The 288,358-nt window shown below is 39.6% G+C and overlaps 1 protein-coding gene and 1 pseudogene across 3 annotated transcripts; both read right to left on the reverse strand.

Annotated features, from left to right (window-relative positions):
* Positions 1-696: 696 nt before the first annotated feature.
* NEDD9 (neural precursor cell expressed, developmentally down-regulated 9) lies at positions 697-235,108 on the reverse strand. Of its 3 annotated transcripts, none has more exons than XM_036741258.1 (8): positions 235,064-235,108; positions 145,511-145,698; positions 31,291-31,737; positions 10,428-10,529; positions 9,507-9,608; positions 7,148-8,389; positions 5,074-5,163; positions 697-3,097 (listed from the first exon to the last, which is right to left on the reverse strand). In XM_036741258.1, the coding sequence occupies exons 2-8, from the start codon at positions 145,520-145,522 to the stop codon at positions 2,588-2,590; spliced, it is 2,505 nt and encodes an 834-aa protein (XP_036597153.1). In that variant the 5' UTR covers positions 145,523-145,698; positions 235,064-235,108; the 3' UTR covers positions 697-2,587. The 3 variants fall into 3 exon arrangements, with proteins under 3 accessions (XP_036597153.1, XP_036597154.1, XP_036597152.1); XM_036741259.1 differs by lacking the exons at positions 145,511-145,698; positions 235,064-235,108 and adding an exon at positions 55,413-55,561 and having other exon boundaries at positions 697-993; positions 2,541-3,097; XM_036741257.1 differs by lacking the exons at positions 145,511-145,698; positions 235,064-235,108 and adding an exon at positions 55,413-55,602.
* Positions 111,052-111,519, reverse strand: LOC118833846 (annotated as a pseudogene).
* Positions 235,109-288,358: the final 53,250 nt, after the last annotated feature.

Raw genomic sequence — 288,358 nt, forward strand, 5'->3', positions numbered from 1 at the left:
ATCCGCTCTGTTCTAATCCAAGTATTCTTTTTTGTTGTTCAGTTGTTTCAGTCATGTCTGACTCTGTATGATCCCATTTGGGGTTTTCTTGGCAAAGATACTGGGCTGGTTTACCATTTCCTTCTCTAGCTCATTTTACAGATGAGGAAACTGAGGCAAACAGGGTAAAGTGGCTTACTCAGGGTCACACAGCTAGAAAGTGTCTAAAGCTGGATTTGAACTCAGGAAGATGAGTTAGCACTCTATCCACTGTGCCACGTAGCTGCCTGTATATATTTTTTCATTTACTTATGTATTCATATGTTGTTAAAACCCCAGTAGAATTTAAGTTCCTTCAGGATGAGAACTACTCTATTTTTTGTCTTTGTAGCCCCTGTGACTAGCATGGTGCCTTACACATGGTAGAACTTAATAGATATTTGTGGAATTAAGTTGAAGAATTTTTCCAGATGTTTTATTATGTATCCCAACTAAGAGACGTGGATTTTTTTTTCAGATGTAAATCTACTTTAAAGTAGTAAAACAAAACGAAGCAAAAAAATAAAAAACCAAAACCTGATTTCTTCTCCCCTGGAGCATTGAGGTCTTTAGTTTAGACAGAAAAAAAGTACCTCAAGTTAAATTTCCTCCTTAGAAATGTCAATCCAAGTCAAAAGCTACTTCTATGGCAGAGAAAACATGCAAAGGAAAATCCAGTTGGTACAAAAAAGATTAAAAATTTAATGATTTAAAAATAATCTCTACATACAAGACAGCAAAAACAAGGATGCTGATTTAACAACTTGGCTTTCCTTTTGAAAACTTGTAATATCACCATGTAGCTTAGTACAAATCTGTTACCTTTGAAAAATATACAACATATTAATAGCAACAAAAAGCCACAAGGACATACTTGTGTCATAATTATTTTCAAGTTGTCGATGATGTCAGCCCCTCTGTTTCATCTGGAGGATGGCCATTCAATGTCTGATCTCTTCTTTTGATGGAGCACAACTGTGAATATTACAATAGATGCTATTTTTAAAAGTACTTTTGTGGTAAGCTCTACAATTCACCTTATCTCTTTCTGATCATGTATGGTCTTTCTTAATTCCATTTGCTCTTCCAATATTTTGGTTGCTCTAAACAAGCAAATTTAATTCAGTAAAATATATATTGCAGTATAAGAGCATGTTTTGACATAGACCACAATAAAAAGAGTGAACAAAGCACTGGATAGAAATACCCTAGATAAATGCCTCATGACTTCAGAATATGAGTGTACATAACAGTAAACTCTTATAAAACCATTGCCTGCCCCCATTTTTTTCTACTTCACGTCCCAGTGAATCTGTTAAGACTTGTGACATGGCCAAAAGATGTAATGGCAGTATTTAAATTTTATAGTCAGTCTATGGCATAAAAGCTGTGACTCAGTGTTTTGTCTCACTGGAACTGGTCAGACTGAGGTTAGTCAGCAGAAGTATAGTGAAGGAAGAGAGGGAGGCCCAAGGCTGAAATTGGTTGGTGGTGGTGTGTGAGCATTGGGGGAGGTTAGCAAGGTCTTTCATTGTCAAAGGTGGTGTGAACCTCTATGTTCATCAGGCCCAGAAACCATCTAGTGTCCCAAAGTCCCTTTGCTAGATGGTAGCACCTAGGCCAGCAAAGCATTAGTTTGCAATCTGCGTGTCAATATGTCCCCAATTGATGTAAAGCACATGAAACCATTTTTATTTTCATGATATTTACAACTTGAGGTATATGCGCAGTATATATCTCTTCTGCAAAGAGAAGTTTTTCAATTTAAACGAGACCTTTGGAAAACCTCACAACTGACTTTCACAAACACAAATGATAAAACAGCCACGGGCAAACATGTGACTTGTCTTTATTGTGGCTTCCTCTCAGTTTAGAAATATCCCCACTCTTGATCAGAAATTACCTACGTATACTTTTCCTATCTCCTCTAATGACTAAGCTGCTTTTCCTCCATAGCACCCTAAATAATATTTCATGCATTGATACACATTTTATAAAGATGCTGTTTACCAAATCTGCCTGCTCAGAGGACCCAGTGCATTTTGGTACGAGGATTGGGAAAGTAGGGAAATTCTCGAAAGGGTTCAATTGAAAGAGCAAGTTACCATGTCCTCTTAATTATAAGGGCATAGTCTGGTTCCCAAACACTGGAGTGAACATGTCCAGTATAACCCCTACAGCCTATGGCAGAGTATCATCAGAACCATCTGTGAAGATGTAGCACTTTGGAGATGCATAATAAGGTGCTTCTTAATTCATGGTTTTTAAATGGAATGTGTTACATACATATCTACATAGACACATGCTCCCAAAGGCACATATGAGAACATAATCAAGTTTATGTACAGTTTATATATATATATATATCTATCTTAGATACACAAATGTATATATAAGAACGAAACTGTTAACAATTTTACCTCTCCAACTCCCTGAATGTTCTCTAACTCATAAAACATATTTAAAATATTTCATATAAAATATCTACAAAAATAGATAACATTTACATAAACCAGACATACTTCCAGTTTGATTCTGTGACCCTCTCAGTCTCTTTTCCCCTTCCCCCTCAAAATGTCGCCATCTCTAGAAGGGAACGTTTGAACAGCTGTGCGTTTCGGGACAAGTCTGTTACTTGGTGCACCATTTCTTGCAGGGCTGGGGTACTTGGGTAATGTAGGGCAGCCATCTTGGTGGCCATCACAATGTTCTTCAATTGCTCACACAGCTGGTTACTAGAGTTCATCACCTTGTTACGGATCTCCTGGGCGGCCACTTGCCTTGTTAGCGTGTCGCCGATGAACACCAGCTTGTGCGCGCTTAGGATAACAAACTTGCTGTGTGCCACAAAGATCCTGGGGGGCTGAGCTGAGCTGACGCAGCTGAAGAGGGCATCGATGGCATTGAGAAGGGAGATATAATGAGTATCACATTGGTCGTAGTAGAAGAAAAGCAGCTGTCTGTCCTGGGCGCCCACGCTACTGTTTGTAGCTGGGAGGGTTTGAGAGGGCTTCCATTTGGAGATGTCATTCTCCACTGGCTTGGTAATTTCTTGTTCCAGCAGCTGGAACTGACTGATCTGAGGAGAGAGAGAAATAAGGTTTCATTTAGAATATTATTATATAGTAGAATGGAAAGACTATGGCACTGGAGATCTAGGTTCCAGTCTTAGGTCTTTGGCAAGTCACTTCAGTTTCCCCATCTGGAAAATGGATGGCTAGGACTAAATGATCTTAAGGTCAACCTGCACTTCTAAAATTTTATCATTCTGCTCTTCAACTCTTAGGCTACAAATATTCTCTGATATAATTATGCAATTCTTAAAGAGAAAAAGTAAGGGGGTGGGGTGGGTAGAGAACAGTGCCTTGGCATACAGCAGGCACTTAATAAATGTTGGACTGAATTAAGAACTCATACTCTGAATATGAACCACTAACAAAGCTGGTGATGGTGTCAGTTGAGTCAATGGTTTTTCCACGTTTGGGAAATGCCTTTGTAATGATCACTGAAAATGCTCAGATAAAAGCCACTGTTTGTTTTCTATATGTCTTCTATCCAAACCTATCTATAGATCTGGAATCATCCACCATCTTACTGTAGGTCAATACATAGAAAACAAACACTTCTTGCTAACAAAAGGCACCAGAGAACCGCTTAACATGAGAATTACCGTTACACCTTTTGCTTTGCAGTAACTTTGAATGGTTCCACCATGTTTCTTGGTGACCCTTGGTGCATGCGCATGTCCAAACCCACGCGTACACCCCTTTGTTTGTAGGTAAGGAAACTGAAGTTATAAGGTGAAGCTAGGAGGCTTGTTCACGTTCCCACAAGGGGGAAATGGGGGCAGAGAGAGAAGACCACACAGCCTTTTCCCAGGAGATACAGAGCTAACAGCCACAGGGAATCTATTGCTTGGATTCCCTAAGCTAGACTTGTTTCCCGAGGTCAGTCAGATAGGCTCCAGAGCTATGGTCAAGTGGCCAAAAATAACTGAAAGCTGTGAAGATGAGAATAATTTACATGTCGGTAGCTTTAAGGCTTACTAGCATTTCATCTGTGCCTCAGAACAACTTAAAAGAGGTAGGAAGAGCCAGTGTATTAAGCATCCTCCCTTGTAGATCATGAAACTAAGGCTCAGATAGAAGTTAAGTGACTTGTGTAAGTGCTCACATCTAGTAACTGGCTGAACTGGGATTAGAACACAGTTCCAAGTACAGCAGTTCTCAAACTTTCCCTGTGGTGGAACCCTCAGTTTAAACAAAACTTTGGCAGAGCTCTTGTAATAAGACCCTCTAAAATTTTTATTTTTAATGCTTGTTAATAAACAATATTTTTGTTGTTCTGTCATTTTTTCAGTTGTCTGACTCTTTGTGACCCTGTTTTGGTGTTTACTTGGCAAAGATACTGGAATGATTTGCCATTTTCTTCTACAGCTCATTTTATAGATGAGGGTTAAGTGACTTTTCCAGGGGCACACAGCTAGTAAGTGTTTGAGGCCAGATGTGAATTCAGGAAGATGAGTCTTCCTGACTCCAGCGCCAGTGGGTCTATCTACTAGGCCACCCAGTTGCCCTAATAAACCCCATAAGGTTTGTTTAAAATAAATAAATTGACAAATAAATAAATAAACAAACAACAGAAGGTCTGTTAAAAAATAAAAGAAAAAACTTGGGGTATTTCAGGGTTCCTTACAGCACAGTACGAAAAACACTAACCTAGAGCATTTGCACTACTGTCTAATACCAGAAGGCTCAACAATCTTCTCAAGTCCTCCCCTAGTCCCTGCTATCTTAGAGTGTACTGGTTTAGCCCACAAACCAAGAGCAATTGATTGGGCTCTCCCAAAGGATCCTCAGCCTTGAGAATAACACTGACTTGCCAGGACTAATATCTATTTATTTGTTCCTATGCCCTTCCATGGGCCAGGAAACTTTCATATGCTGAGATTCCCATGGAAAGATGGAAATGTTCCATTTTCAAAGTCTCATCTTTGCTGGTCTTCAGGACAGCTTCCTGGCACCGGGAAATGCTTTTAATCCTGACTCAATTTACCTGATGATGTTCCAGCTGCATCTTGTTCTGTTTGATGATATTTTCCTTTTCCAAAAGCTCTTTCTGCTGCCTTTCAAACTCTTCTTTCCCCTGTTATTTTACAAGAAAAGAGACCCATTACATCACTGCTATGATTCACTTGTGCTAACAATTTAGTTGACAAATGGGTAAATATTGCCTTGTTTTCCACTGCTGTGGCTGCTCGCCACACACACCCACCTATGCACATAGGTGCAGGATAATGTCAACCTGGCCCTCAGCCACAGTCTTCCTGAGGCCCTAATCCCCCTTAATGCTGAGGAGACAAACCAGTTTCTATACACCGTACTCTGCTCTCTGACCCCTGACAAGCTTTTTTGATAGGCACATTGGACTCCCTTCAAACCTCTCTTAGAAGCGCCATCTCCAATATTCTTCACTAATGGAATCCAATTGGCCTCATAAACCTTAGTTCCACCATCTGTAACATGAGGGAGTTGGATGAGATGATTTCTAAGGTCCCTTCAAGTTCTAAAATCCTATGACTCTATGACCTCGGAGGCCAAGTTTAAATCTGGCCAATAAAACTTGCTTCAGGTTCCTCGTCTGGCTCTGTTCTCAAGATGGCCATAAGCCAGGGATGAAAAGTGCCAAAATAACACAGTAAACCTAATTCACATTGAGTGGAGTCAGGGTTCAGTGACCTCTGCAGAACAGAACAGGCCAGAAAACTAGGCAAACTTTCCAACGCTGGTGGGATACTGCTGTTCTTTCTCCTTCAGATGACTATATACCTCCATGGAAAAGAGCAATGAGAAGAGGCGGTCCTCTGGGTCACTGGGTAGATGACCAGCTGCCTTCTGGAGAAGCCTGAGGTGGGGAGTGAGACCAAAGGCAAAGGCAGAAGGCAAGCAACAATTTTGGAGTTGAAAGGGTCCAAAGAAATCCAACTCCTTCTTTGTTTTAGGAAGATGAGAAAAATAATGACTAGGTGATTTGTTCTAGGATGCAGAGCGGGTCAGTGCCCGAGCTAGGATTTGAACCCAACACTGCTGACTACTCTAGGTCTCCATCACGTAGTTATAGCCAAACTACTCAGACTAGCATCATCAGTATTATCTTTCCTTTGGCAGACATCATATAGGAGTTCTTGGAAAGGAAGCAACGGAGTCTAATTAGAAAGTTGTTATAGTTATTATTGAGGCAAACAGGGTGAAGTGACTTGCCTAGGGTCATACAACTAGTAAGGGTCTGAAGCCAGGTTTGAACTCAGGACAAGGAATCTTCCTGACTCTAGGCCGAGCATTCTATCCACTGTGCTACCTAACTGCCCCTAATAAAAACAGCAATATATTTAGAGTCAAAGGACCTGGGTTCAAATCCTAGCTCTGCTACTTACTAGCTGTGTGATCTTGGGCAAGTCACATCAACCAAAAGAAGGTGGGAAATGAGCATTTATTTAGTTCTAATTAGTAGGCACTATATGCCTACATTATTCTCTCCCCTTCTGTGTGTAAGACATTGTACTAGTCACTTTACAAATATTATCTTGTTTATATTATATTATATTGTATTATATCATATTATATTACATATTATTATTATTATATGTTTATTTTTAAATATCTCATTTAATTCTCACAACAACCTTGTGAGATGGGTGCTATTCTTATCCCCATTTTACAGGTGAAGAAATAGAAATAGACAGTCACACAGCTATGTAGGGTCTGAGGTTGGTTGGATTTGAACCAGGTTTTCCTGACTCCAGGCCCAGAGCACTCTCCGCTGAACCACTAACTGTTCAGATCCTCTGAGGTCTGTTTCAGCCCTTTCATTTTATGGGTAAAGGAACAGAAACCCAGAGGGTTTAGGTGACTTGCCCAAAGTCAGACTGGTAATAAGTAGCAGAGCCAGGATTCAAATACAGGTCAGCAGTCTCCCAATTCAGGGCTCTTATAACCCCACTGCCTATAGTACATCTTTTCCATGGGCTTTAGTATTCTCATCTCTAAAAAGAGGAATTTGGACCAGATGACCTGGAAAGTTTCCTTCAGTTCTAAAAGATACAGGTGCTTAATTGGCCTGGTGTCCTTACCTGCAGGTGGACATAATCATAGTCGTCCATCCAGCTCCGCTCTGAGCTACTGTTGCTATTGCAGTCAGGATGCTGCTCCTTGCTTAGGCTTGGGGGAAGTGGTTTGCAATAAGGCTGGGCCTTGTGGTCACTGGGTTGGAGCAGCTGGGTCTGCGGACCTGAGTGCAGGTAGTCGGCTGTACCGGTCACGCTCTCAGACCCATTCTTTATTCGCACGCTGCCCGGGGCTGATCGGAAGAGCATTTCCGCGTTGGTGTTGATGGTGGTGGTGAGTTGTTTGGTGTCATCTGGCACCGTCTTTGCCACCATCACAAACCGATCAAGGTCATCGCACTTGCTCTGAGGTTTATTGACAGCTAGAATGTTCAAGGACCAACTGCAGCCATTCAAGTCCTGGCTGGTCTGGGTTAGAATTTGGTGGGAGTCTTCGACCCTTTGCAGTTCTCGCTTCATTTTGTTGTGCAGGGTGAGTTCGGGGAGGCCTGAAGCATTTGCTACAGCCCCCTTGGCAAAATGGAGGTATTCCCTTAAAGACAGCTCTACCTTTTCCACTGCTGTGCGGATCTCATTGATGTGTCTCTCCATGTAGCTGTAACACCTCCAATCAGTGGTGACCAGCGCGGTGAGGTTGGACACAACCATCTCTAAAGCCTGCTGAAGCCGGTAAAGTCTCTCGATGGCTGTGTCCGGATCCAGCAGTAACAACCTTTTGTCCTGAGATGGTGAGGCTGACAACGAGGACTCCTTTGATGTCGTGGAAGAAGTGGACATGTTGCTCCTGGTACTACCTGTACTGGAGAAAGAGAGCCTATTCATGCCGTCTGTCACATCTTGGCACCCTTTAGTCTCCTGTGTGGTCTGTGGTGGGACATCATATACTCCATCTTTTTCTTCGGCATTTAATCTTTCATTGGCCACTGCCTGTGGCTCAAGAAACTGAACTCCTCTAGGAATGTCATATGCGTCGTTCTGAGAGGCTGCAGGTTGTCCGAGGTTTGTGTGCTGGTGGTTTTGAAGAATGCTTTGGTGTCTCTGGGATACTTGCTCAGCACCTCCTGAAGCGTCACAGTTGTATTTTATGTTAAGGTCCTTCCCTACTGCCTTGGAACTTGTGGGAGGAATGTCATAAACCCCCTCGGGTCTGACTTCTGGTCTTATGTGATGTCTCATAGGAGGAGGGAAATCGTATTCCTTTTCTCTTAATCCTACTTCATCTCGGGAAGCAGGTGGAATGGCATAAACCTGAAACACACAAGGAAAAATCAGTCAGAGATGTGCCAAACTGTGCAATTTGTTCAGCCAACTTATGTGAGTACACAGAAAATGATAATTCAATACAACAGAAAAGTAAACATAGACTATACACTGCCTTCCTAGGGAGTCTTTTTCTCCTCTTGTGCCCAAACCTCAAGTCACCCATAATATTTTATGAGCTATTTTTCCTTTAGCCACTATACTTACTCCTTCAGTGAGTCATTCCATCCCATAGAGTCAACTATTATATCTATGTGGATCACAGTGAGATCTGTATCTTCTGTCCTAACCTCTCTCCAGAGATCTAGGTACTTCCAGCTCTACTTGGCTCTACCAATCCCTCAATAGGTCCCCAACTTGTCTCTCCCACGTCCTCAATGGGTTCCAAATGGGATTCATTATTTTCCTAATCCAAACACCTCATTTCCTCAGTGGGCCCCAACTTGTCTCTACCAACCTCAACGGGTCCCACGCTGGATTTATTTTTTTCCTAATCCAAACACCTCATTTCTGTTTGGGATATAACCTATTGGGAGGCTAGCCACATTTAGATGGTAAACAATGGCTCACATCTCTAAAATGTCTCTTTTGGAATTAAGCCTAGGGCACATTCTTTTGAATCTTCTTAACGGAGGAAAATCTTTGTCCTCTGAAGGTGGATTTGATTTTTGGAAATAACCAAAAGTTCCCTGGGAGCCACACTTAGTGAATAGGGTAGGTGAGTGATCAAGACAGGTAGCAGCATTTTGGGGTCAAATACAAGGTTTAGTAATGAAACAGATTGCTTGGTGTGGCCTTTGGATAGACTTGTAATGAAGACTTTGTAAGAAAACTTTTGAGCAACAGCAGTATGTTTGGAAGAAGTACTTTTGTCTTCCAAGATAGCTACTCTGTAGGACAATCTGGATGCTTAAATTACAGTACATCTGGGAGGAAATTAGTCATATTTTTTTCATCACATGTGGTGTGACTATTCCATTTGTTCAACAAGTGGGTGTCTAACACTTTTTCCCCTTTGAAAGATTCCATACAATCTCTCAACAAGTAAAAAAAAATGCCTCCTCCTACCAAAAATCCCCCAAGTAACTAGGATAATTCGACTTACTCCTTTCACAGGAGGGATATCATATACCCCTGAAGGTTTCATCTCTCCCATTGGAGCTGAGAACGCTGTACCCTTCAATGATGTTGGGGGGATGTCATAAACCTGGAAAAGAAAAATCCGGGTCATAAAAAATGGAAATATCACATACAAGTCACTTTTGAAGTAGTTCAGAGCTTTTAGTTCCAAGCGTTTTTAATAAAGTAATTTAAAAACTTAATCTTTTGTAAGGGTCCAGGTGATCTAGGGCCAATGCACTTTTCATTTTAAATTATGTTTTTTTTTCTTTTTGAGGGACCCTAGAAACCACAGTTTGCATTTAATTTTTTGATGGTGTAACCACCCATATAGACCAAAATATAATGAATGAAACCAAGATAGATATTTTCTTCTCAGTTAAAGGACTTGGGTTTTCAGATGAAGAAAATCCCAAATTTCTAGGTTGACTTGTTATATGTGAAAATGACCATTGGTAATAGTAACTTTTATATAAAATTACATACATAAAACTATATATAAATTTTATGTGTGTGTGTGTATATATATATATATATATATATATATATATATATATATATATACTACACTACATACATACACATATATAAACCTTATTTTGTAAGGAATTTATTTTATAAGGATTTACAGAGAGTTTCCTTAGGACAACCTTATAAGGCAGGCAGTACGTGTATTACTGTTTCCATTTTGACTCAGAGACTTGAGAGACTTGTCTAGGGTCACACAGTAAGTGTTGGGGCCAGGATTCAAATCCAAGTTTTCTGACCCTGTGATTCTTTCCATTAGATTGAACCACATCAAATGGAAATAGTGTTGTCACAAAATACTTTTCCTCTAAACTTCATCTGACACCTGAAGATATGCTACACATTAATATTTTATTTCTGCTACATTATTGTTACTTACCCCTTGGATTGGATGAGATGGAGGTATATCGTAGGTATCTTTCTGGTACTTGGATGGGAACTCATACACATAGCCATGGCCTGTTCTCACTGGGGTGATCACCTGAGGGTTAGAAGAGAAGGAAATGTCAAATTATGAGCCTGTATTCTTAGCAGTGGATCAAGTTCCTTTCTGGATCCTGGCTGAGTGAATACCTCCAAGCTCTTTGTTCTTCTTTCAACAAACCAATAAATAAATCAATAAATAAAAATGAAAAGATGGAGGCCAAGAGAGGATGAGAAGAAGGGAAGGCATTACAGATTAGTAGTCATATGAAATTCCTGTTGCTTTTTGGGCAAATGAGTGATTTAAAAAAAAACCAAAACCCTTTTCTTCCTATTTCCTCTTGCCCTAGGTAACACAAACATCTCTAAAAATGCTTCTCCTTTAATAAAAGACTTTGTTCTGGCAATTTATCTGACAATTGTAAGCATGAAAAGTCCTAGATTATACCTTTGGCGTCGTAAAGATTTTTTTCTTCCTTGAATCAAAATCGCTATGTACTGAATTGGTTTTAATGACTCTAAAACTATGTGCAAAGTGAATAATAGGAGTTGAGTCCAACCACTTAAAATTCCCCTCATAGCTTCAACTGGATACAGCATTTCCCCTGCCCCTCCTTGCCAAACTTTATTATTGTGAGTGTAGCTAAAGGGCTGTTGGTGAACATAGCATTTTTACAAATCTACCAGTTCAAATAATGCCACCCTTGGAGACCTGAAGGAGTTAGTCGTTCAAGGCAAGGTACCAATAATGAGTTAAGTCTGCATAATTGTTACTGGGAGCACAGTTCAGGTCTCCTGACCCTGGCCCGTTGTACTAATCATTTTCCCATTTCCATTAGGGTAGCAACAGTCTAAGCAGGACATACTTCCAAGTAAGTCAAAGGTCAAATACCCCCATCATGACTTCTGGCATCTGGAATTAATGTAACTGAAATGGATCTCACCTGACAAGCTCTTGTTTCTATATAATTCTTTGGGGGCCTTAAACGTGGGTTGAGAAAGACCTTCTAAGAGATTTTTTTTGAAGTCAACTCATTTTGAAGTGTATTTACTCACTAATTCTCCAAGGGCTTCTAAATTGCTGTGCTCTCTTTTTTGGCATCAGTAACAGCACCCTCAAGTACTGCAAACTATCCTTGAGGAGAGCAGGCCTCACAAATTAGAAACAAGAGGTGGTTCCCTCAGCAACCATCATCTTTTATCCTTTTCTCTAATGTGAAAACTCTGGCGTCAGGCTGCTCACAAAACTATGTTAAAAATGTTCCACCATCATAGGGCTCAAACGGGTGGAACTTAGCCAAACGTACCAATCCTCCTCTCAGCAGGGACCCTAAACCCGTAAGGGCTGGAACTCGGTCTGGTGTTAAGTCCCTCACGCTCCAAGTCAACTACTTCTTGCAGTTAAAGTGAAAAGGATTTAATACACAGGCTAATATTTTCACATAATCTCTGCTGCTCAGGCTTTTCCAAAAGGAAATGCCGTCCTTACCTGAGACTTCCATTGTGTTCTCCGGGGCCTACTGGTATGGGAGGTGAAGAAATAATTTACTGAGTGGCCACCACACAGTTAGTATCACATTTTTCCCTTTTAAGAACATGCCTTTTGCAAAAGCAAAGCCAAAGCTGCTGCCCTGTTTCATGCCTTCATAAAAAACGCCTGCCGGGCACTATCATTCACTGGGGTTCTAAGGTATCTTCCTGCTTTTCTTTCCTACTTTCTCCATTTATAGTTTTCTGATCTTGGCTTTAAAAAAAAGTACATTCTGCTCACAAAGTGGCTTTTGTTCAGTCTCTAAAAGTTTCTAAGAGTGGACTACACCCAAAGCTGCCAACTCAGTAATGCAACTAGAGATCCAAGGTTTGTTATTCTCAAGTCCGGCTTTAACTGTTTTGTATTTGCCTTTAAGAAAAAAAAAAAAAAGACCTAAAATAGCATTTGGTGAAATGTTAACCTACAGAAATGACTTCAGAAGGGAGGAGACACAAAAAAAGGGGGACTGCTTTTCCTTGCCTTTGTGGCCTTTCCCTGGCAGAGGGCGTTTGTTGTTCCCAGTATTTAAAAATTCACTTCCTGACAAATGTCACAGAACTGCAAGCTCTCCCCTTAGCTTCCCCCATTTAAAGAATGCCTGTGGTCATCTGGTTTTTGAAAACCCCTGCATTCCAAACTCATCATTTTCCTTGTTTGTGCATTAAAAGAAACAGATGGCAAAACCCATTGGGAAAAAAAATACATACACACAACACAACATGCTACACTGCTGCCTGACTTCTTCTACCCACCCTGCCCCCCACCTCCCCAATTATAGCATTCTCCAGTGTTGTGGCTATTTAATCTTACTCCACAAATGACAATTTAACTGGGACCAGCTTTTTTCATCTGGACAGATGCATGTAGGACATGTATTAATTTTTTGATGTCTGAAAGAACTTGAGATAAAAAATGTCGTCTATTCTACTTAAAGATGTGCTCCCCCCTGACCTGTTGCTTGGGTCATTTCCATGCCAATTAAGAGGGTTTTTTTTTTTTTTTACCCAGAGGAAAGTGCTGACTGGGCAGTACCTTGCAATGTATCCAGTTTTGTGGTTCATTATGTCTTTCTCCCTGCCTCACTTAAGTACAGAGCCTTTTTGCTCTTCTCTGATCCCAAGAGAAAGGAAGGAAATAAACATTTATATATTACTTACTACGTGCCACGTACTGTGCTAAGCACTTTACAATTATTATTTAATTTGATCTTCATAACAACCCTGCAAGATAAGCACTATTATCATCCCCATTTTATAGCTCAGAAAACCGAGGCAGACTTTAGAAGTTAAGTGACTTGCCCAGGGTCACACACCTTATAAATGTCTGAGGCAGGTCTTCCTGTCTCCAGTCCCAGTGTTCTATCCAGTTCTTGCTGCGTCAGTTTAGAATAGAAGGAGGGGGCTTTCAATGACAAAAAAGCTAAGTTTAAATGAGATAAATTTTCATAAAAGAAACTTCCAGGCAGACCTACTGGAGTCATTATTTAATGTAAAATGAATCTTAAAAGCTGCTTTCTCAAGGAATGTCTGCCTGTTGGTCTCCTTGTTTTTTCCTCTATTTTTCTTCCTGGGTTCCTTTTCTCTTGGGTATTCACTAAATCATCCATTAAAGAAGGATGCCTCTTTGTGGCATGAACACAGCCTTGGGATTGTGAAGGCTCCATCAGCGGCAGAGCACAAATTCTGCCAGGTTCTGCCATGCTGGAAAGGTTCAGTGTCTAAGCCGAGCTGTAGACCTGATTAGCTAAAATTCAGTGAAGCTTATCCCTAACAAGGTTAGTCAATAGGGGATAGAACATTTTTTTTTAGCCATAGTAACCCATTAAACTATTGAGACATGGGGAAGGAGAGGATCACCTGTAATTTCATTAATGGAGGGGGCACACACTTGTATGAAGTCACAGCTTCTTAATAAAATATCTGTAAGTACTTATTAAGGACCAAGGTACAGAGAATAGCAAATTGATTTATTTCACTAACATCTCCACAAAAGGAACCTTTGGAGTTCTGAGATAATCTTGTTTCAATTACTTCTCTGTACTCTGGTCAAGGGATATATTTGGTGACTTCTGGTTTCTGCTGCATCATGTCTTTCTAAGGTGCTAACTTAACGAACGGTCAGAAAACTAGGACTTTGGGTATAAATATCTGATCCAATGTCTTGCGAATGGAAAGTCAGATTTTAAACTGAGACCCTGTGACTGTAAACCCAGCACTTTTCATTATAACACAGGTAACAATAGAGCTTCACTATTCGTCCTCCAGAGTCACAATCAGTTGCCACATTGATCTGAAGGCTTTCAAAATTGGTCTCCTTTACAGTTATCATGAGAATTGTGCTCCTTCTTCTGCTTCCTTCATTCTGGATTATAGGGGGAACAAAGATTGAGAGTTGCTTGGCATACTATCCTATATTCTGGTCAAGAGGCATACTTGGATAACTTCTTTTCTTTTCTACCTACAAGGTCTCTCTTCCTGCTTAATGTCTTCTTGAGACATTTTGATGCCAGCCAACTGAAGTCTTAAAAGACTGTGTCTTTGGGCAAGTTTTGGACTCTGGTGAATTTTAATTGATTCTAGAATATTAAATGCCCTAGACTCTTCTTTTAGGAGAGTCAGAGATACTGTTGATTCAAAGACTAGTTGTGTTGTTCAGTCTTTTCACTCATGTCTGACTCTTTGTGACCCCATTTGGGGTTTTCTTGGCAAAGATACTGGAGTGATTTGCCATTTCCTTCTCCAGTTCATTTTACAGATGAGGAATTGAGGCATACAGGGTTAAGTGACTTGCCCAGGGTCACACAGCTTATAAGTGTCTGAGGCCAGATTTGAACTTAGGAAGAGGCATCTTCCTGATTCCAAGCCCAGTGCTCTATCTGCTGTACCACTAACAAGAGAAATGTTTAAATATTCAATTAAGAAGATTAGTAAGAACTATGAGGGTATTCGGTATAGTAGAAGACCATGGTACAGTGTCTCGGCTTTGCCACCAATGGTCTGTGCTACTTCAGGCAAGTTAACATCTCTGGGTCTCAGTTTCCTCACCTGTAAGTAAAATGTGGGAATTGTATAACATGACGTAAAAGGATCCTTCTAACTCTACGGTCCTATGATAAATTGTGAAGGAAATGAAGTATACATTTTCAGATTTGGCTAATGTACAGGTTCATTTGTTTGATGATACTTATCTTTTGCAAGGGAGAGTTGTATTAGGGGTGGGGGAGGGCAGTCACTGAGAAATGACAGTGATGTAAAAAGAATATTGATAAAATATCCAATTAACTATTTATTTAAAATCATTAAAAATAAGACCCAAGCACTTTAAAGTCCTTTACATGTCATCTCATTTAATCCTCACAAAGACCCTACAAATTAGGTACTATTATTATTATTATTATTATTCCTATTTTATAAATGAGGAAACTAATGGGCCAGAGAGGGCGAGTAACTTGCTTAAGATCACAGGGCTGATAAGTGTATGAGGCAGGATTTGAACTCTGGCCCTCCTAACTCCATCAAGTTCTACCATTCTATCCCCTATACCACCTTATTGTGTCTTTCCAATCTGGTCTCTATGTTTATCTCCCTTCTTTGCCGCTGTGGAGAGCCCTGAATCATGGGTAACACGTACTGTTTGATTTGATTTGATTCTTTTCTTAAGTCACAGTATAGCCCTCTGATCTCTAAAAGACATGTATGCTGACATTTCAGGGAAGAGAGTGTGCAACATGGAAGCACAAAACAATTCTGGGCAAAGAATGTACAGAATGTACGATCAAAGGATTAGAAGGAAACCTTGAGAGGTTATCGACTTCATTTTCTCTCTGAGCTATACTTGTTAACTGGAGACAGAGCAGATAGAATCAATCCTTCTTTCAAGATACTGAAAGGATAAAGCTGCATAAGAGTAAGAATTGAGAGTTTTCCTTTTTTGTTAGTTTCCCAAAGCAGCTAAAACAATAGATACATGGTGGGGTCTCCCAACAAGCAGCAAAACTAACCTAGTCCTTTTTTCTTTTCTTCTTTTTTTCTGTGAGGTGACCGGGATAAAGTGACTTGCCCAGGGTCACATAGCTAGTAACTGTCAAGTGGCTAAGGCCACATTTGAACTCAGGTGCTCCTGATTCCATGGCCTTTGGCTATTCCACTGCACCACCTAGTTACCCTTCCATTTCTTTCCATAAGGAGTACTTAAGAGTGTGCCTTATAGGGTATCTATCTCTTAAAGTATTTTCACGAGGAGCCGGGAGAGGGCTAGAAAATTCAAAGATGAAGATGAATGATGTGAAAGCAGGGTCAGAGAGGGTGATCTTCAATTTAGTAAGCATCGGTTATTGAGTTGACCATATGTCCAGCAAGTTTTATTCTAGGGACTGAGAGAGAAAGAAGAAAAGGTCCATACTCCCAAGATACTTCCTACCTGTGAAATACACAAAGCAACTAAAGAGCTATTCAAAATAAAGTCTATGTCCATCTGAGATTCATTGGTGCCAACACAGAGAACCAGAAAGGTCATTCTACCTATGCTCTGGGTTCAAGGATAAGCTCCAGGGAAGCTTTCCTTAATTCCCTCAGGGGGACTTCAAATTCCAAACTGAGCTGGTTCTAGGTGAACAGAACCAATTAGATGAAGATGCAGCTGAAGAACATAACTCATGTATGTCAGTGAAGGGTTCATGATGGAGCCAACAGAATGATCACAGAATCACAGATTTAGAGCTAGAGGGGACCTTAGAAACCATCAAGTCCTAGCCTCTAATTTTTCAGATGAGGAAACTGAGGTATACAGTCTTCCAACTAATCTATCACCTCTCCAATCTATCCTTCATGAGGTTCCCAAAATGATATTTCTAAAACATAGCTGTAACTGTGCCGCTCTACTTTTCAAGAAGCTCCTGGGTCTCCATTTTGCTTTTAAAACAAACTATTAACTCCTCTATGTAGCATTTAAAATCCTTCACAATCTGCATCCAGTCTTTCTTTGCAAACTTCTTGCTACTCAACTTTATGTTACAACTTAGCACGTGCAGAGTTTAGCACAGTGCTTGGCACATAGTAGGTACTAAATAAATGCTTGTTTGCCTAACTTGCTGTTGCACAGACACAAAGTTCCACCTCTAATCCCTTTACACCATCCCTTGACATGGGTTGTTCCTTATGGCAGGAGGCACTTCTTCCTCACCTCTTCCTTCTAGAATTCCTAGTTTCCTTCACACCTCAGCTCAGTTGTCACCTGCTAGAAGAACCCTTTTCTGATGCCCCCAGTTAGTACCCTACTCCCTTATTATTTTGTATTTACTTAGTGCTTTATGTTGTATTTACTTATCTTTCTACATACTGTTTCCCCTTCCCCCCTAGTGGAACGTAAACTCTATGAGGACAGGAGCTGTATAATTTTTTTTGTCTTTGTATCCCCAGCACCTACGACAATTGTTCACACATAACAGGCATTTAATTAAATGCTTGTTGAAAGAATGAGTAATGGTGAGAAACGCAAGAGAGCATAAGTTAGAAACCATGGGAGAACTCCAACTTGCTCCCTCTGTGCGACAAGACCCCATCCTTTGTTGGAGGGTACCAAGGCCAAGTGTGGGAGCAGCACTGTTTCCTTTTTCCCTCCATGGAGGTTTTGTCACAAACACCTGGGCTCTTTTAAGTTTCGCAGCTCTAATATGTGGGAAAATTTTTTAAGAAAAGGAAATGGAAACAAAACCCTCCCTTCCTTTGAAAAACACTCATTCTTGACATCTGAAGGACAAAATATGCTTCAGCTCTGATAGCCAAGCGGGTTGACTCTCCCTTCACCTCTGCTCCGGCTGTTAACAGATAGCAACAGGTGTATCTCCAAGGGAAGCACTAGACTAGGGGCCACTCACCACACTAATGTCTTCAGCAGACTCAAAGCACAGGACAAACAAGTCTTAGAAGATGTCTAGTTGTGGCCATTCCTCCGGTTCAACCTTTCTGTCTAAAGCGATGGTGGTGTCATTAAGTGTATATATTAGTGACCAGAGATCTCAAAGCTGTTTGCTTCCAAATGCTCATGTTATTTGATGAGGACACAAAATGCAATTTGAACTTCCTCAAAATTAAACCAGATTAGACTCTCCTTTCACTGATTTGTTCAAAGGAGGCTTAGAAGGCAGTGGGAGTTACGAGTAAAAATAATGACTGAAAACGGGGTGTGGTCCTACAGGCACTTGGGGGTAATTTTGTTTTAAGGCTATATGCTAATATTCATATTATTATCACCACCATCACTATGACAACCAACCACACCAAAAGGGACAAGCCCAGTAGAAAATTTGTTTTTTAGGAGTTGGTGATGGATGTGATTATCAAAGAAAAGGGAGAAAGCCACTGCTACCCAGAATTCTGTATGCTTAATAACTAAGCAACTTTGTTGTATGAGGACTCACGACATCCTTATGAAATAAACTAATGGATTTTTTCAGGTCTTTAGCAAGATGCATAGGGTGTGTGTGGTATCTGAGATGCCCAGATGCAGGACTGTTCATCTCAAGGCTGTTCTCTGAGCATAATTCTCACTTACAGATGGGAAAATTGGGACAGAAAGATTAAGTCATTTGCTGCAAGGTCATAAAGCAAGCCAACTGTTATATTTTTCCCAACCTCCTGAATACTTACTAAGCCTCTTGAAGATTTAGATAAAGACTTTGTTGAGACCTTTTTTGAAATGCATCTCTCTGTCTCTGTCTCTGTCTCTCTCTCTTTCTCTTTCTTTCTCTCTCTCTCTCTCTCTCTCTCTCTCTCTCTCTCTTTTTCTCTCTCTCATTCTCTGTTACTGGTGAGGGGTATTTGAAAATAGAGGTAATATAAAAACAAAAGACATCAATCAAAAAATTTTTTTAGGAGGGAGGAAGGCAGGGCAATTGGGGTTAAGTGACTTGCCCAAGGTCACACAGCTAGTAAGTGTGTCAAGTGTCTGAGGCCAAATTTGAACTCAGGTCCTCCTGACTCCAGGGCTGGTGCTCTACTCACTGCGCCACCTAGCTGCCCAATCAAAAAAATTAATGGGCAAACATTTGTAAATATCAAATTGTAAGCAGGCAAGAAAAGTGACTAATCTGTTTATGCCTTTGAATGCAGCAATCCCAGTACTGGCCATATACCCTAAGGAGGTCAAAAGTGGAAACTTAGGTCCAATATCTACCAAAATGTTCATAGTAGCACTTGTGTGGTAGCAAAGAACAGCACACAAAAGGCTCCCCCTTTACTGGGGAATGGTCAAGCAAACTAGGATGTGAATATAATGGATTGTTATCATGTAGTAAGAAATGATGAATGTAAATTCAAAGAAACATGGACATATTTGTATGAACTGAGGCATGGACAGTTTTTGGAAAGGCCAAACATGGGGCTTCAGTTTCTTCATCTGTAAAAGGAAGGGGCTGAACTAGATGGACTCCACTCTAGACTCTACTCAGCGCTAGATCTGTTGATGACCACACCATACCCCTACCTTTAACTTTTTTCCCATTGCCCCCATGCCTCTTTTCTGTACTCTGCCCATTCCTTTCTTTCTGTTAGCCTTCCTTCACACATTATTGCCATCTTTTCTTCCTGTCATACTTTAAAACAAACACTATAAAACCTGTAAGAAAAAATGTCAAAAGATCTTAAAAATATACATTTGGGAGACTTGTATGTGAGGGAAATGTGCCCATTTCTGTACTATCTGTTAATTCTTTGTACTTAGTTTTCTATAGTCATAAGTGAAATGGATTATATTATCTGAATTACTTGATAATTAAAGCTAAAGTAATATTTTGCTTTTTTTCTTCAGGCTATTACCTCAAATCCTGACCCTTGTGTGTATATATTAATTTCAGAGAAAAAGAAAAATGTCTGATAAATACATTTAAATGTATATCCTGGTAAAGGACTTAATCTACCTAAATACATACAGTAGATGTTCAGAAAACATATTTGATAAAAATAAATAGATCACACCATGTGATTAAAAACAACGCATGTGTATGTTGGGGGGATCCCAACCACCTCTTGGCAAGGAAACTAAACTCTCTCCAATGACAGAGATAAGCAACTCAAATGTGACTTAGCCTTAGAAAGCTGTCTAGGGCATTCAGAAGTTGAATAACTTGCCCACTGTGACAAAACTAGAGTGTGTCAGCATTTGAACTCAGGACTTCTTGACTCCAAGGCTAATTGTCATACTCTAGTCTCTTACTACAAATAACACTGTGGGTTATTCAAATCTCAAATTGTAATTTTCATTGATTATTATTGTTCTATTGGCACTTTTTTTCAGTATGCTTAGAATGTAAAATTAGATTGGTTCCTCATGATTGACTTACAATGTCACTTTCAGGGTTTTAGTTAAAGGGATAGCATCAGGGTTTCATGCATCCATTGGATTGCATTTGGATTGCCCAGAATGCCTTTCTGAAGGGCTTTATTTTCATTTTAAGATCCTTTAGTAAAGTCAGACTGACCACCCTGGCCATCTTTATTATGTCTTATAGTCGCTTCTTTGTCTTCATACCCGTGAAACATCTGATGCTATCTCTTTAACTAAAATCCTGCAAACCATGCCACGACCTGCCCACTGGAACTTAAAAGTTACTCTCCTGAAATTGTGGAGTTTCAGAGGTTTTCATGTTGAAAATCCAAGATTACTAGTTGCTTTTCTATGGCCAGAAGAGAAAGCCACATGTTGCCTCTGTTGGATTTATTAATTCTCTATAAATTCTTCCTGCCCAGGCTGGGTGTAGCGGTGAGCTCATTTATTTACTCACTTAGCAACAATCTAATGAAAAGTGGGTCTGGCCTTAAAAAATACACCCCCATGCCACAGCCATGGTGAACTTCTCCCGAATGCTCTGCTTTGTGCTTGGGGTGAAAGGAGTGGGGGCAAGGGTTTTCCTCCCCTTCAAAGACACTTTGAAGGTTGAATGAAAGCTACAACTCAGCCTTATGCTGACCACGTCGAAATCACTGTCTCTTTCTTGTCCCAAATGAGGCACAAGTCACAACTGAGCTCTGGGAAGCTGAGGGTGTCATTCTTTCGCCTGACACAGTGTTTGCCGTATTCCCATCTATGGTGGGGAAAACTCTTTGGAAACAGTGGCTTGATTGTTGAGTCTCTACCATTGCTCTCCCTTGCTTTCAGCAAGCTCTTTGTATGATCTGAGCTAAAGCAATATTTAGTTATGGGGTGACCAGACTCCAAAGAGAAGTCTGAAACCCTTCAGAGAAAGAACGAGGACGGCTTGGGCCCAGTTGTTTTTAGTTTAAAAAAAAGCCTTTTGCCTTTTTCAGAGACAAAGAAGATTATGGGATTCTGTCATCCAAGCCATTTTTTTGTCCCATTCTCTGTGATGTACTTTGAGAAAATGTTAAATGGCACAAATATTTGGGTTCTTTTGATGTCAAAATAAGTTTAACATAGTGGGAGCCCCCTTTTTAGCAGATACCTACAGTAGGCTTAGAATTTTTTTGTTTTAATCTCAGATGAAAAGTAATGCAATAAATAAACTTATGCCTCAAATGCAGATCTGTGGAAGGGGAAGAGTGTGAGAGGCTGAGGATTTCTGGAACTCAGTGCTTCCTGATATTATTTCTGTCTAAATAGGAGAGCTTCTCACGGTTTAATACTGAGCAAAAAGACAAGGATTCACATGGGGAACTGACTGATATCACCAGTGGCTGTGCCAGACCCTGCAGGGTGTAGTTTCCCTCTGAGGAAACAGATCAGCAATGAGGGTTAGACATTCCAAGGGCATGGGCATTAATGGAAGAAGCTCAGCAGAAAAAAATTCCTCCCCCCCTCCACCTCTTCTCCCTCCCTTAGATCCCAGTGTGAGGGCTGGCCCTTCTTAGCTCTCAGTGACTAAGCAGGGATAAGAACTCTCATTCTTAAGAGACTTTTTCTAAATTACACCAGGCCCAGGTCTGACAAATTTCAATTCTCTATGGCATTTGATACTTTAACCTAAGCCTTTCTCCTGCGATTATTCTGCCTTTGGAAAGAGACACTAGAGAAGGGAAAGAATTAGCGGAAAGAAAAGTTAAGGAAGGTTTGTCAGGATTGCCTTCGTTGGGTCACTTTTTGTTTTTATGGAAATGTCTTTGATTCTTATAACCTCACTGTTCTGGTGAACTCATGTTATTTCTAAAATGAGAAAGCATGCTACAATTCTAGTATTTTAAAGCTGGAATAGGGAGGCAAAGTGAATGTCCAAGGTCATATGCCTACTTAGTAGCCAAGTAGGGACGCAGAGCCTCTCAGCTCACTAAAATATGTCACCTCAAATCCACACAGAAATATCCTAACAATACTAGCAGATTCCCTTGTTCATTGTGTGGTTATTAGTCTTTTTAGGGTTTTTTTTTTGTCTTTGATTTCCCTATATGAGGGGGCAGTGGCAAAAACATTGGCTTTGGAAAAGAACTGTGTTCAAATCCATCTCAGTCATTTACTACTTGTGTGACTAGGAACGTGTCAACTAATCTGATTCTCAAATCTCTCCTTTATAAAGAGAGGGGATTGGATTAGGTAGGCCTCTAGAATCTAGGTCTATGATCCTATGGATTCTATCCCACAAAAAGAAGCCCCATGAACATGCCTTAACATAACTAGGCTCAGAGCTTCCCATCATTTCTTGGGCTACTCCCCGTAGCCTCTCAAGGCTATGTAAAGTCATTTGTCATGATTTAGGGTAATTTACGATTTTTTTTTTAAAAGAGATACTTCTATGTGATGGAAAAAGCCAATGTAGCCAAAAAGCCAATTCTAGAAGGTTGAAGGTTCCACAACGAGCACAATGCCATCATTTTGGGCTTCAGAGAGGCTTTCTGATCATTTCATTGAATGAAATAGCTGCTGAGGCAGCATTTCAACACGTCCTTGCTTCTATTAACAGTGTAATGTAGGGAGAAAGATCTTGTCCCTGGAGCCAGCGAAATTGGGTGCAAATTCCAATTCTGAAACTTACCATCAGCTCTCTGAAGGCAGAGGAGGCCCTCAGATATGTCCTTATATTCCCATAGTGGCTCGAACAGAAAAGAAATCTCCCACAATAACCAATGAATCAACGTCTTACATCGATCTGAAGGTCCATATCCAATACCTCCAGATTCCAGCTCTTTCTTTTTGAGGGAAGCTAGGTGGTACAGTGGATAGAACACTGGGCCTGGAGTCAGGAAGAGCTGAATTCAAATTCCAACTCAGACATTTATTAGCTGTGTGACCCTGGGCAAGTCAGTTAACTTCCGTTTGCTTCACTTTCCTTGTCTATAAAATGGGGATCATAACAGTACCTACCTACCAGGGCTACTGTGAGGATCAAATGAGGTAATATTTGTAAAGCACATAGTAGGTGCTGTGTTATTATCTAGCTATCATTGTCATTACTACTACTACCGCTGAAAAATGCAAGCTGGCTCAAAAACATTTATGGGTCATTTCCATATTATTTCTAATATTCCATGAAATTCAACAAATATTTATTGGGCATGGATTCTGTAAAAAGCATACATACACATTTAAGGCTATGAAGGAAGAAAAAAGGGCAGCCAGCAACCAAGAGGCATCTGAAAGATTACATAATCAATTAGTGGACAGTCTGGAAACAAACTATCTTCTGGCAAAACAGCCTCATTCAAATTTGACTTAATTTGAGGAAACCAGCTATCTAAAAACCTAAACAGATAAAAAACTAGGCTCCTTACAAAAAGATTTTTTACTTTACAAATGAATTCACCACAGGAATCCTTTAAATACATTTAAGATCCAATTTGGTTTGCAAAGATTTGATTTACACATGACTTTTCGGGAACCCTTACTGTGAGTGTAAATGGAGAGACAACAGCAGTCAAAGTGAGGTATGGCCAGCATGCCTATTTAGAAATGTTTTTGACCACTGTATTCCCCCGCTGCTGGTTAGATTTGTTTAATCACTGAATCCAGTGGTGTGCTAGTAAATAAATATTTAACAACCAACTCTCAAAATAAAAGTGCACATGGCACACTTTAATCTGCATCGTTAATATTTTCTTCATCATTTTCTCAAGTCTCAACAATCAACAAAACAATAAAACGAGCCCTAAATTGCTCACACTGAAAATTTAACACACCCCTGACTAAATCCAACTTTACCTTCCGCATTCAACCACTAAATGTTCTCGAAGGAAGAGCCTAATATCTGGCTTATATGAATCCCAAGCATTGGAATCTTGTCTATTTAGCTAGGCCCTCTGCTTTATACCCTTTTGGAAGTCCTAAAATCAGGCCCTAATTCTGCTGCATGGCTTCAGGCAAATCTCTTAATCTCTCTGGGGCCAGTCTCTGAGTGTTTAAAATGATGATAACGTTCAAACTAGTCACCTAACAGGAGCTGTGAGAATCAAATGAGAAAATGTACATATAATGTCATATGAGCCATAGACACCGTGTGAGTGTTAGGTATTATGGTTATTATAAACACTCCAGAAGAATCATCATTTAGCAGATAATTATATTAAAAAGAGAATGACCTTCCTGTGCTTTGGTGTGGGTTTATGAGATGTTAGTTATTAACATAGTCTTGAAAACATGCATTATCTATAGTCTAAGGGATTTGTAACAAACTGGGTTTGAAGTCTTTGGCACTGACTCTGGTCAGACAAAAAACTTCTTTGTTAATGAGAGGAGGTGTTATAGTTCATTTCTGTTGGGGTGGGTGACTCAAGGCTAAGAAAGGATACTCCCCATTTTTAATGCCAGCGAATGAAGCCTGGGAGGGGACATAACCTCCATTTGTGGGTAACTTTCCAAATTTTTTTGAGTTTAGGGGTTTGAATGAAGGACCACTTCCCCATCTACTTTAAGGAAATGTGAGTAGAAAATTTCTCCCTTAAGTTAGGATTATGTTTTTATCAAGTTCCTGTTTCCCCTTGGCTTTTTATAAGCAAAGTTGTAGAAGAAGCCTTAGAAAAAATCTCTTGTGTGCTAGTGGGACTCAGTTTTTGTACTTTGGTTCACCTTTTAGGTTATGAACTCATTTTGATTCCTTTAAAGAAAAGGTACAAGGAGTTAAATAGAGAACCCCATTTCTCCATGGTCACAAGATTCAATCAGGGAAGCCCTCCATCCATCAGCCAGACACTAAGTCTGGCACGGTTTGCTGGGGATTCCTTTCTCTGAGTGTAACTCATAATGACTCAGTGTCCAAGAAGGTGCAGACATTCCTGGCTAATCTGCTTCTTTGGAACCAAAGATTACCTTTCAGGTACAGAGCGGAGAAAGACATGATTACAATCCGTGAATCACATCCTGCTAATCTCAGATTCTTTCCTACTTTGGGCAATTGGAAGAAGGCCTTAGTGATGATGTAATGTGATCCTAAAGAATGTAGCTGGGCCCTTTCCTGAATGCCCACTCAACATTAGAACCTACCTCACCTTTGTGCAAGGGATTTGAGGTGGGAGAAGGGGTATCGATATAATTTCATTGCTACAAATGCTTTAATAAAATAGGCTTCCTAAATATTAGTGAAAAATGCAGTGTATAAATCGTCTCAATGGTCTCAGAATTAAATAGGTGTCACGATTTCGGTTTGCCCCATTAATCCTTTCTTTTCCTGAAAAGATGCAGGCAGTTGAGGTGTGGGTCTTCAGAGGAAACACTTAGACTCTTGCCCTCTCATGATCATCCTACATGTCAGAAAACCTAGCAGCTCTACTGACCAAATGGGTCAACAGGCAGGTTCTATGTTATATCTCCTCACCCTCTGAAACTCACTTGCTGTGCACACCCAGAGGGTACGGAATATAGCCAGGGACATTTTTAAAGGCACTTTGAACTGTCAAAGCTGCATCATACAATTCTGAGGCAAGGTGATGCTATCAGAGTCAAATATTTGATAGGTGCTAGGTAACATGAGCGGGATAGTGCCAGATGGAATCTTAGGATTTATGTAATGTCATCTTATTTTCTCTAGAGGTATATTCCATCTACTCCGTATTTACTTGTTATGTTCTGATTTATGTAGGTCAACTCCCCACTCCCACCCCTATTAAAATGTAAGCTCCGGGGCAGCTAGGTGGTGCAGTGAGTAGCGCGTTGGCCCTGGAGTCAGGAGGACCTGAGTTTAAATCCAGCCTCAGACGCTTGACACCTGTACTAGCTGTGTGACCTTGGGCAAGTCACTTAACCCCAATTGCCCTGCCAAAAACCAAAACCAAAACCAAAAAAAAAGGAAGCTCCACTCGGGCAGGAACTGTCTCTTTTTCCTTGTATCCCTAGTGCTTAACGTAATGCCTAGAACATGGAACATGTTTGCTAAATGCTTGTTGATTGAGTGATTGCCTCTATCCCTATAGGTCTGGTATAAACCAAAGACAGTTGCAATCCAATTTTCACCAGTGGCAAAGAAAGTGGTGTGGTAGAGAGAGAAATGAGTAAGTAGACACTTGACCTTGCCTCCCGGGATCCAGTTATGGCTTAAAGACCCTGATCTTTGCAGCAGAGGATGCCCAGAAGGAAGAAGAGGGAAAAATCAATACAAGGTAAGGCTTCCAACATTATCCAGGCCCAGTGGAATCCAGATGACTCCAAAAGGGTCTTTAAGGTAGTATGGCATGATAGGAAATAGCTCTAGTCTGAGAGTTAGGAGCCTTATGGTCTAGATCCAGCCCACTGGATGAGTGAGTCATTTAAAACCTGTTTTTATGATTATAACCTGTAAAATGATGGTGTTGGAATAGGGAACCACTGAGATTCTTTATGACTACAACAGTCTATGATTCTCCACATAAAATCATCATAAATACTTACAGTAGAACCATGCACTCATTAGGCACATTCTATGGGCTCAGCAATGATGACATACATATCTATAGATTATTGTGGAGTAAGGGGAGCAAGCTCAAAACCGACTTTGGGGAGGGAGAAAAAAATCGCTGCTTTTCTTTGTGGTGGAAAGAGTTACTTGTTTTTCTAAATGCTGATTTAATAAGCCATGAATGGGAGTTGATGTGTCTGTAGAGGGTGGGGTTCAGGGCTGGAGTTCCCCTGTTAAAACTAAATAAAGGATTGATAATAAGCAGACTGAAAACACTGTCTATTAAAAAAGTGACTCATTAACAGAAAAAAAAAATAGGCCAGCTGAAGGTTCTGAAGCCTAGAAATACAGTAGAGCTCTTTAACTCTAAAAAATCCCAAAACAAACACCCTCAGATTGACATACACAGGCTTAACTTGCTTCTTAACATTGAGGTTTTTTGTGTTTCTTCTTCTAGGACAAGATCCTATTTTTCCTGATCTTTACCTCAAAAGGACCGTTATGGACCATGCCATGCAATAACAGGATGCTACAGATGAGAAAACTGAAGTATAGAATGTAAAAGTCTTGCCTGAAACCACCCAAAAAAGATAGTGATGGTTCGGGGGGGAAAAAAAAAACCTTTTTATTCCCTGTGCACTGGGTTTGCCTCCTCAGTGCTTCTACTTAAATCATTTGTATGGTTCCCCACCCATTAGAAAGATACTGAGTCATAAACCAGCACAAAGGGAGATGATGACAAGGGTTTCAGAACAGCTGCTGGCCTATGGAAAGCTACAAGGGATTTTAAGCAACCGAACAATCCTAACTTCTCCCCAAGGGAAGGTAGCTCCTCCTATGTGCATGTGTGGGGGGTGGAGTAGGATGGTGGGGGGGGGGGGGCGCTGGAGAGTCTCAGGCCAGTGGACCTAGAGTCACAAAAGAAGATTCTTATTGACACAATGGCTAATTGGCGAAAAAGCTATAGGAAGAGGCAGGCTTGGGTGCATGTGGGCCTGAGACTAAAGCTTGTTTTACTTGGCTACTAGCCTTCCCATCTTCCTAACCCAGAGCCCTTGCAACCTGGAGTGGCAGGAGCTCAAGGCTAGGGGGTAATGTCCCTCTGTGGTGACCTCATCTGCTCCTTTAATGGTGGAGCTAGTCAGACTGTCGCCCCCTTCATAAGGGAGATTTTCTTTAGCCACCCAGCATGCTACTTTGGAAATGGGTTGGTCCCTGTCTTGTGATGAATACAAGAAAACACCAGGCTTTTAGAATCAAGGAATGAATGAATAAATGAATGAATGAAAAAGTGTTTATTAAGCACATAATGTGTGCCACGCTCTGAGGATGTAAAGACAAGAAGTGAGACATTTGAGTTATCTCTCATATGCTCTCAAGGAGCCCATATCCTAATAGGGAGAGACAACACATATAAACGGGAAGAAAATTAACATGATCACCCCAAGACAGTTTACGTTGTTAGAGAAAGGAATACAAAGGAAATTAGACCAAGGACCATTTTGCCCTAGCTCCACCTCCCCTGGCATCATGTAATGAATGCAAAGCAAAAGGGAAAGAATTTCTTTAAAGTTTTACATTTTTCAAAAGTCTGGAAACTGAAAAGCTTGAAAACATTGACCTTCCTGCCAACATAAACTGTGATGAGAATTAAATACTCACACCTTCTAGAAAGTGTTTCCTTTTCAACCTCCCTGTCTGCTCCACACCAGCTCCAATCCCTGAAATCTATTTTTAAGGTGCAAACAAAATGGTGCTAAGAAAGAGGAGATTCATTTCATTATAGGGACACCTTTCTACTGTGCCATTCCTCATTAGAAACAGAAGCCAGGTTTGGCTTTAGCCATGGATTCCTTTGAGTCCAGGGCTTCTTTACAGACCATGGATCCCTTGGGCAATCTGGTGAAATCTACAGACCCCTTTCTCAGAATCACATTTTTAAATGCAAAGGAAAGGGGTGATAATACAATAGTTTAAAAAATATTAAATTAATTAATTAAATTAAAACAAAAAAATTTTTTGTCCATCTAAGTTCATGAACTTCAGGTTAAGCACCATTACCCCTGCCCATTAGTTTCTAGGTTTTCAGATGAGGGAAATATCTAGGAAGAGCACCGAGTTCAGCCCCCTCATCATGGGCAAGGGCTGTATCTAACTGCCTTGGGCAGTATTAAAATTGAAGATAATCACAATCACTCAAACATAGCTGCAGCTCCAATTTCTACTGATGAGCTTTCGAAGAGTCATTCTTTTTATAGAATTATTATAAGAATAATATTATAAATACACTTCTCTGTTCTTCTCTGATGCATCTTCCTGACATAGAGATGACATGATCACCATGGTTTTCTCAAAGCCTCTACAGCAGAGTATAAACTCTCTTCAGTCAGAAAGATTTTGATTATAGGCCCAGTGAGAGACTGGGGGTGGAGTGTGAGAGTGTGAGTGTGTGTGTGTGTGTGTGTGTGTGTGTGTGTGTGTGCAATATGAGAACCAGCCTAAGCTTAGAGAGTCTCATCACCAGAAGATTGTGTGTGTATGTGTGCAATATGAGAACCAGCCTCCATGAGCTAATGATTTTTGGGTGGCCACTGCAATTTATGAAAACTATGTGCCAAGTTACAGAAGAGGCAGAATGATATAGTTCTGTCTAAGAGTCACCTTCAGAGTCATGGAAGACCTACATTCAGTCCAGGCTCTGTTGTATACTGGCTGTGTGACTTCAGTCACTTAACCCCCAGGGCCCTCACCAACTTTATGACTAAGCAGGTTCCTATCTTTATTGGTAGAAGGGGTTCCTTCTTCCAATTGAAATCACATGAGCAGTTCCCTACCCCCTGACCCCCTTCCCCTCACCAAAATGGGAACAGATTGATTGTGGTCAGAGTTGGTGAAGTAGTACAGGTACTCATGAAATAATAGTTATTTTCAATTCCTGAAATGTTCATTAGTAGAGACTGATATTTAAAGAAACCTCACAGTAGACTTTCTACCCACCCCACTTTAACAAAGTATTTTATTATAATGTGAATAGTCATTTCTGAATGCATCAGTTTTTAAGTTCATATTTTTACACACTGGCTTTTCTCAAAGCAGGCTGTTTGTATTTAGTGCTAAGTCAGGAAACTCCTTCTAACCTCTATGATACATCCCTACTGCTGTCAGTATGTTCAGACATTTCTTCTTTGTTAAACTGTTCTGTACCTAATTACTGTCCTCCAGGGTCATGATGATCTCATTTTTTGTAGTGTTATTTCCCATAACTTAATTCATTTTTTGACTCATTTGACTGAAACTGTTATCTATTGTTTTTGCACTCACTGTTTCTTAAGTCCTTCCCTACTCCACTGTCTGTTGAATTCCTTCACATTCTTTAAGACCCAGTTCATATTCACTGTCCTCTACAAAACCATCTCGGATGCCCATGCTCAGTAATGATTCTCTCCCATCTACTGCCCTACGATGAACTTATCATTTAATATTAATATCGTTTAATATTACTGTTACTATTTTGTATTTTATCACCCTGTGAGAGTAGAAGCTTCTTGCGGGCAGGGCTTGTGTCTTAGCTAAACTTTGGATAGGGGTAGGGAACCTGCCGCTTCGAGGCCACATGTGGCCCTCTAGATCTTCAAATGCAGCCCTTTGACTGAATCCAAATCCCCTGACTTTGGATATCACCTAACTTATACAATGCACTGCATATAGTATGCATTTAATAAATATTTGTGGAATTGAAATAAATGAGATATTGAAAATTCTTCTTTTAGTTAAACACCTCATGAATCTATATTCTAAGATTCAACCATATTCGCCTTAAGCATTTACAGGATTTTTTTTTTCTTTTCAGAAGGGATGGAACAAAATCTCTTTCAAAATTTAGTGCTGTGTTTCAACCTTTAAATTGGCTGCTTTTCAGAAACAGATAGTAGAGGTGACTTCTAACCATCTTCCTCATTCAGTTTCAAAGGAACACTGGGTTTGAAATATGGAAAATATCTTAGAAATGGTATCATTCAACCCCTTATTAATTAATTAATTCACTTATTCATTCATTCATTCATTCATTTATTTTGCAGATGAAGAAACTGAGGTCCATAGAGGTTAATCTCAGTTGTGCAGGGTCACAGGTAGTAAGCAAAAGAGCTGAGATGTGCACACAGGTCTTCTGGCTCTAAGTCCAGTGTTCTTTCTATTATGTCATTATTTTCCTAAGCAGGTTATTTGGCATCATGATGCAACTCACAGCATCTGATGCCTTCTAGTATCAGAGGAAGAGAAAGAGTAGGAGAGATCTGACAGCTTTTCAAGCTATAAAACTTGGCACTTGTTTACTAAGGAGATGAAGGGATGCTTAATAGTGGTGAGCAATCTATAACGGGAATATCTGAGCTACAATTCTGGATTGGTTACTGCCTCTGTGGTATCAAGTTTTCATATCCCATGTTCCAAATGTAAATAACGGGAAAGGAAAGTACTCACCTTTTTACTTAAATGGGAACCATTGGTCCCACCAATGCTTCTCTGTACTGATGGTGGCACCTGATATACATCTTGCTCTACAGCACCATGGCCCGTAGGTACTTGGTAAATTCCCTGATTCTGATAGGATGGTGGTACTTGGTAGACAGCATCCCGAGATGAAGCCTGTGAGTGTGGCACTTGATAGACTTTCTGTGGGCCAAAACTCTGGTGCATTAGTCCAGAAGAGGGCTGGTCCTGATTGGAGGAACTCTCCTGCAATGGACCAATCAGAAGCTTCACACGGTTGCCTGGGACGATGCCTTGCCTTCCGTGTAAAGAGCAGAGCCACCATCCTTCCAGCCCACCAGTATTCTGCTCAATCACAGTCAGTATATCTCCTTTGCGGAATGCCAACTCTTCTGCACACTCAGGAACATTGTCATACAAGGCTCTTGCCATAAGATTCTATGTAGAAGGAAGGAAAGGAGGCAAAAACAAAAATAAATATACATTAGAACATAGCCTTAATTCCTTTAACACTTGAAGCTCATTCACTTGTGGAAGGGGGGCCTTCCTAGAAAGAAGAGTTCAAACAATAGATAATAAAGTCACACAAAGAGAGATTGTTCCCATAATTGACATTAGTCTGCCTCCTTGCCAGGTGTCAGAAAGCTGGATGATTCTTGGACTAGTAGGTTATATTCATTACAATACCATAAGGACCTATGATTTCAATGGTATGGGTTCTCCATTCAGTAACACCAATGGCAATCCTATCATATCTTAGCTGAAATCTGTGTGAGTCACTTTATAAACTCATTCATTGCCCAGTAATCAATCTTCTAGTGATAAGCCTCCTCAATTTAGCTCAGCTGGTCCTCAGAGAGGGTACATACAATTCATTGTCAAGCCTGTAATCAGAGATTTGTCTAAGTTGGTAGGTAGGGCCTGCTAGAGCTTGTACTCAGCTGACAGTTCTTGGAGATCCCAAGGTTCCCTTTACACCAGAATGAGGCAATGGAGTAGGACTTCAGCAAAAGTTGTAGACTATATCATGAAATGCTTTCTTTTTTCTTAAAGTCAGTCAGGAAAAAGAACTTTAGATTGTTATTAGACATACTACATTGCCAATTCTTAGTGGGCAGAAGTGGCACAGATAATCCAAATCAAAAGATAATGCAAATATAATTTCTATTTGGTGTTGAAATGCAATTGTCCATATATAAATATTCAAATGCCTCATCACCCTGAAATCTTGGGCTTCATTACTGAATCACTCTTCGTCATTATTGAAGACACCTAAGGAGCCATAGACAACCCACAAAATCGACAACTCACCCATAGATAATCAAGAATTAAGTACTGTGTGGCTATGCAAACATTTTGCAAAGCATTTTACAAATATCTCATTTTATCCTTACAACTCTTATCCTCATTTCAGATGAGGAAGAAACTGAGGCAGATGTTAAGTGACTTGCCCAGGGCCACATCACTAGTAAAGGTCCAAAGCTGCATGTGAAATTGTCTATCTGACTCTGGGACCAGCACTCTATCTACTCCTTGGCCTAGCTGCCTAATCTTCCCTGGGTTGTGGAGAAGACATTTCATATAACATAGGATAATAGATGGCGAATTGGAAGAGGCCTTAGAGACCATAATATCCAACCCTCTCATTCTACAGATAAAAAAGCAGGCCTAGAGAGGCTAAGTCACTTACCCAATGGCAGAGTAGTAAATGGTACAGCTAGAATTTGCATGTAGGCCCTCTGACCCCAAATCCAATATTCTTTTCATCATATCATGCTTTAGGGAACATGATTTTTCTTCCCAATTCCTGCTCATACCTATTCTATTAGAATGAAGTAATCCTTCTGCCTTTTTTTTGCCTGTGACTTGAATCTCTCCATTGATGCTTGGAAGACTGTGGCTTCTCTTTTCATTGAACCAATAAACACTTGCTCTCTCTCTGTATGATGGCCTGTCTGGCACATTCAGTACAGACAGCCACAGTGGGCATTCAACAGAAAGGAGGCAGGAACTTTGTGCTGACATTCTTGGAACCCTTTCAAAGGCCTCCAAACATTTCATTTCTTGGCTCTAGTGATGTTTCCCAGCATGCTGGCAGCCATTACCACATGCCTGCCTACTTCCCGGTGCACAAGGAAGGCAGGGTCAGCCTTATATTTATTGCATGCACTTGAAAATGAAAAGCAATATTTTGAGTACTTCAGCTAAAACACTTACATGTAATTAATATCACTGTAGTGATGATTATTGATTGGGGAAAGGGCTGTTGATTTGCTAGAGTGAGTGAATTGACTTTGCCCTCTCCAATCACGGAAGTGTAGTATGTAAGCTTATCAAGGGCAGGAATTATTTTTAGTTTTGTACAGAACACACTTTTAATAAATACTTCTTAGATAAGATTGTGTTGGAAGCTATCCATGATTAGTGAGTTTTCTGGCTACTGTTGTTGTTCATATCCATCCCTTTTAGAATGTTATGTGTAGAGCTAAATGAAACTTCAACAGTCATGTAGTCCAGCTCCCCCTTCCTCTCACCCTTTTAATTAATTTTTTTATTCATTTTGAACTTATTACATAAAGACACCATTTTTAGAGAAAGGCTAAATGACTTGTTCAAAAGTCACACAGATAGCAAAATTAAGTTCAGGGCCAGGCCATTTGACTCCAAATCTGGCACTCTTTTCACTGTAATTCCTCATGTAAAATTTTAATATAATCCCATAATTTTTATCCTTTTGCAGTTGTCCTACCCTAACTATTTTTTCTTTTTCCTTTGGTCAAGTCACAAAAGTGGTGGCATTTCCAATGCTCCATGCTGATTCTGATCTGGAGTGTCAGTCGTACCTAAGTGAGGGGGGACTCCTCTCCAAGTGGTATGGAGAGGCGATTACTATGCAAACACCCAAGCCCTGATGCCATGGTTTCCAATCCAGCTCCTCCTAATCAGTGGAGTTATCTGGACATGAGAAAGAAAGAATGAGACCCTCAGGTACCTTGGTAATGGTCAAGAATGAGGCAGAATGGTTCTGGTTATGAGAATTCAGATAAGTCTCTTAGGTCCACCACCACCACCACCACCACCACCACTACTTACTACTATTACTACCTACTATTCCTACTGCCTACTCTAGGACTTTATGCTTTACAAAACCATTTACATATATTATGTAATTTGAAGTAGGCAGTATTTTTAATCCCCATTTAACGGGTGAGGAGATTGAGGTAGAAAAGGCTAAACGACTTGTCCAGGGTCACAAAGCTAACAAACACCAGAAGTAGAATCTGAACTTAGGTCATCCTCACTCCAAGTCCATCTATCCATTATGCCACATAGCTGCCCCAACATGAGCTGCCAAAGGAGTTTAAAGGATAGTGAAGTGATTGTGTTTTATGTGAAGACTTCATTTGGTACATACAGTGACTCTGATAGGAAGTTTCAGCCTCTTCCTTCCAACAGTTAAAGGCAACATAAGGAGAAAATTATGGAGAATCCTATTCTTGTTTAAGGAGAGTCCTGATTGTATCAGAACACCCACCTTCCCTTCTTCTTTCTCCCTCCATCAGCTTCTTGGATATACTATGATGGGTACACAAAAAAGAATTGCTTACATTTCATTACTCAAGACGAAACCATTGTTTGTCCTTTAATTTCATAGTATGTGGTCCTAAGAGCTCCACCTTGCATACACAGGAGTCTGTTTCTGTTCTCTTCTCCTTGGTTATTCAACAATTGTGAATGGTCAATAAGGAAGCACCAGAGATGGAATCACAAGTAATGGAACCCCTTTCCAGTTCTTCCGGGGCTGAGGGATAAGAGCCAGGCAATTCTATTGGCTCAAAAGGATAGAAAGGAGAGAAACTCAAGACAGTAGGAAGGCCAGAGACAACAGCACACAGTTCAGAATAAATAAATAAACTGCGTTTTAGAGTTGGGTCAATTCAATGGAACAACACACAGAATTGAATGAAGCGCTGAACCATGAGTGATTAGAAGCAGATAGAAATTCCCATGTGAAAGTCATTCTTGGTGGTTTATTGTCTGTGTCCCAGTAACCTTCTCACCACCTGGTAAACAGCATGTGAATGCTTGCTTCCTGGACCTGCCTCAAATGCAGCTTCGTTGCAAAGTACTTTCCCATTCCCATTGTCAATGCTAACTGAGGCACCATCGGGTGAGTTATCCTAATTGGTCGTCCATTATTTCACAGCAGTCTTCCCCCACTGCCTGCGGAGATTAGTATTTAGAAAGCGATGCCTGATGGGGTTCTTAGCACCAGGGACTTCAGCAACAGCATGACACCTATTCACACACTGATGAATATTCTTAGTTAAGAAAGAAGTGCCAGGGTATAATGCCTATGGCCATCATTGAATGTTACTAAGGAAAATCCAGGTACTGTTCCATGGTAAATGTCACAGACTCAGGGAACCCAGTAAGGTTTGGTACAATGACCTGCATATAGTAGGCACCAAATAAATGCTTTATTTAGAGGCATGTAGGTGGTGTAGTGGATAGAGTGCTAGGCCTGGAGTCAGGAAGACCTGAAATTCAAATCCCACTTCAGATACTTACTAGTTGTGTGACCCTGTACAAGCCACTTAACCTGTTTGCCTCAGTTTCCTCAACTGTAAAATGGTGATAATGATAGCACCTTACTCCCAGAGTTGTTGTGAGGATCAAATGTGATAATGTATTGATAACTGTACAGTGCTTACTAGTAGGAAGGCCTCACACAGGCAGTAGGATTTGAGCTGAGCCTCCAAGGATGAGTACAGAAATTGAACAAAGACAAGGAGATTGAAAGGTCCAAGGCTGCTCAAGCTACTTTCTGGAAGGCAGTGTGAGCGGAGGGGGATGATACAGATTAAATCAAACCCAAAAGCCAAAACCACTTAAGACCTCCCACTGAAAGGGCCCCTTTATCCATTTCCTTTTATTTTATTTTATTTTTTTGAGGGTGGGGTAGAAAGGCGCAGAGGTCAGAACAGGGTTGTTAAACTTTCTAAATCTGGGATTTCCCTTTGCTCCATTGAGTGTAGATTCCTCTGTAATCAGTCCAACTTCCTATATTGGTGCTGGGACTTTTTTAGCTACAAGCTTGATGTTAACAAAAACAAATGGTCTGGTCCTTACTGACTTTGAGACCTAGTAAGGTTCTTCCTGGCTAGGACTCCATTACAAAATAATGCCATTGTGTGATATAGTTCTAATAATGACCTCTATAATAAACAAAATCTGCAAGTTGTTAGATATTCATAAAAGTTTCAATTCACATAATGTTTTATGGTTCAAAGCATGTTTCACAAACAAATCTGCTTTAACCATCACAACAGCAGTGCAAACACTAACCTAATTTTATAGATGCAGACATGGAACTTAGACAGAAGAAGAGACCTACCCAAGAGTCATACCACTAGTTAGTGGTACAGCCAGCCTCAAACCTGTGAGGCAGCTGAGCGGGCAGTGGATAGACCACCGCGCCTGGAGTCAGGAAGACTTAAGTTCAAATCCAGCCCCAGACATCTACTAGCTGTGTGACCCTGGGCAAGTCATCTAACCTTTGTTGTTTCAGTTTCCTTATCTGTAACATGGGGATAATATTAGCACCTACTTAACTCCCAGGGTTCTTGTGAGGATCAAATGACATATGTTGCCATTTGACAACACATCATTGACAAATGACAAATTTTATAAAATGCTTAGCATAATGCCTGGCATAACAGTAAGTGCTACATAAATGTTGTCATCATCATTATTATTATTATTATCATTACCTACTGTGTGACCTTGGGAAGGTGACTTTACTTATCTGGGCCTCAGTTTCTTTATCTGTAAAATGGGAGGGTTATATCAGATAATATCTTCAAATTCCAAATCTTAGGTGCTAAGATCTAGGAATCCTGGCATCCTAAGTCCAGGACTCTTTTCATAGCACCACACAGTATCTTGGCTTCTCTTTTAGCTTCCCTACCTTACTCTATACTTTTCTAACAGCCTGGCTACGGGTTCCATTTTGTCCAGTTTACCATATCTATTTAGCAACCACTGAGATTTCTCACCCACCACCAGAATTCAACTTCATACAGACTATTTCTTGAAATCCCTGGGCCCCACCATAACAACTACAAGCAATGACTTGTCACATAAACCCCAACAAGGGAACAAGGAAAGTGACATTCCAGTGATGACACTCAAGGGCTCCTCTGAGGTGGGGAGGACATTGCAGCTAAATCCTAGCCTCTCTGATAGTGAAGATAAGGAAACTTAAGTCCTACAGAGTAGAATGCCTTGCTCATGGTCCTATAGTCTAATCCTTCAGTAACTGGGGAAGGCTATATGTTAAACAATCAGAGATCAGAAGAGTCATGTGCCAATTATGGATAGGGGTTAAGTGAATTCACAACCAAATCAACTTCTTCAGACAATCCAAGGTTGTATATAAGAAACTACCTTCACTCAAAGCTTCAGGGAGAACATCAAAGAACTCTAAGCTAGAGCTCTTTCCAATGGTCATAGCCTTGTATTCTCACCTTTAGTTTAGAGGTGTGATTCTACCACAGCAGGAAGTTGGCAATCTGGGCATCTCAAAGCAACTCCAAAGCAATGGGGGCCATTCTCCTGAAAGAGGGAATTTATCTCTAGAGCTGGGACGGCTAAGACACACAATAAATAAATATGAGATAGGAGGACAATGGGAATTCTATAACCAGTTAGATCATTACTGCAGGGAACATAGGTGACTAGAAATTAAGCAACAGAAGGGAAAGGTCCATGTATACTCAGATCTAAAAACCCAGAATGAGAGAGAATTCTGGGGGGCAGCTGGGACAGCTGAAGTGACTTGTCCCTCAGTAGCCAGAAATCAGAAATCTTTCCAATGTGCCACAATTTGACTCAGTAAACATCTGTTAAAGTTCAAGTCTTGCTTGCTGACATTGGGCTTTAGGCAGGGCACTTTGGCCACTCTAGGTCTCGGTGCTTAATAAATGCTTGTTGTATGATTGAGTTTCAGAAATGTTCCCATCAAATGGGAAGGACAAAAAAAGGTAATCACATGACTTAGGGTTATACCTCGCTATGAGAAACAGGCAAAATGGGAAATCAGCAAACCTAATGCTACAACCTAGAACCATTAAAACACTACAAGAGAATGCACGATTTCAGCGTTATGTCTTTTCCCTTCATTGACTTAGCCTTGGTGAAAGTCTTCAAGAGTTGCTATACCCCCAAAATTGACTACTCTGTGGCCAACCTGGTGATAAGCCTTTCTGAACTTAGCTAGATTGGTCCTCAAAGGCATACATAACAGTCCTCAGTCCATTGGCTAGGCCATACTTGAAACCTTTCCAGTTTGGCAAGACCTGTCAGAGCTACCCCTATGAGGCACAGAAGTGGAGATATTAGGATAAAGTACGGCATGCCCATAAAAATCAGCTTTAGTAGGTGATAGAAAGATATTTTAGGACAAATGCAAAAGTTAGCAAAGTAGATCCTCAGGTTTGGAAAACAGATCATGAGTTTTTTTCATCAAGACTCTTAAGCCTAATTTCCTGGCATAGAAGAGATAGGGAGATTTTGTTTCCAGCTAAGTTCAGTGAAGAATTTGTTTTAAGTAACAGACTAGAGAAAATTAAGAGTATTCTCCCCCATTCTTTACACAGATAACCAGTCTGGGCAGGGAGCTCAGTGGTAATGATGAGATAACTGAGCCATTGTGAAAATGAAGGTCCCAGAGGTCTTAAGGCTGGAGAAGGCAAAATGCAGGGCTGTCGGGCAGGAAAGTGTCCAGCCCTTCCTAATAAAATAAACGGAGAATGACGTAAGTAAGAAGACCACACTAAGTGTATACAATCACAGAGCAAACAGGAAAGCAAGGGGAAAAAAAGGAGCTAGCCAGCTCAGAGATTAAATACAATGGTCCCTTTAAGAGATCTCTCGCCTTCCTTCAGAGTAGCAATCTGCAGCAGTGAGGTGTTTAGATTCTGCTATTTTCCTGGTTCCTAAGATACCAGAGGCAAGGAGGAAGAAAATGCCTCTCATAGGGAAGGAGGAAAACGCCTGTTTCTCATGGGGAGCTATAACCCTAAGTCACGTGATTACCTTTTTTTGTCCTTCCCTACCTAGCTATCAAAAGGCAGGGAGAGTTTAGAGTGCTTCAGTCAGGAGAGTCATGTGCACTTCTAAGCAGAAGGGAAGAGTGGGACTTATAATTTCCATGACCGTATAAGCTTCTCTTTCAAGAGAACTGAGAAACAAAGGAGGCGTCTCCCTATGTCAGCTGTAACCATGTACTGATAGCATCACCAGTGACCAGGCTTTGTGACAAGACCTCTTCCTCTTCCTATTTTTGATCTATTTTTACAACCCAGGAATCCTTGCCAAGGCTTCAGTGCTGGCATATTACTTGACTTTCTTATATCCAGTCCAAGTTAGGAAAATGGGGTTTGGACTAATTGGGATAGAAGGGCAAAGATAAAGACACAGCTTCATTCACTCACTCATTCATTCATTCATTCATTCACTCATACAACATTCAGCAAGCATACCCCATCTAAAAGGACACCCAACTGTCTTTTTGAATTTAAGTTCCAGTATTTTACACTGAACTGACCAGTAGGCATTATCAGCCAATATTTTCTTAGCAAGGTTCCTTTGTGATCTTGACTAATTTTGACCAAATGTTTTCAGTTTCTAAACTATGCTTTCTCCCTATAGCCTTAATACTACCTCGGCGTATGTTTTCATGCCTATCTGTTCTGTCTTTTGATTCTATTCACTCAGCCCCAGATCCCAGCTTTCCCTTGGGTCTTTAAAAATGCTTTATTGATTCCCTTTACTTTTTCTTTTAATATCATCATCATTCCCAACTGATGTCCCTTCTCCTTACAGAACCTTCCCAGCTAACAAACAGGTGTAATTGAGCAAAATAAATCAAAACATTGCCCACGTCTGAAATTGAATGTCACATTCCATACTTCTAGGCCACACTAGTTCTCTGCCAAGAGGTGGATGCCTTTCCTTAGATCCTCAAGCCCCTGTGATCCTTTAGCATGGATCACAGTATTCCCCTATGACAGTACCTCAGAGATGGTTCAGTTAGTCATCAATTACTCATTCATTAAGCATTTACTATGTGCCAGGCACCTTGATAAACACTGGGAATATGAAGAAAGGCAAAAAACATTGTCCCTTTCTTCAAGTTCACATCCTAATGGAAAACACAACATGTGCATAGCTAGGTATATACTAACATAATATATTTATACATACATATGTATGTATTTGTATGTGTCTGCACACACTCACATGTACAGAGAGTAGGGGGAAGGTAATCTCAGGGAGAAGGCCAAGGTGGAGTGTTATATATGGAGGAAGTAAAAGGGGACCAGAAAAGGCCTTCTGTGGAAGGGAGGAACTGAGTTGAGCTGAAGGAAACCAGGAAGCCAAGAGACGAGGTGACAGGGCATTCTAATGACTGGGCACAGCCAAGTGCAAAGGTACAGAGAGATAGGAGATAAAAGTGTCCTTTTCAGGAAAGTGCCAGAAGGCCAGAGGAGCTATACTATAAAGCATGTGGAGGAGAGCAATGCATTTCTTCTGCTAGGTAGTCTTACCTACCAAGATTGGAAAGACAGAAAGGGACCAAGTTAGGGAGAACTTTAATTATCAAAGAGAGGGTCCTGAAGGTAACAGAGAGCCACTAAGAACTCATCAGGTAGGGAGGTGACCTGTGCCGTACAACAATCACCTTGACAGCTGAATGGAGGATGGAGTCGAGTGGGGAGAGGCTTGAAACAGGAGGATTGATTAGAAGACTGGAGCAGTAGTCCAGGGTAGAGGTAATAAGGTTCTGAACTAGTGGTTGCTGTGTGAGTAGACAGAAGAAGACATCTATGAGAAATGTGAAGGTAGAAACAAAAAGATTTGGCAATGGAATGGATACGTGGCATAAGTCAGAGTGAGGAGGTGAAGATGACCCCATGGTTGGGAGTGGATGAGTAGAAGCTACAGGCAAATTTGGCTTGATGTAAGGAGCAACTTCCTAACAAACAGAGATCTCCTAAAGAGGGAGAGGTGGCAGTGAGTTCTCTCTACCTAAAAGTCTTCAAACAAAGTAGGGTACATAGTAGAGTTTCAAATGTTATTTCTCTCCTTTTACATACTAGTGTCTATGATGGCACAGTGCCAAAGGAACAAATACTGAGTTATGGGGTTTATGAAAGGCATTTAAAAAATCAAGCTATGAATGCAGATTGAAGCATACTTTACTTGGTTGGGCTTTTTGGTCTGTTTTTAAACATAGGCTAATATGGAAATATGTTTTGCATGACTGCACATGTATAATCTATATCAAATTGCTTGCCTTCTCAAGAATGGAGGAGGGGAGGGATGAAGAGAATTTGGAATTCAAAATTTAAAGAAAGAATGTTAAATACCATCTTTACATGTAATTGGAAAAAATTTATCAAAACTTTAAAAAAAAAACCCAAAACTAAAATTAAGCTTTGCAATTTCTGTCCTCTCCTATACTCAGGATGAAAACTACCCAAAGCTATTTGTTAACACTTTGGTTTAGGACTGAGGGAAAATGGAAAAGCCCATATGCTGAAATGATTCTATCACAGAAAAGTCAAGCTTAGGTCTAGCGGCATTACTAACCTTTTCAACATATAGTACACTTAACTGCCTCCCCACCCCCCTAAATAAATGGGTGGGTTTATTTTCTTCTAAGTGATGACTTAATTTATACCACTATATTAGTTGAAAGAATTCTCTCAGTTGAGGGAATATCATGTTTAATTTTGGATCCAATTTTGAAGCATGAAATTGAATGCTAGTGGGAGAGAGAGAGAGAGAGAGAGAGAGAGACAGACAGACAGACAGACACACAGAGACAGAGAAAGACAAGAGAGGAGAGACAGGATCACATATTCAATGCTTCCTGGGTTTTTCTTCCTATGAGGGCTCTTTCTCTTGGAATTGAGACCAGGAAGATATCAGTAGTTGACCTGTAGCCTATTTTGAAGGATTCAAGTATTAGAAAGGAGGTTAAAATGGGACAATCACAATTTACTATCAGTTTTTTGTCAAGAGAAATCTTAGAGAAACCATATGGTGGTGAAGAATGAGGGTTCAGTTATCTAGAAAACAGGCAAATTTTATAGAGGTATAAAACAGCCAACATTATTGGGTGGCATTGGAACAGTTCTGTTTGTCTGTCTTGATAGACTATTTATTGTAGCACTCTACACTTGTAGGACCAGTGTAGGTACTCGGGTAGGAGAGCTTAGATTAATTTAGAGAAGAGAAATAGTCTATAGTCCACTAGAACAAGGCATACTTTGCCTTTATGCAATTGAGTAAAAATCAGCACATGTAAGTAGTTACAACAAATATGATAGATAGAGGAACAGGTCATCATATTTTCTGATCCCTTTCTAGCTTACCTTCTTATAAGGAGGCCTGAATGTGATGAGATCCCCATCTATCCTGTGCCTAAGGTTTAAGTGCTGCTACTCTAAGGTCTACTGACCTTGCAGAGTTCAAAACCCACTTATTTTAATGACTATCTTTGCAGGAATCATCTGTATTTAGTTTAGCTGGAATGGGAACTTTGAGGTCATGAAGCCCTATACTCTATACAGTGATATCATTTCTTTGCAATATTATGGACATGCAGTCAAGCCCCTGCTTGAGCATTTCCAGTGACAGGGAACTTACTACCTTATATCCCATTTGTTGGACAGCTGTAATTCACATGGGACCAAACTCTTCTTCTTTGAAACGACCTGCTTTCCACTGTCCTACTTAAGTTGTCAAGTCCAAATGAAGGTCCAATTTGGGGATAACAAGCTTGACTTAAGAAGATAAATAAATTTACTAGTTATCAGCAATACTACAGTGTCTAAGGAGTAAGGTCTGGACCATATTTATATATTTATATAGCATTGTGGGTGGAGAAATGGGATAAAGCTTCAAAAAGAAGTTGTTCAAAGGGTAGGTGTGTGGGCAGGATTGCACATGCTTATATATTTATACAAAGATATTATGTAGCAATAGACCATGATTTTAATTACATCATTTTATTAAAGAGCCAGTCTTAAATTTATACTACATCTATAGTCGTACCCAATCCGCTGAGAGACCTACAAGTAGCACGGAAGTGCTGCCTTCATTGGCAGAAAACCATGATCTGAACTGATACAACAACTACTTAGTATTTTGTGGTATTCACATGAACCAGTTGGGGTTTGGTATATGAAGAGGAAGTATCTTTTTGGTTAGGTCCTGACACTTTTAGCTCAACTTAATTGTGAAAACACTATGGTAAGACTTCCAATGGATCTTTTCTGTATTATTACAACTCCCTATCCCCCTAATAAAATAATGATTTTAAAAACCTGAACCCTTCCAAGACACTCCCTTTCCAACGCTGTCCTCTCCTCCCAGCACTATGTGCTTAATAAATGATTATTGAGTTGATTTCCCTCCCCCAAATTCATAAGTGATCTTTTCTTCCTTGAATCTCAGGCCATTCTGTTTGGACCTCAACATATTTGGGCAAGTTACATTATATTTATTTGGGTACTTGTCTTCCTCCCTCCCAAGTCCCCCAAACAGATTATAAATGCCTGGAGGGCAGAGACTGCATGCAGTTTTATCTTTGAGTCTTTATATTCTTTTTTTTTTTTTTGGAGGGGGGGAAGGCAGGGCAATTGGTGTTAAGTGACTTTCCCAAGGTCACACAGCTAGTAAGTGTGTCAAGTGTCTGAGGCCACATTTGAACTCAGGTCCTCCTGACTCCAAGGCCAGTGCTCTACTCACTGCGCCACCTAGCTGCCCCTATGTTTGAGTCTTTAGAGTCTAGCACTGCACATTGTACACTATAGGGGCTTAAGAGATATTGAAATGACCTGAGAAAGAGATGGGGAGTTGGAGGACAGGGCTTTGAATCCTAGCATTGCTACTCACTACCTATGTGACTGACTTTGGGCAAGCCATTTAACTGTTCTGAGCCTAATTCTTCTCATCTCTGAAGTGAAAGGGTTAGTCTTTAAGTTCCCTTCCAGCCCTAAATCTATAATCTTATAAAATGAAATCATAATCATTATTATAGTACTCCTCTGAGCTCATGAATTGTGGATCATGAATTTAACTGCTCCCCAACAAAAAAGAAAAAAAAATCCTCAGGGAGAAGAACACAGACGAGAATCCTTGGCCTGAAATGAAATGACCTCATCATGATTACACCTGCCACGCCAAAAACACAGGCAGTTCAGAGCAACTAAGTTCTTTCCCTGCAGCGATGAAATAAGCTGCGTCTATAATTAAGATCTTAGTAAGGATAGGAGGCTTGATGCTGCTGTTGCCACAGGCTATAAAGAACAGAATTACTACTCCAAGTTTCAAAAGAGAAAAACTGAAATATAATCCCGATGCTTGCTTAGAGGTTTCAGGTGTTCCAAACAATTCTTATATTTCAAATAGACCTTTTCATGTAGAAACTTATTTCCAAAGATGGATATTTTGGCAATAAAGAAATGCACAAGTGGGAGGGAAGGTACAAGGAAAGATATGTCCAGCTAACAATTGAGTCCTGGGCTCTTGTTCCCAGATCTGCCACCTTGGGCCAGTCATTTTGCTTCTATTTTCTCATTTGTATAAAAGAAGTTTGGATGGAGTGGCCCTTAAGGTCCCTTCCAGTGAGGGGATTCTCTTGCCCTGGAAGATCTCTTTAGTGACCTTAGGCTATAACATTCATTTATCAATTTCATGGGGAGAATCAACCTCAATCCTTACAATGACTAATCTATTCAAAAACAACTGTCAAGTGTAGCTATAAATGAAAACTACCAGAAAGCTGATTGAGATCCAAGGCATTTTAACTTGACCTAGATGTCTGTAGCTAAATTTGAAAAATTCATGACAAGCACCATGACCAAGGTAAGGGTGATAAGCACAGACACAGACCTTAAGCTTAGACACAATCCTCATGTACAAATAAATTTTGATAGGTTGCCTTTGGGTTTTGGGAGAAAAAGATGAGTACTGATAAAGGCCTCTGTATTGTAAATGGATATTTTGCCCAGTAAGCGAAATGACATTTATTGGAAGCCAAAATTTATTCCCAAGGCACTCTTGTGTTTTGTAGGATTCACTGTATAGGGAGAATTCACAAGGGCTAGAAATTCCAACTTCACAGCAAATGCGGGCTATTTAGGGGAAGAGGTCTGATGATTTGTTTATATTCTTCTTCTCCCCTCCTCCTCCCCTTTTTGGGAAATGATAATCCAGATTTACTCTATGAATGAAATGAACTGGAAAATAATTAAGAACCATAACAGAATCTATCACCAAAGCGCACCTGGAAAGGACCTGACAAATCATTTAGTTCAAGGCAATTCATTTAATAGATGAAAGTGAAAACCAAGCCTATTCTAAACTCTGCTATCCTATGCCTGCTCCACTGGCCTGTTTCCTGTCAAATCAGTAGTGACAATTCAAACATATTAAAGGAAAATCAGCTTTATGGAAGATCACTGATATGTCCCCTTGAGTAAAGAATACTCTGAATGGTTGCTGTCCTTCATACTCAAAGAGGACCAAAATGACCTCATGATGTCAGGGTCACTCATATAGAGTGTTTGACTGTGGCTGATCAGACCAATAGCATTTCACATCTGTAGTGCATACCTCCATTTTTTTATTTTTTAATGAAGTAACAAATCTACTTTCTCTCCCACCTAACCCCACCTAATTGAAAAAAGAAAAGAAAAACAAATTTCTTTTAATATATGTATAGCTTTGGAAGTCTCTACTACAATTCAGGCACAAATAGTCCTTATGAACATTGGAATGGAGACGTCTCTAAATTTGTGCATCTCACGTTTCTTTTGAGCTACTGTAATGTACTCTGACTATACAGTACTTCAGTAATCAGCTTGGCTGTCAACTCATTACCTTAATAAATATAATAAAGGGGGTCTCAGTCTTAAGGTTTTGCACTAAGTGCTGCTACTGGGCAGAGGGAAGAGACCCTGGTGGCACATTCATTCCCTGGTTTGACTGCAGAGGCAACAATACTTCAGGGTATGGGGATGGACACAGTGTAGAGGTGAGGAAAGAGATTTAGATCTGCAAGGGTCCTTCTTGATAATCTAGTTCAAATCAAACCACTTCGTTTTACATATGAGGAAAGTAAAGCCCAGAGAGGTTGAGTGGTTTACCCAAGGTACGCAGGTGGTAAGCATTAGAGACAAGATTCAAATCCACAGCCTCTGACCACAAATCTGGTACATTTTCCACAGTCTCACTGGACTCACCAACATGGATAATGAGAATTACACGGTTGTACCAGTCTTATGGGGAGGTGCTTTTGTCAAAGTGATGGATCATGGAAAGGCCAATCAACTTAAAATGGATCAAGCCAAAGTTTGTGATGTTACTGTCATGGACATAACAGACAACTTCTATGTCCTGTCAATTATTCTATTACTTTCGCACTGCTGCAGCAACTGCCAAGGTGTGTATGCAAGTCCATTTCAAATAAAATTACTAGGCTACCACAAAAACTGGAAATGAATGGGAAGTCCATCAGTTGAGAAACAGCTGAATAAATTGAGGTACATGGTTGTGGTAGAGTATTACTATGCTGTAAGAAATGAAGAAAAAGATAATTTTAAAAAGACATGAAAAGAGCTATATGAACTGATGCAAAGTGAAGTTAGCAGAACCAGAAGAACAATATACTGTAACAACAATATTATAAAGATGAACTTTTGAGGACTTTGGTAAACTGATGAAGAATGAAATGAGTAGAGCCAGGAAAACAATTTATACATGAACAACGGCATTGTAAAAACAAAATACTTTGAAAGCTGTAAGAACCATGGTTAATATGATGCCCATCCTTGACTCCGGAGAACCAATGATGAAACATGCCATTCATAACAGAGAGGGGATGGATTTAGGGTACAGAATGAGATAAATGTATTTTTGTGTACACGCATTAAGGGAATTTATTTTGCTCGATTATACATATGTTAAAGGAAATTTGTTTTTCTTTTCTTTGTTTCAATTACATGGAGAAAGTAGATTTGTTACCTTTTTAAAAATAAAAAAGTGGGTGTATGCACTACAGATGTGAAATGCTGTGTGTACTTTCAGATGAGGTCACTGTTAACTGTGTCACTTTGTCATAAGAGATATCTCATGGAGTGGGAGTAATCTATAAATGTCTGTAATGTAAAACCAAAACATATTGGTGAATTTTTAGGGAAAACGAATAACCTATGTTCATATTGTCCTGTAAGGCTTATAAAGGACTTTCTCCACAACGGACAGGAGGAGCATTTATTATTATCCTATTGTACAAATGGGGAAATGGAAGTTCATATTGGTTAAATGACTAGCCCATGGTCACATGGCTATTACAGGTCATGGCCAGCATTCCAACCACTGACAGGTATTACACTGTGAATTGATAAGAGAATTAGTTCCAATCATATTCCCACCTGTACTTCCTGGGTACCATAAATTCTAATGGAGATGACAATACTATTTCACATTTATATGGTCCTTTGAATTTTATAAAGACTAACAACAGCCGCATGAGATAGGTAGTGTAAACATGTCCATTTTATAGAAAAGGAAACAGGCTCAGGGAAATGAAATGGGTTGGTCAGTATCACACAACCAGTAAAGTGTCAAGGCCAAAACTGAAACTCCTATCTCTTGACTCCAAGACCAGCGTTCTTTCCACTATACCCTAGAGCCATGAGAGAAACCACAGTAGCAGAGGAAGAGGTGGGAAAAAAAATCAAGATTAGCTTAGTGGAAAAAAACCAACGTCAAAGCACAAGTGGAAACTAGATCCTACTGGAGTTTCTGAGGCATTTATCATCTATGCATCCTACACATATTTACTTGTTCATTCTTTAAAGCAATGATCTGGTTCTTGACTTCCTGGTAAGCACAACCACCAAAATACCACATGAGAAACACTCTGTGTAACAACTAAAACCTGGAAGTCCCAGATATTTTCAGAAAAATCCTGCTTTTGCAATATGATTGTGAGGATTTGCTTCAGCTTAGGGATTGTGAAATCCTGAAAAAAAAACCCAACCCCCAAACCAAAAGAAAATAGTTTTCTTTCTTCTTCTCTCATCTACTCCATCACTATGTTTTCTAGAGTCACAGCTAATACCATGACTTATACTCTCTTCCTTATACTGTGCCACCAGAGTGAAGCACTCTCAGGCTGTTCCCTATCTATGCCTATAAAATACAAGTATGCTTTCTGAGGGCTGAGGACTGACTAACAGGGACACCTAAGACAGGTCAGAGAAATTGCCCAGCTTGGTCCTGGGCCTGTGAAATGCAGTCCATAGAAGTGCCCACCTCTCAGGAAGCCTCTCTATACCTTAACCACCATGGGAAGGCCTCTGGAATGTCCAGGGTAAACAAGATAGAGGGTTTGGGGTTGGCAAAGTACAAATATTCCCTTTTTTTCTCCTTCCGTGGCCAAATGCTTTGTAGTCATTCATTGCCTAGGAGACAGGCAGCTCCTCTTGGGCATTTGAGGCTGGGAAATATAGTATTTTGTCCTAGTGACACTGTTTTGTTTGTCTTGGCAAACAGTCCTGGTAATTAAGTCTATATGTTACTTGCACAGTGGTGCCACAGTGCTAATGGCTGGCATCTCAAGCCAATTTGTTTAGATTTCTCTCTAACCCCCAAAATTATCTAAAAATAGATAACCAAGAACCAAGACCTCATGCTTCACATTTGCATCACTATAATTGGCTGAAATAGGATAAAGACTGTAGTCTACCCTGAACTTTCCTTGAAACTGTCTCCTGCCATGGTCTCTCCACCTTCTGCCTCAATGGGTACAAAAACAAAATGAAACAACTCTAGTGAACTTTCTCTCCTTTCTGAGAGGAAGGACTGTACAATTTTCATGGCAATTAGCAGTTTTGGGTTTGAATCACTTGATTGTGGTTCTATCTATCCCTATCTTATTTTTCCAACTAGACTCTGGGCTCCAAGATGGCAGGGCTAATGTATCCTCCACAATGCCTATCCAGCACAGAGCTTTACCAAGGAGTAAATGCTTTGATGTTGATGATGGTTACAGTAAACCCATTAATATGACTTTTTATTACTAGTCCAGGGGAGTGATGTAAAGCTGATGTACACATGTTTACTTCAGTTTCATATATGAGACTGGATCTCTAAAGTGTAAGTAAATCTAGGAGAATCTAGGGCATGGTGGAGAGAAAGCAAGTCTTAGAGTCACTGTGGTCCAGTGCTAAAAGCACTGGCTCCAGAGTGAGAGTACCTGGGTTCAAATCCTATCTCTGAGGCTTTAGTAAGGTAATTAACCTCCCTGGGACTCAGTTTACTGACCTATAAATTGAGGGGACAGAACTAAGTCTGTCGGACCCAAAGGTCTCTTCCAGAGCTAGATCTAAGATCTTAGGACAATGATAGTTTTAAATCTTACTTTTGATACTCACTTGTGACTGAGGTCAAGTCACTCCGCTTTTCAGTGCCCTAAGCAACTCTCTCTAGAAGATTGTCAGTTATAGCCAGGTTGTCCATCTGAATCATGGCAGGGAGTCATACCATTGAAATCACAGGTCTTAACAACAAATCCACACCCTTAGGATAACCAGTGTTAAGTGAACATTTTCTTCACGTAACCATAAACACAACATCACAGTGTCCAAGTCTTGCTGTCACACCAAAACAATATATCAGCCCTTTGCACCATGCCCTCTGTTCAGTGCCATCATCACATGCTAGGTTACCTTTATTTGCAAATACAGGTTAGCTTTGCTTGCATTCACAGAAGCTGGCTTCAAACAGGCCAGCCCAGACAAGCACATAGCAGAGGTTACAGGGTATCATTTAGATAGTGATTGGGTTAGATGGAGTTAATTAGTAAGGGAGTGGTAATTACATTCAAGGGGAGTTGAAGAGAGTAAAGGGCTGTTTTAGGGACTATAAGGAAATTAGAGAAACAAATATTTAGAGATTTTCTATGGAGTGGATGAGTAGGGAGATTTTACTTCTGGAAACTGACTGGACCTCAGAGTCATACAGGCATAAAGGGACAGGGGCAAGGTCAAGTGATGGGAGTAAGCTTCCACCATGGAAGATGAAAGGGAAAGAGATAAGACAAGATTGTGTCTTAAGGGGCTCAATTGCGTTTGCATGTGTTAGTGTGTGTGTGTGTGTGTGTGTGTGTGTGTGTGTGTGTGGAGGGGGAGAGGGAGAGGGAGAGGGAGAGGGAGAAGGAGAGAGAGAAAGAGAGAAACCATGAGGAAGCTGGTATCTGAGGACCCTAGAAAATTGGATGAAAAATGTAAGATGAAGTGGGCAATGGATAGAGGTAAGGGATAAAGAAACAATAAAGGATTTTAAGAGTTAGGAGACAGATTTCTTTAGAAGACTGTGAAGCAGACAGGAAGTCACTGATGAATTCTGAGAACAGGACTGATGTGTATTCCAGCGATGAAAAGATGCTAAAGGAATCCTTGGTATGTTACACACTGTGCAGCCTGCTAAATTGGGTTGTATGGGCACATCACCTTGGTGTCTAGGAAAGTGTTCTGGTTCACTGACACTTGAATAATTCAGCTCCCAAAATGTTAATGATTTTCCATACAAATAGCCACTGCTTTATTTTAAGGTGATTCTTAAAATAAAAGGTGACTCAATCCTTTTAAAGGTCTCATTAAAGAGAATATGGAGTACATGCAATAGAAAAGATGGAAAAATCTAAAGTCTTATCCTAAACAAAATACCAGAGAGCATATTGGGACTGGATAGCAGTGTAATGACCAATATAGACTACAGCAAAGATATCCTTCTCCTTCATTCCGTATCAGAGTTGCATATTCCACACACAGGAAGTATCTCAAAGATCCCTCAAGCAATTTTCATGGTGTCAAATCTTAATTAAAACTTGTTTGCTGGTTGGTCTGTGGCTGATCCTTGCAAGATACTCTGTTAGAATTTCAGGTTGTAGCACTTCTCAATCCCCTTGTTGACTGTGTGCCTATTTTTTCCATGCTCAGATGATTTACAGGGATGAATTTTTTTAAAAAATTCTTGTATGGCAAAAATTAGCCAGCAGAATTTAAGGATTGGAGAGACCAAGAAGTTCAGAAAATTGGCAAGGTCACAACTAAGTCAAGGGTGGAGTAGGTCTTAGAAGTTAGCCAAATAGCATTTACTGAGTGCTTAAAGAGTTGAAGGAAGGCCTTGTGATAGAGGAAGAAATCTCAGACTCTTGGTCAAACACAGCTGTACATATACTTACTTAAGTCATCTTCCTGGATATACCAGGACCAACTGTCTCTCTCTCTGCTAGCTCAACAGATGGAAATTTTTCTCTAGGCAGGTGTGAGGAAAATAAGTCAAAGAGGTACTACATCCAAATTATGAATTCTCAGCGTAGATATGGGAACACATAGAAAACTATTAAGAAATTAAGATTTTGCTATCCATAGAACCAAATAATGGACCAGCTCTAAGAGAAACTGGACATAGACAATGGCTATTGTCTTTTCACAAAAGTATAAGGATACAAATAAAAAATTGTCTGTGTGTATGCCTACAAAGCAATTTATGCTAGGAAATCAGTTCTTAAACCACAGTTCTCAGGACTGCTATGAAACTGAAAATCAGCCTAAGGTTGTGTTTGTGTGTTCCTTGAGCCTAGTGAAGTGGCATTTGGCTAGTGTCTAGTTAATATGATCTCTATTGCAGCCAATATGGAATAATCAAACCCCTAAATCTGCTATGGGTCCTGAATTATCAGTATTTTAAAGACCCTATCTGAGTTTAAATTTGTATTTAGAGTATATATGTATATAGAGTCAGTTACATCACTGTCCATTCTAGGAATTTACAATGAAGTAATTATCTGGTCTGACAGTATATACCAATAAAATTAAACCAATAACTGACAAATCAACACACTACTTTGCATAGCCCAGGCATAGCCTATGGGCATTTGTCCTGCATGAATACTTTTAAATAAAGTAGTTTAAACTTCCTGGGAGAAGTAAATACACCAGTCAAGCAAGAAATTTTATGTAAGCCACAAACCAGACTCTCTCAATACAGTATTTTCTTCTTGTCCCTTTGTCTAGTAGTTTATTCCATCTAGTTACATAATCAGCTCTTCAAACAAAACTCACTACTTCTGACTACAGGAGGCAAATGAACAGTACAAAGAAGGGAAATTTTTCATCCAAATAGCATTTCGTTTCATGTTCATAATACTTGATGGGTTCCCATAACATAGGGTCATATCCCACTGTGAGGACTTTTTTTCCCCTTTTTCTTTTCTTTTTTTTTTTCTTTTTGGTGTGAGAAGTTTGAAAGGAATCACAGAGGGATTAGATTTATAATCACTGAGGTGTTTCATTAGGGAGCCACTGTAGTGTAGTGAACAGAACACAGAAATCCAGTGTTTTGGAATCAGAAGAGCCGAGTTCAAATCCAGATTCTGCCTCTAGTGACTTAACCTTAATCAACCTCTCTGGTCCTCACTTTCTTGGCATGTAACATGGAAATGATAAAACTTACTCCTCTATACCTCATAGGATTGCATGTAAGAATCATAAACTCATCATATTTAGATCTCTGGAGAGCTCTAGTATAACACCCTCATGTACAAATAAAGAAAAAAAACTCAGAGAGACTAATTTTCTAAGTCACCAAATCCATAGTAGATCTGAAATTGGAACTCAGGTCCCAAATCCAAAATCAAATTCTCTGTATGTAAAACACTTTGTAGCATTAAAGTCAGCCATCATTCTGATTGTTGACCATAAGGAAAACACAAGCAATGGTAAGGTTTTCTCCATGGATATCAAATAGTAATTGCCATTGTTAATTACAGAGATGACTTATTTATCCCTCATCTCCCATAAAAGTAAAGCAAGTGTAAGGAAGTCAGAGATTTCAAAGTAATTTTGGTTCTTGCTTAAAGATTTTAATGCTAAAATCCACCACTAGCAAATAATGTACATAACATTACGAAATAATTTCTCTTTTTCAGAGCAAGGTTCTTGGCATGGCCTCAGATAAATGCAGCCCAATGTACTTCTGTATTTATTAACTTTATATTTATACTGCATGTATTTTAATACAGACTTATCTCCCCTTTCAGAAAAGAAGTTCCTCCCCCCATCAAGACCTTTTCATTCTTTGTAGTTGGTAACCCCAGTGCCTGGCACATAGTAGGCCCTTAAGTGTTTTTTTAATTGATTGATTGATTCTGTAAATTATTTAAGGAAGCAATATAGCTCAGGAATTGCTTATTTTCATAAGAGGAGAAAATCACCCCAAGAATCCTACCCTGGTGTGGTCAACTATAATTTTATTAAAGGGGAAATACTCATCTCATTATACAACATTTCAGTGGGCAGGAAATGAGTTTCTTTTAGCTACATAAAACAATGCTATTAACTGGAAGATGAAATACAGACATGAATTTAAATACTGCTTGTTGACCTAGACAGAAAGAAACAAGAAGCTTGAATTTCTGACAAGAAAATAGAGAGGATAAAGTGGAATGGCAAGAGTCCTGGATTTGGAGTCAAAAGAACTGTGTTCAAGCCTCAACTCTGCTGATTACTAGAGAACAAGTCCTTCTGGGCTCGTTTCTCCATCTGTAAATTGAGGGGGTTGGAATAGGTGAATCTCTTCCTGAACTGTGATTCCCTAAGTGTATGCTTTACAGTGCATTTAAAGTAAAAATGAACAAGAGAATATTAGCTGGTTTTGCATTGGTTTTTTTCCCCATTAGTGCAATCAACAAGAGACCAGCAGTATAGCTATAACTGGTTCTCACTGCTAGCAGATATTTAGTTGGAACAGATTATTCACAACCCGCACAGTCATAAACCTAGGGTAAGAAGCAATTCAAATTATAGGGAAAAAGTAGGAAAGACTTCCCAAGCAAGTAAATATAAAGTTGCAATGAAAAAGTATCAGTGGCTCTATAACTCTACTCAACCACCCCAACTCATCAAAAGAGGAACATTTTTTTTAATTCCAAAGCTTTTTAAACACCTCCAAGGAGTGTTCCCATTGCTTTATCTTCTGGATTATAAACATTCATTGTTCAAAGAATTCAACTCAGTTTTCAGATAACAGAGTCAGTATAAGGTGTGTCACTGCCCCCCACCCCCAGTATAACTGCTCTTCTCTTTAGGTAAAGTTTGCATGTTCGTTCCCTAACACCGATGAATACAACAAAATGGGAGAGAGAGAGAGAGAGAGAGAGAGAGAGAGAGAGAGAGAGAGAGAGAGAGAGAGAGAGAGAGAGAGAGAGAGAGAGAGAGAGATCCAATCTTCTTTTGCCAAGAATCAGTCCAGAGGCAGACTTGCTGGAACACTAACCCTCCTTGCAAGGGACCGAAAGAAAAGCTTCTGCCTTGAAATTTCAGGCAAAAGAAATATACCTGAGCATGCTCTCAGGTCATCATTTCAGAAAAGAATTTGATGCTCCCAGACTTTGCCACATGACTGGGGGTGGGGGGTGGGAAGGGGATCTCAAAATTCTTCAACAACCAGGTCTAGATAGATGCCTGGGGTTTTGGTATCTCTCACTGAAACACAGAGAGCACACCGCTTTCTCTGCCTAAAAGCAAGGTACTTTAAGAACTGAAACAAATCCCCGGGGAAGCCAGCTTTGAGATCCAGCAGGTCTTATTTTTCTTCGGAGAGATACCTTTCCGTAGCCCCAAAGGCTCCAAGGGGAAAAAGTAGGGCAGACTTTAGCTAACGCCTCCTCTATTTCAAGTCACAGATAATACTATATCTTTACCCGCTACTTCTAAATTGGCTCAATGACCTTCTGGCAGGTCATTTCCTCCAACAACTTTCAGAGGGCACTGGTCCCCGCGGGTCTTTGAACCGGTGGGGATTCTGGACAGAGCTTCTCAGATAAACGTAGCCCGGGGTATTCCAACTCAAGCCACTCACATCCCCTGCGGAGGGTACTTTGAAGGAAGAGTAGAAATGCCACAGGCACAGGCAAATCAACAAGCTTAGCAGGAAACCTGCAAATAGACGGATTCGTTTACCTTGTACTTCATTTCTGCAGCAGTGAATTCAGTCGCTTTCTGGAACTAGTGAGACTGCATTGAAGGCTCAAAGATCTGCCTCTCCATGGAGCGCTGGGTGAAATCAAACCGAGAGTAGTCCCAGGATTGTGGCTGCTTTGTCAGCTCGAATCCGCCGACTTCTCGGCACTACTAAGTTTCCAATGTATCTGAGCTCATTGTTTTGATTGAGGCAGGCTGACTACTGAACTCATTTGCATGCCGTCCCCTCATTGGCTAGAGGGAAGAGATTCAGTGGGGCAAGGTAAAACCGGTGCCACTCCCACCTCTTAACTTCTAAAAAGCCTGACAAAGAAGGCTTAATGCAAAGAGACTTTTTTAACTCAGAAAAGGGGTGGGAAAACGGGAGAAAATAACCTCTCTTCCAAACTTCATCCCCCTCGCCCCCCCCCCAAAAAAAGAAATCCACAAGGGAAAAAGAGGGTAAATTCTTTTTAAGATTAGCTCAATTTTAAAAGAAATCTGCCCCACAAAGCAAGTTCTGACAGTCCTGCTTCCTGTGACCTAGCAACTCCTTCATACGCCCGCTTCATTTCAAAGCCATTCACCTCAATCTCGACATGAAACGAACTCTAGGAACAAAAGGTTTTCTGTCTCCAGTCCCTTTTTTACTAACCACCCCTGCTGATATCTCTTTTTTGGGGGGGGAGTTGTTTGCTTTTTTTGTTCTTTTCAACGTTCAAAGTACTCCCAGCATCAGACTACAGCAAGCCCCTGAAACAAATCCCAATGGCAAAAACACCAGAACTTTCCTGAATTCTCCTGAGTGCCTGACTTGGCCATCATGCACATTCAGTGACCTTCTCTGACTTTGCTCAGTTGGGAGAAAAACAGGTCCTTCGGTTAGATTTTACCTCTCTGTTGGCAGTGGCCTGAACATCCCCTCTACATTTCTTTCCTTCACCAGATTGGTTCTTTTGATGGCTGCCCATTTATATCTTCAGCTTTTGAACACTGTGCTTTTTCCATTCTGGCCTCCTTGCTTTCAGGTTGAAGATGACCCATTATTAACCCATCAATCCTTTATAAGAAGAACAAAAAATGCCAATCCTTTGATGAGACACTTTGAGCGTGAGACTTCAGTGATGTAAAGAGTGTTATACAAGGCATTGCATTACACACATTTGGGTACTTAGATGGCATGGTGACCTCACCACTCCATAGGAACAGATCCCCCTGCATCTTTCTCATTTTGTGTGATTCATAGCCAAATCTACCCAAAAATCCCCCATAAGCATCTTGCCCAATGGGCAATACCTTCCGGTGGCTCTTCGAACACCCCAAGGACACCAACGTAGCACCCGGGGTTTCCCTATGTTGTTGTCACTCATCTTCTAGATAAAATACACAATTCCATTTCCAGTAGAATGTATTCTTGATGATGTCCTTTGTTGAAATTCATTAATCAAACATTTTTAGTCACCTAGTTACTCACTCTCCCTAGGGGAAACACAAAACATTGGCATTGATTTCATGATTTCTGTGAGGCAAGATTCCCATCAGTGGACAGACTTAGTCCTCTTCAGTATTCATCTAAAGGGGGAAAGAGGAGGGAAAAAAGAAAGCTGAAGCAGCATCTTAGTGTCCTGTTTGCTCCTTTTCACTGGGCCTCAAGATTAGGGTTTGGTGGATCCAGACAATAAGTATTCGTGAGTGGGATGGACTCCAACTAGACTACATGACTTGGATGGAAAATCAGCCTTTATTTTTTTTCCTGACCGAGTTGGATTGAAATCAGTATTTTCCAAGTCCCAGATGGATTAAAATGCTGCTTTTAATGATGTAAGCAAAAAGGGCAAGAGAGCAGCAGTCCTTGAAAAGCTGTTTCCAGATTCTGGGTGGAACCCCAGTTTCACAGTTTAATGCAGCACCGATTCCCTGGAAATAGCCCACCACCAGGCATTACTAGGCTTCCACTTTATAGCCTCAGCTCTGTCCTGTATTAGTGTAATAGTTAGGCTGCTTCAGCCTCCTCCTAACCTTGTTTTTTTCCTATCAGAGCTTACCGGGAAAATGGGCCCAAATGATTTCATCAAGTTCTTTATTTTGTTTTGTTTCGTTTTCTTTACAAGACATTGCACACATGACATTTTGTAGTTCAGGGCACTACCAGTTAGCCCTTCCATTCTGAGAGTTAACTAAGACAACAAACAGGAAATAATTTTTGGTGTCTTTCTCCATTGGAAAGAACAATCAGTTTTTGACCTTTTCGTCTCTAATATGAGTCTTCGAGATGAGCAAATAGGAGGGCTAACTAATATTCTCCAGGTTTCCTTAACAGTAAAGTGTTCTGTTTGATTCGACATAGAAAAGGAAACCAAATATGTGACTATTGCTTTGGAAGATTACAGTTCTTCTATATGAATATGAAGGAATACCAATGTACTGTAAGGAACAATGAAAGGGGATGGTTTCAGAGAAACCTGGATAGACTTGTGTGTACTGATACAGAGTGAAGTGAGCACAACCAGGAGAAAAATTTGTACCAAAAAAACACCCCATAAACCAAACAAATGATTTTTAAAGACTAACAGCTAAAAGGCTGAGGATCAATTGAATCAATTGATGCAATAACCACAATCCAGGGACGATGATTTCTTCAGTGATGAAACATGTTACCTACTTCCTGACAGAGAGATGAGGGACTCAGGGTGCAGATTGAGACATTTTATTCGGACATGACCATTGTGAGAATTTGTTTTGCTTGACTATACATCTTTGTTACAGGGGCTTTGTTATTCTTTCTATATGGGGGACAGAAGGAAAGGGAGGTGGGAGCAAGAGAAAGCAGAGCTCTGTTACTTGAAAATTTTTAACTACCCACTTGATTTTTTTTCTGAATGATATGGGCATATAGAGGCAGATTAATATAGTTGAAAGAGCATCAAATGCCAAATAAGAGTACCTGGATTCAAGTTCTGACTTGTACTTCCCAGGATCAAGCTGGAAGGGGATTGAGAGGTAACCTTATTCAAATTCTTCATTTTTATAAATAAGTAAACTAAGTAAAATAAGTAACCTTATTCAAATTCTTCATTTTTATAAATAAGTAAACTAAGAACCAAGTTGGTTAGGTGACTAGTCCAAGGTCAAACAGAAAGTAATCATTAGGGGGTAGGATTTGAACTCAGATCCTAAGACCCCAGAGCTGATACTCATCATTGAATCATGTTGCCTCCCTGTTTTCTAGTTGTATGGACATGACAACTTCTCCGAGCTTCAATTTCCTTACATGCAAAATAAAGTAATTTTATTTGTACTAACTATCTAATAGGGCTGTTGGTTGGAAAGCACTTTGTAAATCTTAAAATTCTGTAGGGATGTGTGAGCTACTATTATGTTCTGATAAACGCTTGATCTTATCCCTAGCTGTCAAAGGGTACCTTGGGTCTATTTCTTTCAATTTCTACCTGTAGCTCAAGCCCCGGAATCACAAACTAGCAGGGATCTCAGAAGTTATCTATCTGCCTTCTACCATATCCCCAACTCATCATCCATCTTCTATTGGAAGACTTTCAGGGAGAGGGAACTCATTACTTCCCCAGACTGTCCATTCCTTTTTTTTGGTAAAGTTCTAAGTATCAGGAACTCATTCCTTATATTGACCCTAAATCTGCCCCTCTGTGACATCCAGCCATTTCCCCTCATTCTCCTCTCTGAAGCCAAGCCAGACAACTCCAATCCTTCTCCCATAAAACAGTCCTTCAAATATTTAAAGACAACTCTTTTACCTACCCTCTCCTCACCTCCAACCACCAAGTCTTCTCTCAAGGCTAAACATGTCCAGTTTGTTCAATATATAAAATTAGTCAAGAAAAATTGAATATAGATTGTGAAGGACTTTAAATGTCAATAGAGAAGATTGCATTTGATTGCAAGGGATGGGGCTCTATACCCCTACTTCAATTAATGTAATGCAATATGTGTAAGGTTTTGATGTGAAATGTTTGGTTTATTTGGTTTATATCCTTAGCTCCTTCATGAGGTATGAATCTCTTTGATTGGGTCAATAAGGGACTAGTATGATTGGCTAATTAAATAAGCTGATCATGCCCCTGGGGGTTTTAAGTAACAGAAGAATTTCATAAGTTAGTCCAACAGCAAAGTAATTAAGCTTCAGGGGCTTCCACACTTAGGAGAATCTTGAAGAAGCAAACCTTTGCCCTTATACCAGAAGAAAGCAAGATGGGGAGAGGTAGAAGTGAGCCCAAAGGGAATGTTATACCCTTCCTACTCACAATGACCATGTAAATGGAGAAACACAATACATCCAACTGGGACCAGAGAGAGACATGTGTGTAGGCAAACAGATGCAGACAGGTAGTGACTTGAGGAAGGATGCAGCTTCAAGGCACATGAACCTTTAAGCCAGAAAAGCATTACAGCTATGAGCTCAGGAAAGGACTTCCACTAAACAAGAATTGTGAGTTTACCCTTTGGCTCCATATATCCTCTACACATGTACCTTACTACCATCATACTCCTAAGGTTAAGACTACTCTTTCCCTAGACCAGGAATTTTTAACCTAGAATCCACAGACCTCCAAGGGATTCATGAAAAAAATTCGGGAAGAACCATGAAATAGGATAGAAAAAATTACAATTTTATTTTCAATTGTTTTCTAACTTAAATTTAGCATTCCTTTAATTATTTAAACATTTTATTCTGAGAAGCCATTCATAGACTTCACCGGACTGTCAAAGAGGTCCATGACAAAATAACAGTAATGATAATCACCCCTGCCCTATACTTTGTGAATACTTGTAGGAGAGTGGGCTCCAGGTTTTTTGGGCAAATATTTGGTAACAAGTTTCCTCTGACTTTGAGTCTATGGCTCTTTCCAACCTCCATTCATATCTTTTCTCTGCTTAGGAGAAAAAGAAATCCCTCTTTTATATGACAACTCTTCAAATACTTGAAGACAGCTATCATGTCCCCTTGAGCAATCTCTCCCCTAGGCTAAACATCTCTATTTCCTTCCACTGATCTTCACATGGTATAGATTTGAGATCTTTCACCATTCTGGCTGCTCTCTAACTCATTAATGTCTTCCCTAAACTGTGGTGCTATTTCCTGAACACAATATTCCAGATGTGGTCTGACCAAGGCAAAGTATAATGGAACTATGACCTTCGTATTCCTAGAAGCAATATCTGTTTTAATGCAGCCAAGATCACATTAACTTTTTTTGGCTGCCATGTCACACGGATGACTCACATTGAGGTTACAATTTGCTAATTTTCACTGGCTGTCCCCTCATGTCTGGAATGCTTTCCTTCTTCATCTCTGCCTCCTGGCTTCTTCCCTGGCTTCTTTTAATTCCCAGCTAAAGTCCCACCCTTCTGCAAAATGGCTTCCCAAATTCTCCTTCGTTCTAGTGCCTTCCCTCTGATTGCCTCCAATGTATCCTCCACGAATACTGTCTCTACATAGTTATTGCGTGTTATCTCTCCCATTAGACAGTGAGCTCCTTGAGAGCAGGAACCGAATTTTGCCTTTCTTTGTATTCCTAGCACTTAGCACAGTGCCTGGCACCTAGGAGAGGCTTAATTAATGTTGATTGAGTAAAAAAAATGCCCAGATATTTTTCCAACAAATGCCATCTAACCCATACCCTCCCCCATGTTGTACTTGTGAAATTACTGTTTTGAACCCAAGCGTAAGACTCTACATTTATCCCTATTAAATTTCTTTGTTTTTCTTTTTTTAAAATTTCATTTTTTTTTTAGTTTTCAACATTCTCTTCCATAAGTTTTAAATTTTCTCTCCCTCCCCCTTCCCCAAGACGGCATGCAACCTGATATGGGCTCTACACATACGTTCCTATTAAACACATTTTCACATTAGTCATGTTGCATAGAAAAATTATAATGAATAAGAGAAACCATGAGAAAGAAAACAAAACAAAAGAGAAAAGAGTCTGCTTCTCTCTAAATTCCAACTCCATAGTTCTTTCTCTGGATGTGGTTGGCATTTTCCATCATGAGTCCTTTGGAAAAGTTTTAGATCCTTGCATCGGTGAGAAGAACTAAGTCCATCAAAATCAGTCCTTGCACACTGTGGCTGTTACCATGTACAATGTTCTCCTGCTTCTACTCACTTCACTCAGCATCAGTTCATATAAGTCTTTATCCCTATTAAATTTCAAACTGAATACACAAGCATTCCAAAGCTCTTGTTTTCCTGCCCTAACCAGGGATCATAAGAACATTTCATTTGTTGGGTCCGGGCATTCTTTCTGGCTGTTTCCCATACTTTAAAGGTTCTCTCTCCTCTGTTCCGACTACTGACCTACCTGGCTTCCTTTAAGCCCTATTTAGAGTCCCTTCTGTAGGAAGCCTTCCTCAATTCCTTTTGATTCTAGTGCCTTTCCTCTGTTAATCTTCTCCTATATATCCTTTGTATATCTGTTTGAGTATTGTCTCCCCCACTAGATTGTAAGCTTTTTGAGGGCAGGGACTATCTTTTACCTCTTTTTGCACCCCCAGTGCTTAGCACAGTGCCTAACACATTGTAGGCACTTAATAAATGTTTATTGACTAATCGAAGGGACCTCAGAGGACATCAAATCCAAATTCCTCTTGTAACATCCTATTTTGTTTTATATGAGGAAACCGAGGCTCACACGGGTCAAGAGACTTGCCTATGGTCTCACAACTAATAAGAATCAGAGGCAGGATCTAAACCCAGGTCTTCCTGATTCCAAGTCCTGCCCTTTAACCACTACATCACTCTCCCTCTACAAATATTTGCTATTTTTACTATACAGGATATGCACATTGTGGGTTCCAGTGTTAGTAGGATTTTATTAGATGTCCAGATTGGCACTTCCCCCTTTAAACTAAGCCAAGCTTAAGCATTGTGCTATGCTAATGCTTCTTGAGCCTGTTCCCTTTTGCCCTCCATGATCTGATAACTTCTTTTGAGGCAGGTTTTAAACCTCCCCAGGGTGGAATTCTAAAACTTAGTGCTTTGCCCTCACCATGGTCCCATATTTCCTTGATACACCATGACTGTCAGAAATGAGATCTGTCTTTAAAGAAGATTTTGTGTATATGTGATCGGGAAATAGTGATCTGCTACTGGAAAAAAAAGACCTGAATACTACCAGTGCAATGGTTATGAGTAACACCTTGACTAAACTTTTGGAAGTTGCTATAATTGTTGGTGTTTTTATTATTTTATATGATATTTACATATTTAATTTTCACAGAAGCACAAATTTGCAGATTTTGTTCTCTGTTCTCTGAGCCAAAGAGCAAAAAATTAATTTACTTGACCACTAAGTTCTCTTAAATGATAGTTAAATGTATGTCATGAATGTAGTTCGAAGCCTCAGTGATGACCTTTTGGATATTCTCTTATTTAAATAACTGTCAAAAAATTTGTTCAGTAGGAAAAATTGAGGCAAATTTTTAGAGGATCAGAGATACAGAGTAGGAAGCGATCTTAAAGGCGGTATAGTCTCCTTCATTCTTCAAGTGAGGAAACTCAGGCTGGTAGAGGGTAAATGACTTGTGGAGGGTTACACAGCTAAGAAGTATGGAAAGCAAAATTTGAACACAGGTCTTTCAGATTCCAAGCCCAAAGCTCTATCTACCAAGCTATCTAGATTTCTATGCTTTGTGTAACTGGCTAGTTAATGATTGGTATGAATGCATAGAAGAACAGATTGTTACAGTTTGGGATTTTCACTGACTCAGAGAGGAAAGATAAGCAGCATGGCATAGTTGATGGAGAATCAGTATTGAAGTCAAGAAAATCTGGGTTTAAGTCTTGCCTTTGACCCAGACCACATAGCCCTGGGCAGGTTGCTTAATCTTATGATGCTCTGGGCAACCCTCTAAGATTATAAGTTGCAGAGAAGGCATGGACTTGCCTTGTTCAAGGAAATTCCCTATGCCAACGGAATCACAGATGTCGCCGCTATGCCTATTCTATATGGGAAAAGGTCCAAGGTGCATTTTAACAGGAACTTAATGCTAAAAGAGGATTAATGTTTTCTCATGGGTAATTTCCACTTCCTTTTCTTGCTACATGAAAGTATTTTGTTGTTGTTTAGTCGTGTCAGACTCTTTGTGACCGCATCTGGGGTTTTCTTGGCAAAGAGTGATTTGCCATTTCCTTCTGCAGCTCATTTTACAGATGAGGAAAGTGAGGCAAATGGGTTGATTTTGCTTGCCCAGGGTCACAATCTAGTAATTGTCTGAGGCCACATTTGAACTCAGGAAGATGAGTCTTCCTGCTTCAAGTTCAGCATTCTATCCATTGTGCCACCTAGATGTCCACAGGAAACTATGATGGGAAGCTATTCTATAAATAGAAATTTTTGACCACATGTACACATAAAGGCCAAGATAATCTACCACGATCATTGGATATTGAATGAAGACAATATTTGCTCCCTACTAAAAGCCTTCTCCCTCATGAGTTAGAGGCCAGCTCTCAGTTTGATTCTAAAAATATTTTTAACCTCCTGTGTTATGAAGAATGGAAGAGGGGAGATAAAAAACTTAAGATAAACTCTCTGAACCCTCATGAAACTTACAATCCAGTTGTGGAGAAGAGGAGTACGGCACACACATAAAAAGAACCAAAATGCATGAGGAATTCCTAAAGAGATAAAAACAAAATACAATGTGAAGTCTAAGCGTGTAAACTTCATTATCAGTTGTGGAGATATGTCAGAGAATACTTATTGGAATTATCTGGACTTTAAAAGACAGCCAGGAATTCAGTAGGTGTGGGGAGGGAGAGAGAATGGAAAATGGGCATTGATTTCAACAGTTACAGGTGCAGGAAAGTACAGTTAAGAGTTCAATTGCATGGAATGGTATATATGGAGGAAAGTAGTGTAGGAGAAAGTTTGAAAGGCATGGTGGCACCATGTCAGACAAAAGAATGAACATTTTTCACCATGAACATTTTTCAAAGGGAACCACTAAAGAGTTATAAGCAGAGGAGGAGCGTGAGAAAATTGATGGAGAAGGAAAATTTGCCTATAAGTAATGTGAAAGTAAAGGGAGAAAATGGAGCTAGTAAGATCTTTTGGGGGACTATTGCAACGGCCCTGGCTCAAGCCATCGAGGGTCTGCACTAGGTAGGTGATTATGGACAGAGAGAAGAGGGAACTGGGATGAGAGAGATTGCTAAGATTTAATAGACAGGATCTGGTAACTTTGATGAGAGATGAAGGTGATGAGAAGAGACAAAGATGAATGTTGCAAATGTGGAGAGCTGGGTGAATTTTTGGTGCCATCAAAAGAAGTGAAACATTTTTTTGGGGGGAGGGAGAGAAAGTAAACAAATGATTTATGTTGAATCTGAGGTGCTTACAGGACTCCTGGAGAGAAATGTCATCTAGGAAGTTGAGTAGGGAGGTCAGTGGCTCAGAAGAGATTAATCAAGGCTAGAGATGTCATTTGGGAGTTATCAGAATATTACCTGAGAGCTAAATCTGTGAGTGAACCAGATTGCCCAAGGGAGAAAGATCGCTTATGAGGATGTTCTGTACATTGTTTCACACAGAGTGAATGTCCTACAAATATTGAACAAAATGACAAAAGTCCTAGTTTGTTCTTACGTTGCTTGAACTTTGGGACTCTTGAATTTTGAAATCTCAAATGAATTTCTGGTTTTGCAGGATCCTATCATATAGATAAGATGATAATAATTGTGATGATGGTGATGATAATTCACATTTATGTAATGCTTTTTTAAAAGTATTTTATGTGAATTATCTTGTTCAAGATAGAAAGTTTGAGTAGGTATATTCCTATATCTCCACTCTGTCCTACCGCAATTCTTTCTGATAGGTGAGAGGAAGGAAACGTATGTAAAGGCGAGTCTGAGCAAGTAGGTGGCACAGTAGATAGAGCATGGGGCTTAGAATACGGAAGACTCGTCTTCCTGAGTTCAACTCTGCCCTCAGATAATGTACAAGCTATGTGACCCTGGGCAAGTCACTTAATCCTATTTGCCTTAGTTTCCTCATCTATAAAATGGTCTGGAGAAGGAAATGGCAAACCGCTCTAATATCTTTGCCAAGAAAACCCCAAATGGGGTCACAAAGAGTCAAATGTGACTGAAATGACTGAGCAACAACAGTCTGTCAAAAGATAATCGCCCCCAAAGTCTTACATAGGTTTTTCAATGGTGTTTTTATTCTACTCTTATATGTTGCTAGACTTTTTAAAACTCAATATTTTGGAGACAATCTAATCTAGAGGGGCAGTGGTGAAACATTCTAATTACGAAGCAACTTTCTTGGAAACACAGGGTGAGCAAATATTTCGACAGAAGGCGAGACATTCTATACCTAAAGGGACTCTGTCAGACATGGTCCCTCCAGAAAGAATTCTGTCCCTTCCCCTTCCCCGCCCTAGCTACCAGGAATTCCCATGCCAATGCCTTGTCAGCTTCTCTGCTTGGGCTGTTCCAGGTCACCAACGGCTTCACTGGGCAGCCCACTGGACCACCAACTGGCACCAATGAGAGGGTAGGAGGAATGTGAGTACAGCAATACAAGTGTGCTTAAGAGAGACAGAGAGAGAACCAGAGCAAAAGGAATGCGTGTGGGGACACAGCACGCACCAGCCTGTCGCGTCTAAGAGTTCTGAAGGGATTCATTCATTTTAGAAAGCAAACAAAGAGTTTCAACAATCTGTAATCTTTTATTTTGTCTCTGGCAGGAATGCCTTTTTAAATTTTGGCAGTGGATGGGGGATGGTGGTGGTAGCACCAACAGCCAATGTCATCTTGCCTTTAGAAGTGTGGACTGCACATGCCATCCAGCCCACTGATGCAGAAAAATAAAAGGCTGTTCTCTTCTTTATAAGGAAAGATGAAGGAGGGCCTTGCTAATGAGGACATAGAGAATTTTTTACGGTTTCACTAAGTCATGCTATTGTGGTTTAAAGATGTTAAATATAAGTTTAGCTAAGTTGTTTAAGTGTTAGTACCCAGTGATTTCAGGACTTGAGGACAGAGTAAAGGGGATGTTGCAAGTGTTTTCTTGAGTTTCAGTGCATGTGGTTTAGTTAGAGCATGACTCATGTCCTAGGTAGGCTTTGGAGTTCCTGGGCTCAGAAGGGGACAGAAACCTGTGAGGAGAGGGGCTTGTACCTAAGCTGACTCCAGAATATTGTGCTTTTATTGTAAGGGAGCAATCTACAATTAATTATGGAACTCTTTCTAGGGATAACTAATATAACCTAGAGAAGATCTGGGTATGGATATAGAATAAATGTTATTTCTTCCTTTGCCTTCTAATTTGCATACATTTGCATCAGGACTCCTTTCTGGAGAGATGAAGGGACTCTACTAAAGCTTATGAAATTGTAAAGGATATGTAAGCACTAGTATTATGTTATCAGATTGTGACATACTAGAGTTAGGGTTTTGAAAGCTGAAACTTTGGGGTTAAAAAAAAGCTTTGTAGAGTGAATGGTAAACTTATAGAACATATTACTCTAGCAGACCATGCAGGCTGACACTATGGACATAAAATCTAGATTCTTTCATGGTTAATAAATCATAGATTACTAGAAAAAGCATTTGAGATAAATCCTTAACCTTTTGAGGTTGAGGACACATAGAATGACCATGTTCTCCCAACAGAGCATCACTTGGTAACATTATCAGAAATGGAAAACTGACCAGGATGGATTGATAGCACAAGATAGTGTGTCAATTCTTAACATGAGATTTCGAGTTGTAGGAGATTTTGGAAATACTCTAAGTTAATATTTAACCACCTGGGCCTCAGCTTCTTCTTCTTCTATAAAATAAAAGGGTTGGATTAGATGGTCAAAGCTCTGAATCTATGACTCTATGATGCTTGTATTGTTAAAGAAACTAAAGACAGGGAATGTGAAGTAACTTATCCATGGTTACTCAGGACATAGGTAGCAGAGGTGAGATTCGGATCCAGTCCTCCTGACTTCTGTCCTCTGCTCCTTGTTTCTTGGGTATGAGCATCAGAAACTTTAGAGAATCTTGGCCAATTATAAAGTTAGTGATAAAGCCAAGGAGAATGATTCCAAGTGGCACAAACTACATTTCAGAGCATTTTGCTAATGGGGAAGGAGTGGGAAAAAAAGCCATGCATGTGATTGGCCCTAAATAAAGTTTTCTGCTTTCTTCTTCCTGTTCTCACCACGTAGTGAAACAAGGAATTTGAGACTAAGAAAAATCACTGTTTCCCTCCCCGCCCAATTCATCGTGTTATCTGTAGAATTGATTTAATTCTCAGACCACATTTATTCCTCTTGAGCAGGTTGAGCCTCTTAAAAGTTGGTTTTTATTTTAAATTTTTTTTTCTGAAAGATAAGCAGGTCTAGTCTCCTTTTTCTGTCATCAGTGCAATTAGATATTGTTCGGTTCAATTCAATTATTAAATACCTGCTGTGAGTAAGGTGTTTTGCATGTGGTCCTACAGTTTCTGCTATCAAAGAGAGCTCCACAGGTCAGTGATGCCATTTCTTTCCTATAATGCCATGTGCTGTGAGATTTGGAAAAAAATCCTGCAAGTGAATTCAGTGCTGTTTATTTTAAATGTATATATGGAGAGGCAGCAAGGCCCAGCAGGATAGTCAGCCTGATAGTTAGGACAACCTGGATTAAGGTCATGACCCCGAGAAAGTTACTTAACTTTTCAATGAGCCAAGTGGTTCTCTAAGACTGTGAGCTGCACTATTGATGTAGATTTGTGTTAGCAGAGGGAATTTCCTCTTTGGGAGTTCCCTACACTGATGAAATCAGAGGTCCAGACCAAATATATATAAACATAAACACACACACACACACACACACACACAGATACACAGACACACAGACAAAGCACTTGAGATCCACAGGATTTTTTTTTCTGGTTTATAATGAAAATCAGTAAGTTTTACTTCATTCATCAGGAAAGCATGATAAGTTTTAGATAAGAAAGAGGAATAGCTATCCTCTTGATTCATTCTTTCTACTTTCTTAGGATCCCTCAAGTCAGCACTGGACAGTAGCCATGCTTTGGCCCCACAAATGACTTCCAGCTGCCTGGGTTGGTCCCAAGTTGTCTAGGTGATCATCATTTGGTGTGTTTTGGAAGTGGTAGCAGGGAGGGTGCTAGCCGAGTCTTCTCTTTCCCAGTTACTCATTTCTTGAGCTAAAGGGGATGTCTTCTACAGTCTCAAGATATATTAAAAAAACTGATAGGAATGATAAAGGATGAGATAGTGTCTTTTTTTTCTGTCACTGCCAGTGTGTGTGTGTGTGTGTGTGTGTGTGTGTGTGTGTGTGTATGTGTGTGTGAAAATGGAGAGAGAAGAGAACTGAAGACATGATACCAATAGACAGACAGACAGTACTATACTGAAAATTCTAGGGTGGTGATGGGCTGCAGGGTGGTCCATCCAGGAAGTACAATCAGCTTTTTTCTTCAGATAAAGATGAAAATGGGACCATTAGGTTGTAATGATTAAAGGCAAAATATGAAATATATATTCCTATTCTCATACTAAAAAGAAGACATGTGTGTTTGTGTGTGTTGCAAGGGGGGGGGGTTGGTTTATTTGTATGTATATTTATGAATAAGTAAAGACTGTTTGCATAATACTCATTCTAAATTTTCTTGCTAATTAACATAGCTATGATAAATCACTACAGTATACTTTAAAAATGATTCTTTCCATTACGGTAGCAGCCAAAACAACTTCATGAAGATAAACGTATGCACAAAAAAAATTACACCATAAAGTTATGTAAGTTTCTATTTTAGAATCATCTGGTTCTAATTTGCTAAATTTACTGCTTTGGAGCTGATGCCAAAGTGTTACATTTGATTTATGGAAATACTTTAGAACATTTTTCCATCATGCTATTGTATAATATATTTACTGCCCTTTTGTTATTGTTAGAAAGATTATGGACCTCTTAAAAATGCTAGGAGCTTGGTGATATTTTATAAAATGCCATAAGATGTAATAAGAATCCTAGTAAACAATGACATTCGCTTAGTAGCATTCCACTTGGTTTACCGATTTTTATTTTAATTGAACAAAGAGATCCATCTGGAAAATGGATGTTTGAAAGCTTCTACTTTGTGCCAAACCACTTCTTTTCAGTGCAGACTGTATTTTTTTGGAAATATTTAAATAGCAGCCATACCGTGATACACCGCTAACCCAAAAAAAAAAAAGAAGAAAGAAAGAAAGGAAGGAAAAAAAAGGAATGCCATAAACCCAGACATCACCCAAAAGAGGAAGCTTACAAAATATTCCAGTAAAACTGAATCTAAAAATATCAACCATTAGTAACTTTTGGACCAATGTGACTGTAAATTCCAAAATGGGTCTGAGACAGGGCAAGGAACAAGAAAGAGAATGGTAGAAGCCACCTTAGGTTGGGGGCGGCAATCGTGCTCTCCTTTGACCCACCGCAAGTCTCCACTCCTTCCTCCAATCCCCCACAGTCCCCAGTTCCATTTTGAAGCAAACACAGGTCTGTGTTATGGTCTCCAGGTGGCTGACAAATTCTTCACGTGCTTCTAGGCTCTGGCCTGTACTTCCTGGAACTGGCAGCCCAGCAAGTACCTCAGAGCACTTTGCAGACAACCAAGTCCTCACAACAACAGAGGTAGCCCCGATGTGCTGTGGTTTAGCCAAACAAACCCACCTAGACTTTTCAAAGAGGTTTATATGCCTTTATGAGTGGTGTGTTACTTTTGTTTTTATCCCACACAGCTTTTACTTGATTTACCAAAAATGAAAGTTTTTTAATTTCACACCTACATAAAGTAAGATGGACATTAAGGAAATTCCCTTCCCTATGCAGTATTTTATTCCAATAAAATGGGGAAATCTTTTGTTCTTCTATTATATTTTAGATTAATCTTGTAGATAATAACAAAAAATTACAAATACAATACCCACAATAACCTTCTATTTTTAACCTGGTGTCCCTTTCAACAAGCTACATAGTTTGTCTTCTACAAATATTAGAATCTACCAAAGGAATAATAAAAACAGTTGACATATATAGAACTTTAAGGTTTACAGAGTGCCTATGTGCATTAAGTTCTTTGACTGATGACTGATTAATGAATGGCCATGGGCTTACAGGCAGATGGATAGCTAAAGGTGGAATAAGGAAAACAACCTAAAATGGTTCCCTATGCTTGCATCATCTAATCTAAGCTCCAGGCACTGGCTTTCAAGGACTTTCATGATATGGCCCCTAAATCTCAAATATAACTAATTTAATTTCATAACCTAACTCTAACTCTACTTGTGTTAGCCTCTCAATTTATTTTTCTCAATTCCCTAACGTGAACCATTTGCTCCAGCATGACCAGTTTAGTTACTGCCCACACCCCCCAATCCCACATACCACATTTATTCCTGCCTCCCTATATCTATTCATTATGATGCTCTGTGTTGAGAAAAGTATGTATAGGAAAGCTGCAACCTTTTTGTGTAGATGTCTTAGTATCAATTGGATTATACACTGCCCATGTAACTCTGTATCATACATATGAATTATGATGCCCTTCCTTTGGGAAGGGATGTAGAGATTCCTTAGTTAGATAGTGATTAAGGGGGAAGGCGTAGTTGGAGCAGCAAAAGACCAACAATCTTCCTGATTGCCTTAGAGAGAACCTGGAATTGCAACCAAGATGAATGTAGTTTGTCCAGAGCATCTGGCTAGATTAATATCAAATCACTGAAGGTACTCTGGGAAGAAAGACATTATTCTCTTTTGGGGTCATTTGAGGGCCTAAGGGACCTCATGGTGGACCTATTTAGCATGGGATACATGAACCAAACAGGATATTATAGGAAGTTTGGTAGCTATTTAGTCTGTGCTGGGTAGAAGCCTTTTAGATGTATTTTTTGAACTGTATTATTGATAATTATATAAGTAAGTCTTTCTTTGGTAAAAAAAAAAATGCCCTAGATTTATGGTCTGACTTTTCCTATAGAAAAAAGTTTAGACCATGTACCAAGATAAGCTCCAAATGGAAACACAATCAATACATAAAAGGTCATATAAACAAATTAGAGCAGAAAGGAAGATTTATATTTAGGATCTTTGGATAGGGGGAGAGTTCATAATGCAATAAAGATGGCTGTATAAGATAAAATGGAAAATTCTAATTATATAAAAAAAGTTTTTTTCACAAACAAATCTGATGTAATTAAAATTAGAAAGGAAATGGGTAACAGGGAAAATATTTTTACAGCCAAATTTCCCTGATAATGGTCTCATATTCAAGATAACTAAGGAACTGATTCAAATTTCTAAGCTAAGAGCCATTCCACAATTGCTAAATAGTCCAAAGATATGAATAGTTTCCAAAGGAAGAAATATAGACCATTAATAGTCATATAAAAATGCTCCAAATAAGTAATAATTGGAAAAAGGCAAATTAAAGTGGCTTTGAGGTTCTACTTCAGACCCATCAGACTAGCAAAGATGATAAAAGAAAAATGACAAATGTTGGGGATGGGGTTGATGGAAAATGGGAACTGTTGGTTGGCACAGTCATTGTGTGAAGCAAATTGTCACTAGGCTCTAAAAATTACTATTTTGTCCACATTGATGATGGTGGTGGTGATGATGTTGATGATGACGACAATGATGATGAAAGCTAAGTGCTTTAAGACTTGTATCTTCACAACAATGCAGGAATGTAAGTGCTATTATTATCTCCATGTTATAGATAAGGAAATTGAGACAAAGTGGTTAAAACACTTGTCATATAGCTAGCAAGATTCTGACATCTTCCTGACCTTCAGTCCATATCTTTACACACTATACCACCTAGTTACCCAATCCTTTGACCCAGCTGTACTATCATTGGGCTTATACACCAAAGAGATAAAAAAGGGAAACAGGAACTAAATGCATAAACATATTTATGGAAGCTTTTTTCCCATAGTAACCAAAAATTGGAAAATAAGGTTGGAGAGTTTCTCTTAATCAAAAAGCAAGTAGCAGAGCTGGTATCTGACTCAGTTCCCATAAGTGCAAATTTGCTGCTCTTTCCACTACAACTTAAATAATTTTTGTCTCACAATAACCCAGCAAAGGAGGTACTACAGGCATTATGAACCTCATTTTACAAATGAAGGAATAGACACACAGAGGACTTCAGTGACTTCTCCATGGTCACAGATAAGTGTTAGAGGCAGTATTTAAAACCAGATCTCTCCCGATTTCCAGTCTGATGCTCTTTTCAATGTATCACATTGCCTCTTAGATGATAAACCTCGTGAAGGTACGGATTTTCTGTGGCTTCACTGTTCTATTTCCAGCACCTGTTACAGTTCTCTATAGGCCTGAGGCACTTTAAAATGTTTATCGAATTGATTCAAATTCTTCTTCTCTAGTCTCATCAGCACCTAGGACAGTACAAATGCTTTAGTAGGAGCTCAAGTAATACTTGTGTTAGCCTCGGTCAATTAATCGTTGTTATTGAGACATTTCAGTCACATCCAACTCTTTATGACCCTATTTGAGATTTTGTGGCAGAGATACTATAGTGGTTTGCCATTTCCTTCTCCAGCTCACTTTACAGATGAGAAAACTAAGGTAAACAGGGTTAAGTGACTTGCCCAGGGTCACACAGCTTATAAGTGTCTGAGACCAGATTTGAACTCAGGAAGATGAGTCTTCCTGACTCCACCTAGCTGCTATGTGTGTATACATATATAGATACATATATGTGTCTACATGCATATGTTACATATATGTGTACATATGTGTATAATATAGCCATAGCATACATATATGCATATACATATTTGTATATATACACAAAAGAAATATAAAAAGAGTAAGTACAAATACAAAGTAGTTTACTATAAGGTAGTTTGGGAAGGAGGACACTATCAGCAGTGGAGTGGGGTCAGGAAAGTTTTCATATAAAAGGTGCTATTTGAGGTGCATCTTGAAGGAAAAGAAGGATTCTATGCAGCAGTGATGAGTAGAGGATGACTTCTAGGCAAGAAGGATGGCTAGTGTAAAGGTATGGGGAAAGTTCTCTTAGTCAATGTGTCATGTATTAGTTACAGAGAGAAGTCCAATCTGTCTGGGTTACAGAGTATTGATGGTGATGGTGGGTGATGTCTGAGTGGGCTAGAAACAGGTTAGAATGTTGTAAAGCTAAACAGAAGAGTTTATATTTTATCCTAGAATTCTAGAGGAGGGAGCAATTAGAGCTGATTGAGTAGGGGATTTTCATGGTCAATATTCCCTTAAAGTAAATCATTTTGTGATCTAAGATGATTCCAAAAGAATCATGATGGAAAATGCTATTCACATCCAGAGAAAGAACTACAGACTCTGAAGGCAGATTGAAGCATACTATTTTCCATTTTTTTGTTTTTTCTTTCTCAATCTTACCTTTTGTTTTGATTCTTCTTTTTACAACATGACTAATGTGGAAATATGTTTAATATGATCATACATGTATAGCCTATATGATTGTATGTTGTCTTGAGGAGAGGGAAAGGGAGGGAATTTAGAACTCAAAATCTTGTAAAAGTGAATGTAAAAAACTAAAAATAGATAAATAAATTAAAAAAAATCATTTTGGCTGCAACATGGCAGATGGAACGGGAAAGACTTGGGACAGAAGAACCAATTAGGAGGCCATGTAATAATGTGGGTGAAAAGTAATGAGGGGCTCAACCAAGGCAGTATCTTTCGGAGTAGAGAAATGCCAGAGATTTTATGGAGGTAGAAATGGCAAGAGTTGGCAACTGATTGGATAGTTAGGGTTAGAGAAAGGGAGAAGCCAAGGATCCAAAGTTATGACCATAGGAAACTAGAAGATTAGTTGTACCTTCAACAGAAATAGGGAAGTTTAGAAAAGTGATGGGTTTTTTTGGAGGACATAATGAGCTCAGTTTTGGACGTGTCTTATGAGATGTCTCTGGGACATCTAGTTTGACATTTGCAATAGGCAATTGGTGATATAGCACTGAAACCCAAGGGACAGACAGGTTGTATCTACGGACATGTGAGTCATCTGCGTAGAGATGATAAGTAAACCTATGTGAGCTGATGAGGTTACCAAGAAAGTAAAGAAGAGATGAGAGAACCTAAGATAGAGCTTTGGTGAACACCATGGTTATTGATCCAGATGATGAACCACCAAAGGAGATGGAGAAGAAATGGTTAAAGAGGTAAGAGGAGAACTACCTGTCATGAAAAACCCAAAGAGGGAAGAATAGGAGGAAAAAATGAATGACAGTGTCAGATGTAGCAGATAGATTGAGAAGGATGAGGACTGATAACAGGGCATCAGATTTGGCAATGATGAGATAACTTTAGAAAGAGCAGTTTTAGTTAATTGATAAAGTTATAAGCCAGATAACAAATTCTGGAGAAGCAACTGAGAAGAAAGCGGATGCAGCAGATACAGATAGTTTTCTCTAGGAGTTCAGCTGAGAAAGGAAGTAGAGATAAAGGATGATAGTTTGAAGGGCATAGAAAGATCTAGTGAAGACTTTCATGGATGGAGGGGATATGTTTGAAGGTAAGGGAAGGAACTAGTCTATAGGAAAAGACTAGACAGAGGGTGGGGATGATTGAGGTTGTAATCTGCTGGAAAGATAGGAGGAGATGGGATTAAAGGCACGTTCCGTCTTCTACTTTATTCTATGTACTCTGTGATCCATCTACACTGATTTACTTGCTGTTCCTTCCAGAAATCATTCCATTTTCTGTTTCCTCACTTTTGCACCAGTTATCCCTCCATGCTTAGAAAAGTTCTCTCTCTTCGTGTCTCCCTCCTAGTTTCTCTATGAGAGCTTCCTTCAAGATTCAGCTCAAATTTCAGCTTCTGCAGAATTTTCTTAGTCCATCCAGCTGCTACTGCCCTCCCCTCTGAGATTACTTTGCTTCTACTATGTACATATCTTGTGCATGCCTAGCTATTTGCCTGTTGAATCCCCCATTAGAATGTGAGCTTCTCGAGGGCAGAGATTGTTTTTTGCTCTTCTATGAATCCCTAGCCTGGCACACAGTAAGCACTTAACAAACAAACAAATAAATAAATGGATGAATAAATAAATCAATACACAAATGCACAAATGAATGAATGAATAGATTAATGAGTAAACAAACAACTAACTAAATAATAAATAATTGACTGAGTGGTTTGGCAAGGTGAGGGTTATCTCATTGTCAGTTTGAAGATTCCTTGAGAAAATGAATATGGCATGTATGAGCACTGCAGCCACATAGGGTTTTGGTACAAGTCTGGCTAACAGTACTACTAGCTTGCATTTATGTGGAATGCTGAGGTTTGCAAAGCATTTCTGTATAGCTATCCAAACTGTAAAAAGGCTCATAACCAGAAGATTGGTCACTAGGTGAAAGACTGGCAACTAAGACATGGAGGATTGTAACTGATGAAAACAGCAACCCTATAAAGTTGTTCAAATGTATGCTATTATTATTATTTATTTTCCTCAGAAAGCCTCCTTATGAATACATATTATCCACCACTACAAACTTCAGCATGGACACAGTTTCTAGTGCAGATATATATGAACAACCAAAAGCAAAAATGGAGTGGCTCATTGAGACAAGGAATGGTTTGGGAATGACTGGGAGGGAAAGGTCATGACCAGGCAAAGAAATGAGTCCCTGTTGTTCTTTCTTGGGGTTGACAATTGTCCTTGGAGGTCAAAGTCAGTGAAAAATTGTAAAATGTTGACAAACTGTTCCTGGCTAAGAGAGGGAGTGAGCCCCAAGACAAGCACAGTGGCAAAAGCCTAAATTTAATTTGACACACCATGAAAATGAGACAATTGCAAGCTAGTCCTGATGGAGTCTAGAGCCGTCACCTCCCATTAGCATCATTCACAGGGTGGCTTTCAGCATCGCTCCATCTTCCCAGTCCCATGAATACTATGCAAAGATATTTCTGGGAGTTCTTAGCACTCAGGGGGAAGAGTAGGGATACTAATCTCCTTGAATCACTTCCTGTTGCCAGAGAATAGGGTTTTGTTGTTGTTGTTGGCTTAATGACCAGGACCCTGGTGGAGGCTTCCAGTTCTTCCCAAAGGGGCAGCCCTGCCTTTCCTCCTGAGTCTGCCATTCATATGGTTAGTAGCAATTACTCTTCTTAAGGTCCTAGAGTGGGGCCCGTTAGTTGACCTCGGATTTTGTTTCTAAGTTTGACAATGCCTATTCTGCCCTTTGGGGAAAGTCTCCTGGGAACTCAGTGAATTTCTTTCAGTGATCTGCAGAAGTTCATGCAGCATTTCTTATTTATTATTCTATGGGCAATAAATAATTCTATCCAAACAGCTGCTTTGATCTAACATTTCTTCACAAATGGCTATAGCTAGTGATCCTGGAAATGAAATTCATAACAAGTGTTTGAGGTGCATCTTTCATACTATCTTTCTCAGATTGCCATTTAAAAAAAAAACGGAAAAGCATACCATGCGTATATATTATAATCATACGTAAAGGGCTATATTCCCGTACATATTTATATTCTACGTTAAGGCTTACACAGTGCCTTCATCATGACAGTTCTATAAAGTAGGTTCCTAGAGTCTTATTGTCTTTACATTGAGAAATGTACAGAGAAATAAAATGACTTACCCAGGGTCTCACATCTAGTGGTAAATGTCAGAGCTCAGACATGGAACCCAGATCTTTTCACTGCAAGTCCAATGGTATTGTCATCTAATTCTAGTTTTTGGGGCAGGGAGGGAGAGGCGTTGAGACTTGTGTTTTCATTGGTAAGAGAAATCCCAGTGAGGAAACACCCTTTGCCAATGCTGATCTGTAAATGGCGCAGTGGATTGTATGCAAGACTCAGAATCATAGGCCCTGTGTTCAGATGTTAGATCTGCTATTTATTAGCTGCGTGACCCTGGGCGAGTCACTTCACCCTGTTTGCCTCACTTTCCTCATCTGTAAAAGAAGCTAGAGAAATAAATGGTGAACCACTCTAGGATCTTTGCCAAGAAAACCCCCAAAGGGGTCACAAAGAGTCAGACACAGCTGAAAATGACTGAACAACAAAAAATGAGAGGTTTGGACTAGATGGCCTTTTAAGGTCCTTTCCAGCTCTAAATATAGGAACTTAAGTTAAGTGACTTGCCCAAGGACTTACAACAGTTAATGTCAGAAGCCTTTCTTGAACCCGGGCTTCCCTGACTCCAAGGTTGGTTGTCTAACAACTGTACCATGATGCCTTTCTCTAGATGCATAGAATGTTAGTGCTGAAAGGGGCCTCAAAGACTATTTAGTCCAACCCCTTCATTGTATAAATGAGGAACCAGAGACATAGAGGTAATGACTTGTCCAAGTTTACCAGCTAGTTAAATGATAAAGCCTTGATTTGAACCTGCTATCTGCCTCCACCTAAAGCTTCTTCCATGACATTGTGTTGTCTTGTATTATTATTATTATTATTTAGCACCTATTAATGACATTAGTTATTACATCAAAACATCAGGGATACATTAAAAGCCTGTGATTTCATGGGGAAATGATCCTACCTTGATAAAAAATGCAATCCACTCATAACTGTAGATAAACCTTACAGGGAGTTGACTGATTCTCAAAGAGGCTAAGTGACTTACTCAGAGTCACATAGATAGTATGGATCAGACGCAGAATTTGAATTCGCATCTTTTTGACTCTGTCTAGTATCATGTTCACTACTCCATGCTGCCTCTCATAATATGAATTATTAAATTTTAAATTCACAACAATTCTACTTAGATCTTTTTAAGTAGACTATATATTTGGGAATTTATAACTTAACAAAAGGTTTTTTTTTAATTTGGAATACTCAAATGTGTCCCCAGTTTGAAGCAGTGTGTTTTAGTGAAATAAGCACAACCCTGGGATTCAGGAGATTTTAATTCATTTCTCAGCTCACCCTAATTGTGTGGTTCTGGACAAAGCATCCAGCCTCCCTGGGCTCTGTTTGTTATTGTTTAGTCATCTTCCAGTTGTGTCTGACTCTTAATGACCCCATTTGTAGTTTTCTTGGCAAAGATCCTGGAGTGGTTTACCATTTACTTCTCCAGCTCATTTTACAGATGAGGGAACTGAGGCAAACAGGGTTAAGTGACTTGTCTAGGGTCACATAGCTCGGAAGTATCTGAGGCCAGATTTGAACTCAGTAAGATGAGTCTTCCTGACTTTGGGCCTGGTGCTCTATGTACTGCACCACCTAGGAGCCAGGCTTCAGTTTGCTTATCTGGAAAACGACAAAATTGGACTAGATTATCTTAAGGACCCTTTCAGATAAAACAATCTATGAATCTGTGACTCTAAGTATCCATATACAAGTCAACCTAGTAAAGTCTCATACCATACCTCACTATACAACATTGTCAGTCAGAGTCATCCCTGCTGATTGCATACGCTTTTTAACCTTTAAAGCCATCCACAATATGATTTTGTTGTGTTACATGAGCATATTTTCCGTTAGGTGGAGATTTTTCTGTAGTGAATAAAAGTTTATGGGGTATGATGTAAGAGATCCTTTATTTTGAGTTTTGAAAGAAACCTATCACACACATTAGGAATAAATTCTATTTATGGGGAGAAATATTTAAAAGTGGTTATCTAGGACTATCTCTTCATATCTCCCAACTTAGAAAAAAACTAATTTTTCTTTGTCTAATCAACACAAATATTAAAAACTTAAGAAGGTTGGCAACTGCCACAAGCAGTCTTTCAGTCTACAAACATTTATTAAGAGCCTACCTATGTGCCAAGAACTGTGCTGAGTGCTGTAAAGTAAAGGATGTAAAGTAAAGCAAAAGACATCCCCAGACCTTGGGTGTTTTGGGTTTTTTGTTTGTTTTTTGAGATGAAGAGGGTAAAAGAATTTGGCATTTTAGCATAATAAAAACAACACTGGCCTTGGAATTCTAAGATCCAGGTCTCAGCTCTAGTACCCATTATCAGAACTGTTTGAAGATTACTTGAGAAAATGAATTTGGCATCTATGAGCACTGCAACCACCTAGTGCTTTAGTAAAAGCCTGGCTCACAGTACTACTAGCTTGCATTAGAGTACTAAGGTTTGCAAAGCACTTTCTCTATAGCTATACTAAGTATGGAAAGGCTGACTTTGGACAAACCTCCCTGGGCCATGGTTTCCTCAGTTGTAAAATGAGGGCATTGGACTAGATGAATAGTCCCTTTCAGCTCAGATCCTATGAACTAGAGATGGTATGAGAGTTCATGTCTCTGGTCACCACCAGCCTTGTAGTAGTCTAGCTGCTAGATAAATATTTTAAAGCTTAGATCTTTATTTGAAGTCTCTAATGTGTCACTTAGCAATATGAGATAGAGCCCTCTGCTGAGATAACTGGTATTTTCTTTTCATCATGAACTTTCATTCTCTATGGAAGCCAGGAATATAGATGAATGTAAACAAGTAAAAACAAGGGGGTGGGGGAGAGGGGTTTTATGAGATTCAGAGGGCTAGACTGAAGTGGTGGGTAAGAAACTGGGAGAATTTTCACTATCACACCTCAGCTGATTCATTCACCTTTAATCTTTAGGCAAGCTATTCATTAGCATCAAATTATTTCCACCTGCTTGAGTGTGCAAAATCTGTCAGTTTTTTCATCTAAGAGTGGTGCCTTTCTCCTCTAGAGCAAAACATTCACACACACACACACACACACACACACACGCACACACGCACACAAAACCCCCTCCCCCCTCCCCCCCAACATGATTCACTGCAAATTGGCGTTGAAGACCCTGGAAGTTGTTGCTGACCTTTTCCCAGGCCTTTTGAAAGCATAGTTCTGCTTGAGAGTACCCGCAGAGGTCATGTAGGAAGCTGCTGGCGAGCAGGGATCTTGGTTACATATTCCTTATAACTCCTTAATTATATTCCAGCTTGTGCACATTGCAGAGGATTGTCATCCAGATGAATAAAGCAGAAATTAATGAATAAAAATGAATCCTTGGCTTAGTTTAGTTTTGCTTTCCTAGAGAAACCTATCTCTCAAACTGAGGTTATGATTTTGTTTCCAATTTAGTGTAGCCTGGGGTCACTTTTCCTCAAATAAAAATAATAAATTAAAGGAAGAGGTGGTCATTGATGATGATGATAAGATTAAAAAAAATTTTAAACTTTTCTAAAGAAACCATTCATTAGAAAACTAGACTCAAGCTAGGTGTGGGTATACCCACTATTAAACCCATAGCAAGAGAATTTTTCCTCAGAGCCCTTGGAAGAACTTGGACAAAAAATCAGAAAACCTGGGTTTTATTCTTAGTTCTATCATTGATTTAGTTGTGTAACTTTGGAAAAATCAGCCCTTCCATATTTTGCTTGCTTCCTAGTGTTGTTGTGAAGATTGTGTGTGTATAGAATATTATATTAATTAAATTCTGGTTGACATTTGTTTGTTGTTGTTCAGTCATTTTTCAGTTATGTCTGATTCTTCATGACCCCATTTGCAGTTTTCTTGCCAAACATACTGGAGTGGTTTGCCATTTCCTTCTCCATCTTATTTTACAGATGAGGGAACTGAGGCAAACAGGGTTAAGTGATGTGTCCAGGGTCACACAGCTAGTTAAATGTCTGAGGCTGGATTTGAATTCAGGAAGATGAGTCATCCCTACTCCAGGTCTGGCCCTCTATCTACTGCACCACCTGGCTGCCCCATTATTATTGTTAGGCAATAATAATAGAGGTCTTAGATGTAGAAAAGAGACTAGGAAATGAGCCTATATTCTTTCAGTATTATCTAAAAATGAAGAAGGTCACATTCAAACTGATCAATCTGTCTTCAGGGACAGACTAAAATCCAAGTGGATGGTTCCCCCTTATTTAGGCAAAGACTGAAATTACCTAACTAGTTAGTTTCAGCACCAAGTAGAGTCTCCAGTTATCTGGGTGCTACAAAATGCTTAAAAGTTTATCAGGACAAAGTTAATTTTAATTCATTTGAATTAACAAATTACTCTCTTTGAGAAAATAATTGGGAGGTGCTGGACATTGCATGAACTGAATATCATAAAAAATGAAATTGGTTATATTTTTACAGACAGGAAAACACTCATTACTGACGTAGGAATAATTCTTGTATCAGCCATATGTATTGTAGAGTTAGACTTGAGACCTGGGAGAGACCTTAGCTTGAAAAGACCAAGGCCTCCCACTGCATCCCGGGCCATCTCTAGTCATCCTGATCTATATCTCGCCACTGGACCCAAATGGCTCTGGAGGAGAGAGTGAAGCTGGTGACTTTGCACAGCCCTGCCTCACTTAAATCCAATTCACTTGCAAGTCAAGACATCACCCTCCTGACGTCATTGGTATTCTTTGAGAATGAAGGGCAGACAGCAACAACAGTTAGACTATCAACTTACTAGATCAAAGATACAATTTTTGTGTCAAGCTAGAATAAAGAATAAAAGTGAGAAAAAAGATATGTTTTAAAGTTAGAACCATACAAACCTCATTATTTAAGCATGTTGTTCATAGGATTATAGATTCAGAGTTGAGAAGGACCTTAGAGATTATCTAGCTTAACACTATCATTTTATAGAGTAGGAAATGAGGCCAAGAGAAGGACTTGCTTAAGTTCACACTGGTACAGGACTAGTCTATTCATTCTGTCACTACTGGACAGAAGTAGAATTTCTTAACTCTAGTTTTTAACTCCAGATCCATAACTATTTCAATTATACAATCCTTGTTATGAAAAATAGGAAATGAACAAAAGAAATGACACAAACATCTATCATACTAATTCTCTATAGGAGTTCAATCAACATAAGTTAAATGTAAGCCAACTGTAATTTCCTATAGGACTTCAGCCATTGTAAGTCTTAATGATGAGATGAAAGCCTAAGAAACAAACACTTTAGTGTGCAAACATTTGACTTTTTTTTTTTTTTACCAAAAAGAGATAGGGTAGCCAAGGGTAACACAGGACTAGAATATACATTTTTCTGTAAAATCTCATGGAAGAGTATGGTAGAAGATTTTGAATTGTATCATACTGTAAAGCAGAGAGGAACAGGGAAGAGTAAAACCAATGGGAATAAAGTTTGGTGAGAAAACTAATGAAACAAAGTTATCCCAAGGGTATTTAAGGATCAAGTTGGAAAAACAACAAAGAGATGATTGATGGAAAGGTCTACAAAGACTTTTTTTAATCACAACCTCTTCTCAACATCAACGAAAGCAGAGACACAATACTTGGATTCCAACTGAAGAGACCTGGATATGCTTATAGAGTAATGGCACTAAAGAGAAAAAGATGAAGAAAAACATCTGGATTAGACTATATATGTATATGTACATACATGTATATATATGCATACATATACACACATACATACATACACATACATACACATACATACATATATGTCTATTATGCCAGATGTGGCACAACTATGAGGACATTTAGGGATCTATTTGCTAGGAATCTGAAAGAGAGGAATATATCAAAAGTGTGTGGGGAAGATTCCTACTTCAGACTTAATGTATAGCTCCAAAGAAGCAGGCAACAGAACATTCCAAACTACCTCACAGACATTAAGTATATGACTACTTTTCCATCTATTTAAAGTTTTATGAGAATCATGTACACGGGCATTAAAGTTTTCCTAGATGAAGGTATTAGTAGGGAACCAGCAGGCTTTTGCAAACAGCATTCTACAGTAGACCATATCTTTATGATCATACAGTTGACAGAAGGGATAGAGAATAGATACAGAAGATCCCAGTTCTGTTGATTATTAAAAAAAAAGCAAGCCTTTTATTTGGCAGAGCAAAAATGTCACATAAGAACTTTCTTAAATAAGATATCTCCTATCTAGACATAAAATTATAAAAGTGACTTGAAAAATATAACAAGAGAGAGAAACTTGTTTTACTGCCTTCTAATCATTAATATGAGGTGAGGCATACATTGGGGAGATCAGCTTGCCAAATGTATTTGCTGTTTTCATGGTGGAGATTCAGAATCCAAATTGCAAAGATGTTTTCTGTAGGTGGTGAGGTCCTCCAGATGCTTTTCTTTGTGAATGACCTGGTACTGATTGAATTAAGCCCTGGAGCACTGCAGAACCTCTTCAAAGAGATTCATGAATGAATGAATGAATGAATGAATGAATGAAATAGCATTTATTTTTTGTTCTATGCCAGGAGCTATACTAAGTCCTGGGGATAATAAACAAACAAACAAACAAATGAATAAACAAAGAAATAAACAGATGAAGCAAGTGTAGCAGTCCTTCCAGCAAAGGCTTGGATTGATGACTTCTGAAGGGAGTCAAAATTCCTAAAGACCTTGGGAGATGTATTTTTTCCCAGCTTGGGAAGAGAATGATAGAATTGTATGTTCAGAAATGGTGGACAGAGTTTCTGCTTCTGAGGAGTTTTAAAATGGAGCTTCCTTTTGGGAAGGAAGGGGAGAAAACACATGGAGAGGAGGGAAGTGGTGGGCTTTCCCTCTCCCTCTCATTCACTTCTTCAGTCTGATGAAGCAGCAGCATAGCTGTGGCCACATTATCTCTGAGGAGGATAGAGGGGCAAAAGCTAAAGGGACAACCACCAAGGTATGATGGTATTTCTTGTTGCAGGAATTTACTCAGATAGCTGAAGCACTGAGGAAAAAAAAACACAGACACACTGGACATCTCTATGCCCTTCCTTTGCCTGACTTGAACTATCCAAAGTGGAACAGAGCTCTTCAGGAGGAAGAGGAGGAGGAGAAGGTGAAGCAGGAGACAGTGGAGTCCCATACACTAAAGGTTTTTATTGGGGACTAGATAACCACAGGTTGTGGACATTGTAGAAGACATTCCTGTTCAGGGGTTGGCCTAGGTGTTTTATGATGTCCCAACTTTAACATTCTATCATTGTAAAATTGTGATTTGGAGCATGACATTCAGAACATGCACACAGATGGATTAAAATTAAATGTGAAAGTCTAAGGACCTCATAGAGTTGATCGTTTTAGTCACTGAACAAAGGTCCTCATCATGTGGGCTGTGGGACATCAGCAAAAGGCATCTGGGTATGTGTGGTAAAACCCAGGAGAGAAAAGAAATTCTACTAGTTTAACTTTGCTCTTAGATTGGCAGCAGAAATTTCAGGGGTCCAAAAGGTGGTGGCAGCTAACCCCCACCTTTAGCACTCATGGCAAAGCCAACCTCTCTCTGTCTCCATGTAGAGGTAACCCTTACCACCCTTCCACACTCTCCCAGTGGCTGTTCTAACTGGGTCACCATCAGTGTTGGTATTTATTTGGAGTTTCCCAGTAAAGAACAGTTCACAATATCTGAGATTTGGTGAACCAATTATTCACCCACATAACATTTTGGGCAGGACAAAAGAAGCTTTGAAGAGGGCTTCCTTATCTTTTCTAATCTGAGAAGTCTTTTACTATTTCCTATGAAGAATTTTAATGGGCATTGACATGCCCTCTAGCACACCTAACAGAGCATCTAGTACCAGCTGGTTCATCACAGTGATAGGCATCTCATAAGGTTTAATGCTAAAGGACAAATGTCCACAGCTTGGGGAGGAGATCATGAGGGACCCTGCAAAGGATTTGTTCAAGATGATCATGGATTTAGAGGGACTACGGGCTTCTAAACCAACTCAATCTTGCCCCTTGGGGATGTTCCACTTATAGGCTTCATATTGTTTGTTGCTTATTGTTTTTATAGTTATATGAGGCTAGCCTCAGAGCCAGGAATACCTGGGTTCAAGTCTTGCCTCTGATATATATTAGCAGTATGACTCTGGGTAAGTCACTTAACCTCTAGCTCTAGACCAGTGGTGTCAAACTCAAATGAGAATGGGGGGGGGGCACTAAATGGTACATAAGGATCCCTGAAGGTCCACATTGACTTTGACAATCATATATCAACATTATCTATGTTTTATTGACCTCAGGCACTTATGAGGTGTGACCCTGGGCAAGTCACTTAATCCTGTTTGCCTCAGTTTCTTCATCTGTAAAATGAGCTGGAGAAGGAAACAGCAAATTACTCTAGTATCTTTGCCAAGAAAACCCCAGATGGGGTCAGAAAGAGTCAGACATGACTGAAAAATGACTGAACAGCAACATGTTTTATTGTATTTTTATTTATTTTGTTAAATATTTCCAAGTTACATTTTAGTCTAGTAGCATTGGTTAGAAAAGAATAGGAAAGATTTAGGAGGAGGACAGGGAGTGGAATAGAGTTAAAACTCAAAGTCCAAATAATCTCCCTGTGTTTTCATAGCAAATGAACAATATGCTACATAGATAAATATACATATGCATACACATATACGTGTGTGTATAAATGTACACACGCATACGTATATACATATACATGTTTTTATAGGTGTATGTATGTGTATACTTGCAAGATCAGTGTGTCTTTTCATGTCTATTATCTCCCAAGATTCAAAAGTATAGTAGATTGTCTTAAAGGTAGGTTGTCATGCCTTTCATTACTTTATACTTTGATTCACCTATGCTGTGAAAGGGAGTGTTAAGAATCTCTCCCCTCATTCCCTATTCATGGTATATCTTTAAAGTAGGATTGAGTCATTCCAGTGGACAGTCAGATATCAGACCAACGGCCGGAGGGAAAACATGCATGTTTCACATTTTTCCATGCTTCTGAGGAACAGTGGTCTGTTGCTTTTGGAAATTCTGTTATCTTAGTATCATAGACATTTACATGGCCTGCTTCATGAAGATAACCCTACTTAGGAAGGGGAATGGTTTGGCCCAGAAGGAAAGGATTGGACAAGAGTATTCAGGCAACCATCATTCTGTCTTAAGTCAATCAACAAGCGTTTTTTGAATGCCTACAAGGTGCCAGGCACTATGCTGGGAACTGGGAGTGTGAAGACAAAAATAAATCAGTACTTCAAAGAGTTAATATTTTAATCATGGCAAATGGGGAAAAACACATAGCTGTATAATTAAATATAAACAAAATCCTGTAAGAACTCAGAGGAGGAAAAGGGCTGCTCCAGTTCAGGGCGGGAGTTGGGGGGGGGTCACATAGTTAGAACTGGAAGGGACCTTGGAAATCATCTAGTTCAACCTCCTCATCTTATAGATGAGGACTCTGGGGTCTAGTGACTTGCTCCAGATCTTGCAGGGGGCACAGCAGGTACAAGAGGTAGTATTTGAACCTAAGTCCTCTGAACCAAGAGCCACTGCTTTTCTCATTGAATGAAGCAGTAACCAAGCAGGGTCTTCTGACTCCAAATCTAGGGTGCTTTCCACTGCACCACAGGGTCAAAGATGGTAGCCTGAAGGAGGTGGTGTTACAGGTGGGATGGATAGGGTTTCAGCAGTTATTGATGAGGGTAGATTGTTCAGGTGGTAAGGAATGGGGTGGCCAAAGGAGATAGAAGAGGGCAGAAGGAGAACAGGACAAAGAAGAGCAGTCCAGTCTTTCTGGAACACAGAGTGAAGGAAGGAAAAGGATGTGAATGAGACTGCAAAGGTAGGTAGGAGGAAAGGGCCTTTGATGTCTGTGACGGTCTGATGGACAGGATTTTGAGCAAATGTTAATGGGTAGGAGGCATTTTTTCAGAACTCTTCATTGCCCACATAGGTACCTACACACTTATTAGTAAGGGCACCCCTCCTCTAAAGCCAGAGGATAGGAGAACCTTGCCCCAGGCAGGTCTTCAGACTTGACTGAACTTCAGAAGTGTGAATTTTATTTCCTGAGCTCTGCTAACAAGTGAGCTTCCTTAATCTCACAGCAGCCTGGCTCCCTAGTTTACCAAGAAGTTGAAGGGAAGTGGGTTTGTGGGCTGTAACATTAAAACGAATTAGTTTCAAGTCACTCAGTTATTAATCTCACAAGGGTTTTTACCCCTCTTCCCCTTGCCTTGGTTGGCTTCTAAAGCTGACTGAACTCCTACCTTTGACACATTTAGAGGTTGTTGGTCTCCCAGCTCCCTAAGGGCAGCTTTGGATGCTTTCCCTGGGCCTGCTCTTAGAAGGAATACAGGCTGCCAAAGATTAAAGTAATTAAGCTATCTGAAGGGATAATGTTCACTGAACTGGAGTGTATAAAGTCATAAATAGCTTTCATGGGTGATTATGTCTGAAAGCAAAGCATAGGTATTGAGTTGTTGTGAGAAAGGTTATTTATGGCCTCCTAGGATCCTGACAGGGTGCATATCATTCCCCTGGTAAGAAGAGCTGGAAGAGAGGCAAAATGAAACCAGAGGGAGAAGGCCCACTCCTCTCTGTGTGCCCTACGGGTTACAAATGCGGAGTGGGGAGGCACACTTTGGGGGTGTGGTGGTAGTGTTTGCCTGAGGGCGGTGCTGAGAAGTGCTGTGTGTGAAGGGGAGCCGGCCCCGCTGCTGGGTGTGCACTTGGGCAGAGGTGAAGGGTCTGGTGACCATGTGGACAGGAGCACGTAGGTGGCCTCTGGTGCCCTGCTGCATGAGGCACACCTTTAACCCTTCACCCGGTGAATGCTGGCATGACAAAGCAATCATGCGAGGAGGAAGCTTCTGGCAGCCTGAGGACTCTCACCTGCTGTCTCTGTCAATACTGCCAAGTAGGCAGGAAGTTCAGAGAGCTGGTGGTCAGGGCCAAACTGTTATTCCAGAGTGGATGGCAAACCTGGATTCCTAGTCCAGGTGAGCTTTCCCATGGAAACATCCTCCTCTTTGCTCCACTAAGGTATTGCCAACCTCAGTAGGCATAAGGGGAGTGGGCAGAAACAGGTGTCTCCAAAAGACAGAATGAAAGTATGGCAGAACATCATTATAAAGCAGAGCTTTATAACTTGCATTCAGATATACTGAGGGGTTAGTCAATCAACATTTATTAAGCACCTGTTATGTACCAGGCGCTGTGCTAAGCTCTGGTTGCATGATTATACGAAGACCAGCGAAAAATTCCTGCTCTCAGAGACAATAGCCAAACAATCTATGTACAGGATAGATATAGGGACACAGTCAACAGAGGCAAGTAATTAGAAATAAGGGGGGAATCAGAAAAATCCAGGAGAAAGGAGGACTTTAGCTGGGAGTTGAAGGGTTTGGAAGCCAGGGAAGCCAGGAGCTGGAGATAATGAGGGTGAATATACCAGGCATGGGGGACAGATTGTGAAACTTCTGGTTTTTTGTGTATTGTGAGGCCAGTGTCACTGGATTGCAGGGTATGGGGGTGTAAGGTGTAAGAAGGCTGGAAAACTAGGAGGGACCAGGTTATAAAAGGCTTTGAATGCCAAATAGAGGATTTTATATTTGATCTTGGAGACTATAAGGAACCACTGGTGTTTATTAAGGGGGGTACGAGGGCAGTGACATGATCCGACGTGTGCTTTAGGAAGATCACTTCTGTAGCTAAACTGGAGTTGGACTGGAGTGGGGAGACACTTATGGCAGGCAGACCAAAAAAGCAGCTTTCAAAGTGTAATAATTACATGCAAAAAATCCAGATGTTTTAGAGTTTAGTCTGTAAGAAGACACTTAATATAGTTTAGAGGTGGAAAAAAATGAATTTTTTTTTTACCCATTTTTACAGATGAAAAACCTGAGGCCCCCCAAAGCTCCAGGACTTGAAACTAGGCCTTTTAACTCTAAAATGAGTGTTCTTTCCTTCTTCTTTCTTATTAGTATTATTTAAAGGGTGGCTCAGGGGATAGATCACTGGAGCTGGAATCAGGAAGACCCGAGTTCTAACGTGACCTCAGACACTTACTGGCTGTGTGACTCTGGGTGAGTCACTTAACCACTGTTTGCCTTAATTCCCTGGAGATGGAAATGGCAAACCACTCTAGTATCTTTGACAAGAAAACCCCACAGACACACTGGCGTGCTATGGTCCACAGCGTCACAAAGAATTGGGCATGACTGAACAACAATTACAACAACAGATTCTACTTACTTATTCGTCCCCATCTATACATTACTTTTAGATTTGTCCTGTGATTTCACTGGTACGGGGTATTCTGATGAGAAAACATCCTATGCCAAAGCACTTATTAATCTCCAACGAACTAACAGGCGCTGTGCTAGATGGAAGAGTGGAGACTGGACTCGGTGTCAGGAAGACCAGAATTCAAACCCTACCTTACACACTTAGCTGCGTGACCCTTGTCAAATCACTTGACTTTTCTCAGCCTCAGTGTCCTTGTCTGTAAGGTGAGGACAATAATAGTGCCCGGTCACAGCGTTGTAAGCATCAAAGGACAGAGCCTTATATAAAATTCTTTACATGCCTTAAAATACGATTTAGTGCTTTAGTGTCAGGGCAGCCAGGTGCCTCAGCGGATACAACACTGGGCTTGGAATCAGGAAGTCACTTAACCCTGTTTGCCTCAGTTTCCTCATCTGTAAAATGAGCTGGAGAAGGAAACAGCAAACTACTCCAGTATCTCTGCTAAGAAACCCCTAAATGGGGTCACGAAGAGTCGGACACCACTGAATAACATCATCAAAAGTGCTTTAGCGTTAGCTGTTATTATTAGAGATACAAGGACAAAAATAAAAAATCCCTGCCCTCGAGGAACTTACGCTCAATTGAGGGAGACAACATGTACCAACATAAGTACATTCAAGACATATCAGACACAAAGTGCTTTTGGCTGGAAGGGCAGATCAGTATTTGTTCTGCAACTTGGATTCATAGATTATAGACAGAGAACTAGAAAGGAGCTTAGGGGGAAACAAAACAAGAAAGGATCTTAGAGGTCTTAGCCAGTCTTAGAATGCCCGGGGGCATTGGGAGGTTAAGTGACTTGTCCAGGGTCACATAGCCTGTGTAGACCTGTAGAGGTTGGACCTGAACCTAGGCCAAGTCTTCCTGACTTTCAGGTCAGTTCTCTATGTGGTAGGCCATATTGTCTTTCATACTTTATGGCCTTATAATTTAAATCATGGGTCTTCTATTTATTTTCATATGCTTATTTTGTCTCTACTCATATGAGTATATGTTATCCCTCAGTGGGAATCTAAGCTCCTTGAGGGCAGAGAATTTCTCTTTTGCCTTTGTGTCTCCAATGCCTAGTAAAGTGTCTGGCATCTAATCAACATTTAATAAATGCTTTTTGGCTGATTCAAGTAATCTTCCACTAACTAGCATGACGATGCCTTTTGCTTTTATATTACATAATTTCCTTCCCCTTTTTCGATCCTGTGAGTCTTCCCTGTTATCAAAAGTAAAAAAAGAAAAAGACAAGTATTATTTTTAACAAAAGAGTTTTTTTTATTCTTCCTCATTCAAAGAATAATTCCTCCAAATGAGTCAAATGTCCATGTAGTCAGGCATGCTGACTCTCCTTCCCTGTCTAAAGGTTAAGGTTAAAAGTGTTAGCAAGAAAGTTAATTGGATTCTAAATAGGAAGCAATAGGATGACTGCCTTTTGGATCATTTTATTTCCTGGGTCACTCTGGATGGTTAGAGATGGAGGGGAAAGTCTTTCTTGGTGGTAAACATATTACTTTTAGGAACAGCTTTAAAATTGTTTGGATCAAAGAGATCATTTAGATGTCGGTTTGTTTTGAACACAGCCTTGATCTCTTTGAATATTGGTACTCTTGGGATTTAGAGTTAATTAAATATGAAGAATAGTAAGGGACTGGCTAACATGCTATAAGTTGAAAAGCACTGGACTGGGAGTAAAGAGACCTGGCTTGGCTCTAACTCTGCTATTTAATGACTGATAGCTGGGTAAGTCATTAAACCTTTATGAATTGCAAATTGGTGCTAAAGGGTGAGTCTTTGTGGACTGAATTAAAACTGATTCACATTTCTGGAAGAAAAAATACCCTTAGACTCTTCGAGGCAGGCTATTCCCAGGAACTAGAGCCAAAGCTGGCTTTCTGTGTGGTGATGGTAGTGAGGAGATAGTATGGAAACTGGGTAGGGCAGTAGCTGCAATTTTGGTACCTAGGGCATCAGCATGCCTGACTACATGGACATCTGACTCGTTTGGAGGAATTTCCTTTGAATGAGGATGAGATGGAGAAAGAAGTCTGGCCTGGGATTGGAAGACTGCCTACTGCTTGAGGGGAGGGGTGGGGAAATGAGGTAGGGTTGGGATTTGAATATAGGTCTCCAATTCTATAACAAGCCTTGTGCTAAATGGTGCAGTGGACACTGGATTTGGGATCAGGAAGACCTGATCAGGAGCACGGCTGTAGTAGGGAGAAAGTATGTCCCAGAAACCTGAGTGGAAAAGAGACCATTGGTAGAAGTCAGATAGGCAGGGGAGGAAACGTCCCTGGAACAGTGCTATTGGAGCCTTCCAAATCTTTCACCCTGGAAAACAAGGTTCCAGTGTCTGTGCCCAGACAGAGGCACCAAGGGGATACCTTCTCTCCCATTTCTCCACACTTCTGCAAACTTAATAGTCCCTAGATTAGGATTTACAGGTTCATAGATTTTAGACTCTAGCCTCTGGGAAATAGATGCTGGAGAGTTTGTGGGGAGTGTTCATGGTAGCGGTATGTGAAGGAGAAAAGAAAGAGGGGAAATCCCAAGAAATGGCAGGAAAAAAACCAAGAGTTCCTATGACCATCAGTTTCATATGAAGGCTTATCAGGGTCTGGCTTATATGCTTAATAAGAATGAATAATGAATATTCATAGAGCACTTTATAGTTTACAAAGCACTTTAAACATATCTCATTAAATTCTCATAATACAAATGGCAGGTTGGTACTACTGGTATTTTTGCCATTTTAAAAATGAGGAACATGAGACTCAGAGAGATTAAGGGATTTGCCCATGGTCACACATCTAATGCATGGTAGTGGAGGATTCAATCTCAGGTTTCTCCTAACTTCAAGTCCAATTCTCTTTTCACTACAACGCAATGTCTCCCATAGAGGATCATAGATTCAGAGCTGAACAGGGAAATTACATATCATCTAATGCAACCTCTTCATTTGACACACATATACTACTCTCCTTCAAACTCTAGGTTCCAGCCAAACTAAACTGCCCGATGTGCTTTTTTCTTATGCACGATAGTTACTCTCCTATCTCTCTGTGCTTTTGTACCAGTTGTGACCCTTGTTTGGAATGCACTGCCTATTTACTTCTGCCTCTTGGAACCCCAAGCTTCCTTTAAAACTCAGCTCTAGCACCACCTCCTAAGAGAGGACTGTCCTCATCCTTAGGTTGCTCCCCCTCCCCTGAATTACCTTGTATTTACTTTGTGTATGCAGTGGAGGTCGGATTCGATTGGAATATGTATAAGGATAAGCTTTGAGAGGAAGACAATCCCACTGGAGCCTGTGCTGAACTCCCTTGGCAACTTCTGGGGTCCCACAGGCTATATTCCAATCCAACCCTTACTACACACACACACACACACACACACACACACACACACAATTATTAACTTGTCTGCGTACAAGTTTCCTCTCCTTTTACTTCCCCCTGTCCCACCAATGTAATGAAAGCATCTAGAGGTCAGGGACTGTTTCATTTTTGTATTTGGAACCCTAGCACCTAGCCCAGTTTTAGGCACATCCATTTTTTAAAATAAATGCTTGTTGAATGAATACATGAATGAGGTAATGAAATTTCAGAAACAAAAAGTGTCTTGCCCAAAGTCACAAAGTAAGAGCAAATCTGAGATTTGAATTTAGGTATTCTAATTTTAGATTCTACTTCATCATGCTTGGTATACTGGTAGGACACTAGTGGGGGCTCTAAAAATGACAGGGCTCTGGTCAAGTCACACCACATAATAAACTTTTATGCATATAAACCAGACCCTGATAAATCTTCATATGAAGCTGATGGTTATAAGAGCTCTCAGTTTTTTTTTTGGGGGGGGGGTTTCCCTTCTTTCTCTTCTCCACATCTGAAAGATGGCCATATCTGAACAAAGGTAAACTAAAGTGGTGAAAGGTAGGCTGAAGTCCCCTGGAAAACCATTTCATAGATGCCTTACAATCATTTTCTGTCTTGCGAGATAGGAGATCTCTATTGAGCAAACCCAGTAGTAATAGAAATGCCGATAGCAATAATAATAATATGCAAAGCTTCTCAAGTTACTCTTTTTGTTAGTTGGAATCCTGCTCCCAGTGGGCTGTCTTTCATTGATCCATCCATCCCGGCTGCAGCTCCAACACACACATGCTCCCCCATTATACAACTGCTTAAGTTTTGTCACAGTCATTGAATTTTTCAAACTGTAAGGAGCCTTGCAAATCACTTCATCTAAATTTATCCTTTTACAAATGAGGAAACAAACACCCTGAGAGTGACTTGCCTGAGGTCACAGAGCTAGAGATAGAGCTAGGATCAGAACCCAAGTCTCCTAGAGTTACAGTAAACCGATTGATCTGAGAGATCATGGGATGACAGTATTTTTGCTACAGTATCCTAGATTCTTCTGCCACATCTTGAAAAATGTCAAGTTTGAAACTGTGTGGGATAACAGAGTGCTATGTTAGAGATGGCTCAGTGGATAGAACACCAGGTCTGGAGTCAGGAAGACCTGAGCTCAAATCTGACCTCAGATACTAGCTGTGTGACCTTGGGGAGGTCACTTAACCTTGTTTGCCTCAGTGTCCTCATCTGTAAAACAAACTGGAGAAGGAAATGGCAAACCACTCCAGTATGTATCAAGAAACCCTAAACAGGGTCATGGAGAGTCATACATAACTAAAAAATGACTGAAAAATTAGCATTAGAAAGATCTGGGTTTAAATTCCACATCAGATATTTATTTAGATCTGTGACCCTTGAACCTCTTAATAGCTCTGTTAAGTGGAGATTAATAACAGCAGCAGCATTTTCCTCCCATAACTGTTATAAGACTCACATGAGGCAAGGCTTATAAAGATTAATTCTCACTGTTATCTCCTTCATTTGGTCATAGGGTCATAGAACTAGAACAGGAAGTAGCTTTAGAAGCTATCTAATCCAGTTTCCCCCCCATTTCACAGATGGGGAAACTGAGGCCCAAGCTTAAAGGACTTGCCCAAGGTCACACAGGTAGTAAACATCAGAAACAAGTTGTAGTTCTTTTTGTTCTTCGGTGGAGGGATTAGGAACAGTTGGTCCAAATAGCAAAGAGGCAGATTTAGGCTGGATTCTGGCCTTTCTAAGGACCAGAGCTGCCCCAAGATGGAATGGCCTCTTTTGGGAGGGGGTGAATTGTCTCTCGTCCTAGGCCTTCAGGCAAAGACTGGATGGTTCCCACTTACTGAGAATGCTGGGCTGGGCAGCTGCTGAAATCTCCTTGAATTTGGAGATTCTGTCGAAACCTCTGCTGTTGGCACACATCACCAGTGCTAGATTCCCCAACTTCATCTGATTTTGAAGTTTTTGTTGCTTTCTAAGGACAGATTGGAAATCCTTACTCTTCTAGAGTAGTGTCCAATTTGGAAATTTATTGTCAAAAGTTTTCTCCAGTTGGAATTACACGGATCTCTGAGCTTAGAGAGGCTCTTGCTTTGAAGACGGCTGCACAGGTTTTCTTTGGTGTGGAATGACATAGATGTGCTGCCTCAATTCTTATTTGCTTGGGCAGGGGGGGGAAGGGTCAGGGTAAGGTCAATTGAAAATTGACAGGTAAACTGGAAGAAAGAGTAAGCTCTTATCTTTAAGGAATCTTTCTTAAAAGGTTCCTCAACGTTCATGAGGTCCTGGTCATTGTATGAGGCACAACATGCCTTCTTCTTGTCAACAACTAACAGCAACAGTTAGTATTTATATGGCACTTTAAGCAAAGCACTATACTTGATCCTTGCAACAACCCTGTGAGGTAGGTATATTATCATCCCCACTTTACAGATGAGAAAACTGAGGCTGAAAGAGATTAAGTGATTTGCCCAGGATCACATAACTAGTAAGTATCTGAAGCAGGATTTGAAATAATCCTAAAGGATTATTTCTAATTATCCCTTCCCGTATTATGGCACGTGCAGGGGGCATAGGGGGTTGGGGATGGGGCAGCCTCTCTACCCCCAGATGGGTGCAAATAACACACTCCTAATACTGAAGTGAGAAAACACTCCATTTGCCCACTTCCATGATTCTCTGCTTGAACCTGGTTTACATGGGATTGGAGTAGAGAGGATAGTTACCGCAAAGCCTGAAGGCCACTGCAGGGGCTAATGAAGGAAAAAGACTGATTTAAACTTCAACATTTAACATAAGTTAAGGTTCTCAGAGTAAAGTGTTTCCTTTCCTACCTCTGGGAAAATTGAACTTGAAAGGCCTAAAGGGGACACCATACTAATTTATTAAAAAAGAAAGCCCCATTAAAAAAAAAATGGTAGGTGGCTCAGTGGTTAAAGTGCTGGGCCTGCAGTCAGGAGGACCTGAGTTTAAATCTAGCCTTAGACACTTCCCTGGACAAGTCACTTAACCCTATTTACCTCAGTTTCCTCATCTGTAAAATGAGCCGGAGAAGGAAATGGCAAACCACTCCAGTATCTTTGCCAAGAAAGCCCCAAATGGGGTCCACGGAGAATCCACACAGCTGAAACAACTCGACAACAATTAAAGCATTGGGGGAATGTAACTCTGGGCAGAGATTTTAAAATCAAGAAAGAAGGATGGTCAGAGTCAAGGCCAAATGTCTTACAGTTTAGCATACAAAGTTATAAATGAAAGTGTAAACTCTGGGCCAGATTCTGATTCCCCATCATCCAACAGGAATCGTCCTACAGAAAAGTTATTCTTCCTCCATTTTAACTCCCCAAGCCCAGGCCCCATGGTATTCTTAAAGATTAGCTTCTAGAGCTTTGCATGTTATAGCAGGGAGCTTAGGAATAATGAACAAGGAAGCGCTAACACATGTGGGCCCTCCACAAGAGCCAATCATGGCCTGGGGTGACACTGGATTCTTGGAGGTTTTGCCAATGGAGAACCAGTTCTAGCATGTCTTGCCAAGCTGGAAAAGCTTCAAGTAGATTCCCTGGGCCTCCTTCAAAACTCAGCACCAATATCCCTCCTACTCAAAACCTCTCCTGATCTTCTCATTTGCTAGCACCTCCCCTGCTTCCCTGCAATGACCTTGCATTTACTGCCTATGTGGTTTTTCTCTATTTTTACGGGTATATGTTGTTTCCCCCATGAGGGCAGAGACTGCTTCATCTATGCATTTGTATCTCCGTTGTCTATCATAGTAACTGGAACAGAATAAATAAAATAATTGCTTATTGATTGATTGAAGTTTGGGTTCATGCATGCACTGTATATTTTTGGCCTGAGGTATAGCCCAACTAAATTCAGAGAGTCTCGTTACCAGAAGGCTGGCCACCAGGTGATAACATTTTCTGGTCACGGTGACAGTGTGGTAAAGTGGAAAGGCTCATTGTGTAGAGTCAGAAGGTTGTGTTGTTGTTGGATTATTTAAGATGAGTGTGAGTCTCTGTGACCCTATTTAGGGTTTTCTTGGCAGAGATACTGGAGTAGTTTGCCATTTCCTTCTCCCTCATTTTACAGATGAGGAAACTGAGGTAAACAGGGGTAAGTGACTTGCCCAGGGTCACCCGGATATCAAGTATCTGAGGCCAGATTTGAACTCAGGAAGATGAATCTTCCTGACTTCAGGCCCAGCACTTTATCCACTGGGTCACCAGAGTTCAAATTCCATCTCTGTCACTGTATAATCTTGGTATAATCACTTAAACTCTGTGGACCTCAGTTTTGTCCCCTGTGATGATAATAAAAACATCTAGCATTTATACAGCACCACCTTATACATGTCATCTCCCAACTGTCCTGGATGGCAAAGGGAAATGGTATCCTCATTTTACAGAGGAGGAAACTAAGGCTGAGACAGTTTAAGTGACTTGCCCAGGGTCACACCCCCAAGGAAGTGTCTGAGACAAAATCTGAACTAAGTCCAGTGTTCTATTCATCAGGCTGCAAAATTATGAGTCTAGACTAGATGACCTTTGAGGACCCTTTCAGATCCAAATCAATGATCCTACAATTTATGGCATGGAGAAGGACTCCATACCACTGAAATCACAGATCTTTTGAAGCCTGAAGAAGGTCCTCTGATACCATAATCATTACTTTTCAGATCTGTGTTAAGCGAACTTCAATAGTATCTATTATTGACAAACTTGCATCTCTATCTACTGTAGGGTTACAAAGAGCTTTATACACATTATCCCATTTCACCCTTATAAAAACATCATGAAGTAAATAGTGAAAGTATTAACATCTCCATTTTCTATGTGGGTAAACTGAGGGGCTAAGAGGCTATCACATGGCCCAGGTTGCAGAGCTAGTGAGCAGCCTCTGGCACTAGAACCCATTAGATTCAGAGTCAGAAGAGAGGCTTTGCCTATGATCAGGTAGTGTTTCAATCCTTTATTCAACTAGCACTTTTACGTGGCTGTCATTCTGTCAATGAAAATGTGATTGATTTACTTTCTTTTGGGTGTGTTCTTTTTTGTGATTAAAAAAACCCCAAATTCCATAGTGCAGGAGTCTAGATTGCATGATTAATAGTCTATACTAGATATTAAAAATCCAGACAGACTGAAGGCAAAATGCCTTTCACTTGTAGACTCTCTCTTTACCAACCAAAGCTGTTACTTTACTTACTTAGTGACTCGCTCGATTCAGCCTTCTTTGCCAGCCAATGCTTCATTAGGTTAAGGAGTAGTGGAAAAAAACCCTCACAGGACTGATAGTATCAAATTCTCTGAGTGTGTAATCTGTCTGGCACATTTACAACCCTTCCAATCTGCAGAAAGCATTGCTAGACTCAGCTGCTTCAAGTCTACAAGTTTGTGGGGGGGTCAATGGAGAGAGCAGCCTTTGGCTGGTGAGCCGGGTACAGTCATATCTTTTACCTTCACCTTGGCAAAGGTCTTCTAAAGGCCCATGACCCTATGGCACCCTATATTTATGGTCAGAAAATCATATTGGGTGACTAATTTTACTTTCATATTTCATGTTCTGGGCGTTCCACATAATGAAGTCACAAAAGTGATTGTGCTGGGAGGTTTTGTGTCTAAGGTCACACACACAGATGGATGTCTATTGTTCCTTTACACTTTTAATTTTTTTTAAAGGAAGAAAGATCCTTCTTGTCAAACAATTCCAGGGCCTTATCACATTCACAGGCAGGAAATTCTTTGTTACGTCTAACTCCACATCCAGGGTGAGAGTCATGTCACGATAGGATCCTGGATTTAGAGCTGAAAAGGACCTTGGAGGCCACGGAGTGCGGTCCGCTCACTTTTCAGATGAAAAAACTGAAGAAAAACTGAGGAAATGAATTGATTTGGTTTGCTAGAAATTGAACACTGTTTTTTTGATTCCAAGACCAAGGCTCTATCTACTGTGTTATAAGACTTGAATTTGGCTGCTGTTTATTCATCTATAATATGGGTCCACAGCTAACCAAGGGTAGATGGGGTTTTCAATGACATTATTTTTTTTTATAAGGCAGAAGGCAGGCCAATTAGGGTTAAGTGACTTGCCCAAGGTCACACAGCTAGTAAGTATGTCAAGTGTCTAAGGCCAGATTTGAACTCAGGTCCTCTTGACTCCAGGGCCAGTGCTGCCCCTCAATGTCATACTTGATTGAGATTTTCACTGGTTTCAATACCTTCATCCTTACCTTACAGGGTTACTGTGAGAAAAATATTTTTAAACTGCAAAGCACTATATAAATGTGAATTCTCATTAGCCCCAACTATTCAATGACTATTTAAATCAAGCATGACTATTCTTCTTTTAAAAGGCCTTCACAGATACTACAGAACTCTCTTGTAGACTAATCTCAGGGTTAGTTTTTTCTTTTTTAACTTTTCCTTACAAGTTTACAGATTCTATTAGAAACTTACTTTGAATTGTTCTCCTCTCTACGTCCCCCAAATTCTTTGTTTTCTATTAAATTCTGGAATGCCTTGAGGGATTAAAAAAAAAACCCAACATACCAAACCTGTGATTTGAGAGCATCCACTGAGGAACTTCTACCAATGCAGACTGGCACCTGCTCTGCAGATTACAACCTTAGAGAGGTGCCAGTGGCACAGAGGGGTTGAGTAGGGATTGAGACCCAGTGTCACATAGCTAATATGCTTCAGAGGCAGCATTTGAACCCAGGCCTTCCTGTCTCTGAAGGTAACATTCTATCCACTAACCCATACTACATCTTCAAAGGAACAGAACACTCAATAAATCAATAAATCTATTTAATGTCTTCTAAGTGCAGGGCATTGTACTAAATGCAAGAAATTAAAAAACAAACAAACAACAAAAGCTAAGAGACACAAGTCCTGAATTCCAGGCACTTACAATCTTGTTGTTGTCCTGCTGTGGAGGTAAGCCTGTCCTTTATGTGATTCAGAATGTAAAAACAATATTAGCTTGCCCTTAAACGTGGCTCTTTAAGGTTATACATGCTATCTCCTTTGATTCTCAGAGTACTCTAGTGAGGTAGATGTCATTTTTATACCCATTTTACAGGTCAGGAAACCGAGGCTGAGAAAGGTTAAGGGGCTTGTCCCGTGCTACACAGTGTCTAAGGCAGGTTTCAGACTCAGGTCTTTCTGAATCCAAGTCACATATTCTTTCTACTACAAAAGTAATTAGCTTGGTTGAGGGAGAGATCATTGGTTGCTAGAGCATTTGAGGGAAGGGTTCTTCAGAAGAGGGACTTGAACTAGACCTTGAAGGATAGGAAAAGCTCCAGGTTATTGTTGGGGTCAGCATAATCTCATGGGAAGATGACTTCTTGGTTCCTACATGACACTTTACTGCTCCAGGGGTGGAGAACCTGCGGCCTCGAGGCTTACGTGTGGCCTTCTAGGTCCTTGGGTGTGCCTTTTGACAGAGTCCAAGTTTTACAGGACAAATCCTCTTACTAAGGGGATTTGTTCCTTGAAGTTTAGATTCAGTCAAAGGGTTGCACTTGAAGACCTAGAGGGCCACCTGTGGCCTTGAGGTCGAAGGGCTCCCCACCTCTTGTTAGACATACTAGCAGATAGTTTACTAGCCTTTAATTTGGTTAATGTCTCTGACCCTGAGTATTCCTAGATATATTTATCTTCTTGTTCCATATACTCTGCCTGTAGCCAAATGAGTTCTGTACTCTCCACCTTAAGAAATGTTTATTGAATCGAACCAAATTAATTTCAGAGAAGGGAAAATGTCTTTGTATACCTCCTAGTGTCCTCAATAAATGTTTGTTGCATCAAATAGAATTTATCCAAGATAAGGGCTGCTTTATGTAGTCTGAGTTAGACTTCTAGGCTCTGCCTAGACAAAATCATAAGTAGAGTGGAGCCACTGGGGCTTTGCTCCATGGTGAAGAAGTAAGACGGTCCTGAGGTCATGCTTTCTCCCCTGTTCACCTGATTCCCACCACTGGCAATAATGGCCCTTTTTTGGGGGGGTACTCTCCCTCCTCTGTTCTACTAACCTTGGCTTCCTTTCCACCTTCTGCAGGAAGCTTCCCCAAACTCCTCTTAAGTCCTGTGTTTTCCCTTTGTTAATCATTTCTTATTTATCCTGTATATAGCTGGCTTTGTATATATTTGTTTGCAAGATGTCTCCCCCATTAGATTGTAAGCTCCTTGAGGGCCAGGGACTGTTTTTTGCCTCTTTTTGTATCTTCAGTGCTGTTGAAATTGTAGATTTCATTTGCTCTCTATTGGTTTTGCCAGTAGGACTGCTACTGCTTTTCAGTCTCTGGTAGTCATGAATTCTGTTCAGATCAACTAATGTCCATTTGATTAAATTTAATGCTCATGCATTAGGTACTTACTATTTGTGAAACACAGTGCTGAGCACTGAGGAATAAAGACAAAAAGGAACTGTCCTTCCCCTCAGGAAGCTTAAACTCTAAAGGGGGAAGGAGGAGATAAGATATATTCAGCCAGATGGTAGACTAGATAGAGCACTGGAAGACTTGAGTTCAAATGTAACCTCAGATACTAGCTGTATGACCCTGGTCAAATCACTTAATCTCTGTTTACCTCAGGTTCCTTATCTCTAAAATGGGGATAATAATAGTACTGCTTCCTAATTGTGAGGATAAAATGAGATATTTTTAAGGCACTTTTCAAACCTTGAAGTATTATACATAGCTAGGTATTATTATTATTAAATAAGTTTGACAAAGACTGTAATAAACACAAAGGAGAGGTTCAGACAAAGAGCTATGAGAAATTTGAAGGGTGGGTTAGGGGGAAGAAAACTACTGCCTATGAGGATGTGAGGCTTCATCTACAGGTAGCATCTGACCCAGTCCTTGATAGAAGAAAAGACATGTGAAGGGAATCCCTGAATGGAATAGAGGGTGGCATATGGAAGAGAGTAGGAAAAGATGAAGAAATGAGTGGCCCCATTTGGCCGCACCACAACATGGGAATAGGTGAATTGGAGTTGCATGAAGTCGAGCTGCAAAGGTGGATGGACTTGAACACCAGGCTAAAGACCTTGCATTTTGTACTCTAAGTAGTAATGCAGTGCTATATATACTTTTGAAGGTAATGGATTGGGTTTCTTTTGGAGAGGCACTTTGATATTGTGCCTTTTTCTTGGTGCTTGTAGAGATAAAGGATTGACAAATGTGTAACCAAGAAGAAAACTACAGAATTAAGTGTTATTTTGTATCAATAGCACTTCACTGTTTAATCATGCCCAGTTTATAGTCCACTAAGACCACCAGAACTTTTCTTCTCAAACATTTGTAAAGAGAGTCATCCTTGGATTTATATACATAGTTTATTGTTCCTTCCTGAGCACTTTATACTGTACTCATATCTATTCATTTTCATTTTGTTAATTAAAGGTCATGTCATCAACTTGACAAGAATGGTTTGAAGTTTGTAGCTTTTCAGGTTTATATGTTTCAACTAGTGTCATCCATGAGTTTTTATTAATATATGCTTTTGAACATTATTGAATATTGAACAATATTGAATATTAAGCTGTAATAATTGGCTCTGAGCCAATGGCTTTGGAGTAATCCTTAGAATATAATGTTATGATTGTATTCTCTCTTGTTGATCACTGAACATTTTAGTGAGGTTCCTCAACCAATTCTAAATAAATATGTGTAGTCAAACTTGGATATTCCAACTTTTTGATAAGGATACCACCGAGGACAATCAAAGGCTTAATTGAAGTCAACATACAGTCATCTGTATGGGGGGTATGATGAGCTCCCATCTGATAGAGTTTAGGGTGACCCAGCTCATGAAGGAGACAACCAACCAGAGTGGTCTGGATGGAGATGGATTCCCTTGTCCAGATTGCTGAAGGTGGCTGAGTCTCTTGATCAGACTTGTTCTCAGAAGGAAGAGCTGAAGACTCCTAGCCTACCTCTTCATTAAATGTCCACCAACTGGGTTTGATTTTAAGTTGACAAGGGAATTCCCTTTCAAAGATTATTTGCTGCTATTTTTCTTTCATTTTTGAAGAAGACCATGACATCAGGGAGGAGATGCCATGACATGTAAGTGAATTGGATTTAAGTGAGGGAGGGCTGTGCAAAGTCATCAGCCCCACTTTCACCTCTGGAGCCATCTGAGTCCAGTGACCAGATATAGATCAGGACAGCTGGAGGTGGCCCCGGATGCAGTGGAGGACCTTGGTCTTTTCAAGCTAAGGTCTTTAACAAGATTATTTAAAGCTTTCAGAATCTCCATGTCTTTTGTCTTTGGTTAACAAGAGAAACCACTGACCATTAATTTATTGATTATTAGCTAGTATAATTAATAAATTGATTGCTAATGACCTAGAAACTCTGTGTCTTGGGATTTTTCATTCATCACACCAGGTACCAAGTTTGGCACCTTCTCTGCAATGTACAAATCTTAAAAAGTTACCTTGATCACCTACCAGGTTAAGTAAAGGGTTAACTGATTTATCCAGGGTCCTATAGCCAGCATGTGTCAGTGATGGGACTTAAGATCAAATCTTCTGGCTCTCTATCCATTATGCTATGTTTCTTCTTGGTCATCTATATACACACTAAAATTCAGATACAACTCTACCTCCCAGGAAAATATTATTATTTGAACAAATAAATAAAGATGTTTATTAAATCAGAGCAGAGACAAGAGATGTTTAAGAGGAAGAATGGACTGAGAAGTCCTAATTTATGTAATGTTCAAACTACTGCTATAGCTCTATAGAACTCGGTAATTCTTGTTAGGGATGTGGGCTGTGTATTGCAGAAGAGGTTGGGCATGGAGTTTCTTAAATAGCGTTTAACATGTTTGAAAAGCAAACATTAAATAGATAATTCATAATAATAAACACTGAATCAAATCTTTCCATTGTATAAACCATGACCTGGGAGTAAGTAAGCTCTTTGGAAGCTATGTTAACTCTTTCAAGTCACAACATGATTATTTAGGCAATAAATGTCCAGATTAATTAAAATTGGTACCTTTGAACTGTCCTCTGGTCAGTTTCCAGCTGCAGTATCAATTCATATTTATCACCAAGGGACAGTGCAGTGGTAAAGTAAGCCTTGGATATGCAATCGCCTGGTCAACATCTAACCAAGGACAGATGGGAATTTCAATGACATATGCTGAATGACCTTGATTGAGCCTGTCTCTGGTTTCAATCCAGACTGCCTGGGCTATCTCCTCAGAGCTACTTAAAATCAGCAATAAATTAGATGATAGTCTAGGTTTCTTAATGCAAGATCAATCAATCAACAAACATTTATTAAGCAACTTCTATGTGCCAGGCACTGTGCTAAATGCTGGGGATGTAAAAAGGAGCAAAGGATAGTCCCTTTCCTCAAGGAGCTCACAATCTGATGGACAATTCTCAATCCGAATGTATATATGGAATGAACTATGCAGTCTTTATTCACTGTTCATGGCCATTCCTCTGCATTAGGAATAAAGAGCCATTGCTAGGCAGCTAGGTGGCTCAGTGGATAGAATGCCAGGCCTAGAGTCAGGAAGATCTGGATTCAAATTCAGTCTCAGACACTTACTAGCTGTGTGACCCTGGGCAAGTCACTTAACCCTGTTTGCCTCAGTTTCCACATCTATAAGGTGAACTAGAGAGGAAAATAGCAAACCACCCCAGTATCTTTGCCAAGAAAATCTCAAGTGGGGTCATGAAAAGTAGGACAGGACTGAACAACATCAAATTGGAAGTTAGCTTTCTGCCTGTTGAGCGGAAGATGCAAATTTAAGAAACTGTCAGACCAACAGTTTCATGGCAAATGTGCCAAAGAAAACTTGAATGAGCTGAAATTACCCTCCTGGCCTGTGATTACAAACATGAAAAACACCAGCATTGCCAGCTGCTGCTACTGCTGCTGCTGCTACTGCTTTCAGCAGTGGTTTTTGGTTTTTTGAGACCAGGGTCCACTGATGTCAATTATTTTATGTGAGCCCTGGCCATTAACCCGGTAACAACACGTGAAATAGCACGTGAACTTATCATGTAAAGGACTCATTCTTTTTTTTTAATTTTAAAATCTTGACAAGATGAACTCTTAAGAGACCTGAAACCCTTGACAACGTCATAAATCTTTGTAGCAGAATATCAACAGGACCTTAGTAGTAGGGTTGTGGTTACTAATTGCTGCTTTAAAATAGCATTGTAAAAGAGTATGCATTGAATGTACAAAGCACAATACAGTGATTCCTTCTCTGGAGGACAGTCAGTTTGTGGCCTTGAGATTTCTAGCACCTTATTTTGACTAAGAGTTTTCTGTGGTTGATTTACAGAGAAGACCTTGTAGCTTATGGAGATGGGGAGCTGTGGTGCTGGTACATGAGTATGAGCTCAGAGCTCCCAGGCACTCATTCAACACCTCTCATTCTGTACTCCATGATATAGCCACAAAACTCTAGCTCCCAAGCACATCCTTTTTTCCCCTCCGTTTTTACAAAGTCCCCCAAATACATCACTGTGAGGGAGCTTCCAGCCTACACACATTCTCCCTGCTTGATACCAACTCCCCAAACATGCAGCCACAGAATCCCAAGTTCCACATTCACTCATTTGTTCACCACAACCAAAGCATCTTTTAATCCTGTTTCATTCAGTGCACCCAGGCCAGCCAAGCACTTCCTATAAACACCAAGTGTCTGACTGTTTCCTAACATTTCCAAAACCTCTGCATGGAACTGAAGTCAATCAATCACTTGCTCCTTTTTGCAACAGCCCTAGAAGATGTGGGAGGGGGACCTTCCTGCCCAAAGGGAACCACCTTTATCTGCCTTTCCTTCTCAGCTCCATAGACCCATGCTCCCGATGTCACATCATCCAAAATAGCAAATAAGAAAAGTATAAAGAAATATGGGAAAGTGCATGTGAAATTAGGCAAAGCAAAGAAAGCAGAATTAGTACAAGATATAAATTGGTAAGCAGTATCAATGTAACTTTATTTGTTCATTCATACATTAAAAATTGATTAGAAGGGGACAGTAAGTTTTTTGTTGTTAAACATATGTAAAATACGTATTTCTAGTTTCAATAAAAATTACATTGTTATATGCTTTTGTTTGTTTCCTTGATTTTTTTTATTTGTTAAGAGAAAGTTTACAATAAAAATTTGAAAATAAGCTTCCAGTTGCTGTGCTTATACAGCACTAAAATAGGGAGGTGAATATACTCATTTCAAGTAGCAGAAGTGGGAGCCACTGTGGGAGTGATGTCTTGGTCAGTTGGGCTAATTGGTGGGAAATTAAAATTGTTCAGGACCTAGAAAATGAAAAAAATCACTAATCTACTAGAGACAAATACTTTACTTATCAAACAGCTTCAGCTGCTTCGTAGGCATGTAAGGTCAGAGAAGAAAGGCTCCAATGCTCCTGAAGTCTCTAGTACTTTAGATTAGGCTGGCTTCTAAAGTATTACAAACAAAGCTGAGTGTTGGGATATTGCTATAATTCAGTGACCAAGATGGATTCTTTGTCTGAGTGAGCAACCCAGAGTGTGGGAACTTCCTGTACCAATAAAGATGAAAACTCATCTAAGATTTAGCTGATAATTCCTATGAGGCACATAGAAATCAAATGACTTGACCAGGGTCACATAGCTAGTAAGTGTCCAAGGCATTTTTTGAACCCAAATCTTCTTGATTCCAATGCTTAAACACTATCTACTATGCTACATTGCCTTTATCAAATACATTTGCTATGTAATTAATATATGTTTACAATTTTAGGGTTTGGAGGGATTTTAGTGGCTAGGAATTCTGGATCAATTTTACTCTGTCCCACACCCTCTTTTTCTACTATTCCTAGAGATTCTCCATAGTCAACTCTGGTCAGTATATTTTTCTCCCTGAAATGAACATGACTGACTATGGATTTTTATTTTCCCATGTGTCCTGTGACCAGAGGGGAAGCAATGTGGGTGTAGTGGAGAGAGGACTAGTCCTGGTATCAGGTGACTGGGCAGGCTCAGTGAATAGTATGCTGGGTTTGGAATGAGAAAGACTTCAGTTGAAATCTGACATTGGACACTTACTAGCTATGTGACCCTGGGCAGGTCACTTAACTTCAGTTTGCTCATCTGTAAAATGGGGATGATGATAATAATAGAACCTACTTCCCAAGGGATCTATGACATATAAAAAGTTTGAGAGACTAGTTTCTGAGTAATTAATCATTTTATTAATCATGCTAGCAGACAATTAATAAAAACATGGAACCCACTCAACACTTACATGACCTTGGAAGAATGGGTGTTCCTGAGGGTGGAAATCAACTCTGATTGGTTAACAGTTAGTGAGAACCCCCAATTAATAAATGGTCAAAGGATATGAACAGGCAGTTTTCAAATGAAGAAATCAAAGCTATCTATGGTCATATAAAAATGCTCTAAATCACTATTGACTAGAGAAATGCAAATTAAAACAACTCCGAGGTACCACCTCACGCCTATACAATTGGTTAATGTGACAAAAGAGGAAAATGATAAATATTGGAAAAGATATGGGAAAATTGGAACACTAATGTATTGTTGGTGGAGTTGTGAACTGAACCAACCATTCTGGAGAGCAATCGGGAACTATGCCCAAAGGGCGTAAAACTTTGCATACCCTTTGATCCAGCAATACCGCTACTAGGTCTGTATCCCAAAGAGATTATAAAAAATGGAAAAGGATCCACGTGTACAAAAGTATTTATAGCAGCTCTTTTTGTGGTGGCAAAGAATTGGAGTTTGAGAGGATGCCCATCAACTGGGGAATGACTGAACAAGTTGTGGTGTATGAATGTAATGGATTACTATTGTGCTATAAGAAATGATGAACAGGCAGACTTCAGAAAAAACTTGGAGTGACTTACATAGACTGATGCTGAGTGAAGTAAGCAGAACCAGGGGAACATTGTACGCAGTAACAGTAACATTGTATTTTGATCAACTTTGATAAACTTAGCTGTTCTCGGAAATCCAATGATCTAAGACAATTCATGACGGAAAATGCCATCCATATCCAGAGAAAGAACTCTGGAGTCTGAATGTAGATGGAAGCAGACTATTTTATCTCTCTTTTTTTCCTTTCTTGTGGTTTGTCCCTTTTGTTCTGATTCTTCTTTCACAACATGACTAATGTGGAAATATGTTTAATATGATTGTACATGTTTAGCTATATCAGATTGCTTGCCATCTTGGGGAGGGAGGATGGGAGAGAGGGAGATAAAATTTGGAACTCAAAATCTTATAAAAGTGAATGTTGAAAACTACATTTACATGTAATTGGAAAAATAAAGTAGTATTTGGTGGGGAAAAACCCAATTAATCAGAAGAATGAATATTCTATGAGAGGTGGACCCATTCTAATGAGGGGCTGGGGGATGCAACTTTGATCACTCTTGGTCCCAGACCGCCCTCAGCCTTAGGACATCTAGACAAAGGACCTATCCCTACCCAAACCTTAGTAGTACAATATGGGCTGGATTTCACCTTAGATTAATTCTTTGTAAGGTTCTCTGGCTGGGTATGGTCTCCCACCCAGGATCAAAAGGCATGTACCCTGGGGATTTGGGCAGTCTCATCCATTAACTATGTCTTTCGGCTCAAGATAATTCAATAATTGATTATTAATACAAGAGAGAAATAATCACTTCTTTCTATCAGATGAGATAATGTAATGCCTAGCACAGCGCCTGGCATATAGTAAGTGCTATATAAATGTTACCTTTTATTGTTATTTTAAAACAGAAAACCTGAATCCAAGTCTGGACTCTGTTATGTGTGACCTCAGGCAAGCCAGGTCCCTTCTCTGGGACTGGGTAAAATGAAGAAAGGCCTAGATAATTGATGTAAAAAGTTCCTTCCAGTTCTAATATTCCAGGATTCTGAAAATACTGGTTTTAGGCCCAAAGAAAGAATAATGGCCATTCTAATCCACAAAGTGAGAGCTCTATTGGCTCTTGACAAATGGATGTCCACTTTTGATCAGTTTGTGTCCTCCCAAAGCACTGGGGCATCCTGGGTCTCTCCCTCAGGATCTCCCTGAAGAAAAGGGGCCCTGCATGTTTCCTGAGGCTATGCTTGGGAATAATATTAAAAATAAACAAATACTCCCTCCTTGAGATACTCAGGCCACAATCCCTTAATGCTGGAGTTGTAGCCTTGAGGCTGTTCCCTAAAGTTGTGTCAGCTTAAACAAAACAGCTAAAACTCCACAGTATTCATTACCCTTAGATTACAAAATAGTAAGTAGTTATTAACTGTTATTAAGAGGAGCTATAATTACGGCACTATCAGATGCAGAGTATGTGGTCTCCTTTTTTTTTTTTTTGTAAATGTGCAAGAGATTCCAACCTATTTTCACACTGCTCTAATTAGAAAAGGGGCTATTAATCTCCAGCCCCCCGGCTTTTCCTATCCACCTAGGAATAATAGGTTCCCTTATCCACCCAAACTAAACAGAGAGACCCTGCCAGGACAGACTTCCCTTCCAAAGACCCAGTTGACAATGACTTCCTTCCCTGGGAGGCCTTGGACTGTCTTGGTGGCATTTGGCCTTGTAAATTACTGGTGACATAGGGGTAGCTTGGAAAGCAAGGAAAGATTTGCCTCCTAGGGATCCTAAAATGTTAGAGCTAGACCTGGAAGTGACATCAAAGGCCGTTTAGTCTAGCCTCTTCATTTGACAGACGAAAAAACTGAGAGAAGAGAAGTGATTTTCACAAAGTCACACAAGGCTATACAATTAAGCTGGGATTTGAACTCAGGTCCTTAGATTCCAAACTCAATATGCTTTCTGTTACTGGCTGCATTCTGGATTTTTCTATCACTCCTCCAGGCTGAGTACCTTCTCCCCCTTCCTCTCTCCCCTCTGTTGTTCAGTCATTTTCAGTTTTGTTGGCCTCTTCCTGACCCCATTTGGAGGTTTCTTGGCAAAGATACTGGAGTGGCTTGTCATTTCCTTCTTCAGCTCAGGGTCACACAGCTAGTAAGTATCTGAGGGTGGATTTGAACTCAGGAAGATGAGTATTCCTGACTCCACAGCTGGTACTCTACCCACTGCACCACCTAGCTTCCCACTCCAGCCCCTGCCTTTTCAGCTTCTATTTATGTGTTACCTTTCCTCATTAGACTATAAGCTCCTAGAGGACAGGTAGTGTCATTGTTTTTACTTGTATTTGTATTCTAATGCTAGGTGGCTGACTATACAGGCGATGCTCACAATAACTTCTTCAAGTGAATAGTGCAAACATCATAATCCCAGTTTTAGACACTGGGGATCACAGAGGTTATGTGACTTGCCCACAGTCACACAGGTAGTGAGAGAGGAAAGACTTGAACTCCAAGCCTAGCATTCTTTCCATTGCATCCGATGGCTTTAGTGATGCTTGGAAACATAGAATGGTAGATTTTTAGAGCAAGAAAGTTCCTTAGAAATCACCTAGTCTTACTCTGTCATTTTACAGATGGGGAAACCAAAGCCCAGGTAGGAAGCCTCAGTTTACCCTTGGAGTATTTGGTAAATCCTGGCTATCATATTTTAGGAAAAAACATCAAGTATCTAAACAAACACAAAGAGTATAATTAAAGGTCTCAAGATCATGCCATGTGAAGGTCATTTGAAGGAACTGGGAATGTTTAGGCTATGAAGAGAATTAGGAGGAAGGTCGCAGCTGTCATCCAATATTTGTTTTTAATCAGAGTTTTTAAAAAGTTTATTAAATTTCATTACCTATTCTGCTGTAAGGTTGAAGCCTCATCTGTATAAAAAAGCTTCAGTCAAGCAGTTTATTAAAAAAAATTAAGTTGGTATTGTACTGCATATGACACCAGCCAGTTAAACCAATCTCAGTAAATTATTCCCATGGACAGAAAACCAAATGTATTTCAAACAATACTGGTAATGGATGAAGTTGACCATTGCATTACTGATTTAAGGCTTTTTACAGATAAAATTCTAGCTCTGAAGTACGTGGTCTTAAAATTCATTTTTACCACACATGATGCAATGAATTCAGAACTAGACAGACACTAACTTGAAATTACAAGAAAGAAATTGTGCAAAAGGGGCAAATACTAACAAGCATTTTTGTCCAGTCATTTCTGAGTAGTTAAGATTTTTTTCCATGCCACGGTGTTGTTTCAGACGTGTTAAAGTTGCTAACCTTCCATATACCACTAATTTAGGACGAAACTATACTGGGCCGTATTCTTATGCTAATTTATTTGGGGATCCAGCGTTCAATCCTCAATAGAGTTTACTTATCTCTCATTCGCATCCTCACTCATCAGCTCATCAGGTTCTGATGGGTTGCTCAGAGTCATCTCGATCAGTCAACCATGTTCATAACAAGATTTTTTTACAAGTCCTGGGTCTTCTGCAAGAGCTACATTAATCTCGGTTACTTCTCTTGGTGGAGAATGGAGTTCACTGGCAGCTTTCACACTTTCCAAAGCTCCAAATTCATCGTTTGTTCAACTTTGTTCCAACTTCTGGAAGACTACAGTAAGCCACATCTCCCAATGCTTCCTGTGCAAAATTGCTGGTTCTCACCGTTCCAGTTGCATTTTCAGCTGATACCCATTCATGCTCTTCTGTGAATTTTCGAACGGCGAGTCGCAGGGCGCTGGTACGGAGGCCCCAGCCCTGGCCGCTGCCCACAGAGACGAGGCCGCGACGCGCGGGCTCCTGGCCGCTTGCAGCGCCATCTTCTCCGGGAGCGGGGCTTGTCATCCAATATTCGAAAGCATCTCTTGTCGAAGATTTGTTCTGCCTGTCTCCAGAATGCAGAACAGGGAGCAATGGGTAGAAGGCAGAGGCAGATGCAGGTTTGATGTAAGGAGGAACCTCCTAATAATTACAGTAATTTCCCAGTAAAATGGACAGTTTCTTGTAGCCTTTGAGATCTTTGAGGGGAAGTTGGAGGACTACTTGGAGGATGTGTTATAGAGAGGATTCGTTTTTAGGTCTGCATTAGACTAGATGGCTTCTAAGGTATCTTTATTTAGATAGTTCAGTTGTTCTCATCCACACTGGACTCTTCGTGACCCCGTTTGGGGTTTTCTTGGCAGAGATACTGAAGGGGTTTGCCATTTCCTTCTCCAGCTCATTTTACAGATGAGGAAACTGAGGCAAAACAAGATTAAGTAGCTTGCCCAGGGTCACAAAGATAATAAGTGTGTGAGGCTGGATTTGAACTCAGCAAGATGAGTCTTCCTGACTGCAGGAACAGCCTGCTACCACTGAGCCACCTAAATGCCCGTGTTTAGATAGGTACCTATGCCTCTGTCCCAATGCAATGTAAACTCTTATGGACAGGTGCTGTTTTGGTCCTGTTTTCCCAGTACCTATTCTCTCATCATGTCTCAGCCTTTCAAGGCACACGTACATATATGAATGTGTATTGTATATGATAATTCATTAATTGAATAATAATTTGGTAAATTCTTTCTATATACAAGGAACTATACTACAAATGACAACATATCATATAGCACTACAGGCTGCAAAAATTTAGCACCTACTAAATGTCCATAAAGATGCAGTCAGGTAGCTAGCAGCTCATTCTTTGTCATAAATTAACACGACCAATCCCTGTACTACAAATATAGTCAGTCAACAAGTATTCCTATGTGCCAGGCACTGGGGAGTTCTGTTGTTCAGTTGTTTTAGTTGTATCTGACTCTATGATGCCATTTGTGGGTTTCTTGGCAAAGATACTGGAGTAGTTTGCCATTTACTTCTCCAACTCATTTTATGGATGGGGAAACCAAGGGAAAGAAGTTAAGTGGATTGCCCGGGGTCACACAGCTCACTGGGGAAGCCAAAAAGGCAGTTCATGAAAAATAGTGAGTCTCTAATGAATGATTCTAGCTAGCATGTCGTTTTGCTAAGGTTAGGTGATAAATATTTATTGTTATTACATGTTGTTTCCATTTGAAGCTTTCTTGCACAAAGAGATCAATGTATTCTTTCCATTTTTACTTTTTCCTCTGGTTTGAAGAAGTCTGGGCAATTTTCCTTTTATGATTCCATGCAATTAGAAATGTAGGCTTTTTTCTTTCAGGTAGTCCAATGATCCTTAAATTTTCTCTCCTTGATCTGTTTGACATTCTGTTGTTTTGCTCTGAGATACTTTACATTTTCTTTGACTTTATTCTAACATTTCTTCTTTCCCCACTGAGTCATTAGTTTTTATTTGGTGCATTCTAATTTTCAGGGAGTTTGTTGTTTTGACAAGGTTATGTTTCTCTTATACTAAGCTGTTAATCACCTTTCCAATATTTTCTTCTTTGTTCTCACTTCTTTTTCTGATTTTTTTTCTTGAGTATTGGTCACCCGGGTCTCCTTCTCACTCTGCCTTGGATATGCAATTCAAGATGAAGAGGTCCCTGGGGAATGCTAGAGAATTCCAGAGGAGTCCAGCCCACTGGGAAATGAAGTATCCGTGGCTCTTACCTCCCCTCCTCTCCCTCTACCTCCCAAAGGGGAAGTGCAGATGCATTTTGTACAGTTCAAAAATGGCACCTGCAAAGAAGTAAGGAAGCTTGTAGTAGAGAGGTGGAAAATACAACCTCTGATGACCCCAAATAATCAAGGTATTTGTTTTAAGTCTCTTGTGAAAGATTCTTAGCATTTCTGTTTTATATCCATTTCTCATCCTTCTGGTTTTAGAAGGAAAAAAAGGCAGGACTGTGACTCTTTGACACCAATTACAGCTGATAGAATCTGTAGTTTGATTCATAAGGGAAGTTATAGGTTTACTATCATCACATTTCCACTCCAATCCATCCTTCTTCACATTCCCTGCCCACCCTCAGCCCCTTACTCTTCCTAGTATTTTTCCAGCTGTTGTTTATAAGGGAATAATAAACATGTACATAGCATACACATTACACCATTACACAGAACGGGATTTGTGTTGCTGCTATGTAAACCAGGCTCACATAAAAAAAAAAAAACCCAAACCATAATGAACAACAGCACGTGTCCCTTCCCCTTACATCACACTGCTGTCTGGATCTTGTATCAGGGCAATATTCCTTGCAGGCCCTTCTTAGGTGGCCCTGCCACAGAACACAGAGCTCAGACAGTAGTGCTCCCAGTGAAGAAGATCATGAGGGATGGCTGACCTGTCAAATCAGGAAATGCATCTCTGTCCATCTGCGTCTACCGGTGGGATTGTTGTTCTTGTCCCAAATCTAGGATGCTCAGAGGCATAGAGGTTATTTGCTATACACAGTAACTAAGTTCTTATTTGAAACTAAATGTGAATAGAAGAGGAAGGGTCATCTGTTTGTAGAGTTGGTGGGTTTGTTTCTCACTAGTGATGTGTCACTAGTATTTTGATTCAATAATTTAATTATTTAAATATTAAATATTACTTATTTGTTAAATAGTAAACATTAAAAATTAAAATTTAATTAATGCTCAGATTATTACAGTTTGTCCTCAACCAATACTAAATTAAGTGGAGTTTCACTGAGAAAATAACAGATTTGCATAACTCTATCAGGAGAATACCCTTGTGTTTCTAAACTTGTACATTTATTTTCCTATTGAGTAAATTCCATTACAACTTTACTCATTTGTCAGAAAGCCTTGGAAATGGCTAAAAAAATCGACACCATGTACAGTATATATACAGACTTGGAGTAAGGGAAGACTTGAGTTCAAGTCCTGTCTCTGATGCTTATTAGCCTTATCACCATCGGTAAATCCTTCAATGTCTCTAAGCCTGAGTTTCCTTATCTGTGAAATGGGGATGATGATGATGGTGACAACATTATTATTTTCCTCACAGGATTGCTGTCAAGGTTACCCCATAAATCATCGAATTTAAGAGTTAGAAAGAGCCTCAGAGAACATATAGTCTTGACTTGTACCTGAGCAAGAATCACATTTATAAAGTCTTCAAGGAGATGTCTAGCCTCTGACTGAAGACGGCCTCTTGAGATAGATTATTCTACTGGTGGGAAACTATTTGCCAGAAAACTTTTCCTAAATCTGCCTCGCTACAACTCAACAACGAAAACAACAGAAAATTTATTAGCTGCCTACTTTGCACAAGGAACTTCTCCCCATTCTTGGGGCCAGCAACATAAACTGAACCCATAATCTTTTCAGTTCTTGAAAATGGTTATCCCAGCTCCCAGAAATTTTCTTACACTCTCAGTTTCTCCTAACAATCTTCATACGATGAGTTCTCCAGGCCTCTTGTCATCTTATTGTTCTTGTTGAGTCATTTCAGTCATGTCCGACTCTTCATGGCCCCATTTGCAGTTTTCTTGGCAATGATACTGGAGTGGTCTGCCATTTCCTTCTCTGGCTCATTTAAAGATGAGGAAACTGAGGCAAATAGGGTTAAGTGACTTGCCTGGGTCACATAGCTAGTAATTGTCTGAGGTCAGATTTGAACTCAGGTCCTCCTGACTCTAGCACCAGTGCTCTATCAACTATGCCACTTGACTGCCCCGCCTTGTCATCCTACTCATCCTTTTCTAAATGTTCTAGCTTGTCTAGATATTCCCTACAATTTGATGCCCAGAACTGAATACAATACTTCAGATATGCTCTTACTAGAGCAGGGGATAGTGGAAATCTTGCCCCCTGATTTTGTAAACTATGTCTCTCTTGATGCTGCTTAATGTCTATTTTTGGTTGCCATGCTACACTCCTGGTTATGTCGAGATTGCAGTTCACCAAAATGCTCAGGTCTTTTTTTCATTAGAATAGAAACTTTGCTTAGATTTCAAGAAAGTATTTGACAAAGCGTGCTGTGTTTATGCACACAATGGAGATATACAGGCTAGTTTAGTACAGTTAAGTATATTTGGAACTGGATGCGATAAATAGTCATTAGTGAGTCTAGTTGTACCTTCTTCTTGCTGTACTTGTGAAGTTTATTTTTTTAACCCCCATGTGGAGCTTAACATTTATCCCTTTTAATTTTTGTCCTATTTGATTAGGTACATTATTCTAGTTTGTTTTCCAAATTTCTGGATCCAAATTGTTTCTTGGGTACAGACTCCAAAATTATTAGATACCCCTCCAAATTTCTTGTCATCAGGAAAGTAGACAAGTGTTGTCTCTGACTTCTGTCAATTCATGGATCAAACTATTGAATAGCAAAGGTCAAGAATAGAAATTTGGGCACTCTACTAGAGACCTTCTTCCAAGCTGATAATGACCCATTAAGGACCATTCTTTGGGTCCAGTTTTAAATCCAGCTAACTATATTAAACTGGGCCATATCTCTCTCTCATATTCTTAAGCATAGCATGCTTTATCAAATACTTTGCTGAAATCTAAGCAAAGCATTAAAATTGGCAGATAATTTTTATAGCATTCTTTAGTAACCCTGTCATAAATGGAAATGAAACTCATCTGGTATAACCTCATCTTGATGAAACCATGTTGAATTTTAGTGATCACTGCTCCCTTTCTAAACACTCTCAAGCCATCCTCTTAACAATACATTACAAAATTTAGACAGAAATAAAAGTCAAGTTTCCTGTTATTATAATTTGTAGACTCAACTACTTCACTTTTTTTTTCTTATGAAAATTGGGACAACCTTCTCCAGTCTTGTGGCACCTTTTTGATTCTCCAAAAGTTTGCAAGATCATTGACAACAGCTCATCAATCACATGTGCCAGTTTTTTTAATACCCTGGGATATAATTCATCTAGATCTGGTCATTTGAACTCACTGAGAGCAATTAGAGGCTGCCTGATTATTTCCTCACTTGTCTCAGGTTTCCACTCCCTACTAACAACTTTTATTCCATCATTCTCATTCCAAAAATTATTCTTCTGGGAAGAGAACACAAAAAAGAGAATAAGAAAAGAAGAATTGCTATAATTCAGCCTTCTCAATATCTTCCACTAGCATCATCCCATCCTTTCCAAGAAATACCATGAATTCTCTTTCAAAAACTTTTTTGTTTTGTTTTATAGTCCTTAGCATTCAGTGCCAGAGTTCAGCCTTTCTGAACTTTAGCTGCCTGGATTCAGTCCTCCCAGGATTGGCTACTCCTTCAAATTCAGCATCTGATACTTGCACATATATCTTCTATATCTCAAGTGAGATATTTATCTAAAATATTTGTAAATCGTAAAACATTATGTAAATGTCAGCTATTATTATGTAGAACCACCTCCTTGGATACAACTATTTATTATTATCATAATTATTGTTACACTCCCTTCTCTCCTCTTGCATGGCACCACTCTAGTGTTGGTCTTCATATCATCACACCTGGACTCACAATTAATAGCCTGTTGGTAGGTCTGCCTTTCACGAGCTTCTCCCCACTCCAACCCGCCATCCATTTAGCTGCCAAAGTGATTTTCCTAAAGTGTGGGTCCAAATATGTTACTCTCCCCACCCACTCAATAAACTCCAGCAACTCTATCACCCCAGGATCAAATCCAAAATCCTCTGCTTAGCCTTTAAAACCAACCCTTCACAAGCTAGCCCTCTCCCCCTCCCTTGTGTTTCCTGTCTTCTTACACTTTACATTCCCTCTCCTCCCCCAAATACTCTTTGATCCAGTGATATTGGCCTCCTTGTCATTCCTTTCAAAAGACATGCCATCTCTCAGCTTTAGGCATTTTTTTCTGGTTGTCCCCCTTACCTCAAATGCTCTTCATCCTCATCTTCACCTCTTGGCTTCCTCCAAGCCTCAGCTAAAATCCAACCCTCTACAGGAAGCCTTTTCCAGTATCTCTTAATTACAATGCCTTCCCTTTGTTGATTATTTCCTATTTATCCTAAATATAGCTTATTCATACCCAGTTGTTTGCGTATTGTATCTCTCCTTTTAGGTTGTGAGTTCCTCAAGGCAGGGACTATCTTTTGCCTTTCTTTGTATCTCCCAGAGTTTAGCACTGGGCCTGGCACATAGTAGGCACTTGGCAATTGCTTATTGTAGTGATTGATTGATTACTATTATTGTTATTAGTAGTAATGGTAATTGTTTTATTAACACTTTTTCCGCATCAGTTATTTCTAGAAATACCATCTTCCACCCCTACTTCCCATGTCCCACTGAAATTAAGCCCTTCCTCTTAACAAAGAAAAGCATATAGCTATATGTTATTACGGTGTTTGATAAAATGGGATTCCATCCGAATTAATTATATTTTAAAGAAATTTAATTCAGAGAGATAGCTGAGAAAGATAGGTAATGACAAAACAGGAGAGAATATGGCGTTTTGGAGGCAAGTCATTTCCTAATTGTAGACAAAATATAAAAATTATTCTCCTATGTAATACACAGAGATGGGTATTAAATCTCTGATTTCATTGGTAATGCAAACTCCCAGATAAGGAAGACTATTTTTACCAATTCAGGTTAGTCCCTTCTCTAGAATTTACAGTCTTTAAAGAGCTGCCTAGAACACCAAGAAGTTAAGTGATTTGCCTAGAGTCAGGGGTGGGACTTGGGGTATTCCTGGTTTCAGGGCCAGGTCCCTATACACAATGCCAAGTTGCCTCTCCTATGGAATTACAAAATCATGCTCACTTAGAGCTGGAAAGAACCTTAGAAATCGTTTAACCCATCTTCATCATTTTATAGTCGAGAAAACTGAGGCCAAGGGAAGCTAATAACTTTCTCAAGGTCACACAGGAATGCAAACTGTTCTTTCTACTGCTATACGATACAACTAAATTCTCTGGCCTTAAAAATATAGGCATTCATAAAAAGTAATGTTAAAAGTGCCCTTGATTGTTGCATACATCCCCAACCCCAACCCTTTGCCACAATAGTTGTACCCTAAGTAACTACCTGTCTTATTTAACCTTTAACCTTACCATTGGCTATGCTTTCATAAAAGGAGTCTCCCCAAGACTCTTGACTTGGAGTTTAAAAATAGCCTCGTGATTACATTTTTACATATGTGTATACATTGCTATTCCAAGATGTAGGTGGAATTTTTGTAAATAAAACATATTTAAAATTTACCAACAGAGCCTGTTATTTAATAGGCTCTACAGTGAATGCTTTTGCAAAGTGAAAAAACAAAAACAAAAAAACCCCCAAAACTCCAGCTTTGGTAAAGTGAAAAATTCTTGTGTAAAGTGAATAATCAAACTGTATTTACCCTCTGTGTAAAAACAGATGCTTTCTACCTACTAAGTTTACTTAAAGTCAGGTAAAACTGCAAATGGTCAATTTCAGGCGGTACAGTCAAAGGTGGGGGTGGGGGAGGGGAGATGTTCTGTGATCACATTTCTGTTATCTACACAAAGTTGCGCTGTCCTTTAGGTAGGGCTGTACTTTGTACTATACTCTGCGTCTTCCTTACTTGCTAAAAGCCTCCACTTCGTCAGTGACTCTGTACGTCCTTATTTATTTAAAGCTATGATTAACTGTTATCTTATTACAGTCTGTGCATAGGTTGGTCTCACTTAACTGAAGGCAGGATTTGAAGCCCTGAAATTTGGGGTGTATCTGTGGGTAATAAAAATAACACGTCATTCAATAACTTTTTTTCTGAGTAACATGCTGTTACTCAAACACCTTTACCTCTACCATACCTGACTGACTCAGAAACAAAGGAGGGGAAAAACCCCATCATGTACCCACCTTCATTCTTTCCTACCACTTTCTGGATATTGGAGTGCCATGACCTCCCAGAGACTATGAATTCCTTCCTAATTAGCCTTTCTCCTTTGCTGTGCCAAGAGATGATTAATACATTATTTGTGTTCTGTCTCCTAATACACATTTTGTTTCCTTCTAATGATGGAATTCAGCCATAGGCTCCAATTAAATCTGACAAGGCAGTGGACTCTATTACACTTGAACAACTAAAAAAACATTTTTCCCCCCATGGAAAGTCCAGAGTTGTACCAAATCCCACTGGACCTGCTTCTGAATCTAAGGAGAATTTGAGTGGAATCTTGGGAGACGACTTCTGAATAAGTTTATACAAGTTTCCTCTTCACAAAGTTTTGTGAAATCAATACTACATAGCATTTTGTGACCCAAGAAAAATGACCCAAGTAGGGTTCTGAAAGGATGCAGCTTTGGTGGCTCAGTGGATAGAGCAAGAAGACCTGAGTTCAAATCCAGCCTCAAGTACTTACTAGTTGTGTGACCCTGGGCAAATCACTTAATACTGTTTGCCTTACTCCATTGGAGAAGGAAATGGCAAACTGCTCTAGTATCTTTGCCAAGAAAACCCCATGTATGGTATTGACGTGTGGAACCATAGTCCACAGAATCATGAAAAATAGGACAAGATGGAACAACGAAGGGTTCTGTGAATGTTATCTAGCTCCTTGAGGGCAGAGGCAGATTTTGTCTTTGTAACTGCATCCTCAGTCCCTACCTCTGTACTTCACATATAGTTAGCATTTAATCAGTATCTGAAGAGCTGAATTGTAAAATGGTCTAGGTTCTGAGGTAGTCCGTAGGAACATAAGAGAATTAGGTGGGATATTAAAGAAATGATTTTGTCTATCTCCTTCATTTTATTGATGTGGAGACTGAGGCCCAGAGAGGTATAGGTGTTGCCCAAGCTCACGTTATAAAGGTATAAAGGATCAGGAGATGAGCCTGGGCCTTTGGATGAAACTACTCTCTGGCCATACCATTCTCCTCCAAGTGGATTGCTATTATCCTTTGCAGGGCTGGCCTTATTAATAAGCAGAGTATGTAGGGGTCTGGTGTAATATGAAAGATGCTGGGAAAATCTCCCTTCCCCCAAATTCTACAACCTCTCCAACCAGGCAGTTATTCATGCTTGAGATTCCACCTTTACTACTTCATTCCTTTGGATTAAGGCTAGGAAATATGAGGGCTAGACTTTCTTTCAAGGGCCCTTCTAGTAATAAATCTCTGATCCTACCCTGTTTAATGTGCAAATACTACTGGGAGGGGCAATACAATACAACTTTATCTGTCACCTGCAGCTCAGTGTGACTGAACTAATCAGACCCTTTCCTGGTAGCTTTTAAAAAAGGTTTAAAAAGTATGCCTACTTCAGAATTATGCCCAGTTAGCTGGCATATGCTGCCAAGAATTAATAATTTATTTATAATATCTTTTATTTGTAAATATCTTAATAAAATTCAATTGTAAATTAACTAGTGTGGCTGTTAAAAAAAGGCCCCACCCCCTCATTCACCCCTTGGCATATTCCCCTGCCCCTCATTTCACTTTATAGTTTCAGTGGCTTAGGGTTGGTCCGTGGGTATTGTTTCTTCTTTGAGTGTCTATATATCCTGTGGTTGTGCTCCAAGCACACGTGTTTCCCCATACTTGTATTGTCTCCTGTGTTTACACTCGTGTTCTCAAGCTGCTCCAAGGTTGAAGCACATGTTATAACAGTGGTATATACCATTGACCTGTGGTGAGTTTGTGTTTCAGGAGCAGGGAAAGCTAAATAACTGGTTTTACCTTCTGCAGATTGTGTTTGGTGGGGCATAAGTAACCGATGCCTGTAAGGATCAAAGGAGGGTGACATCCTCAGGAAGTACCATATCAATGGATGTTATTTTTTGTTTTTCTTTTTAAAAAAGGTTCTACTGATGCTTTTTGCCTTTATATCATAGTCTCTTTCTGGGAATAAATAAATTTAAAAAGTAAACCCTCCCTTCAGATTGAATCCTCCTATGATGCAAAGAAAGACTATGATCACATGAACAGAATTCCCCCTCCTCTCTACATGAGGAGAGAGGTATGATTCATTATCTGTTTTTGAGGTCTTTCAATAAAAAAATTCAGAGTTTGACTTCCTTTTAGGGATTTTTTTCCATTTACATTGTTGTAACCATTATATTTGTTGATCTTTTGGTTTGACTTATTTTGCTATGCATCAGCTCATACAACTCTTCCCAAGCCTTTCTGAATTTCTCATATTCATGAATTTCTTACTGCACAATATTCCATTATAGTCATATACATTAGATGTACCATGTATGTGGTATATATGTATGCATACATACGTATATACATCTACCTATGTATCTATATATGTCTACATATCCACATACACACACATACACCCCCCCCCCCCGGTGTTCCAGAAATCTTAGTGCAATTTTAAGCCTTAATAGTTTAAGACTAAGACTTTAGTGACTCCTTGTATATATATGGGGTATGAATATGTGTGTATTAATTGATAGATACATAGATAGATAGATTGACCATAGGTTTTTTTTACACTTTTTGGGGGGGAGGCAATTGGGGTTAAGTGACTTGCCTAGGGTAACTAAGCTAATAAGTGTCTGAGGTCAAATTTGAACTCAGGTTCTCCTGGCTCTAGGGCTGGTTCTATAACCACTGTGCCATCTAGCTGCCCCTGATCATAGTTTTTAACAGCTTTTTTCTGGTGGTATTTTCATCTTTATCTTTTGGCATCTCCATCAGTGTATTAGTAAATATTTGGTGTCTACATTGTGCAGACAACTTGTGTAGACATTAGGAGAGGGACTACCTCACATGGATTCTGCATCCTCACACTTGTAGACTGGATAAGGAGTTTAGACTGAACCCTTCCTTAGTTTTCTTTACATATTTTTACCACTACATTGTGGTGAAAATGTAGATGCTTTACTCCAGGAATCTTTACAGCAAGACTATTGGATGGTGTTGCTACTGTTGAATGGTCAACATGCTGATAGACTTTTCAATGGCTCTGGCCTTAGGAAAAACTCTCATGACATGAATAACTTCCGACATTGAGTATGAAAAGGTTTTTGCCTCTTTTTGTACCTGTAGCACTTAGCACATTGCCTGAAACACAATAGGAACTTAATAAGTACACACACACACACATGTATGTATGTATATGTATATACACACACATATATGTATACATATATATGTACATATATACATACATATATACGTATATATATGGACTTAATAACTACACGCAGAGATATATATGTAGTAGATTTGCAGTTTTATGAACAATCCTCTATTTTGTTGTACTATGTTATGGAAATGCTTGTTTTACTCCATAAATTAAAAATAAAATAAAAAATAGTTTTTCTGAAATGAATATGTCCAGATAATACTTTGGGCTTGAAATATATAGATGGAATCCATGAATGCTGTTTAGGAAGTCTGAGGTTATGGACTATCAACCAATAGATTAGCAAAGAATATTAGGAAAATTTAGAGAAAAAGTTGACAAATTAAGCCTACTTTCATATTGAAAAATCACCACACAGCAAACATTTTTTTTGAAACATATAAAAGTCAATACTTAATGTTTTAAATTGGACATTGTTTTTGTTTTTTTTTTCTCTTCAGCCTCCTAATTTACATCATATGGGATACCAGAGTCTTGAAGTACACATTTTGCCATATGTTACTTTTAGTCTCTCAGGTGGTACTTATCTTGCAGGACCATTCTGGTTATTTATATTCTCATGTTTATTTACTTTCTCATTAGAAAGCCAGTGTCTACCCTGACATCTTACCCTATACCCTGTCTATTTGGAACAGTACCCTTCAGACAAAACCTCTAGAGATCATGCTTCACCTCTCTGTGGAAATTAATCCACTTACATTTGGAAATGTCTGTAAGTGGATCTGTTCTGATTAGTAAGCGAGTACCAACTCATCTACTCACTACATCTAATTGTGGTCTAGCAGACCACACTTTACAACCCATCTACCATTATGGAACCAGAGCTTACCTGGGCATCTAATCATCTGCAGACCCCTGCTTTCACTTTCCATCTCCAATTCTACTATCAATGTAAGGATAGAGGATTTTAATTATCATGCCTCTAGTTAAAGTTAATGATGTAATGCTATGCTCTGATACATTTAGCAGGTGAGAATAAGTCTCAACCAACTATTTCAGATTAAGTTTGAAAAGTCTTTGGATGAACTACAGTGATGTTGACAAGAAGAGTGTTCAGATTGGTTTAGGAAAGTGAGTCATACCTTGTGGGTCATCTATAAAATAGAACACCAGTTTAGAACCCAAGTCATTGATAAAAGCTGGAGGAGGAGAGATTTCCAGGTTTTGGTAGCCAGATAGGCAGGGAATGGGGATATCCAGAGCTGAGCAGGAAAGACCTAGCAACCCAGGGACAATCAGTGAAACAAAGAAGGAAAGGTAGGATTTAACAGTGGCAGAGAAGGGAGATATATACTTACCTCCTCAAGGATTGAGGGAGGTTCCAAGAAAAGTCCTGCTCTTCCGCCAGCTTCCCTTCCTAGTACATATCCATCAACAGACACTGTACTAACTTTTTTACTCAAATGCTTCTGTTAACCCACATTTTGTCTTAACCACAAAGAAATTAACTAGAGATAGACATAAATGAGAGCCAAACCACTGCCTAAAAATTAAGAATTTTCCTAACTGGGGGTTCAGAGCAATGTGATTGTACTTTTTTATCTAATATTAACTTCCTAAACCAGTAGATATAATAGCTCATAGATCAGATGGATCATTATATCATTCCTAAGCTTAAATAAGGTAATTATTGTAACCATGTTAGACCAGTAATCAAATCTATACTACCATTGCTACTAGAAAGAATGTGATGATAAACTGCTTTGTGGCTCTACTTAAAATCCCTGTGACCTCACAGAGGAAAACTTTCTTCTCTAGCTACCACTGAATGTAGAAAGATAGATAGACAGCTAGCTAGCTAGCTAGATATAGATATACACATATATACATACAACATATATTTGTGTACATCTATACAACACATACACATACACTTATATGTGTGTGTGAGTGTGTGTGTGTGTGTATATGTGTGTATATGTGTGTTTTACCTCATTTTTGTATTTGTGTCTTAACACCTAGCATAGTTCTTGACCCATAATTAATTAATTCATTTGTTAATTCATTTAAATATATTCTGTCTTCTCAAGTAGATTGTCAACCCCTTAAAAGCCATACGCAACTCAGTGTCATGTAGGCACTTGGTGTCCCAGAAGTGTTTCTTGGTAATTATAATGATGATGAAGGGCATGTGCACAGTGTACACACTTCTGGTGAACGAAGTAAATGTCTTGCCTTACTGCCCTAGTGAAGGTTTTTGGTTAAGCCCTTATTCCCAGCAACTTCAACCTATATCTAGTTGTATCATGACAGGGAGGAGAAGAGAAAGAGGCTTCACTTCTACTTTTTGACCAGGAGAACACATTGCTAGCACTCTTCTAGACCCCCAAGGGAGAACTGAGCTGACTAGCAATAATTATAGCCCCATGGCTGCAGGATAGAAGGTACAAATCCAGAATGGCTTGTAGTGTGCCTTCAGGGAGTAATAATGAAGAGTGATAGAAGCATGTCCAGTAAAGGGGAATTCAGGCACGGGATCTGGAAAAAGTATATTAGCAGCAGTGATGGAAATGAGGGGTGGGAGACTAATGACACCTCAGGATCTCCCAAACCCATTGGTATGTAAATCATTCGACAGTAGGAAAATAGTCTGGTGGTCGTACTGCCAGAGATCCCAGCGAGAAGCATTTCCATTTTCAGCCCTGGTGTAGAGGTGAAATATGTGGAGGAAAGAGACTTAGCAGCTCAAGGAACCTCTTCTATCCTTGGTACATAAACACACAGAGGGCAAGCAAGGTGGTGCTTCATCTGATACCTCCATATAGTGTAACTGTACGGAGGACCCTGGGTATCTAGTGAATGGTGATAAACGTTTCACAAGAGAGGCTGCGATGCTGAAATGAACTAGCAGAAAGAAAGTGGGAGTTTGGAGTCTATGTCTTTACTGGAGAAAAGGTCAACATTCATGTATAAGGAGTGGGGGACGGGGGGAAGGCGAGGGAGAGAGTGTTGGAGGAAAATATTTCCAAAGAGTCTTTGGAATCAGTCTCAGGAATGTGTTTCAGTTAGTAAAAGCAGATCTTGAGGAATTCTGCTGTCTACTGCACAAAGGGTCTGGGGAAAATGTGGCAAAGAAAAGTTGAGTCAAAGGAACAGATATAGAGATAAGCAAATGAAAAAAAAAACCCAAACATCAGAGAGGAGAGATGGAGTATTCTGTAGGGAAGACAATTTTATATTAGGTTCCAAAATGAATAAGGGGCCTATCAATATATTTGAAAGAGAAGTTTCAGTGTTCTGTTTGATACTATCAGTTTGATGCTAACAGTATGTGACAGTAACATCCCCATCCCCTCACTCCAACCCCAAGACTGACCTGTGAGGTGGGCCAGGTGGGTTTATGATGTTGGCAATGGATAGGAACAGAGTTCCAGAGAAGGATGAAGCTTTTGAATGAACCTTGTTCAGAGACTTAAGGGGGAATCATTATTCATTATGAATTAATAAGCGTGTATTAAGTGGTTACCCTGTAGTAGACCCTGGAGAGGACCAAACCAAACTATAACTGACCTCAGGGAGTTTACATCCTATAAAGGGAGCCAGCGTGAACTAAGGATCTGGAAAAGCTTCAAGAGAGATAGAGATTCTAAAAGGTGGAGGTGATGAGAAGGGAATGCATTCTAGTCTTGGGTGGGGGCACAGCCTCTATAAAGTCATGGGGATGGGAGATGGATTTAGAGGGAAGGGTAGCAAGTAGATTAGTTTGGCTGCAGCATAGATTGAATGCAAGGGATTAATTTGGAATAAGCCTGGAAAGGTAGACTGGAATTAGATTATGAAGGCCTTTAAATGCCAAATGGGGGAGTGTGCATTTTATCCAGAGGCAAATTGGAACTGTTTGAACAGGGGAGTGACACAGTCAGACTCGTGCTTTAGTAATAACACTTTTGGAAGCTGTGCGGGGGATGGATTGGAGAGGAGAGACCTGGGTGATGGAAGCCAATTAATAGGCTTCAGAATGACTAAATGCAGAGTAGAAGCTTTGGGGGAAAACAGCCAGCTAGAGGAGGAGGAGAAGAAATATGAAAGAAACAAGAATAGTAGAGCTGGGATGAATAGAACCCAGATGGTGTGGATGAAGACAGAAACCAATCTGCAAGGCTGGGCAAAGCCTTGCAGTCAACCTCTAGTACTCAAATCCCTAAGGTCAGAATTCTGTCCAGAGGACATTAGATAAATATGCAAGGTGTCTACCTGAATTTCAAATGGAACAGACAAGGCACTTAGATAGGGAGTGGGGAACCCCAGATTCTTCTTCTCTAGGGGGCCTAAGTGACTGAAAAAAAGAAATCAGGCTCAGTCTGGGTCATTATGTGCTAGAAATAAGGTAAATACAGTATTCCTTAATTTGGGGGGCCTATCCAGAAAAGGAGCCTCTAACCTAGAAAAAGAAATGACAAAAGGTTGTGCCTAAAATGTACTTTTTAATGCCTTAAACTTACAGCAGGCAACTGAGCAACTTAAGATTGGAAATTGTCACCATCGGTTGTCTTTTGTGTCCTCTCCAATTCCCTCACAGAATGGTGAAGACATTGGATGAGTAAATTGCCTCTGACTGTATTATGGTACAGTGGACACAGGAGGGATTTATTGGGCTTAGAGAAAAGAATTTGGACATATATTGATGGTTTCTGAGAAATCAAGGAGGATTAGAGAGGGTCTTCACAACTGGACACAAGCAAATGTCCCCCTTTTTTAAAGGGGAAGGAAGAATTGGGGAAAAAATAAAATACCTAAAGAAAAATAAAGGGGAAGGAGGTAGATTCTGCAAACTTAGGCTTCTTAGTGTTATGTCAATTCCTGGAAAATTCTGGGATAGATCATTAGGATACTTAGAATACTTAGGAAATACTTAGAAAAGCAAACGAGGCTCTTGAGTAGACAAAATCAATGCCACAGTGACCTTGAAGTAAATCTTCTGTATTTTATTTATAGAATAGTTTTTTGATTTTGGGTTTTGCTTTGCTTTGTATCCCCAGCACTTAACACAGTGTCTGGCACACAGTAAAGCTCTTAATAAATGTTGACTCACTGACCAACACATTGAAGAACTACTTAAACATTCCCTCTTCTTTCCTCTTGTTTCAGACATGGTGTTAACAAGCCTGGTTGTCTGCATTCCTCAACTATAAAGTGGGGCTCTTGAACTAAATGATCTCTATAGTCACTTCCACCTCTAAATCAATGATCTGTGAAGATGAGAAGTAGAGAATTAGAAGGAAGGTGGGCTAGAGACAGGCCAATAGTTAGAATCTAAAAACTGGAAGGGAACTCCAAGGTTATCTATTCTAACTTGCAGCTGGACAAGAATACTCTCTATTGTACTGACACGTGGTTATTCAGAAGTGGTTATTGAGAAACTCCAGTGGAGGCGGGAGGGCATTCCAGGCAGTCCAATTCCATGGTTGGATAGCTCTGATTGTTAAGAAACATGTTCTGACATAAAATCAAAATTGGCTTCTTTTTCTAACAGAAGAAAGTGAGAGCCAAAAAAAAAAAAGATTGAAACTGAACAAGACTGTTGTTGTTGTCATTATCCTTCATTCTTGAAGAGGACCAATGACATCAGGAGGGTGATGTCTTGATTTCCAAGTGAACTGGATTTAAGTGAGGCAGAGATGTGCAGAGTCGTCAGCCTCATTCTCTCCTACAGAGCTACCCAAGTCCAGCGGCAAGACATAGGTCAAGATGACTGGTGATAACCCCGGATGCAGTGGGAGAAGACAGAAAAGTTGTAGGAATTAAAAATAGGAACCTAAAAAACTCACCAATCTGGGATCATTGGATCAGGTAGAAAACAGAAAGTATATGAGCCTAGAGGTTCTTGTGGACTGGGAGGCCAAGACGTGTCAACAGTAAAGTGTTCTGACGTTTCAATGGGTCAGTGATCTCATTGGCATGGGTGCTCTCTTTACCAATGCAAAGTATAACCCTCTCTCTCCCCTATAGCTTCTCATCCTGTACAATTTTTTGTTAGTGTATTTCCATAAACTGTCCATAGAAGACTGAATCAACGTAGCCTGAGATTGTCCTTTGGTTCTTTTACTGTCCTAGAAAAAATCTCTTCTAAAACTTCCTCTAGCTTTTACTTGAAGGCTTACAGACTCCCAACTTTCAGAGGTAGGACATTCCACTTTTGGACCGTTTCCTCTCTGTCTTCATCCCTGTTTTGTTGTCTCTTATGCAGTTTGGTGGCACAGTGGATAGAGCACTGAGCTTAGAGTCAGGAAGACTTGATTTCAGATCTATCCTAAGATATCTTCAGACACTAGCTGTGTGAACCTGGGAAAATAACAACCTCTGTCTACTTCAGTTTCCTTATCTGTAAAATGGGGATAATAATAGCACCTACCTCCCAAGGGCTGCTGTGAGGATCAAATATTTGAAAAGTGCTTAGCATATAGTAGGAACTTAATAAATGTTTATTCCCTTCCCTTCCCCTCTGTGTCACTGCCTCTCTTTCTTTCCAGAACTATGATTTTATCAGTGTAGGGAGCTCTTTGTGTGGAAATTCCCCGCACTATTACAGGTTAGCAACTTGCCTCTACTATATGGTTTCAGAAACTTGCCTTAAAGGTTAAGAGACTTGTCCATGGTGTGTAACTAGCTAGTACATGTCAGAGGAGGAACTTGAATCCAGGTCTTTCTGACTCCAAGGATGGCCCCTGAATTCAATATTTCACATTGTCTTTCTGCTTTTATTATGAGTTTTTCCTTACATTGAGCCTAAATCAGCCTCTATGTAATTTCCACTCATTGTTCCTACTTGACTGCCAATCTTTGGTAAAGACTAAACCAGGGGTGGGGAACCTGCAGCCTCGAGGCCACATGTGGCCCTCTAGGTCCTCAAGGGTGGCCCTTTGACAGTGTATAGAATGTCTATGTATACAGAATGTCTATACTTAGGCAACTGTACATTGGATCAATCCTTGTTGATTGGCTAATTAAAAACAAAAGAAGCACTAAGTCAATAGTCTGCCCACACAACTGCATGTCATAGCTGATGGGTATTTGAATAATGACTATTCTAAGCCGACTGTTTTTATTAAACAAATAGTCTTGCATCTGTAGTCTTTTCACACCAGAGAAATGGCCTAATGATATTTCTATTAGTTGTATATACCTGGGATACATACCCACTTAGGTGGAGGTTTGAATAACTTTCTGTAGGCTCTTTTTTCTCTTCGACTGCCTTTTGCTCTTTTGTAAAGTAAGTTGACTGTAATGTTTTAGATATGAGTGTGTACTCAAACTGTCATTGACTTTCATGTCTCTACTGAGGGAGGGCTGCAGTGGTCTCTGGACTTTTTCATCCTCACTCGATGGATGAGGTTTAGCTCAGTTCATTGATCAGTGGACAAAGATGACAAATGAAGAGGACCAACATGTAGATGAATATTTGGAGACAATTAAAAACCTGTGTGATTCTCAGGAGCCTCTATACCCTCTACCCTTCTTTCTGATTCTCCGCCATTGTCACTGAAGAAAAGGTATTTCCTCTATTTCTTGAATCACCATAGCCAAAAATTTAGTCATCTTGGGGCCAGTCTTTTGCAGATAAGTCTCTCTGTGGGCAGTTAGGCTGATGCTTAGATAGCAGACCCCATAGGCTTTCTCCAGTGTCTTTATAAATATGAGCTATTATGATTATAACATAGATAGCCAAATAACATTAGGAATTCTACACTGGCCAAACAAACAGTTGTGCCAAAGTCTCATTTCTTTGAAAATCATCTGGGGCAGAGGAAAAACAAGCTGAATAGTGTGTCTAAATTGTTTAACACCATCTTCTTTGTTGGTATTGTTCCTTTTGGACAGGGGTTATAATATTCTAACAATCTGTTCCTGACAGCAGACCAAACAACTCTTTTCCTTCACTGTTTCTTCAGAGTGGGTCATTTTGTTTGCATGATTGCCTGAGTCAAGCCGATGGTATGATGTGATAATGACTTGTAAATGGCAGAGGAGGGCTTGCATTTGTATAGACTGGAGAAAACAGCCAACTCTGTTCTTTTCTTCCAGTTGGCTCCAATGCCAGGAAACTGACCAATAGGTATTTGAACAATGGCTATTCTAAACCAGTGGTTTCTGCTAAACAAATGGCCCTGCTCCTCTAGTCTCCTAGTTACCTCCTACCTCCCAGAAGTGTCCCAATGCTGCTCTGATTGTGTCATTTAGGAAACAATGATTCTGTCTCAGGTTTACTGCGGTGGACATAGACTCTTAGCATAGACCTCCGTGGGGTTCTAGGGTCCTAATGAGCTTTGCACAGGTGAAGAGAGAGTCGGGGAGTATAGTATAGTATAGTATGGTATAGTCTAGTTTAGTCTAGTCTAGTCCAGGGGTGGGAAACCTGTGGCCTTGAGGCCACACATGGCCCCTCTAGGTCCTCAACGGTGGCCCTTTGACTGAATCCAAACTTCACAGAACAAATCCTTTGGAATTTGTCAAATCAAAGTCAACTGCAAGTCATGTCATCATTTCCCTGATGTCATGATGCTCTTTGAGAATGAAGGGCAAATGCAGCCTGTGAGTAGCCTCTGCTTCTGCCTCTGCCTCCTCTCTGTGCTCCATTTCAATGGCTGAAGCCTGCCTCCTTAACTTCCCATTTACTAGCTAGATTTCTTTCTCAAAAAACCAAGCCTTAAACCTGGTTCACTCTGGAGCTCATGGATTGGACAATAGGCCCCTGCCATCCTAGCACGGAGTGAATGTAAATACCAAATAGTATTTCTCTTTTAGCCAGGAACCCTGAGAGTCTTCCCCACCAGTCTGATTTTTTTTTGAGTTCTGATTAAAGAGGCCATCCCTTGATTAACTTCTTAAAGAGGCCTATTCACTGAATGAACCGCACCCAAAGTGTGAACCTGAAAAGACCTAAGACTAAAAGGGCCAGGGTCTCCCATTGCAAACTGGGCCATCTCCAGTCATCCTGGTGAATATCAGGCCATTGGATTCAGATGGCTCTGGAGGAGAAAGTGAGGCTGTAACCTTGCACAGCTCTATCTCTCTCAAATCAAAGTCAACTGCAAGTCATGTCATCATTTCCCTGATATCATGGTCCTTTTCGAGAATGAAGGACAAACACAACAACAACCTAGCACAGATAGAATAATTCTCAAACTACCTTGGCTGTTTTTTAACTAACGTTTCTAGCCAAAGCCCACACCATAATTGGCTGCTCTCATACCATACCTTTCCCTAGAAAAATAATGTCATATACATTAGAACAGCCTAATGCCCATTTGTGATATAGTGATTAAGGTGCTCCAGACAGATCTTATTCGCCCATTTTATAATCCCAGGCTTATTTTCAGCCAATCAAGAAAGAATGCTGCATTTGAAGGGAAAACCTACAGGTTCCAAACTATGCCCCACTGCTAACAACTGTCTGTGTCACCTGGGATGAGGCATGGAGTTTCCCTGGGCCTTAATTTTCTTATTTTTAAAATGAAGGAATTGGATTATATGATCTCCAGGGTTGTGTCCAACTCTAACGCCTATGAGCTTCCTAACTCTTAGCAGGCATCTGGCATTCCACCTATTTTCCCTCTTAATGATTACCTAATTAATTATCTCTCTCACAAATATCAACTTTTCCCATTATCTAGAAAACAGAATAATTTGAACCCATAGCTTGTTCATCACCAAAGTTCACAAAAAGAAAATTCAGCCATTATGCTTTCCTATGTATGGACACTCATATACATATATGTATACATATACACACATATATATATATTAATTTATGTGTTCTATAACTAGATCTGAGGTTCAATTAGCATAAGATTTCTTGAATATGACTCTGGCCAGGAATCAGGAAACTGGTTCTAGGTCTGCCTGAAAGTGTGATTCCTTCTTAGTCTCAAGCTCCCTTTTTGTTGTTGTTGTTCAGTGGTTTCAGTTGTGTCTGATTCTTCATGACCCCATCTGGCGTTTTTCTTGGCAAAGATACTGGAGTGGTTTGCCATTTCCTTCTCTGGCTCATTTTACAGATGAAGAAACTGAGGTAAACAGGGCTAAATGACTTGCCCAGTTATCACATAGCTTGTAAGTGTCTCAGGTCAGATTTGAACTCAAGTCTTCTTGGTGCTCTATCCACTGTGCTACCTAGTTGCCCTTCAATTTTCTCACTCATATATTAAAATGGGTATAGTAATACCAGAGTTTTACCTCTAGCTTTATGAGAATAAAACAAAGAAAAAGGAAATGGAGTACAGAATTTAAAGGTCATTAGATGGAAACATTGATAGAGATTTTATTAATTTATATAGAGTCTTACTTCCCTTTCTTGGTGTATTGATCTCGTAAATGTAATGTTTAGAAAGGGAAAAGTATACTTCAAAAAAAGAATGAATTAGAGATATAAAGGGGGATGGGTAATAATACTTCATTAATTTTAAATCAATATTTGTTGTTCATGGGACATAAAAAGTCTGAAGTGATGGTGATAGTTCAGTAAATAGGAGCTTTTTCTAACCCTTCATTCCCCTACTCCCATATTATAGCCAGGGAAATATGGATAGCAAAAAGTTAAATGATTTGTCCAAGGCTCCTACATCATTCACTGGCAGATCCAACACTTAGTCTGGACCTACATGATGCCAAACATCTGGTTGGAAATGGAATTTTCAGTCAAATATCCAAATATGTAGGCCAAGCAGATTTTAGAAATATTTAGACATTTGTTTTTATGTTAGATATTATTATAGATAAATATTAGAGCTTTAGAAGCATCTAGAAAACTGATTTTTAAAAATTATTTTTCATACAGATGTTCAGCATCATGTACTACAGAGGGAACTTGAAAAAAGGTCTTTTTCATGCAGGAAACAGTTTCTTTTCACTGGTCTATCCTATTAGGACTGTGCTCACACCCTCACACCTTTTGCACCAGAGAACCTCGCATATAACCTCCTATTTTCCAGTCCCCCCTTTATCAGCCAGGGGTTCTGTTTTTCTTCCTATCAGGCTCTGAGCTTCAAGAAGGACAGCCTTTCAGAATGTATCTTTCTTGAGCCAACTTGAAGTTCTAAACCATACTAGCAAGCTTGATTTCTCAACCCAAGTAGCTGGTAGACCAGAGCAGAATGTCTCCAACCCGTAAGCTGTGATGTCAAAAGGCAAACACAAAACACAGCCCTCAACAGGTGGCCCCTTGCCTCAGGATAACACATCACACAGTATCTTGTTTCTATTTTTCTTGCTTTTCCTGACCTTTTCCATGGTAACTTCATCTCACCTGGGAAACCAAGCGCTATTCCCACTAATTAGGAATTGACATGTTGCTGGGCAGTTGCCACTTAGAGCAATGAGCAGTCCAACTCTCAGGCTGAGGCATTTCGGGGACACATTGCAGATGGTAGATGTCAGAGCTTACGTTGCTCCCCAGAGACAAAGAGAGAAATCTGGAGCAGACGACGACGTGGTGTTTTGGAAAAAACACTGTCTCTAGAGTCAGGAGACATAACTTTGAATCCAGATTTTGCTACTTTATTAACTGTGTGAGTTTAACTGGGCCTCAGTTTCCTAATCTGTAAAATGGTTGGGATGTACTAAATGACTTCTAAGACCTTTTCTAACTTGAAGCTCATGACATTGTGTCTTGGATTTGTGTGCATCGTTTAAGGTGTTCACCAGGCATTCTGAGAAACAGCATAGGGTGATGAAAAGACTGCTGGATAGGAGAGGCAGGAGTCTTGGGTTCTAGTCTTGGTCTCACTACTTACTACCTGTGTGATCCTGAAAAAGTTCCATAGTTTCTTTGTGTGAGTTTCCTTATTTCTTAAATGATGGGGCTGGACCAAAATGATGTCAAAGATCTCTTCCAACTTGAGCATCCATGACTCTAGGGAAAATGCAGTCAAAATGAGCATGACAAGTTTTATAAATGAGCCTCACAACAATTCCTGAAGGCTGGCAGTACAGATTTTATCCCCATTTTACAGACGAGGAAACTGAAGTTAAGTGATTTGCCTATGATCACATAGCTATTAAATATTAGGGGCCAGATTTGAATTTGTGGCCGTTGGACTCCAAATCAAGCATGCTGTCCATCTCCCCATGCTGGCTCTCAACAAACATTCATCCACCAGTAAGAATGCAGATGTCCACAAAGCACAGATGGATGACATCCAAGGCTGGTGTAGTGATATCACTACCCTGTCACTATATGTTCTCAGAGATATGGAGATAGATTTAGAGAGAGAAGGAAATTTAGAGGCCATCCAATCTAGTCCCCTCATTTTACCATTTTGCAGATGATGAAACTGAAGCCTTGAGAGGTTAAGTGGATTATCACCCAACATCACACAGGCAGTAAATGGCAGAGGTCCTCTGACTCCATGGCAATCACCATATGGTCACCATGATCTCCTGACAGCTTGAATCACTCGTTATTAACAATATTGCCGACATCAGGGACTTGGGCAAGGGAGGAGGACCCTGTGGGCTAGAACAGGGAATAGATGCTCATAGCTGGTCCGTAGTGGGGGAGGGGGGAAGTATGATAACATTTAGCAAAAGTCCCATAATTTCACTTCTCTTAGACAAGGAAACTCAGTGAAGTATGACTCAGAAGTCAAGTAGACATTGGCAATTCCAAGAGAGGGATTTGCCCTACCCAAGACTTAGCAGAGGTGTGGTAAGGATGAATGAATTGGATCCAGGTGGGAGGATCTAAATAGAGGCATTAGGGTTGACAGGATGTCTGTGACTTCCAGACTTCAATTTCCTCATCTGGAAAATGAAGCACTTGGACCAAATGACCCCTGATGCCTCTCCAGTTCTAACATTCCATCAATCTACTAGCATGTTCTCGTTTTTGTATCTTAGGAAGGAAAGATAAATAATGTTCTGGTTCTGTTCACTTCACTTTATGTGCGTTCATATAAGTCTTCCCAGGTTTTTCTGAACCCATCCTGCTTGTCATTCTTTTTTCTTTTTAATATATATTTCATTTTTCACATGTTGAAACAATTTTTAACATTTTTTTTAAATTTGGAGTTCCAAAAGCTACCCCTCCCTTCCCTCCTCCCTTCCTGAGACAGTAAGCAATCAGATATAGGTTATACATGTTCAATCCTGTAAAACATTTCCATATTCTTCATTTTATACAAAAGACTTGAATAAAAGAAATAGAATGAAAGAAAGTGAAAAATAGCATGCTTCAGTCTGTATTCAAACAATATCAGTTCTTTCTTGGAGACAGATAGTATGCTTCAATATTAGTCATTTGCGAATATTTTAGATCAGATCATTGTATTGCTGAGAATGATTAAGTCATTCACAGTTCTTCAAGGAACAATATTGCTTTTAACTACGTACAATGTTCTCCTGGTTCTGTTCACTTCACTTTGCATCAGTTCATATAAATCTTTCCAGCTTTTTCTGAAACCACTCTGCTTGTCATTTCTTATAGCATAATAGTATTCTACAATCATATACCACAACTCGTTCAGCCATTCCCCAATTGATGAGCATCTCCTCAATTTCCAATTCTTTGCCACCACAAAAAGAGCTGCTTTAAATATTTTTGTATAAGTAGGTCCTTTTTCCCTTTTAAAAAAAATCTCTTGGGAATACAGACCTAGTATATTTTAAAAGAAAAGCAAGATCTACATAATAAGAGTTTTTAGTATAATGTATAATATTCTCATTCTTTTCTACAATGGATATAGAAATGCTCTTTTTATTTGGTGTTTGTTAAAGGCAGAATAAAAAAGGTAATAACAAAAACAAAAAAAAACCCAGTGGGATCAGTTGAAGGCCTGGCAGGTAGAACAATGCTTTGTCCTGTCCCCATTTCTTTCTATACCTTTGATTCAGGCTTATATAGATATACATCAATATACACACACACATATTTACCTACACATATGTATGCATATATGTATATGTATGTATGTATATATGTGTGTGTATGCTTTTCTTTTCAGAATGAATTCCCATAAATTGCCTTTTTAGCTTACTCATTTTCACTGAGTGAAAGTACCATTAGAAGGAAACCCAAAGGGTTTTAGGGGAAAAAATGCAAAGGCCCTCTGAGGAGAAAAAAAAAGCCACAGAAGACTCTGCGAAACCACAGTCTCTGTTCTCCAGTCAGGGAAAGTGTCTGGTCAGGATGTGAAAATGCTGCTAAGTTCAGGGGTCATTTGCCATGCCTCAGCTCCTGTTTACTTCCTGGACATTGGACAGGGGTTCTTTTCGACAATATAATTTCTGCAGTTCAAGCCACTGGGCTCTGTAATCCATAATCAAACGCAGAAAGTCTTAGGTAATCATATCCAAGGGAATTCCATTTTACTTGATTTAAATGAGAAAGTTAAATCTCAGTCTAGACGTGCCTCTTTGTAGCCCCAACGAATCTTACACCCTGCAGGACACTTGGTCTTTGAATATGTTTCTCATTTTCCAGACAAGCCCAGGGGATCTGCATCCCTCAATAAAATTCCTGTCTGCACTAAATTGCCTTTTGGTGGTGATTTATACCTCCATAAACTTCCATCATGGGGAGAGAGTGTGTTTAATTGTATAACTGACATGACTTATACAGGGATGAGTTATTAAGTTTATCTCTGCAAAGGGGATAGGGCAGGGCTTGGTGAAGTCAGAGGCATTTGTGATGGTAGAACCAATGACAAGGAAAACAATCAGGGGCTTCTGCCAAGCCCAGGACCACTATGGAGTTGACAGGGCAGTGAGATCTCATAGAGACCACCCTTGTGGAACAGTGCCTTGACCTAGGAGTCACGGATTAGATTTCTGTCCCAGCTTCTTAGTCAGGCTCAAGCATTTATATTGCTCTCCCAACACTAGAAGCCCATTCTCTGGGCTACAAGATAGGCATGAAGATGCCATTAGTCCCTGTTCACCAGGAACATATAATGTAGCTGAGAAGACCACACATATACACATGAAGCTGTGGTGTGCTAGAGTGGATGGAGCATTGGTTCTGGACTCAGGAGATCAAGGTTCGAATCTTGCCTCTTGGGCTTTCTCCAGTGGCACCTACAGTATCAAATATAAAATCTTCCATTTGGTATTCAAAGGCCTTTGTAACTTGCCCTGTCCTACCTTACTAGTTCACTTATACCTTACTCCCCCCATGTTTGCGATCTAGTGACAGTGACCTCCTTCCTGTTCCTTGAATAAGACATTCCATCCCCTGACTACATGTATTTTCATTGGCTGAACCCTAAGACTGAAATTCTCTCCACCTTCTTTTCTACCTCTTGGTTTCCTTCAAGGTTCAGCTATAAACCCACCTTCTGTAAGAAACTTTTCCTGATCCCCCTTAATGCTAGTGCCTTTGCTCTATTGATTGTTTTCAATTCATCCTACATCTTGTTTGTACATAATTATTTGTAAGGTATCTCCCCCATTAATACTCATAGCTAACATTTATATATCACTTACTATGTATCAGGCACTGTGCTTTATAAATATCTCATTTGATTTTCAAAAAAAAACCCTAGGTGGTAGGGGCTATTATTATCCCTATTTTACAGACAAGGAAACTGAGGCAAACAGGGTCACACAACTAGTAAGTGTCTGAGGCCAGATTTGACTTCACTAAGGCCTTCCTAACTCCAGGCTTGGCACTCTATCCACCGTGTCACCTAGCTGTCCATTAGACTAAGAGCTCCTGGAACAGGGATTGTCTTTTGCCTTTCTTTGTATACTGAGCACTTAGCACAGTGTCTGGCACACAGTAGGTACTTAATAAATGCTTGTTGACTTGACTTGACCGTGTGACGTTGGTTAAGTCAGTGCCTGGGCTTCCATTTTCCTTGTCTGTAAAATGAAAGGGTTGGATTAGATTTGCTCTGAGGTCCCTTCAAGTTCTTGCTCTCTGATTTAGTTGTAGATAGCAGTGTATGTAGCAAAACCGCATGCTGATATATGGACATGATAAATTATGCTATATGCTATACAAATTATGCTGCATCTTGGAGGACAGGACCATGTAGGACAAGGCGCAGATTGTGTAGTACTGACAATGAGCATAAAAATAACACAAAAAAGGAAAGATCAATGGGGGTTCATTTTGCCAGACTATGGAAAAGATGGTGCTTGATAAATTAGCCAGATATAAAACAAGAGGAGAAAATTAAGAAAGGCTTTCCAAGGTTAGAGGAGAGGGGGGAGGAAGCCCCAGCAGAGACCTGAAAGTGAGTTGTGAGTATGGTGTATGGGGGACATAGTAAGCAAGGCTCATCAGGAACAGAGACCAAAACAGATTTTGCACATTGAGAAGTAGTGAAAGGGAAAAGAGGATTGGTAGGGTGAGGTCTGATCTGGGAACTTTAGATCTGCTTCAGAAGAAAACAGGGAGTCAGTGAGGGTTCTTGAGATAGGAATGAGATAATAAGGGGAAGGACTATGAAGGATGGGTTGGGGAAGGGAAAGTCAGGAGTCAGGAAGACAAACCAGGAAGCTATTGTAGAGTAATTCTGTATGAGGTTTCCCAGAAATACTGTGTAACTTTAAGAAAATTATGTGCATCTCTATGTTTCCTTATTTCTCTGCATGAAAGATGGAGGTAATGGTAACTTCTCTCCCTCCTGACTTACCAAGAGGGAGTTGGGGGGAGGGGTTTGCATAATATATAATGTCAGCAAAATCCTTTGTGCTACTTGGAGAATAATAGACTCTTAGAATTGAAGGATCCTCCAAAGTTCATAAGATGAGGAGGTCCAAGATTAAGAGGTGGAAGGGGCATTAGAAGCCATTGAGTCTAACACTCTCGTTTTACAAACAAGGAACCTGAAGTTTCACTTGTCCAACTCACCCAGATAGTACATCTCTCAGATAGGTCTTAGTCCAGCTCTTACCTAAACCATAAAGTCTGCTTATAACCTTGGTGTCATAAGGGACAAGTAGTCACTGATCCCCCATGTGACAAAAATAAGACTGAAAACCCTGTATCAAGCCCCCACTCTCCCTGTGCTCTTAGTCTTTATCTTTTCTTTATTTCATTTGATATTAACCTAGTGATACATAAGAGGTAAGCTGACAGCTTTAGGGCTGGAAGGTATATTGGAGATCAAGTAGTCCAGCCCCTTCTTTTATGAATGGGGAAACTGAGGCCCATTAGGCCAAAATGACTTATTCATGTCATAGATGATAAGCAGATTCCTTGGCATTCAAATCCAGGTGCTCTAGCTTTGAAAGCAGCACGCTTCTTTTTACTACTCTGCTTCCCAGTTACAAACAGGGGGAAAGCCAGGGCTCTGGAAGAGCCTAGTTCATTGTAATTACCTGTTTAGAAAATTAGTTCAAAATAGGTTTCCTAATGGACACCCATACTACCAAAGATGGGTTGGCAAAACGAGAAAAAGAGAGAGAGAGAGAGAGAGAGAGAGAGAGAGAGAGAGAGAGAGAGAGAAAGACAGAGAGAAGATAGAGACAGAGAGACAGAGACAGATGGAGAGAGATAGAGATATAATAAGACAGAGACAGAGACAGAGAGGTCATCCCATACCATACATTCTCTAGTCCTAGGGGATTTAGCACCTTCCCACAAGGCCCTTGAGTAAACCATGTGGTCAACCACTTTGGAATTCTAGGGAGTCTCTGTCTGATGAGAAAAACTACAAAGGACCTTAAATAATTTTAGTCTCTCTACTGTCAACATTCCTTGTCCCCACAAGAGGCAATGAATTCAGTTTGTTTTTGTCTGAGGATATATATATAAAGTAAGGACAATATCCGGCAGACAGTTTGCAGCCCTGTTGTCTGGGGAGAGAGAAGAACTGAAGGAGGGATTTAAAATACTTTATCAATCACTCAGTTTTCTTGAGTAACTACCTGGGCCAAACCCAAAGGCCACAATATGCTGAAAAGGAAGCATCTTTCAGAGGCAATGCAGTGTAGCAGGAAGACCATCAGATGTAAAATCAGGAAAGATAGGGTCAAATTCTGGCCCTGACTTACTATCTGTGTGAATATGGGCAAGTTATAACCCCTCTGAACTTCATTATCCTTAAAATGAACATACTTGGGGTCATGAAGAGTCAGACATGAGTGAATAACAACAGTTTGGGGTCAATTCTAGATGGTTCACTAAGTTTAAAAACAATCATGTACTAAACTTTGGCTTAGTTCATGGTTCATAGTTGGGTTAAGTGAGTTTGGGGTTCAGTGAATTATTTCAGATTGCCTCAATTTGGGTTCATGGCTTGATTTAGCTTTAGTCCTTGATTTAGATAACTCTTTAAGTTTCTGTCTTTATAACCCTGGCACCTAGCACAATAAAGTGTACATAATAGGTACTTAATAAACCTTTTGTTTGAATTTTTTGGGTTGGAAGATATTATTCAATCAGACAACTGGAAGGGATGTTATGAGAGCATTACTTAGGTCTGAACTTGTGTGTGTGCTTGTGTGTCTGCATACATGCACACAATACAAACCAGTTATGGGATGGGACAAGATTCATTTCAGGGCACCAGCAAATCCATATGGGAATCCATATATAAGCAAACGTAGCTTCCCTAGACTGAATAAATAAAATGTTTTGCAAATACACATATTACTGTTTTCAAATCTATCTATATATGTGTATATATATATATATATATATGTGTGTGTGTGTGTGTGTGTTGTTATGACGAATAAAGGGTATTTAGAAGCTTGACTGAATCCATAGTAACCTCATCATTTTATACCTTTGTAATCGACAAATACAATGACATGGGAGCAAGAGACAGAAAAGGGGAATGATACAGCTATTCCTCACCGATGCTGGTGAGTAGAAATAGAGTAAGGCAGAATTAAGTTAAGAGGAATAGAGAGAGACAGAGAGAAAAAGAGAGACAGAGGGATAGACATAGAGACAGAGGCAGACAGAGACAGACAGAGACAGACAGACAGACAGACAGACAGCAAGGGACAGAGACAGAGAAAGGGCAATAAAAAGATGGTGGGAGTAAGGTGGGAAGGGAGAAGAACTTCCTGGAAAAGGGAGTTACTTCTATTTTTAATGTTTTTGTTATTATTTTTAATTTATGGAATAAAACAAGCATTTTCATAACATAATATAATAAAAACTATCATCTTTACTAAGGTAGTTTGAAAGAAAGCTTGGGGCTGAGTCGTGTATGATAAAGTGGTTCTAAAAAACAGAATTGGGTAGGAAAAGGTAAAAAGGAGCAATTGTCTCATAAAAATGGGGTGTGAAAGGAAGAACTAATACAGAGGAAGCAGGTGGGGGTGGAGGGCCGACAATGTCAGAAGCTTACACTCATCTGGGTTGAAGAGGAAACAACGTGTGCATCTGGATGGGTATAGAAGTCTTCTGAACTTGTAGAGAGGTGAGAAAATTGGGGGATGGGTCAGGAAGGGACATTTAGAAGAGTATATAGATCAAGATTTAGGAGGGTGGGGATAAAAGATAAGGGATGGGCTATTTTTAATGTTAAAAAGTGTTCTCACACTTAAAGGGGGCAGTTAGGTGGTGCAGTGGATAGAGTGCAAGGCCTGGAGTCAGGAAGATTCATCTTCTTGAGTTCAAATTCGGCCTCAGACACTCACCAGCTATGTGATCCTGGGCAAGTCACTTAACCCTGTTTACCTCAGTTTTCTCATCTTTAAAATGAGCTGAAGAAGGAAATGGCAAACCACATCAGTATCTTTGCCAAGAAAACCCTAAATGGGGTCATGAAGAGTTGGACATGACTGCAAATGACTGAACAATAACATGCTAGAAAAGGTTGGGAAACTCTCTAAATCATCCCAAACAAATAGAAGTTCATCTCATTTTTTAAAACATAGCCAGAGAAGAAGATAATATGAATTCTTACCTTTTTTAAACACCTGGTAGTGATTAACAACCTTTTACATTTTAGTAAGATTTTTCCTTTTTATCAAACTTAAATCCTTCGATTTACATTGAAGTAGCATGCTTTTAAAACGGTAGCCATGTTCTACTTTAAAAGAATCAACTAGTATCTAGAATGAGGTTTTACGGTCTTTTTTTTAAGTCAGGGGACCAGATCTGTAAATTTATCTTTATAGGGAATTCCCAACGAAGAAACTCCCTTCACTCTTGCAGATTGACAGCTTATCCATAACTGTACTCTTAGAGAGCTGCCTGGGCCATTAAAAGGTTAAACAACTTTACCATGGTCAAATGGCTTGTATGTTTCAGATATAAGATTTTAACATAGGTTTTCCTGACTCTAAGGCTAGCCCTCCATCAACGGCATCATAACTCTTCTCTTTGTATGTATAGGATGACAAGATTCTGGACTCCACTGGTGAGTAGAAATCTCAGTTCTCCTCATTCCCCAGGGGAGCTACTTTGACCCTGTGACTACTTAGAACTAGACTTTGATAGACAAGTCAGCCCTCTTAAACTAAGGAAGAGGAAAAGAGGAAACCAGGGGGCAGAAAGCGTGTCTTGGGAGCAAGAGGCTAACTTGAGAGAAACTGCCCTAATGAGGACCAGTTGTTGAATGGAAAAATTGTGGTCAGAAAAAAAAAAAACTATCATGGAAATGGGAGCCAGAGTTGTAATAATGGGAAGTGACCAGTACCAATAGAGGCTTCAAAGGCAGGATTCCAGCTCCATGAGGCAGATCTAGGCAAATCCTGTTTTACTGGACTGTTCTGGAGGGGCACAGTCATAACTGGTGGTGATTCCTAGACACAGACTTCAATGGCCTCCCCTATCTCACCAGCATCTTCTTTTGGAATATGCATCTTACATTTCCTGTGACTTTGAGTGTGCGGAAAGCCTTCTGCCAGGCTCAGCATAGTGCTTTTACTGACAAGTGAACTTGAGTCTTCAAAATGCTTCATAAAGTCTGGACACCAAGATTGTCCTTAGAAAAACTGGGCATACATAGAGCCATTTGCAGTAATTGAGGTCCATGTTGAATCTAAAATCCAGTGAATTCTAAATAGATCTGCTTATTCTGAAGAAAGAAACTCCTTAAGGAAGGAATAAGGTGAATGAAGCAGACATTGATCTACAATTGACATTTTGTGGTCTTTTAAAATGTTTTCTGCTGTTAAATGCTTAAGGATTATTGAAACATTCTCCTTTCGCCTGCCTCTCCCTTTTCAGGAAACCTTGAATCTGTTCCTGAAGCTTATCTCTGATTCTATAAACCTTATTTTCCTTCCTCCTCACCTTGTCTTTAATTGTCTCAAAAAAAACAAAGCCACACAACATTGTTAACCATAGCATTAAGGACTTTTGTGTTTCTTCACTAAAATGTGTCACAGAGAGCAAAAAGACTACAGGTTTGGGGGTGGTGGGGTGATGGAGGCAGGTGAGAATGAGGGAGATAAATTTTACAATTACAGGGCTATTTCCTGGCCTAAGGGCTCAGAATGAACAAAAGAGAATTGTTGATTCAATTTTATAACATACCTGAGCAAAGAGAGAAACTTAAATCTGAATCATTCTAGGTAAACTGTCAGTAGCTTCCGTTGGAGGAGGCTAAGATAAAATCCTAGTATGGGAGGTCTATCTTGACCTCTTCCTTTTCCACTGTTTTTTTTTTTTTGCCCTCTAAGTATGGCTTATAAGGAAAACCAAGTCATGCCCAAGGGGTGAAGCCAAGGGAACAGCTAGAGAAAGTAATTTCTAAGAAAAATCAAGGGAATGACTGGAAAAGGGGAAATCAGATTCATACAAAGGTGAAGGGCCAGTGACAGGGAATGACAACTCTGACCCCCATTAGGTCAGCATAGCATATGCTATACTACTACTCCTGCTTGAATAGCATAATACATTTTTAGTACTAGTCAGCTAGCTTTCTTTTTTGAAAATAGATTTTTACTGACATTTTTCCTTTTTACATCTCCTAGACTTCCTCTTAGGTGGCTAGGTGACGCAGTGGATAAAGTGCCATGCCTGGAGTCAAGAAGACTTGACTTCCTGAGTTCAAATCTGGTCTCGGACACTTACTAGCTGTGTGACCCTGATCAAGTCCCTTCACCCTGTTTGCCTCAATTTCCTTATCTATAAAATGAATTGGAGAAGGAAATGGCAAACTACTCTAGTTTCTCTGCCAAAAAAACCCCAAAACCCTAGATGGGGCCACCAAGAGTCAGACACAACTGAAATGACTGAACAACAACAGACGTCCTCTTGTGTACCTTCTCCACCCAGGGAGCTATCCCTTATACCAAAGAATTTTAATAAAAAGAAAAAGAGAAGAAAAAATCGGCAAAACCAATCAATACATCAAAAATATCTGATGTCATATTGCAGTTAACTTTCAATTATCCATAAGACAAAAAGCTCATGTAACAGATCTTAATAAAGAGTCTACATGTCCCATCATAGTCCATCTCATTTCTCACCAGACCATTAAACATTACGGACACAACACTACATCTATACTAAGTAGGAAAAATGATTGAGAATGATTTTTGCTAGACACGACCGCTTCTTCTCCAGGACCTTGTCTAGTAATCAGCCATGAAATCCTACGTGCATCCCAAAGGAAAATAGCAGAATAAAAAGTAGGGAAGACATTGGAGATTTGAATAACTCACCATCTGGGGAAATTGTTCCCTGAACGAGGCTGTAAGATTTAGATGTTTTTAGCCACTAGCCCCAGCCCATGGATTGTTCTTGAAACACAGAATTTGGAATGGAAGAGGCATTTCGCCTGGCATTGCCTTGACCATCCAGAGAATTCTCAGATTTGTCCACTGTGCAAAAGACTCATCACAACAAAACCTGACTGCCTATATAAGAATTAGGCTTTTACTCCATTACCTAAAAGCCTTGGTGGGATTGAGAAAGTAGTTTGCATTATCATTCCACTGATATCATTCCACCGTTGAGTTGACATGGACAAATAGTACTTAAATAAAATGTGTCTGCTCGACCACAACTTACTGTTTCCCACATTTTTCTCAGTTCCTCTCTTTGTTAGGTCAAGGAAGGATGGGGCTCTGGAGTAGGAAGCTGGTGACTCCAGGGTTTTGATTCAATTGCAAATTTCTTCTTTTTCATAGCTCCTCATGAAGCTTCCAAACGCAGGTCTCATGCCAGGATTGGTTCATGGAAATGAGCATCTCTGATCCCTGAAAAGAAAGGTTGAAAGCTTGAAAGTGGGCAATAATAGTGAAAATAATGGTTTGTATTTCTATAGCATTTGGTGCTTTTCAAGGGTCTTCCCCGTCCCTTCTTCCTCCTATAGAACGTAAGTGCCATATGGGCAAGACTATTTCTTTTTCTTTGTACCCCTAGTAAATACCTGGCATACGGCAATGGGGAGGAGGGGGATGGAGGGGGGGGGAAGGGGTGCATGTGTGTGTGTGTGTGTGTGTGTGTGTGTGTGTGTGTGTGTGTAACATAATAAATATTTCTTGAATAGAGTAGGATTGAGATGGGTCATTGCAAGGTTTCATATGTCCATTTAAAGATGAAGAAACTGAAGCTCAGGGAAGGAAGTATACTTGCCTGTGTTGACACACTTTCGGACACTTGGGGTTCTTATGTTTGTTGTATGAGGCCATAGTTCATTTTCTTGGGGACACAAAATCAAAGGTTTTATTTGTTTGTTTTGTTTTTTAATTAGACCTGTGATTTCATTAGTGTAATGAACTCCAGAGAAAGAAAACCCTTCTACTAATGCAGGTCAGCATCTGCTCTGAAATTTCTAATCATGCAAATTGCCTAACTGTAAAGTTAAGTGACTTGCCCAAGGTCACATAGTCATTATATTTGTAAAGGAGGGACATTCTCTATCTCAGAGACATGAAAGGTGTGTGAACAGGATTGTTTGCACTGTGCGATCATTTTATCCATGTTCAAACTCTTCTGTAATTGTGTGAAGTACATAGTATGTTTGACTAACCAGAACAAGCTAACCATATATGTGGGGTCTTTAAGTAGCTGGAGAAATTTTAGCACTTGTCCATTAAAGAAGTGGACTGGTCCAGTGGCAGAGAAGTTCATTCCAGAGGATTCCAACCAGGCTCTTCTCTTTCTCTCTTCTTCATCCCCTCTTCTCTCTCAATGATCATGTCAATGGAAAGACCAGATAATAGCATCTAGGGGACACACTAAAGGCAAACTTGGACACAGACATATACAGAGAACTAGCCAGCCACCAGAGAGAGGAAGCAGTTCCAAGGAGCATGACCCCTTGTACCAGAGAAGAATGCTGGCTATGGACTCAAGGAAGGACTTCCAGTAATAGGGAATTATGAGTTTACCCTTTGCCCACAAGTGTTCTCTACATGTGTGGCTTACCATTATCCTCCTCTAAGTTTAAGCGTACTCTTCCCCTGGACTCTCTGTTTGTGAGAGAATATACCACCAGTTAGGTGGCAGAGTGAAGAGAGTGACCTGAGTTCAAATACACCCTTAGCTACATATTAGCTGTATAGGCAATTCCCTTCACTCCACTGAAAATGGGATTATACCACTTACCTTCCAGGGATGTTGTGAGGATCAAATGGAGCTAATGCTTATAGTGCTTATCGTAGTGATTGGCATGCAGTAGGTGCTTAATAAATCCTCCCTCCCTCCCTTTTTACTTCCTTCTTCCTACTTTCCTCTTCTTCCTTTCCTCCCTCTTCTTTCCCCTTCCCTCCCTCCCTTGCTCCCTCCCTGCCTCTCTTCCTCCCTTTTCCCCTTCTTTCTTCCCTCTACAAATACCCTTTACTCAAAGCTTATTGAAGTCTGACTGGCTGATGTCAATGGGAAACACAGTTGTGGGGCCAGTGAACAACAGTGATAGAACTCCACCTATTCAAGGTTACCCCTAGGACTCTGAGCATTGTAGCAGTCACCCTCTAGGGTGCAAGTGGGAATTGGGTAAGTAGCCTGGGAGAAATACACTACATAACAGAGACAGAACTTAATCAGATCTTTCTGATTATCTCCCTACTTTGTCTCACAGTGTTTACATAGAATCTAGTGTTTCTTCCTGTATCATCTGTTGTTGCTTAGTCATTTTCAGTTGTCTGACTCTTCCTGACCCCAGTTGGGGTTTTCTTGGTAAAGATACTAGAGTGCTTTGCCATTTCCTTCTCCTGCTCATTTGACTCACTGAGTCGAACATGGCTAAGTGACTTGCTGAAGGTCACACAGCTGGTGCATGCCTGAGGTCAAATTTGAACTCAGGTCTTCTGACTCTAGTCCTGGTGTCTAATCACTGAGCCACCTATCTGCTTTTATCATCTATCCTACTGCAATTGCTCGTCTTACTGGAGTGGAATAGAAAAAATTGGGTCTTGGAGTATATGAGATCTAAGGGACCTTAGAGGTCAACTAATCTAACTCCTTTATTTTAGAAGTGAGGAAATCGAGATGATCGAGGTGAAATGAATGATCCACAGTTAGATGCTTAGGAAATAGCACCACTGGGACTTGAACCCAGATCTCCTGACTCCTTTGTCCAGGGCTCTTTCCATCACCCTATGCCAAACATCCTATAAACTGGAGGACTCAGTCCCCAGGATGATTTATCCCATTCCCTTCTTATTCTTCCCCATCTAAAGGAATGCCTTGAAGTGCTTTCTCCTGTCTGCTTGAAGCCCCCAACCCCCAGCTGAGTTGTCTCTCTTTCACAGCAGCCAGTGAAGGTCACACATGGCTGTCTGCTTTCCGTGTTTCCTACAAATGAGGAAAACTGGTGCTTTGGCAAAGGTTCCTTCAGACAGCTTAGATGCAAAGTACAGAAGTTGCTTTTTCCTGGGGAAGAAAAATTGATGGAGCTTTGGGTAGATGAGTGCTAGCCAAGGCTTCATTTCCCTTTAGCATTGTGCCTCAGGTTTTCTTTTCTTTTTCTCAGAGAGGAGGGAAGGGAAAGGAGGAGAGGGGAAGGAATGGTTGGGTAGGGAGGGAAATGTCGCAGCCCCTTATTGAAATCCACCAAACAAACAGTCAGAAAAGCTCTGATATTTAAACCATGTGTGGCACATGGCAAACTTATTGAGAACTAGGAATTTGGACCTTTGGAAAAGAAAATTATTCTTTCCAAGGGCATTCAAAATAACAAACTGAACCCAGCAGGATGTGTTTGAGCCTGGGGTGTAGCCATCCACTCTTTCTGGCACTGTATGGATCTTAAACTTCTCCTCAGATCACAGTTAGCCACACTGAAGAGCAGGGAGGTATCCCAATAATCATTCCCCAGATGGAGGGGAGTCCTGACTTTTTCACTCTTGTCTCTCACTAGAAGGGGAGCAGGTGGTCTTTTGTCATTTGTTTTGTCTAGCAGTGTTTATTCCTTTGGGTAGAGGGAAAAAGACAAGAATTCTCTGAGGCACTTGCAATGGCTGGCTATCTAAGTGGATTTTGTCTTGGTGACTCATTCGCTCTGCTGAACCCACCAGTGGTTACCCAAAAATCTCCGTGGATGAGGAGAGAGGCCCAACAGTGGGTAGCAGCAGTGAGGTATTTGTCTGTGTGGTTCTGGTATTCAGTCACATAGGCCCTCTAAGTATGTTCCCTAGAGGCATTCTTACCCCTCCCTCCCCAACCCCTTTCACCCGCCCCCAGAAAGCACACTGTTCTGTCTGAGCTTCCCAATGAATCACTCACATCCAATGTTTCCACATGAGCTTCATACCCTAGAGCCCAGGAATACAATTAGAACACATATATTTCTTTGAGGGACTCATAAGATTTATATATTTGTTCGTTGCATTGGAGGGTGCCCTGGTTAATATAATATCTTGATATTCCACAGCTATTATTAGTTCTAGAGATAGCAGTTTTTTGCAGAAAGGTAAATTGTACTTCTGTCCTGCCAAGACTGGAAAATTTTGATTCAGATGTCAGTGTTAGAGCAAGGTGCCGTTCTAGCCATGTTACCTCTATCCTCAATAAACCCTAGTGGCTCCCTAATACCTCTAAAATTGAAGGGAAACTCCTATTAGTATTTAAAGCCAAGGCCTGCTGATTTCACCTTTTGTCACATCTCTAGAATAATGCCCCTCACCACCCCAGGCCTGGATTATTACAGATGGCCTGTTAGGAGGTCTATCTGACTCACTAATTGGAGTCTTCTGACTCCAATCCATCTTCCATTCAGCCACCAAAGCGATTTCCCTAATGCACTGGTTTGATCAGGCCACACTCCCTCCCTCAAATATGTAGGTAGATAGAGAGATAATAGATAGATAGATAGCTGATGCATTCATTAAGTGTTTACTATGTGCTGGCCAATCTGCTAGGCACCGAGGATAGAAATTCAAACTCAGTCTGTCCTCTCCTCCTCTCCTCTCCTCTCCTCTCCTCCCCTTTCCTCCGCTCCTCTCTCCTCTCCTCTCCTCTCCTCTCCTCTCCTCTCCTCTCCTCTCCTCTCGTCTCCTGTCCTCTTCTCTCCCCTCCCCCTTGCCAGAGGGTGTTCTGCCCAAAGAAGGTAAATTTAGATGGCCAAAACCTACCTAGTTAACTTGGGGTTTACTAGCTACATTTCTTTCTCAAAGACCAAGTCTTAAACCCAATTCACTCTGGATCTCAGGGACTGGACAATAGTAGGTCTCTGCCCAATCCCCACTTAATGGCCATTTTTTGGGCCCTCCTGGCTCAGAGTGAATGTAAATGGTAACTGTTTCTCTTTTGGCCGGCAACCTTGAGGGTCTTCCCCTCTCAGTTTGATTTTTTTTCTTTTTTGATTAAAAGGGCCATCCCTTGACCCACTTCTTAAAACTGCTTATTTACTGAATCAATTGGTGGGGCCTCATGCAAAGTGAGAACTTCAAAAAGGGCCAGGGTGTCCCACTGAATCCTGGGCCATCTCTAGTCATCCTGAGTGATATCTGGCCACTGGACCCAGATGGCTCAAAGGAGAAAGTGAGGCTGGTGACTTTGCACAGCCCTCCCTCACTCAAATCAAAGTCAACTGCAAGTCGTGTCTCATCTCCCTGATGTCTTGGTCCTCTTCGACCACAACCTGGGGATACAAATTCCAGCAAGTAAGACAATGTCTGTCTTTGGGGATCTTGCATTCTAATGGAGAAGACAACACGTAAAAGGGTGGGAGAAATAGGTAGGGCAACAAGCAAAAGATGCCGGTGATATTTCTCTAAGGAAGTGAAGCAGAAGCCTGGGACTCAACGAGGTAAAGACAAGGTTTACCTGAGGTCCCAGGGGCAGAGTCCAAGGTTCTTGAGGGAAGGAGAGGAAGATGATGACCTGAGAGCACAAGGAAGGCTCAGTGATGTGAGATGGCTAGAAGGGTTCCAACTTAATCTTGAAGGTTCTTAGCAGGGAGAGACCTTTGAAGTCAATGTAAATTCTACTCTTTTACTGCCCATCAGTTATACTGACCTAGCTCTCAGTTAGGATGTAGCATAATAAGAAGGAAGCAAGGAATTAAGCATTTATTAAACACCTACTAAGTGTCAGGCATTGTACTGCTTTCAATTATTGTTTCATTTGATTCTCAGAACAACCCTGGGAGTTAGGTGGTATTTTTATTCCCATTTACAGTTGAGGAGTCTGAGGTGAACAGAGTGACTTGCCCAGGGTCACATAACTAGTAAGTATGTGAGGCCAGATTTGAACTCATATTTTCCTGACTCCATGCCCAGTGCTTTATCCACTGGACCTCTTAGCTATTGGAAAGATGGTTAAATTAAGAAATGGTGACCTAAAATCTGACCTTAGCTCTACCATTAACTGCATGACACTGGACAAGTCATGTGAGCTTCTGTGGGCTATACAATAGAGGATCAGACCAAGAAGATGTCTGAGGTCCCTTCTAGCTCTAGATTCCAGGCTCATATGTCCTCTATGGGAAGACTAAGTCGCATCCCTTGTCTACACATAAACCATGGCCTAGAAGTAAAGTATTTTGTTTACATGAACCAGTTTCAATCTGGAGGGTGTTTCTCAAAAAAAACAAAAACAGAACTTTCTTTCATTCATGTTCTCCTGGGAACATCAGATTTTGCTTTATTTTGCTTCCACCTAAGGTTCTGAAAGGACTCCAACAAAATTAAAAAAAAAAGGTTTCCTCTGGGGAACATTAGAATTTCCCCCAACTTTAATGCAAACATGGAGATTAAAAAGTCATTAAAAAGGATAGGTTTCATTTAACCTATCAAAATTGCAAAAAATAAAGGACTCAGACCAAAGACTATAAGGAATCAAAACAACTCTTCTTCCTTTCCCTTCCCTTCACCTCCATATTACCTATTAATACTGGGCACTGCCTCAGTCAAACTGAGACCTGTTAAAAATAATAAAGCTTAAAAAGGCTAAGGTCCCCCACTGCATCCTGGGTCATCTCCAGTCATCCTGATCTATATCTATCCACTGGACCCAGATGGCTCTGGAGGAGAAAGTGAGGCTGGTGACCTTGCACAGCTCTGCCTCACTTAAATCCAATTCACTGGCATGTTATGGCATCACCTCTCTGACGCCATGGTCTTCTTCCAGAACGAAGGACAAACAACAACAACAATTCTTCGGACTTAGAGCACTACCTCAGGGTCAAGGTCAAGGTGTCCTAACCCTCGAAGGCAAAGAAGGCACTTGTTATTACTGAGGTAAATCAGCCCTCTCCCTCCAGTGAGTTCTGATTTGTCCAGACAACTATATAGTTCCTTAGACTTATATTACTATCCCAGGGGTGATGCTTCTTTGTAAGTAGAAAGACTCAGGGTCACTGGTGAGTTGAAATGTGCTTGGCACATAGTAGGCATGTCAATAAATGCTTTATTGTTTGATGCGACTAACCTAAAGTCTCTTTCTTACCTGTTTAACATTCTGTAATTTTAAGGTACAGTTCTACCAGCAACAAACCTCTGAGCTTCAACAAAGTAGAGGCCTTTTAAATAATTGCACATGGAAAATTCCTTTCATCTTCCTTAGTAATTTTATTTTCCCAAGCTGGGCTATACAATTTATGTTCCCCTTGCCAATTGGTGATGGAGATCTACTTCTTTGTCATATACCTAGTTTACTGTGGTAGGTTCCTAAGTAATGAGTTAATGAAACTCTTAACACAACAATCCATCAGCTACCAGCTTGGAAAGTAAAAAGCCTGAAACCTTGCAACTCTCCCTCAGGGAAGTTCTGTGTTGCCCTTTCTCTTCATTGTGGACTGGCTAACTCTTGGCTTTGTACCCTGAAGGAGGAAGAGAAGATGCTGCCTCTAAGAGCTTGTAATCCATCCAGGCCTCCCCTGAGCATTACTTCTTGGTTGTGGATTTTCTTACTGTTTGGGGAAACAATAAATATCATTGGTTGCTTTGTTGGGGATTTGACACTTTCTTCATTTAGACTCACTTTAATTTCTCAGGCTGAAAGGTCAAATACAATTTATTGGCTTACTTTCAAAGCCTCAAGTATTAGGGAAAAAATTTCAAATGGCCTTGACCCCTTCAGAGGGAGGCCTGGACGGGGTTGGCCTCCATCGAAGTCGGACCTCATCAGATTGAACCATCATCATGTCTGACAAGCAACCTCTATTCACTGTGTGGAAAAAACAGGTGAGAACAGGGAAAGAGTTGGAACCATAAAAGACTGTTTATTACTTCAGCCCTGAAAGTGTACTGAGGCCTGAGGCTCCCTGGGGGCATAGCAACAAACCAGCCCTTGTTTCAATATAAACAGTGAGACTCTCCAAGACTTTGTCCAAAACCTGACCCAAAAGGATGGCTATATTTCTGGTGCAAGGGAAAGGAGCACCAAAGATAGACTCCCATTCCTCTAAGTTACAAATAAGTCTTGCACATGGGAAATTTCTTGGTAGGCGGGTGTTCCGTTAGTTTTGTTTTTCTTGTGGCTCTCCCTAGGGCCATTTGAGGATCTATCAGTGGGAGAGCTCATTCACTTTATAGTTCCCCAATGCCTGAGCATCAACTGATTCCTGATATTTGCATGGACTTGGAACTCTCCATCTAGGCATTGCCTTCATTTGTGTACTCTTAAAATGGGTTGATTACCCTCCCTTCTATGACCCTACCTTTGCAGGGTCACCTCAGATGCCCTACTTTGTGTTTTGTATGTGCCCTCTCTGGACCTGGACTTGGGTTTGAAAACTGTCTTCAACATTTACTAACTATATGACCTTGGGTAAATCACGTAACTCCTCTGAGACTCTCCTAAGGGCATTGAATTTGATGGCCTTGAACATCTCTTACAGTTCTAAGTCTATAATCCTTTGATCTCTTGGGATCTTGCTGTGACCCTGACAATTTTCCAGAGATGAAGAGTCTACAATTATCCAATAGCTCCACTGTCCTGAGAGTCAAAAAAATTTTCTTTTTGTTCAAGTTGAATCTCTCATGTTTTAATTTAGGACAACTTCTTGTTTAAGCCTCTGTGAATAGGGAACACTGGTCAATGAGAGCAAACCAGGGCCCAAAAAGAACAAGGGCATTCTTTACCGTAGAGAGGAAGCCTTTGTGGCTAAACTACTTGAGAGAGCCTTCTGCACAGTCCCTCCACTTTCTCTTCTTTCATTCTTTTTCAAATCCTTTGCAATCTGACTTCTAACATCAACACTTAACTGAATCATTTAACTCTTCAGGCTCAGGTTCTCCAAGAATACAGCAACTAGAAGGAGGAAACCCATGGTATCTGGTATGATAAATTGTTTCCAGATACGTTTCTGATACGGCTTCTGAGATCGCCTGTGCATGGCTCTGTCAAGAAATAGAACTTTCTTAATGAAAATGACAGCTCTTCTTTGATATCATTGGCTCACTTTGGCAGTAAAATTGTTCTTACCAAAAAAATAAAATTTGTTTTTAATAATTTTATACATGTTGTTTCCCCTGATCAAATGTGAGCTCTTTGAGGATAGTCAGTCAACAAACATTTATTATAAACTTATTGTGAGAGATTGCTTTGTTTTTGAACCTTTAGTGCCTAACTCTACCATAGTGTTAATTCAGGTACTTAATAAATATTTGTTGATTGATTGAACTGAATCTGCCTGTCCTTTGAATGCTATGATACTCTGGTATTGACTTACTTTTCTGATTTGGATGTAGCCTCCGGCCTTTTGACTTCTCTGCTTGGCAGAGGATTTTTGGTACCCAAACCCTAGCTCTTCATAAAAAACCCAATATTTATGGACTTTCCTTGAGTCTGGACTTTTTTTGCCAGAGGCCTTTCCTTGCTTTTTTGGAAGAATAAGAAAAGGAGGAGGAGGAAGAAGAAGAAGAAGAAGAAGAAGAAGAAGAAGAAGAAGAAGAAGAAGAAGAAGAAGAAGAAGAAGAAGAAGAAGAAGAAGAAGAAGAAGAAGAAGGAGGAGGAGGAGGAAGAGAAGAAGAAGAAGAAGAAGAAGAAGAAGAAGAAGAAGAAGAAGAAGAAGAAGAAGAAGAAGAAGAAGAAGAAGAAGAAGAAGAAGAAGAAGAAGAAGAAAGAGAAGAAGAAGGAGAAGGAGAAGGAGAAGGAGAAGGAGAAGGAGAAGGAGAAAGGAAGGAAGGAAGGAAGGAAGGAAGGAATAAGAGAAGGAAGAGGAGGAGGAGAAGCAGAAGCAGAAGAAGAAGCAGAAGAAGCAGAAGAAGCAGAAGCAGAAGAAGAAGCAGAAGAAGCAGAAGAAGCAGAAGAAGAAGCAGAAGCAGAAGAAGAAGAAGAAGAAGAAGAAGAAGAAGAAGAAGAAGAAGAAGAAGAAGAAGAAGAAGAAGAAGAAGAAGAAGAAAGGAAGGAGGAGGAATAAGAGAAGAAGGAGGAGGAGAAGGCAAAAACGAAGAAGTAGCAGTCTGAGCTTGCAACATTTGGTGTTACCAGACTCATTGTGCGCCAGGTCTTGGCCCTGGCCTGATCTAGGGACAGGGGCAGAAGTTGCCTAGAAGACACAGTCCAAACTCGTTAGCCTGATTTTCGCAATATGGCCCCAATTTACTTTTCCAGCTTTATCTTCAACTCCTTCCTCTATGCAAAACCTTCACTCCAGCTAGGCTGATATATTCACTGTTCCCCTATATAACACATGATATGTTAAAACACTTTCCAACACAAATGCTGTAGCCAAAAGATAGTGTCAATCCAGGCCAAGATGCTATAGCAAAAACTCTAGTTCTCTCTACTAATAGCCTCCTCAAAATAGAAAAAAGGGACCAAATGAAGCAATAGATCAATATAAGGAGATTAAAAAAACCTCCATGCTTTTCACTTCAACATCAGAGGCTATATTATCGACCACAACATTCCATTGGCTCTACTCCCACCCCACTACAGTACTACTACTACTACTACTACTACTTCTTCAACTACACTAAAAGCTGAGAGTTGAGAACTCAGTGTTTCGTGCTGAAGTTGGAGGCCTCTGAAGGCTGGGACTTCATGTTGAAGACAGAGTGTTCTGAAAAGCATCCATTGGATCCATGTTCACTGCCCCATCCCAGGCCCTAAGATCTGTCTGAGGACTATGGACTCCACATGGCTGTGACTCTAGAAATTCTAGAAGGGAGACAAGTTTGGTAACCACAGCAGGAAGGAAGAACTTTTACTGTCATCCCTACTGGAGTTCCCCCTCTGCCAAAATTTAATCATAGCCCTTCAGCCCTCAACAGGGGAAAATTAAGATGTTAAGACTACATTGGGAGTAGATAGAGAAGGAAGAACTAACAGAGAAGAGACTGAGGAACTGAGCAAGCATAGACCAGGTCCCAATATAATGAAGAAAGACAATGATTTAAGAGATCTCCAATTATCTTGCAATGACTCTTAGTAGTGGGTTGTCCATGAAGAGTGGTTTAAAAAGTCCAATAAAAGAAACAAAGAAAGAAAGCACAAAATTGCTACTCTTGATAAAACTTAAAGAACATCTTAGAAGGGAAGCTAGAAAACCTTAGTAAAGTAGCAGATACATTAGAAAAAAAGAATATAGTAAACAGACTTCATTGCTCCATTTGCTTAACTCATTTATTTTCAATATGTAATGATATAATATAATAAGAAATGTCAGAAAATTGAAAAAAATGTGAAACATCCACTATCAAAAACAAATGAACTAGAAAATGGGGTTTGGAGAGATTATATAGGAACCATCAGGCTCTAAGAAAAGCATGACAAAACAAAATAACCTGGATACTATAGTTCTAAGAGTCATAAATAGAGATTTCCCCAAAGTATGAAGCAGAGGGCAAAATGAAAATAGAACCCCCACATCACCCCCAAAAAGAAACTATAAATTTAACATCCTCAGAGATGTGATCACTGAACTCCAGAGCTACCAGGTCAAAGAACATGTGTGATAAATAGTTAGGAAAGAACGGATCATACATTAAGGAGTTAGTAACATACAGGATTATGTATCTAATATGAGAAAGGAAAGAAAAGTGTTATATCAAAAGACAAATGAAGGAGGGCCTATACCCTAGAATAATTTATCCTGCAAAAAGCTGAGCTTGAGACTTTACTTACTTGTAACAGAATTTGTGATATTCAAGCATTCCTGTTCAAAAAGGTACATATAGCAGACAGAAGCAACTCAAAAAATGTAAACAAGTTTGAATAACTTGAAAGGCTGAAGTGTTGGTCAAGTGCTACTATCCTGAAGTGGGATAAGAGAATTTTAAAGTCCCTTTAGAATTCCATTGCCTCGTAGCATCAGTAATAGAACAAATGGGGACAAGCTAAGGACATAGGCATTCAAAAAAGTCATATCTTAAGGGAGGAATGAGAAAAACAGAGGGAGCAGGTTATTTTCTTTCATCATTAGGGTGCTACAGGAGAAGATTATTCATACTTAAAGGTGTAGGTGGAGGAAGAGGTGCTCTTATGAACTTCATTCCTAACTTGGTTGAAAAAAATATATATCACAGTAGAAACATAATAAGTAAGCAGGAGACTAGACTGGGACAGGAAGCCAAGAACAATTATTTATATTTGCAAACAATATGATGGTTTACTTGGAGAATCTCAATGGTTCAATGAATGATTTAATCAAAATGCTAATGGCTACATCAAGAGCAGGATACAAAATGAGACTACAAAAGCTATTTACCTTTCTGTATATTTATAAAATCCATCAAGGAAAAGTTCACTCAAAATAACTATAAAATACATCAAATATCTGGGAGTTAACCTACCAAGACACACTCAAGGCTTATATAAATCCAAAGATAAAATGATCTTTTCAGAAACAAGAGAATATTTAAAAAATAGGATATATGTATATAGTTATTGGATTACTTTTGTCAATATAATAAAAATGGTAGTATTAACTAAATTAATTTAGCCATATTAGGCAGCCAAGGAGTTACTTTACATAACTAGATGAAGATAATGAAATTTATTTGGGAGGAGAAAAGGTCAAGAGTCTCAGGGAAAATTAAAAAAAAGAGTAGGAAAAAAAGGTGCTTGGTATTACCATATTTTAAATTATATACAGTAAAGGAAAACCACATTAAGACAGCAGAAAGAGGAAGGCACTGATCAGTCTCTATTCCAGAAGATTCACAATGAAGCATGTCTCTCTTTTCACTAGAGAGGTGGTAGACTACAGGTATAGGATGAAGCATATGTTGTCAGATATGACCAATGGGTCTTTGTTTTGCTTAACTGTAATTACCCATTATGGAATAGCTAGATGGCATGGTGGATAGAAAGCTAGACCTGGAGTCAGAAAGATTCATCTTTCTGAGTTCAAATCTGGTGTCAAACACTTATTAGCTGTGTGATCCTGGATAAGTTACTTCACCCTGTTTGCCTCAGTTTCCTCATCTGTAAGCTGGAGAAGGAAATGGCCAACCACTCTAGCATCTTTGCCAAGAAAATCCCAAAAGAGTTAGACATGACTGAAAATGACTGAAGAAATTATTCATTATAAGAGAATTTTCAATTGTTGGGAGGAGCTACTGAGAAATAATAACAATGTAAAAAAGAACACTAATATTACATCTTTTAAGTAGATGGTATTCAAGAGATGCTCTGTGGCTGCTCAGCCTTCAGAGAATAGAAATATTCCAGCTGGATCACTTCAGGGTGTGTGTGGATCTGGTTCTCAGCTCTGTATAATCAATTTTACCTATTGATTCAGAGATTATTGGACCAAAAGGGAACCAAACTCACCAGAAGCTGGTTTATGAATGAGATGACCAATTTATTCATTTATAATGACAATTATGACCATTGAAGTTTCTAGATTGCTCATTTAGTCAGGTCAGTTCTTTCCTTTTGCAATAGCAAAATTTACTTGGAAAATCAAATAAATAATAAATTACTTAGTAATCATAGATTAGTAATCAAGATACAATGATTTGGGTTACCTTAAGTAATATTTTCCCTAGATAATATCTTGAGGTTAAATTTTAAACTGTTTTCCACTTTAGGGTGAGCAAAAGGTGACCAGAATTAATATTGTCTTTGGATGAACAGTGAGGCATACTCTCACAGATGGTCCCAAATTAGTATAGATTTTTTTCCTCCCATTATCTTTTTTCAAAATACACAGCTGGAAAGGACCATAGAGACCAGTTACTCCAACCCCTTTATAAGGAAACGGGGTACCAGAAAGTCTTAGCTGAGTAAGGATTCAAACCTAATCCCTGTGGCTTCAAGTTTAATGCTCATTCTACTATATTAGATTTCTGTATCAGTTCCCAATTCTAACATTTCCTCTTGACAGAGATGTCACAACTCATATTTTAAACTTATGTCTTCTTTTTTGGAGAGGTGCCCTCAGTGCTGAGATTTCCTAATCTTCTCACTTGTTTGAATAGCACATTATCTCTTAGGATAATACTGCTACAGATGGCTAGTCTAATCCATCCTATATTTATTTTTATTACTTTCTATTTCAGATGGTGACATTTTCTGAAATTCCTTAATGTTGAGTAATTTAGGGTCTGGGCATAGGACACCTATAGGCCCAATCAAAATGACTATAACAATCCTTTGAAGATGGTAGGATAGTATTGTTGTCCCCACTTGACATCTCTGGACTAGATAACCTTTCAGCTTTAATATTCAGTGTTCTTGTGAGTTGTAACTAGTAATGTAATCTCAGACCAATCTTATGAAATTCAGCAAAAACTACTCTCCAATAGGTATTGAAGGTAAATGAGGCTATAGTATATATGTGCATGCATATATATATGTATATATATACATATACACACACACACACATACATACATGTAAACAGAACTGGAAAGGACCTTTGAGACCAGTTACTTCAACCTCCTTATTTTACAGATAATACATTTTTACAGATTATATATTTATATATGTATGTATATGTATGTATAAAGGTGAGTAATGAAAGCAACATATATAACACATATATATGCGCACAACATATATACAGGTTTTATGTATGTATGTATGTATAATGGTGAATATTGAAAGCCACATGGAATAAATACCAAGTCAAGCTTTGTTTAGTGACAGAAAGCATTAAGCGTCCTTGGGTCTAGAGCTAGACCTCAGTCCAAGCAACAAATTCAGCCCACTTGGTCCACTGAGAAACCTGTGTTCTCTTTTTAGCTCCAACCAACTTCATTTCTAACTCATATCAAGCTTCACTCTCCTTTTTACCGGAAGAATATCACTCCTCTGGTAACCACTTTTCCTATTCTCTATCCAAACTGAGACACCAACAGATGTCCTTTGGCTGCCCAAGAAGGATTTCTCTCCTGATGGTGAACTTCTGCTCAACAAAAACAAAAACAACCACCCAAACCCCCTTTTTTCTTTTTCTAACTGAACTTTCTAACACCCAGATTTACCTTTCATCTATTCTGGAAGAATGAGAGGAACATCTAATTTACTTATTAGCAACTGATCTAAGACAATTAAGCTATAACAAAATGTCATATAACACACATATTTGTATGTATGTACACACATATATGTGTATATGTATATACATACATGTGTATATATGTGTACATATGCATACACATACACACTTCAGCGTAAGAGACACATGTGGAAATGGACAATTAATTACCATAATTATGAGAACAAGAGGACAGGTATGAAAGAAAGGAAAGGTAAAGAATAATTTGTGGGAGGAATGAGTGTGCTGAGTCTCAGTGCTACTTAAGTATGGGGAAAAGGGGGTTTAAATTTTTGGTGACTATGATCTCTTGATAACAGTAATCACTCACTTATAATGAGTAATTAGCATTTGCCTGGTTAGAGTTTCACATCATAGGTAAAAAGAGCTTGGTTTGCATTCTTGTAGCGCAGAAGCTGTTGTTAGCATAAGGTCATGCATGCTCACAATAGTCAACTCTGGCTAAACCGTGCTGAAATTTGTCTTCTTTTGCCATAGTCATTTGGTCTGTAGGTTGAAATCTCAATAGATCCCTTTTCAAAATAAATATACATAGTAGGTCCTTGAGCTATACATTGCCTATTAGCCTATGTGATTTTAAATTTTGTCTTCCCCTTTCCCTATCTTCCTTGGAAGTTTCCTTCCTTCTTTCTCTTTCTTCCCTTTCATGTTTTTTCTCCTATCTCTTTCTCCTTCCCTTCTTCCCTTCCCATCCTTTCCTTCTTTCCTTCTTTCTTCCCTTTCTGCTTATTTCCTTTCTTTCCCTCTCCTCCTCTCCATTCTTCTACTGTAATTTCATCTCACCTCTCTTCCTCTTTCCTCTCCTAAAAGTTTGCTATAAGGAGAGCTTTCTACTTTAAAATACAAGATGTGTTTTTCTTTCTTTTTATTTTTTATCACAAAGCTATCTCTTTTTAGCCCAGTTTTGAGGAAATCATCTACTGCGAAGAAACTGAGCAGAGGTGTGAATCTATTCAGCACTCCATTCAGCTCTGATGTTAACAATGTGAAAACCTCAGAAACCACACTAGTTATATAAATGAGAACTCTGCTGAACACTCAATGGTTGTGTTTTCTTTTCTCCTATGTTATTATATAAAAATAACTATCATAATGATAAATGTAAGGAAAGAGAAAAGAAATTTATCTTATTAATAACCCTAACATTTCTTCCAGCCCATGTGTTGTTTTATAAAAGCATTCAGATTTAACAGTTTACATGTTAAAGCATTAAATAGCAGTACCAGCTGCTGAAAGTTATGGGAAGCCACGTCTTCAGAGAACAGAGCCTAGTAGAATTACATAATTGCAGAACTGGAAGGCATCTCAAAGGTCATCTAGTCTCTCCTTTACCCAAAGCATGAATCTCCTCTACAAAATCCCTGACAAGTGGTCAGCCAGACTGCTCAGTGATGTGGAAATTCATAATCTTTTGAGGTAATGTATTCCATTTTTGTGAAGGAAGTACAAAGATCTGCGTTGCTGATGGGAATCGGGGTCTCCTCCATTGGTTAGTTCCATCTGATCCTTTTCAATCTTGCTACTGAATTGATTGGCATGGAAACCGTGGTCCAGCTGTACCCAGCTTCTTTGCAGTTTTCTAAGTAGAAGATACCAGGATCATTTGAAGGGATCCTGGTCTAGTGACTCAGGGATATGATAAGCGATACCAGGAAATACTTGACCCGAATAAAAGTTTAGGCTAAGGAGTTCTAACAGGGAAAAAATGGACTTCAAAAGACAGATATTTGTCCAAGGGCTTCCCTATCTGCCTAAGTAGTGGTTATATCATAAAGAGCTAATGGTATCCCCTGACATTACCAAGCTGAATTGCTAACAGATTCCCTCATTGCCAAGGGGAAAATGCCACATTGTAGTTGAAGACTTGAATATGGCAGCAGCTTAGCAAGGAGGTCCTGTTACAGATGATAACCAGCAGAAGGCAACACCTCATGGAAATACCCAGTGGAGAGTGGAGACTGTCAGGAGAGAGCATCAGAAAGGAGCAGCAGAGGTGCTCGGCAGAGAACAGCATGATGAGATCACTGGAGAATTTCAGTGACTCTTTGAGATCAGGGGTGGGAGTTGCCCCTGCTATGCATATTCCATTTCCATATGTTTGCCACATATGTGCTCATTCACATATTTTGGGTGTTATACATCTACTATGTGTGTACCCTTCTTTCTGCGTTCTTTGGTTATACATATTCTGTGTTCACTAAAAGGCCTCATTTGTAAATTGTTAGACTAGATGGCCTAAGGTCTTTTCATCTATGATCTTATAAATGTACAATTTTTTGTCTTTTTTAGTAGTAGAGTGGCAACTAGTAGTAGTGTACCTTATGCATAGAGGGGAATCTTTCTCTTCACTCATTTTTCTATGCTTTTTGATTCAATATCCTTTGCTTTGAACTAATGTATATTTTGGCTTAGAAAAAGGAAATACACTGATAGGGGCTCAGGAATTATATGTGGGATTTTTGTTAGTTTTTTTTTCCCTTTTAAAGTTGATATTGATCTAAGAAGTACTCTGAACCTGTGGTAACTTTCTAGGGGCAATATTTTAAGGGTTCTTTGGGTATTACATTTGACTATCTTTAAATTATTAGGAAGTTCTACTGGTATTGGGTTGAAATATGCCTCCATGTAACTAGGAAGTCTTTGGTTCTATTTCTGCTCTCTAGGAGTACAGTAAACAAATAAATTCCCTCTTTTACAAGCTAGCTCTTCAAATGATTGAAGACAGGTATCTCCCCTAAATGTCCCTCCCTCCAAGTAAATAACAAAAATTCCTTTAAGGATATTTGTATTACATGATCTTCAGCATCATCACCACCTTGGCATCTTTTTCTTTATGTACTCATAACCAATTTTTATATGCCAACAAGTTGAGGACTTTTCTCATCCTGATTGTCTTCTTTTGTATGCTTTCCAGGTTATAAGGGTTATTTCTAAATGGAACATCTAGCATGCCTATAATACTCCAAATGTGGACCAGCTAGGGTAGAGTGTGGTGGGTCTGTCGCTTCCCTCATCCAGAACAGCATGCCTTTCTTAATGCAGACCACATTAGCTTCCTGGGCTGCCACATGTCAATCTTGAGTCAGATTGCATATATTTCCAGATGCATTGTTGTCTGACAAATCCTGGGCAAATCTCTTTATCTCTCTGGGCCTTAGTTCCTTATCTATAAAATGAAGGGTTTGGAGCATATGGTCTCTCAGGCCCTTTAAAGCTCTAAATCTGATGATCTTGTATCTTGTCCATTTCGTCCTTGTGAAGCTCATTTTTTGAAGTGTAACATGTTACGTTTTTCCTTGTTAAATTTCATCTAATTAGATTCAGCCCAAGGTTCTAGCCTATGAGATTTAAATCCGTATTCCACCATTCAATATGCTGTCTCGATCCTTTTCAGCTTTAAGTCAATTGCAAATTTTCTAAGTGTACCATTCATGCTTTTATCCAAGTCATTTATAAAAATGCTTTACTACTCAAATGAAACTGGAATTTCATTGATGTGTACATTACCACTAGTGATACAGATTACAACTCAACCATCCTAGCTTATCTTGTAAGACTCTTGTCCATGTTCTCCCACAATTTCACACAGGGAAGGGAGGATTACCTAATATACCATAGACTTTATTTGCTTTATCTTGACATCAGAAGAATGTCAATGGAACATACAGGCTACCCATTGGTTACCCTTTACTCTCACCAAGTGACCAATCTATCTTCTTTATCTCATAAACATTTCTTTTACTTCTCCTTCATAATTCCTGGTCTGTAATGTATTTCAGCTTCATACCCACCATTGCCTCTTTACCTCCATAAGGCAACTGGTAGAATTTGTCCATCACTATAAGGACAGACACTGCAAATGGGGCCAGAGTGGGGCCAGAATTGAGCAGGAGGAGGAGAGTGGGTTGGATTCTTTTTAGTGAATTACAAAGTTCTTTTAATGATCTCAAGTTTTTTCCTGAAACAAAAGGCTTTCTTTATAATACCAGTATTTTTCTGGGCCTCTATGGTGCAAATACTGGAACACTATACCCTCTAGAAAATGAAAATTGAAGATCACCCAAAAAAGCAATGGAGGCTCAGAGGGGTTAGGAGATCTGTGTATGGTCAGTCACACAGCTAGTAAATTTCAGAGGCAGGATTCAGATGCAGAATTTCCTGATTCCAAGACCCTCACTCTGTCCATTGCACCATATTCTCTCACCATGAAACTGTTGAGCTAGAACAGATTTTTGCTGTTGTTCAATCATTTCAGTTGCATCTGACTTTCCATGACCCCATTTGAAGTTTTCTTGGCAGAGACACTAGAGTGGTTTGCCATTTCCTTCTCCAGCTCATTTTACAAAAGAGGAAACTGAGGCAAACAGGGCTAAGCAACTTGCCCAGGGTCACACAACTAGTAAGTGTGTGAGGTCAGATTTGAACTCAGTTTTTTCTGACTCCATGTCTGGTGCTTTATCCACTGTGCCATCTAGCTGCTCTAGAACAAACAGATAGCATGGATAAAGATGATAGGTTCAGAGGACTTAAAACTGAAGAGAACTCAGAGGTCATCTGGTTAAATGCCATGATGATAACGATGTTATTGTTATTATCATTATTATTAACAAATGAGAAAACTGAGACCAAGACACCCTTCTGAGGAAAAAAATTATGAAGTAATGTAAATGTTTCATATCCAGGTTTTAGGCTCAGTGTTGTTTATAGAAGTTTGGAAAGATTTTCTGCTCCAATGATTTTCATTCTGAGGGTCAGGTCAGGACCCCTGAGGATTCTGGGAGGATTGGCAGCCCGTGACTGTCAGATTGGGGATGAATATCTGGTGAGATTTCAAGGACTTTGTGGAAGGGCTGCCTGGACAAAACCAAAACCAAACAAACAAACAAAATAGCCCCCTCTGTTTCCTGGCCGATGACTAATGGAATTCTTTTTACCAGGGACAAAACAGTTCACCCCAGTTAAATATAAAGTTTAAAAGGCAAGCAAAGGAACCTGACAAATTGACATAAATTCATACCAAAATATAAATTACTAATATAAAGCCTTACCTAGAAGCAAGTTTTCTTTTTCTTTTTTTAATTTAATTTATTTAATATATTTAGTTTCCAGCATTGACTTTCACGAGTTTGAATTACAAATTTTATCCCCATTTCTACCCCCCCCCACTCCAAGATGGCATATATTCTGGTTGCCCTGTTCCCCAGTCAGCCCTCCTTTCTGTGACCCCACTCCCCTCCCATTCCCTTTTCCCTTTCTTTCTTGTAGGGCAAGATAAATTTCTATGCCCCATTGTCTGTATATCTTATTTTCTAGTTGCATGCAAAAACTTTTTTTTTTGAACATCTATTTTTAAAACTTTGAGTTCCAAATTCTCTCCCCTCTTCCCTTCCCACCCACCCTCCCTAAGAAGTCAAGCAATTCAACATACGCCACATGCATATCATTATGTATAACCCTTCCACAATACTCATGTTGTGAAAGACTATATTTTGCTCCTTCCTAACCTATCCCCCTTTATCCAATTTTCTCCCTTGACCCTGTCCCTTTTCAAAAGTGTTTGTTTTTGATTACGTCCTCCCCCATCTGCCCTCCCTTCTATCATACCCCCTTTTTATCTTCTTCCTCCTTCTTTCCTGTGGGGTAAGATACCCAACTGAGTGTGTATGGTATTCCCTCCTCGTGTCAAATCTGATGAGAGCAAGATTCACTCATTCCCCCTCACCTGCCTGCTCTTCTCTTCCTACAGAACTGTTTTTTCTTGCCACTTTTATGTGAGATAATTTACCCCATTCTATCTCTCCCTCTCTCAATATATTCCTCTCTCATCCCATTTGATTTTACTTCTTTTAGATATCATCCCTTCATCTTCAACTCACTCTGTGCCCTCTCTCTCTCTCTCTCTCTCTCTCTCTCTCTCTATATATATATATATATATATATATATGCACACACATACACACATGTACATATATATACATACATATATGCATATTCCCTCCAGCTACCCTAATACTGAGGTCTCACGAATCATACACATCGTCTTTCCATGTAGGAATGTAAACAAAATAGTTCAACTTTAGTAAGTCCCTTGCAATTTCTTTTTCTTATTCTTTTTCTTGATTACCTTTTCATGCTTCTCTTGATTCTTGTGTTTGAAAGTGAAATTTTCTATTCAGCTCTGGTCTTTTCACTGAGAAAGCTTGAAAGTCCTCTATTTTATTGAAAGTCCATATTTTGCCTTGGAGCATGATACTCAGTTTTGCTGGGTAGGCGATTCTTGGTTTTAAACCTAGCTCCATTGACCTCTGGAATATCGTATTCCAAGCCCTTTGATCTCTAAATGTAGAAGCTGCTAGATCTTGTATTATCATGATTGTGTTTCCACAATACTCAAATTGTTTCTTTCTGGCTGCTTGCAGTATTTTCTCCTTGATCTGGGAGCTCTGGAATTTGGCAACAATATTCCTAGGAGATTTCTTTTGGGGATCTTTTTCAGGAGGCGCTCGGTAGATTCTTTCAATTTCTATTTTGTGCTGTGGCTCTAGAATATCAGGACAGTTCTCCTTGATAATTTCTTGAAAGAAGATATCTAGGCTCTTTTTTTGATTGTGGCTTTCAGGTAGTCCAATAATTTTTAAATTATCTCTCCTGGATCTATTTTCTAGGTCAGTGGTTTTTCCAAGGAGATATTTCACATTGTCTTCTACTTTTTCATTCCTTTGGTTCTGTTTTATAATATCTTGATTTCTCATCAAGTCACTAGCTTCCACTTGCTCCAATCTAATTTTTAAGGTAGTATTTTCTTCAGTGGTCTTTTGGACCTCCTTTTCCATTTGGCTAATTCTGCCTTTCAAGACACTCTTCTCCTCATTGGCTTTTTGGAGCTCTTTTGCCATTTGAGTTAGTCTATTTTTTAAGGTGTTGTTTTCTTCAGTATATTTTTCAGTATTTTTTGGGTCTCCTTTAGCAAGTCATTGACTTGTTTTTCATGATTTTATTGCATCACTCTCATTTCTCTTCCCAATTTTTCCTCTACTTCTCTAACTTGCTTTTCCAAATCCTTTTTGAGCTCTTCCATGGCCTGAGACCAGTTCATGTTTTTCTTGGAGGCTTTTGTTGTAGGCTCTTTGGCTTTGTTGACTTCTTCTGTCTGTATGTTTTGGTCTTCTTTATCACCAGAAAAGGATTCCAAAGTCTGAGACTGAATCTGGGTGCATTTTCGCTGCCTGGCCATGTTCCCAGCCAACTTACTTGATCCTTGAGTTTTTCAGTGGGGTATGACTGCTTGTAGAGAAAAGAGTTCCATGTTCCAAGCTTGGGCAGATGCGCTGCCACACCAGCACTTCTCCTTCCCCAAGAACCCCCAACCTGGACTGGACTTAGATCTTCAGCAGGTTCTTCACTCCTGCTCTGATCAGCCACTTAATTCCTCCCACCAGGTGGGCCTGGGGCCGGAAGCAACTGCAGCTGTAGTTCTGTAGCTGCCCCACCTCCACTGCCCCTGGGGTGGTGGTCGAACCTTGAGCTCCTTTTTTCACTCTGTCCCCAGCAGCTTTTCCCACTAACCTTCTCTGTTGTCTTTGGTGTTTGTAGGTTGAGAAGTCTGGTAACTGCTGCACCTCACTGATTCAGGGTGTTAGGGCACACTCCGCCCAGCTCCTGGTCTGGTTGGTCCATGCTGCCCATGCTGGGCTCTGCTCTGCTCCGCTCCCAGGTCCGAGCGGGATAGATCTTACCCCGAGACCATCCAGGCTGTCGTGGGCTGGAGCCCTGCTTCCCTCTGCTATTTTGTGGGTTCTGCAGTTCTAAAATTGGTTCAGAGCCATTTGTTATAGGTTTTTGGAGGGACTTGGTGGGGAGTTCACGCTAGTCCCTGCTTTCCAGCCGCCATCTTGGCTCTGCTCCCAAAAGCAAGTTTTATTAGAGGAAAGGAATGACAGAAATGGACTATGGGGGACCAAAGATAAACTGGAGGTCTTCTGAACTTGTCTGGAAGGAGGCTTTTGCTACCAAGATCTGCTCATTGGCTGCAAACCTTGGTCTGTGCCTATCATGCCAGGGGAAAGGAGAAATTTCTGCAGCAAGATTAGAAGGCACCCCCACTCAAAACATCCCAGTACATTTCCACGAGGCCAAGCCATGAGGTGGTTTCCAGGGGTGACAAAATCCTGCTACTTTCCTCCTGTTTTCCACTTTGATCTTACTAAACATGCAGGTCATTCCACTGGCTACATGACCTGACCTTACTCCTCAAAGTTAAACAGAAACAAAAATAATCATGCAGGAAAAGGAGTAGTATGCTGGAAAGAGCACCAGTTTTAGAGTCGGAAGTCCTTGATTTGAATCCTGGCCCTGCTACCCATTCATTACCTGTGTGACCTTGGTTTTCATCTCTCTGGCCTCAGTATATTCATCTGTAAAGTGGAAGATATTGATTAGATGACTTCTAAGGTTCCTTCTAGCTCTAAATACTATGAGGTTAAATTGAAGCTACTGACTTCTTGGAAACTAGGTCGAGGAGCAAAAGAGGATGTTGGGCACCATATGCTGGCAGCTAAGGAAAACTATAGGTGAACTGATGTGATGGACATGATACAGCCTGAAGCAAGATGGTGAGAGCCTATAATGAGAAACCACACAAGAGAGAGGTAATGGGAGCTTCATCCATTGTGTGCACTAAATGACTGAGGTAACTCTGGCTTCATTTCCCACCCAGCTGCAATCTTTTGGACTCCTTTGGATTGTGTGTATGGAATCTTGCCCATGTGCCCTCCATCAAAGTGGAGGAATTATACATGTCAACTCCTGGAAAATACACTCTTCAGCTAAATGGAGGCCCATGCATGTGCCAGCCCTGTGATTAAAATGAGCATAACAACACAGAGACATAATAAGAGAGTGCTCTTCTTTGGAGTAGCCCACCTCCTGAGGTTAGAAGAAGTATGTAGATGCCCCACAGCCCTGGGAGGATAGTTGCCAGCTCTTAGCTCTCGGGAATAGTACCCTCAACACTATTTTGGAAAGGTTCCTTTGGGTTCAGGGTCAATAGCTACCAGAGTCTGCGTCACAGGTGAGCAGGAAGCAAAGCCTTCATCTGATGCTGAAGTTGGCCCAAGAAGAGCCCAACCCACTGGCATTAGTGATCTGAGTAACACAGAGACAAAGAAGTGATAACTCAGATGCTTGAGAGCCTAGCAGAACATGTTTGTGTATATGGCATGTGTTTGGGGTATGAAACATTACACCTTAAAAAAATCACAAACCAAAGTTTGTCAGGCAGACTGAGCTATTGCTTGAAAATAAATACCATGTACAATAAACAATAATTTGTGTTTATCTTCCTGGTCTCTGAAGAAATTTGAGAGAAATATGAATCTGTACCTCAGTCCTTCCTCAATTATTGTTTTCCCTTATACTTCATCTCAACCTGAACATTTCTGTTGAAGTTTTTGTTGAACCCAAATGAGAACAGAGCTATCCAAAATATTTGCTAATATTTTCCACTGGGAAGCAGATCAAACTAGGATCTCTTGTCCTTCTGGAACATGCCAAATCACTTAATCGTTAAAGTGACCAGACATCCCGTTCTCCCCAGGAAGCTACTGGTGTCTGATGACCTATTCAGGGTAAGTGGGCAGATGTCCCAGAAAAAGTTCCAGGCAAGTGCTTCTGGGAGGCCAAGGTGTTCTTCCATGAAGCTACAGACTAATTGTGAAACGTTCTCCCTTGCTTTGTTAATGACTACAGTGAAGTTAAGCTTATGAGATTGCTTAGCAGTCAGTCTATAGTTTGACCCCCAGGGCCCTGGAGCCCTAGTTAGAGAAAACTAGACTATAGGATTTGGAGTTGGAAGGGACCTTAGAGATCAACTACCTTTTTAATTTTAGCAGTAGTAGTAAGCAGCAGTACTTCCAGCAGCTAAATGGCACAGTGAATAGAGCTCTAGGCCTGGAGTCAGGAAGACCTGAGCTCAAATCTGATCTCAGACAGTCACTAGCTATGTGACCTTGGGCAAGTCACTTAACTTTATTTGCCTCAGTTTCCTCATCTGTAAAATGAGCTGAAGAAGGGAATGGCAAACCCCTCCAGTATCTTTGTCAAGAAAACCCTGAATGAGGTCATGGAGAGTCAGACGTGACTGAAACAACTGACCAACAGTAGCAATACACGCTTATATTTGAGCTTCACAACAGCCTTGTGAGAAGAGTGCTGCAATTATTATTGTCCCCATTTTTCTGACAAAGCAACAGACTGAGAGAATAAATGACTTGCTCTGGGATCTCACATTTAGTAGATGTCTGAAGTAGGATTTGAACCCAAGTCCTCCTGACTCCAGGTCAGCACTCTAGCCATGCACAGTTGAGGAAACTCAGGCTCAGAGAAGATAAAACGAAGCGTCCTTCAGTCTATATGCTCTCTAGTAGAGAACCATAGATAATAAATAAAATTTGTATTTTTTAAACTTTTTTTGTGTTGTGGACCACTTTGCCATTCTATGGACCTCTTCTTAGAATCGTGTTTTTAAATAAATGAAAGAAATACACAAATTCAATTAGGGGTCAGTGAAAATGAAGATGTAATTTTTTTCTCCATTCAAAATCTAGCCCCTCTGCAATATCCAGCCTGTATACTCTTCAGGAAGCAAGAAAACAATGGTCTCTTCCTACCTGCCTAGCCTAATTTTCTCCTACTCTTCTTCTCTGTTCCTTCTTGCCATTCTCCTCATGGTCATCCCTTTACCCACGCTGGTTAACTTGTATAGCTCCCTCCATACTGTGACCAGCAAAGAAGATGAGAGGATCGTGAAGACGTTCTGGGTCGTAATTCTGTCTCACCCCTCCCATTTTTTTTCACCCCTTCTTCAAGGATAGTCATAATTGCCTTGCTGTTCATGCACTAAAGCCTCTGATGCATACCCAGGGGAAAGGGGGTGCCTGCTGTTTCATAAAGAACAGGAAGCAATAAAGAGGCAAACCCTGCTTTAGGAAAAACAAGCAGGCATTGCCTAGCATAAAAGTTACACAAGAAAAGTGTCACTGAAGGCAGAGGTAAAATATAGGGATTGGTGGTGTTCTCCTGAAGTGCTTCCCTGCAGGGGTCCACATGTTCTAACTTAACAACAGAAGAATTAGTCATGGGTGACAGACCTGAGCCTGGGGAGGTGAAACACCTCCTGTAGCCCCTGCCTCCTGCTGCTAGTTCACAAAGTCCCTCAGACCTGCAAAGGGTCCCAGGTGCCCTGTGAGCCCACAGACCCCCTATCAACCACATTCCTCTGTCACAAGTTCAATTTAGCAAGGGCTTTGCTTGGTTCCAGGCCATAAAAGGTCAGAAAAAGGCACCTTGGAAATCTGGAGAGGTTATATGGGGGGAAAGATGAGGATTTCTCATTACTGGAAGTGGTATTTTCTCTATCATTAAAAGACAAAAAAGCAGGCATGTGTTGGGGGTGGAAGGGTGGCTGTTGAGAAGGAGCTGTTGGCCAAGGCCACTTTGCTGGGGTAGTCCTTTGGCGGAGATGAGCCTAGACACTTCCAAAGATCAGAGATCACTTCCTATACTCTGCACTGGAGAGATTTCCATGAATATGTGAGTGTGGATTTCAGGATGCATTAAGAATGGTTTGTGTGGAAGGAACCCAGATGTTGAGAGAGGTCCTCAAGGAATCCTTGACTATGTTGTGGGAGGGTAGAGGGAAGTGTGGAAAACAATTAGTGTTGAAGCGTTACACCAAAACTGCCATTAAGACAATTCTTCCATGAGACTCAGATGATCTGAATAGCACCTTTGAAAGGTGATCCATCATAAGGGAGTTTGCCTCTGAACACTCCATGTTGGTAAGCAAGGACCTAGCACAATGTTCTCTAGAATGGCCTTTTTGAAGTTTTGTTATTCACTTACCTCGCAGGTCACACAATGCCACAAGGCTCTCCTTCCAAAAAAGAATTAGTATAGCAAACTTGTTAATAAGTTCAGCCCACACATACATATTTTCTTTGACTATCCTGTCTCCCAAAAGAAAATCCAACTAGAAAAAAATGTAGATATCATTTCGTCCAACCCTATCATTTCAGAGGCAAGGAAATGGAAGACTAGAGAGGAGAAGCTTCAAGCTCACATAGCTAGTGGAAGAGATTTGATGTGAATTCACATTTCCCCATAGTCACAAAGCTGGGGAAAGGCAGTATATGGTATAATGGATAGAGAGTTGGCTTGAGGGCAAGGAAGACTGGGGTTCAAGTCTTACCTCTGACTTATTTTGGCTGTATGACTTAATGTCTCAGTGTTATAGGCCACTCTATCAGTTGTAAAGAAGGTGCCTAATCTGTATTGGCTGAGAGAGCTTCACAATCCTAAAGCATCCTATGTTAATTAATGAAATCACAGGCTTGGGGCCTCTGATATTAAACAAAGCTAGTAAGTGGGATCAGAACCCAGGCCCTTGGAGTCTTCTAATTTTCCAGGATAGTTATTAAATCTGAACAAGCAGGTGAATGATCTTCCTAAGGCTGTCATAAGGAAAAGGAATACACTACATAGAGAAAAGGAATGTTATGTATATTATTTCTTGAATATAACAGCCCATCTGCCACAATGTCCAATGTGACTAGTTAGATGCCAACAACGTTCTTTGGCTTTTGTCAGACTGATTGTGTCTTTAACCAATTTGCTCCTCCTCCTCTCCCTTCCCTCCCCTCACTGCTACCCCATGTCCCTGAGTTTTGTGGTCAGAAAGTTTTGCTGCACAGGTAGATTTAGTTCTGGTGAATATGAAATGTAATAAAAAAGTTAAAGCCAGCTGCAGAATCTCATTCCTCCCAAGGGCCTTTTATCCTGTGATTACCACTTGCAGAGTGACTCTACGAATATCACTCTCGGTGTTTACGATACACAAGAAATTCTTGGTAGTGGTGTTGATATGCTCATAAAGGCACTGGTATTTTAGTCCCATGGGGGTGGGGGGGGGGAGTAGGTAAGTGAAAAGGAATTACTGAAACAGATTTTACTGTATTATGGAAAACATCAGCTCTCTTAAACACACACACACACACACACACACACACACACACCCCTTCCACTTTTGCTGAAGAATCAGGATTCTAGATTGTCAAAGAAGAATGTGAACAAGATAATGGAGTCTCTGAGACTCTCTGTCACCCGACCAGTGATGCTTCATATTTGTATGTATTCTCCATAGTCAATAGTCAAGAAACATTTAATAAGTATCTACTATGTTCCAGGCACTGTGCTAAGCATAAACTGGGGATACAAATAAGAAGGGAAAAAAAGACAGTCCTTGACCTCAAGGTGCTTATAGTCTAATGGTGAAAGGCCACACACAATACATTCCACTATTTTCAGTCTAACGTGAATTCATTACATTCCCTTCCTCCTCTCCACCCCCCAAATTATCATAGATGATATTAACAAAAGGGCACATTGCTAGAATAGGAGGTAGCATGGAGTACCAGAGAGAGGATTGGATGTGGAGTCAGGAACACCTGGTATTGAATGTTACCTCTTACACTAGCTGTGTAATCCTGGACAAATCACTTAATAACCTCTCTGAGCCTCAGTTTCCTCATCTGTAAAATGGGGCAAAAATAGCAACCACTTCAAAGGGTTGTTGTGAGGATTAAATGAGGTAATTGATATAAAGCACTTGTCAAACTTTAAAGCAATATAGAAAACCAATCTGTTATTTTTACAAGGAGCGATGCTATTGTTAGTGGAAGGGTGCAATTTGTAAAACATGAACTTAACTTTACTCCTCAACTCTCTTAAGGAGCTGAAGGCTTTTAGCTCAATAAGAGGAGGTAATGGGTTTGTATTTAGAACGATTTGCTGCTGTCTTCAGACTATGAAGTAAAATATAGTTTGGGATAGCATAAGGAAAGGGGAACAGGTTTTCAGGGCAAGAAAGGCTTTAAGAAATAAACAAATGAGAGGGGGGAGGGAGGGAGGGGAAGAGAGACAGAGTGGGGGGAGGAAGGGGGGGGGGAGAGAGAGAGAGAGAGAGAGAGAGAGAGAGAGAGAGAGAATGTGTCAGAGGCAAACATTGAATAGTATAAAAAAGGACAGGGTGGAGGAGAGTCAGGAAGACCTGAGTCCAAAGCTGACCTCAGACACTTTACTAGTTGTGTGACCCTGGGCAAGTCACTTAATCACTGTCTGTCTGTTTCCTTATCTGTAAAATATGAGGTTAATAATAATGCCTATCTCACAGGGTTGTTGTGAGGCTCAAATGAGGTATCTGTAAAACGGTCCTGGTACATAGTAAGAGCTATAAAAATGCTTATTCCCTTCCATTCTATCCCTCCTACCCTTCCTCTATCTCTAACATTCCGTCAAGGTTTAAAACTTGATGATGTTGTAAATTCACTATTGACTGATTGTTTTTTTACTTTTTAAAAAAATTAAACCTATAGTATCATCTGTATAGAGACTCCTAGCGAGGAATTTTATCTATTAATGTAGATGAGCACCTTTTTGTGACTTTTGGTCTATATACTCTATTATATTTTAATTTTACATTATACATGCCTATTTTAGTGTCTAGCTGAGTAGGCTACAGCAGGGTCAGAAGACAGGAAAAGAGCAGTGAGTAGTCTGGAGCAGAAGGACATGAGCACAGATTCCTTTCTCTAAAGCTAGAGGGGATCTTAGATGTTATCGGTACAGAGCTCTCATTTTACAGTTGAGGAAACTGAGGCTGTTAGGTTAAGTGACTTATTTGAGGCCACAAAAGTTATAGAAAGTTGCAGGGATGTTGACCTGAGATCCTGTGACTCTTTCCACTAAACCCTGCTGCCAATCATTAATGCCATTCTGGAGCTGGGATTAGCATGAATATTTGATGCTAGGGAAGCTAGGCCCTGGGTCGATGGAGCAGGAGGAAAGGAGTATGCTTTTATGACTCCAAATATCCCATGGCTTCGAGTCTTTCAACCTTTGTGACTCAGAATTAGCGCACTCACTTCAGAATTTCTATAATATGCTCAAAAGAAAAGCATCCTTCCCCCCACCCCCCAAACAAAATACAATACAAACAAAAGCTTTCCTTAGGTTAGATAAAGACTCCAAGTTCCCAGAACTCTCAGTGGCCACCACACCAAATGCAAGCTAGTTGAATTGATCCCAAACTGTTCTCCGGTCTCTAAAAGAATTCTTGGGGCATACAGTAATAGCTTATACAGTGTCTTAACGAACGCAAAGAAATTTCCTTGTGAAGGTATTATTATTATCATTTCATAGATGAGTAAACCAAGTTGCAGAGGCATGTCCCAAATTACCCATTTGGTAAGTGGTGGAGCTCAGGTTTTCTGATTACAAACTCTCCTCCTTGAATTCCACTACTTCTCCTGTTCTGTGACCTATAGGGAGTAGAACAGTCAGGTCAAGAACCAATCATTAAAAACAATCTCCTGGCAACTCAGTGTTATCTAATTATTACTTCTACAGAATTATGAAAGATGCTCTTGAACCCAAGTTTTAGAGAATCAGGCTAAACTATAAATGAAGACCAGAATGGAAGCTGGAAAATTCCTTCTTTAGGAGCCATAGGATGCTAGAGTTAAAACTTGGAACACTGAAGCTTAGAGGTAGGATGATTGTTTCGATCAGATCATGCTAATTTCTATAATTTCAAGATGCTGGACAGAGTTTTTATACATCACAGGATACTTCTGGTCTCTTTGGAAAAGTGATAATAGCATGTGTTTTCCCCAGACCACTGAGCAGTCCAGCCCTGTTCTATTCTACGGAAAATAGAAATATTCTGTGACTCATTTATTCTCTTCACTTTCTCATCCATTCAACTGGTGAATCACTCACTGCCTTTATGTTTGATGACCTAGTTTCTTCACCATCCTACAATAATTCAGGGTACAGAGAAAATACTCCCAGCTCAATTTAAGCTTCCTTCTGTAAGGACAGCCCTCTTCCTACTTCATGACTTCCCATCTCAAAACTAGAAGCAGTATTTCAGTACGTAGTGATCTCATTAAATACTCACTCAAAAAAAACCCAACCCATCCCAACCTTGCTATAAGTTAATGCAATGAGAAGGAGTAGACCGCTAGTGGCCTCAATCTTCCAAAGATTCCTCGTAAACTGCAACAAGTCCTAGGTATTGGAGTAAGGAGGGCTATACCCATAAAAGTTTCGGAAATTGGTTTCCTTAAATTCTCCAGTAATGAAGATCATTTGTTTGTTTAAGCCTTTTAAGTCCTTCGACCTTTGCAACCCGACCCCAGTGGCCTCCCTTCAGAATTCCAGGGCATGGGACAAGAATGGCATCATGTTCAGGAGGAATGCACACCAAAAATAAGTCCTTTCTTTGGTCAGAGACAAGTCCTGGGTTTCCCAAGGCAACTGTACCAAATTGGAGCTGTTTGAATGGTTCCCTGGAAGGTGTCGGTCAAAAACACAGTGCCAGGGCAGTGGGGGCAAACTCAATTTTAACTTTGGTCTGCCTGGGGATTAGAAGACTTTTCTGGGATATGGGTTGGTAGCCCACAAGAGCCACTGTGGGAATAGGAGGCAGGTGGGAAGCCCCATACAGAGAAAGCTGGGGCCCCTTTGCCTTTCCTGGAGCAAGTTAATTCACAGTTAGCTTTAGCATCGGTCCCTCATGCCTGTCTCCATATTAGTTTGTATTTACAGCTCTTGCTGCTGTACTTAAGAGCTTTGAAGAGCATAACCTTTGAACGCCAAGGGAACCGCAAAGAGAGGAATCTCTGTTATAAATTCCCCCCAACAATTCTTATTTCTTGTTTCAAGCTCTTGTTTCAAGAGCACTTAGTGTGTAGAAGGGGCCCCCCAGAAACCCCTGGAACTCGAGGAGTTTGTGTTCTAAGGCCACACACCCAAAGGACACAAAGCTCATGTTGGCACTCAACTTTCTCAACCGTCAAATAAGAGGGTTAGAGGAGATCGCCTCTAATGCCCCTTTCTGTTCAAAGTCTACTCTCCCATGAGCTTCATTTCTCTCACATGTAACACTGTGTCCATTCATGTTGTTGTTTCCCACCTTGGCTACTTCCCATCTCTTTTCAGTGCTAAGAGAAGAACTGATCTTATCCATAGGTGGATTAGTTGTGGCCTTATATAGTGCTGGGGAGGCCTGCTAAATAACCCACCCCCCCACCTCCACCCCTTTGAGTATGTGTGCTGCTGCATAAATCCTTCTGGGAAAGAGGAAGCTTTAGGTTGCTATTATTCATGCATACCTTAGTAAGAAAGAATGATTTGAGAATACAGAATAAGTTTGCAAAGGGGCAGAGAGGACAACAGGTGGGTTCTGGATGTCTGAGATGTAGGAAAGGGCATCACAGGAATGGGAAAGACAGAGAGAAGACCGGAGGTACTGAAGGAGAAATTCTGTCTATGGTATCATTTTTCCTACATCCAGCTCTGTTAAGGATACAAACGCATCCTCCTGAAGCAAGCTAGTCAGGCAGTCAACCAGCACTTATTGATCACTTATATTCCAGGCATTGTGATAGACAATGAAGATACAAAAAAGAGTAAAAACATGGTTCTTGCCCCTGAGGAGCTAACATATGAATCTACTCAGAGTTCCTACATGGTAACGGATTCTCATGAAAACTAAAGCTAGAAAGGAATAGAAAGAAGAAACAAAGCACATCATCACATTTGGCACTGGTTCCCATTTATGTCTGTCTCAGTTTCTTTTGAGGTCTAAACATATGGATACAAATTGCCTCCCTTTGTTGTCACCTTTGGGAACTATCTTCTTTGGTAGATTGTTTAAGTATCTTGCCACAATTTTACCACCCACAGCAGGATATTCAAAAAATAATAACAGGAAATATATAGGAAATATCATAGCACAATGTTTTTCCTTTAGTACGGCTACTCTCCCTCCTCTATCTTTTCCCATTCCAATGATGCTCCTTTCTCAATCTCAGATATTCAACATTTTTTTTTCTGTTGTCCTTTCTGCCTGTTTCCTGTTATCGAGATTTAACTGTAATCCTCAAGATAGAGGCATTCCCTCAGCCTCAATTACCTTAAGCACCACCTATTTTACAGGGATGTTGTGAGGATCGAATGAGATAACATAAAATGCTTTGCAAACTTTAAGCACTATATAAATACTATTACTATTATTTTTAGTAGTAGTGGTAGTGATTTGGAGCATTCTTTTATATGATTGTTAATAGTTTGCCACTCTGTTTAATTTGTTTTTAGGGCTATTTGTTTATATCATTTCACTGCTTCTCTCCTGAGGTCTTTTGGTCTTATGTAATTTTTGTTAGTTGTCTATATACATTAAATGTTATTGTTGTTTAGTCATTTTCAGTTGTGTCCAACTCTTTGGGATCCCATTTATGGTTTTCTTGGCAAAGATATTGGAGTGGTTTGCCATTTCCTTCTGCAGTTCATTTTATAGATGGGGAAACTGAGGTAAAAAAAGGGTTAAGTGACTTGCCTAGGGTCACATAGCTAGTAAGCGTCTGAAGCCAGGAACTTGGTCTTTCTGACTCCAGACATGGCACTCTGTCCACTGTGCCACCCAGCTGCCCTCTTATCAGAGATAACTGATGCAAAGATTTCTCCCCAGTCTGCATCTTCCTTTCTTATCCTAAATTTGTGGATTTTGCTTATGCAAATCCTTTTTAAGTTGCATGTAATTGAAACCAATAATTTTATGTTTTGTAATTGCCTCTATCATTTGTTTTGCTAAAAATTTATTCCCGCCCAACAGCAATGAAAAGTATATGATCTACCTTTCACTTTTCCATGGTCCACGTATACAAAATATTTATGGACCACTTTTTGTGATAGCAAAGAACCGGAACCAAAATATACATTTATAAATTGGGAAATGGCCAAAAATTGTGGTACATGCAATGGAACATTATTGTGCTGAAATTACAAATGTTAAACATGATGGATTTACAAAGAAGGAGTGAAAGGGTTATATGAATTGATTCAAAGTGAAGTCAGAAGAGCCAGGAAAACAGTATACTGTACACTGTGACTACAATAATGTACATGAAAAGAATAGTGACCACAGGAAAACTGAAACTGAATATTATGAAACTTTAAAGAACAAGTTTGGCCCCAAAGATGAGATAAGAGAAGACATCTCCCTCTAGTTCCTTGCAGAGGTCATGGTCCACAGGTGCAGAACATTGCTTGCAATATCATTTTTTTTCATTGTATTGATGGGTTTTGCTGATTTTTTTCTCTTCCTCTTTTTCTTAAAAAGTCTTTGTTATAACAGATGAGAGCAGAGGGGAAGAGGAGGAAAGCAGAGGGAAATCTAGGTGATCTAAAAAAAAGATATCAATAAAAATCCAATTTTAAAATTATCCTTTCCCTTGAGGTACTTATAATCTAGAAAGGAAGATAAGACATATACTCAAATAAAAAAACAAAATAGAATATGGTAGATATGTAAAAGGAGTATAGAGCACCCTTATACTATCAATGAAGGAGACATCACGCTAAACTGGGAAAGATCAAGGAAGATTTCACAGAGGAGGGACATTTGAACTGGGTCTTGAATAGTTAAGATGTCAATACAGGAGTGGAAGGAAAGTTGCCAGTAAATGAAACAAAGGCAGGAAAGAAGGAAAATGGGTGAATATTTCATTCAGTTTGACTCAAGTATCATATATGTGAGGTAAGAAAGTGTTTCCATGGTTAAACTTGATCTTAGTATCAAGTGTTTAAGAGCTTTGAGGAGCATAACCTTTGAGTGCCAAGGGAGCCACAAAGAGAAGAATTTCTTTCTCTGTTATAAATTCCACCCAGCAATTCTTGTGGTATTTCAAGAGCACTTAGTGTATAGAAGGGGCACCCCAGAAAGGCTATTCTTTCTTAATCCTTGATCAAGGAGGATATATATTTCTTCCACAATTAAATCTAATTCAATAAGCACTTCTTAAATACTTACTATGTCACAGATGAGAGACCCCACTGCCGAGGATATGAAAATACAAAACAATCTGTGCCTTCAGAGAACTACCATTTTCAGAGCTAGAATATGGCCGAAAGACAGCTCTTGGATCTGTGGGGTTACAGAACCACGGAATTTCAGCATTACAAGAGACCTTTGAAGCCATCTTGTACAATCTGTATCTGAAGAAGAATCCTTTTGACAATATCTCCAGCAAGTGGTTGCCTTATTTTATTACCTTCCCAGATAGCCCATTGCACTTTTGGGGCAGCTTGAATTATGAGGCAGTTTTTCCTTATGTCAAAGCTAGATCTGTCCCTTGGCAACTTCTCCTCATTGCTCCTCAGTCTGTTCTCAAAGAATGACTAGGACTAATCTAATCCCTCTTGCATGTGACAATCCTTCAAATATTTGAAAAAAAAAAAAGCTTTTATCTATCCCCCAACCCCCTTCACCAATTCTTCTTTTCTGTAGGGTAAAAATCTCTACCTCCTTCAATTGATTCTCCAATGGAGTGTTCTCTAATCTTTCAACTATCCTCATTACCTTCAACTTACAGTCTAGCTTGTCTATGTATTTCTTAAGATGGGGTACCCCAAGGTACTCCAGATGTGGCTGGAGAATAGCAGGATGTAGCAGGGCTATCAAACCCATCTTTTCAGCTTTATGTTTTTCTTAATGCAGCCTAGATTGGCTTTTGCTTTTTTAGCTGCCAAGTCATGCCACTGAGGGATTCAGTTTTGTTCTTTGAGGCCCCAGAGGGGTAAATAAGAAGTTGCAAAGCAACAGATTTACACTGAATATAAAAAACCCCTCCTTAACAAATAGAGTTACGCAAAAGTGGAATGGTCTTCTTTGGTAGGGAGAAGATTCTCAGTCACTGGAAGTCCTCTGGCAAAGGCTGGATGACCACTTGTTGGGTGGGTTGTGAAGAGGATTCTTGTTCAAGTATAGGTTAGAATAATTGGCCTATGAGATCCCTTCCAACAGTGAGATAATGAGATTTTGTGACTCCTCCTGAGCTTTCAGGTCTTTGCACAGTGCTTAGGCATTTAATAAAGACTTGTTGATTGATTGACCCTGCCCCGCCCCCCAGATTCTGTTTATTGCCTCTATTCTCTAGGCATAGGCAGGTGACCTCTAAGATTCTTTTTAACTGTAAATCTAGGAGTCCCTGAGTCTCCCCCATCTTTTAATTGTGGAATGGATTTTTTCAATCCTAGTATTACACTTTCTGTGTACCTTGATTCAATTTAACTTTACTCAGTTTGGTCTAGTATGGCAAGTCTTAAGCTTTTATTCTGGAACAAGAGAGTTAATGGAATACGAAAGTATTAAGGTTCATAAGGTGCTTTCCTTATAACAGCTCTGTAAGGTAGATAGACCAAATATTATTATTTTCATTTTAAAGCTGGGGAACCTGAGGCTATAAGAGGGAAGCTTGCTGTCCATGGTCTAATATCTAGCAATCGTCAGAGCTGGGATTTGGATCCAAACCCTTGATTCCAATCCAATTTTCCATTATGTTCTGTTTCTATTTCTTGACATTCAGCATAATTGGCTTTTACTTCTTGGTGCTAAAACAAATAGATTGAGAAATATCAGGCCTCCACCTGGGTAAGGAGAGAGCTTACATGTAGCAGTAGCAAGCCTAGACCCATTGTGGAGGGCTATAGCTCAAATGCACTAATGGTTGATTTTAAACTCATCCCCTGTAAGTCTTTAAGTACAATGGCTGATTATTGGGTCAACAAACATTCAAAGCTTTGTTATCTGCCCTCGTTTGAGCCAGAAGAAACATGTTTTTCATGAACATTCAATATGAAAGATGCAAAATGTTCAATGAAAAAATACAGTCACTATGAAGCAATATATAAGGGGTATTTTTTTTTCTTTTTTATTGAGATAAGAGAAAAGGGACGGTTCCATAAACATGGAGTAGGGGAAATACTCTGGAATCAGAGAGTGTTTCTTTGAATCCTCCCTCTGCTGTATAATCTTGGGCAAGTCACTTGGCCTCTCTGGGCCTCAGTTTCCTTACCTGTAAAATGAGGGGGTTGGACTACATGACCTCTGAGGTTCCTTTCAGCTCTGATTCTATAAGCCTATGATCATAAACATTACTCTGAACCAAAAATCCCAGTTCTTTTTGCAAACTTGCTTTGCCTACCCTTTCTCTCTCTCTCTCTCTCTCTCTCTCTCTCTCTCTCTCTCTCTTTCTCTCTCTCTCTCTCTGTCTCTCTCTGTCTCTCTCTCTGCCTCTTTTCCAAGAACCACAGAGTTCTTGTAAAGAACTCATTTTTTTTTTTGAAAAATGAATGTCCTGGCACACCTCCATTCTAGATTTCCAAGTTATGGAGTGCTGCTGTGATCAACAATGATGGGGTTCCCTGCTCCATCACTTCACCTTCTTTACTAATCTCCCACCACTACTCCAAGCAAAGGATGCTTTCTGGAAGGAAAGCATATCCTCTTTGAAAGATCTTTAAGGGGGTGGATATGACCCCTAAACATTCCACTTTCTTAAGCTTAATAGAGAGACACATGTGAAAGACAGGATGAGGGTGGAAACAGTCTATGGTTTTCAGAGAAAAGAAAACGAAGGGATGCTACAGCGTGGATGGAAAAGGAGGGCCCATTCAGAGGGCCTCGGCAAGGATTAGTTCTTGGACAGCAGCAAAGAAAGTGATTGCTTTGGTGTATTGAACATTGTCTATTAGATTAAAGAGGGAATTTTATTTGGCTGCTGACTGAGACCTAAGAAAAGCCAGGAAAGTTGCATTGGGTAATGTGTTTATGTTCTCAGAAGAAATCAGATCATAAGAATCTCCACTACTAAATGCCTGATTGATTAATAAGCTCATTTCCTAATACTTCCCCAAAGACTGCCTTTTTGAATTTGAGGTGTGTGTGTGTGTGTGTATTTTTTTTAAGAGGAGAGATTTATTATTAACCACAGGAAGGCTCACTATGTCTTCCAGGTATCAGTGGTCTTTCTGGAAAGAACCTGCCCTTCTTCTCTCCTGGGGTGTACTGAAGCAAACACAGCCTCGCAGGATGTGGGGAAGACATCAGGTGAGTGTGCTGGGCTGGGTGAGCAGCAGGTGCAGGCGGCAGGGCAGTGGCGCAGGGCCATGCAGCTGGGGCTTGCTTTCCCCTCGTGGCACCGAAGGCTGTCTCTACTTGCTGCTCCCTGCAATTGCTCATCAAGTGTGGCTGGGGATTTTGACAGCCTGCAGCTGTGTTTGGGAGAGCATTTGTTCTATCCACCATATCCTTTGAGGCTTTTTTAGTGTAGGTCTCCTTTATCCACCTTAATGAGCTCTCTGGCAGTTTTTGCATGTGGCTCTGTGCCGACAAGCTCAGCGCTAGAATCATCACTAGGATCATTTGCACCCCCAATGAGGCCAGACTGATTGCCTGATCATTGCTCTCTTCAGCAATTACAACCAGAATGGTCAGACCCAAAGCAGCATGGGTTAGTTGAAGGTACAAGGCCTGACTCTGACTTTTACTGGCTTTGGGCTAGTTGCTTCTCCTTTCTGAGCCTTACTTTCCCTATCAGTAAAATGGGGATAATAATACTTGTAAAGCGCTGTAGGCATGTCAATCATTGTAACTGTGCTGAATCTACTCATTTCTTTCTTTGCAGGGGGGGGGGGGGAAGGCAGGGCAATTGGGGTTGAGTGACTTGCCCAAGGTCACACAGCTAGTACATGTGTCAAGTGTCTGAGGCCGGATTTGTACTCAGGTCCTCCTGACTCAAGGGCCGGTGCTCTGCTCACTGCGCCACCTAGCTGCCCCAAGTCTGCTCATTTCACTTAAGTAGTCCCAGCCTTTGTTGTCAAACTGCACTCCTGATTTTTCTTTCCTTCTGAAGCATGCTACATCCCGACCACCACACTGGCCTCCTAATGGTGCCTTGTGCATCTCTGTCAGCCGTGCCTAGGATGCTCTTTCTCCTCACCTCTGCCTCTGAGAATCTCTAATTCTGTTTAAGGCTCATTTTAGATGCTCCTCCTACATGAGGCCTTCTCTGATCCTCCCCTTCATTAGTTCTCCAACAACCACTCCCTCAAAAAAATAACTGTCCTTATCTATGTGCATGCTGTATCTCCCCCAGCTGAATATGATCTCCTGGAGGGCAGCAACTATTTTCCTGTGTCTTTGCATCCTCAGTGCCTTACATATAGAAGTTGCAAATGTTTGTATTGAATTTAATTTTCTTCCACCTTGGAAGAAACATCTTCTCTCAATGTTTCTCTGGGAGACTAGTCATTACTTTGCTGCTTATTTGGGCCAGCTAAAAAGTCAACTCTATTTTATACGCAACACACACACACACATGTAAATACTGGTCAGAATAATCTGACTATGCAATTCCTACGTTCTCAAAAGGTTGAGAAATCAGGTAAAACAGAGAGACCAAGCTTATGTCTTTTTGTATATTTCATGCCAAGAGTGTGGCATCCACTGCTGCCTTTTCATTCTTGAAATTTATTAAGATTAGAAAAGATAACTCCTCATATTTGCTTTATAGGTTGTTCTTTCTTTGCCAGTTCAGGATTTTCTAATCTTTTTCTTTGATTCATAAACTGGTGCCCTTTGTGAAAATCCATCTCTTTGCACATGTACACTACACAGATGTGTAATTAGAGTAAGGTGGCCTCTGTTATCACATCCTATCAATGTTGCCAGTTGATTGATTGATCAATTGATTGGTTGGTTGGCACAGAGAAGGTGCTCTCTTCAGAAAGGGGAGGGGGTTGAGTCTTGTTTCAGTTAATGATGCAGTTAATGATGACCCATCCTTACTTTTTTCTTTAAAGGCTCCATTCAATCCCCAAAGCAATTTCTAAAACACAATTGTTTCTCATATTGTGTTCTGTCCTTCCTCACTGAGACCAGCTGACCAATGCCCTCTTTATGCTCCATGCTCATTAATGGTTCTTTAGAACCAATGCCAACCTGACCACCCTTATTTATCAATAGAGATATTGCTAGCATGACATGGATCAGTCCATCTTTTCTCCTAGGGTCCTATTTCATTGCTCTTTTGTCCTTCAGTGAAGGTAGGCTTGACATGATAAATTGAACGCGTTGTAGACCAGATGAAATGTTAGACAAAGGACATTAGTCAAAGGCACTTGAGGAGTATATCAATTACCTTCCTGTGGCCTGTGAGCAATCATTCATTTCCTTAAAGCTATTCCATCTGGATGACAGAATTCACCTGAGTTTGTTTTGCAGGCACATCCCCAAGACTGAGTGTTTTACTGCTTTCCCAAACCCTTGCAGGAGCAGCAAAGAAAGGCTGCCACGCATCCATGAGGATAAATCTTGAATTAATCACATTTACCAAAAGGAAGCTAATGTAGACACTCTTTCTCCAGACAAATGCATCATAATGACCCTTGTTGACTTAGCATATGAGTCCAAGGAGACTGATGCCATTCAATATGGTTCTGGAACCTTGTTTGAGGTTCATTTCAGGAAACAGAACTGAGCTGAGCCTACAGTGAAGCAAGGTGAGGAAAGGGAGGAAATTGTGGTTCCTCTTGCAAGTCACCAACTGTGTGATCATGAACCTCTCGGGATTTCAGCTTCCTCATCTATGAAATGAAAGCCTTGGACTAAATGATCTCTAAGGTCTCTTTCTACTCTAACATTCTTGGTTTAAAATTGCTCATTAATTTAAGCTAAAGGAAGTTTCTAAGGAGTCAATTAGCTTGCAGATTTCCCAAATCCAATGACTTTTTTTGTAAGTCCTCTTTCTTGACATCTGACTGTTAACCACCTGGAAACTCTCTCCTCTGGGTTTTTGTGACTGTTTCCTTTAGGTTCGCCCTGTACCTGTCTGATGGTTCCTTTTCAGTTTCCTTTGCTGGATTACAATCCTAATTTTGGCTGTACTCAAGGCTCTTTCCCAGGCTTTCTTCTCTGTCTACACCAGATTTCTAAGTCATCTCATTAAATCCCAGGGGTTCAATTATCATCTCAGCAGATTACACCTAGATCTGGAGTTCTAATGGGGTTCTCATGGAAAGATTTCAAGGGGTCCATGAACTTGGATGGGGGATATACATCTTTGTTTTCACTGAAGCCTAATTAAATTTGGGCATTTCTTCGATTATGAATGTAGGTTATAATCCTCAGTAGTAGTATGCTTCACCAGATTGTCAAAGGGGTCTATGACACAAAAAGGGTAACAATCCCTGGCCTAGGTTTATACAACCAGCCTTGGTCTCTCTCCTGAGCTCCAGTCCTGTATAACCACCTATCTAAGAACTCTTATCTAAGAGTAATCTGCAGAGATGATGGACATTTACTACTGAGTGTCCTAGAGGCATCTCAAGTGCAATATGTCCCAAATAGAACTCATCATTCTCTCCAAACCCATACCTCTTCCTAATTTCACTATTTCTATTAAGGGCATCACTATCCTTCCAGTTGCCCAGTTTCATAATCTCAGAATCATTTTCTACTTCACTCTTCCTAGCCCTTTTCTCCCACTATATTCAATCACATGGACACCATCCTAATTCAGACTCTATAGTATCCTAACTGGTCTCCCTACTTTTTCGCTTTCTTTTCCAATGTATACTTCATTCCCTGACCAACTCACTTTCTGGACTTCCTTACCATTCACCAACTGCCTTGTTACCCTGGAGAAGCCCTCACTCTGAGGTTCCACTTTCTTGATTGGTAAGCCTTAGTTGGATCCAGCATTTCAAGAAAGGACCTAGCTGTGCTCAATTTACTTCCCACTAAACTTATTCTTTGCACTTCTTCTCTATCTCCTTTCCAGGTACCTTTCTTCGGAGAGATAATACCCCACCTTCTCCAGCTTTCCAGTCCCTTTTATGTGTTTATTGTCTATCCTCATTAGAACGTAAGCTTCTTTAGAGTAGGGAATATCTTGTTTGCTTGTGCTTGTATTCCCACTGTGCTTTGCATAGTGCCTAGCAGAAATTAATAAATACTCACTCACCTACTCTATCTATCTATCTACCTCTCTAACTCTCTATCTATCTCTATCTGTCTATTTATCCTATAGCTATCAAAGTAATATTCTTAAAACAGATCTGGCCGTGTTACTCCCTCACTCAAAAAGTACTGCGAATGTCTATTCTCTTTTGCATCTAGTAATATATACATAAACATGTGTGTATGTGTATGTATATATCTATATTTATATCTATATCTCTATATAAGGTATTCTTATATATATGTGCATGTGAGAGCAAGAGAGAAAGAAAGAGATAAAACAAGAGAGAGAGAGAAACATTTTTGGCATATATGCACATTTCAAGAATATGTGATTTTCTTGGCATTGGTATTTCCACCACAACTTAATAGATGGTCTTCAAAAATTACCATGGCCAAAAAAATTCATCACTCTATGATGGGCTTGTAAATGGGCCCCTCTCTACTTAGCGAGGTACATTTTTGCATGACAGACTTAATACGCCACCTCTGGGTCCACACTCATAGTTTTCCAGCTCCAGGGCATTGGCCAGAGCTTGTGCCTTACTGGCATAGCTTTCAAGAATCTGCTGTTCATAATGTCTAGGCAATTGCAGAGAGTTGTTTGAGACATGAAGATGTTAAATGACTTTCTCCTCATCACAAAAGAATTAAGAAGGCCTCCTTAATGAACTTTCTAATTATTCTTTGTAACATGAGCACTAACCTGTTAACTTTAAAGAGTGCAGTGCAAGCTAAAAATATTGATTTAAATACATGAAACATGCTCCAGAAATTATTAAAATAGCAACAAATTAATTATGTATATATATATATATATATATACACACACATGTGTATATTTAAATTGGCTTTTGAAAACCACACTATGAGGAAAAGTCTTTTTAATAATAATACAGTTTAAACATGGAAACTGGACTTGGAGCCAGAAAATCTGGGTTCAGGTTTTGCCTCTCACACATGCTATGTTTATGAACCTGGGTAAATTGTTTAAACTCTAGGAAGCCCTAGGCAACCCTCTAAGGCTATAAATTGCAGATCTCCATTGGCAGAAGGAATTTGCTTACTAGTATTTCCCTACTCCAATAAACACACAGGTGTGTGTTGGGTAGGAAGGTAAAAAAAATGTCTTCCATTATACCCTGAATGTTAGCAGATGAGAATTTTATCAAACTCGGTGAATAGACAGGGAGCTCATAGATCTGGGGTCATCTGCAGATGATATCCTGTAATTTAGGAAAGGTAGGAAGCTAATCTCTTTTATAATAATGGGAATGGTGGGTGATCTTGATGTAGGGCCAATTCCAGGTAACACCTTGAATTGTACACAGAAGCCCAACTGTACTTGAGTATTCTTTCAGTCCCTAGTCCCTAGTCCCTTGCACCAAAGAATAACATTTAGATCAGCAATGATAAGGACTCCCAGAGAATCTATCATGTAAAATGCCTTCTCCTTTATACCAGAGGTTCTTAACCTTTTTTGCATTATGGGCCCCTATGGCAGTACAGGATGTCTCAAATGTCTTAGTATAGATTTAAAACTGCACTAAGGCTTATGGGACAAGCCACATAGTTCTCTTTGAGCAATGACTTTGGGGTAACCTTTATTCTAGCAAGCGAACAGTACTTTGTGTTAACAATGGCCTTCTCTACAAATTGAGAATAGTTGCGTTCCAACTGTACCTATTCAAGAAGCAAATCCCTTCTGTCAGGAGTGAGAGGCATCATGGTTTAGTGGAAAGAGCATTAGTGTTGTAGTAGTATAGTATAATCAGGAGATTATAACCCATCCACCCCTTCCATCCTCAACACTTAGTAGCCGTGTGCCCATGTTTGAGTTGCTTAACTCTATCCGATTCTCAATTTCCTTATCTGTAAAATGGGGATAATACCTATGGTACCAACCTCCCAGTGTTATTGTGAGGTTAAAAAAAAGAAAAGATAAAGTATATATGATACACTTTGCAAACATTTTAAAGTGCTACAAAAAGGTCAGTTTTTATTAGTGCGAGCTTTGAAGAAAGTGTATGGACAGCAACAGATGAACAATCTGAATTGTAGAAGGTCAAACAAAATGACACGAGTCCAACCAACATGCATGAATGGTTTTACAGTCTGCCCCATTCATCTTCCTGATTTTGACCAAGATGAAAGTTAGGGGGAAGGACCAGTATTCTACTTCCACTAACAACTTGGAGAAGGCAAAGACTCGGGAACTCAGTGACTATAGTCTTAAATCCGGAGTTATAACTGGTACACTGATCAGCCAGCTGAACCTACTGGCCTATGACACAGCACTGGACATTTCATTGTTGTTGTTGCTGGAAGATGCTAATAGCTAGAAAAGTCTAGAGACAAAGGGTTATCCTTTCCTGCCCCCATCCCAAGCAATTTCATTAAACAAGCATTTGTTAAAATCTTACTAAGTTCAAGGTACCGTGCTAGGCACTAGGGATAGAAAAGTAAAGCACAAACAATTCTTGCCCTTGAGGGTTTTATATTCTCCTGGGGAAATAAACTGAAAAGTAGAAGAGTAGCTAGCAAGTTTGCTGGTTGTCCTTCTTTCTCCAAGAGGACCAAAGTGGCATCACCATGTTGGAATCAAGGGACATGATTGATCAGACCAATATAATCTTGGAATACTCCACCACAGGTTGGCCACAAATAGTAGGGGGATAAGGAAAGGCTTCTCGTATTCTGTAGCAAGTTCACTGAGCTTTGAAAAAAGCTAGTGATTCTAAGATATTGAAGTGAGGTGGGAGGTCATTCCAGGTAAGGGTGGGCATTTTGTAGAAAGACACTACTAGGTCTACTTCCAAAGGTGATTGGGGAAAAGGAAAAGAACCTATATGTTCTAAAATGTTTATAGTAGCTTTCTTTGTGGTGGCAAAGAACTGGACATTGCAGAGATGCCCATCCATTTGGGAATGACTGAACGATTTGTCATATATGATAGTGATAGAATACTACTGTGTTATAAGAAATGATGAGTTCAATGATCTTAGGAAAACATAGAAAGACTTGCATGAAATAAGAGTGAAATGAGCAGAACTAAGAGAATATAGTATACAGTATACAGTAACAGCAATATTGTTTTAAGAATGACTTTAAGTGAATAAGTTATTTTGACTATTATAAATACCTAAATTAACTATAAAGGACAAATGAAAAAAGATATTATCTGCATCCAGAGAAGAACTGATCAATAGAAGTGTGTATAGAATAATTTTACATATATATATACATATACACATATGCATATATATGCATACATATATACACATTTGTTTCTAATGGTAGCTAGGATGGGGGGTAGGGAAGAAAGAAAAGAAAAAAAAGAAATTTACATCATAATTTTGTTCTGTGTTTAAAAGGAATAGCAAGTTTTGCATAGTAGATTTGCAGTTTTATGTGAAATCATTTTTTGTACTATGTTATGAAAATGCTTGTTTTATTTCATAAATTTTAAAAAAGAAAGACATGGAGGTGGAAGATGGACTCTTGTGTATAGGGAGCAATAAATAAACCAGTTTGGCAAGAACATATAGCATGTGAAAGCAAGTAATGAGACATGTCTGGAGAAATAGGTTGTAGCTAGATTTAAATGTCAAGCTGAGGAATTTGTATTTTATCTTACAGACAATAAGGAGTCGCTGAAGATTCCTGACTAGGGTTCTGACATGGCTAGACTTACGCTTTAAGAATATCAATTTGATAGCTGTGTGGAGGAGACAGAAGAAACTGGAGATAGGAACACCAATTAGTAGATTACTACAATAGAACAGGTGAAAGGTGATGAGAGTCTGAATTAGGGTGGTAGATGTGTGAATGAAAAGATGTTGTGGAGATAGAACTGACTAGAGCTGGCAACTGATTGCGTGTATTCGTGGGAGCATGATGGAGAGAGATGAACTGACGATGATTCCTAGTGCTAACACTGTGTGTGTGTGTGTGTGTGTGTGTGTGTAGTGTGTGTGTGTGTGTAGTGCTGTGGAAACCTTAAAGTGCTATATAAATGCTAGCAATTATTAATGAATGTGGAAATATTTACAAATCAAAATCATATTTTAATAGTTAAAGAATCATATAGTTTTGACCCAGACAAAGTACAGACCTGATCACCTACTTCCAACCAAGTCTTTGCATTTTCCTCCTTCTCTTTCCTGCCCTATACTACCCAGCTAAATGGACCATCCAAAAAAAGGGAAATTGCAGAGAGAGGACAAAATGCTGTCAGAAACAGCTGCTCCCCAAGAAGCAGTTAGCTTTATAGAGGAAATAAGGCTAGGGGATGAGTTTTCTCACTTTACTGGGTGGTCATCGTATCATTCACAAAGTACCATCTTGTTCAGAAGATATGACCCTGATAAGTTCAAAGTTCCCACTGTTTACTGAATAAAGGAGGTTTGCCAGAGTTGAAACGGGGCACTGACCTGACCTTATCACCAAGAGTTTCTGTTTGAATTTTATCTCTTTTCTGGGAGTGTACTCTGGGGGAGGAGGCAAGAGGAAGCACACTGACTGCTGTACTGACCTGGTTAGGGAGGCATGCTGCCAGCCAAACATCATCCTTCAGCCCAATATGAGTCCCAGACTGGCTTTGATCATTCATCCTGTGGTCCCTGAAGCCTGGAGCTCAGGGTTTTGGAAATTGGCTTGCTGTGGGTAGTCTACCCAAACACCTAGGGAGGCCCTGCCATCTCCTTTGTGGATGTGGAGAAGGATTTGAAATTTTCTCTTTTTTTTCATGCACACTCAGCCTATTATAGTAAAAAACTTCATTTACTTTTTATCTATTTTCCGCTTACTTACCTATGGACCTATTGATACATAGGCATTTAGTGATATAGTGGACTGAATACTAAGCCTAGATTTAGGAAGACCTGAGGTCAAATTCACCTTAAGACATTTATTAGTTGCCAGATTCTGGGCAAGTCACTTAACCTCTGTCTGCCTCAGTTTCTTCAAATGCAAAATAAGGATAATAATAGCACCTACCTCTCAGGCTTGTTGTGAGGATCAAGTGAGATAACATTTGTAAGGCTCTTAGCACAGTGTCTGGTACATAGTAAGCACTTCTTTCCACCTAGAATAAAATGTTAGCTCCTAGAGTGTATGCTCTGCTTTTCATTTTATCTTCGTATTCCCTGCCTCATCATGGGCATTTAATAAATACTTATTGAATAAATGAATGAAGGAACTCTGGTTGACCTTGAGCCCCATCCAACTCTGCTCTCCTCCAATCCCACATGTCTGCTCTCCTCCCCTCATGATCCCTTCTTTCTGCCCAGCAGCCCCTACTGGGTCATTTCACCAGTTTCTCCTCTCCCAGTCACTCCTCTCCTGTTCCAAACTCTCTTGCATTTTTTTTCTCACTCCATAAAATCCAACAGTCTGGCACTCCTTCTTCAAGGCTTTGCAGCTGACTTAGCTTCTCTCGCTCTACTAAACTGTCGCTGAACTGTCTTCACCACCTTTGGCATGAAGTCATTCTCAATCCCCTCAAATGGCAGTGCGCCACCCCCCCATATATATATATATATATATATATATATATATATATATATATTTGTGAACATATATGTACATATATCAAATATAAAATAAGTGTGCATTTCTGTGTGTGTGCATGTGTGTATGCACATGTGTTTTGTCTTCCCAGGTTGCATATAAACTCTTTGAGAATAGGGACTGTCTCTTGTTGGTCTTGTTTCTGAAGCACTTAGCCCAGTGCCTGCAGCATAGCAGTTGCTGAATAAATTCTAGTTGGTTGATTGATCGATTGATTTGATAGAAACTGTTCCTTGAAAATACCTTCACCATTAAACATTGATTTTTAAAAAATGCCTATTTTTTCTAATGAAGCATTCTCTCTGGGCTCTATCCCCAACAGCAGTCACATTGACATGTTGGGTCCCCAAAGAGGTGACTGTTACTCATGTTCTCAGGGTAACCCTGTGAGAGACTGCTTCTATGATTACAGTTCAAGAATCAGCCAATAGGCTCAATTATCTCTTAGGAAGACATTCACTCAAATCAAATGGCAGTGCCAAGAACAGTAGTTACAAAACATTACCACCCCAAACCCTGGCAGGGATGTGATCGCCTACAAAAGCACATGGTCTGTGGAAGGAAGAGTGGGCATAAATTTAGAGTACAATAGCATAAATGTAGGGAACACATGTCCAAAGTAATTGGAAACTCTGGGATTGGAGGACCTCAATGTCCTTTCTTTCTCTGGAGAGTTTTTGCAAAGTGGACTGTGGAATGGGATGTTGGTTTTAGTTACAGACAAATCATCCACTGCTAGGCTGGGCTGGTTCTCCAAAGACCACAGCATCTCAGCTGGACAGGTGGCTCATCTGGCTTTTTTTCTTAAAGGGTATAGTGTGTCTGCTTGAGAGGTCAATTTGCTGGGGGGTGGGGCAGGGCTGGGAGGGTAGCTTGGACCATTGGGCTAGTTGCGTATAGAGTGCAGCATCTGTGTTGGATGGTTGAATCAGCTAAAGTCTCAGGGCTCATTTTTTTATGGTCAACTGCCATCCGCACCACCTCCAGCCACAGTCTTGGCTGGTTATTACAGTGTTCTTTCAGTCGGGTGTGTTATGGTCCTTTCAGAATGGGCAGTCACTTAGTCCAGGACAGGCAGGGGCTTCTACAGTTTTACTCCTTTAGGGCTCCAACTCTGAGATTTGTCACCTCTCAGGCAGAGGATGGGAGAGTTATAGCTTGGCCTGTTCATCAGTCAGATCTAGAGAAGAGAGATTATCCACGAAGAGATGGTGATCAACAGAACCAAAGGTTGCATAGGTCAAGAAGGATGGATAAAGAAAAAGACCATTAGATTTGGTAACTAAGAGATCATTAGTAACTTTGGAAAAGGCAGTTTCAGTTGAAGGATGAAGCCAGAAGCCAGAATGCTAGGGAGCTGCTAAGGCAGCTAAGTTGTACAGTGGATAGAATAGAGGGCTTAAAGTGAGAAAGACCTGAGTTTAAATCTGGCTTTAGATACTTACTAGCTGTATGGCTCTGGGCAAGTCACTTAACCCCTGTTTGCCTCAGTTTTTTCATCTGTAAACTGGGGATAATAGTACCTATCTCACAGGGCTGCTGTAAGGATCAAATGAGAAAATAACTGTAAAATGTTTAAGCTCAGTATCTGGAACATTATAAAAGCTATATAAATGTTAGCTATTATTAGAAGGGAGTGAGAAGACACAAAACGGAGACACCTAGCATAGATGACTTTCTCAAGGAGATTAGCAATGAAGGGGAGGAGACACATCTAATAATAGCTAGCAGAGATGGTCGAACAAGGCAAAGATTTTTTAAGGATGTGAGTGATGTGGGCATGTTTGTAAGCAATAGGAAAAGAACCAGTGGATAGAGAGAAACTAAAGAGAAAGAAGGGGGATAATAGAAAAAGAAGCTATTAGAGGAAAAGGAAGGCAATGGGGTCAAGAAAGGGGTTGGAATTATAAGATTATGATCAGATAGAGGAATTTGGAGCCCATGAATGTGAAAGTATAACATTTGTGGGTGATGGCAAGATCAAGAGTATGAGCACCTATGAGTATAGCTGAGGTAGAATGGAGAAGTAACTCATGGGAATTCAGTAGAATGAAGGAACTGGTAAATTAAGGTACTTGAGGGTATATCAATATGTATATTAATGCTGAATGATTGATTGTATGACAGAAGTTGTTCCCTGATATGTGGACTCTTAAAAAAGTATTCTTTTTCTAATGTAGCGTCCCCTCTGCACTTAATCCCCAACATGCAGTTACATTATAGTGACAATATGTTTGTTGAAGGCAGGAGTTAGAGTGGAAAGAAAGATTCCCAAGCACTGAACTTATTGAGGAAAGAAGATAAATGTCATGGGGGTTGTTAGACAATGGTTGCTAGGATCTAGATTGAGTGACAAATTTATATAACCCAAATCTCAAAGGAAAAGATGTTGCTGAGTGATGGTGGTAGAGAAAGAATCTGGAAGTGGCGCTGGAGAACCAGGAGTATTCTGACTCCCTTATCCTATCAGTGAATTAGGTGTATGAGTGACAGTGTGACCAGTACGAGAAAGGGTAGCCAGGGATGCAATGTCATTAGGAGGGAAGCAGGTTTTAGTGAATGCCAGAAGATGGAAATAGTGAGAAAGGAAAAGATTTAGGATTTAAGTAAGTTTGTTAATTATGAAACAGGAATTCCAGAGGGCACAGTAGAAAAGGTAGGTAGATCTGGAGTGGATGGGGTATGGGAGTAGGGTTGAGGTGAATTGGAAAAAAATGAGCAAACAGATGGTGATAGGGAATAATGGGATTTGTACATTGTTAGTTGGGAGGTCAGAATCATTGGGATATGGAGAATATTAGGGGTGAGACTTTGCTAACACTGTTGAATAAATCCAGGTATCAGTCGCTGAAGAGAGGTCCATTGAGGGGAGTAGCTAATTAAGACTGTTCAAGGTTATCTCAGTCACTGAAGAGAGGTCCATTGAGGGGAGTAGCTAATTTAGACTGTTCAAGGTTATCTCAGTCACTGAAGAAAGGTCCATTGAGGGGAGTAGCTAATTTAGACTGTTCAAGGTTATCTCACTCACTGAAGAGAGGTACATTGAGGGGAGTAGCTAATTTAGAATGTTCGAGGTTATCTCCCTACTGACATGCTGGAGAAGGCACTGGGACAAAGATGTTCTTCCTGATTTAGAGCTGAGTTCCCTTAGTGAAGGACCTCACTCTAACTTATAGTAACTATCCCCTCTACATTTACTAAATTCCTGTAGGGTCTCATGCAAATGACTGATATAAGACAAAATACTGAGAAAAGTCTTTTTCCCCTGGGGCAAGTTCATTGCCTCTATTTATCTTTTCATATGCAATTAAATTGCTTAAAGTCTAAGAATCTTTGCTAAGAAGAGCCTGTTTCATTTATACATGAAAGGGACTTTACCTCATATTTCTCTGTCACTACCTTCACCCCTTACCCCTTTCAATGTTGTTGAAGTCTAGACAGAGTACACTCCTAGATTAATTTTCATTTTTGTTTTGAACATCTCTGATTATATTTAGTACACATGTACCTTGATTTGTGTCTAAGAGGTTGTTGTTGTTGTTGTTGGATCATTTTTTTCAGTTGTGTCTAACTCTGTGACCCTATTTGGGATTTTCTTGGCAAAGATACTGGAGTGGTTTGCCATTTTCTTCTCCAGCTCATTCCACAGATGAAGAAACTGAGGCACACCAAGTTCAGGGACTTGCCCAGGGTCACACAGCTAGTCAATGTCTAAGGCCAGATTTGGACTCAGGAAGATGGGTCTTCCTGACTCCAGGCCTGATGCTCTATCTGCTGTGCCTGTAGAAGTATATTTATACAATAGGACCTGAATTCATAGTGCTCTGTACTTAGAAGGGCAGTTATGAAATGGTTCTTATTTATATCCTTAGCTAGAGTCCAGAACTCTCTAATAATGGGATGGGGTGGGGAGAGGGCAGGTGGAACTCATAGCTTTTCCTTAGGAAAGATCTCTATTTCCTTCATTTCCATCTGACTGTTCTGGACTGCAACATCTCCAGAAACATAAGGCAGTTAGATGGCACAGTGAATAGAGCACTGTGTCTAAAGTCAGGGAAACCTGAGTTCAAAAATCTGGCTGCAGACACTGTGTGTGACTGTGTGATCCTGGGCAAGTCACTTAACCTTAGTTTGCCTTAGTCTCTCATCTGTAAAATGGGGATAACAATAGCACCTACCTCCCAGGGTTGTTTTGAGGATCAAATGAGTTAATAATTATATTATATAATAATATATTTGTATTATAATATAATGATATGATATTATATGTAATATTATAAAAATATAATACGTAATTGGTACATTGCCTGGCACATAGTCAGTGCTATATGAATGTTAGTTGTTATTATCATCATTATTATATCAACTCTGAAACTCATCTCTCCTGCTCCCAGGATCTTTTCTTCCCTCTGATTAGCAAGGGTGGAGGGTGGACGTTGGAGAGTTCCTCCCAGATCCTCTATACCATTTAAAGGAGAGCACTTGGGGAATTCCCATCATTTCTCATACTCTCCTGGGCTTCCTAATCTCCAGAACCTCATCATTCTGTAAGATGGCATGAACTCTGTAACTCTCACCTGCTCAGATCATTTCCCCCCCATCTGCAGGACTTCATCAAACCCCCAACCTGGTACCTTTCCATCTCCTGTGTCCCTTGACTTTTTGATGTTTTATGTGTTGTCTTCCCTTCACTAGATGTGAGATCTTTGACGGCAGGGACTGGCTTGTGATGTCCTTTGGATCTCCAGTGCTTAGCACAGTTCTCTACACGTAGGTTAGGTACTTAGTAAATGTTTATTGACTCCAACTCTGACTCTGATTGGTCACTCCCATTGTGCCCTGTTGCCCCCAAACAAAAAAATACCAAGCAACATAAGGACAAGGCTGACCACGAGTGTTCATGAGAAATAACGTTAAATCTGGCAAATGTATTAGTTAACAGAATATGTTTAAGAAAAACACAAATGGAAGCAAGGTTTGGGCAGAGTATGGCCTGTCCATTGTTCCTCTCTTAGCCACTCTTGTTTCTCTCCACTGACCTTCTAGCTTGGGCATTTAGATCAGGCTTGCACAATCCTCTACATTTCTCTTGGGCTATAAGCCATAGGTTGTACAAGCCTGATTTAGATGAAGGCTGTCTTTTCTTTACAGAAAGGAACTGAAGATGTACTGAACTGAAGATGTACAGATGAACTGAAGATGGGACCAGCTGTGCTCAGTCCCACTGCTGTGGGACAATCCTCATTTCTCCCTTCTTCCCTCCTTGTTTTCTTCAAGTTTCTATAGCTCAAGAAAACCTCTGACGTCCCCCCAAAAGTCAATCTTACATTAATTTTTTCTCTTCCTAAGTGGGGAAGAACTACAAATTCCAAATTCTGGAGAGGTTTTTGGCTAACCCACCCCCTGCAAGGGAGTGGTAATACATACATACATACATACATATATATGTATATACATAGATGTATATGTATATACATATACACATGAATCCACACACGTGTGTGTGCGTGTGTGTGTGTGTGTGTATGTATACACATTATAAGGCAAATAAAGCACAACAGATTAGAGTTCCCCAAACAAAAGCTTTCCTAGCATAAGGCTTTAGTAATTACCACCCAAAGTAACAAAGGAATTTTCTTCCTTTGATCTTGAGACCACACTCTTTTCCTTTTATTTTTCTCTGATACCTTCTGCATAGTGAATGATTCACACATTCACAGATCTGGGATGTACAGTTTCTATGCTAATAAAGGAAAATCTTGGAGTTAAATATGAGTAGGCATTTTTCAGGTATTGCAAATAGTTTAGTCACTAAGTTCATCTTGACAAGACTTAATGATCAATTATAGTTGCTTCTGTTTTATCTCAAAGTTTATCTACTTAGTCTTCATTGTCTGCTTAAGAAGATCCTGCCCTTTCTTGTTAGACAAGTTATTCTCAGAAATGCTTCTTGAGGCCTGGAACTTTCTTTGATTTGTTTTCATTTCCCTTTGTCATTCCAGGGCCTTGTTTGTGGTAGGAGCTTAATAAAGATGTTTTGAATTATGCTCTGGGGACAATTTCTAAATATCAATTTGCAATTGTTCATTTCTCAGTACTAACAAAGCTTGACCTTGTGTTCTATCTTCTCCCGAACTCTTCTGGGACACCCTTTTTGCAAGTCAACCATAGTGAATAATACACTGGATTTGAAGTCAGGAACGTTGGGGTTCAGATTTCACCTCCAACACTTATTGATTCAAGTCATTTTGCATAGCTGTTCTCCAATTTCTTCATCTATAAAATGAGTGAGTATAACGATACCTGTAGTCTTCACCTCACAAAGCATTACTATGAGACAATTTGAGATATGAACATCAAATAAGAGAATGGAAGAAAAACATTTTACAAAATTTAAAGCATCAAATAATATCAGTTATTACTATTATGGTCTTATGATGGTCCCTTTCCCTTTCTTTTCCCATTCTTCCACCCTGCCTAGAGACATTCCTCTCAGTGATTGCTTCTCACTTTCCAGAGTTTTCTAACTGACCCATCTTTGGTCAGCAAATGTCTTCTTTCTGAGAATTCTCTGCAGTTAATATGATCTGGATTAAGTCATTATACTTTCTGGTCCCAGCTTTTCTAAACAGCAATTCTCTGCCCACTCCTTCCACCCATCTCCCAACTCCAGCATCACTGATGCCACTTATCGCCAACTCCTGCAGATGGTGCATCAATCAATCATGAAATAATCATTTCTATAGTACATATTTAACCAATTCACTTATAAGAACTAAGGATTAAACATAATAGATAATGAAAAATGGGGAAACATTTCTTCACAAAACCAAATCATTTTATTAGTGAGAAAGGATAAGTAATGTGTCATGGAGGCTGAGAAAGAACCCCTTAAAAGGAGTGTGGGGAGGGGAGAACAAGATGTAAGCAATATGGTGCCTATAATTTAGAGGTCTCAGGGGAATAGGCATTTTCATGCTGATTCAATCTAAAATTTCAGCTTTAACAAGGTATCAGGTTTACAGACTTTAAAAATTAGCCATAAGATATAACTTTACCCTGGCTTAACAAAGGGCCAAAAGAATAAAACAGGCAGCTGTGTCCAAGCTTGCAGGCTAATGTGAAATGCTGTGGTTTAAACAAAGCAAAGTTGGATTGAGTATGAATTACACGAAGAAATGAAGGAAGAAAAGGAAAGTGCTTTATTCCTATTCTATGGTGCATATCGAGACAAGACTGAGTCATAATAGGCTGTGGATTCAGCAGTACAAATAGGGATGATCCAAGTCACTGGCCCCTAATACCCAAAAGCTCCTTACAAGGGGGGAAAAAAAGCTCAAAATCTTCATTTGTTCTGAGGGAAGGAACCCTTGGTTCTAGGTCCTGAGAAGCATAGAAAAAGAAACTGTCACAATAGAGTAGATCTAATGACTGGCTTTCCCAGGGTCAAAGCTTGGTACAGTTGCTTCAAATGTTTCAGGGTTGAAGGGGCCTATGTCTCAGCAATGTGAGGACAGGGGGAGTGCTGGACTCCTCATTGTTCATGACAAAAGTCATGGAATGAATGAGACCATGCTTCTTGATTTAAGACCCAAATTTGATCAACCTCTTGTGTTCGGTGTAGGATGAAGCTACAAATGAAAGCTGTCTATGGTTAGAAGTGAGACATAACGTCTTTTGGTACCATAAAGCCATAAAAATGATGACAATACATATAGTGGAGAAATGAAGCCTTTTTAAAAATGTTTATTTTCATAAGGATTATCAGAGGAAGAGAAAGAAGCCAGGGCATGTTATTTAAAGAATTAGTAAATATTTGTTGATTACCTACTATGTGCAAGGCACTATGGGGCATCCATTTATGCATACATAGTATTCTTTGCCTTCAAGGAGTTTATAATCTAATTGGGAAGATAAACTGTAAGTACACGAAAAGCAAAATAACAATAAAACAAGAGGTGATTTTTCAGGTGTCAAAATGAGGGGAATGGGCTAGAATGATATTGTATAAGACTCCTTTTAGCTCTAATAGTCTAAAACAGGAATAATTCATTGCAAAATGAGTGGAATTAACAATGAACATTATGAATTCAGATGAAGTGTGATAATTTGGGGTCTGTATAAATCTGAGAAGTCTTCTTAAAGGAAGTTGGATTTAAATTTAGCTTTGAAAAGTATTTAGTATTTGGATAGGCAATTAGGCAAAAAAAGGTACTTCAGGCTTTGGAACTGGCATGTACAAAGGCACAGAAATGGTATAATTGCAAGCAAGCAGGCAAGTTGTATTAGGTAGGTAGTAGACAAGTTTTAGTGCAATGTAGGAACACTGGAATACGCAGCGACAACAAGGCTGGGAGTGTAGGTTGGCACCATATAGGGAAAGTTTGGGATGCCAGAGTGAGAAATTAGAACTTTATCCTGTGGTCAATGGAGAGTCCTTGGAGGTTCTTGAGCAAAGCTATCCCTCACTCTGTCACTATGACAGAGTTGTGTGACTGTAACAACAATGTTACTTGCAGCTATTGTAGAGGTGTAAGGCCAATAACACTAGCACACCTGTGCTGCTAGCACAGGTTCTTTGATCTACTTTTCTAAAGGAAAGCAACTTTAAGGGGTTAACAGTCTTACTTTAATTAAACATACATATATCATTCACTTAGTTCAGGGGAAAAAGTCAGCACCCTGAACTTTAGAGCAAATACAAACAGAAATCACAAACAGAGAAAATAACAAAAATCAACAGACAGGCTTCTGTCTGACCATAGCAATACATACATAGTTACCAGAGAGAGAAGCACCAAAATTTAGGTTTTCAAAGCTGGGGGCTCCTTAACGGCTACACAGAGCCTTGTCTGGCCAAATCACATGAACACTCTTCCAATGAGTAAGCTCCAAAGCAAAATGCTAACCTCAGAGTATGTATACTGTTTCCAATCAAAGACTCTCAAACAAAGGCAAAACTCAGTCAAAGGCACTTGATTGCCTTAGTGCTGAGAAGCACTCCAAAAGAAAAAAAAAGCAAAAAGTCTCACTTTGCTTGCTATTACAGTGACCTTAAGAAAGTCACTTAACTTCTTCTCTAGGCCTCAGTTTCAGTGGATTCAAAGTAAGGGAGTTCAATAATCTTCAAGGTCTCTTCCTGTTCTAAAACTTCTAGGATTCTATGACAAAAGCAGTGTTTTAGCAACATTAATATGAATGAATACAGGGTTGTAGGATGGTGGAGAAACTGGATGGAGGGGGACCAGTTAAGGGGTCATAGAAATAGTTCCATTGTGAATTATTAAAGGGCTGAACTGGAGTTCTAACAGTGAGAATAGAATGGAAGGGATCAATGGGAGACATTTTGGATGAAGAATATAAAACTTGATGACTGATTGGCCATGGAAATTGGAGGAGAAGGAAAACCAAGAGTGTATTTTTAGGTTTTGATCTTGAATGACTTGGAATTTTGTTGTTGTCCAGTCATTTCAGTCATGTCCAACTAATTCTTTATGACCCCATTTTGGGGTTTTCTTGGCGAAGATACTGGAGTGGTTTGCCATGTCCTTCTCCAGCTCATTTTACAGATGAGGAACTGAGGCAAACAGGGTTAAGTAAATTTCTCAGGGTCACACAGGGTCTGAGGACAGATTTGAGCTCAGGCCTTCAGCAAACCACTCCACTGTCTTTGCTAAGTAAACCCCAAATGGAGTCACAAAGAATGAATGACTGAACAACAGTGAGAACAACTTTCTTACCTAGCTTCCCCTAATAAATAGGAATGTCAGAAGAGAAATCTGTGTCATCATAGGTTCATTGGATCACAGGTTTGGAGGTGAAGGGGACCTTACAAATAGTTTAATCCTCTTCTTTTACAGATGAGGAGCGTACACTCTCACTCTCTCTCTCTCTCTCTCTCTCTCTCTCTCTCTCTCTCTCTCTCCATTTCTTCCTGTTAGAACCCCTTACAGCATTATTAATGGTGTCATTCATTCCACAGACATTTATTGGGTACCTATTATTGCCAAGTATTGTATTGAGTTATTGGGCACCTAGCTGGATGGGTACTCAAGCTCTATTGATTGACATCAGTAATGATAATGTTGGTATTAATATTAGAAAACACAAACTTGTCTCCATTAGTTCCTAATCAATGTTCTAAACATTTCAGGGTAGAATTTCTTTCAGCTGATGGCTAAGAAAATAAGAATAAAATAATGATCAATGACCCAGAAAGACTTGGTGGAGGACATGCGTGTGAATAACAGGGTACTTTTCTAGCTGATTTTGTGTTGAGAACAATGAAACAAACACAGAATTCAATAACGGAATCTACTTTAGTCAAATCCCAATATAGTGTTTCTTATGGTACAGAATCATTTGCAGCAGAGAGAAGAGAAGGAAGAAGACTTGAAAAAAACAGTTTCATTTTCACTTTTATAAGGCTGTGTCATCAGGAAAGTTTGTTTTTCATCCCCTTTTCAATTCCTCTCCTAGGCTTGCTGTCACCTTTAAGGCTCTAAATCTATTTACTGAAACATTATACAGACATATTTCTTGGTTGCTTTTACTCTTCATTCTTCTGGACCTATTTATCATTTCAATCTGGAAACACAGAGGTGAAAATTCCTGTGTCTCCCTGGCCTTCCTACCTGCTTCTTAATCTCCACCTTGCCTTCTTGCTATCAAGTCTATGGACTTTATTTTCATTCCCTTTTGGCACTGCCATGGCTCCTTGGAATGTTTCTCCAACCTATCCACAACCCAATAAGAAAATTTCTTGGATTGTGGCTCGCACATATGGCCATCAGCCAGACCCCAAACCAGGCACACCCCGTACTAAGTTAGAAAGGAAAAGAAAACCACTGACCATTATTAGCCACCAAAGAGGGCCATTCTCCATCCTGAATTCTGGCAGAACATTCAGATCGTGGTTTGGTGGCTTTGCAACTTTTACGTAACTTGAATTAAGAAACAGTAATCCTTGCCCCCATTCCCTCCCCAGAAGGAAAGATAATGGAAAAGAAATAAAGCCCCTTAAGTAACACCAGCTCCTTTTGAAATAAAACTTGTCTCATATCCTTCTCTCAGTGATGATAATGGAAATAGAAGTCCAACCAATCAAAGGAATCCATCAAAAACTGAAACAAAACAAAACAAAAAATAACCCACCCTGTGACCAAACCCTGATGGAAACACAAATCATAGCCATTGCCTCCTGAAAGGCAGTGTGGTTTTTTTTTCTGAACCTATAATTATGAATAAACAATCATTTCTAAATTGGTCTTGCAATAAAACTGGCAATATCTCATGGTTAGATCTGCAGCAGTGAGTAACAGGGTCCTTATCCTCCCTTCCAATCACAAGCAGACTCTACCTCTGAGGGGACAACAATAAAGGAAGAAATTTTGGACTTTTGTTATCAGGTGGATATTGTATAACCATAGATGCACTAGGGCTATTATTGGTTTTAGTAGTGAGATAATACAGAGTGATGAGGAAGTATGCATGCCTTTGAGGGCATCAGCCTCTCTGGTTCAAGGCTTCACTGGTTCCTTTACCCTCTGGGTCAGTGGATGACTTGCCTTGATAATATATTCCCTAAACTCATGATTCAGCTATCTACTTTCCTATATAGCTGATAAATAAATGTGCTATATCAGATCATAAACAAGATAGTATGCTTTTTTAAATATCTGCTTTTAGAACTTTGAGTTCCAAATTCTCTCCCCTCTTCCCTCCCCACCCACCCTCCCTAAGAAAGCAAGCAATTCAACATAGGCCACATGCATATCATTATGCAAAACCCTTCAATAACACTCATGTTGTGAAAGACTAACTATATTTTGCTCCCTCCTATCCTGTCCCCCTTTATTCAATTTTCTCCCTTGACCCTGTCCCTTTTCGAAAGTGTTTGCTTTTGATTACCACCTCCCCCTATCTACTCTCCCTTCTATCATCCCGACTTTTTTATCCCCTTCCTCCTTCTTTCCTGTGGGGTAAGATACCCAATTGCGTGTGTATGTTATTCCCTCCTCAAGTCATATCCGATAAGAGCAAGGTTCACTCAATCCCCGTCCCTGCCCCCTCTTCCCTTCCAATGAACTGCTTTTGCTTGCCACTTTTATGTGAGATAATTTACCCCATTCTATCTCTCCCTTTCTCTCTTTCTCAATACATTCCTCTCTCATCCCTTAATTTGATTTTATCTAAATATCATCCCTTCATTTTCAACTCACCCTGTGCCCTCTGTCTCTCCATATATGTATATTCCCTTCAGTTACCCTAATACTGAGGTCTCAAGAATTACACACATCATCTTTCCATGTAGGAATGTAAACAAAACAGTTCAACTTTAGTAAGTCCCTTATGATTACTCTTTCTTGTTTACCTTTTCATGCTTCTCTTGATTCTTGTGTTTGAAAGTCAAATTTCCTATTCAGCTCTGGTCTTTTCACTGAGAAAGCTTGAAAGTCCTCTATTTTTTGAAAATTCATATTTTGCCTTGGAGCATGATACTCAGTTTTGCTGGGCAGGTGATTCTTGGTTTTAATCCTAGCTCCATTGACCTGTAGAATATCATATTCTAAGCCCTTTGATCCCTTAATGAAGAAGCTGCTAGATCTTGTGTTATCCTGATTGTATTTCCACAATACTCAAATTGTTTCTTTCTGGCTGCTTGCAGTATTTTCTCCTTGATCTGGGAGCTCTGGAATTTGGCAACAATATTCCTAGGAGTTTTCTTTTTGGGATCTTTGTCAGGAGGCGAATGGCGGATTCTTTCAATATCTATTTTACCCTCTGGCTCTAGAATATCAGGGTAGTTCTCCTTGATAATTTCTTGAAAGATGATATCTAGGCTCTTTCTTTGATCATAGCTTTTAGGTAGTCCAATAATTTTTAAATTATCTCTCCTGGATCTATTTTCCAGGTCAGTGGTTTTTCCAATGAGATATTTCACATTGTCTTCCATTTTTTTATTCCTTTGGTTCTGTTTTATAATATCTTGATTTCTCATAAAGTCACTAGCTTCCACTTGCTCCAATCTAATTTTTAAGGTAGTATTTTTTTCAGTGGTCTTTTGGACCTCCTTTTCCATTTGGCTAATTCTGCCTTTCAAGGCATTCTTCTCCTCATTGGCTTTTTGGAGTTCTTTCGCCATTTGAGTTAGTTTATTTTTAAGGTGTTATTTTCTTCAGTATTTTTTTGGGTCTCCTTTAGAAAGTCATTGAGTTGTTTTTCATGGTTTTCTCACATCACTCTCATTTTTCTTCCCAATTTTTCCTCTACTTCTCTAACTTGCTTTTCCAAATCCTTTTTGAGCTCTTCCATGACCTGAGACTAATTCATATTTTTCTTGGAGGCTTTGGAGGTAGGCTCTTTGACTTTGTTGACTTCTTCTGGCTGTATGTTTTGGTCTTCTTTGTCACCAAAGAAAGATTCCAAAGTCTGAGTCTGAATCTGAGTCCGTTTCTGCTGCCTGTTCATGTTCCCAGTCAACTTAGTTGACCCTTGAGCTTTTTGTCGGGGGTATGAGTGCTTGTGGAGTATAGAGTGCTTTGTCCCAAGCTTGAGGGGCTGCGCTGCTGTTTTCAGAGCTACTTCTACGCAGCAAGCTCTGCCACACCAGCGCTCCTTCTTCCCCAAGAACTGCCAACCAGAATTGAGGCCCAGATCCAGGCAGGGCAAAGCAGACTTTGCACTCCAACTCTTAATTCCTCCAACTGGGTGGGCCTGGGGCCAGAAGAAACTGCAGCTGTAGCTCTGGATGCAGCCTCAGAGCTGCACCACCTCTGCTGCCCCTGGGGCAGTGGCCGACTGCAAACTCCTTTTACTCTGTCCTAGAAATTTCTCCCACTAACCTGCTCTGTTGTCTTTGGCCTTTGTGGGTTGAGAAGTCTGGTAACTGCCACAGCTCAATGATTCAGGGTGCTAGGGCCTGTTCTGCCTGGCTCATGGTCTGGTTGGTCCTGGCGTGGCCCACGTTGGGCTCTACTCTGCTCCGCTCCAAGCTCTGTGCAATAGACCCTTCTCAGTGACCATCTAGGCTGTCCTGGACTGGGGCCCTGCTTCCTTCTGCTATTCCATGGGTTCTGCAACTCTAGAATTTGTTCAGAGACATTTTTATAGGTGTTTGGAGGGACCTGGGGAAGAGCTTAAGCAAGACCCTGCTTTCCAGCCACCATCTTGGTCACTCCTGATAGTATTCTTTTTTTTTTAAATCAACCTTTTCTTGATAGCTATTTGGGTAGAACTAGCTACATTAGGGCCCAGGTGGGCATTTCCCTGGCTGACAATCTACCACCAAATCTACACAGGATACAATTATCTTTGCACAGAGAAAACTCTATTCCACAGTCCCAAACCAAGCCTTTGATCTCAGTCAGACCTCTTGCAAATTTTCTTTTGCTCAAGATGGGGAAATCAAAGAGTGAGGATGGAGCATTAGGATGTGTCATCTTCAATGGAATCAAAGGCAATATCCTACTGAAGGGGGTGAAGACATAGAGAATACAACAAATGTTGTGCTAATAGAAGGATACTCAGGGTTGGAGAGAGTTGTGGTCACCATCTACACCTACCCAAGGGAAAGGGGAATGCTTATATCAGCGGGAAGAGTCATGTAAGGGATTATCATTCAGTCTGCTAAGATGTGGAACAGCAAGATAAAGAGGGACCATTCTATAACAGACAACATCCTGGACTTGGAATAAAGAGATCTAGTTTTCAGTTCGAGTTCTAAAACTTTGTGTAATCACAAACAACAACAATTGTTATTATATTAGCTATTTTATATATATATATATACATATATAACATGTATAGTAGCTATATATATTATAATAGCTATTACTTATGTAACACTTTAAAGTTTGCAAAGTGCTTTGCATATGTTACATATGTTATACTTCTTTTACCTTCTTTATGGAAAGTCTCATACTTTGTGATACAGAACTACATAGGCATATTCATGATTATCGTTGATATTGTGTTTGTTGCCTCACTGTTACAGGAGGCTGTGTGATACAATGGAAGGCATATTGGTATAAAGTCTCAAGACCTGGGTTCAAATACCAGGTCTACCACTGAGACCTTGGAGAAGTCACTATGGGTGATAACTTCTCTTAGTCCCAATTTTCTCTATCTTTACAATGAGGGGGTTGAAATCTAAAGTCCCATCTAACTCTAAAATATGTTATTTAATTCATATATATATATATGTATGTATATGTATGTATGTATTTGCATGTTTTCTCCTTCAGTATAAACTCCTTGAGAACAAGGACTATTTCATTCTTGTCTTTGTATCCCCAGCACATAGTAGGTACTTAAATAAAGGCTTATTCATTGATTGATGAAATCTACAACCTGAGAATTCAATCAGAGGAGGAATGGTAATTTGGTTGGAAGAAATCTGATTTAAAAGAATTTTTGAAATGGAGGTACTTACCTGGCAGAAAGAATGTAAAAGTCCTAGGTGTGGATCTTCTAAGCTCTTAGGAATTTGAATGCTCAAATGGGTCATCTGGTCAGATTTAGCGAGAGTTTTGCATATGTATTTGTGTCTATAAGGGTATTTTTGGAGGGGAGGGGGCATGCTCATTTCTGTATGAGGAAGTTGGGGTAGAAGTTGGCTGAAGTTCTCAAAAAGTCTTCCTCTTTATAGCTGTACTAATTTAGACAGAAATAATATATTGGTCCAGTGGCCTTTGTGGTTCATTTGTCATTTTTGTATTTTGTTGAGAAGAGAATCAAAAGGAATCTACTGCCCCCAAGAACTCTGCTGAGTAACCTATCATCATAGAAAGGAGCCTAACCTTTAGAGGGGTGATCCCTCCCTAACCTGTTTCAAGGGCTTGAATAATTAATATTGTTACTGTTGTTCAGTCATGTCCTACTTTTCATGACCCTATGGACCTACAATCCATGGGTTTTTCTTGGGAAAGAAAGCAGAGTGCCTTGCCATGTCCTTCTCCAGTGGATTAAGGCAAACAGAGGCTGGGCCATCCCCACTCTTCTTGACTTATGTCTTTCCACTGGACTCCAATGACTTGAGATGAGAGTGAGGCTGATGACTTTGCGCAGCTCTGCCTCACTTAAATACAATTCACACACACATCAGAACATGGACCTCCTGATGTCACCGGTCCTCTTGGAGAATGAAGGACAAACAACAACAAGAGATTAAGTAATTTGCCCTGGGTCACACAACTAGTAAGTTTCTGAAGCTGTATTTGAACTCAGGTTTTTGTGACTCTAGGCCCAGTGCTCTATCCACTAAACTAACTAGCTGCCTCCTAATTAATAATGTACCACGCAGAATAGTGGAAAAAATGCTAGGCAGGGAGTTCTAGTCTCAGCAGGACCTGATTCTAGTTCCAGCTCTGCCACTAATTAGCTGTATGACCTTGGTCATGTCATTTATGGGGCCCATAACTTTTATGGCGTTAGCTTCCTTATCTTTAAAGTGAAGAATGGGGCTAGATGTCCTCTAATGTCCGTTCATGAACTAAAAGTCTATAATTCTAAATATAAACTGGAGAGGGTGGTAGAGTGGTCATGAATAAATTGTCCTCCATCATCCTCTCCACTCTACCCCACTCCACAGTGGTCTAAGAGCTTGAGTTGTGGCCCAAACTCACAGACTGATCACCTCTCGTTGGTCTAGGGAGTCTGCTGCATTCAGCCCCTAATTCAGGCTCTAGCACCTTGAGGGTGGAAAAGTATAGACAGCTTGGAGAGGTCAGAGAAAAGCAACTAAAATTAGGATGGTAAAGTGGGGGTTGACATAGGAAAGATTAAAGGGCTTCACTACAGAGTGTATACAGCTGGACAAGGTGACAATTAAAGGAAGACGTGATCAGCAGTCTGTAAATATTTGAAAGAGATAAGTGGGGAGGAGAAGGAACTGAAACATTATCATGGCATGTCATCATCACAGCAAATATTTATTGAGAACTCATGTGGAATCATGTGACCATAAATCTAGAGTTGGAAGGGAGATCAAAGGCCATTTAGTCCAACTTCCATATTTTACAAATGAGGAAACTGAGGCCCAGGTAGGTAATTTTTAAATTAATTTAATTTAATTAATTTAAATTGATTTAAATTTAAGTTGATTTTTAAAAAAATAATTATTCCTTGCCTGAACAGAGTTTACATTTTCAAGCTGGGCATGATAATGATGATGCTGATGGACATTTATTTTGACACTTTGGGAGACAACAGAGTATTGTGGATCTAGAGAGCAAGACTTGTCAGGAAATTTCGAATCCTGCCTGTGATGTACACTGGCTATGTGATCCTTTGAAAATTACTTAACTCCTTAATGCCCTAGGTAACTCTCTAGGATCATAAGTTGCAAACAAATTGCTGAATTTCACTAGTAGAGAGGATTTCCCCACTGATGAAATCAGAGAATAGAAATCAGATTTAGAAAATAAAGTACATCTTCAAGATGATAAAATCCTTCCCCCCTCCCTACATTATCTATTTTGATCTTCAGAATAGCCCCAGGTGGTGGGGGGTAGCGTAAAGATTATTTTTTGTCCATTTTAAAGATGAGGAAGGGATAGTCAGTGGGCAAAGTTGGATAGAGTATTGGACTGGGAATCAGGAAGACTTATCTCCCTGAGTTCAAATCTAGCCTCAAACACTTACTGGGAAAGTCACTTAACCTTGTTTGCCTCATTTTCCTCATCTATAAAATGAACTGGAGAAGGAAATGGCAAACCACTCACGTATCTTTGCCAATGAAAGCCCCAAATGAGGACGCAAAGAGTTGGATAACTGACAACAACTAAACAACAACAAAAGATGAGGATTGGACTCCAAATATTCTGATTTCAAGTACAATACTTTACTGAAGAACAGAGCAACATAAGGGGATTGGGCATGAAAAACAACGACAACCAAGAAGCAAGCTTTTTTATTTCTTTGTATAAACCATATCTCCAACTCTAAGACAAACATGCAAAAACTGCCATTTGTACATCTTTTAAAACATTGTCTTTTTAGAGGAGGGAAGAGAGACTTGAGTTAGAAGAGAGAGGCAGAAAGGAATGGACAATTCATCCTGAATAATGATCTCTTGAAATTGAAGCATCATGATGTGGCAATGAGAAAATAATATTTGGGTTGAGGTCAAAGTTTTGGGTCAAGGGTCAGTTGAATACTAATAAGGGTAGTATTGACAAGCTCTGAATGGGAGAGATAAAGGGCCTTAGTCAAAATGTGGCCAAAGAAATCTTTGTGTCTCAAAGATAAAGGGTCCAGACTACAGAAAGTGTCTTCCATTAATTGGGCTAGTCATATCCTTCCTTCACCTGGAATAATTGCTTTATTTAGAATAATCGAGAGACCTAGCACGTTAGTGGATCCCTGAAAGGGAATACATCCTGGACTAACACATTCCTGAACTTCATAGAATTGGCATTATTTCAAGCAGCCATGATTCCACTGGTGTGTACTCTCCCTCAATTGCTACAGATCACAACCACAAGAGTTACAAAATCTTAGAGTGGATGGGAGCTCAGAGCTCATCTAGTCTGACCCCTCACTGAACAGCAATCCCCCTCTACAATATCATTAACTGGCAAAGGATGGGAATCCTCTTTCTGAGAATGGAAACTCCTTATTTCCAGAGGCAGGTCATTCCACTTTTAGATATTTCTAAGGTAGGAAAGTTTTTTTTTTTCTTTTTCCCCTCCATATACTGAGAGTAAATCAGCTTCTCCATAACTTCTATCCATTGGTCCTGTTTCTGCCTCCTGGGGTCAAGCAGAATGAATCTAATCCCTCTTTCTTATATTGTAGTCTTTAGATTTTTGAAGACAGTTATTACAGTCCTCCTAAGACTTCTTTCATATAGGTTAAACATTCTCAGTTCTCTCAACTGATCTAAAGATGAGTTATATTGTGGTGGACTCTCACCACCCTGATTGCCCTCCTCTGGACACCATCAACATGTTAATGTCCTTCCTAGCTAGGAGGTGTAGTGGATTGAGTGTTAGATTTTTTTTTCCTAGAATTTTGCCATGCACCTCAGCAAATAGTCTCAGACTTACTGTAGAGAAAAAAAAAAAAAAGAAATCACAATCTCTGTGGCAACCATGTGGTGATGTATCTTTTCATACTTAGCAAGGCTGGACCTTGGATAACATAGTCTGTCACTAGACAAACAGAAGCCTTTCCAACTTGATAGAACTACCAGAGCTTAAATCCACATGACCACCACCACCAACAACAACCCAAACAGTGTCACTTTCACTCAATCCCAGAATCTCAGCATTGGAAAGGGCCTCAGATGCCATTTCGTCCAAACTGTGCCTTACCTCAACTCCCTATAACAATGCTCGCAGCAAGGGTTCCTACAGACTTGAATATCTATTCCAATCAACTAATAATATAAAACCAAGTATGGGGAGCTTGAACACAGTTCTTAAGTGTCTCATTGGCAGCTCTTGAAGTGTGAAGTGCAGAAAAAAATTTGACGATCTGTATTCACCCTGTGATTAAAAATAACAACTCACATTTGTTTATCACTTCAGAATTTGCCAAGTTCTTTTCTCACAGCAACCCTGTGAAGTAATGCAAATGTTATGATTTACATTTTACAGATGAGTTAATTAAAGATCAAAGTGGACACAGGATTTGTCCACCTTCACATAAGCTACTCAATTGTTAGAGCTGGAACTTGGACCCAAGTCTCTATTCAAAATTCATTCAGCTGAAAAATCACAAAAGCTTAGTTGGAAGTCACCCCTGTGGCACTCAAGTCCATTCTACTTCTGCAAAGGAAACACCTCTACATTCCACCAAGCTGCCACTGGACAACATCTATCCCAATGGAAGGAGACATACCCTGAGGCAGCCTCCCTTTTTCGTAGCTATGCTTTGTCCATATGTTTAGCATAAATTTGCTTTTCTGAAACTTCTACCTATTGCTCCCATGTCCACTTCTGGGGGATACCAGAACAAATCTTTAACGCATGCCAACCCTTCAAATGCTTGAAGACTGCTGATATCCCCCTCATCCTGGGCATCCTCTCTTATCTGATCCAAATCTTCAGTTCACAGAATCTCAGAGCTGGAAGGCATCTTAGACACCATCTGGCCAGACAAATGAACAAGAATCTCTACTCTGCCTCCAATGTTCCTGAAAAGTGATCATCCAACCTTTGCTTGACACTGTCCAGTGGAGGAGAGGAGGAAGGGAACTTGCCACCTCTCATGGCAGGCCATTCCACTTTGGGATAACTCATTTTTAGGAAGGTTTTCCTTTAATTACTTCCTCTCATTTCTCCTGGTTCTGTCGTCTGGGTCCAAGAAGAACGAGTCTCAGCCCTCTCTCCTGTGATAGCCCTTCAGATACATGAAGCTGTCATTCTCCTTTCCAGCCTAACCCTAATCTACTCTGAATTAAACATTTGCAGTCCTTCAGATGACCCTCTTATAACTTGAACTTGAAGCTCTTCAACATCCTGGTTGCTTTCCTCTGGTGGCTCTCCCAGCTTATTAATGTTTTCCCCAAAACATGGCACCCCAAAGTGAACACAATACTCTGGGTGTGGTCTAACCTGAACAGAGTACAGAGGTATTATAATCCTGGACAATCTTTTAATGCAGATTAGGATTGCATTGTGAGGACTTTATGAGAGGACAGAGATGGAAGTTCCACAAAATGGGCAGTTGTGGATGGGTTGTCATCTGCACCACTGAAGGGAATACTCATATCAAGGAGATCACAAATCTACTCAATAAAGTAAGATTATATTAACTTGGGGAGTTCACATACATACTGTTGACTTGCATTGATTAGATTGTGAACCCCTTGAGGACAGGAACTATCTTTTGCCTTTCTTTGTATCCCTAGTTCTTAGCACAGTGCCTAACACATAGTAAAAAATAAATGTTTATTGACTATTGAGTCTGCTGTCCCCAGCTCATTTTTAGATAAACTAGTATTAATCCCCACCCTGTACTTGTGAAGTTGGCCAGGTCATTCCAGTTATCCATACAGCGCATCCTTTCTAGTTACCTCACCATCCTCGTAGCCATCCTCTGGATATGATTCAGGTTGTCAACATACTTCCTAAAACATGGGATCTAGAAATGAACAGAGTAGTCTGACCAGGGGAAAGTACAGTGGTACTATCATCTCCCTTATTCTAGATAAAATGCAACTCTTAATTTAGCCCAATATTGCACTTGCTTTTTTTTTAAGCAGTCATAGCACACTATTGACTCATATTGAACTAACAGGTCTCTAAAACCCCCAGATCTATTTTAATTAAAAACCTGCTGTCTGGTCAGGCTTTCCCCATCCTGTACTTGTGAATCTGAGCTTTTGAAGCCAGGTGTAGTTTTGTTTATTTATTTATTTTTATCCAATGTTAATTAAACAGATTCAATCCATCATTCTGGGCTAAGATCTTTTGGATCTTGACTGTTATGAAGTACATTAACGATCACTTTATGTCACATGTAGATTTAAAAAACACCTCATCTTTCTGACTGAGTAGGACTATGTCATAATTATGTTATCTAGAGAAAAAAAGATCAGCACAAAAATATGCACAGCAGTATTATCCATGATAGCAAAAAATTAGAAATAATCTACATGTTCAGATGATTGGAGAATGGCTAAGCAAACTGCAGTATTTCATTGCATCATGAGAAAATAATACATTTTAAAGACAACTTATGAAGAACACAAAGAGAAATTTGTTGATTTATATGAAATGAGGCAGAGTGTCAAAAGCCGAATCAGAACAGTATACATCTCATCCACAACTATGTAAGCAATAATGAAAACAATAACAAAATCTGGAAAAGCAAAGAAAACAGTTTAACAGAAGACATAGAACCAGTAAGGAAGGGTTTTTTTTTTTTAGCATAGTGCTTGTATCTAATGAGTGCTTAATAAAAGCTTGTTGATTGATTGTTAAAGTTGACATGTGCATTAAAAAAAAAACTAAAGAGAAAGGCTCGATTTTATGTAAATTTAAAAAATTGTTGTGTTTATTTTTGCTGGTAGTTACCAAGTTTAAACTGAAAACAAATGACCAGTTTTGTCAGTTTTTTTCAACATAACAAATTCAGTACCAGCATTTTGGGAATGCCATGTGCAGCAGCCAGTCTCAATGAAGAGACTGCTTTGGGAAGGGTAGCAGTGGATGTAAGCTGCTGCAGATGCATTAGACATTACAAGTACCCTCCTAGAGGTCCTTATCAGCTAGGTGGTAAAGTAGGTAGAGTTTAGAATTTAGAGCCAGGAAGATGAGTTCAAATTTAGACACTTACTAGCAGCATGTTCCTGCTGAGTCACTTTTAAACTGACTGCCTTAATTTTTTCATCTATAAATTGGAGATAATAATAGAACTTAATACCCAGTTTGATATGAGGATAAAATGAGATTATATTTTTAAAGCACTTTACAAATCTTAAAGGGCTATATAAATACCAGCTACTAGCTGTTGTTATCACCTGGAGCGAAGGGGAAATTATCCGCCTTCTGTCACCACCTGATCCATTTCTGATAAGGTGGAACAGGCTTTGCATATGACTGCTTCTAAGTCTTTGATCTATCTTTGTTCAGTAGTTTCAGTCTCGTCTGACTCTTTGTGACCCTATTTGGGGTTTTCTTGGCAATGATACTAGACTGGCTTGCCATTTCCTTCTCTAGCCCATTTGACAGATGAGAAAACTGAGGTAAACAGGGTTAAGTGACTTGTCCAGGGCCACACAGCTACCTAACTGGCCTTTGATCTGTCTACCCTCCTGTATACCTATAGGGATCTTTCAAGGCTTTGCAATGAGATGAGCCTTATATAAGCAAAGAATCTCAGATCTGGAAGGGGTTTTAGAGGTCATTTAGACCCAGCCTCCCCATCCTTTCTGAGGCAGTCTGATCTAGTGGAAAATGATGAGGATTTGTAATCAAAGGACCTGGTTTCTAGCTAACATTTATTAAGCTGACTAGGCATTGCCAAGTATTTTGCATATGTTACAACCTGGGCAGCTAGGTAGCACAGTGGATAGATCACTGGGCCTGGAGTCAGGAAAACTCATTTTTCTGAGTTCAAATCTGGCCTCAGACACTTACTACCTGTGTGACCCTGGGCAAATTACTTGAATCTGTTTGCCTCAGTTTCCTCATCTGTAAAATGAACTGGAGAAGGAAGTGGCAAACCACTCCAGTATCTTTGCCAAAAAAAACCCCAAATGGGGTCACAAAGAGTTGGATACTACCTTGGGGAAAAGTGACTGACCCTCACAGTAACCCTGTGGAGATAAGAGATATATTTCACATATTTTTAATGTTAATGCTTTTTACATTAATTATCTTTTTTGAACCTCAAATGAACCTGTGATCGAGGGAGGTCCTTCAAGTATTGGTATTCCATTTTATAGATGAGGAAATTGAAAAATATGGAGATTAAGGGATTTGTCAATGATGGTTGCATCTAGTGAGGAAGTTATTAAAAGGCAGGATTCAAACTGAGATCTTCAGGACTCCAAGTCCCATGGTTTATTCATGTTGCCTAGTTTTGTAACATTATCTGTAAGACTTTGGGCAAGTAATTTAATCTTGCTGGGCTATATTTTGCCCATTGTAATGGCAAGCAAAGTGGGATTTTTTGCTGCTTTTTCTTTTGGAGTGCTACTTAGCACTAAAGCAATCAAGTGCCTTCAATTGAGTCTTTGATTGAATCAAGAGTCTTTGATGACCTGTTTAAGTAACAAGAAAGCCTAAGTTACATGAGTTTGAGTCACATGATTGTGACGCCCTCTGTGGGTTGACCCTGAAGAAGTGTATATGTACTCTGAGGTTAGCATTTTGCTCTGGGGGCTCACTCATTGGAAGAGTGTTCATGTGGAGACTCTGGGTAGCCATTAAGGAGCTCCCTGGCTTTGAAAACCCAGACGTTGGTGCTTCTGTCTCTAGTAACTATGTATGGATTGCTATGGACAGATGGTTAGAAGCCCTGTCTGCTGATTTGTGTTATTTGCTCTGTTTATATAATTTATGCTTGTAATTTCTGTTTGTGTTTTTTCTGAAGCTCAGGGTGCTGACTTTTTCCCCTGAACTAAGTGAATGATATATGTATGTTTAATTAAAGTGAGATTGTAAACCCCTTAAAGCTGCTTTCCTTAGAAAAGCAGATCAAAGAACCTGTGCTAGCAGCCTTCCCGTGTGATGGTGTTGCTGGTCCTACACCTCCACAGCAGCTGCAAGCAGCATTGTTGTTACACCCATTTATAAAACAAGGGAGGTTGATTAAATGATTTCTAAGGTCACTTCTAGCTGTGAATCAATGTCACCTTATGAGTAGTATGAATTGTGTCTAATAATAATAATATCTCATTTATTTGGTGCTTTAAGTTTTGCAAGGCATCCTCCTCACAGCAACCTTATGTTAGTATACCCATTTTATAGACTGAAAAAATGAAAACTCTGGGGCTTTAAGAGGTCAAATGACTTTCCCATGATGATCTAATTTCTGAGTCTGGATTCAAATCCGGACTTCCTTACCCCAAGTCTAGCATTCTTTTCATATTTGTCATGCTGATCCTCTACAAAAATCTCTTACAAATGGTCATTCACCCTCCTCTTAAAGACTTCTAATTATGGGTAACACTATCCCTAGAGGCAACCCATTCCATTTGATCCACCAATAATTAGAGGGTTTTTTCCCATGCCATCAAAATGTACCCTGCTTCAATTCCCACCCATTAAACCCACTTTTACCTCCTAGGATAAGACAGAATAAATCTTCCACCTGAAGTCCTTCTAATACTAAAAGACAATTATCACATTCCTCCTAAATCTTCTCTTCTCCAGATAAACAACACCATTTCCTTCAACCAATATTCAGAGAGCATGATCTCCTGGTGCATCACCATCCTGATCAAACTCCTATGGATCTGATTCAGCTCATCAATATACTTCCAACAAGGTGGCACCCAGAACCTCATCCAATATTCCAGATAGGATCTGGGCAGAACAGAATAGAGAGGGATTCTCACCTTGATTGTTCTGGACACCATACATATCTTTAATAAAGCCAATGAATCAATCAACAAGCATTTATTAAAAAAATGAAACCATGCCTATTCTCAGGATGCCTATATTTGATCAGGGGAGACAACATATACATGGATGAATGTATACTGATAGATACACAATAAATAGCTAGGAAGGGAGGACATCAATATTTGGGGAAATCAGGAAGGGCTTTGTGGAGGTGATGCCTATGCCATACTTTAAGGAAGGAAGATTCTGTGAGGCAGAAGTGAGGGGAGAAGGAGGAAGGAAGGGCGTTCCAGGATGGGAATGATTTTCTTTTACTTGTCTGTCATTTCCCCACCATCTACCCTATTGTCCCACCAAAGACTATCACTGGAGCACCTAGACCTTTCATTTCTGGAACTTCCATTGTGGAAGCTGGCTTTCCTAGGGTCCTTGGAGGTAGCTAGGAGGCACAGTGGATAGAACACTGGTGCTGGAATCAGGAAGATTCAATCCAGTTGCTTGCTAGATGTATAACCCTGGGTAAGTTGCTTAACCTTTTACTGCCTCAGTTTCCTCAACTGTAAAATAGAGATAATAATAGCATTTACCTTGAAGGGTTGTCATAAGGATCAAATGAAATAAAATTGGAAAGCATTTAGCAAAGTGCCTAGCATATAATTGTTGCTATATGAAGGCTTTTTCCTCTCGCTTTCCTGTCCTGATTGATGACTTTAAGCAATTTGCCTAGTTACAAACAGTAAGGCCAGGCAGGATTTGACTTTAAGTTCCCCTGGGATTCCACGTTCATCAGTTTTTCCATTGCAAGATGGCCTTTGTGATTAAGGATGCAATTTTAGCCCTGCCATTGTTCTGCTGACATTTTAACACACACACACACACACACACACGCACACAAACACACACACACTTTTATTATGGCTTGTGAGCAAATCATTAAGCACCGGATTTTCTGAAAAATGTACGGTGATAATATGGAATGCCATCATACCACTTCTGGGGGAGAGTTTCACTTAAACGCTTTTGTCCTTATTTAATAATCTAATGTTTCATTTCCCTTTTTCACTGTGTCCCACCCTCCAGGTTAAGGGTTGGAGTGTGGGTCATGGCAGTGAAAGTCATCTGTTTCAGTTCAGGGGTTGAGTCCTTGGAACAATATGAGAAGGGTCGAAGGAACAAGGGATGTAAAAGGAACCCCATGGGGGTATTAAAGACAACCACTTACCTCAGAACTTTTGGCCATAGACCAGCTCTGGTAAAAGAGCACTTTTGAAGGTCCAAGGCCGGAAGGATGTTATAAGATTTCTACTTTGAAAAGAAAGTCTATTTTGACATGGTGAAAATCCAATGCTAAGGTACCAAGAACAAGCCACCTATGTTAGAGGGCTAATAATAACAATCATAGCTAGCTAGCATTTATGTAGTACCTTAAGATTTGCAAAGAACTTTATAATCATCTCATTTTATTGTCACAATAACCCTGGTAGGTGGTGTTTTACTGATGAGGAAACTGAGGCAGACAGAGGTTAAAAATGACTTTCCCAAGGTCACACACCTAGTAAGTATCTGAAGCTGGATTTGAACTCAGGCCTTCCTGATTTCATCTTTAGTGCTCTCTATTGTGTCATCTAGCTGCCAATCAAGTAAGGGATCCCTTAGAAGATACCATCTGGTAATCAGATAAATTTACCTCCAATCTTTTCTTATTAGTAACTGACATTTTTATAGCTCCTTAAAGTTTTGCAAATTTTACATATATTATCTCATTAGGGCTTCTTAACAGTCCCCTGATGTAGGTACTATAGGCAGTGTTATCCCCATTTTAAAAAGAAGGAAAAAGAAGGTGATAGAAGTTAAAGTGCCTTGCCCATGGTCACTCAGCATGCAATTTGAATTCAGGTCTTCCTAACTCCAAGCCTGGTATGCTATCTGCTGACACCCCTACCTCTCTGTGCTTGATAATTTGGTGGTATTCACCTATATTTCACCTCAGACTTAGTAGAGGATGAGGAGAAGTAAAACAAACAAGTAATCCCAGTCATCACCCCCCCCCCCTCCCAAGTCCTGATTTTCATACTACCGAACTTGGGGAAAGAACAGCTACTTTAAGATGAAAGGCTTATAAGCCTAACTTATAAATTGAAAGGTCATTGTAATGAATTGTGGTAGTGAATGGCCACACTTTCAGCCTCCCCCTCCTTTCTCCGGAGACTTTCTTTGGGCTGTCTCAATCCTCTTTTTTTTTCTTCGTCTGGTTAAAATCACAGAGTAGTCTAAAATGGCGGTGGGCATCAATTAAGATTTAGGTCAGAGACTCCAAAGTACCCAGTGATTTAGTTACAGGGATTAGAGAAGACAAAACCTTTCTGACTATTGGACAGGAGTCACATTCCTTTCTATTGTGATCATCCTACATCAAGGAAATGTTTGGAATCTAGGCAGCCTCCTATGATGTGCCTGTTAAAGTTATTATATGGATGATTTTTTTTATAAAGAAAATACCAGCAATGCAAGTGTGTTATATAAATCTCCACTGGAAGCAAGGCCCTTTGGAAAAGGAAAAGTTGACTTATGTGCTCGTCGTAATAGACTTTCAAAAGGATTGCAGGAGGGAGTCATTGAACTGGTGGGCTAAAGGGAAACATACACACCTTCCCCAGGTCACCTACTGATGGATCTTGTGCTTCCTTCAAAGCAATTAGAGGCCTTCATTAGGGCCTTCTTAAGTGTTAAGTAAGCAACTCTTGAACAGGAACTTCTATTTCTGTGGACTTTTTAGGACTGGCTCCTGTCTGACTTTCAACTCTTCCCAAAAGACCAAGTTTCCCCGATTCACCCTTTAGTAGCCCAGTGCTCTGAGTGAATGAATGAATGACACATTTGGGAGCCCCCTAATTTATTTAATTGAGCTCCTAGCTGGTTAAGCACCTTCTTCACAGCACCTCTTTCAATAAATCTTTTAGTGGTAGGCAAGGTTTGGCCTCGCTGTCTGAGTTCACCACCAGGAGGCCAGGATTTACACGACTGGATCTAAACTCTTGACAAGGACTCTTCTGTGCTTAGGAGGAAAACAGAGACTCTGGGTCTTCTTAACTTATTCAACTCTACTTCCTAGGGTAAGAGCTGGGAGAGCTTAGGTATTGCCAAGAGCATACAGCTCTATGATTAATAGACTGCTTAGGTAGTTTGAGAAAGATACAACATCTTGTTCTCTCTCTTTTGCTCCCCTGTCTTTTCTCTATTTCACCACCTATTTACACTTCCATCAGAGGATATTCCATGGGAGAGAGAGGAATGCTAAGAAATCACTTTTGCTTTCTTTTTGCAGAAATCAATTGGATATATGAATGAATGAACAAAAAAAATATTGCTGTGTATCATGTCAAAAGACCATGTGAGAAAGAGGTTAAAACTCAAAACAAAAATATAATATGCCAAAAGGGATACTTTGATGAATCTGGGAGCTTGATGATGTGGACAATCCTTCCCGCTGTATAGGCTAGGGATGTGCGACCTGTGGCCTCAAGGCCACATGTGGCCCTCTAGGTCCTCAAGTGCTACCCTTTGACTGAATCCAAACTTCACAGAACAAATCCCGTTAATAAAAGGATTTGTTCTAGACTCAGTCAAAAGGCTGCCCCAAAGGACCTAGAAGGCCACATGTGGCCTTGAAACCTCAGGTTCCCCACCCATGGATAGACCAAAGCTCTGATACTCCTTCCCTTTCTGTGGGTTGTTTAATCAATCAGTCACTCGACTACGCACCTACCATGTGCCAGGTACCGTGCTAACCACTGAGAATATAAAAAGAGATAAAGGTCAGTCCCTGCCCTCAAGGAGCTTACAATCTAATGGGGGAGACAACATGCAAACAAATATTTACAAGGCAAGCCACATACAAGATAAATAGGAAATATTAAACGGGGAAGGCTCTAGAATTAAGAGGAAGTGGGAAAGCCTTCCTGTAAAGGAAAAAATATTTTGTTGGGACTTAAAAGTCTGTCTATATGCTCCTGTAAATTCTCCACAGCATATGGTCAATATTCTTGTGGAGCCTTCTGCTAGACCTCTTGACATTGTGTAGGTAACAATGGTATTTTAACATGATTAGTCCATATGCTTTTCCAGTTATTCAGAATGAATCTTCCTGAGTCCAGGCCCAGCACTCCAACCACTTCACCACCTAGCTGCCCTTGTAACCAAGGGTTCAGGCCAATTTGCATTAAGAGTCTTCTAGTTGGCAGAGAATGATTACTTGATTCTCCATGCCTATATGAAGAGTAGAATTTCTAAGAACCTGGAATAAGAGAGATCCTGGTCCTTCCGGCTTCCATCTCTGAGAGGGGACACACTTGGTTGCAGATTCCCTTTAGGGAGAGGTCCCTAGAGAGAGAAAAAGACTGCAAAATTGACATGTAGAGGAGTTGTTGCCCCAATTACGTTCCTGTCTTTTGTTTACTATGCTAGAGACTTCAGGGAATTTTCTCCTTGGGTAAGATCTGGGACTCTATCTCTCTCTTAGTGTTGAGCTGCAGTGTCTAGCTCCTAGTGGGAGAGATCATTCACTCTGTCTAATGTCTGGTATATTCTAATATATGTGTATGTATGTATGCATGTAGATATGTATGTATACATATATGTATGTATGTAGAACTTCTCTGATTTATCTTTGCTATCAGTTTATTTTCTATTTGCTGTATGCAATAGTCTTTGTGGAACTGCCATTTTGTGGGAAAAGAGTCAAGTGTTGGGCTGTATAGCCGGTATCTCTCCTTCCCCCAAAAAGAGATAGTGACAAAGAGAGTGGCTTAAACATAAGAATTAATTCCCCTAGACTAACAACACTAAGTGGGGCAGAGAGATATAATTCAAATCTCTCTCAAGTAGTCTCTCTTCGAGTATAGCAGAGAAGAATCTATTTGCACGTTCCTGCCAGTCTCATCTAGGTGGATACACATTGACATACGAAATCTATGATTTTTGCAAGGGATTGTATCACATTTTAATTTTTAAAAGGTTTATTGATGTCCTTTGTATTTAAATTATAATCATTTCCAAATATCGCTTCCCCACCCTTGCCTTGAACCTTCCCTTGTATTAAAGAAAAACTGTTAAGCAAAACCAGCCAATATAGTGTCTTTGTAAGCTGCTTGAGAGCAAGAATTGTTTCTTTTTTATTTCTTTTTTATACCCAGCATCTAGCAGAGCAGCTGGACTCTCCAGCATCTGTCACTATCAAGACTAACTGGTCGTCCAAATGATAATTACTAAAAATCATACCACACAGGCAAGCCACCTATTCTGCCTATGTGTAAGGACAACTCTAGATTTGGGGTTGATCAGTGATAGAGTAGTCATCTTAAAATCTAGTGGAGCCAGTGTGGTGTAGTATAGAGTGTTGGCTTTAGAGTAAGAAGGCCTTAAATCACAACCTCTTTCAGGTTCAGTTTCTTCATCTGTAAAATAGAGACAATAATACTTAAAAAACCTACCACCTGCAGAGTAGTCATCAAGATCAAACGAAATAGTATCTATAAAGTGCTTTTTATCCCAAAGAGATCATAAAAAGGGAAATGATCTACGTGTGCAAAAGTATTTATAGCAGCCCTTTTCATGGTGGCAAAGTATTGGACACTGAGGTGGTGCCCATCAATTGGGGAATGGCAGAACAAGCTGTGGTATATGAATGTAATGGAATACTCTTGTGCAATAAGAAAGGATGAATAGGCAGATTTAAGAAAAACCTGAAAAAACTTGTACAAAACCTGTACAAACATGCAAAGTGAAATGTGCAGAACCAGTAAAACATTGTGCACAATATCAGCAACACTGTGTGATGATCAACTATAAATGACTCAGCGCTTCTCAGCAACACAGTGATCCAAAACAAGTACAAAGTGCTACGAAAGAAAATGCTATCCACATCCAGATAAAGATCTGATGGACTCTGACTGTAGATTGAAATGTATTTTTTTTTACTTACTTTATTCTTTCTCATGGTTTTTTCCCCTTTTTGATCCGTTTCTTCTTTCACAACTATGACTAATATGGAAATATTTTTTACATGATAGCACATGTATAAATAGTATCAAACTACCTACCATTTTCAGAAGAGGGGAGGGGAGGGAAAGAAGGAGGGAGAAAAATTTGGAACTCAGAATCTTGTAAAAATGAGTACCAAAAATTTTCTTGACATGTAACTGGGGAAGAAAATAAAATACTACTTAAAAATAAATTTTAAAGTGCTCACAAGGTGAAAAAATAAAGTGCTTTTTAGTTCTTAAAGTCTGTGGAAATATGAGTCATTCTTCTTGTAATTGGTATGGGAAGGTATAGGGTTAATGGAATACAAGATCTTCCCTATCCATTAATAGGCCTGTGTAACCACATGTATTCCCTTTTTATCTTGGAACAGGGGCCATGTTCCCAGGTCTAAAGGTACATAGGTATTTAAACTATGGGTGTCTTGCTGCTTTGAGCTCTGGCCCAGTTCACAGCTCTGTTACATCCTGAATCACATAGAGCCCACTGGGAGAGGAACTTGCCTAAGGGGAAGCTTGCTTATGGGGGGCTTGCTTTTAGGAAGGCTTTCACACCTTTTGGTACTAAGCCAATCAGGCACTGCTGTCACAGGGGTTGTTGATGCCTTCTGGCTCTGAGCCTATTGGCCAAAAGCATATATATATATATACTCTGAAGTGAGATTTTGCTTTGGGGGTTCATTTATGAGAAGGACCTTTTGATTCCCTGGATAGGACTCTGGGGAGCCATTTGTTAAGGAGACCCTCGGCTTTGTGAACCCAGATGTTGGTGCTCTCCTGGTCTGGTGATGTATTACCCTGTCTATTGGATCTCTGCTAATTTCTCTCTGCTTGTATTTTCTCCACATTCAGGGTGCTAACCTTTCTAGTGAGTGATCTTTACCTTCTTTACTTACATAGCTTTAATTGAAGTAGAATGTTAACCCCTTAGAAGCTGTCTTACCTTTAGAAAAGCAGATCAAAGAACCTGTGTTAGCAGGCTGTCCTGGGTGTGTGTATTGGGGATCAAGATGGGCTCTTAGCACTTATTCAACCAAGTGCCCTTGAAGAGTTTGGCCTTTGTTTCTTCTGATTAATTCAGTGTCTTTTATTGAGTCTTATTAGGTGCTAAGTGCCAGGCCCAAACCTAAGCCTATGTGGGTGTGAATTGGTAACTAAGGTGGGGCTCCAGGTGGGGCTAATGAAGGGAGGTGCTAAGACCAGAGCCGTAAGAGCTTAAGTTCTGGTTGCTCAGATGTGACATTTGATGACAGCTAAAGAGTGCATAAAAAGGGAAGACAGAGCTATTTGCTCAGGGCTCTCACTCTTGGTGGCTCACTGATGTGGAGACTCTGAGCAACTGTAGTTAAGAGCCCTCCAGCTTGTAAACCCAGATGTTGGGACTTTGTTAAACTCTGGTAATTATGAATTGAGATTTGAATCAGACAAGGTCTGTCTGTGGATGTTTGTTATTTGTTTGTATCTGCTCTGAAGCTCAGGATGCTGCCTTTTCCCCCTGAGCTGAGTGAATGATATTTGTATGTTGGATTAAAGTAAGATTGTTAACCCCTTAATGTTGCTTTCCTTTGTAAAGCAGATCAAAAGAACCTGGGCTTGCAGCGTTCCGTGAGTTGGTTGTTGCTGGTTTTACACCCCCACAGCAGCTACTAACCGGATTGTTGCAACAGTGTGTTAGGGTGCTTGACAATACAGAAGGGTGGTAGAATTGATAAAAAAGCTCTTGCTCACCAGCTTCATCAGATTTTGTAACCTTTCTAGATAAGAAGAAGCTAAGAGGAACAGAAGTGGGAGCAAAGTGTCACAGAGAGTGACTAGGTTGTGACCATGACTCCTGCTAGATATGTCTAGGATGTTGGTGAGAAGTGTTTGTTTTCTATGTAACCATGGAGTGGTGGATCAGAGGATAGGAGGAAGCAAAGTCCTTGTGTGTGGGAGTCTCAGACAATCAGTCAGATGAACTTGGGTGGTTGGTACAGTCACAGGCACGACTAAGTGCAAACAGACTGGGGACAGCCTTCAAGAAATTGCAGTTGGGTGCTCCTCCTTTCATCCATGTCTACTGTCACACCCTAAACCTCTCTCCTACTGTCTTAAGATCCAAGACTGTCTGGTTCAGGGGTGGAGAACCTGCAGCCATGTGAGGCCACATGTGGCCCTCTAAGTCCTCAAGTGTGTCCCTTTGACAAGGTTTGAATCAGTTAAAGGGCCATACTTGAGGACCTAGAGGGCCACATGTGGCCTTGAGGCTACAGGTTCCCCACCTCTGGCTCTGGTTCTATCACTGATATTTCCCCAACCTTTACTCTACTCTAACTCTCCTCAAATCCTGGCTGCAAATGTATAGTCAAGCAATTGATTAATCAAGAATATATTAAATGCCTAGTATGTGCTAGGTACTGTGCTGAATATATAACCTTGAACTAGTTTATTGGGTAGGTCAACTGGATTACAATATATTCCATATTTATTATATAAATTATATTGCTTTTGTGTTCATACTGTTCAAATATACGAGTTTGTCCAATGGAGAAATTCTCCCTAGGCATCCCTCACCTTCAACTGGCCAGAGTTTAACACCAGGAGTTCATTTATCAAACTGACTATTGGCGTCCTAGTAATTATTTTCTATAAGGATAAACTGTGTCAACCAATGGATCAGACTCAATGTTTGAAAGTAGCAACTGGTTCACTGTCTAACTCTGTGGCCTCCACTAGCTTCATCATGACTCAGAGAAGATATTCAGCCAAAGTCACCGGCCCTCAATATTGATCAATCCAAAGGCAAAAAACTGTGCCTCCACAACGGTCAAGTTGGAATCCTTGATTACATAGAAATACTTCAGCTATATGGGCTAGCAGAGAGACATAGAGACAGACAGACAGACAGAGATAGAGAGATGGACATAGAGACAGAGAAAAAGAGACAGAGAGATGGAGACAGAGAGATAGAGACAGAGAGATAGAGACAGAGAGATGGAGACAGAGAGATGGAGACAGAGAGATGGAGACAGAGAGATGGAGACAGAGAGATGGAGACAGAGAGATGGAGACAGAGAGATGGAGACAGAGAGACGGAGACAGAGAGGCAGAGTCAGACACAGATATACAGAGAGAGACTGAGACAGAGCATCAATATGAAAGCAAGAGTACCCTTCTTACAAGGATACATGGGTACTATCCTTCCAACCCATCTACTTCTTTTCTTGTCATTGTGACTTCTCAACACCACATGGGCAGTATACTTATTTTGCTTGGAACTCATTTTGGTAATACCAATAGGTTTCTAATTCTTTACTTTGAGGCCTTTTGGGGGTATCTAGTAAGTGGTTTAGGGCTTTGAACGTGATTCTCTTCATCATTTTCGATAATAGAAACTGTAGAGTTAATGAACTGAAATAACCAGCTGCATAGTTTTGCCACATGATCCAGAAATCATTGTCCTCCATCATAACCACATTCTGAGTACCATCTTGCAACCCGATCCTAACTTTCCCCAAAAAATTCCATTTGCAAATTTATAGGACTAAACTGATTAATTAGCTCAATAAACCAATTGGAACCTAGGGTTTTTCCTTAAGCACTTTAAAATGAACTAGTTCACTGGCCTTGGAGATGAACTCTAATATCTCCCTGAACTTGAGAATTCTATCGCTCCCAGATTCTATAGTGAAGCTGAGGTCTGTAAAGGTTTAGTGACTCCCTTAAAGTCACAAAACTAGGGATAGTGCTGTGGTTAGAACTCCACCCAGTGTTCTTTCTACTTCACCAAGGTATTTCCGTGTTCATCAGTAAAAGTAGCAATTAAAATTATCTTCTTTTATTGATACCTTTTCTTTTTACATCTCACTCATCTTTAGACAAGTTCCCTCCTAAATCCCTATCAAACCATTTCTTGTAGCAAAGACTTTATGAAGAGAGAAAGAAAATTAAAACACATACACACACACACACACACACACACACAAACACACTCCATGTAGAAGTATGACCCCAAACCCTTGAGCAAATGACCCCCCAAGTCTTGGAAATTTCCTTCATGCTTCATAGATGACTCCTCCTACTTTGCAGTTGGTGTTCTTCTGGCTGAAAGTGGTCAACTAACATTAAGAGTTCATTATTTCATTGTCTGCTTTAACTCAACCCCAACTTCCCTCTCTAATCTTATCTCAGCCTACTTCTTTATAAGAACTCTTTCCTCTCTCCCTAATTGTGGCATACCTGGCATGCCCATTCCTGCCACTGTATCTTTCCTTAGGCTCTTCTCCTACATGGAATGCCCTCTTACCTCTTATCTAAGGCACATTCATTTTTTGGTGGCCAAATCCTACCATCTTTGAGAAGCCTTACTTAGCCCAGCCCAGAGTGATCATAGCTACCTCTGATCTGCAGAATTTATTGCTCCTACTACTAATCTGACACTTAACATATGTTACGTTGTTTGCTAATTTATCTTTTGAATATATGTCCCACCTCAGTAAGTAGAATGTACAGATCTGTCAATCAATAAGCCTTTTTAAAAAAAGACCAAACCTCGTATGTGCCAGGCATCCTGCTAGACACTAGGTATATGAAGACAGAAACCACTGTCCCTTGCCTCAGGAAGTGTACCTTCCATTGAGAAAAATAACACATAGGCAGACAGATTGATTCAATCCATAATAGATAGATGATAGAGAGAGAGAAATAGATAGATAGATAGATAGAAAGAAAGAAAGAAAGAAAGAAAGAAAGAAAGAAAGAAAGAAAGAAAGAAAGAAACCATATACTAAATAAATGCAAGGTGATTTCATGTTGGGGGAAGGTGCTAGCAGGTAGGAGGAGATAAAGATTGAGCTAACCTTACAAGGAAAATAGGCATTCATTCTTTGAGGCAGTGATGAGAAGCCAAGCATAGGAGAATGCTGGAGAGCAACAGCTCACTCAGGGACTCTGCCTTCTATCTCTTTGGCTCACTAACGCTTGCCATAAGGCTTTGCAGGTAATAATGACTCAATAAATAAATACTGATGCTTGTTTGATGATATAATGGTTATTTGCTTATCACATCTTTCGGAATAAATGAATGAATCTACATGCCTTTCCCACACTGCTTAATAATTTAGATTTCTCATGTGCTTTTGATGGTCATTTCTAATTAAGGATACTCACTTTGGGGAACATGGACTCATCCTGATTTATAACTTACAGGAATTCAGCTTATTACTGAAATTTCTACCTAGGACATCCTGCCAATCATATACATGTTATTGCTGACAGTTCTCTTGTGAGAAAATTAAGGGGATTGAGGGGATTAGGACAGAAAGTGGTTAATTGTGGGAACTGAGTAAACTATACTGACCCCATCTTGCAACTCAATTCTGGAGCTTATCTCAATTCCCTTTCTATTCAATTATAGGTCTAGTCCATTTTCTGTCTTGTGAGAAGACTTTATCCAGTTGTGGGAATTGAGAGACAACCTTATTCCATTGTTTGAACCTAGTCTTGCTTGGCTGGAAAGCTGAACTACTTCTACCTGATGTGTAAAGGACCAACGTTATATTGACCAGAAACCCGGTCAGATCCAAAGATTGATGCTAGGAATTTTCTTAAGTAACCCACATGTCTTATCTGAAAACTGATCAATCAGTTATCGTTTCCATGTTCCTTTGATTATTTACATACTCTTAGAGGGAGGGGGACACCTCCTTTTCTGATTTCAGGAAACTGAACCTGTTCACTCTCCTCCTCCCTCCTTGAAAAGTGCCTAATCTTTCGTCCACTTGGAAATAAGATTACCTAATGTTATATGGTTCCTTTTAATTAATTGGTTTTATTTAATTAATTGTTTTTAATGTATAAAAATCTGTATTCCCCTGTATTTGGGATGCAGGCCTAAGCTGAGGAGGTCTGTTCTCAGTTTGCTGGACAATTACTATGCATTGTGAGAGAAATGATTATTAATAACCAGTGATTTGGGAGATTCAGAGTCCTCTCTTTTTCTATAGTCCTCATTTCAAAATTCAGTCTCTTCAAGGACTTTACTGAAAATGAGATTGGATTAACTTTTCTTGTTCATACCCCACCCAGGTCAGGAAGCCCATAGTGTTCTACTCAGGTTTGGGTGGGGATAAATTCTTTGAATAGATTGCCCAAGACTGGGGGTAACTTGGAAGGAAATGACATAATCAAAGTTCAATAGAATAGGTCCAGTTACCACTGACCTTTTTTTTTTAATTAAAATGCTGGCAATATGAATAAAATGGCTAATTACCCAGAAGTTATGTCTCTTGGACTTTTTAAAGGTCACAGTGACTTAATAAATCAATATGCTCAAAAGATTGAACCTTTGTTTCCTCAGTCATTTCATCTTTTATCCACCACACTTGGCAGGCACATACATACAGACATACAGGCACATATCACCCAAACTGTTTTGAAGAACTATTTTTTTAGTAAATAAAAAAACTTCATTATTTGGTCCCTAATTCCTAGTTTAACTATAACATCAGAGAAAGAAAACATCAAAATAAATGTCCTTGGACCAGTCTGCAAAAAGTTATCAAGCACTTTCCCCCCAAATCTCTTCCAAGAAGCCCTTGTAGATTTCATGGCTCCAATGAAGTCCTTCCTTTCAGTTTTGCTATGTTGTCCCCTCCCATAGGTAAGAGATTATGAAAAAATAAAATTAGAATTTTGTATACTACCCCAAAATATCACTATAAACAAAATTATCTGTGATTAGTTGGTATATTTCCAGGATATCATCCATGCATAGAACTATAACATGTATGCAAGTCATTTATGGATGGTCAAATAGAGCATTCATGATTATTTCTATAAAGAGTAGGGTACCAGGCCCTTGGTGAGGATTGTTCTCCTCTATGAGAACATTGCTTCCATGGGAAAATAGATTGACTTACATACTTTGGATGCGTAGCATCTTTCCTGGGAACTTATGGGAAGATCAGTGATTTCATTTTGGCCCTATTCTCTCCACCTACGCAGATCATGATGACCACTTAGTAGATGGTCTTTGAGAATTGTTGAGACTAAAGAAGTCATTACCCTCAGGCCAGCCTAGAGATGAGTCCCTCTGAACTTGGGCTGGTCCTCAACCAGCACAACTTGGTACTAGGTCTATCCCCGAAGCCTTTTCAGCCTCATGGTCAGGGCTTATACTCCACTGACAAGACCCAGGGTGACTTCCATGCAATAATGAGCCATTGGAGGAGGACTTCAGTAAATATCAAAAAAAAAAAAAATATAAGGACTATCATTAACATAATACAATGCAAAAAGCAGGGGCTCAGGAGTCAAAGGAGCTGGGGTCATTTCAGGCATGCCTGACTCTTTGTGACTCCATTTGGGGTTTTCTTGGCAAAGTTACTGGAGTGGTTTACCATTTCTTCTCCAGTTCATTTTACAGGTGAGGAAATGAGGCAAACAGGTTAAGTGACTTGCCCAGGGTCACACAGCTAGTAAATGTCTGAGACTAGATATGAACTGAGGAAGATGAGTCTTCCTGACTCCAGGCCCACTGTACCACCTAGATGCCCTTCTATGTAATACTCAGGGAATATTCTTAAATGCTTTGGAGCTTAGAGGCAGCAGAATCAAGTGAGTGACATCAAGTTATTGGCTACAACTTTTAAACTCATCAAACCTAAATAGTAGAAACTATTATCACCTCAAGTTCTTTTTCTCTAGTGTATATGACATGCCAACATTTTTTTTTCTTCCCTGGAAAAGTATGCAGTGTACAGTACGTCTATGTGTGTTTGACATGTGTGATGTGAGACACAGAGTTACTACTGTGTTTTCAGATGAATGTTTCCCAAGGCAGTGCTTTACTGCTGATGGCACCACTTCCCCTAAATCTTTCCACTGCTCAGAAGTGAGACTGTGGGTGGGGAATTTCAGAGTCATGGTAAGTGTAGTGTAAAGGTTACAAAAGATTTGTTGGATGCACTACCATCCTTCTTACCAACCACGTGGTTGCTAATTGGTTTTTGGCATGATATTAGCTGGGGAAAGGGAAGGTATTAAAAGCCAATTAATGAGAAGCCTATAAATATACACTTTTTTGTTGTTATTGTTATCCAAGAGTCAAGCAGAAATCCTTCCTCATTGGCAAAATGTAGTACTTTTTTGTTGCTGCTTTATAGTAGCTTGCAGCATTCTGAAGCTAGTTCAATCTTTCCATGATGATTCAGAAATCTTAGAACTGTCTTATTTTATTTCATCTTTTAAAAGACTGAGTCTCTGTATCTCATCCAGGCTGGAACTGAAGCAGCTCCTCATAGACCTGGTTCCAGCCTAATCTGCACTTTTTGATTCCTACCTGCCCAATTTGCCCTTCCTTAGGAAACCTGAGGGGTGACTAGGTGGTACAGTGGATAGGGTGCTGGGCCTGATTCATATTCTTGAGTTCAAATCCAGTCTCAGATACTAGCTGTGTGACTCTGGGCAAGTGACTTAACTGCCTCACTTCCTCATTGTAAAATAAACTGGAGAAGGAAATGGCAAACCACTCTTTGCCAAGAAAATCCCAAATGGGGTCATGAAGTGTCAGATGTGACTGAGCAACAACAACTTAATGTCCCTCTGCTCCTCCTGAAGCTTCACCATATTAATGCCAAATTTAGGACACCTGATTGGCCTAGCCCACTGGCCAAACTCCTGAGCACAAGATATCCATCAGCTGGGATCTTTTATATCTTTATACTTCTTAGCTAGGATTACTGATGTTGGTTACCATTAGAATTTTATAGTGCCTCCAGGTCATCGTTCTGAATATTGACATTCTTCCAACAGGATTATGAAATAGAAAGTAGAGATGATTGGTTTGAGGCTGTGCTGGCATCAGGATATAATCTGGTAACTTCCCTACCAATTCAGACACACCAATATCCTTTATGAACGTTTGCCAGTCATTTGTCTTGAAGGGGTGGAGGTGGGAGTTCCAGTGAATTGAACTACTTCAATATACTTAATCAAGACAACCAATCTGAAATGAATGTAAACAAGAGTGGCTCTTGGGCTCTGACATTCACCTCAACTGGTTCTCCGGAGTCACCTGTACTAATCATCTCTGAACCACAAAGATTCTTAGTCATAGCAAAGCTAGTCCGCCATCTGAATTTTGTAAGGCGTCATTTTGGAGGTGTGGTTTTGGTGTTTTTAAATTCCTGTGCACTTAGGCTAGGCCCTGTGTATGACTAAAAACAAGAACTTTAAGCTTTGAAAAGCACTTGACAAATGTTATCTCATTAAGCCCACCAGAAAGACTAGCTCAGGCACTGCTCAATCTCCTCTTGCTTCTCTTATGCAAATGAAAAGTATATTTGCAGTGCTTTTTTTTTCCAGTCTTGTTAGCAAATACTGAGGAATCTCTTCCCTTGCCCCATTACAATTCCTTTGAGGGACTCAGAAGTTGAGGGCATCTGGAATTTAGCATGGAATAAAGATAGAATTGGAATGCCATCAATAACAAAAAAGCATAAATGGAATTGTTCAGTCATTTCTAACTCTTCATGGCCCACTTGGGGTTTTCTTGGCAAAGATACTGGAATGGTTTGCCATTTTCTTCTTCAGCTCATTTTACAGATGAGGAAACTGAGGCAAACAGAGTTAAATAACTTGTGCAGGATCATAGAGCTAGTAAGCGTGAGGCTACATTTAAACTCAGGTCTTCCTGACTCCAAGCCCATTGCTCTATCCACTGTGCCACCTACCTGCCCTTCTGGAGTTACCTACCCTGATGAAACCACAGGGATTGCCCTACCCCTCTTGTCTCTGCAAGTTTTTTTTTTTCTTTTTCAGTCTTCTCTTCCTAGGACCTTGCTTTCTTAGGAACTGGATTGTAACTAGGGGAGGTAGTCTTGGGGAAAGGTCACCACTGTAGCTGATGCCAAAACAAAACAAAAACCAACTTGAGGCCTAAACTGCATTTATATATAATCAGACAACAAATTTTACATACCTCCCAGGCAAAGAAGTGGGACTCTACCTACCCCAACTCCACCCCTTTCTACACCCATCTCAGGCTACATTTAGCCCTTTTCTGCCTCTTTTCCTCCTCAATGGTGCTTTTGATGTTCACTTTAATCTGATTTCCTGTGTTTTAAAAATGTTGGGGGTGGGAGAGGTATGGGGCAAGCAGATCCTATGACATTGTCCCCAAAAGAAGACCTTGACAGCAAATTCCTTCTAAGACTAATACTACAATCTCACAAACATATAAGGCTTTCAAAGGACTTGCCTCACCACAGCCCCAGGGACAAAAGTAACGCAAGTACTATGATGCTCATTTTACAAATGGGATAAGTGAGGCTTCAGAAGAGGAAGATGATGTTCCCACTTTAGCCACCTAAAATGTTTCAAGTCACAATCAAAAGAAGGTCATCACTTTTCCCACTACATTCCATGAATCTCCACAAAACCAAACCTAGAGTGTCCATTTCTTGCTATTCAGAGAATAATTCTCAGTAGGATTTAAAGATGTGGAAAGAGTGATTCAGATCCAATCTAAAATTAATTGGACCATTTGCTTTCTGAAATATTGGTAGAGGAAGGAAAGCATGCTTTTATCTGTCCCTTTATTGTCTGTGCAGAGGGAGAGACAAGGTAGTATAGTAGATAGAGACCTTAGAGCCAGGAAGACCAGAGTTCAAATCCCTCTGCAGACACTCATTGTCTGCGTGACTGTGATCAAGCCACATAACTTCCCAGCGACCCAGGCAACTCTTTAAAGCTTTAAATTTCAGAGAAAGTACCAACCTGAATTGGTGGAAGGCATCCCCTCATTTAGGAGCTTCCCAACCACGCAGGGAACCAATGAAATCACCGTTACAATAGCTATACCTATTGTGCTTGCAAGTATGTTTTCTGGGAGTACGAAGCATACTTTGGTATGCTATGCAGAGCTGTCACACCAATGAGAAATAAAGGGCCCAAACAACGTGATTAACAGTAGTAATAACCCTAGTCCGATTGAGAAGTCTGGAAGATTAGAATGACCTTTTGCTTCTGTGAGATATCAGCAGTTAAATACACTCCCAAGCCAAAGGGGTAATACATGGTGACAAATGCCAACAGATGTGTTTCTAAAATCAGGAAATGACAGAGGCTCAGCAGAAGCCACCACCCTGGCCACAGCCAGAGCAAGAGAAACAGCGACTTGGGACTTACCAAGGACAGCAAAACCCTCTTCACCGAAACATCTTTTCTCCTCCGTGCTTTCTTCGCCTTCTCTCCTGCCTTGTCTCCAGGAAGGAGAGAAGATCTCAGACAGGCCAGCTGGGTAATTTTGCTCGTTGAGGCAGCCACTCAATTCTGTCCTCTCGGCAAATTTAAACATTTTCTTGTTGTGAAACCACAAACTTTTTTCCCCCTTCCGCTTGTTAGTGCAGCGAGGTTGCCTCAGTTACATTTCCTCTGGCAGCCTCTTTTTTTTTCTCCTGCCAGACCATTTGGACCATTAAGTCCAAAGATGCTTTGATAGTTTATTTAAATGCAGGTAGCAAATGTAGCTCCAATCTACAATCTTTTTCAGCTTTCTAGAAGACAGATATCATGAAGGGGATTCCACATATAGCATCAAAAAATTAACATTGGAAGGTACCTTGGATGTTAGCTAATTCTACCCTTCCTGCCCCATTTGAAAGGTGAGGAAATTGAAGCTGAGAATTTAAGAAATTTTCTCAAATTAAGTAGTCCATTCCAAACTCACAGGTCCTCTGGCTTCAAGTCCAGACAATGCTCTATCACAGCCTTGATGTTGTTCAGTCATTTCAGTCCTGTATGACTCTTCCATGACCCCACTTGGGGTTTTCTTGGCAAAGATGCTGGGGTGGTTTGCCATTTCCTTCTCCAGCTCTTTTTATAGACTAGGAAACTGGGACAAACAGGGTTAAGTGACTTGCTTAGGGGCAAACAGCTAGTATCTGAGGCCAGATTTGAACTCAGGAAGAGGAGTCTTCCTGGTTCCAAGCCCCATGCTCTATCCACTGCTCAACCTAGCTGCCCATCACAATATACTCCATTTTAATTATTACTGTAATGTATTACAATTAGAGCAGTATTAGGGTACAGGGTCTCAGGTCAAGAAGATCTGAGTTCAAATCTAACTTCAAACACTCACTAGCTGTGTGCCCCTGGGTAAGTTGCTTAACCTCTATTTGCCTTGGTTTTCCATCTGCAAAATGGGGATAATATCACCTATTCTCCCCACCCCCAAGGTTGTTGTGAGACTCAAAGGAGAATAATTAGAAAGAGCTTAGCACAGTGCCTGGCAATATAGTAAGCACTTTATAAATGTTTTCATATATGTTTTTTGTTCAGTTGTGTCTGACTCTTCATAACCACTTTTAGAGTTTTCTTGGCAAAGATACTAGAGTGGTTTACCATTTCCTTCTCTAGCGGATTAAGGTAAACAGAGATTAAGTGACATGCCTGGGGTCACACACTTGGTGCCCATCTGAGGCTACATTTGAATTCAGGTCTTCCTGACTCCAGCCCAGTGTTCTATCTACTGAGCCACATAGCTGGCTCTCTTAAAAATGATAGCTATTATCATTACTGTTATTAGCATCAAGGGAATTCTTTTTTTCTTAGATAATGAGTAATAAACAATTGCAGTTAGCAATTTGGAGGAACACCTGGAGGAACACCTGTTTTCCATTTGTCCTTTGGGAGGCTGTGAAATGAGCTAACAAGAGTGTGGGATGTGGAGTTAGAGAAGCTGGGTTCAAATCTTGCCTCTACCCCTGACCTTTGTGACCTTGGGCAATCCACTTAACTTCTGTGGGCTTTGGTTTCCTCAACTGTAAAGTGAAGAAGCTGGCTTAGGTGACTTTGGAGGTTCCTTCCAGATCTAGATTTATGACCCCATATAAGACTATTTCAGTGACACACAGAATGAATCTTGGGAGGAGAGCTTTCACAATATTTACACGTACTGATTCTTGTTCCTTTCCTTGGGGGTTGCTGTGAGTAGATGAGCAGCTAGGCGGCGCATGGGATAGAGCACCTCAAATTTGGAATCAGGAAGGTTCATCTTCCTGAGTTCAAATCTGGCCTCAGTCACTTACTACCTCGGAGACCCTGAGCAAGTCGCTTCATCCTGTTTGCCTCAGTTTCCTCACCTGTAAAATGAGCTGGAGAACAAAATGACAAACTACTCTAGTATCTTTGCTAAGCTCCAAATCGGGTGATGAAGAGTCAGACATGACTGAAAAACAACTGAACTGATGTGAATAAAATCTTAGAGTGATGGAGTCTTAGAGTTGACAGTGATTTTAGAAATTACCTAGTCCCAAACTCTTGAGATTCTATCCTTTTTCTTCTCCTTGTGCTCTAGCTTTAGATAGTAAACTCCCAAATGAAGAACTATCCCTAAATATAGGATGGAAAGGCATTGAAGGACTGGCAGGAAAATATACTTTATTTCTCTTTTCTTCTTTGTGGATGCAGTGAATCTTACTGGATCATAATTTTACAAGTTCACTGTCGAGGCCCTGAATTTGTGAAGCAGCAAAGATGGGTAAAGGTGGTGACCAACCAGTCCTAAAATACTATCCCTCTCTGCGGAAAACTGAGGCTCGTATATGTAACTCGGATGTCGGAGCATCTAGGCTGTTACAAGGACCCGGGCACAATTTTGAGTACCTATGACAAGTACTCTCTCATTTGATTTGTTCCATCAGGTGACAGCTGAAAATGATAGCCTATGATGATCCTCCCAAAAGGAGTGTCCTCACTAATCTGTGAGCACGTAGTGCTTACTGGAAGCAGTCCGATTAATAAAACATTAACTAAAAGAGAAAAGACTCATTCCAGCTTATAGAACATGGACTGGCTATCTAGTCTTTCTGACATATTACTACCCTGCTTGAGAGTACCACTCCCCCTGCTCATATTAAAAAAAGAATGTGGAGTTGCTAGAAAGTCAATCAATCATGCTCTTTGCTAGGCTTCCCTCCCTTTTCCTCCCCAGGGGATCTATACAGTTATTCTCAAGGTATGATACTACCCTAGGTTGTGCCACACTTCTCCCCATCTCTTATCCTAGTAAGGGGAGAAATGGGCCTGGCCTTCAGAGTCCCCATGACTTTTAGTACCACTGAAGGGAATGGCCTGGAATTTGCTTCTATGTGGCTCTGTGCATCATGTTTAAGAGAGACAAGCCCTCTTAAATTGATCCCAAATAGGAACTGGAGCTGGAACCCCAGGAAGCGGAGCAAGAATATCAAGGATTAAGGCTTAGGGATTTCTCCTTCTGTTCCTAGCTATAATTTTAAAAGCCTAGAACAGAGATTGTTGAAAAGAAGGAAGAATGGCACTTGAGCCTATACTAATTGTTCTGTTGACCTCTCTCTGATTAACATCAAGATGGGGGTTTTCCTTATAATTCAAAGTAATTTAAAAACAAATATGAACTTTGCTTTTCAGAAGGGATTTAATGTCATATTGCATGTCTTGAATCTGCCACTAAATGCACTATACCTTGTTCTCATGAAAGTCAAGACATGACCCTCAATGATATCATTGGTCCCTTTTTGAGAACAAAGGATGAACAACAAGAAGTTAGGGACTTACAAATTATGAAGGCCCAGAAGACCTCAATTCAGTAAACTATAGTACTTATGTTTGTTGCTTTTCTTTACTTCATAGGCTCCAATGGGAGCCAACACTTCTGTCTTTCTCTGCTAAGTACATTTCAATACTGGTGTAGACTTCTATACCCCCTCAACCTTCTGCCTGAACCTCCTATTTATAGAAAACAGCTGTTGTCCTTCATTCTAGAAGAGGACCAATGTCATCAGCAGGGTAATGCCTTGACTTGCAAGTGAACTGGATTTAAGTGAGGCAGAGCAGTGCAAAGTCATAAGCCTCCAGAGTCTTCAGAGTCCAGTGGCAAGAGACATAGGTCAAGATGACTGGTGATGGCCTCGGATGCAGTGGGAAACCTTGGTATTCTTAAGCCAAGTTCTTTCACAGGTCTCAGTTTGTCTGAGGCAATGCCCATTCAGTAGTTAAAAGCCAGGTAAGAATTGAGGCAAAAATGGCCTAGTTTGCCTTCACAAAAGACTCAATCTGGGAGGGGAAGACCCTCAGAGTTTCTGGCCAGAACAGAAACAATTACTATTTACACACCAGATGACAACTAGAGTGTCAGAGAATGGAGTTTTTACTTACTCAAGACTAGACATTTAGCGATGAGAGCTTTTAACAAATAACAAATCAAACTGTTTTGAGGGAAACAAATTAATTTATTTTTCTAACTGGAAAAACAGATTTTCTATATCTGTCTTCACTGTTATATTCTTGTACTTTTTGCGGGGAGGGGCTGGTAGTTGGTATAGAACATGAAAACACTGAAGTCAAAGGCTGTTTTGAACAAAAACAAACAGCTGTAATGTCCAATCGCTTTATCAAACACAGACACTGTTTACATTTTAATCTTTATTTAAACAGTCTCTGTGTCTGTTTTAATTGGTTTCATGCATTACACCTCCTTAACTACAACATCTCTGCAAAATGTTTCATAATTAACTGCTATTCAGCAGCCAAACTCTACACAACTGTTTGGAATTCATCATGGAACTTTTGAATAGAGAGCAAGGGTCATGAGGATGGTGAGGTAGGGGATAGCAGCAAGCAATGGGACCAGAGTTAGACGGTTAGGCAGCATGGGGAGAACGCAAAGGCAAAAGGTTGAAAAATTGGGGAAACTTTTTTTCCCCTTCAATTTAGTCGACTCTTGTTTTTCATGAACAGATGAAATCTGGACCATCCAAGCAGATACTGTAATGTTACCTAGGTGCCAACTAGTGAGAAGCTTAGAGTAGAATGCTCAAGAGCAGTATGTTGCATTTTATGAGTTAAATTTTAAAGTTATTAATTGCCTTCATTCCAACTCAAGGTAGAAGGTCGAGCTTATGATTCCCTTTTAAAGATCGGGAAAATGAAAACTAGAGAGATCAGTTGGCTTTCCAAAGGCCATGTTGGGAGTCAATGGCAAAGGTTTTTTTAACCTCTTGTGATCTGGCTTTGAACCTTCTTATGCAACTGAAATTGGTCTCTTCAAAGTTTCCAATGAGCTCTAAATTCAAAGATCAATGGCCTCCCCCTTTTTTGTACTTGTTCTTGATCTCTTTGAAGGATTTGACTCAGTTAACTGCTCTCTCTTCTAGTATACTTTCTTTGAGATTTCATGATAGCATCCTCTTTTCATTCTCTTTTTATTTATACAACTGATTCTCAGTTTCCTTTGCTACATCTCACTCCCCAACAATAGGTACTCCCTGTCCTGATCTCTCTTCTCTCTCCACACCATTCCTTGGTGATTTCATTACCTTCCAAAATATCTAAATAACTCTCTATGAAGATGATTCTCAAGTCTATACATTCAGCTCTAATTTTGTTTTTGAGTTCTCAAAGTCAGTCTCTTTTTCAGTCCTGTCCAACTCTTCGTGACCCTATTTATGATTTTCTTGGCAGAGATACTGGAGTGGTTTGCCCTTTCCTTCTCCAGCTCATTTTGCAGATGAGGAAATGAGGCAAACAGGGTTAAGTGACTTGCCCAGGGTCACACAGCTAGTAAATATCTGAAGCCAAGTTTGAACATAGGAAAATGAATCTTCCTGATTCCAGGCCCAGCAACCCTATCCACTATAACAGTTTTAATTCTAGACCCATGTTATCAAAACTGCTTATTAGACATCTAGTTGGAAAATTGGATTACTCTAGGCATCTCAAACTCAACATAACATCATAAGATTATAGATTTAGGGATGGAATCAACGTCAGAAGTCATCTGATTCCTACAAATTTCTTTTATAAAGAAACCTAGACTCAGAGGGTAAGTGATTTGCTCAAAGTGCATAGGAGGTAAGTAGCTGAGCTGAGGTTAAACCTAGCTCCTCTGATTCCAAAAACAGCACTCTTTTTACCATACCTTGCTTCCTCTCATTGTCCAAAACAAAACATGTTATCTTTTCCCCCAAACCCTTCCCTCTTCCTTTCTTATTTATGTTGAAGTCACCAATATCTTTTGAGTTAACTCAGTACACAGCCTCAGAGTCCTTAACTTTTCACTCTTCCTCAAGCCCACTCAGCTCCAAGCAATTGCTTGTCGTCTTGTTGGTTCTGTCTCTATAATGTGTCTTTTATCGGTCCCCAGAACCATATGGCTGCTATCCTAGTTCAGACCTTATCACCTCTCACTATGGCTGCTGCAGTGGCCTCCTAAGTGATCATTCTACATTCTCTTTCCACTCTTTCATCTTCCACCCAAATGCCAAATTGGCAGTCGTTTCTCTGCTCAAGAAGCTTCAGCGCTTGCCTATTGTCTTTAAGATAAAATACAAACTTCTCTGTTTGGCATTAGAAGTCCTCTGTAGGCTGGCTCTTTTTCAAGCATATATCTCTCTCCCTGTCTCTCACTGTACATTCCAGGCTAACTGGCTTTCTGTCTTTATTTTGCCCCACAGCAAACCACTAGCTGGGAAAAAACTCTTTTTCCAAAGGATTTGCATGGCATTCACATACTCTCCATAGGATTTCATCCATATTTCCCTTATTGAGATGGCATAGGGGTTGTGGAAAAGACACTAGGAAATATACATTTTAATAAACCTTAAGGCAGTAAATAGATGCTAGCTATTATTTATATTATAATAAATAGATGCTAGCTATTATTAGTATTCTACTAAATAGATGCTAGCTGTTATTATTATTATTATTATAAATAGATGCTAGCATTATTATTATTTTCAAAGTATTGTCCACATTCTAGCTGGGGCTTTTATGTTTTATGTAGATCAGTGTTAGTTATTGGAGCAAACCCAGTCAGAAACGTGTATATTATATGCTTGACAAGTGAGGGACAAGGTATAGTGTAAGTCCAGCCCCACCCCAACTAGCTAACCTCATGAAAATCCAGAGCAAATAGCAAACAATCCCTGTTACTCCAGGCCTACTCTGAATTAAGCACAACTTCTGGGCAGCTGGGTAGTGCAATGGTTAGAGTGTTAGGACTTGGAGTTAGGAAGACCCAAGTTTGAATCTCTCGTCAGAGACATAATAGTTGCATGACCCTGGACAAGCCACGACTTCTCTTGGCCTCATTTCCCTCATTTGTAAAATGAAGGTACCAATAACACTTACCTCGCAGGGCAATTATGAGAATCAAATGATGTAACAGAGGTGAAGTGCTTTGCAAACCTTAAAATGCCACATAATTTTTAGTGATAGCACTGGGTCAAAGATCCTATGTACTTGGGGAGGCAGACCAGGTGTTTGGGCACCTTCATTCAAGCCCCGACTGTGCTTCTAGCAACATGACCTCAGGCAAACCACATAACTTATTTATGCTTCAGTTTCTGCATCTCTAGGAGAAGGGTTGAGTTAGATGACCTTTAAGAACACTTTCAGTACTAAAATTGTAATATGCTGTGTCCCGGAACTACATTCACCACACCAAATACAGAGACTTTTGTTTCCTGAACACCATTACCTGCATCCTTATGGTTATCAACATCACCACTTTATTATTCAGAGATCTTAGAGAGACCTCCCAGAGTTCCTTAATTAACTAACCTCGCAAAGCCATCACTATGATGATGAAGGTTGTTTCTATCTTCCTTTTATAGATGAGGAATTCAGGAACGAGTAAGGCAGAAGGCACTTTTGGCATTTGCACAGTAGCTGAGACCTCAGTGGAGAATCTATGTTAGGCCCAGCCCCTTAGACAGATTTTGTGTTCCTTCTGAGACCTATACTGTCAGTGGCCAGAGAAAATAAGGTAAATAAATATGACTTAAGGAAGATAGAGAAAATGCAATTAAGCATTAATTAATTAAATTATTAAATCAATAAAATTAAAGTAGGAATCTGACACCAAATTTAAGGAATCCTGTTTACCCAAAGAGGTTATTGAATTTGGATGCCTGACAGGAACTAATTCATTTCTTTATTGCTTATATTTAATTTTATTGATTCTTCTGGATATTCCTTTCCTTTTGTCTTTTCCTTGAAAAAAATTTAAAAATTAACTTGTCAAATTTAGTTCTGCAACTGTTCCCATGTGTGATCTTACCAATATTCATAAAAACTACAGTTTTGGGCTCATGTTTTCTATCTTAACAGTCAAGCTATGATGTTACAACTGCTAAGAACGCTGTCAATTGCAATTCTAGGACATTGATTCCAGGAAGGGAGGGGGCTCTTTAAGAACATTGTATTTTCCAACAGAATGGCGATAATAGACCTGGGATCCCTTTAGATCTTTGAGGAAGATGGACTAATGATTTCATCTGAATTTAGATCATTTGGGGATTTATTTGCATTATATATATTTTTAACTGCTGGATTGTATCTCACTCAGGGACTCACAAATTTAAAACAAAAACAAAAGCAAAAAAACCTCAAAAACAGAGAACAAGTGAGTATCTATGAATCTTCTCATCTCTCTTTTATCTGCATATAATACATTCGGTACCAATTACCAAGATAGCACTTAGCAAAGAGGTGTTTTGCACCTAGTAGGACCTTGATAAATGGTTTCGGAATGAATGAATTTGTTGTCGTTGTTCAGACTTTGTGATCCCACTTGGGGTTTTCTTGGCAGAGATACTGGAGTGATTTGCCATTTTCTTCTCTCCTTCATTTTACACACGAGGAAACTGAGGCAAACAGAGTTAAATGACTTGCTCAGGGTCACACAGCTAGTAAGTGTCTAAGGTCACATTTGAACTCATGTCTTTCTGACTCCAGGCTCAGCTCTCTAAGGGAAACCAAATTGAAGAAGGTAAACCTCTCCAGATGAATATATCATTTTAAAAAGAAATCTTTCCTCTGACAATTTACCCAATAACCATGGCTTTAATTTTTTTGAGTCTAAGGCTGAAACAACTGCTACAATAATTTAGAACCATTTTCCATCCAACATTGCGGGTTTTCTATTTCTGCTAATTCTTTGGACGTTCATTTTCTTTTCTGATTCAGCAGCAGTCTGAATTTCACTATCCCCTGAAGTGTAATTAATACCTTATGCACTTTAAAATTCACCAGACCTTGTTAGTCAAAATCCTGACACTGTCTCCAAGTGCTGTCACTACAAGTCTTCCATTACCCTACAGGGCTACTTCATTTTGTTTCACTGGAGACTTAAGAAAGAAAATCCCCACTTGTTCCTCCAGTGACATTTTCTTTACTTCCTGACCATGTATGTAGGACACACGTTTCTTTTTAAATAATTAACATCTTTTTTTAATATCACCTTCATTTCTGAATATATCCCTTCTCCCTTCATTTCATTGAGCTATCACTTGTAACAAAGGAAAAGATCGAAGGGAGGTGGTGGGGGCAGAGAAAGCAGTTCAGTAAAACTAATCACCATAGTCAGGCGATAACCACTCATTAAGTACCAACTATGTTCAAGGAACTGTGTCAAGAGCTAGGGATGCAAAGAAAAGTGAAAGACAGTCTCTGCTCTCAAGCAGCTCACAATCTAATGAGAGAAGACAACACATAAAAAGAAGATTAAAAAAAGTTTGTGGGGGAGGGGAGAGATGTGGATGTGGGAGAGGTCTGCCATAACTACCCTCTTCAATTAGAAGGAAGGAGGGGGCCCAGGGGTGAGACCACTGAGGAGGTGAGAGTTTCAGAGTTAGTTCTACCTTGCAGAAAGATGAGTTTCTGGAGAACAGCCAGGTAAACTGTCTGCTAGTATATGTGATATTCTACACCTGTAGTCACCTTCCTCTGTACAGAAGGAAGGGAGGTGTATTTTCTCTTCTTTTCTCTGGGACCAAATTTGGTCATCATAATTACACAGATGCTAATGTTTTTGTTCTTTCTATTTACACTGTTATAGTTATAATGTATATTGTTTTCCCGGTTCTGCTTTCCTCACTACGTATCAGTTCATATATCTTCACATACTTCTCATCATTTCATACAGTATAGTAATATTACATTAAAGCCATGTACTATAGTTTGTAGCCATTTCACAGTTGATGAGCACCTACTTCCAGTTCCTTGCCACCACAAAAAATGCTAGCATGCACATTTTCAAGGAAGTATAATGAGATAAGGGAAGGGGCAAGGCAGGGATGCTTACTGGGTGAGATGGCATTATAGAGAAGATGAGATGCATATATTGAGTAATTTCACTACTTGACACATCTTTGAATAAGGAGTAAGGTATGGATGAGCAGAAAGGAATGGAGAGATTTATTCTATGTAGGTTATAGAATTTTTGAAAGTAAACTACATTTAGTAGAAAGAATTGCCTGGATCCTTGGAGGTTATCTAGTAACTAATAACAGAGAAATAAAGTCCTAGAGACATAATATGACTTGTTCAAGGTCACTAAGTGACAGCATAAGAATTGGAACCTGTCTTTTGTCTTCCAGGTTTATATCACTATACCACTACGCCACATTATCTCCCATATCAATGACTGGCATGTGAATGAGATTGAACTATCTGGGGGATGGCAAATAGAATTTTTGGCTAACGGAGAGAATACGAACTGAGTCAATAGGGGAGGAAGAGAGTGGTTAGGCAAAGAGGAAAGAGAAGTTGGTGCAGGAATTTAAATTGGGTCAGTAGGAAGTATATTGAAAAATGAAGCAAGTTATACTTATGATAACAGCTCTGTTCAGTTCCTACGTGGAACTTCTGCAGAGCAGAATGCAGTTGAAGTGATTGGTCTAAACTGTTTAGTGGCTCTGATTGTTGACCTCTGACTGAGAGGCCTCAGGGGGTTACAAAAAGTCCAATATTTTCTCATTTTTATCAGTAACCATGAGCTCAAGCTACCACCACAAACCACAGAGAATTTGGGAAAAGGGACTGACATTTTCTAAATTCTGCATTTATTTGTGCCTCCAGTTATTTTTTCAGAAAATCATGTTAATGCAGGAAAAATAAATTGGTTTCTAAAACAAGTTTGAAAAAGGAGATGAGCTCCCTTGGGCATTATCAGCCCTGCCATGAACCTCCCCCACTTCACCCCCTACCAAGAGGAAGAATGCAGCAGTAAGAAATTTCATCTGAAACTTCCCACAAAAATGTTCAATGTGGTCACAGCCTGAAGATGCCAACAAAGTCTTAAGCACAGTATCCTCTTGACAGATAATAAAATCTAGTCTGTCTTTAACCTAGGCCTCAGCATCTGAGGCTAAAAGTGAAATTTTCCAGCTCAAAAAAGTCTATGATTCTAATCCCAAATTCCATTTTTTTCCATGGGAGGAAATCACTACCAACCAGTCACATTACTATAATTTTTTTTAGAGATTCGAGATTAGAGTGACTTGGAATGCTCTTATTCCATAACCCCAATGCTTTTTCTATCTCAACTCATGATTCTACTCACATAGTTATGCTTTCACAGAGAACCTGGCTGCTGTCTTTTCCTTCCACCATTAGCACTGAGTAATAGTCACCCAGGTTTAGCCCTTTTTGCTCCAAAGTTGCTGTCCATAGTTGCAAAGGGAAGAAGAAGAGATGAGACGAACTTTCTTTGACCTTTGGAAATCATAGGAAAATGCCCTGATAGGAAAGTCTGGACCACTGCTAGGTAAGAAGAGTGTGTATGACTCATCTCCTACTCACCCTCCATCTTATTTCTGTAACCCCATGACCTTGGGAACCCTCAAAGAGGCTGCACCTGAGTTTAATTATGGAACCCTAATTCTAGGGGTAGGGGTGGGGGAAAGGGTGGGAGGAGGTTAGTTTTTCAGCTCAAGGATCTCCTGCTCATCCCTTCTAAACATCTAAGCCTAGCTATCTTAATCCAGGGAACAAGGAAGATAAACAAACACAAATATCACCTGACTAATGCCCAAGCATGAGAGACTACATCTGGAGAACTGTGTTCTGTCCTGGATGTCACCTCATCAGAAAGATGTAGACATGTTGTATCAGATACAAAGGAAAGCAATCATCCCCCCTTTTTTGGTGAGGCATTGGGGGTTAAATGACTTTCACAGGGTCACACAGCTAGTGAGTATCAAGTGTCTGAGGTCACATTTGAACTCAGGTCCTGACTCCAGGCCTGCTCCTCCATCCACTGTACCACCTAGCTGCCCCCACAATCATTTCTTAATTAGCAGTCTAATGATTTTCTCATTCCTCATTCTTCTTGACCTCTCTGCAGCCTTTGCCACTGCTGGTCACCCTCTTCTAGATTCTCTCTAGAATCTTCTAGATTCTCTCTTATCTCTAAATTGCTTTTTTTTTTTTGCCACTGTTCTCTCCTAAGTTCCCTTCTCCCTGTCTGACTGCTCCTCAGTCTCATTTGTTATACTTACTCACACTCCCCCCAAATATCCAATCCATTCCCAAGTCTTGTTTCTACCCTAGACCTTTCTTTCATGTGAACTCTTCCCTCCACTGACGTAGCTAATACCCTGCTACAAGCCAGCATCACCTCGTACCGGTACTAATGCAATAGTCTTCTGGTTGGTCTATCTGCCTCAAGTCTCTGTTCACTTCAATCCATCTACCATTCAGCTGTCAAGGAGATATTGCTAAAGTGTAGGTCTGATCATGTTATCGCCTTACTCAATAAACTCTAGCATCTTCCTATTGCCTCTAGGATCAAATGTAAAATCCCTATTTGGCATTTAAAGGCCTTCACAACTTTGTCCCTTCTTACCTTTCTAGTTTTCCTACTCTTTATTTCTCTCCATGATATTCACTTTGCAGTGACATCAGCCTTCTTACTGTTCCTTGCATCCGATATTCCCTCTCAGGACTCAGTGTCTTCTCATTCACTGTCCCAGTTCCTCAAATCCTTTCTCACCCCACCCCCTCCTCCTAACTTCCTTCTGCAATTTCACCTTCTGCAAGAGATCTCAGTTTGTACCCTGTTGCTAGTATCTTCCCTTTGACATTACCTTTCATTTGCTCTGCAAATATCTTGTATGTATATAGTTGTTTACATGTTCTTTTCTACATTAAAATGTGAGCTCCTTGAGGGCAGGGACTATGTGTTTGCGTTTATTTGTATTCCTAGCAGCAAGATGGTACAGTGGATAGAGTGCAGGACCTAGAGATGGGAAGACCTGAGTTCAAATCCAGCCTCAGACACTTAATTATCTGTGTGACCCTGAGCAAGTCATTTAACCCTGTTTGCCTCAGTTTCCTCATCATAAAATGAGATGGAGAAGAAAATGGCAAACTACTCTAGTATCTTTGCCAGGAAAACCCCAATGGGGTCACAAAGAGGTGGACACAAATGAAAATGACTGGATGACAAGAAGAAGAAGAAGTATTCCTAACACTCAGCACAGTGTTTGGTGCAGAGTAAGTACTTAACAAATGCTTGTTGACTGATTATCATGAAATCCATATATATTTTCATTTTGTCTACAATGGATGTCATGACAGATCTTATAAAATGCCTTGCATAAATCAATGAGGAAGGAATATTAACCAATGTAGAGTACAGAGAATATCTGGTGCCACAAGCCCAGGAATAGGGAGAGTAGAACCACCATCACTTTCCTAAACCCCCTGCTTATCAGTATAACTTATCTTTTTGCATCAATCCATCATGGAAAATAGCCCAATGTTAGCTCCTTTTTTCTACACCCAACTAGTTAACAAAATGCTCTTGGATACCCTCACAAAATCCAGTGCCATAAATGCTTCCTTCGGCTCAGACATATGATTGCACATTGCAGCTTCTTAATTAAAGTTTGTCAAGTCTCTTTGAGTAGACTATCTCAAGAAATAAAAATGGAAAATTTTGCTCCCTCCTTTTCTTTGCTCTCTGAAAACACCACAGCACCTTCTTAGGTTATTTTAAAAGAAGACACTACAAAAATACTTAATAAATGCTTGTTAATTATCTATCTATCTATTATCTACATCAGTCTGTCAGAATACTATAGTCAGAAAGTAAACAACACATACAGTGACTGATTTTGGCCATGAGCAAAAGGGATGGAGACCCTCTCTCTCCCATCTTCCTCTCCAAAGTGAATGGTAGAAGGACCTGGGGATGTTTAACCTAGAGAAGACAAAACTTAAGGGGAGAAATGTTAGCTGCCTTCAAGGATTTGTAAGTTGGACATGAAGATGATTGATTAGACTTGATTCTATTTGGCTATAAAGGATAGAATTATGAATAATAGGAAGAAGTCACAGAGAGACAGATATAGGAAAAACTTCCTATCAATTAAAGCTTTCCCAAAGTAGAAAGGGCTCTCTTAGGGCATAGTGAGACCTTTCTCAAAAGAATTTTTTTTAATTTAATTTATTTATTTAACATATTTAGTTTTCAGCATTGGTTTTCACAAGAGTTTGAATTACAAATTTTCTCCCCATTTCTACCCTCCCCCCCCACTCCAAGATGGTGTATATTCTGGTTGCCCTGTTCCCCAGTCAGCCCTCCCTTCTGTCATCCCACTCCCCTCCCATCCCGTTTTCCCTTCCTTTTTTGTAGGGCAAGCTAAATTTCTACTCCCCATTGCCTGTGTATCTTATTTTCTAGTTGCATGCAAAAACTTATTTTTTGGTTGTTTTTGAACGTCTACTTTTTAAAAACTTTGAGTTCCAAATTCTCCCCCCTCCTCCGGATGGGTTGGGAAGGAGCAAAATATAGTTAGTCTTTCACAACATGAGTATTGTGGAAGGGTTATACATAATGATACACATGTGGCCTATGTTGAATTGCTCTCAAAAGAATTTTAAAAGCTGAAACTGGATGAGAGGGGCTGAAAGGGACTTTAGAGCTAGAAAGGATCTTAGAGATCATCTGGTTCTCTACTCCCCACCCCCACCCCCATTTTACAGTTAAGTAAACAGACCAGGAGATGAAATTTTTTCCCCAAGGTCAAATAGGTAGTAACTGTCAGAGGTAGGATTTGCACCCAGATACCCTGACTTCAGAGCCAGTGTCCTTTCCTTTATACCGTGCGACTCTCCTATTAAGATGCAGGTTGAACTAGTGCTCCCCCAAAGTAATTACCAACTCCGAATTCTTCTTCTTCTTCTTCTTCTTCTTCTTCTTCTTCTTCTTCTTCTTCTTCTTCTTCTTCTTCTTCTTCTTCTTCTTCTTCTTCTTCTCCTTCTCCTTCTCCTTCTCCTTCTCCTTCTCCTTCTCCTTCTCCTTCTCCTTCTCCTTCTTCTTCTTCTTCTTCTTCTTCTTCTTCTTCTTCGTCTTCTTCTTCTTCTTCTTCTTCTTCTTTTCTCTTCCTTCCTTCTTCTTCTCCTTCTCTTCTTCTCTTCTCCTTCTTCTTCTCTCCTTCTCCTTTCTCCTTCTTCCTTCTTCTTCTCCTTCTTCTTCTTCTTCTCCTTCTTCTTCTTCTTCTTCTTCTTCTTCTTCTTCTTCTTCTTCTTCTTCTTCTTCTTCTTCTTCTTCTTCTTCTTCTTCTCCTCCTCCTCCTTCTCCTCCTTCTTCTCCTCCTCCTCCTCCTCCACCTCTTCTTCCTCTTCTCCCCCTTCTCTTTCTCTCCCTCCTTCTCTCCTTCCCTCCTCCACCTCTCTCTCCCTCCCTCCTCGCCTTCCTCCTTTTATCCTTCTCTTTCTGTCTCTGCATATTTGTCAGTCTGACTAATGTGTGAAGTGTGCAAGCATAATTCTCCCCCTCCTCCTCCATCCCTGCTATAAATCCCTCTACAGCCTTCTAGAGCTCTACTCTGCCCCCTATAGATTTCCCCTCCTAGCAGATATAAAAATTCAATATTTTTGGACATATTTGGTTTCCTCCTCTGGAGGAGAAGGGCAACAAATGGTATACAGATAAATAAATATAAAATGTGTGCAATGTTAATAGAAACAAGTATGGTGGAGGAGAGCCCTAATAACTGCGGGAGCAGAAAAGGCCTCATTTCAGAATTCTTCTTTAGTGATTTTGTTAGGTAGAGACACTGAGTTCTGAGGAGGGGCTCCAGAGACTGAGGAAAGGGCCAGAATGCTGAGTTCTGCCTGTCTCATAATTCATGAATTTAGCCAGGACTCTGAGATCTCTGCTTTTCTCTCATGTATTTTGGACAAAGAAAATTCGACTGCCTTAAAATGCCAAATGAAAAGAAAATATAAATCTCTATCTTTGCCTTGTCATTAGCTTCTTGTGTAATCTATGTAGTGGGATTGTTTTCTTAAGGAAAATTCTTTGATCTGCCTCTCTGGCCTCTTTTTGCCTATGCAGCTGTTCCATTGCATCCTGCATTCTACATTCATCCCATACCAAGAAAGATTTCAGCAGGCACATGAGCTCACAATCGAATGCGAAGACTGGAAACTTCCTCCACCTCCCTCTTCCTCATCTTCTATCACTCAGGTGTCTCCTGATATTTTCTCCTCCTTCACCACTATTCACATGATGAAGTGACCTTACTCCTCACTAAGGCTAACCTCATGATTTGTTCAAGTGACCTCATTCTATCCCTTCTCCTCCAGAAGATTGCCTTCTCTTTCATCCTCACTCTTTCACTTATTTTAAATCTCTCTGTGACTAATGGCTGATTTTCTACTGCCTACAAACCTGCCTATGTTTCTCCCACCCTGAAAACATACCCTCACTTAATCCTTCCTTCCTCTCTATTAGCTTATATCTCTTCTGCCCTTGGTAGCTAAACTCCTCCAACAGGCTGTCTACAATGGGCGCCTCCATTTTCTTTCCTCTTAATCTCTTCTTAAGTCCTTACAATTTGGCTTTAGACCTTGTCACTCCACCAAAACTGCTCTCACCAAAGTTGCTAATGATCTCTTAGCTGCCAAATCCAATGGCCTTTTCACAATCTTCATTCTCCTTAAACCTCTGCAGCCTTTGACACTGTTCATCATCTTTTCCTCCTTGGTGTTCTTTTCTCTCTAGGTTTTAGGACATCAGTCTGTCCTGATTTTCCTCCTACCTATCTGACTACTCCTTCTCTGTCTCCTTTGCTGGATCTTCCTCCAGATCACACCCTCTAATAGTAAATGTCCCTGAGGGTTCTGTCCTAGGCCCTCTTCTCCCTCTATACTACTTCACTTGGTAATCTCATTGGGTCCTATCGGTTTAATTACCATCTCTATGCTAATGATTCTCAAATCTATCTTTCCTGCCCCAATCTCAGTGCTGAACTCCAACCTCACATCTCCAACTGCCTTTCAGACATCTCAAACTGGATGTCCAGTAGACATCTTAAACTCAATATGTCCAAAACAGAACTCACTATCTTTCCTAAACCCTTCCTATCTCCTACCTTCCGTATTACTACAGAGGGCAATGCCATCCTCCCAGTCCTTCAGGCTGACAACTTAGAAGTCACACTGTATTCCTCACTACCACTCACCTTCCATATCCACACTGTTGCGAAGGCCTGTCAATTTAACCTTTGCACTATCTCTCTAATACACTCCCTTCTTTCCTCTGACACTACCAGTACTCTAGTACAAGCTCTCATTACCACATGCCTTGATTATTGCAGTAGAGTGCTAGTGAATCTGCCTGCCTCAATTCTTTCCCCACTCTAATCCATTCTCCATTCAGCCACGACAGCATTTTCTGATAAGGAAGGTCTGATACCATCACCTACTCACTTAATAAATTACAGTGGTTCCCTATTGCCTCCACGAGCAAACACAAAATGCCCTGTTTGGCATTCAAAGCCCTACATAACCTAGCCCTTCTACCCCTTCAATCTTCTTATACCTTATTTGGTGGATGTGTGCTCTTTGATTCAGTGACACTGGCCTTCTGGATGTTCCATGAATAAGACTTTCTATCTCTTGGCTCGGAGCATTCTCTCATTTCTCCCAAAGGGAAAGGTACAGACAGAGTCAAGTGATAAGCCTAGTTTCTCTTAGCTTGTGGCTCCCACAGTTCATCAGTAACCAGTAGGATGTAGTAAATGTAATTGTAGTAAATTATTAAATGCTTGTTGAGCAAATTAATTTATTGAGTACGACAATACTCTAACCCCTTTTCTTCTCTAATGGAGCTTAAAAGCTTTTAAAAAATTCTAATGGAACTTAAAATAGCTTTTTTTGAGTATAGGAAGAAAGGAGGACAACTTCTAAAATCTCCATTTAGGAAAGGTGCCTGATCAGTCATTTCTTCATTTCCCCCTTATTGCACTTCTTGGAACTTCTCCATAATGCCCCTAAACTAGGTACTTTTCCTTTTCAGTTTCCTTTTATATATTAACATCCCCCAATTGATTATAAGGTCAAGGGCTTTCTTTTTTTCTATTGGTATCTACAGCCCTTAGCACAGTGCCTGGCATGTAGTAGGTGCTTAATAAATATTTATTGACTGAATGACTATGAAATACCTCTGCATGACTTGCATGAACCAGGGCATGAAGCAGGGCAAGTCACTTAAAGTCCTTGGGCCTCATTTTCCTCATGGGCAAAATGAAGACATTGGACTGAATGTTCTCTGAGGTCCTTTTCAGCTCTATATTTCTGATTCTATGATCTGTTCATGGATGGTGATTAATAGAGTTGTTCCTGCATAAAATGAGGAACTTTGGGATTCCAGAAGCACAAGTTAGATAAATAAATGCAGGCTAGAAAACAACATAACTAGGTAGATTTGCAACTGATTTAATGACTAGAAAGGAAGAATCAGTGGATCAGAGGAAGTTAGCGATATGGTTTTGATGATTTATCCAGAGTACCTGTGCTCAGCTCAGCTCTATTCTGGTCAAGATTTCAGTCAATGACTTGGATGAAGTCATAAATGTCATGCTTTTTAAATCTTCACATTATACAGAATTGGGAGAATGAGCTAACTTATTGGGCAACAGAATTAGGCTCTAAGAAGATATTAATAGTTTAGAAGAAGGGGCTGAGTCTGAACAGATGAAATTTATTAAGATGAATACAGAGTTCTACTCCTCTGTTCAAAATGCCAACTGCAGCAGAAGTGAAGAAAGAATCAGTCCTGTCCAGGCAGCAGTAGGCACAAAGAAAACCTGCAGGATTTTGAGTTTTGAGCATACTCACAATAGTATGGCAAAGAAATTTTTTTTAAATTGTGTTTTTTTTAAAAGTTCCATTAAAAGAGGCAGAAAAAGGGAAGTGATACTATTGCCATCTTCAATTATTTTAATTAACAAGCATTTAATAAGCATACCAGGTGTTGTGCTAAGCTGCTGGAGATACAAAGAAGGGAAAAGAATCCTTGCCTTCAAGAAAAGCTTACTTGTTAGTAAGATGGATTGTTAATTGATCAGTCACTCAAGGCCTTAGCTTCCTCATCTTCCTCATCTGTAAAATGGGAGGACTGGACTAGAGGACCTATAAGGGTCTCCACCTCTAAAGCCATGTTCTGTGTATTCATACTTTAACTGAAACTTATGCCAGAGGGTTATTTCTCCACGATATATTTTCATTTTAAGGTCTTTTTAATCACATATTTGAAATGAACAATGTTAACATTTGTTTAAGGAATTTCAAATGTCAGTAGAAAAACTGAGGAAGGGATTTTAGAGGTTAGGAGGGTCAACTTCTTCATACCTTTGGAATCATACTGTGCAAAGGCTGGCCAAAAGGTTTACTTTTTTTTAGCTGTTTTCTGTGTTGTAATGGGCTAGGGCATGTGGGATAGCGGAGGATGTTGGTAGGGAGAGAAGAACTATGCTTGTCCTTGCCTTCCTTATGTTTTGCTCTGCTTTGGAGTTTATGAACCTTGGCTATAGTTGGTAAAGATGTGTTCTCTAGGATCTGTTGGTTGAGAATATTTTGTTCTCATTCACTTCTCAATGTCCCAAACTCTACAATCGTCTCTGCCTAAGCACAAGGATAATTGACTGGCAAGAGTACTTACATATTCCTCTTTTCTCTGATTCTTCTCCCAGTCATCCTTCTGTTTAAAGACTCCTGATGTTTGGGATATCAAGCCCTTTATCATGGCGCCCTTTCCCCTCTCATGTGCCATCACTCCTGGCTAAAGTCTTCCTTCATTTCTTTCCTGCCCCATTGCGATAACCATATTTTTCCCACTCTCTCTTGGTTAAATCATAGCTTCCCAGTACAGAGTTTCTGCTGCTCAAGAACCTCTCAGGTTGGGGTTGGCAAATAGTAAGGAGTCACGGAAAAAGGTTGGAACAAGAGCATCTAGATGAAGCCCAAGGAACCTCAACCTTGGGGCAAAGGGACTCCAATTATTTCTGGAAAATAGGATGAAGATCTTTGCTTTTTTATGTGTAGGCATCTGAGTGAGAAAGTGTGTGTGTGTGTGTGTGTGTGTGTGTGTGTGTGTGTAAGACGGAAAAACTTTTGATACTTACGACTATTATGGATCCTGGAGAAAGCAATCTGAGAAAAGAAAATGAAAAATTGGTTTGACTGTGTAGTCAGATTCGTTGCAGTCAGCAATGGGAAAATTTTGCTATTTATGCCTACATAGCACAATAATAGTTATTATATATCATCAGGCATGTCATCGAAACTTTATTCTAAGATTTAGTTTGTCTAGTCATAGCATCGTGGAATATTTGGGTGTTTAGGGTCCTTTTACCTGATACAAGAATCCCCTCTTCACAATACCCCTTTCCAGAAGTCAGCCAGCTTTTTATTGCTCAGTCAGTATCTTACCAGATAAAACATTTCTAGGTTAGAACTAGTTCTAATTGTTGGAAATCTTATTCCTAATGTTGCCCCAAAATCTTCCTTCTTGTAAATTTTGTCCATTTACCTACTTGCTATGCCCTCTGGGGATGCACAATATTAACTTTTTTCCTTTTTCATGTGATAGCCCTTCAAATATTTAAAGAGACTTCTTATGTTGCCTCAAGGTCTTCTCTTCTCCAGGGAAAACAATCCCCAGCTCTTTCCACTCTTATTCATATGGTACAGCTTTAAGTCTCCTCACTGCCTCGGCCTCCTTCTTCTGGAAGTCCTCCAGCCTATCACTGTCCCTCTTAAAATGTGATACTCAGAACAGAGAATAGCATTCTTTAAAAATTTTTTTTTCAATTAACAAGCATTTATTTTCTCTTTGACCTCTATCTCTGGAAAAAAAAACCCTCAAATATGTATAGTGAAAAAAAATCCTTTATTGACCATATCCAAAAATGTCTCCTGACAGAGAGGTGATAGACTCATTATGCAAAACCCAACATTCTTGAAATATAATCTGAGAAGCAGAGAGTGTAATATAAATAATAATAATAAATAGTATTCATATAGCAGTGTAAAGTTTTCAAAGCACTTTATTAATATCCATTTGATCCTCATAACAACCCTGTGCTATTATTATCATCTCTGTTTTACAGATGGTGAAACCAATGCAGATAGAAATTCAGCTAGTAATTACATAAGGCAGGATTTGAACTCAAGTCTTCCTGACTCCCAGAACCAGTGCTCTATCCACTGCACTGCTTAGTGGCTTATTACCACCTTTGATCTGAACACTACATTCCTATTAATTTAGCCTAAGATCAAATTAGGTTCTTTTAGAAGCCATATCACTATTGATTTCTCTTGAGATTTCGGTCAGCTAAAATCTCTTTGTATTTCTCATATACAATGTCATCTAGCTGTGCTCCCTGCTCTGAATTGTAGATATGACGTTTTGAATCTAAATGTGCATTTACCCTTCCATTTCCCCTTAGATTTAGCCCATTATTTCAGCCTGTTGAAATATTTCTGGGTCTTGCTTTGGTTATTCAACGTCTAATGCTGATGAATATTAGTGTGCAAGATACAGTAAGATGGTTTATATTTGTTCTCTTCTCTTCCTTCCTCCCTTCTGGAAAAAGGTAGATGGAAATCCTCCCAGGCCTCAACTTCCTGCCTCCATAGGGTTGGATCAGGGTGTGATCCTTTCTTTGGTTGCTTCTTCTTCCTGTTCTCTTCCATTTTTATATGCCGGGTTAGATATTTAACCAACTACACACTGGTATAAAAATTAGCTCACTTTTAGCCTGGAGCATATATACTGATCTTCAGCTCCTGTGGTCCCTTTGTCTTCTATTTTATGGAGTTTATGTCCAAAGAAATGGGTAGTTAGGTAGCACAGTGGATAGAGCGCTGGGCCTGGAGTCAGGCAGACTTCTCTTTGTTCAAATCTGGCCTCAGATACTTTCTTAATTTCCCAATTAGGAAAATGTCTAACATTCATACAGAGAGAGATTCATCTCTCTGTGCTAATTTAAATTTTGAATATTTCCAACTAACCCCTAGCTCCACTCTCTTTTCTTCTATCTGTTATTGGACAAGGATTGGGAAGAGAAATTGGAGAAAAAGTAGACCTTTTTGACATCCCTAAGGCCTTTAAAGAGGTAATTACAACTGGAAGCTTCAGTCCAAATTCTTTTTTCCAAGATGTCTTCAGGGACTCAATGGGCCACTTTGCTATCTCTTCCATTCTCCATAGCTCAGTTCTCTCTCTCTCTCTCTCTCTCTCTCTCTCTCTCTCTCTCTCTCTCTCCATCAGCTCTCAGCTGTTCTTTCTCTAGAGCTCAGCTTGTTAAAAGTCTTAGGCAGGGCTGAAGATGTTGCCTGTCTTCGCTTTTGCTGATATTTAGTTTATGCAATTCCTCAGCCTGCCATCTTATCCTGGATGTTACTTAAGTTTGCCTCCTGGCTCAAAGAGTATACTAATCCAAATCTCTCTCAGGCCCAAGAGGAAACGTTTGTTAATCTAAACTACAATTCTCATAATGCCAGTTAGTTCCTAAATTCTTATTACAAATGTCCTAACCTTCTCTCATAACTCTGTAATCCACAAATTTCATGAGCATGCCACCTGTGACTTCATCAAAGTAATTGATAGAAATATTGACCATAGGAGGATGAGGAGAGGGCTTTCTATAGTATTACTCTAGAGACTCCTTAGGTATAGATATTCAACTACCTATGAATCCACTTCACTGATCATCCAACTCCATCTCCATTTTGTCCACAAAGGACATAATAAAAGACACTGTCAAATATCTTGTTGAAATTAAAAACAAAACAATGTCTGTGGCATTTCTCCAACTAACCAGTCAAATAAGCTTTTCTAAAAAGTAAATGTTACATTTGGCTTGTTTCACTTTTAGTTAATCTATGCTTACTTTTAGTGATCATCAATTCCCTTTTAAAGTGCCCCCAACATTCATAATTTCAGCAGAAATCAGCTTCATTCTTTCAATTATAGGTTTATGGATTCTACCTTTTTGCCTGCTTAAAAATCAGAGAATTTGCCCATAGCCAGACTTTCACGCATCAAACCTGTTTTCCAAGATCTTTCCAAGATTACTAATACAAGTTCATTGATTCTGTACCATGTATGTGGTAAAATTACTCTGGGCTCAGAGTGTGCAGCTCAGAGCGTGTGGGTGTTCTTTTACTCTCTCTTCCTCTATCTCAAGCTTCAATACAAGCTTAATTATGTTTATTCTACCCATTCAAGTCTGAAGAACATTTGATTACAATAGTAAATTCTTTATACATTTAAAGTCTAACTATAAATTAAAGAAACCAATTCCACAAGCAAAGCACAACAATCAGTCTTACTACCTTACTTTCCAAGTGTCCGGGGTGCATAGCTACAGTGCTCATATAACCTGATCATCAGCTTGCAACTCTAAAAATATAGCGATAACTTTGATGGTGACATATCATATATGCCAGTTTAAAAAATATAAACCTCACTGACGATATGGATATCTTTGTCACAGTACATAACGATCAAATATTCAGGAGAGTTCACAAAGTCCATAAAATATAGGTAAAATCCCATGACAGAGAAAAGATCTATATTTTAAAAAATGCTTTCCCTGTTTCTGTGGTGGCCTGTGTTTCCATGTCCCTGTGGTAGTTTTATTGGTCTGATGATAATAAATCCTCTGTAATGACTAATCCAGGACAGTGGATAATTCTTCAACTCCCTGTCCATGTTGCTATCATTCCTTACAATGAAGGCACTTGGTTCTGTGTTGTTTGCAGGGCATTTTTAAAAAAAATGTTAATTCATCAGGGAAGATCAAATTGCAGTTAATCAGAAGGGGGAGAGAAGAAGCAGATCCCAGAAGAGGGGAAGAAAGGAGGGGAAGAAAAGAGAAAAAAGAAGAGAAGGGGAATGGAGGACAGCAGAGGGTAGGAAAGGATGTAGAGAAATAAGTCAATCATTTAATGGAGCCAGCATTTATTAATCTGTTACTCTGTGGCAAACACTGTCTCTGCCCTCAAGAAGTTTACATTCTAATGGGTGTAGTCAACATATACATGAAACGGTACATACGGGATTGCTACAGAGTAGATGGTAGGTAGAGGTGAAGGCACTAGCTCCTATTGAAGGTGGCATTTAAAAAAAGGTAAGGTGAAAGGTAGGGAGAGGAGGAAAAGAGGAGAGGAGAGAGAGAAAGAGAAAGGAATGAAATAGAAGAGGAGAGAGAGTAAGGGTGAAAGGGAGAAGGGGAGGGGGATTCCAGTACCCACATTCCTTGTCATTAACTTGCCTCATAGAAAAGTCCAAAAAAGAGATAAATTATAGCCATATAACATTGCGTACAAGAAGCAACAATCACATCAATTGAATTCTTGGCAAAAGGATGAAAACTCTTCCCCAGAACTGATGGATGAAGTTATTTTTAGGTAATTCCTCTCTCAACTATGTCAGTACATCTGGGAATGAGTTCATAGTGCATACCACTAACTCCTTTGGCCTAATCCTAAGAAACTATCGCCATTTTCCTTTTTTATTGCATAATAAAATAAAGTGCACAGTCTCCCAGTGCCTCTTTCTTGGAAGCATTCCTCTGCTGATACGGTTTTTTTTTTTTCCTGCTTCCAACTACATGCCTGCTTTCCTGAGCCCTTTACCCTGTTTGTGGAACTTGTTTATGATTATGGGAACCAGCTCATACACCATTCTCCATTCCTTTGGTTCTCTTAATATCTCTATCATTCCCCATTTAGCTACCCTAAACCCACCAATAATACAACATACCATTTCTATTGCGAAGCTTTGAGTCCTAGCATAATATAGAGCAAGGCACTCAAAAAGGTGGCAAGGGGTGGGGGTTACCAAGCTCCATATGCATGATGAGTATATATCTGTGGATGGATAACTCCTGGTTGGTCTTGAAATAGATTAAGTTCAGACAATGCTGGTTAGGAATTAGGGTCTACACGGGGCCAGAGCAAATACAATACCTGTCTTCTGGATGTTCTTAATCTTGGAGGCAAATGAGGAAAGGAGGCTTTTAAGGGCTAGTACACAAATTCTTTAGTGATTAAAGTGCTAACTTGCCTTCATTCCAAGTGACTGTTTATTGGACACTAGAAACATTCTCTAGATTATAAAGGGATTTTAAACTACTCCTACAGAGGCTAAAATCCTGTCATCAATGAGGGCATAATACTTCCCATTTGATATTATTTAAAATGGAGAACATAGGTTTCCAGAAGCCCTGTCAACATGTGGGTTTCTAGAAGTGATTTTTCTCTAAAGAAAATTAATAACATAAGGTATATAGGAGATAGGGCAGCTAGGTAGTACAGTGGATAGAGTGCTGGGCCTGGAGTAAGGAAGATTCATCTTTGTGGGTTTAAATCCAGTTTCAAACATTAGCTGTGTGACCTTGGGCAAGTCACTTAACCCTGTTTGCCTCAGTTTCCTCATCTGTAAAATGAGCCAGAGAAGGAAATGGCAAACTACTCTAGTATCTGTGACAAGAAAACCCCAAATGGGGCCACAAAGAGTTGGACATGACTGAAATGAAAACAACAAAAACATAATAGATACTATAGTCTTTGCCCTTTTACTATGTCGTTCTTCCACCCCCTCCTTCTTTCCCTCTCCTCTTCTTCTCCTTAAATCCCTTCACTCCCACATCCCCTTCTTTTTCCCTTCTAAGCTCTTTCACCTTCTTTCTCTCCCCTTCTTGCTCTTTCTCAGAATCATGGAATCATAGAAACTCTGAGTAGGAAAGGCCCTGAGAGTCCCAGCTCTACCTGAACAAGATTTCTCTTGAGATATCTCCAACAAATTGTCAATCCAGGTTTTTCTTGGACACTTCTTGTGAAGGAAAATCTACTATATCCCATGGTAGCCATTCCCACTTTGGGAAAGGAAAAATTCTTTGGAATATTTTTTCCTTCTACCAAGCCAAAATCTGTCTCAGCAACTTTCATCCATTGCTCCTAGTGATTTTCTTTACAAGTCTGACTGTGACACCCTTACTCATTAAATTCCAGTGCTAATCCCTCCAGGAGAAAATACAAAATATTCTGTCTGGCATTCAAAGCCTACCATAACCCAACCCCCTTCTACCTCTCTAGTCTTTGTACACCTTCCTCCCCAGCACATACTCTTGAGTCCAGTGACACTGGCCTCCTCAATATTCCAGGAATGAGATACTGCTTCTCTTAGCTCTGGGTATGTCCTCTGGCTGTCCCCCCATGCCTGGACTGCTCTACCTTCTCTTCTCTAACTATTGACCTCCCTGGCTTCCTTTAAGTCCCAACTAAAATCCCACCTTCTACAGAAAGCCTTTCCCAACCCCTCTGAATTCTACTATCTTCATTCTGATAATTATTTCCTATTAATCTTGTATGTAGCTTGCCTTGTAAATATTTGTTTGTAAGTTTTCTCCCCCATTAGACTGTAAGCTCCTTGAGGGCAGAGACCACTTTTTTGCCTCTTTTTATATCCCCAAAGCTTAACACAGTGCTTGGTGCATAGTATGCATTTAATTAATGTTTATTGATTGATGTATTATTTCTCTTATTATGAGTTATTTGTGGCATTCTTTCATGTAGCTATCAATAATTCACAATTATTTTGAGAATTATTTTTTGTAGCTGTTGACTCCTTAAAAAATTTCCCCCAGTTGACTGCTTCCCTTCTTATCCTAGGTTCATTCATTTTGTTTCTACAGAAGCTTCTCAATTTCACTCAATCAAAATTGCCTATTTTATCTTTTGTATATTCACCTCTGCCCTTTAGTTCAGAATTCATTTCCTACCCATAGCTGTAAAAGGTACATAATTTGCTTTCTTTCCAATTTTTGTGGAATGATCTTTAATATTCAGGTCACATATCTATCATAAACTTATCAAGGAATATGGTGAAAAATGCTGGTCTAAGGCAAACCCTAATTTCGTTGTGTTTTCCAGTTTTCCCAGTAATTCTTAGCCTATTGCTTCAACCATTTTTAAAAATTTTATTTTAGACTCAAGGGACAGACACAAATACAGAATAGAGAAAAGAAACGAAAACATATCATAAACTTAAATACAAAGAAAAAAGCATATCATGTGCCTAGCAGAACATGAGAGGATTCAAAATAGGTAACAATAAATTTCCATTTCAAGAAAGCCTGTATAATAAATAATACACGTTGTGTTGAGAATTGTCCATCTTTGCTTCCTTGTGAGTTTTCTTTTGTGCTCCGCTGTGCACTTTTTTACTTTGTTCTTCCCTCTGCCCCTCCACCGATGGCTACAATAAGGTTTAGATATGTTTCTCTATAGCTATAGATATATGCAAACACATAAACATATATAGACATATATTTTTCCAAACATATTCTCTTCCTCATCTTTATTTTTATGTTTGTACATATCTCTTGTTTCCTATCCCTTCTGCCTCCTTTACTTTACTTCTACCCACTACCTTGCCTACTATTACTTGCCTACCGCCCTCCAAGGATCCCTCCCCATCCTCCCATTCACATAAATCTAAACACCCTTCTATACCCCGCCTTTTATCTATTCCCTCAACCATTTTTTAAAATGTTGAATGGAACTATCCCAAAGAAAGAACCTTTAGGTACTTCATTAAAGACTTCCATCACCACACTTTACTTCTGACCTTATAACTCTTTCTCAGTTAATCCTATGGTACTATGTGCAGGCCACATATTTTTTCATCTTCTCCACAATAATATCATAAGGGATTTTTGCCAAATGTCTTGCATAAATTAACAAGTAACTAATATTTAATAGTGTCATGTGGTGCAGAAGGTATGGGATACCACAAATCCGGGCTAAGAGAAAGGGGAAACACTGTCACCTTCTCAACCTGCCCCTCTCCTGGCTTAGCAGTGTAAGTTCCCTTTGTATATCAATCTGTCATGGGAAACAGTCCAGTGCCATGTCTTGGTTTTCTTGGCTTAATTCACCAAGTGTTCTTGGATCCGGACCTATGATTGCATGGAGTAGATGCTTAATAAAATTTTGTTGCATTTCACTGAATAGACTACCTAGAGGAAAATTGAAATTTTGCCTTATTCTCTCCTTCATTTTCTTTGTTCCCTGAAAATATCACAGTAACTACTCAGATATTTTAAAAGGAGACTTACCAAAATGCCCTATAAGGAAAACACAAAAGGAGTTGAGGTTTAATGACAGATCAAAGGAACAAACACAAGTTGTTAATGTCCTCAATCATTATTCTTTCATCCTTCACACCAACTGTAGGGAAATAACCTAGTCTTCTTCACTTCCTCTTCCCTCACGCCTCACCTCCTCTCTGCCAGATCTTGTTCTTGATGTTAATTTAGTTATAGCTCTCCTGCTGTGGTTTTGGCAAGTAAGTGTATATTATGTCTTAGCTCACAAAAATCTGTTCTCCCAGCCCTCACTTATGGGTGAGAGAGACTTAAGGTCTGGAACAGTTGCCTTTACTTTACAATCCATCTGATACAGTCATTTTATAGGTTACATCACTACAGATTGCTATCTATGGATCTGGAAGGACTCCTTCCTGTCTCACCTGACTCCCAATTAAGATAAATTTTTATACATGGTAGGCAGTTAATAGAAGTTATTTGAATCGAATAGATTTGAACTGGTCTTCTGCATTTTTTCCTTTTTTATGTTCTCATTTTGGTACTTCTTATCCATCTTCTCAAGATCTGCATGCTTTTGCCCTACTCATTCTCCATCTCCCCTTAACCCATACTCCTTATTTTGCCTAGTCATATTACTAATCAGATTTATTCCCTAACTGGTTACTTCCTATAAACAAAATGCTTTTTAAAGTCTCCTCTGACTCAAAATCCTATCCTATCTTATCCTTGGCAAAATTGCTTTTGCTACCTATGCTGTATTCTGGCTCAAGATTTGTGGACTAGCCCATGGTAACTTTCTAAACCTTAGGGCTTCATATGCTGCTCCTTGAATGGCCTCCACTCCCAGAATAATCTTTTCTCTCATTCTGAACTTGTGTACTCTGGTGGCTGCATCACTAGCTACCCATTCATGGATAGAACTGAGGTAACAAATGAAGCCTTGAGTCCATGGATTCTGGACATGTTTCCTGGTTCTTGGCTACTGCCTCAAGCGCCTTCCCTATCTTGGGATGATGAATCAAGATCCATGCTTGGTTAGGTCTCTCTCCTCTGGGGGTAGATCCCAAAGGATACAAATGTTAATATAATTACAAACAAAAATTAATGGGTATATAGCAACATCAACATGTTTTCACTCCTTCCCCACCCTTCGAGTAATCAGGAAGAACCATGTCACCACACAGATCAAGGGGAATAAGGAGTAGAAAGTATCATTTGATTTGTCAATAAGAAGTCATTGGTTACTCTTTGTTAGGGCAGTTTCAGTAGAGTAGTGGGGATAGAAGCAGATTTCAAAAGGTTGAGGAGCAACTGGGTAACGAGGCAAGGAAACCAAATGAACAGATTGCTCTTCTAAAAGCATGATCATAAAAGGGAAGAGAAAACAGGTTCATAGCTTGAGAGAGTAGTAGAGTAAATAGAAAGTTTGGATACTTAAGTATAAGGGAGATATGATTATGTTTCTAGTCAGAAAGAAAGGAGTCAGTGGAGGGGGAGATTGAAGATGCTAGAGATCCCCAAAGAATAGACAGTCAAAGAATATGAACAACTTGTTGTCAAACTTGAACTATAAACTATTCATAACTATTTGAAAAGATGTTCAAACTCACCTATAGAGAAGTGCAAATTTAAACGGCCCTGAGATATCACCTCACACTCATTGAATTAATGAAGAGGGCAGAAGATGGGAAAACTCATTAGTAAAGGGGCTATAAGAAGACAGACACACTAATTGAAACTACAAATTGCTTCAACCATTCTGGAAAGCAATTGGAATTATGAAGGAAAGATTCTTTTAACTCAGAGATTCCACTCCTGGGACTATATCCCAGAGAAATAAGCAACAGCAGGAAAAGACCTAAATGTCGCCAAATATTCGTAGCAGCATGATTTGTGTTAGCAAACAGCTGGAAATAAAATATATAGCCAACTATTAGGCAATGGCTAAACAATTATGGTACATGAATGTTATAGAATATAATTACGTAGTTCAGAATGACAAATATGAAAAATTTAGAGAAACATGGGCATAATTTTATGAAGCAATGCAGAGTAAATAAAACAGTCAAAAGAGCAATGTACATGATAAAAACATTGTAAAAAAAATCAGCATAGAGAAGTAACAAACTCTGGTCAAATACAATAGCTAATATTAGTACCATGCTATCAGAATTAAAGGACTTACATTTCCTTTCTTTTAACAATTCATGTGACTTCTCAGGGAATTAATTTGGAGTGGGGAGAGGATACATAGGGTGTTTGTTACAGTGTTTGTTGATCAAAACATAGCGATCGTTGTTTAAAGATGTAAGAGAGAAAAGGGAACTAATGGAGTAAGGTCCTGGAAAAATAAAAGAAACCCTATCAAATTGCTAAAATGAATTTACTTTCTCAGGTTTTTCTCATCTCTTGTGTTTATATTTCTATGATTCTACTTAGCTTTGGTTTTCATAGCAGGAATGTTTGAAAGTGACCTCCTTATTTTATTAAAATCTAGGTTCCCCTTGAAGAATTATACTCAGTTTTTTGGGATATGTTTATTCTTGGTTGTTGGCCTTTTCTGTTTTTATATTATATCTCAAGGTTTTCTTTTCTCCATAGTTATTGCTGAATAATCTTGTTTGATCCAGACTGTGGCACCTTGATCCTATGTGTAGCAGTCCTTTTTGTTTTAGTAAAAAATTGGAAGCAAAATAGATACCCAACAAATGGGGAATGTATGAACAAATTGTGGTATATTGATGTAAAGGAATATTATTTTGCTGTAAAAGATGACAAATATAAAAATTCATAGAAACATAGGAAGATTTTTATGAATTGATGCAGAATGAAATAAGCAGAACCAAGAGAATAATTTATGTAATGCCCCAAATGTAATAATGTGAAGGAAAATAACTTTGAGAAGCTTCAAAACTCTGATCAAAGCAAAGAACAATAGTGACTTCAAAAGACAGATAATGAACTATACCTTCAGCTAATAAAGTCTGAGCTGCATTTGAAATCAGGTTTTGCTGACTCCCAGTGTAGTGTCTTCATATCTACCGGGGCCTTAGTATCCAGGATCACTGTGCCACAAAGTATAGGGAAATTAATTTATGACAGACAGAATGGACTCCAACAGGCACAATGAAAATGGCTAGGAGAGTGAAAAACTGAATAGATAGTAGGGAGGACATAGGGCTGATCTGGAGAGAGATTTGAGGTTGGAGGAGACAGTAGAAGGGGTTTGCCCACATGATAGTTCTAGATGGTGGAAATTAAAGGTTGGGAGGTAGACTGACAGTACATATTAGCCATAGAGTAGTTCTAAATAGAAATAATTCACTAAAGGAGAAGCTCGTAAAACTTTACAACTCAACTGCCACAAAGATTTGAAAACAAGGGTTGTCATTTCTCCACCCACACTTCCTCCTCCTCCTCCTTCTCCTTCTCCTCCTTCTCCTCCTCCTTCTTCCTCTTCCTCTTCCTCAATTTCTGGCCAGGGCTCTAGGAGACCCAGCAGCAGTCAACCTTTTGCAGGTAGAGTGATAAATGTAGCTTTAGAACCCCATTTATGACATCAAGTTTTGGTCTCCTTATTGGTGTAGGGGTCACCAATTGCCTTACCAATTTATTCTCAAAAAGCACTGGATAGAAAGAGTTAATAGGGTTCTTAGTAAAAAATACTAGAAACCACCACTCCATTGCCAGTGAAGCTGTTACTAGAGGGTGTGTTTCTTGGAGACCTAGTTGAAAGAACCTAAATCAATTTAAAGAAGGAGGAGTTCAAAGCTCAGGATCTTTGCCCAAGCTAATCAAAACCACAAGTATTCAATTGCAAAAATTTTAATTGAAGCTTCTTGAAGTGATTCTTGGGTATTTCCAGCCAGCCTTATATGGATGTGAACTTATCCTTGGATGCCCGAACCAGGAAACTGCCTAAGTAAAGAGGCTCTCTGTGGTGCATTCATGGCATATTGTCCATGGTACCCTTGCTTCTCCCCCATGTAAATCAACCTTTATTACTGAATGATTCAAGAACTCTGGGGCTAGGTTAATTTTTAACCAGGCAAGACTTTGAGTGCTCTTTTCCAAGTAAAGAATTCTGACTGGTTAGGCTTTTGACTGACACAATGCCAAGCTTTTGTAAAAAAATAATCTTTATGTGTTCTAGGAAAGATGTCAATTCTAAGAAGAGATTTGTTGAAAAGCCTTAGGATATAAAAAATTTTGCTAAATATCCAATGTGTCAGAGAAATATTTTGAAGAAATAAGTTGCAAGTCAAGATCTAAATCTATCAAGATGATAGATGGAGAAAACAAAGTGTCTTGTATAGTAGACATTCAATAAATATTTTCCGATTTGAAAGCTACAATCTTTACTTTCATCTAAATCGTTATTGGAGTGTACGTGTCCAGAGCCACAGACACTTCTTACCCATAAAGGAAAACCCCAACAGGAAGGGGTCAGTGTTCATTACTTTGTTTTTCATTTTCTTTTCTGTATTTTCAGTTAATCTGCAAGCTTTTATTAATTGCTTAGTATTTTCACTTATCTATTTCCTACTTCCCAGAAAAAAGCTATTTTTCTGGATCCTGCGTTTGGTGGGTAGGGGAGAGACTTTTTTTTATCCTGTTGCAACCACTGTCACTAGTGGAAAGGTCTGAAGTCAGGAGACTTGAATTCAAATCACTGTCCAGGTAGCTTCCTTTTCAGGGAAAGACTACTTCTTCTAAGGCTTGCTCTCTCTCTCTCTCTCCCTCCCTCTCTCTCTCTCTGTCTCTCTGTCTCTCTCTCTCTCTCTCTCTTTCTGTACGTGTGCATGTGTGTGTGCACGTGTGTGCACCCATGCCTATGTCTGTGTCTGTGTCAAACAGGATAAGTAAAAGCAGAGATTTCAAGATGAGAAGAAGAGTAGCTTTCCTTCGCTGAGACTTCTTCAATATCTGTAATTTCATTGGTATTGGCATTTCCTCCACTGACACAGACCACATTGCCTCCTCACTTTAAAAGACAGTTTCATCAAGATCAAGAAAATTTCTTACTTAGTGGATAGATGTGTGGTGTTTCAGAACTTTGATTAACTGGTCCAGGATGACAGAACACAATTATCACTGGGTCTGTGTTCAAAGCCTTTCCAGCTTGGTAGGATGAGCCAAAGTTTGGGCTTTGCTGGAAGTCAGAAATCAGGATCACAACCACAACACATTGAGGCATAAGAATAGGACTTCAGTGGAGGTCTGCTGAGATAAAGCCATAATTTTTTAGAAGAATCTTTTTATAAAATATTTGAGAGAAGACTATACATTAATATTCAAATGAATATATGATATCACAGATGTGGATCCAACAATGCATTCCTGTGACCAATCTCTATTGTTTTATTATTCTTTTAATATTTGATGGAGAATTGATTTTTTTCATTGAAAGAAAGTATTCTGATGCAAGCCTGTTATGCAGTGGATAGAGTGCTGGGTTTGGAGTCAGGAAGACCTGGATTCAAATCTGTCCTGAGATACTTGCTAGCTGTGCAATCTTGGGCAAGTCACTTAACTTCCGTTTGCCAGTTTTGTCACCTGCAAAATGTAGATAAAAATAGTACCTACCTCCTAAGATGGTTATGGGCATCAAATGAGATAATTTTTGTAAAATGTTTAGGCCAGTTCCTGGCATGTAGTACACATAATATTAATGTTAGATCTTCATCATCATCATCATCATCATCATCATCATCATCTTCTCTTCTTCTTCTTCTTCTTCTTCTTCTTCTTCTTCTTCTTCTTCTTCTTCTTCTTCTTCTCTTTCTGCTCTTCTTCTTCTTTTTCTTCTCACGGATAGTATCCTCAGTAGAATTCTAGTAGCAGATAGGACAATGGGGATGATAGGAATGTCACCCTTCTCCTTCATGATTTTGAACTCAGGTTTCTATATTTTAAATGTAGTTTTTTTTGCTCCATGTAGCTTGCAGATTTGTTAGTATTTGGTAGGGTAGCATCTACTGAAAATGCCATTTTTACTTTTTATGGATCAATATTATATCCTGGAGATTACGAGTGATGATTCAGTCTGAGATATAGTCAGGCACTGGTACAATTTATCATTTAAGCTCCCAGAATATTTTAAGGGAGTTGTCATTTATCAGTCCATGAAAAATACTGATGATTATTTCTTGCCTCCAGGTCATGATTTACTGGGCATTAAGTAGGTACTAATTCTTCAAAGACTGTGGTGATGTGTTACACAATTTCTACCATTTCCTTGTATGATACATATTGATTACTAAGTACAGACTCCTTAAGAAAAACCCTTTTTAAAAATTTTTTTTTATTTTTTATTTTTAGTTTACAACACACGGTTCTAAATAATTTTGAGTTCCAGATTTTCTCCCCTCCCTCCCCCATCCCTCCCCAAGATGGCATGGAATCTCATGTAACTACCATGTATAACTTCGCATTGAATTAATTTATACACTAGTCAAGTTGTGGAGAAGAATTATGACCAATGGAATGAATCATGAGAAAGAAGAAACAGAACCAAAAAAAAAACCCACAAAAACAAAAGAGAAGAAAAAAATGTGAGCATGTAGTATGCCTCAATCTGCATTCAAACTTCACAGTTCTTTCTCTGGATGTAGATAGCATTCTCCATCGTGAGTCCTTTGGAGTTGTGCCTGCACCTTGTGTTGCTGAGAAGAGCGAAGTCTGTCAGGGTTGGTCCTCACGGAATCCATATATCTGTGGTTGTGTACAATGTTCTCCTGGCTCTGCTCCACTCACTCAGCATTATGTTGTGTAGGTTTTTCCAGGTTGTTACGAAGTCCGTATCATCCCCATTTCTTATGGCACTATAGTATTCCATTACCTTCATATACCACAGCTTGTTCAGCCATTCCCCAATGGATGGGCATCCCTTTGATTTCCAATTCCTGGCTACCACAAAAAGAGCCGCTATAAATATTTTTGTACATGTGGGTCCTTTTCCCTCTTGTGTGATTTCTTTGGGATACAACCCTAGAAGTGGCATTGCTGGGTCAAAGTGTATGAACATATCTATAGCCCTTTGGGCGTAGTTCCAAATTACTCTCCAAAATGGCTGGATCATCTCACAACTCCACCAGCAATGTAACAATGTTCCAATTTTCCCACATCCTCTCCAGCATTTATCATCCTCCTGCTTTGTTATTTTAGCCAATCTGACAGGAGAGATGTGGTATCTAAGAGTTGTTTTGATTTGTATTTCTCTAATCAGTAGTGATCCAGAGCATTTTTTCATATGCCTATAGATAACTTTAATTTCTTCCTCTGAAAACTGCCTGTTCATATCTTTTGACCATTTCTCAATTGGGGAATGGCTTGTATTCCTATATATTTGGCTCAGTTCCCTGTATATTTTAGAAATGAGGCCTTTATCAGAGATACTAGTTGTAAAGATTTTCTCCCAATTTTCTGCTTCCCTCCTAATTTTTGTTGCATTGGCTTTTTTGTACAAAAACATTTCAATTTAACATAATCAAAATTATCCATTTTGCATTTTGTAATGCTCTCTATCTCTTGTTGGGTCATGAATTCTTTTCTTTTCCATAAATCTGATAAGTAAACTATTCCTTGCTCTCCCAAATTACTTATAGTATCAGCTTTTACTCCTAAATCATGAACACATTTTGACTTTATTCTGGTATATGGTGTAAGATATTGGTCTATGCCCAGTTTCTGCCCTAGCATTTTCCAATTTTCCCAACAGTTTTTGTGAAATAGTGAATTATTAGCCCAGAAGCTGGCCTCTCTGGGTTTATCAAAGAGTAGATTGCTATAGTTGTTGACTTCTTTATCTTGTATTACTATCCTATTCCACTGATCCACACCTCTGTTTCTTAGCCAGTACCAGGTAGTTTTGATGACTGCTGCTCCGTAGTACAGTTTAATATCTGGTATGGCTAGGCCACCTTCTCTAGCATTTCTTTTCATTAATACCCTAGATATTCTAGACCTCTTGTTTTTCCAGATGAATTTTGTTATAATTTTGTCCAGCTCAGTAAAATAATTTTTTGGTGGTTCGATTGGTATGGCACTGAATAGATAGATTAATTTAGGTAAAATTGACATTTTTATTATATTAGCTCGGCCTAACCATGAGCAACTGATATTTTTCCATTTATTCAGATCTGACTTTATTCGCGTGAAAAGTGTTTCATAGTTATGTTCATATAGGCCCTGGGTTTGTCTTGGCAAATAGACTCCCAAATATTTTATAGTGTGTACAGTAACTTTGAATGGAATTTCTCTTTCTATCTCTTGCTGTTGGGCTTTGTCAGTAATGTATAGGAATGCTGAGGATTTATGTGGGTTTATTTTATATCCTGCAACTTTGCTAAAGTTGTTTATTATTTCAAGTAGTTTTTTACTTGATTCTCTAGGATTCTCTAAATAAATAATCATATCATCTGCAAAAAGTGATAATTTAGTGTCTTCTTTTCCTATTCTAATTCCTTCAATTTCTTTTTCTTCTCTTATTGCTACAGCTAATGTTTCTAGTACCAAATTGAATAGTAGGGGTGATAATGGACATCCTTGTTTTACCCCTGATCTTATTGGGAATGCATCTAGCTTATCCCCATTACAAATAATGCTAGGTTTAGGTAGATGTATTTATAATTTTAAGGAAGGTTCCATTTATTCCTATGCTTTCCAGTGTTTTTAATAGGAATGGGTGTTGTATTTTGTCAAAGGCTTTTTCTGCGTCTATTGAGATGATCATACGGTTTCTGCTAGTTTTCTTGTTGAGATGGTCAATTATGCTAATAGTTTTCCTAATATTGAACCAGCCTTGCATTCCTGGAATAAATCCTACCTGGTCATAGTGTATTGTTTTCATGATGAGTTGCTGCAATCTTTTTGCTAATATTTTATTTGCTAATATTTATTTATTAATAAATATTTATATTTTTGCATCAATATTCATTAGGGAAATTGGTCTATAATTTTCTTTCTCTGTTTTGACTCTACCTGGTTTGGGTATTAGTTTCATATTTGTGTCATAAAAAGAATTTGGTAGGACTCCTTCTTCACCTATTTTCCCAAATAGTCTACAAAGTATTGGAATTAGTTGTTCTTTAAATGTTTGATAGAATTCACATGTAAAACCATCTGGCCCTGGATATTTTTTCCTAGGGAGTTCACTGATGGCTTGTTCAATTTCTTTTTCTGAGATGGGATTATTTAGAAATTTTACTTCCTTTTCTGTTAACCTGGGCAGTTTATGTTTTTGTAGATATTCATCCATATCTCTAAGGTTGTCAAATTTATGGGCATACAATTGGGCAAAATAGTTCCTAATTATTGTTTTGATTTCCTCTTCATTAGAGGTGAACTCACCCTTTTTGTTTTTGATACTGGTAATTTGATTTTCTTCTTTCTTTTTTTAAATTAAATTGACCAAAGGTTTATCAATTTTATTGGTTTTTTCATAAAACCAGCTCTTTGTTTTATTTATTAATTCAATAGTTTTCTTGGTTTCAATTTTATTAATCTCTCCTTTGATTTTCAGAATTTCTAATTTGGTATTTAATTGGGGATTTTCAATTTGCTCTTTTTCTAGCTTTTTCAGCTGTATGCCCAGATCATTGATCTCCTTTTTCCCTATTTTATTCATGTAAGTGTTTAGGGATATAAAACTTCCCCTAAGAACTGCTTTTGCTGCATCCCATAAGTTTTGGTATGTTGTTTCATTATTGTCATTCTCTTTAATGAAGTTATTAATTGTTTCTCTGATTTGTTCTTTGGCCCACTCATTCTTTAGAATTAGATTATTTAGTTTCCAATTAGTTTTTAGCTTACTTTTCCATGGTTCTTTATTACAAATAATTCTTATTGCATCATGATCTGAAAAGGATGCATTGACTACTTCTCGCTTTCTGCACTGGATTGTGAGGTTTTTATGCCCTAGTACATGGTCAATTTTTGAGTATGTGCCATGTAGTTCTGAGAAGAAAGTATATTCTTTTTTTCCCCATTCAGTTTTCTCCAGAGGTCTATCATATCTGCCTTTTCTAAAATTCTGTTTACCTCCTTAACTTTTTTCTTATTTATTTTGAGGTTAGATTTATCAAGTTCAGAAAGGGGGAGGTTGAGGTCTCCCAATATTATAGTTTTGCTGTCTATTTCTTCCTGTAACTCCCTTAACCTCTCCTCTAAGAATTTATATGCTTTACCACTTGGCGCATATATGTTAAACAATGATATGGCTTCATTGTTTATGGTGCCTTTTAGCAGGATATAATGCCCTTCCTTATCTCTTTTAATTAAATCTATCTTTACTTTTGCTTTGTCTGAGATTAGGATTGCTACACCTGCTTTTTTTACTTTCGCTGAGGCGCAATATATTTTACTCCAGCCTTTTACCTTTACCCTGTGTGTATCCTCCTGTTTCAAATGTGTTTCTTGTAAACAGCATATTGTAGGATTATGGTTTTTAATCCATTCTGCTATCCACTTCTGTTTTATGAGAGTGTTCATCCCCTTCACGTTCAGAGTTATGATTTCTATCTGTGTCTTTTTCTCCATCCTATTTCCCCCTGCTTATGCTTTTATTTCTCCCTTTCTCCTTCTCCTCCTCAAGAAAGTTTTGCTTTTGACCGCCGCCTTCCTCAGTTTACCCTCCGTCTTTATTCCCCTCCCTTATCTTACCGTTTCCCACTTGCTACTTCTCCCCTCCCTTCTGACCACCCCCTCCCTTTTTCTTCCCCCCTTCCCCTCCTACTTCCTGTAGGTCAAGTTAGCTTTCTAAACTTATCAGGGTATGTTATTCCCTTCTTGAACCAGATCAGATGACAGTGATGCTCAAATACTGCTCTTCTCCCTCCCTTCTTTCCCTCTACTATAATATGTTTTCGTGCCTCTTCATTTGGTGTAATTTACCCTTTTCTACTACCTCCTTACCTCTTCTCTCATAGCCCTCCCTTTACATCTCTTACTTATGTTTTTTATCTTTACAACAGTTAATTTATACAGGCATTCACAATCTATGTGTGTCCCTTTCAATTGTCATAATAACTGTACCATTCTCAAGACTGACATATATATATATATATATATATATATATATATATATATATATATATATATATATATATATATATATATAAAAACACACATATGATGATATAATCCCACATAAAGATGCAGACAACCTGCCCTTATTGGTTAATAAGGTTTGTGGGGGTTTTCCCCCCAGTTACCTTTTTATGTCTCTCTTGAGTTTTGTATTTGGAGATCAAATTTTCCATTGAGTTCTGGCCTTTTCATCAGGAAGGTCTGGAATTCCCTTTTTTCGTTGAATGTCCATCCCTTGCCTGAAAAATTATGCTCAATCCTTGGTTGTAGTTCCAGCTCCTTTGCCTTCAAAATATCGTATTCCAATTTTTCCTGTCATTTAATGTAGAAGCTGAAAGATCCTGCGTGATCCTGACTATAGTCCCACGATATTTGAATTGTTTCCTTTTGGCTCCTTGCAGTATTTTATCCTTGTCTTTGTAATCCTGGAATTTGGCTATAATATTTCTTGGTGTTTTCAATTTGGGATCTCTTTCAGGGGGTGATCGGTGAATTTTTTCAGTGACTATTGTGCCCTCTGGTTCTAGGACCTCTGGGCAGTTGTCTTTGATGATTTCTTCGAAGATACTGTCAAGGCTCTTTTTTTCATCGTGGATTTCTGGTAGACCAATAACTCTTAAATTGTCTCTCCTGGATCTATTTTCCAGGTCAGTTGTTTTCCCAATCAGATATTTCACATTTTTTAAAATATTTTTTCATTTTTTTACATTTTGTTTTACTACTTCTTGGTGCCTCATAGATTCATTAGGTTCCACTTGCTCAACTCTAATTTTTAATGAGTTAGTGTTTTCACTTTGCTTTTGAGTCTCCTTTTCCAATTGGTTGATTTTGCCTCTCAGGGTGTCATTTTCTCTATTTAGATTCTGGATCTCCGTGGCTATTTCGCCAATCTTACTCTTTAGGGACTTGATTTCATGTGTGGATTTTTTTTTCATTTTTTCCATTTTTTCTTTTACCTCCCTAATTTGTTTGTTAAAGTCCTCCTTTAGCTCTTCCAGCAATGCTTTTTGGACTGGAGACCAGTTCACATTACATTTTGAGGTATCCGATGGATCTATAGTATCACTGCTGTCCTCTTCCAAATTGGTTTTTTGATCATTCCTGTCTCCATAAAAAGAATCTATTGTCCTCGGTTTTTTTGTGTTGTTCTTCATGTTGGTTTGCCTTTTCCTGGCTTTAGAACAAATTCTGCCTTTGGGGCTCAGGGCTCTCTGTCCCAGCTTTCTTATTCTGGGGGTTGTGAGTCTAGAATTATAGCCTTCAGTTTCCTGAGGTGTGGGGGAGGGGTCTGGCTCCCTGACTTCTCACTGCCTATGGGTGCTCTCCAGCACTGTTGCTTTTCAGCAATGGTCTCAGCTGTTTGTTGTTTGAGCTGATTTCTGGCACTTCCCCTGGGGGAGCAAGATTACGTCTGGGCTCTTGGTGTTGACCCCTGCCGACTCTGCCCCTCTGGGACTAATGAACTTCTAATATTTGACTACTGAAGCCCCACTTATTTCTCCTCTGTTCCAGCATTCTTTTTTTTTTCCCCGAGGAATTCTCTGGGTGAGGGGGTAGGGATTAGAGCTGTTTACCTGGCCATTATGTCTCCCAGAAGTTTGAGAAACCGTGTTTCATTCCTTCGGGCTGCAAGCCTCAGGGGTTGGTATTTCCCAGCCAGTGGCATTGCGCTGCCTCTCCTCGCTTCTACAGACTGCCATCCTGTGTTGGGAGGCCTGGGGATCTCCGCCGGTTTCAGGTACCCAGCTTTCTCCCAGCCTGTCTCCCACGTAGATTTCCCTGCAAGAAAAACCCTTTTAAAATTTCTGGTGGCCATTAACTGGTTCTGAATTGCTACCATGAATCCCTCTATTTCCACAAACCAATTCAGGTATTTGCTTGATGCTTCTTCATTAAAGAATATTAGCTAACTTATGTGGATGTCACCTATGGAGGGCCTTGTGATTCCATTTTTGGACCATGATGATCATGATGATAATGATAATGATGATGATGATGATGATGATGATGATGATGACTACTTTGATGATGATGGTGATGATGTACCATCCCTTCTTTCTAGTCTGACATGAGTAATTCCAAATAATGAATTAAACCAAAAGAAAAAATCAAGACTTTTGTGATAGAAAAAAAGCTAGAAAAAATTAAAGGAGTATGGAGGGGAATATCGATCTAGGAGACATTTGGGTACCATAAGGGAAATGAGTGCCATGAGGAAGCTTGTTGTTCCCTTCATAGGCCACTTCCAACTTCATGCCTTTTCTCTCTCTCTCACTTTCTGCAAAAGAATTTTCTTCATCCTCTTAATTGTTAGTATCTTCTTCCTTCTGAGATTATCTCTGTACATCCAGTAGTACATTATTGTTTCCATGCTGTCTTATTTATCAGATTGTGAGCTCCTTGAAGGCAGGGATCACATTTTGGTCTTTTGATGTATCCCCAGAACTTACCACAGTGCCTGGCATATATTAAGTGCTTAATAAATGGTTGTTCATGGATTAGTGGATTGGTGATTATAGTTGGGAAAGTGGTTAGAAAAATGAGAGAAAATAAATTAAGATTTTTATTTTACATCTTACACCAGAATGAATTCCATCATCATCATAGACAAATAAAAAATAGAAGTATATGATAAATAGAAGAGATTATTTGGGACAAGTTAAATGTACCCAATTACCTAAAATGAAACTAAAACAATAAAACTAGATAAAAGAAGAGCTGAATGGGAAAATATTTACAGCAAATGCAAGAGATGAAAATATAACACCTAAAGTATATGTGACTGATATACATATTCAAGAACAATTCTCAATCCTTAAAGGATAAATGAGCAAAGAATAAGAGCAAATAAATTATGAAAAAGGAATCCCAATTAGTAAATATTAATTTGAAAAAAATTCTCAATGTTACTAATAATCAAAGAAATGCCTTTTGAAACAACTTTGAATTACCATTTCATTCTCAAAAACTTTGCAAAAATAATTCCAAGTTCCAAAATTCAATTCAGTTGTGCTTTTAGATTAACTGATACACTCACACATTCTTAATGAAAATGGAAATTGATAGATGGTATCTTCTCAGTCCTCATCCCTCTTGACCTGTCTGCTGCATCTGACATCAGTGATCACTGTTCCCTCCTGATGCGCTCTTCTTTTTGTGTCTTCATGACATTCTTTGTTCTCTTACTCCCTATGTAATCTTTCCTTCTTAGTCTCCTTTACTGGCTTTTTATCCATATCAGGTGCCCTAAGTGTGGGATCCCCCATTCCTCTGTCTTAGGTTCTCCTCCTCCTCCTCCTTCTTCTTCTCCTTCTCCTTCCTTTTCTTCTTCTTCTTCTTCTTCTTCTTCTTTCTTCTTCTTCTTCTTCTTCTTCTTCTTCTTCTTCTTCTTCTTCTTCTTCTTCTTCTTCTTCTCTCTCTATCTCTCTCTCTCTCTCTCTCTCTGTCTCTCTCTCTCCCTGTTCCCTCTCTCTGTGTGTCTCTGTCTGTCTGTCTGTCTCTCCTCTCCTCTCCTCTCATTAGCTCTCATGGGCTTAATCATCACCTTTTTTTCCAGTAGAATCATAGCAACATTCAACCCTGGTCTCTCTCCTGAGCGATAATCTCACATCACCTATTGTCTACTGGTTTTTAAATGCCCCACTTATGTCAAAGGTACTATCATTCTTTCAGTTTCCTTGGTCCATAATCTTTGAACCTTTGCCCTTGACATCTCTGTCTCTGGTCCCACTTATCTAATCATTTGCCAAATCTCATCATTTTTACTTCCAAGATGTCTGTCACCTCTGACCCCTTGTCTCTGATCCCTTATCTGTCATAACCACCACCTTAGTTCTGGCCCTCATAATCTCTCATCTAGACTATTGCAAAAGGTTTCCTAATTGGCCTGCCTGCTACAAGTTTCTCCTACTCCAGTTCATGCTCCACATAGCTGCCAAAGTGATTTTCCTTAAAGGCATGTTTGGCAATATCACTTCTACCCACACTCCCCTCAAAAAACTTCACTGCCTTCTTATTGCCTCTAGAATCAAATATAAGCTCCATTGTTTAGCTATTTTTCCCTTTTAAAATGTTTTATTAATATCACATATATCTACAGATTGCTCCCACTTTGTGAGAAGTCTCTTTTAACTAAATAAAACAGCTAAATAAAACTAATACAGTGACCTCATCTAAAAGTACAGTAACACTTCATTTCTTTAACAGCTCCATCTATCTATTTTTTTTTACATGAAAAGAAATCTATTTTCTCTCCCTCTCACCCCTGTTCCATTGAAAAAAGAAACAAAAGCAAATATGCATAGTCAAGCAAAGGAAAATTACTCATGGCTGCACACACATTTTATATTTTAATATGTTATATAATGTATATTTGTATATGTTTTGAAATGTTATATTATGTATATTTTGATATATTATATAGTGTTTTAATATATTTAATATATTGTATAATGCATATTTTATGTATATTTAATATGTATATTATGTTTTATGTATGTGTATATATGTCTCATTTTCAGCTCTAATTCTGTCATGTTATTGCCATCAATAGTATGCTTCACCATTGGTCATCTGGGATAGTGGATGATTACTGTATTGATCATGGTTCTTATAACTTCAAAAGTTGTTTGTCTTGACAATGTTGTCATTATTGTATAAATTGTTCTCCTGATTCTGCTCATTTCATTCTTCTTCAGTTTATAAAAGTTCTAAAAATTGTTCATTTTTACAATATTAATGTTACAATATAAGTTGTTCTTTTGGTTATGTTTACTTCACTCCATGTTTGTCAAAAACCTCCAGAAAAAATTGAATAGCAGTATAAAAGAAATTAAATTTAGATCAACACCTCACACCTTATACAAAGATGAGTTCCAGATAAAGAGATGACCCAAATATAAAAGATCATATCATAAACAAGAGAGAAAATTGCCTATAAGTTCTATGGATAGAATCATTCTGACCAAACAAGGGATAGAGAGGATCACAGAAGGCAAAATGGATAATTTTGATTACATAAAGCTTAAAAGTGTTTGCACAAACAAATCTAATAAAGCTAAGATTAAAAAGGAAACAGTGAACTGGGAAAAATATTTGCAGCAAGTTTCTCTGAGAAAGGTCTCATTCCTAAACTATATAAAGAACTGACTCAAATATATAAGAAAAAGAGGCATCCCCCAGTTGATGTATGGTCTAAGAATATGAATAGATGGTCTTCAAGGGAAGAAACTCAAAGTCTCTATAACTATATTAAAAATTGCTCTGAATCACTACTAATTAGAGAAATGCAGTTATAAAACAGTTATAAGAATCCACTTCACACCTTTCAGAGTGGAAAAAATGACAAAATAAGGAAAATGATAAATGTCAGAGGAGCTATGGGCAAACAGGCTATTTGATACATTGTTGTTTGTCTTTCATTTTTGAAGAGGATCAATGACATCCTGATGTTGGGATAAAATAGTGGATGATAGGTGATGTCTTGACTTACCAGTGAATTGGATTTAAGTGAGGCAGAGTTGCACAAAGTCATCATTCTTACTCTCTCTTCCAGAGTCATCAAATTCCGGTGGCAAGACAAAAGTTAAGATGACCAGCAATGGCCCACAATACAGTGGATGACCTTGGCGTCTTCACTGTTTGACCAAGCTCTAAACACTCCACATTGCCTGTTTCAGGCACGTTCATGGCCATCGTAACAAGTTGTTCTCATTGGCTTATTTCACCAGAGAAAGTCTTCACATGTTTGGGGAAGACTTAGGGTAGACATCCTCCTAACTCCTCTAGAGGTTTGAGGCCTCTCCATTAGCTTCAGCCCAGTTTTAGCCTGTCTGCCAAGATGATTTTACAGAGTGAGACTGATGGACATGCTACAGCTTCTTGGAGCCATAGATGACAATTGGGTGACACCAAAGGTAGATGAGCAGCCCTGAAAAAGGCTTGGCAAGCCCTAACACAGAAGATGCTAGTCCTCCCATAACACCTCACACATCCACTTAGTGGAGCTGAGAATAGATCTAGCAAAAGTAATTTTAAATTATATAGAAAAAAATGACTAAACACTGTGTACTCTGATCCAGCTATAGCACTGTTAAGCCTACATCCAAAAGAGATCAAAGGAAGAGGAAAAATCCTTTATGTTCAAAAACTTTTATGAGCCGTTCTTTTTGTAAAACAGTAAAGCAACTGAAAACTAACCAGGTATCCAACAACTGAAGAATGGATAAATAAGTTATGATATATGAATGTAATGGAGCACTATTACACTGTAAGAAATGGAGAAGTGGGTGATTTTAAATAGACATGGAAGGACTCATATGAACTACTTAGATTTTAAAGCCCTTTACAACATGACTCAAGGCCTGATTGTACCTTATTTACCCTCCCACACTCAGCATTCTAATTTAGTTCTTCACATAAGGCACTCAGTCAGACAGTTGATAAACTGGCACCCATTATGTGCCAGGCATTGTGCTAAATGCTGGAGATACAAAGAAAGGCAAAAAGTCCCTGCCCTCAAAGAACTCACAGTCTAATGGAAGAGACAACACATTAAAAGACCACAGAGGAGGAGGAAGGAGTTTACTGGGGCCAGGGGCATGATGAAGTCCCCAGGAGTATAGCCAGGTGGGAAATGATGAGATAGCTGCCATAAGCATCCTCCTTAAATGGAGGATTTGGGAAGAGCTTTCCACTGTCCACTATCCTCACTCTCCAATCACTCCATGTTGAGTCTTTGAGCCTTCCCATACCAGGAATACCCTTCCTTCTTACTGTCACTTCATTGAATCCCTTTCTTCTTTTGGGATACAGCTCAAATACCAGATTCTACATTAAGTCTTTTCTCATCCTTTCAATTAATCAGTTTCTCCCCTCAATATAAGTAGCACCTTACTTTGTATTTATTTGTATTTATTCTCTTAATATTTATTTTGTATATTCTCATTCATGTACTTGTCTCCTTCATTAGAATATAAAGCCCCTTGAGTGTAGGTATTTTTTCATTCTTTGTATTTGTATCTTCCCAGCCCCTAGCACATTGCTTGATAGTTAAGTGCTTAATAAAGTCCAGTTGATTTATTGATTCAATGAAATGTAGAGCAATGTTATTTGTAATTGCAAAAAACGTCTGGAAGAATCTAAATGTCCAACAATTGGGGAATGGCCAAATGAAATATGGCATATTAATATGAAGGAATATTATAATGCAATTAAGATTTGTAAGTATAAAAGATAAAATGAATCTGGTAGGACTTTTATGAAATAACATGCAGCAAAAAAGTAGAACCAAGCAAAGAAAATATAAATCCAAATATACAAATATAAATATAAGGCTATAATTATAATAAAGAGAAAATATATAAAGATGAATAGACAACTAAAAGAAAAATGAAGGGAACTCTGAGGGAGTAACTGAGCTCTTGTGTTGAAATTAATTTATTCAAATGCAAATAGCTATTAAAAAGTCCAATTGGTTTGTTGATATTTAAAATTGTTCATAATAAATAATTTAATAAATTTAAAATAGTAATACTCAGAATCATCCATTTGATCCATTTCTGACTGCCTTATGTATGGAACTGAGAGGACAATTAAACGGGATTCTTGAATGCGACAGCGTGAGTCAGGTACAATCAGATTGGTTAGATAGCCTTGAGCTATGTTGTAAGGGACTTTAAAAGCTAGGCCTTTGTATGGCCATTCATCACTTAGTAGGTTTCTTTTAGGAACTCTAAGCTCTACTCTGATGGCTTGAGTAACCTATTTGTGTTACTATAGTTGTTGAGTTGCTTCAGTCATATCTGACTCTTGATGACCCCATTTGGGATTTTCTTGGCAAAGACATTGGAGTGATTTGCCATTTCCTTCTCCAGCTTGTTTTACAGATGAGGAAACTGAGGCAAACAGGGTTAAATGACTTGCCCAGGGTCACACAGATAATAAATATCTGAGACCAGATTTGAACTCATGAAGATGAGTCTTCAAGCCCAGGGCTCTTTGTTCTGTACCATCTAGCTGCCCACAACCTATTTTTGAGGAGGCACCGTATTAAATTAGGAGAAACAGAGTCTCAGGGATTCTACTGTTAAGCATATACAGTACCCTAAGGAAGTCACTGACAAAAAGAAAGCTTCCATATAACTACGTGCACCAAAATATTGATAGTAATACTTTTTGAAGTAGAAAAGAACTGGAAAAAATAGATGCTCACTGAGTGGGGGATAGTTATACAAATTTTGTCATATGAATGTAAAGGAATACTAATATGTTATAATAAATAATAAGCATGATGAATGCAGGGAAGCAGTGTAAGATTTACACAAACTGATGCAAAAAAAAACAGCACAAAGACTTTAGTAATGTACATGGAAAGAACAAGAACAACAAAAAAAGAAAAACTGATTTTTTGGCGGAGGGGAGGGAATATGAATGTTATGAAGTTATGAAGAACAAGGTTGGTCCCCCCAAAAAAGATACAAGAAGATATCTTTCCCAACTCCTTTGCTGAGGTTGGAGTCCACAGATGAGGAACAGTTCATACAAGGTCAGATGTGTGTGTTTGTGTGTGTGTGTGTGTGTGTGTGTGTGTGTGCGCGCGCGCGCGCAATGATAAGTTTTGCTGAATTTTTCCTCCTCTTCTTCTACCTTAAAAAAAACAAAACAAAACTCTTTGTTATAAGGAATGGCTCTCTGGGATGGGTTAAGGGAAAGCATAAGGGAGAGATCTAAGCATCGTAAAAGTAAAAAAGATATCAATAAAATCTATAAACTGAATTTCATTTTTTCTATGTCATTCAGGGTATCTGTGGTTAAACACTTCCATATGGCATGGATTTTTACAGTATATAAGAAAGTACCACGTTAAATGATCTCTAAGGACTTTTCTGACTCTAACGATCGATGACTTTACTCTTTTGGTATGTGAATCTTTTTTGTAGCCTTTATAACCTTTGGCGGTTCTTATCCTAACTCCCACTCTCACTGGCAACGTGGTTTCCCAGAACAAGACTATGGTTCTAAGGTTCCCAGGAAGAGTTCCAGGTGTCTTTCTAATGCTATCAATGTACCATTGTGATAAATTCTTCTCAATATGAAATACTAGTATTTAGCATCCCAGGATCACTTAACAGAGTCAGCTAGGTGGCACAGTACATAGAGCACTGAGCTTGTAATTAGGAAGACTCAGCTTTCTGGGTTCAAAGCCAGCCTGAGACACTTACTAGCTGTGTGACCCTGGGCGAGTCGCTTAACCCTGTTTGCCTCAGTTTTTTTCACCTGTAAAATGAGCTGGAAAAGGAAACGGCAAAACACTCCAGGATCCTTGCCAAGAAAATCCCAAAATGGGGTCATGAAGAGTCAGACATGACTGAGACAAACAAAAAATCGTTTAACCAATTAGCATAAAAATTTCACAAAAGATATTTGTTGAGAAGATATAATCTTTCTCCTTAATACGTGGAGACATACACTCCCCTCCACCACCTTGATCCCTGGGGAGAAGCAGTTGCTACAAAGCTTTTGACTCTCTCAAAGTTCACTCCCAATATTCTGGTATTCTTGTTCAAGTTGTGACTTTGGTTCTTGGCTACCACAAAAGCTGGCATGCATACCTGTCATTGGATCTGGTGACTTGATCTTCTAGCCTTTTTAGGTTCATGAGGTTATAGCCTGGTCCATGTCATTTCACCTAAGAAAGGAAAGAATGGACACAAAAGAATGATGAGGACAGAGGCAAAATAGGACCCTGTGTGCGTGGCTTCAGGGTGACCCCAATGGAGACAGTTGGCCACTGGTGCTGGTTTCTCTGTCCTCATAGAGGCTTATGGCAGTGCTTGCCTCCTCCCAGCAAAGCAACCCAGAAGCAAAGAGAAAACAGTCTAGTTGTTAGGTCCTTTTGTACATAAGCTCAGTTTTGGCTCAGCAGCCAATCAGAAGACTATTATTTCATCCTCACATAGTTAACAGGAAATGACTCTGGAGGAGAAAATGAAGCTGGTGACCTTGCACAGCCCTCTCTTACTCAAATCAAAGTCAGCTGCAAGTCCTGTCATCATCTCCCTGGTGTCATGGTCCTCTTCAAGAATGAAGGACAAACAAAACAGGTTAACAGGAATACTTCTAGAATACACACACACACACACGCGCACACACACACACACACACACACACACACACACACACACACACACACATATATGTACATGCACCAAAGTATATAGTACTGAAGTCAGTCATCCTCTGACCCTTCTTGAAGCAGGTTCAGTGAATGTGCGTATCCTAAGAACTGAGCCCTCATTGGTCAGTCCCCCAGTCCATCTTTTATTTTTTAATTTGTGGAATAAAACAAGCATTTCAATAACATAGTATAACAACAACAAAAAAGATGATCATACATGAAATTACAAATCTATTATGTACAACTTGCTATTCCTTCTAAATGTAAAACATATGTAAAAATTTTTCTTTTTTTTCTTCCCTAACCCCACCCCAACATGGCCACCATTAGACACAAATAGGTATGTAAACGTGAAATTATTCTACACATGCTTCTATTTATCAGTTCTTTCTCTAGATGCAAATAGTGTCTGTCTTCATATGTACTTTAGAGTTAATTTGGGTATTTATATTAGTCAAAATAACTGTATACAATGTCTCTTGGTTCTGCTCATTTCGCTCTTCATTATTTTGTGCAAGTCTTTCCATAGTTTTCAAAGACCACTGAGCTTATTTCTTATAGCACAGTAGTATTCCATCACAATCATGTAGCCCAACTTGTTCAGCCATTCCTAAATTGATGTCCATCCTTGCAGTTTCCAGTTCTTTGCCACCACAAAGAGAACAGCTATAAACATTTTAGAACGTAAAGGTTCTTTTCCTTTTTCCCTAATCATCTTTGGAAATTGACCAAGTAGTGGTATTTCTGGGTAATGGAGAGGCAGTGAGGCATCATGATTCAGTTGAATCCAGAAGGCATTTTAAAAGCACCTACTATGCCGGAGTCTCTGTGCTAGAACTGATTAAGTCAAATGAGACCTGTAATAGCTAGCACTTTTAGAGTACTTTTGGAACAGGAAATGGCAAACCACTCCAGTGTCTTCACCAACAAAGCCCTAAATGGTGTCACGAAGAGTCATGACTAAAACCACTGAACAACAATAGAGTACTTTAACATACAACAACCCTGTGAGGTAGGTGTTATCATCTTTCCTCTTTCACAGATGGGGAACCAAAGATGAGAGAGGTTCAGTGACTTGCCAATAATCACACAGTAATGCCTGAAGCTCAGTTTGAACTCAGGACTTCTTAACTCCAATCCTCACTCTCTATTCATCGCTCCATCCAAATGAGCATAATCTAAATTAGATGAAATGCATAAGAGGGGTTCGAAATATGAGCTTTATGAGATTGTAGATCTAAAAAGGACCTTAAAAGTTATCTATTCCAACATTCTTATTTTGTAGATAAGGAAAGCTAATCCTAGAGAGAGGTTTAGTCACTTGCCCAATGTCATGTAGCTAGTAAGTAGCCCGTTAGGATTCAAACCTAGGTGTTTTGACTCCAAATCCAATGTTCCTTCCACTCTGCTACACTCTGCCTTCAGAGATGGAGGAATTACTTCTGACTGGGAACACCGAGAGAGGCTTCCTGGTAGAGATGGTACCTGAGCTGGACCTTAAAGGAAGGGCAAGGCTTTAAAAGAAAGAGATGGACGGTGGAAGTGGAGGAGGCTCTGAATTCATTCCAGGCATAGCAGGGTAGTGTGAACAAAGGCACTGAAATGGGAGAAGGTTTGTTTGTGTAGGAGTGTCTGAAGGGGAAGAGTGTAAAAGAAGGTCTGTTGGAGTCACATTACAGAGAGCCTTGAATCCCAGGTTCAGGAATCTGACTTTAGCTATTGGGCAAAAGGGAGCCTCTGAAAGTTTTTGAGAAAGGATATTAACATGATTAGAGCCGTGCACTAGGAAGACCTCTCAGATGGTGTTAGGAAAGGTTGTAAGAGGTCTGAATGATGAAAAAAAATTGCTAGTCTTTGATGTAGAAGACTTGAGGTAAGGTTCCAGCACTGAATGTTACTAGCTATATGACCCTGGGCAAATCATTTAACTTGTCTTTGCCTCAGTTTCTTTTTCTATAAGATGGGTATAGCGATAGCCACACTACTTACCTCATGAGATCACTGAGAGGAAAGTTCTTTGAAAAGTTTAGGGTGCAGTATAAATGGAGGCTAGTGTTATTGATGGAGACAGCCCTCTTTCAATTTGTTTATTTATTTTCAAAATGGGGCTAACAATACCAATAGTACCTATCTCAGCATTGTTGTGAAGATCAAATGAGATAATGTATGGAAAGATGATACATGTAAAACTTCATTATTATCATTGTTAGTAGTAGTAGTGGTGGTGGTGGTGGTGGTGGTAGTAGTGATATTATCAGTGTGGGGAAAATCCTTCCATCAGTGAATAGTGATTGATAATTATTCTGTAACTGTACTTAGAGAGCTGCTCGGAGGTATTGAGAGATTAAGTGGCTTATCAATATTTAAACAGCTAGTATGTGTCAGAGGTAGGATTCAAACTCAAACCTATCGAGAAGTAAGACTGTCCTCTCCTCTTCTCCACCTTGCCTTTATTGCCACCCTGGAAGTTCTATGTAACTATAAGCCAAAATTAATATCATTGTTATCATCATCATCATCATCGTCGTCGTCAACATCATCATCATCATCATCTTATTCTCATCTTTTTCGATGGAGGACAGATAGAAAAAGTCCTGGAACAAATCACTCTCTTCTATTTCGTGTTTATACAAAGTGTCCCAAAAGTCTTCATGCAATTTTAAACCATTGGCTTAAATAGCTATTAAAATTGTACTGACTTTTGGGATGTCCCATATTTAATGTAGTGTAGACTATCATATAAAATATAGTACACATAATATAGTGTGGACTATTGCATAAAAACCAATGCTTTTTGTAATTGTTTAAAGAATTAAGATATAAAGGCATTTTCGACAGATTCACTGAAAACAGCTTTCAGATAATTTCATTAGTAGACAAGATAATAAGAATGATGCACTAAATCTTATTCCCTTGCGATTTTAATTTCTTCCACTAAGTCTTTATACTTGAAAGCTTTTTATTCCATGTAACTTGTAGATTATAATTGTTTGGTATGGTTCTTAGATGTTTACAGATCAACATTACATAGAGGCAGTTAAGAACAACACTTTTGTCATTGACAATAATTAAGTTCTGGTACTGTTTATCTGTTGAATTCTTAAGGATATTTTGTTTGGAGATCAGTATTTCTAATATAGTATATATAGTATAAATATAGTATATTATACTTATAGTAAAATATAAAGGATAAACATTTAAAATGCATAAAATACATAGCAAAAACATAGTATAGTATATTTTTAGTATAGGGCTTTGTCATCTGGTAGTTCATGAGAGGTAGTGAGCTTCTGATGTCTATTTCTAACTATTAGAAAGCACCTTGCTTGGTATTCCATAGCTGTTAAATTTTTGCAACCTGTTATGATATGTTTCTACTTTTTTCTTGAAAAATCTGAGTTGATCAATAAGTAAGGACTCTTAATTTTAACCCTTCTGTAATTTCTGGTAGTGATAATCTGATCCAGGATTGCCATCTGTGACAGGACTAATATTTCTATATTCCACATAACATTTCCAATGTTTCTATACAACAAAGGTCAGGTTCACTACTGCTCCTTCTAACCTGTGATATGGATTAGCTTTCCCTAAAAGGTGACAAAGCAGTTTCAGGACTTGAATGACCTCTGTGTCCCTGATGCAAATAGCTGGTTACCAACAGGAGTAAAAATACCACCCATATGCATTCTGGGACCCTCTGACTTGGTGAGTTTCTTTCTTTCTTTTTTTGAGGTAATCAGGTTTAAATGACTTGCCCAGGGTGACACAGCTAGTAAGTGTCTGAGGCCAGATTTGAGCTCAAGTCCTCCTGACTCCAGGGCCAGTACTTTATCTACTGTGCCACCTAGCTGCCCCTGACTCGATGGATTTCTGAAGACCACCAGAGTCATCAGGTCTTTCACCATATCCTGTCCTGATGACAATATGTGTTTCTATTTGAAGAAGAATGGGGCCACATCCACTGTATCCTTGTTGAAT

The sequence above is a fragment of the Trichosurus vulpecula genome, chromosome 1 (genome assembly GCF_011100635.1).
Source record: "Trichosurus vulpecula isolate mTriVul1 chromosome 1, mTriVul1.pri, whole genome shotgun sequence".
Lineage (NCBI taxonomy): Eukaryota > Metazoa > Chordata > Mammalia > Diprotodontia > Phalangeridae > Trichosurus > Trichosurus vulpecula.

What these genes read in the sequence shown, in the direction of transcription:
- NEDD9 (XM_036741258.1), bottom strand. An exon ending in CATCTCATCCAATCCAAGGG is followed by an intron (nt 9,609 to 10,427) that starts GTAAGTAACAAT and finishes TTTCTTTTCCAG; the next exon opens with GTTTATGACATCCCCCCAAC. An exon ending in TGCAGCTGGAACATCATCAG is followed by an intron (nt 3,098 to 5,073) that starts GTAAATTGAGTC and finishes CTCTCTCCTCAG; the next exon opens with ATCAGTCAGTTCCAGCTGCT.